The 206,911-nt window shown below is 46.0% G+C and overlaps 4 protein-coding genes and 1 long non-coding RNA gene across 34 annotated transcripts; 2 read left to right on the top strand and 3 right to left on the bottom strand.

The window, feature by feature from the left end:
- Window positions 1-2,849: 2,849 nt before the first annotated feature.
- Window positions 2,850-20,241, bottom strand: DPYSL4 (dihydropyrimidinase like 4). 2 transcript variants are annotated; one of them, XM_074830101.1, is made up of 14 exons: window positions 19,979-20,241; window positions 17,502-17,590; window positions 16,627-16,811; window positions 15,603-15,767; window positions 13,743-13,804; window positions 13,568-13,648; window positions 11,944-12,012; window positions 11,729-11,849; window positions 10,865-11,021; window positions 9,006-9,147; window positions 7,779-7,949; window positions 6,363-6,542; window positions 4,672-4,843; window positions 2,850-3,776 (listed from the first exon to the last, which is right to left on the bottom strand). In XM_074830101.1, the coding sequence occupies exons 1-14, from the start codon at window positions 20,189-20,191 to the stop codon at window positions 3,685-3,687; spliced, it is 1,899 nt and encodes a 632-aa protein (XP_074686202.1). In that variant the 5' UTR covers window positions 20,192-20,241; the 3' UTR covers window positions 2,850-3,684. The 2 variants fall into 2 exon arrangements, with proteins under 2 accessions (XP_074686202.1, XP_074686203.1); XM_074830102.1 differs by lacking the exon at window positions 19,979-20,241 and adding an exon at window positions 19,481-19,608.
- A 546-nt stretch (window positions 20,242-20,787) lies between these two features.
- JAKMIP3 (Janus kinase and microtubule interacting protein 3) lies at window positions 20,788-115,604 on the bottom strand. 25 transcript variants are annotated; one of them, XM_074831563.1, is made up of 27 exons: window positions 114,993-115,604; window positions 111,746-111,797; window positions 84,979-85,124; window positions 77,480-77,612; window positions 74,725-74,966; window positions 70,974-71,471; window positions 60,463-60,678; window positions 58,731-58,850; window positions 58,133-58,279; window positions 57,079-57,210; window positions 56,526-56,561; window positions 55,961-56,020; window positions 54,374-54,502; window positions 52,737-52,865; window positions 50,668-50,751; window positions 47,786-47,848; window positions 47,302-47,400; window positions 46,196-46,294; window positions 46,047-46,106; window positions 43,245-43,310; window positions 42,726-42,794; window positions 42,554-42,631; window positions 39,263-39,466; window positions 38,867-38,932; window positions 37,922-37,963; window positions 35,926-37,135; window positions 20,788-22,923 (listed from the first exon to the last, which is right to left on the bottom strand). In XM_074831563.1, the coding sequence occupies exons 5-26, from the start codon at window positions 74,857-74,859 to the stop codon at window positions 36,890-36,892; spliced, it is 2,778 nt and encodes a 925-aa protein (XP_074687664.1). In that variant the 5' UTR covers window positions 74,860-74,966; window positions 77,480-77,612; window positions 84,979-85,124; window positions 111,746-111,797; window positions 114,993-115,604; the 3' UTR covers window positions 20,788-22,923; window positions 35,926-36,889. The 25 variants fall into 25 exon arrangements, with proteins under 25 accessions (XP_074687664.1, XP_074687663.1, XP_074687672.1 ...); XM_074831562.1 differs by lacking the exons at window positions 111,746-111,797; window positions 114,993-115,604 and adding an exon at window positions 108,839-108,951; XM_074831571.1 differs by lacking the exons at window positions 111,746-111,797; window positions 114,993-115,604 and adding an exon at window positions 108,839-108,951 and having other exon boundaries at window positions 39,263-39,424.
- Window positions 115,605-117,235: 1,631 nt separating this feature from the next.
- Window positions 117,236-126,511, top strand: BNIP3 (BCL2 interacting protein 3). The gene is made up of 6 exons (XM_074831561.1): window positions 117,236-117,397; window positions 120,259-120,442; window positions 121,584-121,668; window positions 123,636-123,742; window positions 123,849-123,998; window positions 125,551-126,511. Exons 1-6 carry the CDS (start codon window positions 117,361-117,363, stop codon window positions 125,600-125,602), a joined length of 615 nt encoding a protein of 204 aa, XP_074687662.1. The 5' UTR covers window positions 117,236-117,360; the 3' UTR covers window positions 125,603-126,511.
- Window positions 126,512-130,202: 3,691 nt separating this feature from the next.
- On the bottom strand, window positions 130,203-160,225 carry PPP2R2D (protein phosphatase 2 regulatory subunit Bdelta). Of its 5 annotated transcripts, none has more exons than XM_074831556.1 (11): window positions 160,087-160,225; window positions 159,685-159,777; window positions 159,437-159,503; window positions 145,245-145,342; window positions 141,906-142,099; window positions 140,106-140,218; window positions 137,142-137,319; window positions 136,096-136,260; window positions 134,485-134,654; window positions 134,304-134,395; window positions 130,203-132,331 (listed from the first exon to the last, which is right to left on the bottom strand). In XM_074831556.1, exons 1-11 carry the CDS (start codon window positions 160,221-160,223, stop codon window positions 132,052-132,054), a joined length of 1,587 nt encoding a protein of 528 aa, XP_074687657.1. In that variant the 5' UTR covers window positions 160,224-160,225; the 3' UTR covers window positions 130,203-132,051. The 5 variants fall into 5 exon arrangements, with proteins under 5 accessions (XP_074687657.1, XP_074687658.1, XP_074687659.1 ...); XM_074831557.1 differs by lacking the exon at window positions 159,437-159,503 and adding an exon at window positions 144,720-144,812 and having other exon boundaries at window positions 141,906-142,071; window positions 160,087-160,220; XM_074831558.1 differs by lacking the exon at window positions 159,437-159,503 and having other exon boundaries at window positions 141,906-142,071; window positions 160,087-160,220.
- Window positions 160,226-166,923: 6,698 nt separating this feature from the next.
- LOC141925688 (uncharacterized) lies at window positions 166,924-203,312 on the top strand. The gene is made up of 5 exons (XR_012623910.1): window positions 166,924-166,980; window positions 176,105-176,272; window positions 177,115-177,170; window positions 180,190-180,340; window positions 202,992-203,312. It is a non-coding gene; the product is annotated as an uncharacterized LOC141925688 (long non-coding RNA).
- The last annotated feature ends 3,599 nt before the right edge of the window (window positions 203,313-206,911 follow it).

Below are 206,911 nucleotides of genomic sequence, written 5' to 3'. Positions count from 1 at the left end.
GGGGGCTTCGGGAGCTCAGTGAGGGTGAGGAGTGCCCTGGGCACAGCCACCAGCCTGGGTCACCTCTGCCCATGCCGGGCCCAGCCCGGGGGCACCTGCACGGCCCCGGGTAACGTAACGGGCTGGTGCCTGGGCATGGGCTGGGGGAGCGGGGAGGGGTGTGCCGGGTTGCACCTGCACAGGGACCAGGGCACGGTCAAGGCACCGACAGCCCTGCTTCACTGCGTTTTGGTATTTCCCTGCGCAACCCTGGATTTTGTATCTTAAACTCGATAAAAACGACCCCAGGGAACTTCGGGAGGTCTCCGTTTTTTCCTTTTCATCCCTCATCAGTAGTTGGAATTATTTATTGTGGTTGTTGGTGCAGTGTGTTGGCTTGCTTCGTCTTGCTGTAGAAAGCATCTACAAAGGCTTGTCCTGACTTCAAACCAAGTGGCAAAGCAAGGAGATAAAGCCTTGACATGGCTTTGTCTGCAGAGCCCTTCACCGGCAGTTGGCAGCCCTGTGCCCCGGCCTCGGCAGGGCTGATTTGACCCCTCTGGTGTGACCCCCCCACAGCCTCCCCCGGGGGTCCCCAAAGGGCCAATGGCGCGCGGGGCACCTGGCAAAGCAGGCTGCTCACCCCTTGTACGGTGGGGAGGAGGTGAAGGGAATGGGGAGGACAGTTCCCCCCCCCCCCCCCCGCCCCTAAATTACAGCGGGTGAAAAAGCTGAGAGACTTAAACCACCCCAAACGCAGGCAGCTCTGTAGCTGCCAGTCCTCTGCCCATTACAGCTTTGCCTTTTTGGGGCTCACCCTCAGGTTGGGACAAGCAGGGAATGTCCCTCCCTGGGTCACCCCCTGGCTTTGCCTTTCTGACCTGCTGAGATTTTTCATGCCACTGTTTCTGCTGGTGGGACCTGAAGGGAAAGCGGGTGCTGGCTGTGGCTGCCAGCGTGGGGTGGGCTGGGAGGAGACTGGTTACCCAGCGGAGTAGGACAAAGCCAGGTTTGCCACAAGCTGGCAAAAAAGCAGCAAAGAGCGTGGAAACAGAGTGATGATCTTGTGTCTGTCTGCCAGCTGGTTTGCACCCTTAGGGAAGTGCAGGGAGAGTTTCACACAGCAAGTGTGTGCCCTGTGGCATCCCTCTGCCCCTGCTTCCCTCCGGTGAGGCACCAGCGCCAGGGCCACCGTGTCACCGTGTCCCGCAACCCTGGGGCTGCTTGGCTGCGGGTGCCCTCACCCCATTTCAGCACTGTGCGATTTGCTGCTGCCTGTAGAAGTGCATGATGTGTTTAGGACCAATATGCTGCATTGCATAGTCTGTCTTGGTTTGGACTGAGTGGTTGTTGTCTTTGGATTTTACTGGTTTTTTAACTAGTGCTGCTGTTCCACTGGGAAACGAGAGGCTCATCCCTGCTCCCGTCACAGGACTCAGGGCTCCTCCAACCCCCAAGCCAGCAGCAGGCGCCGAGCCAGGCATGGGCCCTCGGGCACGGGCACAACTCGTCTCGCCGGTCCCCTTGACCTGTGTGTGCCTGACCCAGAGCCTGCAGGAAAGCTGTCCAAAGAAATTAGGGCCAAGCAGAGACGGTGTTTGTGCCTCGGGTAGTTTCGTTTCGAGGAGGCTCTGGCTGTGTTAGCAAGCGCCTGGCTCTGCCGGAACCCTCCTCGGCATCTCCTGGCACGGGGAGAGCTGCAGAAACACTCCAAGCCCCGTTCTGGAGGCTGAGGAGATGATGCAGCAGCGCGGGCCGGCATTGACAACTCCCTGATGGAGGAAATCCAGGGAAAGCCTCCCTTCACGGGGAAAGGGCAGCGGGGTTTGAGCCCTCGGCTGGCGAGGTGGCTGGAGGGGCCAAAACCGCTTCTGCAGGGTGATGCTGGGCAAGGGGACAGTGCCCCTGGCTCCTGCTGGGGTCCCCACCGCCCCTTTCGTTAACGAGCCCGACTGCTGGAAGAGGGATATTGCCAGCAGAAAGCTCACAGGACTTCCCTTGCGAAATGCTACCAAGCCGGGGGTGCTGGGGCTATCCCTGTCACCCCGTGGATGTCTGGGTGGCTGGGAGGTCACTGCCAGCAGACTGGAACTTTTATCTTTCCCATTCCTCGTGCTCCTTCCATTTCCATCACTTTAAAACTCTTATTTAGAGAGAAAGTAAATGCATGTTCAATAGTTGTGGTGCAATTGCAGCAAAAACCAGAAAACCAACAAATGCAATTAAGTAACTTGTTTAAAATTAAATACAAACTAAATGAACAAATGCATTCCCATATGTTTGATGTAGAAACTATTACAGGTCATTGCATTAAGCTGTGAGATGTAGGACAGGTCAGATAATCGAAAAAACTCCACCAAAAAAAAAAAAATCCCTTCCTGGTTTAAATTTGTGAATTCAGGTAATCATTCATATTTAAGGGCGTCCAGAGCTGCTGAATGGTGATTTCAGCTTCCCCCTGTGGAGCAGCTGTGCGCTTGTGGTTCCACACCTCTTTTGTTCCCTTTCTTGTTCCCCGCTTAGCATGAGGAAAAGCTGCACCTCGCAGATACGCTGCAGCATCTCCTCCAGGCATGGGGAGTGGTGTGGACTCAGTGGGAAGGAGCCAACCACCCCCGTGGTGTTGTGGCTTCACAAACCAAAGGCTTTGGGTGGGCTGTGGGATGCCAGAGGTGATGGAGCAGCCCTGGCAGGGCCTGGGCAGGGGCGGGGATGCTGCGGTGTCCCTGCAGAGCTAACGGTGACCCTCTCTGCACTGACAAAGGGCAGTACAGTCACAGGTCATGAATTGATTGTACAAACCCTCGTGCATGAAAACCCAAAGGAAGAAAACACGGAAGTTGACTCAGACTGATCAAGCGCTTCTACTGTTTTATGATTTCCAACAAACTTTATTCAGAGCAAGGAACAGAAAATGAATGGCGAGCTGTTCTGTTAGAGGTACATGCATAGCTTTGTGGCACAGAGGTTCACCTTTGCTGTACATACCTTTAAATATAATAAACAGGCTATAATAACCTTATAAAAGAATTTGTCATATGCAATTGGCCTTCAAATGAGCCTCGTTATTGGTTCTAAGACTTACACTCGGTTCTTGAAAAACTGTATAAATAATCTTTAAAAAACAGGGCTAACAGAAGGACTACAGCCCACCGGCACGTCCGCCGCGGTGCTGGGTCCTGGGAGCAGCCCTGCCCCGGGATACCAACCCCGGCCGGGACAGACGGACACGCTGCCGTCCCCCACAGCCGCGGCACCAGGCACAGGGATGGTGACGGTCACGCCCGGAGCACGGCCAGGCCTGCGCCGTGAGCCGAGACCTGCCAATGGACAAGATGCCACTCCCCACGTTAAACTGTACAGATTCGGAAGTGTTTATGGGTTAAAAGGCCTCAGACTACGAAGGGCGGGCGATGCTGCCGGGAGGAGGGTGTCGCAGCCCGGTGCAGACCCAGGCGCCCGCATGCACAAGGAAAGGGCTTTCCGAGTAGCTACTGAGGAAATACAGACTGGGAGAATCAGGAGGGGAGCGCTACCTCGCAGAGGGGGGTTCCTCTATTTTCTATCTACGAGAAGAAGGGGCTGGGGCAGCTGACGAACACTCGCTCTTCATCCTGAGCTCGAGGGCGACCTGGCATCCCCTTCGCGGGCGGCGCTGGCTGCGGCGGGGCCGGGGAGGGGGAGCGCAGCCCCCGGGCTGCCCCGTCAGGACAGCGAGGTGATGTTGGAACGCCCGCCTGGCGGGGCCATGATCTTCTGAGCCGTGCGTCTGGCGATGTGGTCGTCTGCCTGTGAGCCTGCGGGAGAGGACGGGCGTGGGGTGTGCTGGTGGCACCGGGTGGGGGACCCGCTGCTGTCAGTGCCCTCATCATGCCACCGTCCCTTGGTGGGACCTGCTAGTGCTTTCACCACACACCAGCACGGACAGTGTGTTAGTGTAGTGCGGTTTGGCACAGCTTCATTTGCCTGAGCATCTTTATTTTTTATTACTTCTTTCTGGAAAACATTGTAAGTGGCTTTTCTGTAAATAAAGTTTCCACATAATAAAATCTGGGACCTTGTACATTTATTAAACAATATGTGATCCAGCTGATCTCAGCCAACTAAGGAAACAAAATGACAAAAGTCATTTTACAGTAGAGCACTGGCTTTCCAAGGTCCCTAAAGCTGCCGGGCGGGTTTCTGCAGGATGCTGAGCCAAGCAATGCTGAATCGCTGCCTGCTTACATGGAAAGACTGAAGAAATTATCTTTTTGGTTCCTGAAAACAGAGTTATTTGTCTAATCTCTACAAACCCAACCACTTCCAACCCCCGACTCACAGGGGACGCAGCTGGGGCTGAAGTCCTGACCCCCCAACAGCCACCACAGCGTCCCCGTTGACCCGGGCAGGGTCATGGTGACACCCTCACCTTCAGCCTCATCCTCCTCCTCCCCATCATTGCAGCCTCCACCCTCCGTGGAGCCTGTACTCACACCCCCGCCAGGCTTTGGGATGTATGTTCATCAGTGCATTGACACAGAAAAAACATTCTCTGTGCAGCTGCTGCAACAGTAAGAATTGTGTTTTACTGAGCAAAAACCACGTTTCTATTCCCCGGCTTTGCCCTGCCGCTCACACAAGCTCGTGACACAAAGCAGCCCCCCCTGCTGCCCACACCCCCCTGCCTTTCAGGGGACCCCCCTGCCCTACCAGACAAGCTGAAGCCCGACTGGTGGAGGTTGCGGACGGGGGGAGCCTGGGCTTTGCCTGCGCAAGGTGCGATCCGGGATGCCGGGGCGGGGGCCACGGCTTTGGCGCTGGCGAGGACATCGTGGACGGGTCCGTCGTAGAGCCCGCGGGGGACGCCGTGGACTTCGGCCAGCTGCGAGGGGGGGAAGCAGAGGTGTAAGGTGCGTCTTTAAGCTAAGGCAAGCAAGAACCAGCCTAACATCTGGATGATGACTTGTCCTTCATGTGAGGGGCCCTGCTCCCCTGAGGGCCGCGTCCCACAGGCACGGTGTCACCCGGTGTGACCGTCATGGGCAGGATGAGCTCAGCCCCGCGCTGCCAGGGCAGCCAAAGCCCTAACGACGTCGTTACCAGTGTTTCATCACAGCTCTGCTTAAGGCTGTTTCTCCTCCCAGGCAAGGCAGTGACAGCCCTTTGACAACCACAGGGTCAGAAGGGACGTGTTTTGAAGATGAAAAGTGCTGGGTTTCAAATTAAAAAGGCATGCACTGGTAGGTTATCAAGACACATACAGCATTTTCTGTAGAAATTTCTCTCTTACATGACCTTTGTCTTCATCGTGCTGCATATCTGGTGAAGAAAATACCCTACTCAATGTTTTCCAGCGCTCTTTTTGACCGTAGCTTTTGTTGAAAGCTCCGGTTAAACCAAGGATGGCGAGCTGGCATAGGCAGGCTGTGCGTTGTTTGCAAAGCACCGAACGCACTAACGGCGCAAACAAACCCCTCACTGTCCGGGCTGGGGCCCGTCACCACCCCACCAGGGCAGCGACTTCAGCTCGCTGTTCGTCAAGGTTTGCATTTACCAAACTCCAGCCTTTATGATAAAAAATATGGCACGGGGTGTCTGCTTCCACGGCAGACAGAGACGCAGCCTGACCTGCCAGGGCCCATCCCCATCCTGCCCTGACTCTGAAGGCATTCGAGGAAGCACCCAGAAGCACCCAAGGAGGCACCCCCAGGCACAAGAGGCACTCCAGGGGCTGGGGGTTCCTGCCGCAGCTGCCAGCACCGCTGGTGCCTCTGCAGGTAGTTCGGGGTTAATGATTTCTGCTCTACCTTCATCTACAATGGATAATGAAACTGTCTAAAATAACACATGGGAAAGGGGAAGGAGAAGGGCAGAGCTGTTAAGAAGCTTTTTATGTATTTACGTGTCTTCCTGTCTCCTCACAGAGCTGTGCTGACACATTGAAGGATTTATCTCATTGTATTTCCAGTAAGTACCAACGACTACAGCCATTGCCCTTTGACAGACACAGAGCACACGCTGGTAATACAGTGACATAAACTCGTCTAATGCAGGTAGGAGAGGAATTCCTCCCTTCTCCCTCAATACAAACCAAAGCCAGATCTGCTAGAAGTCGTATTTTTGCTTTGTAACTTTATAATAGGCAAATAATACTAATAATGCTAGCATTATTAGCTATAATACTAAAATAGGCATTATTGATTAATGTGCCAAGCGTCACACCAAAGCAGTTCCACGACAACATCACAAATTTCCAAGGCCCAGTAAGAAATAACATTAATAATATTCTTGTTTCTGCTGCCTATTCCATCAGCAGGCTTGCCACAACAGTGACTGCAATACAATAATGCAGAGAGATTGCAATGAAAATAGGGGATTATGGCAAATAAAATTCTCCTTACCCTGTTTCTTGCCTTTATCCTTTTATAAACAAAATCAGGGAAGGTCTTCCTTGGAATGAAGCGGCCTGACCCCTGGGTGACACACAGGTTTCCATCTTCGACAACAACTTTTCCCTGACTTATGACCACAGTAGGAACCCCGTGGCACTCTGTGCCTTCAAATATGTTGTACTCCACGTTCTGGAAACAACAAACCAAGATATTCAACACAGTTAAGATTTAAAAGAGAAGGTGACAGTCTAGCCAACTATACCCCCCCACACCCCCTTTTCTACATTTGTTCCTTGTGCACAATCAGTTGTACTTAACTAACCCTTCATATTTCAAATAATAAGGTTTTTCTAATTGGATGAACTAAAGCAAACTGGAATGGAGAAACTAAATCCTCAAAACTCTCAGTACTTGCTCGGAAAACCTGCAGCACTCCTGGAGCAAACTAGACTTTTGCTATACATGAACAATTAATTCTCTCTAAGCCCCAGAAGAGCCCAGCTTAAGTTCTCCATTCCGGACAGAAGCGCTTGTCATTTCTTCCAAGTCACTGCAAGTCTTCTACCAAAATAGGTACGGAACGTCAGGTCTGTTTTGTGGGAAATGCAAAATTGTGCCACTTTCTTCAAATGCTCCCACTACTACCACTAACAAACTACCCAAAAAACAAAGTTTACAGTGAAAAAATGCAGCATTATAAAAAAGCAGAAGTGAATTTTCTGGACCAAAAGAAAATCTGTTTCCAGTTTTTAAAGAAAAGACCTGAATATTTCAATCATAGTGATAATTCAGTAAAAAACGTTTTGGTGAAAAAAACACATGGGTCAAAATGTCTCTACATTAACTTCAGTCAGCTCTGCACCAACATTCCTCACAACACCTCACCCTCCCCTCCTTTCAACTGCAGCTTTCTGCCTGAGGCTCACGTTGGAAATTAGTTTGGGGACAGCAAAAACCATGGAAAACCACGGTTAAAAATGCCATCAAGATGCACCCAAATCTCTCCCATGTGAGTGACCCCCATGGACAGGCCCGTGCAGCCCACACAGGAGTCAGCCTGGCGCTTCAGGGAGGATGCTGACACACCAACCTGCATTAATAGTTTAATATTTAAAGTAAGTTCAGCACTTACATTTTTCTAGTCCACAGCAAATACATTGATCTTAAACTTTCTGTTCTGGATACAGACTGTCTCAGAGTAGTCACCCCAACTCAGTTACAGCCCTGCCCTTGACAGTAACCAAAGGATATTTTCCTTTGCTTGTATTTTTAAAAGCAAATGCAAGGTCCTTAATCACTCCATCACACAGACAGCTCCTCCCTTGCTGAATGAGCCGATCTTTCTGATCTGAAGAAATGTATTGCTTTACTGCTCTCTTCAGGCTCTAAAACCAGCTCAGGAAAATAATTTAAAAAATATTTTACCAGATTGTGGGTTTTTGCTGAGATGATTTTAGTAGCCTTGGGGTTCCACAACACCAAATCCGCGTCAGCGCCCACGGCGACACGCCCCTTCCTGGGGTAGCAGTTGAAGATCTTGGCAGCGTTGGTACTGGTCACCGCTACGAAATCGTTCTCGTCCATCTTCCCGGAGACCTGGGAAGGAGGAGGGGAGAAGGACCATCACGGGAGCCGCGTCCTGCTCCCGGCAGTGTGCAGCAGCCCAGTCCTGTGGCCAGACCCGCGCTCTGCCCCCCAGGAACGAGGCTCCAGGAGAAAAAAAAAAATCCCAGGATCCAACCGTGTAACATGTGGCGTGAGGATCCACACCACAACAGGGCTGCAATTATGGGGGAAAAGGGAGACATGGCGGGGCTGAACCTTGTCCCTGGGGCCTAAATAATACAATAGATGGGTTTTCTTTTCCCTGGACTCTGAAATCTGAGGTCTCTGAAAAACAAGACCTTCACTGTCAGGCTCCAACTCTCTGTACGAGCATCTCACATGCACTGAAGATGGTTAAGGATATTTCAATGAAGAAAGAGTGTAAAAGTGAACCTCAATAGTGCTATTTATCATCTTTGTTTATTATCTTAAGATAAATTCTATTTATCTTTGCACAAAGCCTACCTAAGACGGAGGCTTCAGGGTGTCTTGGTTCCCAAGCTCCCGGAGGTCCCCACAGAGACCGTCTGCTCCGTGGGCTGCTGGCCAGAGCCTCTGGGGATGCTCCCAGGGTGCAGGGACAGGGGACTCGACCCCTCTGGGCAGCAGAGCCCCACTGCCCTGCAGACATGGCAGTGCCGGGGGAACCCTCCCTGCCAAGGGGACTGGGGCCACTGGGCAGCTGGGAGGCACGGCCATGGCCACGGCCACCGAGGGAGAGATGCCCTGGCCCCATCCACCTCCCCAGGCCTCCTGCAAGCACCAGGGAACAGGAACGTCGTGTCTTCCCCTTAGGAAAAGATGTTGGAGAGACTTTCTCTGTGCCTGCGAGTGAGAGCGGGGCAGGTGATGGCCGTACCGCAGCCTTTGAAGATGCTTTGAAGGCATTGGAGTGTCACATTTTCTCTCATTAGCAAGCAGCACTCCAGACAGTGTCACACCTCCGGGCTCGTTTGAATTAACGAGGACGCTGCCGTCACCCAGCACTGCTCACATGCGCTCGCACCCCCAAGCTTCACAGGGAACCAGCGTTATCTCAGCACCTACCACACACTTCTCCCAAATGATGGCCATCCGCTCCTCGACACCGTTGGTCCCCTCAGGGATGAGGGTGAAGTTGTCCTTCCCCACAGCCTTCTGTGCGGTGGTGAAGGTGCAGTGAGCGCTGCCAGCCACCTGCAGGTCCCCACTAGGCAAAGCACAGGGCAGGAGGTCAGAGGAGGCACCCAAGGGCGCGGGCGGCACCTCTCCTGCCCGGGACAAAGCCGCCCGCACCAGGAAAACTGCGTCTGGCACTAAGGGCCTGTGGGCTCCGTGCTCATGGGGCCGGTGCGGCCCGGCGTCACCAACAGACCGTAGAGGCAGGAGACTTACGGTCCGCAAATGCCAATGGAAGTCAAGCTAAAAGGCAATTTTACAGGTACATAGAGGAACCTCACTCTACTAATTTATACAGGAATTGAGCACTGGAATCATCTAAGAGATGCAAGCAGCGGCCTCAGAAGCACTAGTCATATTGTCTCCTAAACCAACCATTATTACTATTTCAGCCAACATTTTAATCTCTGTACCATCCTTTCGAACCTCAGATTATTTTAGGAAATGGTTCTTCAAGCAAAGCTGCTTTTAAAGCAAGGTTCTTCTAAAGCAAGGTTAAATAAAAGAAGATCCTGGATACACCCAAATGTTCTGTACTGTCATATCCTACAGGTGAAGGAGCTGGATCCATGCTGGCAGGCAGGGCACAAAGAGAACTGAGCACACATCTCCAGGCTGGTGTCAAAGCTGTGCGAGGCTGATCTATGCCTGTATTTTATTGCCTCTTTTAAGAGAATATTAAATGTATTGAGATACCTTTATGTACTATGTAAGATATACTAACATGAAACACTCCTGTTAACAACGGTTTATCCTTCTAGGAAAAAAAAAATCACATTTCAGGGAATCCTAAGGAATGTTTATTTCTTCTTTGAAGTATATATTGAATGCCTTTTTTTTACAATTATCTGGACCCATACACATCTCTTACCCCATTTCAGAAATTCCTGACCTGATTTTTCCAACTCCCCGCACACCACCCTGCAGCTGATGCCGAGCTGTGCGGAGTGGTGCCACACTGCGGGCTGGGGCTGCGGCCCGAGGAGATGCTGGGGCACAGGGGTCCTGGTCCCTGCACGGCTCCAGGGACACCCCAAGGCTTTGCTGCACAACTCAACACATCGGAACAACCCCGCACGGAGACGTGCCCCAAAAGCTTACGCTTCACATGTTTTAAAATCTTGCAAATGCCCAATGTCGCTTCTGATAAACTTCTTTTTGCTTTAATGCTGAAGGAGGCTTTCCCCAGGATGCAGCGAGGCAGAGCAGCAGTCGCTGTCCCTCCTGGCCAGGATGTCCTGGGAGTGCCCTGGCCATCCCGCGGGATGCTGCGCCTTCCCCCTGCCCCTTCTGGAGGAGGAACTGGGCAGCGTGAGCCTCATTTTTACACAGAAAATCTGGAAACTATTACCTGACTTCATCAAAGCATAATTTACACTCTTTTTGAAGGAGTCACTTGGCTCCTTGATCAAAGAACACCCAAAAATTTATTCTTTTGATATGGAAAAGTGCAACATTTGATAGATTGTTTTTCCTACTCTGATTACATCAAGGGGAAGGCTGAAGTGCATGCTAGCCTGTGCTGTGCTGCCACACCCTGCAGCGCCCAGCTATGGGAGAAGAGGGGGTGCCCCAGGAACAGGGAGGCTGTTACCCACCAGCGAAAGGCGTCGGGGGGCCAAGCCAGGGGCTGCGACCCCCCCCGCCAGCCCCGGCACTGCAGGAGATGCCGTCACTGTAAATGGCACTCGAGGAACCGCAGGCAGGACGCCAACACGGCAGGTGCGCCCAGGCACCCGCGGACTCACCAGGACAAGAGGGAGGTGAGATGATCCGGCGTGGTGGGGTCCGGGCTGATGGGGGGGGACGTGACGAAAGCTGCAGCTTTGGCCCAGTTTTTGCTCCAGTAGTGTGAGCCGTTGGCGCCCAGGCTGGCGGTGATGGGCTCTCCGTACACAACCGTGCCTGCGGAGCGAGCAGTTAATGAGCGCAAAGGCGCTGCATGTCCCGCGGCCTCTTTTCACCACTGCTGACAAAAACCACGGCTAACGATACGCGACAGTTTCACTTATCATCAGTGTTCCCAGTATTTCATCTTTTTAAACTCACGTTAATCTCTCAGATTATCTCATACCACTGGGAAATGCTGTCAAAACAAGTTTTGAACCCATCTATTTTCTCCTTGGGCCAGAGATTCGTATCTCCAAACCATCACGCCTTCCTCTAAATCAGAGTCTGGCAGAGTCTCCTCGTTGGGGGCAGAGGTGGCCACAGACCCCCGCCTGTCCCTGGGCACAGCCTTCCAGCCTGCTCCCCCCAGGACTGCTTCCAGCTCTTCCCACTCTACCCCCACTCTGAATTTGGAGCTTGCTCCAGATCCATTTTTCATTTAGTTCACAACAAATGATTGCAAGTGAATTATTTCCTTTTTTAAAGCTGCATCTACTGAGATTCAGGTGTCAGAGTTTCAAGCACATCTCCTCAAATCTTTCCAGCTCAGAGCAATTAGCTCTGGCACACTCTGTGAAGAAAAACCAACACCAAGTTTTAGCACCCTTAAAATGTGAGAGACCTTGGGTGATAACGAGTGCTTAAACCTTGCAGCTAGAATGATATTCCTGGACGTATGTAAATAGGTTCCATTAGTGTGCAAATACGAAACAACACTTTACCTTTTCTCTTTGCTTGAGCTAAGATATCCGCTGCCCCTCTGCTCATGATCTTGGTGACGTACAAGGGGCAGTTGGCTTGTTTTGCAATGGTAATGGCGCGGTACACGGCCTCCGCTTCCACCTGCGGACACCACAACACAGGCAGAAAAGGTCTCAGGGCACCGCCGGGACAGTGAAACCCCGGGGCAGTTGTGCCGAAGGGCTGGGGCCATTACCTCCTCCGGACGGCTGAGGACGTGCCCTTCCGGCCCCGTGACCCCGAGCTCCAGCAGCCTCTTCTGCTCCTGCACCAAGAGGAGTGAGAGCTGTCAGTGATATGAATAGACACAACGCGGGACACAAAACACCTTTCCAGAGTACCCGGAGGGTGATGGAAGCTCCTGAATACGACCAGGTGATCCTGTTTCTACCTGTGACACGCCACAAACAGCTGCAGCTGCTTCCTAGGAGACCCACCTCATGCTGTGGCAGCATTTCTGGCCTGGGAATTGCTGAATCCCAACAGCAATTCAGACCTTCCCCCGCTTCAAGCCCAGCTGCAGGTCTGGGGGATTTTACACCCCTTGCTGCTGGCGCTAAGGCTGTGCTGGATACGATGCGAAGGTCAGCTGGGGCCCTGGGGTGACAGAAGCTGGAATGAACTCTGCGTTGCCCCCAGCTTACTCACGCTGTATTGGAAAGCAGATGTCTAGCACACACCTCACCCTGTTTCCTTTCTGCAGTGTTTTGTATCATGTAATGCTCCCACTTAGCTGGCATTAGGTGCAAGGACAGTATTCAACTCTACGGACCAGATCTCGCAGGCTTTAAAGGATCCTGCTCTTAGAGGATGTTTATTTCTCTGTATTCCCATTGCAGATATCCTCTGGCAGCTTAAAGAATTACTTCTGAAGATACTGAACTGCTTGGGATCACATTACGTTTCACAGCCAGCTGAAGAAAAGGTTTCTCAGATAAAATCCTGGGGAGGTGGGAATTAGCCTCTATCCTGTTTGCTCAAATAAGCCCATTTGGAGGATTGGGATCCTGCTTTTATTTTAAACTCTCCTCCCACACCAGGCTGAACACTTGCGTGACCACTAGCTAAAAGGAAACTGCAAGTCTAATTCTACTTTGCAGTATGCATCTAGGATTTTCTTTTCTAAAGGTACAAAGGAAAAATATTGTACATGAGCAAAGTCTGCAGTACCAAAGAACCTCCTGAGCATATTGCCAAGTGTCATGTACATTATGATGCAAACCCCTTGATTTTCTCAAGCACTCTAAAGAAGATAGGCAATGTGATATGGTATCACTTAAGGCAGTCAGTCAGCCTTTAAGAAGCCCCAGAAGGTACTTGTTGGGAACCGCTGAACAGCCCTTGTCAAGATTTCTGTGACAAAACCCCCAAGAGCGTGTGAGGAACTGGGGGGATGCTGCTGATTTTAGCAGGACTCCCCATCCTCCTGCTCGTCCTCCTGCCTGCCCACACTGGCAGCACCGGCCGTTCCCTCCGAGCCTCGGGCAGTGGGAGCGGCGCGGGGCAGGACGCAGGAGCGCTGGGTCTGATCCCCCCATCTGATCACCTGATCTCGCCGGGGATCTCAGAGCTGAGGGAGCGGGCGATGCCCCGCTGGCAGCAAGCACTGAGGGGGCTCACTGTTCCTCGGGTGCCACCGCTCCCCTCCTCTCGGCTGGACCGGTCCCTACTGAATTTGCAGTGCCCACTGAGGGCTAAAAGCGTGCTGGCACTGCTGCACCCTCCACCAGACGCCACGGCCCATCTGAGAAAGCCAGCATGTTGCCTTAAATCCACATACCCCGGTCAACCCTTCCTTTAAAGGAACATAAATCCCATACCTCATCGATGATGTCCCCGTTTTCAGCATGCACCTGGGCAATGGCCCCCAGGTCTCGAAGAATGCAGAATATCTCATACATCTGCCAAGAGACAGCGGGTGGCCCAACATCAGATAAACCGCAGCTCACGCTCGGAGCGCGGGTGACGACTTTCACCGGCCCCCGGCTGTGTTACCTGGGCATCGGAGCACTGAAGTTTGTCTTTGTAAGCCATGAAGACCAGGAAGGAGTTCACACCTTGAGAAAACAGACACGTGTATTCATTGTCCCAGCTGAGAACTCAGTGACCTGTCACCGGCTGAGCAGGGGGCCCTTGAACTGGCGGGGGTTGGGCTAGCTAGGGTTAGGCTAGGGTTAGGGTTAGGCTGAAAGCAAAGCAAGGCTAAGGGCTGAAATGGGAACTGCCCCCACCAGAACTGAACTCCAAAGCTTAGGGGAGTCATTGAAGACAATACACCTGAACCAAACACTGAAACCCCCACAGTCCATTTCTGATTTCTCTCTAACTCTCCCTGACTTCTTCCGAAGGCACGGAAACAAACGTGTTGCTCCCAAGCTGTTTTCCCTCCAGGGGTGGTTTCAGTTTATGGTTTATCCCCAACTTCATTCTGATAACCGTCTTTGAATTAGCATACTGGTGCTAAGACTAAATTACAGCAAAAGATGAGACTCTCCAATATTAGAGCACTGTTATTTAGCGCACAGCTATTTAGCCAGAGAAATAGATAGGCAGTACTTTGTGTGCAGCGGTGCACACTGTATTTCTAACAGAAAAGATGATTCATGAAGCACTGAATCAAAGCCGAAGAATTGCTACTGTATTCTATATGGATAGAGGCAACAACTAATCCCAAACTACGATCAAATTACAAATAAACTGTATTTCATGGGAACATACATATGAAAAACACCAGTATAAGCTTGGAATAGCTACATTACTTCAGCCACTCTGCATTTTAATAGGAAATTCACTGCAAATTTCTATGTTAATTGACCAATTAAGCCTTTGCCTGCAAGACTGCAAATTACACTGAAGTCATTTAGCTCTGCATTAGCATATCTGAAAGCAAAATGTAGTTCCAAACATGGAAATAAGTTATTAATGAAATGCATGAATTCCTGCCGCATGACCTGCTTTCCAGTAAGCTGTGTCCAGCGGATGCTTCAGCATGTGCAGGAATTTATAGGCATGAATGAAATCTCTGTGGAAAGCCTAAAGCTTAGTTTCATTCTACAAACCCTGTCTTGAATGTTTTTATTTAAATCACAGAATCACAGAATGGTTTGGGTTGGAAGGGGCCTTAAAAATAGTCTAGTCCCACCCCCTGCCCCGGGCAGGGACACCTTCCACTAGCCCAGGTTGCCCAAAGCCCCGTCCAACCTGGCCTTGAACCCTTCCATGGAGGGGGCAGCCACAGCTTCTCTGGGCAACCTGTGCCAGGGACTCCCCACACTCACAGGGAAGAATTTCTGCCTTAGATCTCATCTAAATCTCCCCTCTCTCAGTTTAAAACCATGACCCCTCACCCTATCCCTACCCCCCTGATCAAGAGTCCCTCCCCCCTTTCCTGTAGCCCCTTTCAGTCCTGGGAGGCCACTCTAAGGTCTCCCCGGAGCCTTCTCTTCTCCAGCTGAACCCCCCTCAGGTCTCTCAGCCTGTCCTCACAGGGGGGTGCTCCAGCCCTCTGAGCATCTTCGTGGCCTCCTCTGGCCCCGCTTGAGCAGGTCCATGTCCTTACTCTTCTGTACATCAGGCAGCTGCATCAGGGTGCCCGATTCCGCCCCTTTAGCCTCCCAAATCGATTTTCATGACTCTACGCTGCCCAAAGGCAAGAGCCCACGAACGAGACGTTACGGTGTGAAGCTGGTGAGAACACCCCTGCCCACACCCTTCTCCTAGGCTGAGTATGGCCAAGCAGCACTAACTACAGAGCCTACCCCACGGCGCCTTCCTTATGCGCCTCTGCTGCAATAATTACGATGCGGGTGGTTTTTTGCGGGGTTTTTGCCCGAATACCGCTCTTTCTGTCCTCACCTTTGTCCTTCACCAGGGCTTCCAGCTCCTCCTTCAGGCTTTCGTGCCAGCGAGGGATGTCGATGTGCAGCGAGTAATCGCAGCAGGCCTGGCTGTCGGCGGCCCCGCGCCACTGCTCGTAGGCAGCCAGGAGACTGGTCCCAGCGTCCGGGCAGACGTGGTCAACTGGGGAAACACTGCAGAGCGTCAGCACGCGATGGCAAACGGGCTACAGGAACACCTGGGGCTGCAGCAGCCACCAGTGCCCTTGTGCAAGACTTTACTGCTGTGAAAAGGAGATGTTTTAATACTCATTCTTTTTTATAGAATTGATAGAAGATGAAGGGTAATAAATTTCCCAGGTAAAGTGAAACAAATGGAACAAACAAACTCCAAGTTACGGCTATTTTTATGCCTTTTTTTCCCACAGCCCACCTAACACAGCATCTGAGAGAGGCTGGTGAGCAAAGCGTGTCCTTGCACACTTGTGTGCAGCTCCCCTGGGCATTTTCCAGGGGTGGTCACCCACAGCCCACCAGCCACTGCACTTCTCTTGTCTCTGTCCCACCCTGCAGTACCGGCTATGAGGTCGGTACAGAGCTACACCAGGACTTGTTGAGCCTGGTCCTTCAGTCACAAGCTGCAGTGGGCCTTGGGACCAGAACAAGGACAAAACAGAAATCAAAATTATTTTACATTAACACACCAACGGAACCCATGCTCACAGAGCTGAAAAATTCTTAGAAAAACACACTTGCAAGCTATTAAAAACATATTAAAAGGTGTTTAAAGTGTTCTTCTAGTCTATTCTTACGAGGTGAAGCAGGCACCACTGTATCATTTTAATATATGTGTGTAGCAACTCAAGGAGGTTCTGAAAGGTAGATAATGCATTTTGATTAGCTTTGTAATGCTTTGATTTCTACAGCAGGAATTAACATTCCTCTGCTATGAGGATAACTAATCTCTGCAATGATACCGGGCCCAGTGTATTTTGCTAAACAAGGTTCTACTCAGAGGCCTGTTGAATGCTGCTCCATCTTACTGATCATGGTGGTGCCTCCGGCCAGGGCTGCTCTGGTGCCGTGGTAGAAGCCATCAGCAGAGCTCATCCCCAGGACAGGCGCCCGCAGCCTGGTGTGGACGTCTATCCCCCCCGGCACCACCAGCTGGCTGTAGGCATCGATGGTCTTTACACCACCAGGAACAATCAGGTTTTCTCCAATTTGTCTGAAAATGATAGCAAATGGTATTAAACGATCCTGTCAATTAGCAACAACTTTTCAGTGAAGATGCAAAAACAACTGCATACTGCTCACGGGCACGTAGCCACGGGCACTGCCCAGACCTCAGAATCACAGAATCATCGAGGTTGGAAAAGACCTTGAAGATCATCCAGTCCAACCATGAACCTCGGACTGGCCTCCTCGCGGTGGCGGGGGCGGGGTGCTCCCGGGGGGAGCAGAGCTGCGTGGGGCCAGGCCTCGGGCTCGGTCGGCTGCAGGAGTGGAGCCGGGGTCTGACACCCCGCTGGCCCAGCAGCACTCACCCCGTCCCATCCCACCCCATCCCGTCCCACGCCATCCCACCCCCCAACACCCGTTAGCAGCCTTGGGCCCCATCCCCCGAGGCACTCCTCAGGTCCTGCCGGGCTCTCACGTGCCTTTCCCGCGCTTAACTGGCTCCTCTCTTGCCGCCTGCACGGCTTATAACGAGCACGAGCTGTCAGCACTTTACACATCTGTCCAGCCGCAAAAGTGCACTAATATAGTTCCTTCCTGACACTATTCTAAAAGAGCTTGTTTTTCAAAAAGGGAACACAGTTCCAAGAGAAAAATGACAGAAAGGAACCTTGTTCAAATTACACGGCACTGTATCATGCTTGGAAATTACATTATCAAACATAAATTTTTAACTTACTTTATTAAACCATCTTCCACATAAACGTCTGCATAAAATGACTGATCATCGTTGACAATTTTTCCTCCTTTGATTAATAGCCGGTCACTCTAAGAGAAAAAAAAAACCACTTTTTAGATACTACCTTACTAATTCTGAGCTTTCATTAAGCCCAGGACTCAATATTTTGCCCTTCAATCATACAAGTTTAGTGACTATCCAAAGCCCAACAGTATTTTGCCAAGGAAACCACATGAAATTGTCAGGTGAGAGGAAGGCAGGTCCCCTGTGAAGGGCAGCACCAGCCCGGGCTGTCGAGGCGGCACAGCCGGGCCCGACGGCTCCGGGTACCAGAGCAGGGGCAGCCGGCCCAGGGGAGCCTTTGCCACTGCCGACCTGCCCCCCGCCCCCCCGGACACCCCCAAGGGCTCCTTCAGAGCATGTTCAGAGACTGAGGGAACTTCTCGGCAGCTTTAGGTCTGCAAGGAATCGTCCTGCAGCTCAGGCAGGTACCTGCCGCCTCCACCAGCTCCGGTTACAGAGACTTTGAAGTGCAGCTTCTTAACCTGGTAATTTATTGACATTTGTTCGTTGTCACAGTCAAGGACTTTCCTCACTTCAAAGCACGACACTGGTTCAGGTGTCAGATTTGCAGAACCTTTAACCAGAAAAATTAGAAAGCAGTGGCATTTATGTAAAAGTGGGACTGCAGCCTAATTTAAGAGCCTTCCTCTCCTGCTCTCCGGTGTTGCTAGAAAAATGATTACCAAGGCTAAAACGGGCAAGACAAAGAGCACGGCCTCAGCACAAAAACAACCGAGGGATGCAGGAGCACGTGGAGATGACTTACAGCAACGTGTGCTGATGCTGAACAGCCTGAAAAACATTCAGGGCTCTTGTTTTAAAGAGCACCACTGGCATATAAAAAAAATTAAAGAATTGCACTGTGGTTTTAAAACTATCCAGGCTTTTATTGCACCTTTATTGTTTTCCCTTGTCCCGTAAAATCAATCAAAAGAAGCTTCTGTGTTGGGTGCCCCACGGGGGAGTCCTACGGCCCCTTCCCTTCTGGGGCCCATCACCTTCCTCACCCCAGCCCCTTCTTCATCCTCACCCCACCCCCTTCCTCATGCTCACCCCATCCTCATCCCCATCCGAACCCCATCCCGAACCCCTTCCTCACCCTGTTCCCATCCTCATCCTCACCCCCCCAGCTCTCCCCCTGCAGCCCGGGAACGCAGCTCGTCACCGGCTCACGCCGCCACCGGGATGTTTTTCAGGGGAGCTCAGCCATGAGCCAGCAAACCGCGGGGGGTGGGGGGGGGGCTGGGGGGACGACGGGGGGACGGAACCCAACCCAGCAAACAAAAAAGCGCGTGGCCCTCGAGAGATTCTCCCCTCCTCCCGCGGAGAAGCCCCGGCGCCGGGAGAAGGGACCCGCTCCCGCCCGGCCCGGGGGGGCAGATGCCGGGCAGCGGGGGAAGGAACAAGGCAGACAGATGCTTTCCCCCCCCGCCGCCAAGCCCATTCCGCGAAAAAAAAGCGTTTCTGAAACACGTTCTCCGCCCCAGCGCCCAAAGCAAAGTTGGGGAGGCGGCGGGGCAGCCCCGCGGCCGCGGTGAGGGTCGCGCCCGCCTTTGTCCGCCGCAGCCGGGCGGTTCGGGACGGCGGGACCCCGGCTGCGCCCCGGCGGGGCGGGGGGGGGCTGCGGGACCCCCATCCCCGCCGGCAGCGTGTCCCTAGCAAAGCCCCGGCGGGGACCGACCCGCCCAGTCACCGATACCGGGGAGGGACCGGCGAGCTCCGGCCCCGACGGACCGGCACTGGGTCGGGGGGGTCCCGCAGCCCTGGGGGGGTCCCACAGCCCACGGGAGATCCCGCAGCCCCCGGGGGGGGTCCCACAGCCCACAGTGAGGGGGTCCCACAAATCCGGGGGGGTCCCGCAGCCCCGGGGAATCCCGCAGCCCCTTCTCCCGCGGCACCCAGGGGAAGCCCCTCACCGTGGTGCGGGGGATGCTCTTCTTGCCCTGGTGCGACATTTTCCCGCCGCGCTCCGCCCGTGTGTCCGTGTCCGTGTCCGTGTGTGTGTGTGTGTGTGTGTGTGTGTGTGTGTCTGTGTGTGTGTGTGTGTCTGTGGCTGCACGTCGTGCGTGCGCGCCCCCCGCCCGCCCGGGGCCGCGCTCCCGGCGCTGCAGACAAAGCCGCCCCGGGGGGAGCGGAGCGGAGCGGAGCCGCCCGGATCGGTCCCGCCGCCGCGGGCTGGGGCCGAGGGTCCTGGTGGTCCTGGGGGGGCCTGGGGGCCGGCGAGACTTGTGTCCCCCGGAGGAGCGCTCGCTCGCTCGCCCGCCCGCCCGCTCCCCCGCCGCCCCCTCGCTCCGACGGCCCGTTCCCGGCCCCCGCCCGCCCTCCCGGCGGGGTCTCAGCCGGGGCGAAGGGACGCGGGTCTCCGCTCGCCCTCGGGGGGCTCCGGGCTCTGCCCCCCCGGGCCGGTCCTTTACCTGCGGGCAGCCGGCCGGCGGCTCTGCCGGGGGGGCGGCGGGGCCGGGGATTCCGGGGCCGGGGGCGCCGAGGGAGGCGAAGTCCAGCGTCTTGTTGTCGAAGGCATCTTCCACGCTGCAGAACATCCCCCCGCGCTTCTGCCGCGGCCGCGGACTGCCCGCGCCCAGCCCCGCGAAGCAGGCGGGCAGCGCCGCCTCCCGCCGCCCCGCCATGGGCCCGGGGGGACGCGGGGACCCCCCCCCAAAGCCCCGGTGCCGGTGCCGGTGCCCTCCCGCGGCCGGCTCGCCCTGGGGAGCGCAGCAACGCGCGTTAAAAGCAGCGCAGGGACCAACGGCCGCCCGCCCCGCCCGGCCGCCACCGGCCCCCCCGCAGCGGTAGAGCCGCCCCCCCGCCGCCGGGACACCCCTCCCGCCGAGGTAACCCCCCCCCAGACACTGTGCCACCCACACCCCCCCCTCGGTAGCCCGCTTCGCCCTCTCGCCCCGCCGGGCAACCGGGGCTGTCACAGCTCGCCCGTCACTCGCCTCAGAGACAGGGCAACCCCCCCCCCCCGCCCCGGCAGGCGCTGGAGGGGCGTGGGACGGTGGGGAAACGGGAAAAGCGAATATTCGGCTGAGGGGGAGGTAAGTTACATCGGCGAGGGAGGGTGTGGGGAGAGTTTTCTGTTCGCGGTTTGGTCAGTTTTTCGGGCAGAACTCAAAAAGCGGTTAAAAGGTTATTGCGCCGCAAAACAAAACCCGGCCAAGTCGCTGTAACTGGTCAGGGGCCGTTCTGCAACCTGGGGGAAGAACCCCAACCATTTACCCCGTTGGAAGGTTTAAAACAGGTCTTTTTATTAAAAGTTTACAATAATTTATGTATTTTACAAATGAATAGAAAGTCTCTTGATATATATCATATGAATCACAATACAAAAATATGTGTAAAATTCTGTAATTGATTGATCCAGCCCTATTTTAGGCCTGTCAATTACTGTTTTGCACTGAACCAAACGTTACGTATTGAGGATGAGGGTGGTAGGATTATATCAGAGAACACAAGTCACGGCACGCCGGCCATTGGAAAGAAAAAACCCAAAAAAAAACGTTTTCTCTGGTTTACATTTTGCATAAGTTTACAACAGTTCCTTTTTATAAAATGTACAACACGTGAGTACCGGGTTTAATCCACATATTCACAATTCGGTTTCCTGAGTCTAAACTAAACCCATTGCTGTGCTGGCGCGCGGGGCGGTGGCATCGGGGGACAAAGGGACCCATGGGTGCGTTTTCCTCTTCCCGGTCAGGAGTTTTGCTCACAAGCTGTGTAAGGCACTCGGGGATACGCTGAAGGCTACAGATACCACTAGAGCAGGGTATTTTCAGTAATACCACAGTCCTCCGACAGCTTGACTGGGAAGTACCGGCCGGGGACAGGCGGCTGGTGGCCGAGCGGGTCGGGGGGTTTCAGCGCGGGCAGGGAACGTCCCGACGGCCTTGGGGCCGCTGCAGAAACCAAGCCAATGCGCCTGCCTGCCCACTCCCCTTCCCAGAGCCACCATCGCTCTGTTCCGGTGGTTACTGGAAGGACGTCTGGGGAATTTAGAAAAGGTGCTTCGAGGTGAGACGCTGGCGTGGTTGGGTGCTTGCTGAGGGGCAGGCGCTTGCCAGCTGGGGGGCGGGTGGCCGGGGGTCCCTCCCTGGGCTGCTAACCCCACCTTTGCTCTGCTCTTTTCCACTGGCACCGAGGGGCTGCAGGGATGCAGGGAAGAGCCCTGGATTAGGGTAATGCCCCACTCCCCCCCCCGCTGTGGTCCTGTGGCTTTGAGACGGTGTTTATAAAAAATGCGCAAGACCCGGAGGGGAGAGGAGAGCAAAAGAGATGGGACACAGCTCGTCTCAGGGACGCAGGGTGGCACCGTCTCCAGAACGGCTCCGTGCCACGGTCAAGGACTCATCGTACAAAACCCCAGTGGGATCGAACGCAAAGGGACTGGGAATTGAGCGAAAACCCTTATGTTGAAATTAAGGAGCACATTTATGCAGATTTCCTGTCTGTGCATTTGTCAGAAAGAAACAGCTTTGAAAACATTCTTTCAGCCACTTTTTTCTTTCCTATGTACATATCTTTTTACATATAAATATTAACACATACATAAGCATAATCCCTTATTTACACATGTACCTGTCCTGTACAGTTAGCTTTTAAATTAAAAAACTCCATGACTAAGAAACTCTAATTAATGGGAAAACGGAACTGAAATTCTAGACACATACCCACAATGTGCAAGAGCATGGCCCGAGTGAACAGCGATGGGATGGCTCCCAGCCCCCTCCGAAGGCCCTCACGTCGCCGGTCCCAGGCCCCGGCAGCGCCCCGGTATCGGCCCACTCGCCCCCCAGCAGCTCCCAGGGCCGATCCCTGAGCCTCGGGCCTCTCCGTTAAGGCGGTTTCAGAGATGCCAGCATCCACATTCCCACAGATTTCCAGCCGTTCAATAATGCCCCAGGCTGCAGGCAGCTACCTCCACTATTGTTCCCAGTTCTTCCAAATAAATAAAATACTTTAAGACAATAAGTATTTAAGTAGAACTCAAAATGGACACGTTTTACGCGTGAAATGCAGAAGTAAAAATGTAGCTCGTCGATGTAACCCCAGCATTGGTATCTGTGTCTGGTAGAATTGGAATTTTTTTAAATTACTTTTATAATATAATCGTATGCTGATATCAATATCCATAACCTTTGACTTAAAATGTCATATCACTTCAGTACAAATATAACACTTTCTGAACAATTCATTTTCTTACATTTTTGTAGCTTAGCTCCCTTTGCTGTTCACACTGTCCGCTTTAAAACAGATCATTGATGTACAAGTATCCGGGGAGTCTTTAGAACTTCAGTATCAAGGGATTTTCTTCATAGCTTTATAAACTCAACACAAGTTTGGGAAGCGGTGCAGGTACCTGCAGAATAAAATAAATATGAGGATTAACTAAATTGGACTTCTCTCTCCAACACGCAATTTTTAGTCCCAAGCACTACAATGTTCCCATTTCATGGGGTTTGCCAGATTGTCTTAAGCAGCTCTTAATTAAGTCTACAGTTGGAGTAGGCTTATCCAATTGCTGTTTTTTCTCTAGAAAAAAAAAAGATTATTTATTAAATGTTAAATATACAATTTTCTACAGGTTGTACCATACATTATATTATATATTTTTCTTAAGTGATACTCCCCTAATAGTTCTCAGGTAACACTCAGAACACAATGATGATAGTGATGAGTTTAAAAATTGCCCCGTCTAGCTTGACACAACTTCTGAGGCCGCCTCCCCAGAGCCTGCATCCCTCCCCCGGAGCATCCCGTGGGGCGAGTGGCCTCGGGGACGAGGGAAGCGCTGCCGCTCGCGGCCCCGACAGCGCCAGGGGACGAGCAGTGTGCTGGGACGCTGCCACTGCTGCGGGCGAGTCCGTAAACAGCCACCAGATGGTCTGTTTGAGAATTATTATTTCCACAGAGGGGCACAGGTCATTCTCCTACCAGAAACTAAAGGAAGGAAAGGCTAAGACAAGCCCAGTGAAATTCTGAGCTGACAAAGAGCTGGTGAAGGCTGGCCGAGGCGGTGGCACGTGCCCCCAGGCAGAAACGAATCCCCCCCCCCAGTTCCAATCCTGCCCGGCCAGTGTCCCCAGACATTGCCAGGACACTGAGAGCTGCTCAGCTCCGCTGCCAGGCGTGGGCACGGCAAAGAGACCACGCAGCAGCCTGAGCTCCTCCAGAGACGGGCCATCCCTGCTGAGAGTTTTGCATCAGTAGAAGGGACGGGGAAAGGAGCTGTGTCTCGGAGAGGACAAGTTAATAACCCGCAAAGCCCAGTTCCACCCAGTTCCACCGGTTCAGGTGAGGAGAGGAGGCCCAGAAGCACCTCATGCCCTTAGGTGGGAAGGGTGGTGCCTTGGGGCTGGCCCAGCCCTTCGCGTCTCTGTTCTTGGCCCATTCCTCACCACTTTCTATTTCACACTCTGCTACCGGACCAATGTCGGGCAGAGGGGAATTTCTAGGGCGATCACAGGGAAAGCAGAATAGCTCAGCTGACGACTTGAAAGGAAGAGGAGCCCGTTCCTTATCCCTTCTCCCCCCAAACCTCCTGGCCCTCTTGCACTGTGTGGGGAATGAATTAACCCTTCCCAGCCCGCCCAGCTCAGCCTGCAGTTCACAGAATCACAGAATTATCTCGGTTGGAAAAGCCCTTGAAGCTCCTCCAGTCCAACCATGAACCTCACACTGACTGTTCTCAACTCCACCAGATCCCTCAGTGCTGGGTCAACCCGACTCTTCAACCCCTCCAGGGATGGGGACTCCCCCCCTGCCCTGGGCAGCCCATTCCAACGCCCAACAACCCCTTCTGCAAAGAAATACTTCCTAAGAGCCAGTCTGACCCTGCCCTGGCGCAGCTTGAGGCCATTCCCTCTTGGCCTGGCGCTTGTTGCTTGGGTCAAGAGACTCATCCCCCCTCTCTGCACGCTCCTTTCAGGGAGTTGTGGAGGGCCATGAGGTCTCCCCTCAGCCTCCTCTTCTCCACACTAAACCCCCCCAGTTCCCTCAGCCGCTCCCCATCACACCTGTGCTCCAGACCCTGCACCAGCTCCGTTGCCCTTCTCTGGACACACTCGAGTCATTCAATGGCCTTTTTGGAGGGAGGGCCCTGGCAGTCTCGAGACAGGGGCTGCACTGCTCACACGTGGAAAATAACAACCCAATAATTTTAATAAGCAGTTCCTAAAAAGACATGGAACTTGGAGAAATCAAGAGTAAATAACACTGAATTTTAAAGAGGCCACGTTGTTTTATGCCTGAGAACGTCACTCCAAACAGCAGCTGGGCAGGCAGTGCCGGGCAGGGTAAGGAAGTCACAACGAGTTTATGTGAAGGCAAACAGTGGTGCTGGGCACTCACTGAAGATCACGGCTGCTGCCATTTCAAATGTCACTTAAATGCTGTCTGGGGCACTGTCTGGAGGGCTGACGTTTGCTTATTTTAAAAGGAATGCAGTTAGCCTTCTCTCACCATGCAAGCTTGTGCCAAAGAGATTATTTTTTTTTCAGAAAGCTGTAACAATGGGACAAAAGAAGCATTTCAAAAATGGTAATGGATGGAGCTCTAATCTTCGTGCACCTGAGCGTTCACTGCTGGTGAAAAACAGCAGATTCACTGGAATGGAGCAATCCAGAAATGCAATTCATCAAAGGTTATGGACAAAATTTCACATGGAAAAGGAATGATTGCCGCCATTAGCCTGTTATTATTATGCACAGCCTCTCACCCAGGCTGCAAGGGAAGGAGATACAGATATACAGATATATAGATATTTCTTCATTTATAAATGGTACTAAAGGGATTTGCTGGGAGTTTGTTTAAACACACCACCCTCAGCTGAAAATCCCATTTTGCCCGCTCCCGCCTGTGGCGTGTCCCTGGTAGGCCGCGGGGCGGCTGGCGGGGGGACGCGGGGCTGTCCCCAGGGACGCTCAGCAGATGGGTCCCTGCCCTCGCAGCCAGCCCCGACCCCCGCGGTAGCAGCACCAGTGACCATCTGGCTGCGCGAAGCAGACGCCGTCCGCGGGGGGTGTGCGGCACTTACAATTGCCTGGGGAAACAGGAGAAACCTTCAAGGAATAATAAAACGGCAACCGAAACACGGGTGCAAGTTTAAATTGGCTGAAAACGGGAAATACCATTTGCTCGAGCACCCTAACAATGTGCAGCCAATGTCACTGGGAGCTTCACGGTGTGCCCCGTGCCGCAGCCAGCAGCCTCGGCGGCTGTCACACAGGGAATCTGGGGACTAAAATAGTCCTTTCTGGCCTGGGGCATCCTGCTTAGGGCTTGATTGCCAGGAATTAGAAGGAGGAATGTGAGTCGGTGGCTTCAGACACCAGCACCCATCAGCTGAGCGCCCACCGTGAGCCTGGGCTCATCTTGGTGCTGGGCCCAGCCTGGTGCCACGGCAGCAAGGCTGGCGGCCCCCCCTTGGGCACAGCACGGGGGGCAAGGGGCACGAGAGGGGTTTCTAAAGCAGATCGTAGCCAAGGGAGAGTCCGCGGGTACGACCCTGAGGCCCTTCACATACCCGGAGCCCAGCTGCCCTCTGCAAGACGTAGCAGGGCTGCTAAACCTGTCCCTGGTCCCATGCTGTGGGACCCCCAGGGACACCGCGGGTGCTGGGCTGGGTCCCCTCACCGGGAAACCACGGGCCTTGGCACTCCCGCCTGAGGGCAAATTCTCTCCTCTCTTCCCACTTATCATCCGTGCTGGGAATAAAAAGGTGGAATTTAATTTTCTTGTGAAGAAAAATGGGCTAGTCTTGGCTTCCTCTTTATGTTCCCCTTCCTCTCCCACTAGATCCACACGCACGAGTAAATTTACGGCATATTCAACCCTGCTTCTCATAAATGCAGATAACCCATGGGTAACTACTGCATGGGAGGGAGGAGGTTGAGAAAGCAGGAAGATGAGAAATCATGAGCAGAATGAAATCTTGAGGGGGGTTATTTAACCATTTCAAGTAGGGGAAGAAAAAAAAGTGGCCATTTAGTTCAAATAGGTTCCACAGAATGGTGAACGTTTTATGTTGGGGAAGATGATGCGGTAGGTCCCTGCTGAGGAAGAGGGGACAACCTCTTGGTTTTATTTTCCTTTTTTTTTTTTTTCCCCCTTTTTCCCTGGGGAGAAAGAGGAATCTCTGCTATTTGCAATGAAATTATGGTGATTTACAGTAGCTAAAGATCAGGCTAATAATAGTTATGGATCTTTCAATACTTACACAAATTACAGCTGCAATCACAGCTTGGAAAAGGTGCACCTTATTTTTTAAGACATTATTTTTTGCTAATACCTGACTGTGCGAGCCAGTGTGGTTGAAGACCACTCATGCAGTTTCCCTAGTTTAATTCTCTACGGAGCGAAAATAAGTCTCTGCAAAAATTCAAAGGTTTCTACAGGAGCATCATCCTGCATAAAGCTAAAAAACCCTTAAGTGCTGTGGGCAAAGCCAGGCTGACTATAAAACCACAGCTCGCCCTGCCAGCTGCCAGCCCAGCAGTGAACAGCAGGCAGCAGGACCGACGGCAGCCAAGGCCACACTCAAATGGCTTTTGGGGCGCAAGTATCCATTACCAGCTCCAGGAATCTCAGGAATCAGCAATTAGCCATCTTTTACTGTCGGCTTAATTCGTTACTATATTCTTTACTTTTTTTTTTTTTTTATTTTGGTACTTAAGTATTGAGAGCAATTTTTGGAAGATATCCCAGTGAAATTGTTTATGGTGTATTTTGCTCCTGACCGTACTGATTTGGAAAATTCTGGGTATTTTCCCCCCTTAAAATAGTCAAATATACCAACCAAAAGAAAATTGTCCAACATTATCCATTTACGTTGATAAAACTCGTGAACACACGCTAGGCAAAAGAACTATTCATGAGCAAAAAAGCATTTCACGTCATAAATATTTATAGGACTGGAATCTGAAACGCTGTTCCGGGGGCCCTGGGCCCCCTGAAGCTTTTCAGATCTTTGGGGGGTTGGGATGAGCCCGGGGCCGCGCAGCGTTGGGGCGGGTGGGGGATTTCAGGCACCCGCTCTCTAATTCGAGCTGCCTGCGCCAAGGCCTGACCTAGATTGGGGCGCCCAGCCTCCGCCCCGCGCCCATCACCCGCCTGGCTGAGACTGGGCTAACGAGGCTAACAGCCAGCACATCTCATTCTTAACCGTTTCTGTTCACTTTTCATCACCGTTTTATGCCATAAACAGGCAAATGTAGGGCAAAGCAGGGTCTCTGGCATCAGCGTCTCAGTAAGTGCAGAGTGCCAGGGGCTCCTGCAGCACAATTAGGCTTCCCCTTCCTTCTTTAATGGAGATGGGAGGAAATCTGGCACAGATACACTATAAACTACCACTACAGGACAAAACAGTGTTGATCCTTTGATGCTTAATAGCAGGGTTTTAAAAGCTGTTTCCTTCCATTACAAGTTATTTATTTGTGATAAAATCTTTTGTAAATAAACTGAATACTATTCATTTTGCACACACACACACACACATATACATATATGTGCATAGTCTATAGCATTTTCTTTTCATGTTGGATTTTGAAGCGGTGTGTAACAGAATGAGAAGCAGATTTATAATTGAACGTATTTGATGGCTCCTATACCATCCAAAAAGCAGCACAAGACCGCATGGCCTTGGTTCTCGTAGTCCCACCAGGACAGGTGGAATTTATCTATTTTAATCACATGTTGTTTTTAGGATAATGGCTGATTCTGCACTGAAAACTGGTTTGCCCTTTAGAAACCTGGTTTACGTTAATTGCTGGTATCATCCCCTAATTACTGGGGGTATTTCATTTGGGTAAATGGTGCTTATGAGTGAATTTGTAATACATTTACATGTACTTTTCATGTAATTGGTAAATGACGTTAGAACACTTTTTCAAAAGACAAATCTATTAGAAGACAGTCGTGGTATTGGAAAGTGTGGTACAATAGGTATAATTACATGTTGTGTTATATATAAAATATTAGATAACATCACTTTTTGTTACATACCCAGGAAACATAAATAGCATCGATTTGTTTTCCAACTAAAGAAAAGATTTTAAAATATTTGTCTTCTATATTTGCAATAATGTGGATTTTGAAAGCTTTATAAGTGCTTAACCCTTCCAGGAATCCCTATGGGTAACGTCTAAGCAGTATGTTTACGGCTGGAATCCCTTAGGCAGCCTACGCACCCATGGCCCGAAGGGCCAAAGAGGCCCGTGAGGAAGCAAAGCCTTTAGCTGGGGGTGTCCCCACGGGCAGCTGGGGGTCGGGAATTTCATATTTGGGGGACTCCTGTGCGACCTGCAAAGAAGCCACTTGGCTCCCCTTGGCTGAGGCAAATAGTGACAGATTCTTTGTACTGTCAGAATCAATCTGCGGAAGATGGAGCCGTTTGCCGGCAGTGCCGGGGCCGAGCGCTCCCACCCTGGCAGCCGGGGGAGGCAGGGGGGCACCTGCCTGAGGGGCTGAGCTCGGGCACCCATCCCGGGTCAGTCCCCTCATGAGCGGGTGTTGCGGTGGCCTTAGGAGAATACGTGCTCCGCGGCTGAACTCACGGCCAATTCCGTACAGATTGGAAATCATCATTACACAGACAGCAGGGAATAAAAACATCCCCCTGCCTCACCTGTTCTGTACCAGGGCAATGGGAACAAGTAACGGGAACAGCTCTGAGAGACAGAAAAACAATTACAATCTGTCAAGAACCCGGCTGCTCACAAGCATTATTTCTTATTATAGACCCCCAGGTCACAGACAGGAGATCGGCTGCAGCAGTAATATGTGACATTTAAGAAGGAAGGTTCCGAAGCGGTGAGGAACCTAGTCAAGCTGTAAATGCGGAGCTAACGCAGAAAATGCAGAAAATGCAGGCTGACAGCCCAGCCCCAACTCGGGCTGCTCCTGGGGGAAGGGTGGCCCAAGGGCGAGAGCGCAGCCCCAGCTCGGCCCTGACGAGAGCCACGGGGCCTCTGGGTTGAAGGCAGCTGCTTCAGCCTACTGAAACATCCTTCTCTTTCCTAGATGACCTTTTCACAGCGGCTTTGAGGAAACAGAGCTACCATTAACACTCTCAGAAACCTGTTAAATTATAAATTTACAGCCTTTAGGATTCTACAGTCACTTCCTCAGTACAATTAGCCTAGGTTGGAAAGGTTGCTTTGATTTGACGGTGTGTGAATATTTTACAGTCCTCTTACCAGTTGCTAACACATGCTGGTATCTCCCGTTCTGACACTCATTTCATCCATTTGTTGTATCCCTAAGGTGTGTTCTTGTTTACAACAAGAAGGAAACTGGCCATTGGGGCAATCTGCCTTTAGGAGCCGCCACCAACAGAACAAAATTTTGTACATCTGCCTCTACAGCTCTGCATAAGGCCACTACAGGCCTTCCTTGGCCACGTTCTCCTTTCCCGGGGGAGGTTTATGTGGGGTCTCTGATGAGCTGGGAGTGCAGACGTGGGTGCCGTGCACACCAGCCCCGCGGAAGCCCCTTGGCACACACCAGCAGATGTGGCGGGCCTGGGCCGTGCGGGACCGGAGGCACGCGCGCGGGGCCTCTGGGCTTGTTCTCTGATAAGCGGATCCGTGCCTGGCGTGCAATAACCCATCTGAACACGCTCAGGAGAGATACTGTATTTATCCAGGCCTGGGTGCTCAGTGGACTTTCCCACAAATCAAGCACCCCACCAGCAGGTTTTTGTGCTCCTTTTACACACAAAAATCAGAGGTTAGTGCTTTCCCAAACACGCCTGTTAGACACTGATTGGTCAGTGATTAACATACACCGATAACACGCTTACACAATGCTTCTGCTACTGCACATGCTCAGGGGAAGGGTCTTAACCTGGGCAGGGGGCTTTTTGACCTGTGGGTGTCTTTTTTAGTATTATAATGAAGGTAGTTCACTGTCAGGACACTCCAAAGTTAGTTTCATTGCTGAGTTAAGTACTTGATTAGTCCCTTTGCCAGGTTGTCAAACAACTCATCCTCAACACAATCCCAGACCTTCTCTTGATGATCCAGGATGTCCTGCTTATTTTCTAGGGTTCAGAGATCAAAGTCTATCCTTGATGAATTTCTTATCGCTAATCAAAGTCATCTTGACCACGCTTCAAAGTCTCACCTGACCAGGCTTCAAAGCCTTGTGATTGTCCCCATATGTGGGGTAGCTACAGCTACTGGCACAATTGTTAACCCTGGCTACTAGCAAACGTGAAGTGTACGGGATCAGGCTGGCCCCGCAAGCTGGACACCACACGCCCAGGACAGAAGCCCTCACATTTGTGCCGCCATGGAGCAGATGAGAGGTACAAGGAGACATCCTGCTCCCCCGGATTCAGCAGGAAAATCCTCTTTGAGTTTAGTGAAGCACAGTAACACCCAAACCCTACGAACCGCAGAGGTTTGTGGAAGGTGTGGAGCACCATCCCACGTAGACGCGGCCACCCTTACGTTAACCTCTGCAGCGCGGCCTGGAGCCGTCCCATGCCCCAACAGCCCCGGCCAGGCTCTCCCCTCTCTGCCCTCAGGCCAGCACCCCCAGAACCCCAAATCCAGCAGCGGGATTAGCTACGGCAAGGTTTTCCACCCGGGAATAAGGCTGACCTACAAAGTTTGTCTTACACTTGTATTACATTTGGACAGTGTCTCCAAAAGAGACACAGATCTTCACACTGTGCTTTTATGCTTCTCTATATGCACATTATAATAGCATCAGAGAGGATCCATAACACCTGTGGAACCACAGCACATCTCCAGTTGGAAGGGACCCATACGGATCATCGAGTCTGTGATGATACATATGATACTATCAAACACTTGTACCCCTTGTGCAGGCCTATTATGTGAAATCTTTATGAATAAAGAGTCTGAATTCACAAAAAGGTTGTGCCTATCAGCACTGTGAACTAGTCACAAAAAATTACGTTTAAGCTAGCTAATTTGCATTTATGCTCAAAATTTGATTCTCCAGATAATATTTAAGTGTTTTGTTGTCCATCTGGGCTCTCTATCAGAAGTGAAATGATGGGGTCTCTGACAGGAACCAAGAAAAGGTTCTTGCTAATTTATGCTAGAGTATGCTCAAAAATATTTTTTTTTTCTTCCTTTGCTGTTACGTTATCAGTATAACAACTTCCCGAAAGGTTTTGACTGCTGCAAGCCTTGCAAATTAATGCTATGCAGAGAAAAATGTATTTGTATATCTATGTAGGGGGTGTGTACACAAACATATTCATTTACAAATATAATGAATTTTTTAAAAAAGTTCACTTTATAACAGATTTCCCAGCTAATTAATTCTTCAGGCTAATACTGAGCTTGGTACATTACAAAAATACATGTCCTTATTATTTACAGGAATTCAGGAAGAATAAAATTAAGGGGAAGAACACTTCAGACTTAATGACAACCAAATCTGCTACGCCCGGGAGTACTTTGGAAAATGAGTGATTAAACGAATGATTATCTTTAAAAGCAGCTCTGTGGACCAGGCTTTGACAATGCCAGTCTCAGTTCTGTACCGAGTTATGCTGAATGTGTATTTGGATGATAATGACTGATTTGTTGTTTTTACCTAAGGAAAACCCTACACTGCTGATAAGCTACAGACATGAAACAGCAGCGGCTGCGAGCGTGTCCGGCCCTCATGCACGAGGCGCGCCAGGGAACAGCCCGTTTATGTAGAAGGGTCTCGGTGGGGATTTGTTCTGAACTTGGGGCTGTGCCGGGAGCCCGCCTGCGGTTTTTTTTCTGAGAAAGGTGTGGGGTGGAAGCCCCTGAGGTCTTGGAAGCGCGGGGAGCAGACATGACACAGAATTGCTGCTGCCGTGCACAAATCTACAGGATGTTTACGCACCAGGAAAGCTCTTTGCTACTTCTCACAGATATGAGAACAGCCGTATGAATGACGCTGTACACAGATACCCCGACCACCAAACAGGAACGTGGGCTTCTTGATCACAGAGATCAAGGACAGGATTGTCCCGGGTACTGCCCCTCCTTAACTTGTCCAGGAAGCACAAGGAAAAGTCACTGCTGTAGAAAAAAGATGCTCTACTCAGAAGGAAAATCTCAGCAGGTCTGCTTCGAGTTGTTTTCCTGTGGGAGTTAGCAAAAAGCAGCCCCTTTATAATCTGAGAGCTCTCCATGATGGAAGAGCTTTCCCAGACGGGCCTCAGATCTGCGCTGCGCTGAAGCCATCCGTAAGCACCAGCGACAACGGTACTCCTGCCCGAGGACCTCCGCCTCGTCTCATCTCATCTATAAATTCAGACTGACATTGTCATTTCTATGCATTTCAGTTTGTAACAACCCCTGAAACATTAAAGCAGAAATACTGTGTAACAAGACACCCCATGCTTTTATATAAATTGACAATTATTAACCTGCTGGAAATCACTTTATTATTCCTGAGCCAAATTCTGCTCTTTACCGAGATCAAGAAAATTACACAAGATTTACAGCGCAGTAAAAATGAGCAGCCTTTGAATCCTTTCCTCTACATCTTCCCAGAAATGCTGTTTGCTCAATGGGAGTCTTCCTGATGCCTTGAATTTCCCCTACACAGTTCACTTTAAACAAAGACATTTTGGGTCATCCTGCACAGCACTTGCCAATTAGCATTCTAATAACGTAGCTCATTAGCCTTATCTCTGTACCCCTGTGAAGAAAGCCATTTACAACCCCTTTCAGAATGCATGAATATATATACAGAGAGAAAGCAGCTGATAGAACATTGCAGGAATATTTAAGCTCCAGTAGCTCATCATCTCCCCTGTGGATCGTTTCTGGAAAAACACGCTGCTGACCTTAAAAAAACCCAACCTCTTCTGACAACTAAAGCACGCCAACGAAACAGAACAATTTGATTATGGAATCTATATACAGAGTAATTTAAAGAAAAGTAATTATCTACAAACCAAACAGGTTCAGTGGACAGGTCCAGCCCTGGTGTAGAAGGTGGTGACCCCCCCGAGAGCTCTGTAGGCATTCACCGGGGGAAGTGCCACCCGCCCTCCTGCTCACACGTTCCATCCACAGATAAATAAAAAGATCAAATTCTAAACACTTGAAATTGGTGTTTCTAATTGCTGCCTACAGTAAGAAATATGTTGTATATTCTTAATTAAAAATGTCAAGGCCGCTTCTAAACAGAATTTATACTGATGTACGAAACAGCAGGGCTGGAGAATCTGCAAACAGAGGGGTTGCTGTCTGAGCTCGTTGGCCACGAAGAGCCTGAGGCTGGTTTGCTGCTGGTCGACATCACTGACAGCTCTGGGGGGAGAGGCACCTCCCCGTGCTCCTGCAGCACGTGCTTCTCTCTATCCTTCTACACGGAAAACATTTAAAGAATCTTCTTTTAATATTTTAAATGTTTTAATTAAGATTGCAATTGCAGTACTATCTTCTATTACCAGTAGGAAACCTTTCCAGTCAGGAAGCAAACTGGATCACCACCCGGGTGTGATCCTTCTTCCTGGAGGGAATATCAATTTGTAAGGGTGAGCGCGGGACCTATTTTGGCTGTTCCAATGTTATCTGTATCAGTCTTCAGTTTAACGTGGGGTAACACCTCATGTGTATTCATCAGGAGGAGTTAGGTTACAAAAGGTATTGTGTGGTAGTGATGGGCAACAACTGCTTTTCCTCAGACGCATGCACTTATGGACTCCTTCAGGGACCCGTCTCCAAGCTCCCCATTTTACGCACACACACAAAGTACATTACGTTTGGTAAAACTTTTTAGCTATAAAGGAAATAATTGCATCGATACACGGGAGACCACAACCTGAGGAAACCGGCGGTGGTTGTGTGGCCCCAAAGGCTGAACAATTTTCTAGTTTTACACTTAAGGGAGATCAATGTTTCTTATTAAAAACACACGTTCTTAATGAAAAAACATTTACTTGAAATCTAACTTTCTGTTGAGAAGTTCTTTCAACAGACAGTTCAGAAAGCCCTAATTACAATCCAAAGCATTTTTATTTCCCTCCTTTGACTGCATTAAGATTCTTTTTTAGGTCACTAAATGCATAGATCTCATTGATCTTACCACCCAGGAAACGCCAGCCCCTTGGGGACAGGCACGAAAGATTTGGACCACTCTCCAAAAACTAGCAGGGCTGAGATGTACAGCTGCACATTTTGAGGAGGAGCGTGCACCATCGAATCTAACCCTGAGCACAGATTACCTCAGCGAGCACCACGTGAGACAAATGATTTCTAAGACTTCCTGAGTGCATCCCTCTGTACCCAGACATCCTGTGTCCGATTGCTTTGAGAAGCAGTAATCTCATCTAGAGTGGCAAATCAATAACCTGCAGCCAAACACCGTAAGATCTGTGAGGGATGTTCAAACTCAGATTTGATAGACGTTCTGCTTAGAAAAAGTATTTGGAAAAAAAAAGAAAAAAAGAAAACTGATGGGATGAAGTACAGCAAGACAATTCCTCCTGTAAAGCAGAAACACATCCTGTGAGAGGTATTAGCTGTAAGAGGTCTGACCAGTCACAGACAGGTTAACAGGTACTGGGACAGCCCCAACAGAACTGAAAAAAGAAGAGGCCTCTGAACAATATTGCAAGTGCTCTGATTTGCCTGTTGGCTGAGTTATGCCGAGCATTATCCACAGGAGTGACTCAATTCTATTCCAGGTGGTTATTTTTTGGAGATTTGAGTATTTTCCCTCATCTTGGGAGAGATAAAGGAGTCCAGCAAGCACTGGTCTTTCTAGGCACAACAGGCTCCCCCAGGCTGGGGTAACAGCAATTTCTCACCAGCTCTCTTGCTGGGTTCCAGTCCCCCATCTAACATTCCTGTATTCTTCAAAATTCTGAAAAAAGGCAACTTCAGATAGTGCTAGGGGGACTGCGGCTACTGTCCCCATCATGTTTACCAGCCAAGCAACTCATGAGTAGCATAAATTAGAAAAAAAGTGAAACTGTGAATTAAAATACTTTTCTGAATGTTATTTTTTCAATCCAAAATGAAAAGTATTTTCACCTACTGCATTTAAAATATGTATTTTTTAAAAGCAACATGATCGCCTGCTCTTCATACAAATTTGGCAGTGTATTTCATTACCTGCCTAGTAATTTTTTGTTAAGAGTGACCACCGATCTAAAACCATCAAGTTAGCATTTGTGATTATATCACACTGAAATTCAATACCTAAATTACTAAAGTAAAACAGTGATAAATAATGTTTACATCAAGACTTTGATAACTTCAGAGTTTTCTCTGTGTTATGATGAGAAGCATTTTAACCGAAGCAAGAGAGACTAACATCCGTGTAAAGGAGGTTACAGGGTGTATATAATCCTATAATAAGCGGGTTTCCAGTTATCAGTCCATCTTACCTGCCAGGAGCTCTGGTTTTGCCTCCTGCAGCGCGCTTCCAAGGGACGGACAGTTCCTCCACCACGCCTGGGTCTGTGGGTGCCGCGCAGCCGTGGGGCCCTGCAGACGGGAGCTGCTCCTGGGCCTTGCCCGGCTCTGGGCGCGCCCGTGGTTCCCCTGTGGCCAATCGCACTCTGGGATTTCTTCTGGACTTTCCCTCCTTCCCCTGTTTTTCTAGAGGCCCCATCTCCCTTCCCGGCTTCTGTGCCAGCTTCCTGGGCTGGGGCTCTGCGGGACTTGTGCCTCACGGTGACAAGATCTTCCGTTCCCTCTTGCCGCCTCCCCCAGCCCCGAGCGTGCGGATCAGGGATAATGTGTTTTACTCTTTTCCAGGTCGAACTTTTTGCTGGGACAATGTTAAGCTTTTGTCAGCATTCAGGGACAGCAAATTATAAATTATTGTGCCATTTTTCTCATCAGGCCATGGTCTACTGAAAACTCTCCCAAAAATTACAACTTGATTTGTAGAACATAGCTTCACGTTTTTCCCTAAAACTGGGCTCGTGGCATATTCAACCAACCATCGGATGTACCCTGTGTTATGAAGAAACGCCTTGGAACAAAACACTTCATTTTCATTCACATTTATCTTTTCATGAGTTACTCCTCTGGAACTCTTCCTAAAATCTTCTTTCAAGACAGATTTTTAAATAACTATGAATAACAAATATAAATGCGTGACATATAAAACAGGACACGGTCACTTCTACAGAGAAGCAATTTACTACCTGCTTAGCAGGGAACCAAAATGTATTCAGTTTATCTGAATTAGTATACCGCTCCTTACATAAAGCTGAGAGCTATTTCAAGCAGCAGAGCCAGGACTTCCACTGAAGGTTAGTTCAAGCAGCAGAGCCAGGACTCCGGGGAGGAGCCTGTGGCTGGAGGAGAGGGAGGGGGTTTTTGGCTTTCTTCTTTGTCGGCTTACTTGTAGCTTTTCAAAACACTCAGAGATTTCAGTGGTGCAGACGTCACCTGTGCAGAAATTTCCACGTACCCTAGTTCAGCTTCAGTCAGAAAGGGACAGAAAGATTGCATCTTCCATCGCCAGTAGCAAAATATGAGAGATATTTGGGGGTTTTGAAATGGCAATGTCTCTTTTTCTGTCTTGGTAATCAATGCTGTCTTCCTGTTAATAACAGTAGGAGCAATTGGAGCTTCCTCAGTAAGCTGAAACAAGAAAAGATATAAAAACAAGGATCAAAGAAAAGCATATCTGGGCAAAAATAACACACATGGAATTTCTGTAAGGGCGATATTTATAATTGTATCTTCATTTGAATCATACGACTGATAAAAAAGGATTTGTGTTATATTCTATTGACACTGATGACCAATAGGGAATGTTCCCCTCAATGCCATCCATAACATGGAAATTTCTGCCATCTCTGGAAGCACAAACAGATTGGCAGTTTATCTCCTATTTACATGGGGAAAGGGGGGATTTAACAATATCTAGGCCCCTCTGGCATGATGCTTGGAGAAATACACATTTCTAAATGACATGTTCCTCCCCAAACCATTCTGGTTGCTTAGCCTGGAGGCAGGACAAGCTAACGCAAGAGGTTCAGCCCGGCTGCGAGCATGTCAGAGACCAGAGCCCAGCCAGCAGATTTCCACAGATTTCCAGCAGGGATCAGCTGGAGCAACCCCCAGTGTAGTCAGAGGAATAAGCACAGACTGGGCCTTTACCATGGTTCACTGGAAGTTTCCTTACTTTTAAGCCTGCTGTGTTCTTCTCTTTCCTTGTCCTTCCCTCCAAAGAAGGAAATTCTGTTTGAGAAGTTTTTAGCCTGCTGGTGCCTAGGTTCTACATTTTTTTTTAAAGGCTTTAGAGATTCCCAGTTTTGGGTCATCTGAGGTGCCCAGGAGACCCCCCCAATACTGCTGAAGCATCCTGAGTAGCAAGGGGAAGGCTCTGATGCTTTACAAGAGGAGAGGTCACCAGGGGCTTACCTTCTGCATGTGGCCTGAAGGACTATGACCAAAGAATGAAAGCTAAAGAGAAAAATAAAAACAAAAATAAAAACTGAAAAGGGGAGGGAAGAGAGGAAAAAATGGAAGAGAAGAAAGAGAATAAGAGTTTACAGTGTGTTTAGCTGAGAAATAAGCTGTGGTTACAGACAGAGTGCAACAAAACTCTCAGTTGAAAAAAAATATAAAGTGTGAAGTAGGTTCTGAGGGCTTGGCTCAGCCCGAGCCCCCGCGTCCCTCAGACAGATGAGAGTCATCTCCTGCCCCAGCGGAGTCCAGCCCAGCCGCAGCCAAGGGCTCAGGAAAAATGGGGAGAAAAAAATCAGCTGAATTCTTCTGATACCTCAAAAAAAACCCCAAAACGAACATTGTTAAGGTTTGGGTTTAGTTTCAGGTGAAAAGTCCAGCTCAGCCCCTGTTGTACCTGAACAAGTTCTCCCATGGCAATTTCACTAGAAATAGATGGTTTCAGATGAGGGTAATTTTAGGGTAAAATTCAACAGCTATGGCTGGACTGGAGAAAGCTAGATGACATCAGCCACGTGTGTTATTTGCACGTGCAAATGCTGGAGACGGGAGGGAGAAAAGACCCCGGGCTCCTTCCCCAGAGCACATGCTGACCTCCGCCCTCGGCTGTCCGGTGGCTCTCCACCACTCCCTTCCCAGGGCAGACAGACCCCCCAGCCCTGCAGAGTCCTGTGTTTTGGACTTTACTGAAGGATAACAGAAGGAAAGACTCAGTTTAAGCTGGTAACCTTTCCTTCTCAGAGGGACTAATGCCAATGCAAAATGGGTTTCCTGGAGCGCTCTCACATTAGCTCACTGCGCTAACAAACACAAACTTTCTATAAGATTGTTTTCTTAGCCAAGGTGAAATGAATATATGGTCATGTGCACATACAATAACTTTCATCTGCATTACCTTACCTTTTCCTCTAACTCTTTTATTTGTCTTTTTTGGCCTTCAATTCTTTCTTCTAGCTCTTTAATTCTCTGTCAGATTTCAAATAAAAAAATATTTATTAACCAACCAAATACAGATGTACCCAGAAGATGCATTATTTTTGGAGATATAAATTGTATGTGCTGTGCTTCTTAAAAAAATTGGGTTTTAAGCTGTAGATGAGCCCTCTGTGAATGTCACTATGCGCGACAAATCAATGAAAACCAAAATGCCCTGTTTGCAAGGATTATCCAAGGCAAATCCAAATCTGGCCCCAGGACCAGCCATTTCTGGTACAGCTCTATGAGGAGAGGCTGGTGCTCACAAGGTCAGGGACAGTCCCACCCCGGATCTCGCTGTGCCCGTGCAGCAGCGCCTACCTGCTGCGCGTGCTGAATGAGCTCCATCCTTTCTCGCAGGATTTGGGCGTCCCTCTCCCGGAGCTCGCTCATGACCTGCCTCTTCCATTGCTCTACTGCACTCTTCAGTTTCTCTTTCTCCTCTTCTGAAAGAAGTTCGGAAATTTTGGCTCCAGCTTCTTGCTGCAGGGCATCATAGAGCATGGCTTCTAATTCCAGAATTTGCTAATCAAAAACAATATAAGGCTGTCAGCTTGACCTTGTCTCTGTTTGGACGAGGATTTTGTGAGGAACTGAAAACCCTACCCTGGTCAGGCAACGGGAGTGGTGAAGGCGTTGTGTGCTGAGCTTCCCACCCAGGACTGTGCAGAAAACTCAGTCCTGGGGGGAAATACTTCAGGCTGCTTTTATACTGTGGGGTTCTGAGCTGCACTGGCACTGGGACAGCCCCTTACTCAGCCTAACCTGCCTCTCAAAAAGTATATGGGTGTCAACTACTCCCTTCTGGAGGTGGGGAGATGGCTGTGGGGAGAAAAGGCAGAAAAAAAGGAAAAGGGAAAAAGAGGTTCATAAATGGCTCCTTTTGTGAGTTACATGTTTTTTAAATTCAGTGTTCAGTCTCTCAGTTCACCTTTCCCAGCTACTGGCAGCAGCAGCAGAGGATAGGGCACCAGTCCATCCTCCTGCCAGAGAGGAACGACTCCCTGCTGCGTGCTTACAGCATTTTGTACCAATGAGCTTAAAGTGCCCCATGTGATGGCGTTTCCAGCACCTCCTCTGGCAGAGCTGCCAGCTCCAAGAGGCTTTATGCTCAGAAAAAACACATGTGGTAGCTGGGCTCTGTTCCTGCAAGTCTCAGGCTGCAAAGCCTTTACTGCATCAGAAAATGTCTCTCACACACAGGCGGGTGCACCCTCTGGGTTTACTGAGAAATAGAAGTGTGTAGGAAGTGGACTGGCAATGCTTCTGCAGGGCCACCGAGCCCAGGACCTTCCTAGGGCAGGTGACCTTGCCAGACAGTCCTTCTGCTTCAACGTCCAAGATAAATGCTATTCCTCATGCAAGCCAGAAGTAAGCCAAAAACTTTTTTCAGCAAGTTTGATACAGAGCAAGAGACAAAGCAGCAACTGACAGCACCTTTGCACACCCTCTCCAAAGCTGGTGGCATCTGGCAGAGCTCTCCATGGCCTCAGGAGAACGTGGCTGCACTAGTGCAGCTTGAACCTCTAGACCTCTGTTTGAAAAAGCCACAGATGCCTGTCGTGATAATCCAGCGCAATTCAACAAGTTTTTACACCTGAGGCTCCTGGTGGTGTTTTCTTACAACAGTTTAGCAGAGCCAGGAGAGAAGAATGCAAGCACTCACAAGACTAACACCATGGCAGGAGTTACGGATAGTGATGGTAACTGAAAGACAGTAACTGTGGTGTCTCTGCAGGGAAGATCAGATCGGACCTCAGAAGAAAATTCTGCTTTCCCTTTTAAAAATAATGCCAATGTCCTTGCTAACTGTAACTGTCCTAACAAAATGCTGTTATTTGAAACACGGATTTCTGTTGGGCCCCAAACCTCAGTCATACAACTGCTATCCCTCTCCAATTATATTGGCTTGTGAAGAAAGAAGAGTGTGGGGAAATTCACCGTCTCCAGAGCAGCAGCAGTGTCAGGAGTCTCTGTGCGAGCCAAGTGCTTCTCGGAGCAAAATCCCCCGCCAGCAACCAAAGGGAGTGAAAACCGTGCAAAAAGCTCAGTGGTTACAGCTGTTAATCTTGTTGGCTGCAGTTAGCGGGGGAAGATTAGCAGCTCCTCATCTCAAGGGCACAAAGGAAACATGGACACAAAACAAATTATACAAAGCAAAAAAGCTGTTGCCACTTGCATTTTGGGGCAGAACGAAACTTTCTTGCTGTTTTCAGGTTGCATTTGTGCCCAGGAGTAAAGCCCACCGCTTTGCCTGGGGACACTCACATGATGCCTTTAAATACAGGAAAATGCAATTAACCCTCAGCGACTCCTGCATGGGCCGCAACGCAGTTTGCAATGCTGTTCCCTCTCCGCAAGCGGCAGAGCCAAGGAGCAGGGAGTTTTTGCTGGATCCTGCAGTAAATCTGGGACCCTGGAGCTGACTGTGCATGGAGGGAGAGCGAGCGGCCGTGAGACGCAGGGCTGCCGAGTAAACCGGCGCTGCTGGCCACGGCTCCGCAGCCGAGCCCTCCTGCCAACACCAGCACACTACCAGGAGTTTCAAGTGATGCTGTATGATTTTTCCCACTCTGCTGCTGTTGCACGTTTCTGCATGCTCAGATTTATGGATGTGTGTCAGAACTCGCCCAGGACACAGGGGGATCACCTCCCTCAGGACTTATCTTTGAAGACGAGTCCTACAGGCTCAGCCTTTGGCTGCACCAAACCGCTTCTCAGAACAGCTCGAGGCTGCGGGAGATAATCTGGCTTCAGGGCTGAGACAGCAGGCAAGAGGGGCTTGTGTACCTCCAGGGGTTTCCACTGTGCATAGGCGTTGGTTCCAGATACAGCTCAGCATCTGGCAAAACTGGTCTTAAGAATCATCCTTGCAGGAACAGAAAGTGTGCTGAGTAAAAGCTCCCCCAAATGGTTTGAGATACAAATAGATAACAGGTATCCAGAAAAAGAGGCAGAAATACTCATTGCTTCTCAGAAAGTGTAACTGTGCTCAAGATTTAAATGGAACTGAAAGAATTAAATAAGTTGATATGAAAAATTATGCATTTATGTCTTTCATGAGTACGTATTGAACTTCTCTCTAACTGAAGGAAACAAGACAACTGATGACTGATGAGATGTTTGAAATGGCTTAGGATCAGCTAGTGATGAACCTGACCTAAAAGCAGCTTTGTTTCAAATTCATAGAATCACCCAATGCCTCCAGCTGTTTTGGTTACAGAGGCTGTAATCTAAGATCTAAGGAAATGTCTAGGCTAGAATCTCTATTTTGGAAGGAAAAGAGAAGTTAGTAATTTTCTTATTTATTTCTTCTTATTTATTTCTTTGTTTACTGAAACTTCTGCTAAATTAAAACTTGTGTTTAGTAAGTAAACATTCAGGTCCTGATCCTGCAAGGACCACCCAAACACAAGGAACTCTGTCTTAAGGAACTCATTATCAGTGCAGGGCATAGAGGAGTTGGTTAAAATTCAGCCTCGTTAGTCCTCGGGTCACGCCACGAGCAGTGCAGTCTGAAGCAGGGGGCTTTTCTATAGAGGACAGACCACACGTATTACACAAGAAAGTTAATCAAGATGTCACAATTCAGTCAGGACTGATTCTCCTCACCTTGTGAGCCTGGTCCAAGGACTGTTTCCTGAAGTCGAGCTCATCATCCAGGTAGCCCTTCTGCTTGCTGAACAGCTCCTGGGGACACAAGGCAGAGGTGTCAGCACAGCCGCCGAGGCCGCAGCGCGAGGGCTCTCCCCGCCGCCGCTTCGCTCCCCCCGTCCCTGAGTACCTTTTCATTCTCAAGGTCCAGCATCTTCTGCTGCAGCGCAGACTCCGTCACTTCGATCTGCTGTAGCCACTGTGCACAGAAACGGAGAGCAGGTGCTTCAGCCCAGAGAGCCGAGGCAGCATGACTGCGCACTCCGCTCTCCCTGGGATTCCAGGATGTGCCAGCACACACTGCAAGTACTGAGTTAAATTCACTACATATCTGGGGAAAAATTAATTACATTTTTTCTTTTATATATACTGGTGATGGAAAAAAGCTTTATTTCAAAGCCTAGCCATTTACCTTCTAACCGCTTTGCCAATTAAGTAACACTTGAAAATAAGCAATGTCTGTCTCTATTGCCTGAACGTCACCTTTATTTTGATGAAAACTAGCCTAAGTGTACTTCCACATAAAGAACCATGGCGTTTTGTGATGCAGCCGTCATTCACATCACCGGTGCCCTCAAGTGGGCTGTTCTGAGGGGGTCAGATGCTTTCACCACAGGCGTTTACCGAGGAGTGATGCAGTTGTTATTACCTTTTCAGCCAACGTGAGGACTGTCCTTGCTTGTATAACAACTACTTGCTCTTCATTGGTCAGATTCTGCACCAAAAGCAGAACAGAATTACAACAAATCCCAGTGTCTTGTTATTAATCCACTACTGGGGCCACTGCTGTATTGAATAAATACGAAATTAAATATGTTCGAGGAACAATGAACTAAGGCAAAGAAAATCAGTATTGTAATGCAACATTGTTGTAAAAACAGTTGTAACTATTCATGCTGAATTCTTATCATACGTATAGTTAATTTTTCTAAAATTCCCACATTTACTAGAAAAAAGGTGACACTGGACCTATTTTTACCCCACAAGGAATAAACACACAGTTACACAAGACAAGATCAAGCTTAGCACGATGTGCCATTGAGAAAAGAGATGCGGTCTTAAGTCCTTCAGTTCATTACCTGCACGGTAGGTTAATACACAGTCCTGATTTTGCACGGCCAAGTCATGATTTTGGAAAACATTTAAGACGTTAGCTATTCAATCCATGTTTTGTTGCTTTTTTAAAAAACTGAGGTACTGAAGCTATGTTTTGCATTTCACCCCAAACTTTGCTCTTCCTCTGACCACATCGGGAGCAGGAGAGGTGAATCCTCCTAGGCTGGGCCCTGCACCTGCTCGGGTGCAGAGACCCAGCAGCCCTGTTCCCGCAGGGCCACTACGGTGAACTCCGGTTTACCACGTGTGGCTGGGCACAGGGAACGTGCTGGCCGGCCGGGATGGGAGCAGGCTTTTCCCAAGGACCCTGAAAATTATCTCTTCCATAACAGTAAGTAATTTTTTTTAAAACAAATTACATTACATTAAAAATGCAACTGTCCACACAGCATATGAACGGTGTTTTTTGCTGTTGGGAGACCTGTCCCCTGCCCCGACCCCACTGCCTGTGAGGCAGAGGAGGTCAGCTGTGTGCCTCAGCCCCGCTCTGCGCCTCTCCCCAGCGGCCCCGTAGTCCACAGGGGATGTACCGCATCCCCCCGACCTTCTGCTCTGCTCCTGGAGGGCTCTCTCAAGGCTTTGCCTTACTCAAAGCAGTATTTAACTCAGCGGGAAGCAGCTAGAAGCTGCCGGGGGGGCCTTTACAGAAACCCAAGTGGGAAAATGCACAGAAAAGGATGGAATCCTTAAGAGACGGGTTGACATAGTGCTGAGGGATCTGGTGGAGTTGAGAACAGTCAGTGTGAGGTTAATGGTTGGACTGGATGATCTTCAAGGTCTTTTCCAACCTTTATTCTGTGAATCTGTGAATGACTTGCACACAGGCAGGACATGGGTTCACTTTCCCAGACTCCCTCACAGCCAGACATGACAAAGTGCAGCCACGGGGCAGGGTCTGCCATTGGTGGCTGAGTCTGTGATGTTAAACACGCAAAAACAGGGGGAAAAAAAGGTGGTAACAATGGTCTACTGTTAGCTCAAAGCTATCTGAGTTGGGAACTGGGAACTTCCCTTGTGTCATATCTGGAAGTTAGTTGTTTTATGTAATAGGGAAAACAAATCAGAAGGAAATAACATTACAGACTAGGGATCATTAATATCAATAAAGAAGCCAAGAGGAAATGAAAGGGAATAGAAAATGTGAGAAAAGATCACTTTTTCTGTTCCTGTTCATGTCCAAGTTGCCTGTTCAGGACACTGTTCCAAATCACTCTGCATGTAACTAACCTGACATTAATAATTCCACTGAAGACATTACTACAGGGATTAATAGATAGATGGGCATTATCTCTTGACACATTAGCAGGGTCAGTCTTAGCTCATCAGTGATTAAACTTGTACGCATTTTTTTTTAATCTTTGCACACACAAGATTTTAGGATTCTTCCTATTTCTGCCAGTGTGAATATCATTAACTGCAGCAGTGGTGAAGACTATTAGTTGCTCCATTGTGTTTCAGGTCCTCCACTAACTCCTGACTTGAGCAGGTATCAGAGATCGGGGACAGTGGAGACACGATGACCCAACTGGTCTAACTGGAGAGGCGGACGAGAGGCGCCTGCAGGCTGCCCCCGTGGCCCTGAGGACAGTGTTCAGGCTGGTATCTGAACGGTCCGGGGGCACAGGGAGAGCTGGGGCAGCTCGGGGGATGGGGGGGACCCTTCTGCAGAGCCGGTGTCGGCAGGGGGGTCTCCCAGGGAGGAGCCCCGCAGTGACCAAGGGCTCTGTGACAGCCTGGGCTAGAGAGGGGCTCTTCTCCCTCTGCCCCTCACAGCACAGGGGCTCTGGGGCTCTGCTGACAGGGGAGAGGACAGGAAAAAGAGACAGTATCTCTTCTATATACATAACTATATGTATAATGATTCAATTCCATTTGCTAAAGGAGAAATACTTTCAAATTTCTTATTATTTGTTTCTTCTTTTCACGCTGCTGTTGGAACTTTCTGTTTAATACCCTGGTTGCTACCGAAGGTTTATGGATTATTAGACGAAATTAAAGCACACGGCTGCTAAAACGCAAAAGCAAAGCAAATGCAGAGTAAGCAAATAAAGAAACCATGTGGGAACAGCGGCCAGAAGAAAACAAACACCAAAGTTTCAAAATATTTTCCAAATCATTGAAAAATGAAAAGCAATTTGTGACACCAAGCCCCTGCATGGCTCTGATCAGACAGCTATTAACAGAACCTTAAAAAGCCAGAAAATGCTCAGCTGGGAGCCCAGTGCTCTGACCACAGGGAGGACAGGCTGTGCAGTAGCAAACCAAGAAGGCTTTGCTAACTTAACGTGAGGACAAATATTTACCAAAGCATGCACAATTTATTAAAGGAACATACACTTACGGCGTTATCCCCTAAAATGTCCAATTTTTTCATCAGCTCTGCTACTACTATGTCCTAACAAGAGAGAAATGGAAAACCAGGAGTCAGAACAGAGCGTCTGATTTTATTTAGGGAAAGGAAAATAGGAAACGAGAATCCCTTACTGTTACACCTTCTGCCTCGCAGTAGACTTGGAGAGGGCTCTTCCCCTCTGTAAAAGGACCATGGTGGAAGTTGATGGCAGGCGATCGTCTCTCTCTCTCCTGAAATAACAACAACCGCTTGGTGAGCCACGACCTACGTCACAAATCACAGCTTCGCCAAGAACTGGGTAGGGGTAGCTGTGGTCTGAAAAAGGCCAGCGCTAACCGACCGCGCTGCAAAGCAATGCTGTGGCTGAGGGGCTTTGCTCTGGGTGCAGAGAGCACAGGAACCCTGCCTGCCACACCCTGCGGCCAGTCACACCGACAGCCGGGGGCAAGAGCCGTTTCTCTGGCCAGACCTCGTGCTTTTGTGAGGGCACTTGGGGCTGAGAGGGAAGACCTCCTCCTCCCCACAAAGCAGGGTCGACTTATTTATTGACAGTGCTAATATTTTCCCACCACGCTTCTTCACTGGGCAGCGGTCATGACCACTTACCTATTATTTTGACTACATATTTGAACAAAACTATACACTTATACCTAGTGTAAATAAATAGCATTCAAATTCTTCTTGTAAGTGGCTGCTTTGTCAATCCCCCTTCGGAGAATTTAGAAAACAGTTTCCAAGAGCTTATAGATTCTGTTTCTACAGGTAACGATACAGAAAACAGAAGGCTGAGCGGAGTAAACAGAGCAGTCTAGGCCACGTGATTCCTTCTCTGCTGGTTTAGCAAGAGGTGAAACGCAGCAGTGATTTTTGGCAATGAAAAAAGAGTTCCTTTTTCTTTTTCTTTCCCATGTATGATCTGTTCTGGCTTTATCGCCTTGCATTTTCAGGACAGATGGAGTATAGTAAAATGTGTATCTACATCATAAGCTGATCTGGATCTTACAATTACCCAAGTAGTGAGAGTGCCAGAACAACCTATCGAGAATACCGGTATTGATCCCTGGGTGCTTGTTTGGGGTTTTTTTCCCTCTTTTACTAGCACTTTGTACCAAACTCTTTGGTCTCGTTCAGTGCAATGCAGCTCTCTAGAGTAAAGTTCCCAAGGCTGCGGTGCCCCAGCCATGGCTTGTGCCACCCAGCGCACGTGGGCAGGACCCCGGCTGCAACACGTGCTCACTTCAAGCTCCAAGATCCTGAACTCCAGGAGCTCGTTTTGATCCTTAACGTCCTGGACGTCGTGTTTTAAGCGAGCTTCCTCCGCTTCCATTTGTTTTATCTGGAAAACAAAGCAACGTGTGTCAGCACCCTTTGCAGAGTGCCACTTGAGACCCGTCACGCTCCAACCCTGCTGGGGGAAGGTCGGGCTCAGTGTGAGCGCCCAGGGCCTGAGCCCAGCCCCTGGGCCAGCACGAGCGGGGGCCACAGCAGCAGCGCTGGGGGCACGTGGGGCTCCTCCCCACAGCCACGTCCTCACACCGGGACATCGTATGGGGCAAGAGGGAACGCCAGGAAACCACTTTTTCTGGCAGGGCTGTAAGGATCTTGTTATTATAAGCCAATTATTTCCAGTAGAGCTTTATGATACAGACGAAAATATTGCACCTCCTGCAGTCCTTAGCTACAAATATTATTTGAATAATATGAATAGAAACATTGAACACCTTTTCTACTAGTTCTTGATTTCTTCTGTACAATGCTTGCTTCTCCTCAATCCACTTCATGTCCTTGAAAGAGAAAAGACCAATACTGTAGGTGAAGCTGGCAACATTTAGCATGAACATAGTAGCAAATATTTCATTAAATCACACATCCAGAGGGACAGAATAATATTGCATATGAAATTGTAATTCCATTATTTCCAACAATACGAAAGCTCACCCTTTCTGTCTTATTTTAACAGCCTGTGGTATACAAATGGAATAGAAACACTCCAATGATTAAAAAAACGCTTTCAGATAAAAGATTTGTTTGCATTAAAAGGGATATTTCTAGCTATGCAGTTACTATAAAATCTCAATTATACTGAATACAATACAAGTTACATGTTTCTGAACACTAGGCAAAATAAACCTTATTCTGAAACTAATTTCTTAGTCTGGTGGATATATAAAACCACAGAACCCAGAACCCTGTTTATCAGTAAGGTTAACAATAAGATGAGGTTAAGCTGGAAAGGTAAGGAGCCAGTGATTGAGTATTATTTTAAATTTCTCGAAAAACATTTTGTTTCTGGGGTATTTTGGGTTTTTGTTTGTTTGTTTGGGTTTTTTGGCTGGAAAAGTAAGACACAAACACAAGCTAGACACAGCCTGGGAACATGTCTTGTACTTCCAGCTGGGGGTTGGATATTTGCAGTCCGTGACATTTCATTCTCTGTGCCTTTCTTTATCACCTTCGGATTCCCGTGTGCGAGCTGGTTTTAAACTCTGTACTCTCCCAATTTAAGGTGCATTTTCCTTTTAACGTTTTCCTGCACCGTGCTACTTTATGTCCGTCTCCGGGCTGCCTGAGCTGCTGCCAGGACGGACTCGCTCACCCGAGCCGCGCGGTGGGCTCGGGGTGCTTGGCTCGAGCTGCCCCCTGCTGCCGGGACACTCCCTGATCTCAGTGGCACGGACGTGGGCGCAGGGTCCTCCCACACCCGCGGGACCGCACGACTGCGCTGGCAGCATTCAGAGCCACCCAAGCAGGAACTCCCAACCCCATCAGGCCTTTTCTGTTTGGGGAACATTACGAGGGAGAATTCTCTGACACTGGCTAGGCAAGGACATAGAAAAATGGCAAATATTTGGACTCAGCACTGCAGCCCAAAGGGATCCAATGGCATGCAGCAGCCAAGAGTACAGCATGGTCTGTGCCAGGCGCTGAATGTCACCCACCAAAAGCTGCAGTGGCACCCAAACCTGCCCAGACCTCGAGCGGGGCTGGCTTTGCAGAGTGGAATCTCAAGGTCAGGCCAAGGTGACAGACTACGGAGCCAGCCTTGAATAAGCCAGTCATGTGCAGGCAGACACCTTGCAGTGAATTCAGGAATTAAAATTACCAGGTGTGAGCCTTAACACATCAAGGCAAAAATAAGACACCTTAATAATGCCTGATGGCATGAAAACGGCAGAGCTCAATAGGTGTTTGGGTGAATGTGATGTGCTTCATCTTTATCATTTAGACTAAATTTCCTAGAGTGCAGTTTCATAGATTATTCAATTGTATTTCAAATAAATCCTTTTTGAAAGAATGACTGAGATGATTTGACAAGCTATGAACAGGCTGCATGGTGAACTACACAAACAGCTGAACCGGACACTTCAAATAGCCCTAATACACAAATTCACTCTGAGTTTAAGGAAAGCATTCACAGCAAATTTTTTCACGTGATGAGAACCACTTTGGTTTTGCTGAAAATACACAGCCTGTGTGTGCACTTCCTCCTTCCCTTGAAATGTTTAACCACTTTCTAATTTAACACCTGCTTTTTCTCCTTTTAAGAATCTTGTGGTGCTACAAGGAAAGCTGCTGGCAAGGAAAGCTTACTTGTACATTTGCTAAACAAACATTTCATTAGGAAATAAATACTCTTCCTTTATTTTACCTTCTCAATTTTCTCCTAAGCATCACAGATACTAGTAGTCTATGAGGTTTTAAAGTAGACCAACTTCTTGCCAAACACAATTGTTTTACCATAATACTCTTTCATAATACTTTCTCTTTACCATAATACTATATAAATCTTCAAAGGGATAAGGGAACTGACCTGTTATTCACGGATTTAATTTTCAGGAGATGCATAATAAAACAACAAAGAGCAATTTTAAGCTGGGGGCAGTGAAGGGATAGAGGAGGCCCGGTGGGCACGGCTGTCAGCTGGGTGCCAAACAGAGCCTGTGCTTTGGGACTCCGGGCAGAGACAAGGAGCACAGGAACACGTTTCCTCTCCGGCCACACAGAGAAATTCTTGGTGTGCTCTAGGTCTGTGGCACCCACTTTGCCTTCAGGTAGCGAGTTCAGGGACTCCTTTCCCAGGTGACTTGTGCTCTCCCTTACTGTGAGACGTCCCGCATGCTGGAGCAATTTAGGGGGTGCTTATTGTAGGGGCCAGCACAGGAGCGCTGATGGGACTCAGGGCGCTGGGGACTGGTGTTTCAGTTACTGCCACACGTAAATATGGAGAGTGGGGTTTTCAAAAGCCCTTGTATGCCTGACTCTCCTTGCAACGCACTAGACCACATGTATTAAGGGCTTTCTTTTCAATTAATTAACGTGCTTATTGAAATAGTACTCAGCAGGTTCCATTGAAGCCTGAATCAGGGGTGCAGTGGTGATGGGGGTTGTGCGGGGTAGGTGACGGCAGCGCATATGGACAAGGACAGTAATTGCTTCCCTAGTACATCTGCTTTGTATGAAATGAAACAGCTACTGAAAAGTGGCATCGGGGTTATTCTATACATACATCAACACTCATGAGCACCTGCAGCATTATACAGCAACACGACCAGGCACATCTCCGGAGCCCCCTCCCACCCCCACACGAAGGCCGATGCGTTACCTGCCCCTGCTCAGCCAGGGCCTTCTCCAGGTCTGCTATCTGAGCCTGAGAGCGGTGTATTTCTGCTTGGAGCTGCTCACGTGTCTGTGGGATAGGAGGGAAAAAGAAAAAAGTAATAAATCAAACCTCCTCTAAAAGACAAAAGCTAACACAGGTATAGAAAAGACTTAGAACATCAAATACTTTTAACAAATAATTTTTAAAGTTCTTTGGCAGAATAAATTTGCAGCTAAGCACGTAACATTAGTCATTAATCATAAAAAGAAGTCTGTGAGACTTAAGTCAAGATTAATGTAAACAGCATCCCATGAGGTAGACAGCAGGACAGCAAACCAGACATGGCTTCTTACAGCTGGCGATGACAGTCTGCAGTGCACAGCCTTCCCTCTCCTAGAGCAAGTGTTTAAAAAAGCCAGTGTAAGGCCAAGATTCATTTCTCCAGGAAGACAAATGAAAATGACTATGCCACAATTCTGAGCACACCTGATTCCTTTAAATTTTTGATGAGTTAAAAAGCTCAGAACAGACCCTACATATGTAACGTTACTGGCAAACTGTTCCTCCTTACACATTCAGCACCCTATCTACGGTCTTACTGGATCGTGTGTAATTTTTTACTATACTTGTAGCTTCATGTGTATTTAAATATACACCACCTTCCTACACATGTTTTCTGGAGAATAAATGTAATTATTATTAGCTGTTTTATTCGTTAAATATCATTTTATAGAACATTTTCTTTCCTCAAACCATTTATCTACTCTTTATCTTGTTCTTTACAGTGAAAATGATCTTATTTGTTTGCATTACCTGCAATGTTCTCTCTTTTTGTCTCACTACGACAAAAGTAAAATCCAGTAACTTTTCAAGTTGGGCATGTCTTCTTTCATTACGGTTTTCTTTACACGTGCAATTCCTAACGCTTCGGAGCAGAGCACATGCTCCTGGGGATGTTAGCTTTCCTGCATTCGGGGCATCCAGAGAGAGTGAGATGGTCTGTGATTCTCAAATGGGGAGGTCTCTGGGAGACAAAGGCTGCTGCTAAATCTGGGTGGCCGAGAGGTACTCGCCAGTGGAGACGGTGGTGAAATCAGCAGTTAACTCTTTGAATTATTCAGTGGAAGAAAACCAGACTAGTTATATAGCTAGGAAAGCCAAAATATTACTGTAAAGATGGAATTCAGCTAGAGGCATCTGGCTGTTTGTTTATGTCTGGCTGGGGCCAGGGAGCTGCTGGCAGCTGGGACAGTCCCAGCTCGGTGGTAGGTGGTGCCGGAGGCACCACTGATGTGGCACTGGGTGATGTGGGGGTCTCCCAGCACTCTCACCCTCTCCTCCAACAACTGAGTGTTCCTGGATAACACGTTCACACAGCAGCACAGAGACAAATGAAGACTTTGCAGTTACATTTCTTCTACTCAACTTCAAACTGTTAGCCCAGAACAGAATTTGTCCCTTTATTTACTGGATTCAGCCCTGCATTCTGTGGATGAGAAGTCCTGCCAACTCCTCATAATATACAACATACTCATAATAAACGTCACATTTTGTGCCAGATATTTGAAGCCACATGGGCTGTGGAGGCAGTAGGCAGGCAGAATAGCATAGGACACTCTGGAATTTAGTTAAGAAAAAGAATCTCAGCTGTAAGATTTCTCAACATTTTATGAGGAATCATGTCATCTCACAGAACCCAGAAGGAATTAAATACCAAGTATTATATATTTAAGGCAATCTGTCCTAAATTTTTATAGAAGAAGAGCTTAATTTTAAGGATTTCCCATAAAAATTCTCTTGGAATTTCTCTCGAACTGCTCAGAGGTGAGAAGACTAAGCCATGGTGATGGTGGTTCCTGCAGCCCAGCAGCACTGCAGGGGGGATGCTGGACGAGCTGGCTGGAGGCATAGACCCCGGAGCCCAGCCGAGCCCCTGGCCCTGCACCCCCAGCCGGCAGCGTGCCGGAGGGGCTGCCTGGCCCCAGTTTAGCTTGAAAACAACCTGAGCAAGTAAACTGGAAACCCCCATACAATTACAATCCTTATTTTCATGTAATATAAGCCATTTAGACCTTAACTTCTCGTTCTGCATCCAATGTTCCTCCGACCTGTTCTTGCAATAGGGCGTATGCTCGTTGCAGAGCCTGGTACTCCATCGTCAGCTGCCGAAACCGCAGTTCTGTCTCTTCCTTGGCCATGCCCTGGAATGAAAAACAAAGATGTGTTGCACCAGTTGCTTTTGTTCCTGCAAGGAAAATAAAAAAAAAAAAAAAGTGGGCTTTCTCTAAAAAATGCGAAAATTATTACTTTCAAAATGCAATTTGGGAAGCACAGTACTAAAGATCTGGTTCACATGCTCTCAGACTATTTCTTTTGTCCCTTAAACATCTCTTGCTTACACCTGCTTCAACAAAATGCAATATAGAAAAAAAAGAGAATTCCCCTCGCCTTGGAAAGATAAAAACTTGCCATCCATATAATACAGTAATGAGAGAATCGCCCTTTATTATTGTACCAGGCAAAGTCATCACATTTAGAGGTGAAAACATCGCTTTCTTGAAACAACAAAAGGTTTCCAATCTGGAGAATAAGCCAAGCCTGACAGTCCCACTCAATTATTAAAACACTAATCTAGAGTTAAGACTTGTAGAAATGGTGACATCAATATGAAAAGAGCCCTTCATCTTCTTCACTCTCCTTACAACATCCAGCACTGAATACTTTCATGTCAGGTTGACCAGAATATTTCATTTGACACGAAATGAAATTATACTGCTGGTTGCATGCATAAACTTCGCACTATCTGAACAGCGAAAAAAATGTCAATACAAGAATGAAAAATAATTAGGCTCATACATATAAAAATACATGCAGATTCCCTGCAGTGCAGCACACACCTGATAACCAGTTGTGTATCTTTTATGATGGAGACAGGGGTTCTTTAGGTTCCCTTTTAACAGATCTAATTACAACCCCTGGAACAGGTGAAATGGCAGATGAAAAGTTGCAGGCAGCATACCACAAAAAGGCTGCAAGTCCTTACTAGGAAATTTTTGTTTATTACAAGATTCTTGTTAAACCCAGAAACCTGTAATGGTGCAGTGATCTGACACATTCTCAGGAATGCTTTTGTAGGGAATTCCCTGCAAAATACCAGGAATAATCACTTCTATTTGTATTACCAGCTAGTTTTGTGTGCTCTGCATTCAGAGCCTCCAGGAAAGTCACGACCTCAATATACTGGCGAGGAGACAGCCTTTCCTCTGGAGACTGGTGCTTTATGTGACTGCTGCCTCTCCTTCCAGAAACACAAACCTCATTGCTCAAGGCTGCGCTCTGTGCCGAGGTCAAAGTGACAAACAGAAGGATCTGAACTAACCTACATGCGCACAAACCTGCAGTAAATCGCAGTGTGAACAGATCTTCCTGGGGTCATCCACCTTCTCAGTCTCTTTAGACCTCCAGCCTATAAACCCATTATAAATCTCATATCCTTAGGATTTAATATTTCCAGCTTGGCTAAAAGTCATGAAATTACTGAAGACTCGAGATCCAGAGATATTAACCAACATGCACGGTATGAAATTTAACGTCAATTTTAAATTTTCTGGTCAGAGATGACAGATGAATGATATAACAGACCAGGAATTTTGTTAAGAATTAGCAGCAAGGTTTCAAAAGAGAGTAACACATATTTTTTGATGAATACCTCTTCCAAGTCATCTTCAGGAGTGCAAGGGGTTTGATCTGTCCGGTCAGTTTGGTATGAGATAGAGGACCCATCAGACTCCAAGGAAGCCTCTTCATCGTAGCCGAAAAATGTCTCCACAACCGGCTTCTGGCAGAGACAAGGCGTCAGCGGGCGCAGCCGTGCCAGGCGCAGCGGAGCCAGCAGCTGCGCCCGCCCCACGGTCTTAGGGCACAGCGGTGCCTTCGGGCACGAGGCTCAACTCTGCACCCTTCTAATGTGAACATGCACACCTCGGGGAACCTCAGCACCGGGCTATTGGTAACTCCCGCTACTGCTTTGGGAAAAACTGCTCCCGTTCTTTACAGGTGTATACATACAAAGTTTTTTCACCCCATGCCAGTGCTCTGACAGCTAAAACTTACTGCAATCCCTGAACTGCCCTATTTGCTGTTAGGTATCACAGTGTGCAACCTCAGAGCCCCTGCCTCTTTTTCATGTGTTTTCCTCCCAATTTCTCTAGCCAAGCAGAGCACCCTTTTTGCTGCCTTGTGTGTTCACCTCAGCGAGAGGCGGGAGTTGTGCACTGAAATGTTTTTGTTATTCCATTGTCACAACGTCCCTCCTGTCACTACCACAACTTTCACACAGAAGGTTAGATTTGCAAGAAACGTTCTACTCAAAAATTTGAAGTTAAGCACCACAGCAATGTTTTTACAGTTTGAAGAAATAAATTTTTCCACTCAAAGCTGCTTTCTGTTTAAAAGAGCAAGGGGGGTGGTGGTAAAGAAAGATTTACTCTTAAATGTTTGAAAGCTAAAGAACATATTTCAAACACAGTTCTTAAGTATTTTTAACTGTTGATTTGCAAAAACATTTCTAGATTTTGGCTTTTTGTTTTAATTTGCCATGGATAACTTTCGAAGGAGACAAAACATAACTCTCTTTCAAAGGCTTGGTTGCCATTTGCAGGAGGACAGGAGTCAAGGAGTTATCTCACATCAACCACAATTCATTATTTATAGATTCATTACCTCCAGCGCCACCTTAAGTCTTCACATGTAGAACACAGCTCGCTCTCAGGTCCCTGACATTATACCTTACGATGTTGTTACAGCACTAATATTTATATTAACATCCTGCCAAGCATTCATTAACTAACATTTCCTTTTTCCCTGAGCTCTAACCGTTGCTTCTTGTAACCAGCAATTTTTGCATGTTACTAAACTCCATAATGAATTATTTACAACCTACATATGTTTCCAGGCAGTGCCATTAAAAGATCATTTTGAGATGTGTTAATTCATAAAATCTGTCTCATCTTAAGACAATCACACGCCACCAAAGTCCCACGGGATCGCTCGGGGTACACGCAGAGCATGCAGACACTCGTGATGCAGACGGTTCCCCCACCCCTACCAGATCTTGTCTGAACACCCCAACACAGTCTACGAATGTCCCTGAACTACACAACCCAAATTTAAGACCAGGACCCATCTGCAGACCCTGGAGGAGAACGTTCCCCGGCATGGCTCCAAGGTGCTCAGAGTGCCCCGGGAAGCCAGCATCCCCACCAGCATGTCAGGACATGAGCTTTTTTTTTTTTACCTTAGGAATTCTTGTCATTTTTTTCCTTTGCTTCCTATACCTTAATAGCTTATCACGTTCCTGAAAGAATCAGATACACACGTTAGCTGTTTTCAGAGAGCCATTATTTAAATTAACTATGTCAGTACTAGCAGTCACTGGGCAGTCAAGAAATAGTAACATCAATGCTGGCCACTGCCTCAAAATGAAACAGCCATGCCTTCATCAGACTCTAAAAAAAATGCAATTCCAGTGTGGCAGAGCTGTCCCAGAGATGGGGGACACTCACTGTCGGTCATCAGGACAGAGTGACCACGCTGCCTTTTGCCTCTGGGGTCATCCTAGTGGTGACAAAAAAATCTTTCCTCTCTCACCAGAGCTTCCCTCTCCACTAGCACTACATTTTTCTCTGGTGAACAATTGCAGATATGGCCTTTGACAACATCTACGCTTAGAAAAACACTCTGTTAGCTTGGTGCCTGAATGGAGATGTAAGTGATAATAAATATTATTATACCCTGCATGCTTTTCATGAACAGCAATTTAAAGCATATGAAGATGAGGATGAAGTTAATGTCATTCTTACCATGACACTCTTCACATAGCCAGCAGTTTCCAGTGTCTAATGAAAAAGAATGAAATAATGTCAGTAAGGGTCCAGACTTAAAGAAACAAGCAACAAAAAAATGCAAAAGAAGGTATTTTCTTGAGGAGTATTATGATTTCAGTATTTTCTGTTTCCATTTTTTTGTTTCTATTAACAAAGAAGCAAAACCCCAAACCCAACATTGGAGAACACCCTCCCTGTACACAGCAATCTTTAGCCCTGGTGCTGTCTCCAGCTCAAGGAGCTCTGACATTTCCTCTCACAGGGGCAGGATCCAGCCACCAGCGTATCTACTGGACGTGCTGCAACGGTTCTGTCATGCAAGCGCAATGTAGACTGAAAGGATTTTTCCAAATACTATTGCACAGATCACTTATATTCAGTACAGTTTCTAGCAACCGCAGAAATGCTCCCATGTCCCACTGACGCCCACTGTGCCTGTGAGCTCACACAACCCCCAGGCACCCCTTGCTCCAGCTTCCTGCTACGGCCTTCGTCGACCCTGTGTGAGAGTGGCAGAATTGTATCTCACCTTGGAGAGTTCATCAATGATATTTTGCTGTTCAATAACTTGTAGTCTCAGGAAATCAACTTCTCTTTCTTCCTGGCTGTGGTCAAGGTCATTTAAAGAGCTCGGTCTCCTGATGGTTCCAGCTCTCTGCCTCTGAAAGAAACCCCCGGGGCAGAAGAGGAGCCATCAGGGGGCTTTGCCCAAGGGCAGTACCCGACCCTTCCCTGCGTCCCCTCTAATGGCCGTTCTGGCAGCTATCTTGCTTCGCTTTTGCTGAGCCAGACTGCAAACACACCGGCTGTTCCTGCTCCTCAGGCTGCCGTGGGAAGCTCGGGGTCACCAGGGAGGGCAGCGGGCATGGGGGGGCCACCACCCCAAAGACGGAGGCCAGCAGCCGCTCAGCTGCACCTCCTCTTTGGTTCTGCCCCGAGCTGTGCAGCTTTCCCCCACAGCGGAAGGAATGCAGAGAGCTGGGGCCACCACCACTTCTCTCTGGGTTGCTCTCAGCCATTCCGACCTGCGGGGATGAGCTCAGCCCTGCTGCACTCATGCAGTGCCACGGCTACGTGCTGCCAGCTATTGCCCGCTAGTGATATTCCACTGGGAAAAAAGGGAAGGGTCACAAGTGCAGACTTCTGAGGGATTTCGAGGTGTTTCTGGTACAAAAGTCCAAGGTGAAGTGGGGTGATCTGTGCTCAGGTCGAAGCTGAGCAGCTGGTGACTGAACAGTCTCCCAGTCAAAACGTGCAAAGCTCACCCACTCTTTTCACAGAATCACAAAATCATCTGGGTTGGAAAAGACCTTGAAGATCACCTAGTCCAACCATTAACGTCACACTGACTGTTCTCAACTTTTCTTCAGAACTATTTGTTTTTAAAGCTAAACCAAAAGATTCTGTGTAAAACAAAACATGTTCTAGCCACAAACCACTCCGTAGTGCACCACAGAACATCTGAGCGAGCACCGGAAAGGGGAAAGATTCCTATTAAATTTGCAAGTTTGGGACAATGCCTGACTCCGTCAGCCCTGCAAGCACTAAATTACACGTTCTCTCTGGAGCATACAGACACTTACCATTGCTATATTTTCTTGCGTTACAAATTTTAATTTATTTTCCATTCGACGTAAGGCATGTGACAATTCTTCATTCTTCCTACTAAGGCGTTTATTTTTGTCCAAAATGGGCTTATACTGACTTTCAGCTTCTCTGAGACGTTTTAACTGAAAGATTAAGAGAGAATGAACACATCTGGAGCTGTTATTTTTCATCAAATATATTAATCATTTTCTTTAACTATCACACTATCAATATTTTCTCCTAATACAAAGCAGAACTTCTCAAACACTGGGTATTTTCCATGGGGAAGCAGATCGTTCCTCCTTCATGAGGCATTCAATCTGTGCGACAAGTGTACCATGTGGGGAATGTATTTATTTTTCAAAATAAATAAAAATAATCCCAGTTAATGCCACCTTAAAAATTCATTGTTATATAAGCAGAGATGAATGTGATGTGGCATACCACCAAATACACAGCGTAAGGAGGAGCCAGATACTCCTGCAATGATTTCTACATGGCACAGGAGAAAATATCTTGGTATTTTGGGGGCAAGGCACCGCCACGACAGCGCATTCACAAGCAGTCATCGCCGCGCTTCTCCACTGCCCTCACCAGCTCGTTTCTCTCCTCTGACAGCAGCGCATTCCGGTCCTCCAGCTTCCTGATGATGGCACTCAGCTCAGCGATTTTAAGTTGGAAACGCCGGGCGTCCTTTTCATCCAACTGCTGTTCCTAAAACAAAGATCAACTGCAAATAACTGTTCATAAGTCTACAGGCATTATCAATATTTTTCAAAGCTCAAACTTTTTCTTATCCCAAATCCAACCACTTCAAAACATTATATGGCAGAGAGTAACCTATGTAACCTAACTGACCACTGAAAGCTGCAGGATGAGACCAACAGAAAGTTAGGAGTGAAAATGTAACAAAGTATGCAAATGCAGAAGTATGTATATGCAAATACAAAGTCACAAATGGTAAACTTGGAAATAGAAAAGAAAATATCAAAAATTAAGGCAATGTTTCCAATGTATGCCACTGTTGAACTGAGTGCTTCAGACACATCACCCACTCTGATGCCTTTGTTATAAGAAAATGGTATTAAAAATACTGAAGTACAACTGGGGAAAATCCATGCAATCACACCATTGCATAAGCTCTTCCTCTGTAAAGCTGTGGCCCTTATTGGGTTCTACAGGGTCACTCGTAAAGCCAAGGGGTAGCACTTTATCCGAGTGAAAATGCTTAAATCAAATTATAAATGAATAGAAATATAGGTAGACATGTTCTCGTTCAGAATCAGAGAGAAGTTACATCCATTTAGAAATGTTTCCCCTTCTCTAGGACTTGTTCTGATGTTTGGCAGAAGTGAAATACAAATCGAAACAAGCAAATTAGTGTCCGTAGTGCTTGTGGCACTTCTGGGAGGTCTAGGGTTCCTCATTCAACAGGTGCAGGAGAGGCTTGGGACAAAGAATAAAATCGATTGGTTTGCTCATGTATCAGTATTTACACTTCTACTGAGGAAATTAAGGCTGTTGCAAAAGAAATCTTGATGAGGATTGGCAATGAAGAAGATCTGCATACGTCAGACATATGAGGTCAGTTAACTGAGGGGTTTTTAATATTAGCAAATTAAGGCAAAAGCAGAAAGGTGCCAGAGTTACATTAAAAAAGCCATTGTGAAAGGGTGACTAAAATTTAACGTTCTGGATACTGCATTGTAGAAAAGAAAGAGGAGAGAATAGGTTAGCAGGTGTTTAATTCACTTTCTGGTCCACTGAAAGCGAGAGCACTTAGCAGCACGAGAACCCGAGCTACAGCGGTGTTCCAGGAGGGCGGCGGGATTTCCCGCACTTTCACGCGCCCGTTACCTTCCCCCTTTCCCTTTGCAAAGTGGCCTTGTCCATCTGCTCACAAAACACGTTGTTAGCAGTTCCAAAAGCTAGCACACATACATTACTTGGTTAGAAATGCATTTGCATCATTTGTTGGCAAAATCGTGTCAAACTGTCAAATTAAGGAGGTGGCAGAAGTATGGTACAGTGAGGAAAAGGAAGAGAAAAAGAACAGAAAAATTTCACCCTGCTAACGAAACCAAACCAAACAAACCAGAAAACAAAACGACAAAAAAGCAAAAGCTCTCCCATAACGAGGTTTGATTTTGAGTCTTAAAGGTTTGTCTACCGAATGAGAGCAAGAAATCGGTGCCTCGGGGTTCCCCCTGCACGGCTATGGGAAAGCTGTTGCTCCAGGGTGCACTCATCAAGATTCTGTCACTTCGTGCCTTTTTGTCACTCTGTCTGCTCGTTCGTTTAGGTGAAACCACGTGAAAGTGCTTACGGGGCTTCCCGAATGATCTGAAGCGTCTCCTGCACCACTTGCATAAGGAAGTTCCCGCTTGGGGCTGCTCAGATGCCGATCAGACTCTTTGATCTGGGAAAGTTGTTCATCTAAAGCCTCCTTTTGGAGCTGCAGTCTCTGAGCATGCCCGGCTTGAACCCCTAACTCTCTCTCCAGCACGTAGACTGCTCTGTCTTTAAACTTAATCTCCTCCATCTACAAGGAGAACAGAACACAATCACACAGGCAGGCAGCGGCTTGACAACAACAGAGCATCTTACGATCCCAAACGCGGCCAGAGAACAGTTGCACAGTGCTGACACCCCTCCACATGGAAAATACAACAACGCTCTCTTGGAGATAGAACAGTAACAAATATTTGACAGTGAACACACAACCTGAATCACTTTACCAACCCAGGAATGTTACTCTTCCTCTGGGGGCCACCCAGAAGAAAATCTCTCTTTTCAACAGGAATTTTTGTAATTAGAATGATTGGGAAATAACCCATGTTCTTAGTACTATTTCAGAGTATCTTAACAAAAATTTAAAACCTAATATTCATATCACAATTTGGATTAGTTCACTCAAACATTTTAATGATTTTGCAGCATTTTGCTTGGACACCACCTTTTGAAAATTTGGATTCATAATTTTAAATGAAAAATATTAAAACCTTTTACTTTTCAGAATATAGAAGGAATGTTCATTTTTAAAATTCTTTTTCCAAGTCTCCCATGTGAGCAATTTGTTTAATTATCCCCTTTCCATGAGAAGTTTTGCTTATGCATAACAAATATTATGCAAAATCATTAAGTGCTTAAATGACAAGTGTCCAGCTATCTCCAATTCTCTTCCTTCCTATTTTTCTGTGCTGTTCCTGCTGAGGTTAGGGAGCTCATCGCTGTGGGATCAGGCACGTTGAATTTGCAGGTGCTCCAGGAATATTTTCTGTATTTTTTTTCCGAATGCTAATGTGGAATTAAGGCCTCCTGAGCCATGGAGCCGAGCCCCGTCCACCCGTGCGGAGTGCCGGGGGCCAGAGGGGTGGCTCGCGCCACGGGCTGGGTGCTCATGCCGGGATCAGAGCCTTGGAGTCTGTTTAGAGTTCAAACGAGGATGGCCTGTGCCCTGCCTAATCACCAAAAATTACTGCGCACAGCCCGGAATCTTCTTCTGTGCCTGTGATGATGGACAGCACTGCAACAGAATCGCAGACTCTTCCCAGCTGGATTGCATGCTTATACATTATACAGGAATATAAAGTATTAATTACACTCACACCACAGGGCTGCCAAATGTGCTTACAGATAATGATAAGAAAGAAATCAGATACATCCCCTAAAATGGCCGTTGATCTGGTTTCAGACACCATACATGCATAAGATTTTTGGCATAAGTTTTTGAGACTTTACACATTTAATTTAAATGATCAGTTTTTAAAAGGTGGCCTGCTTGAAATAAGAACATTTTGCCTTGTGAGAACAGCTTTTGATACTTTTATCTTTGACAGCTTTTTCTGTAAACCTGGAAAAAAATGACATTGTGAATTCACAGATCAAAGTACTTTGTTTCCAGTAACTGCAAAAATGGCCCACCCAGGGAAAACGCCAGTGATGGCAGCTCACACATGCCCAGCAACGGTACTGGGAAATGGCTTCCATGAGGTGTGTTTGGGTGGAGGGGTTGGTTACAGCTTCCAGCTGTGGAATAAATTACGTGGGAGAGGACACGGTGGGTTGGGGCACCATGTCCCTCCATTGCACAGCGTGGAGGCGGCGTCTGGACCCAGGCCAGGCGAGGTGCACCGACACCTCATCGTCACCTCATCGTCGTCACCCCATCATCCAGTACCCCATGACCATCACCCCACCGCCCTCATGCGCAGTTCCAGCTCCAGCTGTAGGCGAGAGCCCAGGGGCTCCCCAAGTGGGTCCTGCCCTTCGGTGGCTGGAGGGAGGATGCACCGAGAGACAGGCCCAGGGACATCCCGCACCATCCTCGGGGGAAGAGCCAGCCTTTGCCAAAAGACAACGTAGGGCAACTCATAAATACCTGTGCAGAAACTGTGTTTCAAGGTAAGCAAAATTTAGATTCTTTTAGTAAAATGGAGCAAATCAAATGTACTTTGGGTGCCATTTTATTAAAGGCGCTTTCAACAATTTCCATTAAGGCAACAGTCTAGTAACTTTGAGAAACAAAGAGATGCCCACTGAGCTCCTTCTGCTAAATACCTAATCAGGTAGAAATCTAAACGGATGTATAAATGAAACGGTAACACATCATCAAATGATTATTTGTTTAAAATAAGCAGAATATTGGGTAATTGATCCCTATTTGTATGAAAACAAAGACATGGTATAACACAGACAACACTTTAAATGAGGAGGAACAAAGAAACTGAAGAAAACACAAAACATTTCACAGTATTTCACTAATGTTTTGTTTTCCAGAAAAAACCCTAAACATAACATCTTCATAAACAACAAAAGAATCATCAGTATTCACATTTCCCCTCATATGATTAAATTCACGTTCATGAAATATGCATAACAGCTCAATGTTTGCAGCCCATTGTTAACCAGCAACGCTCTAGAAATAGCACAAACCGAAGGAAGCATTTCACTGAAAAATATTATTTAGCACATTTCTTCCTAGCGTTAGTGACATTCAGAAAACATAAAGACAAGAAACAACTTGCAACTCACTGGAGGAGGCACCGGTCCCCAGGCACACCCCAGCAGGCTGTCGCGCACCCCGGCCTCATTCTGCAGAGGGCGCAGGACCGGTGGGACTCGCCCTCCCCACGGCGGGTCCGAGGGCTGCCGACCCCGGCAGCGCGTGGCAGCGCCGCGTCCAACCACCTGACAGGCGGCCCTGGGTGTTCCCACCGTCGTTCGAGCAGGCTGCCTCGACTTGGGATGAATATTTATGTGGGAGCGCTAATTAATAACCAGCCCATGAGCACAGCTGATGCCAATTATGCAAACAGAATCCCATGCAAAGTTGAATTTGCTATTCCCGCCTTGTGCATTGCCTGTCACGGTCTGACATGCAGCTGGTTTGAAGCTGCGTGATTCTTTTTAAATGGATTATTTCCATCCTGACGGTAAAATCCACACATAGGTTCCCTGGTTGGGAAATTTCTCCTTGGGATGTTCCCGGGGCCTCCACAGCTCTGCCAAGTCACAGGAGTGTGGGCATACACCCCAGAAATTCGCCCGTGAAGCTCCCAGAGCCGGGGGGGACCGAACTGCCGGGCCCCATCACCCGGGCGGGCAGTGGAGAGCCCAAGTGAGAGGAGACTTGTATCAGCACTAGCGTGGCCAGCAGGGACAGGGAAGGGATCTTACCCCTGGGCTCGGCACTGGTGAGGCCGCCCCTCGATGAGTGGGTTCAGTTTTGGGCCCCTCACTCCAAAAAGGCCATTGAATGACTCAAGCGTGTCCAGAGAAGGGCAACGGAGCTGGTGCAGGGTCTGGAGCACAGGTCTGATGGGGAGCGGCTGAGGGAACTGGGGGGGTTTAGTCTGGAGAAGAGGAGGCTGAGGGGAGACCTCATGGCCCTCTACAGCTCCCTGAAAGGAGGGTGCAGAGAGGGGGGATGAGTCTCTTGAACCAAGGAACCAGCGCCAGGACAAGAGGGAATGGCCTCAAGTTGCGCCAGGGCAGGGTCAGACTGGCTCTTAGGAAGGATTTCTTTGCAGAAGGGGTTGTTGGGCATTGGAATGGGCTGCCCAGGGCAGGGGGGGAGTCCCCATCCCTGGAGGGGTTGAAGAGTCGGGTTGACCCAGCGCTGAGGGATCTGGTGGAGTTGAGAACGGTCAGTGTGAGGTTCATGGTTGGACTGGAGGATCTTCAAGGGCTTTTCCAATTGAGATGATTCTGAGACAGGATCACCCCCGAGAGATGGGGTTCAGCCATGCAGGCTGGCAGGAGGGGCGGGCTGCCCTGCCTGCTGTGCTGCTCACGTTCACCTGCCTTGGCCGCTTTCCTCTCGTTTTCCTTAAGGCTCTTGAGGAAATACATGCAATTGTCCCTTTGTCCTGGGGGTGTATGTCACTCCCCAGCAACAGCCAGCCAGATTATGCGCACTGTTTTTTTGCCCAATACTCTACAAGAGTCACTCGAGCTGGTGTTCCGATACTGCACATTTCTGTCAACTACTACGATTTACGTTTTACAGATAGCCCGGGGGGGTGGCGGCAGCATTCCTGCAGGGAGACACTGCTGCCTTGTCAAGGTTCCTAACTCAGGGCATTCAAACCCCGCTAACAACGTGCTCACACACCTCTGCCACACAGCGCTGCAGCCCCAGACCCGCACTGGCTCCCCCCACTGCAAATGGTGGGAGCAGCCAATACAACACAGGAGCAGGCTGGGATTGCTTTTCTTTCGACCCAGGAGAATTCTCTCTATTTCAATACAGATGAAAAACAAAACACAAAGTGTGATCCCCTCTCACACTACTGTACCATCTTGTTACAATATACGTCACAACGTATATTGCAGCAATAAGCTGCACACGGCAAAGTACCTGATGTATTTTCACAGGAGCAAAATGCCCCTCGCAGCACTTGTGTCATCCCCACGTGCTGCTGCCAGAGGCACTGCAATGAGCGGCAGCTCCTCAAGAGGACAACTCGTCACTGCAGTTCAGCTATGGCACAAGAGCAAACCCCCACCAGAAGAGGAGGTCCCGCACCTTGCCTCTCCCTCCCAAAGTTTGGGAAAACTCTTCTTTTTCACTTTGATGGTTAATTTGCTGCCGAGGCAGCTCACTGGACTGGCTCCCTCTGTGTGTCCGTGGCCCGGGGCAGGAGAGGTGGGGTGGGCAGGCGCTGCCGGGAGCATGGCCGGGGGCTTTGGTGGCCTCGGCTGCTCACCTTGGCTCAGCTGCAAGGTGAAAATACACTCTCTAGTCTCTGAATCCCGCAGGCTGCCTGGGTCTTGAAGAGTCATAATGAGATGATATTTGAAGAAACCTGTGGCTATCCCATTGCTTCTTCTGAAGCAATGAAGCAGCCCTTCCAGCCCTCATTCCACTGTTCTGCAGGACAGCAGGAGCTGTGGCCCCTCGGCCATGCAGATGAAACCCCCAGCATCGCCCAGGAAACTCCTGTCACATCATCTTCCAGAATTCAAAAGGTGATCACTGTCAGCAGGGCACGTCCACTGTTCCTGTAACCTCGCCAAATCATCAGACTCAAGAGGAGATGACATATCATGTTTTCAGTTAAACACAGACGCATGCAATATGTGTTACCAAAACTTCATTCTGCAATGAGATTCTGCTACAAGTTTGGCCAAAGAACGGTTCTATTTCAGGCTGATTAAATCCCAGTTATACTTAACCAAACAGAAAATGCTGGTCCCACACACAGTAAATGTCCTATGCCCGTTTCCAGGCAGTTGACATCCTACAGCAACAGCCACAGGCAGGCACGTGCCGCCCGGGACCTGGCGATGCAGTAAACCGCTCCTCTGGCTGCCAGCGGCGCGGCTGCCCCGGGACCCCACTGGCTCCCGACGCTTCCCGGGAAGGGGCCCTGGGAGCCTGCCCGGCTGAGTAAAGTACATTGGATGGGAGAAATAATTGTACATAAAGAAAGATTCAAAGATTTTTCCCACACTTGCCTGATTTTGCATCCCCTCTTTTGCTCCACCTTCAAATACCCCTCACGCCTCCCTGGCGCTCAGGACACGCTCAGGGCCGTGTAACTGTGCAGTGCCACCGGTAAACGCCATAAAATGAAGCGGGTGCTGCCTCAGACCCACGCTGCAGCAAGCAGAAACCTCACATCCAGTGCCATCAGTTCCAAAGCGCCTCCAGACGTTCGGGAGCCCCAAGCCCTGCGTTAGGTGTGTTGTGGCACAACAACAACTCGGTTACAGCACAGAAGAGAGCAGAGTTCTTGTTTAGGATTGTGCGGAAAAATGTTTTCTAAAAACCGGATTGTAAAACACAAAGGAACAACTCAGACCTAGGAGGTTTATTGATCCTCCAAAATGTAGGAGTAATGTATAGCTGAACATACAACAAAATCCTTCAGTAGTCCCAGTTTAGTTGGAAGAAATACTTCTGTAAATGAGGTTCAAACCACAAATGATGAAAAAAATCCACATTTGCAAGAAGTAATTATTCACCTTGAGTAATTTGTCTACCTTTCACTATAGGATGACTGCTGAGATACCTTTATAAAACCAAATACGGTAATTTTTCACCACACGAGGGAATAAAAAGGAACAAATAAAGACTAAATCAATCACCAATAAAATTAATATTTAAAAAGCCAGCTTCCTACACTTTTCATCTGACATCTTCACTAATTTACCACTGCCTAACAGAGAAATCTCAGGGCGGTGTCTGTAAACATCGAGGTTCAGAGCCTTGTCTGTGGTGCTGAGTTACCGTGAGGAAGCCATGAAGGTCTCAACGTACAGTAGTCTTACATGAGGCATTAGAGCAGGTTATTAAACCTTTTGGCAGTCACCATCAACTAAAGTTTATCTTAAAATGAAAATAAACACTTTCCAGTCTCTAACAACTCTCACTTCTTCAGTTTTTCTGATTTCTGTTTTAGTCCCCTTAGGAAGGGAGGCTGCAGTGGCTGTTGCTGTTCAGCACTTCTCCTTTCTGACCAATCTACAGTTAAGTACAATTTAAATGCTCTTTGCTGCACCGAATTTTAGTCCCCGTTAACCAAATTCAAGGCCAGTTAATCTCAGGGAACTCTCCTGGCTGAAGGGCTGTTTTCCCTGGACACGCACACACCAACACAGGGTGTGCTGTTATTAGTGGGAAATCGTACAAATGAAATTAAATACATTCGTGTAGTATTTTAAGCTGTTTCAAAATGCACACATTGAAATTTAAAAAAAGTTTACTAAAATTAGAAATTCTTTAGAAAGAAGGTCGTTGCCATACTTGTTACCATCTGCAAGGGACTTTCATCTTTCACATTAACATTTCTTAAGCTTCTGAGCCAGGGACAGCTTCGCTGGTTGTACTTCTCTGGAGAGCGTCACACTCAGACTTTACAGACACAAACAGCACAAGCCATATGTGCAAACAGAAACCCCGGGGCCAGAATAATTTGAACATACACTCTTGCGAAACACGTTATTTCCTTTCCTGCGCTGCTCACAGAACTGCAAGACGCTCAGCCCTGCTGTATGAGATTAGTCCAGAGCCATTGGCAGCAACGAGCAATAGTTACCCTGGCACCTGAAAAATACCTAGAATAAACAGCTAGAATTTTTGTTTGTTAAACACTAAGTGGGAACTGTTTCTAAAGAGAGATCACACCTTGTTAGCTGCTACAATCTGCAAGCCTCTGTGTGCCTCTAGTGCAAACCTACTGCAAATATTATACCACGACAGTAACAGCCTGTTTGCTGTGTCCGGGTCTTCTGGGTCAGCTGCAAACACCTCTTGGCACAAGAGCGTGAGCTGGGGAGGACCCAGCTTGCAGTTGCATTTGGAAGTCTCCTTTTGACTAGAAGAATATTTTGGCTTTAGTTTTGCTGCTGGAGATGGGTACAGCACGCAGGTAAAAATGCAAGGATTCCCCTCAGAAACCCGGCGAGGACAAAGTTCACTCACTGGTGCTGGGTTTGGCTTGAAGCGACAACTTAACTTCATTCAAAGTCGCGGTAAGTCAAGAAAACGGGAAGGTTCTGGTTATTTCGAACACCTCAGCATATATACCCTGCATCTCCCCTGGCAAAATCTGACAAAAGAGGATGATGCTGAAGACCAAAATAAACTCCAATTTGCTTGAAGTAAATTTGATGGCTGTACAGTTCCTTTTTGCATAATGTTGTATCTTCCTACCGCATCTGTTACTTTAAAGGCCATCCAACATTTTTCCAAAAGTCTAAAGTGAGACATCAACAAATGTATTGCTGTCTGCCCAATAAAGAAAAAACCCCTAGTTTTAATTTGAAAGGAGAATAACGGATTAGTACTAACTCGCCTTTTCCAAACAGTCTTTGTCTGACTATGCATGAAGTATTTTCCATAAGCTAAGCCTCAGAAATGAGAAAGTATTATCAGAGATAAATAACTTCAAAAAATTACTTTATGTTAAAAGGCTTCACATCATTGCCAAGCTAAACATGAATGAGTACCACTTGCCTTTCTCTAATCTGACTAAACAAAAACAAGCAGTATTTTTCTAGGCGTGAAATTATAATTTGCTTGAAGGTTACTTCTGCCCTTGATTACAATGACTAAATAATGCATCATACATGAATCATGGAGCTCTTAAAACCCTGATGTGAATCCATCAACAATTCCAGGCTGGATGTCTGCCACAGGGAGGTGCAACCCCATCTCTGCTGAGGGACAGACCTGCTCACGTCAGGCTATTCTGTGTTCCTCCCTGTCTCACTGCAGCCCCGGTAAGGCTCAATGAGTGTACTTTATTGATGGCTCCTATCCTAAAAAGGGAAAAAAGCACTGGTTTTCAGTAATAGTTTAAGTGTTTTGAGAACTGCCTCGCTTTCCTAGAGGGGAGAGCTTTTATCATACAACATGGCACCAGCCATGGCACCCCAGCACGCCAGGGCCCTCCCCTGCGGGGTGCCGGGAGCCAACAGCTCCCACTGAAATCAATTACGGTCAATGGAGCTGAGAGTACTTCGAGTCATGCAGGAAGCACTCAGGGCTTGGTAAAACAATGGCATCATGTAATTTAATTAGTACAGCTAGATGATACTCTGATTCTTTCAAGCAGGAATGAAAAAAAGTCTGATTTTCGAAGGCAATTTAGAAAACATAACATCAAACCACTCTATTCCTTATAACTAAGAACATAATTTATTTTATAGCTTCTACATTAGAGGCCATTAGCGTGGACTTGCCATGTAATGCAGCAGGTTTATTTAGGATGTACATTAGCCATCCTTTCATTCCGATGTATTAAATCAATGCATCTAGTAATGTATGTTTAGACAAGAAAGTACTTACACTGCAGGATATCTGAACAGTATCAATAGATCAGTTGGTTATAAATTATTTTAATATCCTCTTCATAAAAATAAAATAATCTATGAAGGGAAAAAAAACTTAACAACCTAAAGACTGAGAGAAGGGGTGGCTAAATAAAGGGCACGTAACACTCCGGGGACCAACGGAGCAGCGCGCAGCGTGTCGGCTGCAGTCACTCGCCGTGGCTCGTTAGGACGCAGACGATGCTGCACCAAGCCTGTGGCAGGTGTGTTCTGCAGGCGCTTGCCGAAGCGTGGCTACACTGCCATGCTTTGACTTGGGGTCAGTCTGCAAGCTGATTCTGCGTTTTTACATTTTTTTTTTTAGGATTTGGATAATAGTCAAGGGATAATGACTTAGAAGAGACACGGATGAGTTTATACTGAGACACTGCACGCTATAAAAAAGCCTGGCAATCACAAAAAGACAGTGACTTCAAATAAATACAAGACCCAAAATACGTGTCACGAGAGTATGGGTGTTCCATTTGTTCCTGTGCCCTGGGAAAGGCAGCAGCAGTAAAGGGAAATGGTCCTGCAAATCAGCTGCATGCTCACTGGGTGCTGGGACTCCTAAGGCCAGTGCCTGAGATGGTGGTGGAGAAATCAGCCTAAAACCCAGGAAGCGCTGGTGGCCTGCCAGGGTCTCCCTCAGAGACTTCCCTCTTGGAGGGAGCTCCCTCCCGGCAGGAGGTCTCCCCTTTTCCAAGCAACACGAGCCATTTTAACCTCTCCAACGGGTTTCCAAATGCACTGGAGGAACACTGGGAAGCCATCAGCACGCAGCTATTGCCTTTGAGACTCTGACTGTTGCACCTGCGAGTGAAATGCTTCCATTAGGTGACCGAGGGCTGCTCAGCACGCACAAGGCCCCAGAGGGGCTCAGGTGGGCAACGACGGGTGAGGAGCCCCAGTGGGGGTGAGGGGGGACCCGCTGAGCCGCCGCTCGCGGGGCTGCTGGAGGAGGAGCACCAGCGCCCGGCTGGGGGAAAGGCACCAAGGTGGGGCACGGCGAGAGCTCCTTCCTGAACGCCTCGCGGGGGGCACTGCCCGCGGGGTATGGGACTCACTACGGGATGCAGAAGAAAGAGCCCTGGGGACTATGTAAAGCTCATTATGGGATATTTACGGGAACCACAAAGGCAGGGAAAAGGAGCGACCAAGGTGGATCAGCAAGGAAGAAATGGTGGGGAAACAGAGGCATGGGCCAAGAAACGTAACAGATTTGTAGAGTTCCCCAAACCAGTTAGTAACCCAAGCCTCCTTCCTGATGTCTGCACTATGAACAGTATTAATAGACACTGACATGGATAAAAAGTTCCTTACAAAACATCCTAATAGTTTTTTAAAAACATTTTGACATTGCTACTAGTAAATGTAAAACAGATGTGGAGAAAGCTCCAGAAGTCTGAATGCCCTTCCTTACCCATCCCTCTGAGTCCAGCACTGAACTTTCATTTACTTACTATCAATAACATAAGCTTTAGAAAAGACATAGATGCAGATAGCAACACGTACCAGTCTACGAATTTCTCTCTCACACTCCCTCTTAATTCTGCTGATTTCCTCTTGATGCAGATGATACACACTCCTTATCTCCGCTGCTTTAATTTTGTCAGCTTGGATGACCATAGTTAAAGCCTCTTCCACTTGTTTCTTAGCTCCCTTCAGCTCTGAAATTTCTTGCTGCATTTTTATTTTCTCAACCTCAAATCCCTTCTTGGCCTCCTCCTTCGCCTCCGTGAGCAGCACCGTCTTCACCTTGTCAGGAGCCCCGTCACGTACAGCATTGAGAAGGGTCTGTAGCCTCTGGATTTCATTATCTTTAATTTTTATTACTCTAAGCAGTTCAGCTTCATGCTGTCTCAAAAGTGCTTCTCGAACAGCTTGAAGCTCCTTCATTTTCTCTTCATGAAGTTTGACTTTGAGCTCTGTTACCACCACTGTACTTTTATGCTGTTCGTGCTCTTTGATCTGCTTAACTTCCTGATTTTTCTCTCTTTCCAACTTGCTGACCTACAAGGAAAATCAAAAAAAGTACAGTATTTTCAATCAACAAAATTATTAATATAAATCACTATACTATTTAAAAACAGTACAGATCACTTTACAATATTAGGCCTTAATGCTGTATGTCTGTGCCTTAGAGTGCAAGCCCAACCTGGTGAGTCCGTATTACCACACGTAGACCTACACATTTGGCATTTTGTTTATTCTTTATGATCTAATACTTCATTACATATTAAAGATCCCTTTTTTAAGGAGTTTCCAGGTAAAACTAGGGTCACCGAGCTCTGCCGCACAGCCTTCATGCTGTGGACTTACAAAAGAGCGATTTCCTCTCTTGACGCATTTTGTGTGAAGAAAATAGACATTACAAACCTCTGCACAACATTTTCACAGAAAAAAGGCTTTTTACAATTTAAGGCAAATACTTCCAATGCACTGTCACAGCTGTCATTGACTCAAGGTTTGAGGTACCTGTGGGGATCATCAGCAACACAGCCGGGAGGACTTGGCATTGTAAAAATTGTTCTAAACCTACCACAATACTCTGGGCACACTCTGCCTTGGCCCGGACAGACCCACCCTCTCTGCAGAAGTGCTGGCGGGTGCCCCCTTGTCACCAATACACCCGTGGCAGTTCCACACAACCAAAACCAACAGGGATGATGGCTAAAGCCCTCGGGATGCAGCCTGCTCCCCAGGCGGCCACGGCTGTGCCCACCGCACTTGGGCACTGACGCCCTGTGTGCTGGCCCCAGTTCTGTCCGCAGCACTAGTGACTGTTTGTCCCTGCCGGGGAGGCCACACATGTGCCCCCACGCTGGAGAGCCGGCAGGGTTGGCAGTTGCTCAGCAGCCATATCTGGGCTACTCACATCTCTTAGGGGGAATGCGACCCACCTGGTGATTGGCGTGGCAGGTACTGCACTAGGAGATGTGCCCAGCGCATATCTGCAGCAATTGCCGTGCTTGCAAAGCTAACCCTCTCCTTTGGGCAGGTTTATTCCGAGTCAGAGTGCACGTCTGTTTGCTCTGTCTTTTCTGCCCTAGAATGTCTATGAGAACAGCCTGTGCACATATTTAAATGCTAAAATTAAGAAGTGGATATTCACTACATTGTTTTTAATCACTGAAGTGTTTACTGGGAAAAATGTTCCAGTCGACTCTGTTCAATAAAGATGCATATTTCTTCCTCAGTTGACACAATAAGGTTTCCTTGCTAATAATATGTCAGAGTCTCCCTCACAAACAAGAACACTGCGGAATCAAACTGTACAGGTGTAAAGAAAAAACGGTGACGTTACAGAGAACTTTGAGAAGTCTTCTAAGAAAAAAGTAACTTGTGAAAATAAGAAGATCAACCCTGACAAATTTGTAGAAAAGACCTTTCTTTCACTGGAAACCAGCGTAAGCGGAAATATCCACATATTTAGAAAAAGAGAAACAAAAATGTATCATTATAATTTTGCAAATTATTGATATTGAGGATGAAAGCCTAGGTGCCGATGCTGATTTTAGCATCGTATTCTATTTTTATAAGTAAATAATAATTCCTTGCAATGCTATGGAGTCTTTAATTTGGCCAATTCAGTGCCCTAAAAAGCATGAGTTAATACAATATAAATAAATGTCATAAATTTATGCAAGCAGCATGAAATCCAGGTGAACTAACCATCCATATCCAAACACTACAGACAGCGTATGCGCCGAGATGAGGCGAACGTGTGTGACGTAGGTGCTAGAAACAGACTCACGTTTAAGATAATACCCACTCAGGAATCAGCCAGGATCTTGTGGTGTAAGCCTGAGTCCTTACGTTAGTTTTCAGCTGGCTATCTGCAAAAGCTCTCACACCACATCCCCAAAAGAAGACGTGAGAAGTCAGGTGCTAGGCCGTTATTTTGGCACGCTCAGGCACACAGATCCAGACTGCACCGCGCAGACATGCACATGCAAGACGTAAAAAGCTCTGTGCTAGCTACTGCGAAGCACTGCATTTTATTGCATTTCATCAGATGCTTTTTAAGGCAATGAATTATTCAGTACAAATAACTAAGTCTTTCTGACCACAGAAGGGTCAAATGACATTTCAGTTGAAATCCATACCATAAACTCAAAAGAAGCCATGATGAGAAGTGGCTGGGGAGGACAGGGAGAAGGAAAACAGGATCCTCAGTCTTAAAACTGCAAATGCTGCTTCACAACAAAAGGATTAATAAATGTTCTTTTTATCTATCTACACATACCCTTAAAAGCTTCCCTAAAAATTGGAGTCATGGTCTACAATGCCTAATAACGATGCAAATTAATGGAAAAGTGCCGATTCTGTCTCTGCATGGTAATGTATGTCTCTATTAACATTCTGGAACCAAAAAAAAACCCCAGAGTTTATCAGTAGGAACTAACTGGGGGGATCAGTGAAAAGCAGACAAATTTTGTATGCCCTCACTGAGCAGCGGCCTGAAGGCTGTGGCTGAGAGCTCTTAAAGCGGAGACTCGAGGCACATCAACCACTGCCCTCTCAAAGGCTCGGGGTGAAACTGTGGCTCCTTGAACTGTGGCCATCAGAGCAGAGGGCAGAGCTGAGGCCTATTACTGTACATCTGGAAGTTGTAAACAGTCAGTTTGAAGGATTTTGAGCATAAAAGCTGAATGAAATTAGTGTAAATGTGAAAGAGAAGAATCAGCAAAGAGAATTTCTGAATAACACAAAATTGCATTCAAACCCCTCGATGTAGCCATCCTCATAAATAGGTAAATATTTACTAGAAAAAGTTGTAGCAAGAGAAACAAAGGACGTGTACAACTTTCAGCCCACCACCACGCTTACACCACCTGCTTTGAGCAGGTGTTTGTTTTTCCAGATCTTTTGCTGGCACTTAGCAATGCGATTTTTCAACTTCCTTTCTGCCTGCACGGCAGGAGAGAGCATGCTGCCCATGGCTGAGTCCTGCCTGCCCAGGGACTGCCCACCCTCGCTGCTTGGCTTTGCCACCAAGAGCCGCGACACCAAAGCACCCTCACTTTCAGAGATCTTTTGTCCATATGCACATTATAAATACAAGGAGAACAATTTAAAAATCTGCAGTAAAGGGGTTGCCCCTTGTCTCCCATAGAAGGCTAGCTCCAGGTGCGTGCACTCTGATTTATTGTGACAGTTGTGTAGAAGTCAGCTATGAGCAGGGCAAAGAGCGGTTAGTAGTCAGAAACAACAGACTAGGTTTATTTTAATAAATTGGGGAAGGAAAGGAAAAGATGCACACCTTACTCTTTTCTTGCTGGAGCTCTATCTGGATGTCGGTGAGCTTGGCCCTGAGCTCTTCGTTGGCAGCCTGCAAGGCTGCCAAGGCGTCCGGCTTCTCCCCCCTGGCTCGGCTGCTGGAGCCCTTCTTGGACATGGTGAGGCCGTGTGGCAGGGAGGGGAGTCCTGCCCGGAGGCCCTTGTCCCAGCGCTTGCTCGGGGCTTCTCGTCCTTGCCTCCGTCCCACTACATTTTCTTACTTGCCTGGAAGGAGGGAAATCACATAAGAGCTGTCAGACTGCTGGGGGTGAGCAGGTGATGCAACACCCACCTCACGCATGGTCAGACCCAAAACATTTCTAGAAAGCACAAGGTACATGTCAGCCAGCTAAAGTGGCTCTTCCCTGGATTAAGTGAGAGCTAGACACATTGTCAGGGCTAACAATATTTTGGTTTACACCTGTCTAGAGCAGAAGATTTAAATGACAAACTATAAACGTTTTCTGTCACTTCATTTGCAGTGGAATTCACACAGTGCAGAGGATGTGGATGTTCGGGAGGGACATCCAAGCACCATCCCCTGGCGCTGTCACGGCTGGGAGGCAGCAACAGCTGGGAAAACGATTTTCAGCATAGGCAGAATACTTCTATGTTCTTTAAAAAAATGTCTTAAGGAAAAAAAAAATGTTTGATTTCCTACAAATACTTTTCAGATATTCATGACAAAAATAATAAAAGTAATAGAGTAAGAAGCTACAGAAGCAAGCAGAGATCGCCCAAAGGCAGCAGAAGCTTTCCAGGCAGGAGTGTGTGGTGCATCACCAAAACAGCAATTAAGATCTATATAGGTTTGTCTAAGTCTGGTAACAGTGTAGGAGTTTTATTCACACAAAGAGGTTTGGAGTTAAATCTAAGCAAAAAAACCTGAGACAAGCAAATTAATGTTATTAAACAGCAGAGCGCCAGGCAAAAATGGACCACAATTCACAGAATTCATATATTAATATAGTTTGCACTCTGTGCCAACCCATTAATCCCAACACATTTATAAATTATACAACATAGACAATTTATAATGATAACTTCAGGTTTGTCAGTAAAACAGATACTATAATATTAAGTGCAGTGCTAAAAGCTACATGCATTTGTTGATTTTTATTTCAAAATTCTCCAACAGAGACTTTGCCCCAAAATGAACAGCAGTGTTCTGGAACAGGTAAGCATTATTGAAGTCTGTAGAGGCTGTGCCAAATTTAGAACCTCATATTATCAATGAAACTCTATAATCAATACTATTAAGGAAAGAGTGTAAGAGTTATTGAAAACATATCCTCGCAAAAAACATATTCTAGCTTAGTACAAGTGTCAGGCACAGGGAGCCTAAGAGCGAGACACAACCCTGCTCCAAAGAATTTGCAACCTAAGACAAAGACAGATAAGGGTAGGGAGAAAGATGGTATTTTTTATCTGTTAATGCTATTTTTATGCTGAGCACATCCTATGATTCAGAAAACTCTATCAGAGTTCTGTGTAAAAATAAATAATTAATCTATTCATCAAATCAAATCCCTGTGACCTGTGAGTTGTCTGCACAGAGGTGAACTTGACTGAGGGGATCACAGCTTGTCCTTACTTCATTTGATTCATTTCTTAGAGCTGTGGATTCAGACAGACAGTTCATTAATATTATGCACTTGATGACTCTGAACTGAACAAGTCAGTAGGAGGGTGTTCAGGTTGGTGTCAGTTCTTCCTCTCATCAGTATTTAACGCAGTGCTCATCAATAGCATGAACAGATTTAATTTAATAGAAACCTGAGGACAGCAAGATATTCTGGGCAAAACGCTATGTACTGGAGGCTTGTTTAGCTCTGGAGCAGCGGAACGTGGGCACTGGCTGCTCTATTCCCGAAATACGGATGTTTCCTCAGTGTTTCTCTCACACTGTGTGTACTTTCTGTAGGATCTTCTCTTATAACAACATTACTTTGTTAAAGCACTATGGAAGGAGAATTCCCACATGGCTGCACAAGCTCCTTGATAATTATCCTGTGCAATTTTTCAATCTGTGGGTATAGACCATGGCTGTGAAAACCCAGTTCATTCCTATTTAAATGATAAAGAGCAACACACGCAAAGAAACAGTTGCCTCTAGACAAGGCTGACTCCCCATCAAAGTTTATTTTAAAATTGTCTATGAAAAAATTAATGAGAGTGAAATCATGACTGGAACGCCCAGAGGACCAGCTAACAAGCTCACACAAAAGATACGTGCTCATGGTAAGGCAGGATGGGGAAACACCACCAGCAAAGAGAAGGATCAAAATAATATTCAGAGAACTGGATGATCCTAAAAACTACAGTAACAGAGGAGGTACAAAAGCCAGTGGTATAAGGGCTCTGCCTTTCAGCAGAGTTCTCGGACAAGACTTGGGCCAACTTCTGACACAAGGATGAGGACAACATGGTTTCGTTGTTTCAGAGCAAAAGGCAGAACTGGTCGGGAATTTTACAACAACAAGTACATTTGCAGAAGAATGTAAAATCTAATGAAAAAACTTTTCACTAGAAAACTTTGACTTGCTTAGATGAAGCTATATCCTGAACAGATTATATGTATTTCTCAGTTCAAAAACTTACCAGGATTCATTTTTAACTGTCACTATATTTCTAGTTTGAAGTAAATCCTTGTTTTAAAGGCCCGTTTAAGTTATACTATAAACATACACAAAAAAGCCCAAATTTGGGAAAATATTTCCAACCTTCTTAATACTAACCTGGATAACAATCTTTTTGGACGATGACCTTCAATGCATTGGTTTATTCATCATGACTCAGAGTCAAAACCACAGTGGAGCAGCACTATTCCCTGTCCAAGGATGAGTAAAGAGGCTTAACAGTTCAGGGCAGCTGTAATAATAAAATAACAAAAAATAATAATAGTAAAATAACGATATAATAATAATAGTAACATAAAAGTGTAGTAGTAGTAGTAGTAATAATAATAGAACAGCCTGATTTGAATTCTAAGAGCAAAAACCTGCATCCATTAGGGAGAAAAGAGCAGAGGGAGGCAGCTGCCTTGGGGGATAAATAAATGGGATACAGAGCTAGGAGAGGGCTGAGAGCATCTGACAGACATGGCGGGAGCCTGGGAGTAACTGGACAAAGCCGCTGAGAGCCGGGGAGATCAAGTAGGACAAGCAGTCACTACCGATCTACACTGGGTCAGAGTGGGGAGCCTGAGACTCAGAGAAAAAAAGCGAGGGGAAAAAAAATAAAACTCCTGATATTGGTTGACCAAACCAAGGTGGTACAAACAGTCTTAATTCTGTTGTTTCTCAAGTCTTGACTTTGTAGCCTTGAAGTTTCTATAAGAAGAAATGTGCTTGGTTGGTCAGAGAAATAGAAATAAATAAAATTGTACAGATATTGCCTGAAAAACCTAGAAACAGGAGTAGATGTTCTTCGCATTTAAGATTCTTGCTTCGCTGTGCAAGAAGACACAATACATCAGTGATCTACAATGGTGGTCTTAAAAAACTATTTTTCTTTATAGATAAAAAAATGGGGCAGTCTGTAGCCACGGGCACTGAATTCTACCTGCTGCAACTTAATGAAGCGTTTTTGCATATTACAATTATCTTCTTAAGCGATATGTTATAATGATACATGCAGTAGGTGGAGCCAGGTTATTTCACAACCCAGGGAAACAAGTAGCAGCATAACACAAGCTTTTAACTGCTTACATTTGACTGCCAGACAAATAATAATTTGAACGATACAGGGATTTGTGAGAATAATTTCAATCAGAAGGATTACTTTTGACAGACAAGGGCTGCAAGAATTTTTGTTTGTTTGCTTACAGAAAATAAAACTAAGGAAGTGATACACGTAAGCTGAAAGGCACAGATGTTATTAGAGGCATGCTCGGAGGAGGGCAAGCCCGGCAGCTGGTTCTCTGGGAGACGGCGCGCGGTAACGGCGCAGAGCAGTCACGTACCCTGCGCACACGCTCCCCGGGGGGCTCGGAGAATCCAAGTAGCAGAAGATGAACCATTTTGCTACCGTGTGCGGGTAGGCTCTGAGAGCCCCTCAGGAGCATCATGCAGAGGAGCATAGCCCTGGCACCTCCCCTGCAGAGCTGGGCACCTGAGCACAGTTCGCTCGGTGGGAATTCGGTCTGAGGTCAATTTGTAGCACCACGTGTCCTCATACTTTCAGTGTTGAAGCTTTTAAATTTTGTTTAAAATGCTACCAAGGATTATTTGTATGAGTTGACACACTTCATGCAAGCATCTGCCTAAAACTGATTTTTCCTCTACTGAAAAATAAAAATTAAAATTGGTATAGCTTATTTCAAGAAAGAAAGGCTTGTATTGCAACGTTTGCTCCGAGCGGGCCCAGAAAACCTTTAGAGAAGATCTGAACTGTTATCAGCAAGGTGTCCCCTGTTATCCCGTAAAAGCAGCCCAGGCGTGGTAAGGCAAATGCCTGCCGGAGGCTGCGGTTCCCCCCTCAGCCAAGCTGTGCTATGGCTCCACTGGCCAAAGTCACGGCCTGTATCTGGCATCCATCCCCCAGACATCAGTGCCAGACTTTCCCCTCTGCTTGCTCAGCTGTGGCTCATCTCTACATGTCCCATGGGAAGTTGAAGGTGACAAAGGAGAGGGGACAGCGCTGCCTTTCAGATCCTACAGGCTCCCACTGGCTCAGCGGGGGCGAAGGGGCTGATGTTGGAAACATCTTCCAGACTGGAATGCTGAAGCCTTAATGAGATTTTCCCAAAGAAAAATCAGCTCCCTTGCCAGTGCTTAAAGTAATAAGCCTGCTTCAAAAAGAACTACACAGAAATTAGCTGAGGACTCTTTCAATTAAATCTTTAAGGATGAAAAGGGACATAATGATAAAACTTGAACGTAGCTAAGAATAACATCCAAGGATTAAGAGATCCAGATAATAGGAATTTGATAAGTCTTGGTAATGCACAAATGAACTAAAAGCAACGAGAGCTGCAGAACAATAGAAAACTGCTCTGCGCACCGCGCTTCGCAGCACGAAACCTGCGGGGAGGTGGGGAAGGTTTCTCAGAGGAAGACCTGCAAGAAAGGAGTACGTTTCCCCTCTCTCACAGTAAAAAAGGGCTACGTCCATTGTAGATGTGGTCACGGGGAGCAGGAAGGAGCCCGCGGAGGCGGTGGGTGCAGTAGCCTTCCCACACGCATTTTGACACCTGGGTGGAAGCGCCAGTCACCAAGTGCCCACCAGCTGCCTTTAATCCCGGAGACACCAAAGCTCAGGCCCCAGGTGGCAGAGATGCTGGCACATCCCTCCTGAACTGGACAAGGCACGTGCTTGAGAATGACAGAAAAGTAGGTGCCCCTTCTTGCTGGGGTTCCTGCGGAAGCCCGAGAGGCTCCCACTTGCCCTCCCGGCAAGCGCGGGACCCGAGGCCTCTGTGCCGACAGAGCCTGTCCTTCCCGGGCAGGAGGGGAAAGCCAGCCTGGGAACGAGGAGCTTCTGCGTTACCAGATGCTCACTTCAATGGTTTAACTGTAATTTTGCTCTGTTCTATGCAAATCAGTGAATGATTAGTAACCGTACAAAGATCTTCAGATAATCTACATTCGTGAAACTCCATTGGTTTCAAAGACACCATGAAAAGTTAAACTAATGAAGCCTACAGTTCTTGAACTTCTAAGTACAAGAAGATTAAAATGCCGTGTGAGCAGTATATGTTATTATTGACCAGGCTGAGTTTTCCCTGGTAAGCCAAGAAATATAATCAAGACTTGCTGTTCACCTGCAAGGACAGAGATTTTGAAGGCAAAACCAGCAAAAAGCAACCATTACTGGTATCTACAACAGAGACTTTGTGTCAGAGGATAAAATCTTCAATAAACACGTTACATGCACCATTCCCCCATTACTGTTTTTACCACGCTGACGAAAGCTGCAGGAAGGATAAGCAACAGAAACTCACTCACTTGTGCTCTGACACACAACCTGTGACTTACTCCCCGGGAGCAGACTGTTTCTGGTGAAATAATTTCTCTGCTGCTCTGCCTTTCCCTGGGAGGTCCCAGCCCCCTGTACCAAGCACTTTGGCTCCTGCCCTGCTGCCTGGCTCCCAGCAGGCTCCCACTGGGCAGCACTGGTTTCTGCTCTGGGGCTGCAGGAAGCAGCGGGATGGGTGCAAGGGGACATGGGGACACAAGAGCCCTTTCTCCCTCAACATTCCTGCACGACCCAGAGGGCTGTGGCTTCTTCATCTCTAAATGGCACATCTCCCTCCAAGCTGGGCAACACAGAGAATGAAAATGTGGCCAAGAACGCGCACAAAGTGGAGAAAAGGGAATGCCAGCTCCCGTCGCCCCCCGTAGACAGGCCTCTGGCTCAGGTGCACGCCACAGTGATGCAGACTAGGGCAGACTTCATGGGGAAATAACTGCAGAGGTCTCCTGGGCCACGGCTCCTGACCAAAATTTCTCAAACAGCCAGGTCACTGTACAGATTGAAGGGGAAAGCCTGAAAGCAGTGGGTTTTTTTTTTCCAAGAACTGGTGATACAGAGAGAGCCCCCCTCCTGTATTCATTGTCCTGCAGACCATAAAGGGATCGACATCTTTTGTTTGGAGCTGTAGATCCATTTGGTGTACGCTGGGTTTTTAATCCCAGGGATAATAAAGGGAACTCAGACTGGACTAAGACAGCTTTCTAGGGACAACCACGAGCTTCTGTCTATGCAATGGGACAAGCAGCACTGTTAGGAACTATGAAAGTAGTTATTTGTATTAATAAAAGTGCCGGTCTTGTCATACAGAGACAGCGGTGTCTGCCTGCGCGCAGAAGAGCCACCTGGGGACTGGCGGACCACCGCCACTCTTAAAAGAGCATTTCTCCCAAACGCTGGGAGAAAAACTTTCCACAAAACAACATTCCCAAGCCAATATCCTCGTGCCGATACCGAGCGTGGCAAAGCGAGGGTTTCCCGCGCTGGCGAGGGAGCGGGCGCTGCCGGGGCGGGTTGCTCGGGGCTCTGCTCCCACAGCTAGCTAGCAGGCAGCGAGCTAAAAACCAAAACCCAGCACAGCCCCTCACAATTCCCATCCCTCCAGCCAACAGACCAGCTCAGAGGGACACCACCACCGCGCTGCCGGGCAGCAGCGGGCAGAGGAGCCATTTCCTACAAAACCAGTCACCTTGCCTTTCTATTTTTACTTTTTTTTTCCTGCAATGAGTTATGTAGAGAGGGGCACCTGTAAGACACATCACCTTAACAGACCAGAAGGGTCTTCATATTTTTGATTCTGAGAGAATATATTATGCATATGATTCCTGGCATGTTTGATATTGAAAATAGCATTAATAGTGCATCATAAGCTGCCTTTAGCAAGGTTCATCATTCTTTTTGCCTCCTGACTTGCAATTCAGACATCAAGGCTAATTGCAAAATGTGTTTTCTAGATAGCAGTTTCTGAAATCAGTGTTTCACTGCACTTAAAGATAAATGAATAAATCCCTACCCAGACTACCAATATTTTCAGCAAAACGTAGCTTAAGAACAACACTATTCTTACAAAACCTGAAAATTTCAAATGTATGATACAGCCTTGTCAACACTGTTTTCTATTTTTGACAAATTGTTATAATTAATTAGTTTAGACAAACCTTTCTGAGTCTCTGGTGCATCTCAAAATATTATAATAGAAAGAAAATGTAATATTGTCTATGGCTGAGTTCCCACTTCCTCATATGGGGAAGCTCTTCTTGAGTAACCTCGATTTTTCATTTAGGATTTTGACAGTCTACAGGTCTGAATGCAAGAAAATGAGTTTTGTTCTGAAAAGGTATTTCATGCTAAAACAAAGTGCTCTGCCAATATGACTGCATCACGTGCTGGTTTGGTGTTTTGGGTTTTTTTTCTGTACAAACACTTGTCATAAACAGTATATTATTCACTCAGCTACAATATGAAAAGAAAATCTGTTGGAAATTACATGGAATAATACAGTAAGCAGGTTGCAAGTCTTGAAAGCACAGAGATCAAGAAATAATTACCAAGACATGTATTGTCATGTACATACGGTGATGTTGCATAGCTCCTGTATACAGCCCACGAGGATTTTTTTCTCTGTGCTGTTTAGTTTGATAAAACACTTTTTAATACAATCAAACGTGGGTAACTCAACCCAGACTTCCAAAGGAGCAGACCTGTCTCAACCATGCTTTTCCTGAGAAAGTTTCAGGTTCAGAACAAAACTTCTCTTCAGAACTAGCAGAAGACGGTGGCGTAAGCACAGCCTGGATGCACAGGACGCAAATGTGAGGGACTTGTGTTGAGGGCTCTGCTTTAATGCCGGGCCATGCTCACTGGGAAACACTGTCTTGTCTTGAAGATTTCCACTCTAAACAGAACTACCAGGCACTGCCATATACCAGCAAATCCCTCACGGGTGACCCATATTGCAGAGTTAGGTACTCCCTTACCACCAGTTGGCTGGTTTAGAGCAAATCGTAGTTTCCATAAGGGAAAAAAACAACCAACCAACATTTCCCAGTGAGAAATAAGTTCTGAAACTTATCTTTGATGAAATAATATCTGATTTAAATTAGAAATAATAAGCACCCCCTCCCCCCAATGCCCCCCATGCAGTAATGAGTCTCTGCAGATGGAAGTCTAGCCAAAGTTTTGCTTGGGATTAGATCAATTCCAACAACAGCTTTAACAGACACATGTCAAATCCTGACTGACCTGAATTTTTCCTCAAAAATTAATCCTTCAACCGTAGTTAGCTTTAACTCGTTGATGGGTAGACCACATTTACTAAACCCAAGCAAAATCCTGCACCTTACAGACTGCACACATGTAGTGTACATAGGTTCCTATATGCAGACTTACCGTGTGTGTGCATAGTTACCTGTTTGCATCGCACACGTGCATATCTAAATGCCATCCACTGAGCTGTCATCATAAGTTTTACAGTTTGTTGGGGTTTTTAAATGCAAAACACAGCTGGGTGTCAGTGATGTGAATACTTAATGGTTTATAGACATAATTGCTGCCAAATCTCAACGTGTATATTTTAAAGCACGCCACCTGTTTAACTTTTACATCTCTTGTGGCTAAATCGCAGAAAGTGACATAATTAATTAGAAACAGTGGCTATTACGTAGGAAACTAATTTTTCTTTTTTCTCAGATTAAGTATCTTAATCCATTGGAGTTTTTGCAGTAATATTGCAATAGTACACCTATACAAATTCTCAGTTAAACTGGAGAAATTTCACTGATTTGTGGAGGATTACTAGCGAGGAAGGCATTTCAGACTTAATTCTGCCAGTTTATATTGTGTCATTCCATTATCTTGATCACAAACAAACTGTTTGAGTAATGCCATCCGTTTTCCCAAGGAATTCATGCCTGTATAATTAACTACAATCAGCTGTAACACAGATGGCATCGTATGATCCAAAAGCACTTTATGGAAACATTTTAAGCATGTTATTAGCATCCCTAAATAACTATTTAATGCTACCTCTCCAACCCTCTTCTGCATGAACATGCAACACAGCTGGATTTGAGAGTGGAAAAGGCAGTATTTAACTGCAACACTGTTATAAAAGATTTTCAGCTCTTGGATTTATTTAATTTATAAATTAGCTTGAAAATAACAGACTCTACTGTGACAACAAAAACACTGCGTTTTAGATTTCAGAATTAAGACTAATTTCCAGAATGACTCATCCTCATCAGACTCAGCTTTGAGGAATCAGGCAGCGTGGAAGGACACTGATCGGAGGAGGAACCTTCCTTTAGGCTGACCACAGTTAGCCAAAAAGTTATTTCTATTTGACAGTTTGTTTCATTTCTCAGTTTGGAACTGTGCACACATCTACTAAGATAAAAATTTACATTTCACAGCAACAGACAAGAATTTGAATGGAAAGTCGATTAACGTCCCAAATGAAAACAGTTGCAAGTTGTTAGATTCCCATCAAGCTAACAAAAAGCTGGTCCTTCAGTCTGAAAAAACTGAGGATCAGATTACTTCAAATCTGATTTTTCATTACTAAATATCCTAGTTTAAGTAACTTTTTCTTGACAGTTGCTGAGACTCCCCTCCCTAATTTCGGCGCATCTCTGCCCATTTATTTACTAGTGAGCACGTTGCTTGGCCCATAAACTGATTTGGAAAGAAAGCAAAAACATGATCAAACAGACTTGTTGGAGATTTACTGTGGCGATGTTTTAGGGGGCTGGGTTGCAGTACCCACCGAAGGCGACAGCGCTGGGGATTCACACCATTCCTCTCCCATGAACATCTGCTTGACGAGGGCAGTCCTGGTGGGGGCTGGAGGTCCAAAGTCTCATGGAATCAAGCGTGAGCCCTCCAGCATGATCTCAGATGGGAAGGTGGTCCCTGGGAAAGACCAGGAGAGCTTTAGGTAAATTCTGGTGAAAGGGAGATCGTTTGCGTTCTAGTAACTGAAGGGACAACGTGCTGCTCCTCACACTGGGCAGCTTCTGGCAAGAACGCTGCTAGAGAAGACAAAGCCAAGAGAGATACCCAATTTAGAGATGGCAAATGAGTTCAGGAAAGGGAAGCTGTTCAAATGGCACATTACCATCACTTAAGACTTTGTGCTCAGTACCACACAGTGGGACTTCTTAACATTGGAAGTGGGCAGCACTAAAAGAATACTCGATGTGAGAACTGGAGCTAGGGTGGGAAAACCGTAATGAACATGGCAGTCATTTATATGGATTTACAGTCACACAATTAGCTGGAATTATTTTAGGTACACAGGTTTCTATCACACGATAACATCATAGCATGTGGAAGGAAAATAAAAAACAGTTCTGGAAATGACTATGTGCTCTGGGAGTTATTAACTCAGCCTTATATTCCTTCCTGAATGAAGCTGGCAATTCAATATACCAGAGCTCTGCAGGATTCGGTGAGAGCAGTGCTTTTTAATTATTGGTGTTCATCCATGTACTTGTGCAATCTCTCATAATCTGGGAGACAACGGTTTAAGATTTTGTCTTCATAAAGGAAAGAGCTGCAGACAAAACAAGAATGTTACTACTGTCAATTTTAGTTAAAAAGACAAGGTTTTCACAAGTCAGAACAGCAGTTCTAAGCTGGAGGAGCTCTAACTTCAGCATGGCACGTCATCACTGCTCAGTAGGACTGGGGCTTCCCACTGCCCTGTGGCAGCTCCAGCAGGCGGATTTACCGAGTGTGAAGTTGTACCAATAGCTTGACACCCGCTCAAAATAACCTTGGGCATGGGACGGGGTAGGAGTCACCCCTGAAGTCAGGCAGAGGATTGGGGACAGCTAGAAACACCCCTGAGCCCCCAGCTATAGGTCAGCAGCCTGGCCAGAGGAGGCTTCCCTCCACAGCTTCCCTGCCTCTCGCCCCTGTGTTCCCGGCAAGCTCTCTGTTAAAAGTTACTAAGGGAGATACTAAGAAAAGCAAACAACCAATCCTTCACTTATTTGTAAATCTTGCTCAGCAGATCAGAACTGCTCTATTCAGTTTATACACTTGGCTACAAAGTAACAGAAATATTTTTTTTTTTTTTTAAACATCAGAAAAGCTATTGAGTTTAGCATTAGTACCCTTAGGGACACCAGACCACTGTTTAATATGAACTGCTGCATATCTAATAATTTTGTAAGTTTTCACAGATTTCAGGATTCACCCAATAATCAGCACATGAGCAGTGTCTTTTCACAGCTAATAAACATTATGAAGAAACAAGAAGTAAAAACATCCAGCTCATTGATACCGCACATTTTCAGCTATGCACTGAATAAAATACATGCTAAGAGAAAAATATAGAAATATTTAGGAAACAGAAAAGGATTTGAAAAAAAAAAAAAAAAAAGAAAAAGTATTGTTAGCCAACTTCACAGAAGTGCTCCAATACACCTTTAGAAAGAAGGCATCTCTGCAAGGAGTAAGGATGTTAGAGAAGAGCGAGGCAGTGGGAAGAGCCGGATCCCCTCGCAGCCTCACCCACGGCGGGAGAAACCAGGCTCTTGCCATCTGCTCCTCCAGGTTACAAATGAGGCACCTGAGCCAAGTTCACTGAAGTCAGCAGGAAACTTGCCATATGCGGTAACGATCCAGTCATTAATATACTCGGAAGTCAAGAATAAGTGCTTAAATGCCACTTCTCCAGAGCTTCAGTTTAAAAGTGAAAGATTGTCTCTTCAGAGACGCACCAGACCCTTGGTGGTGTAAAACCCTGGGGAGGAGAAGGGAGGAGGGACGTGCCACCATGCTGACCCCCGTGCAGGAGTGGGACCCTCACCGGCAGCTCTTCTGGGGACAGGGAAGGGTGGCAGAGCCTCGGCCAGGCCAGGCCATGCTGCTCCTCCATCGTCGTGTCCTCCTTGTGCCACTGAGATGGCAAGGAAAAAGAGACAGCTGTGTCAGGATAAATGCTAGAAAATAAAAAGTTGTTATTTATCCTCAGAGCTAGAAATGGGATGATTCACTGGAGCCAGCCATTCTGAGGCTGCTGCTCTTCTCCTAGGAATCTCCTCCAGTGTCTAGCGGCAGGGGGATGACACCCCGAGCCACACACCGACACAAGTCAGAGGGGCCTCCCCCTGCCCGCCCATCTCCAGGGCAAGTGCAGCTGAAATGTGAGGGAAAAACAGAAAAGTAGTCAAGGAGATTGAGGACCACAGAGCTGGTTGAGTGCTTTGAAGAAAAACACTATATAAAGTTTTAAGCACAACAGTCAACCCTTAGAACACAAAATGAGTTTTTTTCCAGATGACCATGAAAAATATTGCCACCTTGAAAGAATTTTACATGTGGAAGCAAATTCATATTTAGCCACAGTTGTACCAAATACAAGGAAGTTAACCTCCCTTTGATAATGGTTTTTGTATTTGCTGTTGGTATGCACAGGGCCCATTCTGATTAACCAGTTTTTGGCAAATAAACTGTCGGTTTGGAGAGCAGAACTCAGACACACTCCTGAAAATCAGAGTCTGACCCAGGCACGGGGGTGCACGGAGAAGGACCCTACTGACATTTGTGCTATGAAGTGAACTCTAAAGCAAGAGCCAACAGATCCTACATCCATGACAAATACCAAACCACTCGGTATTTACATAGAAAGGGAGAAGTACTCCAATTTCCTCTGGCTAAGTACGTATTTCCAACTATAAAGAAAACATCCACCTTTAAAAAGATTTTAAAAACAAAACAAACAAGCAAAAAAACCCCAACCCAGCCCATAGAAAATGACCAAATAAAATCCCAAGGGCAAAATGCCCTCCTCAACAACAAAACAGAAATTCTAAAAACCTTTGCAGTAACAAAGCTCATGTTTCTCAAAGGAGAGGCAAAGCAACAGGTAGAAAGGGAAATGCTGAAAGCACACCCTGAAGAGGGAGAAATGCCAGGGAGCCATGAAGCAAACCCTCCTGTGGGCAAGGCTGCTGCCGGCGTCCCCACTGGGCTGAGGATCGGCAGAGGCGGTTCACTGCTGCTGCCCTTGTCAAGGTGACTGCTGTTAGCAGGTGCCTGTGCATTAACCAGATGTACCCGGCTGAGAATTTTGAAGCTATAATCTGATTTTTTAAAGCTGATTTGATTTGAGATGCTGCATCAACCCAATCTGCTTGGCAGGCAGATACCCATTTCTCTGTAGTTTCACAGAACAGATCAGTAGGGGGGTTTAAGACTTCCTTTCAGCATGGCAAAAACAGACCCCTTCTTAAATATTTCAGGCTTTTAAGGGGATAAAAGGGTAAGGGTTGTTTCAACCTAACTTTAATATTTGAAGTCAAAGGATCCATTCCTCTGGGAAAAACTTATTTTCGACACAAGACCTCTATAATCTTTTTTAACCAAGACTAACAACCAGAAGACAGGCTGACTTTGATGGAAAACCACAGTTTGTATACCGTATCATACTCAAGATATAATTTCAGTTAGTAACAAGCATAACAAATTGATCCCTCTAATGCTACACTAAATGTAGTAAGCATTACATTGAATATAAATATAATTGGAATTTTTTTTTAAATGTGAAGTGTATGGAAAAGTCTCTCATTTCTCTATTGCGGCAGGGGTAAAAAAGGAAAAAAGAAAAAGGGAAAAAGGGGAACCTCAGTAGCTGCGTCTGCTCATGCTCTCTATCGCATCACTAAAATTGACTTGCTGGAGTTTGCTTCCGTGGCCAATCACTCATTCACGAGTGGCACCTTCTGGCAGCAGTGTCCGCTGATGCCTCACCTCAGGAGAACTTCCTCCCATGGAGACATCTCCCTCTTGTTCAGAGGATCTGGAGAAGTGCTAGCCTTGCTCTTCACTGTGAAAAGTGCTGTGTAAAACAACTGGGAAAACATTCTCACAAACATCTCCATTTACAGGCAGAAACAGCCACAAAGGAGCTCTTTCCTAGCTGTTTGTTTAGTGTCTGGGTAATCTGGGATTTGGATGCAGGATTTTCCAAGCATTTAGCCTCTGCGCTTACTCCTCCAGAGAAAGTTGTTCCTCGCATGGGTTGCACTACACTGATCTTTAGCTAAGAGGATGCGTCCATCTGGCTTCTGACCTTCCAGCTGATCACTGCTCTCAACAGCAGAGGCAGGGGATTCTGCCTGCAAGAAGCCAGTCAGGGTGCCCGAGGGCACAGAAAACGCTGCCTGCTGGGGCCTGTGTCCCTACCAACTGCTGGCAGCGCAGCCGGGCAAGTTCTCTAGCAGCAGTAGAGGGTGGAACCACGTGTCTGCAAAGGTCTGCGAGACTGGAGATGCCCACAGAACGTACAACAATAGCTGTGCCTGCTCCGCTCCAGGGCAACCCGAGTTTGATAAAGTCTGGACCAAAAATATGTAAGAACTGTGCAAAGACACATAGATCATTAAAACCAAGAGAAGTCCATGCCCAAGCAGACACGTAAAGGGTTTCACAGCCCAAAACGTGAGCTGCGTTTGGGCTAGCAGACATGACCTCAGTGACACCCTGCACGTAAATGTGCAAAGGATGGGAGAATGTAAATCTGAATCTCAGTTTCACAGCGTACACCTAAGGGTTGGATGCTTATGTAATTAACTGCTTCAGAAGATTCAGGAATGTGATGTGTAAGAAACTCTAGTCATGGATAGGGGACAGAGGCAAAGGAGGAATTACTACTAAAAGGGGGAGGTTCACAGCTGTGAGCTTCAGGGACCAGAGCTAGGGCTGGCACTGTTTGATATTCTGTTGGCGACCTGTAAAAAAAAAAAAGAGTAAAGAGTAGGATATCAAAGTCTGCTGATAGCAGAGGATTATTTAGGTCAGTCAAGATGAGATAGGAATATAAAGCAAGAAAAAGGAAGAAAAAATAAAACAATAACCTCAAACTAGAAAATTAGGTAACTAAGCAACATGAAATTCAATATGGGAAAGCACAAGATAATCTATATTTAAAAATACGATTTGACATATCCTGCACACAGAGATTTAGAAGGAAAGATCAAATCATCACTGAGGACATCTGTTGTGTACGCAGCTAGGTAAATAAGATATTAGACTGTAATAGCAGGAGATGGGAAATAAGATGAAAAGCATTGTAATGTTGCAGAAAGATAAGCAGTAGGTACTAATTATTACACTCATATTCATCTAAAAGAAACATAATAAGTACAACCAGGTAATAAAAGAATCAGGATCTGTGAATTTTTTGAAGAGACATTAAACAGGCCATCATAAAATGACTGACATTATGTAGGCAAAAAGGATGTTTCATTTACTTTTTCCACACTAATGCAAGAAGAAGCGGCCACCCTAGGGGGCATTGGCAGGAGGTAGGTACACGGTTTTCCCAGTGGAAAGCTGGACCTTCCATTTTGTATCACCCACCACAAACCCTGGCAGCAGCTCTGTGCCATGCCACGGCTCCTGGGGTCAAACCACCACAAGCCAAATTCAATGGGGGGGAAAAATGCTGCTGCTCCGAGTCACATGGTGCTGGGCGACAGCGGCAGAACCAGCAGCATCCAGCCCCAGCGGCGTTTATAAAAGGTACAACAGCAACTCGACTAGCAGTCTCCTTGGGTTTAGTTTCAGTAACTAAAGCAGCAGTGCAACAGGTTTTGCCGCAAATGCCTTCCAAGTGTTGCCTAGAGCAGAACCATGTTGCTCTGAAACCCTTGCTCTGAGTATACATTGCACAAATCCTTTACAAACAAGGAATCAGAGCATTCCTGGGTAGCAACAGGGCCTCTGCTACGCTGATCAGAAAACATCCTGCAACACAAACTCCCTGAGGCGACCTGCTGGGAACAGTAAAGCAGCACACAGCCAAGACCACTCTTAATATGCAGGTGTAGCACCTACACCAGCCCTAAAGGCACAGCTTTAGACCCTTGCTTCCCCAATCCGTTCTGGCTTTTACATACTCTGTTTGTGGAAGGATGCTAAAAGAAATATAATTGGAATTATACAGCCTGTCTTTGTAGCGCACAGGGTGTGGTGGGGGTGGTAGGTTTTTTTTTTTTTTTAAGAGGCCTGTAGTAAAAATGACTGCAGTCTCACTTTATTTTCAGCCATATATAATTAGTAAAACCCAGTGTCATTTCTCGTAGTTAGCTATCATTTCTACACAGTTCTGGACATATAATTAAACTTCCACATTGCTTCACTCTTTAAAGCATTCTCCCTACATAGTCAAGAGTTCTCCAGAAAAGAACTCTGAGCGCAAAGCCCATCAAGGTGCTTCACCTGCAGCCTCCCCCGCTGTTTCAATCAGGATTACATCTTGCTCCTCATTCTACTTCCAACCATGAGGGATGAAGCACGACCACCCCCTATTCAGCTCCAGTGTGTGGGGATGCACGACGGCCCTGTGACCCCAGCTGACTCGCAGTCCGTGGAGCCTGTGCAGGGTAATATTCTGCGTTATCACAGCCTATAAGTAGAACCATGGAGCCTCACAGTCTAACCACAACACAAGGAGAAGGACGGTGAGACTGTCCTCGTTCCTGGTAATGCCTCACCTTAACCCCAGCTTGCATCAAGTGCGCGTTACAGACCTAACATGTCTCTACATCTGTTTTTAAACTTGTACTCAATTAAATCACCCAACAGAAAAAACATCACGTTACGTTTTCTTTGTGTTGTCCAGCAGCACAGGAGCATCCCAGCTCAGTCGGGTTGGATCAGTTGCTTCTCTGGCCTCCAACTAGCACCGACATCACCCCAGAGTTCCCTGTGCAGATTCGGGTCAACACTCAGCATTGCATTTAAAAATGTTTGTAGTAAAATCTCAACTGTTGGACCCAAGTATAGGCTGGATGCACATTTCACTTCTGGGCCATGGAGCTCCATGATAGGGGGGAGAATGTGGAGATGAACACACTTTACATGTATTTTAAGTCCATTTTGTTTTGGCAGGCTAAGAGAAAGGAACACCATGTGCACAGCATCAGGCTCAGAAGTTTACCTCAACATTGCCCCGAACCAGGCTATAATTAAGAAAGAATTAAAATATTTACATGGCCATAAAGAACACATACACTGTGTCCAAGACAAATATTTTTTCCTTGACAACTCTTTGCTACTGCAGTATAATTAAAACTACAATCCTGTCCCTACTGAAGTCAGTGACAAAATCCCCGCCTCAGCAAGCACAATAAAACAAGCAATGTTGTAATTCTGAACGCAACAGCCCCACAGCATGGGACAGAGAGTGCACCCCTGTGACTCAAAAGCCGTCAGGTTGTGCAGGTCTGTCCCCCCGAGCTCTGCAGCCCTTTCCAAGACACCATTCTCAGCTGCTGTGGCAGCGGGCGGCTTCAGGACAGGCCCTACGCACCGCTCCGCCTGGCTTTTGCGAAAACTGATCGGCTGTTAAAAAAAAAAAAAATTAAAAAAGGCTAGGAAATTAATTTCAGCTGAAAATATACCAGAAAAAAAAAAAAAATCTGCCTTCAGTGAGCTTTTGGAGAAGGTCGTGGCTCAGCACAAAGCGGTGCATGACCCACCCCACACAGGAGCACCACATTCCCCATTTAGATCCGGACTTTCCCTGCGCAAACTGCATCAGGCAGGGGGAGGCCAGGCGTTAGGGCTGACACAACAAGGTGTCTGGCCCTGCCATTTAATGAGAATATTTGCCCTTCTGGTTTAGGTTTTCTTTATTAGTTCTGTATTGAAATTGCACAGTTTCTTCTTTCATCTTGCTTTGTGCAAAAGCCAGTGGAACAGGACGGATGTCCTGGTAAGAGCCTGGGAGTGGACCCGCCTGGGCAAGAGGGGAGGAAGAGGAGCTCAGGGATGAGGGAGAGGGGCCGGGAGGAGAGGCAGCATCAGCTCTGGCTCGGCTGAGGGGAGCAGGCAGAGGCCGGGCGGAGGAGGCAGATGGCCAAGCGCGGGAGGTGCACGGCATCCCAGCAGGCCCAGGCCAGGCAGCGACCTGGCTGGGGAACACAAGCGGAGCTGGCGGGGCAGAGCTGCAGGTTATACGGGAGGAAGAGCAGAGGCGCAGGTTTCCACGGGGCTGCAGCCCAGCAAAGGTCGCTTTTCCAAGCACTCGCTCTGCAAAATGCAGGAGGCCAGCACGTCTCTGCCACCCCCGTGGGACGGCAACTCCTGCTCCTGCCCTCGGGGACGGCGGCTCCCGCTACAGCCTCCTGCGCGGCGGGTGGGAGCTTCAGCCGGGCTGATTACCCACGCAGTGGCAAAACCTCAGCCCCTAAAGAGATCGCGGAGCTTTTTGTTTGCTTTTAAAAAACCTATTAAAAAGTATGTGGAAAACATACATTCAGTCATAGCTTCTTGAGTTTATACTTGCTTTTGAAATGTTCGTATTCTTAAAATACAAATCTGCAATTTACAAGTGACCAGAAATTAAATGTCCACGTAAATACCTGACATAACAGCCAAAGAGTATTTTTCTGTCAGTTTAACACATATTCTGGCAGCATTTCAACAAAACAAGAATTACTTTCAAATGTCAAATGCTACATTTTAACAGGGATCAGTGAATGCTCCTGTGCCCCAGACTACCTGCAGCTTCTCTGCTGTAAGGAAACCCAGCTGGCTACGCTTCAACAATCCCAACTCCCTCCTCCCCACATAGACTGTTCTCTGCATTTGACACCCAGTTCTGTAGACTTGAGAAGATGAAAAAGCTTCAGAAAGCAAACAGTCTCTGACCGTGCATCTGAACTACAGTACAGAAGCAAGTATAAATAAAGCTGTTACAACTCCAGCAAATAAACAACAGCGCAAAGCCTGGAAAAGTACCAGGCCTTAGCTACAGGGAGATTCATAAAATTCATGAACGCAGGGAGAGCAGAATAGACTTGGGACACCGAGAGGCCACTCCGACAGCAAATCCTCAGCTGCTTCAGTGCAAGGTGTATACAAGCAGCAGAGGAAGCAACGCACCTGCTTACCCACCATCCCACCTGCCAGAGGAAACCACACAGCATTTCCCTTTCCACCGAGACGAAAGGCTTCCAGCCACGCTGGCCCCTGCTTCCCTGCAGCCCTGCTCCGCTGCCCCTCCTGTCCCCCATCCTGCAGGATGGGCTCCCCCAGCCTGGGGGGCTAATGCCCGTGCCAGGGGTACAGGAGGAGGCAGCGCTGCATTCAGAACGGGTCCCCCAGCGAGCGCCACAGCCCCTTCCCAGCACAGGACTGCGCTGTGCATTTGGCAGGGGAAGGGGCTGCCGCCGTGATCTGCGCAGCCTTTGCCCGAGGAGAGCCAGGCAACCCCCAGCCCCACATGACAGAAACCTCACTGTACACTCCTACAGCCTGAATTAATCTTCCAATATACTTTAATGAGGTTTAAAACCCATTTCAGACAAGACGTGCACCCGAGAAGAATTCTGGACAGCCTCTCCTCACCTTTGCTTCAACTCCAGCAGCGCGGCATCTCCCAGCTTGTCACAGCTCCAGCTCCAAGGGGGCTGTGACTCAGCAAAGGGAGCAGCTTTTTATTTTTCAGATGGAACTTACCAAACCGTGCCAATATTACGGGGAGGATCTGCTTCCTGGATCCACTTCTCTGCCGGTCTCTCCTGAGATATTTCCACTGAACCCTCCCCATCTGCTTACGTTATGACAACAGGAAACAGTTTCTTTGGGGAAAAATCAAATGCAAGCCTGCATGGGAATCAGGCTGAGCGAGAAAGAAAAAATTCCCAACCTCTATATACACTGTATTTAAAAGAAAAGGTGGCGTCTTATTATGAGCCTAAGAGTTGTGCTGCTCCCAGGCAGACATCCTTAGATCTGCGAGCAGCCGCGACGCAGCTGAAGCTCGGCGGAAGAGCAGCCTCCTGCCTGAGGAGGGAATCACCTCGGGAGCGAGCACTTGCCTCCCTTCCTGCCCTGTGCCTCTGCCCGCCGAAAGCATCCCTCTGGCCCTTCTGCAGACATGGGGCAGCTGGTCACCTTGCACCCCGTGGCTGGGCTCGGCCTGAGCCCTGGCACACGGCAGGGCGATGGGGTGCGTGGGGAAAGAGCTCTTCATCCCAACTACAGCCCCAGCTCGTGGGCCAGACCCTGCCACCTCCCTCTGCTCCATGCTGCCAAAACCAGGGAGAAATGGTGCGTGGAAATCTCTGCGTAGAGTTTCAGGCAAGCTCTGCAGAGGCAGACCACTCTCTGTTAGGCTCAGCCTACAGAAGGCGGCAGTACCTGGGCGGTGCTGCCCTGGCTGTGCAAACTGCGGCTCTCACTGGGAAGAAACTGTGAGCTCCAACAGCTCGGGGGCAAAAAAAAGCAGCTAATCAACGTTTTCAAATCCCAAGCCTGTCCCAATCTCTCACAGCACCCTAAGCAGCAGCCTAGCTCGTTGTTCAGCAACACGCGTGCAGGTAGGACGAGCTGTCCCCAGAGCGGCTGCACACCCACAGCTCCAGGCCAGCCGTGCAGCAGGGCTGAGACACGAACCCATCACCATCATCTTGTGTTTGTTCTCCTCTCCTGCTCCGGTCCCTGCCAAGAGGATGCTGCTGGACGGGATGCATAGGGCTCCCCTGAGCACCACAAACCCCTGGCAGCTCCGAGGCAGCATCTGGGATGCTCTCAGCACCACTGTATCGATCCTACAAGATTATTTTCCGTCTTCAAGATATCCCAGTTCCTCCTTACACCAGAAAATAGAGAACTGACTCACTTCTTTTCTTCCCTGGGGTTATTTTCCAATTTTTTTTTACTATCTCACTTTAAAACAAAGATAAGAAAGATGTTGTCACCACCACTATAAACTCTATTTGCTAATAACTCACAAAAGCAAGCGAGAAAGCTAAGCTTTGGGTCCAGCCCGGCTCAGGCGTGGGCGCAGAAGGCTGGGGGTCCCTGCCGGGATTTGGGGACGACGCTAAGCGCAGGGAGATCGGGAAGCGCCCGGGGAGCAGGGGTGCCCATGGCCCCAGCCCTGCTTCCACCGCTCCCAGAGCAGCCTGTCCCTGCCCGCTCCCCGAGACCCGGCCCTTGGAATCTCAAGCCACGAGTAAGCGTAACTGTGCAGGGGAATGATTAGCCAGTTACTATGGAGGATGAAAGTTTACTTCCAGAAGCATCTAACCAAGAAGTGCTTGAGAGTTCAGCCTGTAACAAATTAGCAAACATGTACTTTAATTATATAAAGCCTTTCCCTTCAATTTTTTAATTAGAAGCAAGATGGATGTCATTTACATACACAGATTTTCTTGTCTTTCTTCCACTGCTGGTGCAACTGAATCCCAGTCATACCCTGCAAATCTCGATGGATTTAATCAGGTCCTCAGGGTTACAAAACTTCTGACCATCCAGCTTTTGAGACACAGGGTACTCAAGCAGCAGCCAAAAATTGGTGCAGAAAAGACAAGTATATACAACTTTTACGTCTCTCTGTGGCCATAAATCTGTTTAAATCATTAAAATATTAAAGATCAACTATAGCTTGGCGGGTGTTTGCCAGTGAGAGCTTCAAATATTTCCTCTAACAAAGGGCCTTGACTCCACACGTATCGTGGGACAGCCCATGGTTAAGGGATGTGGGGAATAAAGCAGCACCAAAGAAAACTTCGCAAGCCCCCGAAGAGCTGTGGATTTCCCAAAGCCTTCTGCTGCTGGCCTGGGCTGAGCACTGCCCGCTGGCACCCTCCCCCTCGGGACCCACCCCCAGCACTGCCTCAGAGGACACACCGGTGCCATGGAGCACCGATCCTCACCAGCACACCAAAAGCCACGTATAGCTGCACCGCCACCAGTCTCGTACTTTGAGAAAACAAGGAAAAACAAGAGGTGCCTGTCGGTGGGGAGAGGGCCTTGCTGGGGAGGGGGCAGGCTGCGGTGCAGGCAGTGGGCCAGCGAATGCAACACCCGCCGGCACCCATGGTAAGTCTACGGTGTATCATCAACATCTACAGAGCGAAACAACCATGCGGATAGAAACACTGGCCCGGAGCTGATGCAGTCACCAGCATAAAATGAGAAAGAAAAGGCATAGTTGAGAGTTTTAGAATGGATCAAATGAGTGAATGAGTAAGAAAACAGAAGAATAAAATTTTCATGGCATGCAGGAGACCATAAGGTGAATACTTGAATTAAAAAAAAGAAAAAAAAATCAATATTAGCCTGAAGCACTATAGAACCACAATTTAAAATAGCAAGGCTCAAAACCCCCAGGGAGACGGCAGGAGCTCTAGGCAGCCTGTTCTGCCCGCCTGAGTGTCCTCCCCCTGCAAAAGTTTCTGCTCACAGTGGGTCAGCACACCCGCCTTCCTTCAAAGCGGTGGGAAGCACCAGCCTGGATCCTCCCGCAGGGAGAGCATCCCCCCAGAGCCAACCTAACTATCCACTAACTATGGTAAAGTCTCTGGAATGGGGGGAGAAAGAGGAGGAAAGGCTGGGACATCTCTATTTCTTCCTCATTGATTTTTTTAAAGCAGTCTGGCTCTTGATTTCCACTGCTTTGTTTTTGTATAATATCCTTAAAATGGAAATAAAATATCCTGGTTTGAGCTAAATATTTTCTGTGATCAAAGTTTGCCTTGTCTCACCCTTCTGCTTCTCTTTATAGCACAGGTTAAGGCAAAAGAGAAATTATTTGGGTTTGACCCAGACTTTGACAGCTCTTTAGCACACAGCCATACCAAAGGAAAAGAAAACAAGTTCCCTGTGGGTCTCTGAAAACACGTGTTTGTGCCCGACTGCCAGTTGGGAATTTCTCTTCCTTCCCCCCCACCTCATACTTCAGAGCCCAAGAGGCAAACCAAGCCCGTCCTCCCCCGCCGGATGCGGAGCCACCGCACGCGCCACGTTCCTCCCCAGCAATCTGCGAGGGCTGAGCAAGACTCGCTCAGGCCATTTGCAGCGATATCATCGCTCTCGCTAACTGCAGTTGAAGAAAAGAGGACTTTCTTCACTGGCAAACGGGCTTCTAGCCAAAAAGATTTTGAAAACAAATATATCCTCAGGAACAACTTACCCACGCAGCAGCTCGAAAAAGCCCTGAGCCCAGCAGAACACTCACATCCCTCCCGAAGGGAGCAGCCGCAGTTGCTATGGAGCCTCGGCTGCCCGCACAGCCGTGCCCTTGATGGGCTTCGCTTTATCTCAGACCTTCTTCTGCCTCTCTTGGAGCAGACTACGACTGCGTCCCTGCCATGCGCTTTCTCTCTTCATGTTCTTGCCTTTTTTTATTTATTTTTTTTTTAAACAGAAGGGCAGTAACTCTGCTGCAGATCAGTAAATTATATTTACAGTAAGATCTCAAAGGGCCACAGGCAAAAGGCACCACCTGAAGCACACAGCCACTGTGATGACCTTTGCTGACTGAGGAATTTTTATGATGGATTTATTTCTCAATCATCTTAGTCAAAATATTAAGATACAAAAACTGCCATGATGATGTCAAAAATGAAACTAAAATGTTTTAGAATGGCATTTGAATTTTTAGAATTGCTTCCTCTGAATTAAAAACAAGAGTTTAAAATCCCTATTTTAAAACATTTTCTTCCCAGAATACCTGTGTGACAAGTGACAAGTCTGTACTCTATCTGGGAGGGGCTTAAAGGGAGAAAGAAGTTTCCCAATAAGGAAAAATATTTCTGAGAAGTTTCAGTCAGGCTAGCGCATGCACGAAGCCAATAGTTTTCACTGTCATGTGTTAGTATAGGCTATCCCCCTACAGAAAACCAAAATCCCAGAGGAATATGGACAAAAATCCAACGTGATCCCCACAAGTCCGCAAGGCCAGTTGGATCCTGGCGCTGCAGGAGCTCGAGGTTAGCAGGAAATCCACAAAGCACAGCCTACATGCAAGTTGCACTTTATTTGTTTTTTAAGGAAATAAACAAAAAAACCCCAAGAGTTGCCTACAAGCCAGGCAGGACAAGGAATGGATCTCTCCTACTCTAAACCAGCCAGCTCCAGCAAACCCATTCCAGAGCGGTTTGGAGAGGAAAGCTTCTTACTCAACCAGGAAGGCGGCGAGGGGGGGTGGGAGTGGGTTCCTGCTATTGCCAAAGAGAAGGGGCCTATAAATTTTCTTCTCTGTCCTTGACCATCTCTGATGACTTAGCAGCAAATGCTAAAAATAAATTTTCATGCTTCATCTTCAAAGTAGATGTGGTACAATGCTTAACCCTCACCCACCCCCACCCTATATCCTGGAGAGGATATTACAAAGATTTCAGAATCCAAATTAAACTTTATGGAGAGGCACTGTAAGCATGCTAAAAGTGGTATTTTACATACAGCTTTGGCTCTATAAGCTCCTTTCTAGTCCTCTCCTCATGAAAGCGACAGCAATTAAGATAGGCACACATTTCTGAAAAGCTGTCTAACGTAAAGTGTTCATGATTTACTGCACAAGGGCATTTTTGGAAAACAATGCCCTAAAACTGTTATGGGTTGTAGAAGAAATGAAGCAATATTCTAATCTCCGGGGACAAGTTGGGGCTAGTCAGGTTTTCATTTCCTTCATATTCCTGATATTTAATACAGAGTTTATAGACAGGCGGTAGGCAGGACACAATCCAAATCCAGAAACCAGCTTGAACTTCTGTATGAAAACACAACAGTAATGAAATAACTATATTTTTATAACAAATAACTGCTACTAATCCCACCGGCACTTTTAATGGTCTAAGTTTAGAGGTAATAAAACTGATTTTGGCTGTAAATAACATGAAATAATGTCTCAAAATTTTGATTCAAAGTGAGTCAAGCTAGCGCTTGGAATCTAAAACTCCAAGGAAACTTGAGGGACCTAAGCTCACACTTATGTTACTTTAAATAGATGAGTCACATAAATATGAAATAAGCATTCACGAAATGATGTTCATAATCACAACCTTGAACTAGCAAACCAAAACTAAGTTTTATGAAAAGTCACTGATAAGCAAAAGTTGCCTTTTTTTAAAATAGCATCCAAAGTTCTGCACGCTATCACCTATTGCTCCTGAAGGGCTCACCAGGGGAAAGGGGTCTGCTGCCTATTTTCCATGTGAGGAAATGTCGCCGTTTACACCAGTGAACGTAACTGATACATATGTCTAGGTCCTTTGGGTGAAATAGTCATTATTGCTCTTAACAAGATAGAGCATTTCAGGTGTTTAGCGGGGAAAAAAAAAGTCTTTGAGAAAAAAATTGTTTCTCTTTTGTACAGTTTGACTTTCCTTTTTCTAAAGAGTTTATAAAGAGCGCCTCATATATATCTGTGTGTGTATGCATATATATATAAATATATATTAAAGTAATTGGGTTTTGGTATGGCATTACTTAATACATTGATCACAGCAACCTGAAACATGCAGGTCATACCCAGCCCTAAAGACCTTGGCACATTATCCACGCACTAAAGATTACTTGTACAAAAAGCTTAAAGGGCAAACTCTTCCCAGGTACCCCAGGGAATTATGCCTTGAGGCTACTGCTACATTTGTTTAGGCACCTATAAATGCGTTCTGAGCCACAATTTCAAATATCCAGTTGCTTGGTTCAAAATTAACTCTTTAATTAATTAGTTCCGTGCTCAGCCCACACAGCTTGAAGAGCAGCATTGGCTGGCTGCAGAGCCAAGGCAAGCCTGGACAGTAAACTGTCAGAATGGGCTGATTTTATCCAGTGGTAACCATGTTAAACCAGCAGCACGGGCACACGCTCAGCCACAGGCTTCCTGCTGCAAGCCATGACCAGCACGAGGTGATAAACGGGAGCCCAGAGGCTGTCGCTGAAGCCCTGCGAGTTCATGGCAGCGCTGAAACAGGAACAGGCCAGCACTGGGGTGGCTGGAGAGACCTGCTGAGCGCAGGCAGAGGTGGCCACATCAGCCTTCGCTCACACAGCCCGAGTCACTCAAGAAAGCCCTACTGAAAACGCCTGCCCCACCTCTAGCACTGTCTGTCTGTTACATGATGTGCCTGGAGCTGAGGGTACAGACACCAGGATGGCAACGCGGGGGTTAACATGAGGATAAACGGACAGAAGATGCTTCCAGTGCTCTTAAATTACACCCAGAGCTACCACACACATTCCTAGAAACAGTGGTATTCCAAGAAGTGGTAAAGAGCTAAGGGATGCCAGGGGAATGCAAAGATGAGGCGTTAAGCCCGAGGGTTGGCTGGAGGCAGGAGCCATGTATTTCCCAATTTCCAGGACAGTTTTTATTAGTAACTGAATTACCTGGTTTCATTTAGTGCTGGTATACAGTAATATCTTCAAACTGTTCCAAAGAGGCATCTGTTGTTTTAACAAATCCTTGCATCTTTTGCTCCCTATCTTTCACTGATGATTTGGAGATTTACATGTACATCTATTTCTATGTAGACATCCCTTCCCAGGAGGTACATCTACTCCCGAGCTGACTAACACTACTTGATGCCACTGTTTGTTGATTGACATAGAAATATGAGCAGAAGAAAAATATTCATGCCTGTATAAATTTCTTCAGTGTCAAATGTAGTTGAGCAACTTATTTTTAAATTACAGTAATGATATTTTTAGCAGAAGCACCTATTTTTCTTTAGTTTCACATGTTTATTCATAACACTGAGTTAATCAGCAACTTTTTCCCCCTCACATAACTGTTACTGCTCTTCCAGGAAAATACATCCAAACATTTCTGAGAGCAGCAGGGGGATGGAAAGCACTTACTACGCCGAGATGGACAGCCAAACCGGCCCTGTTCCTGATGCCCAGCCCCTTGCCAATACCAATAAACAGACCAATGCCAACAAATAAACATCTTGCTCATTGAGAGCCATTTCAGATTTTTCAAAAGCACGCAGTGCTGGTGTAAGTCTGCTCCTGTTGAGTATCTTGGCTCTCCAGCCTCTAGCTTTAGCTGATGGGAGAAATTTCTTACATCTTTTTCTTCCACATGAACTCTATACACACCGAAAATGCTGAACTTCTTATCTAGGAAAGGGAATGCAAGTAAAGGAGGAGAAAAAGAGTTTCATGCTAAGAGCTTTTTCCTAAATTTTCCCAAGTCCTCTACCAAGCCTCACACTACACAGCAGCAGAGCTCACGCCAGCTGCCTGCGGGTGCTCTGAGGGTTTTATTCAACTTCCCGCTCTCCTGGGGGTTTGGATGTGCTGTCTCTGTCAACATCAACTGATCCTGGCCATCTACTGCCCTCCCGCTGGCTACCGGGCGCTTCTGGAGAAAGTCATTTCACACATTTCCCTATTTCAGAATTTCCCTTTGAACAAACAAAATCACAATTAAAAAAACCCAAAACAAATTCTGAGGGAAAAAGAGCATAGCTCTATTTTTCTTACCCTACTCCTGATGATGAGTCTGACACCCAAACTCCATTACCTCCCCCTGCCCATGCTGTCACTTTGCCTGTCTCGGCCAGCTCAGGAACCCTCACACACTGCTTACTTCATGCGGGATAGCTCCAGGAGCCTTTCAAGCATTCCTCACTTTTCCAGTCCTCTTCAAACCTGCCATAGATCCCATTTTCTGGGTTGCTTGCTTCTCCACTGTGTTTTTGCTTAATTTGTGATTATAAAACCTTCTCAGGCCAAAACCATAAGTCAGTCCTAATGACACACAAATATTTTAGTAAGAGCAGAAGAAAAAAAAAAACAAAGAAAACAACAAAATTACCTCTATTTAGGAAGAATTACCTGGCAGAGCTCCCTCAGCCACCCCTGCAGGGCTCTGCTTAAAACCAGGTCAGTGCTGCTCAGCCTGCTGGGCTAATTGACAGTGTAATGAGGGGGACCTGTGAGCAGACAACCAGCTTTTTAACTCCTGCTAAGCTTGAATGTATCTTAAGGGAAGTAAAACATAATGAGGTTTCCCTTCCAGCAAAGTCCAAGGCTTTGGCAGTGATGGGTTCGTCCCTATAAATTGCATAAACCGGTATCAGCAGTATGTGGAATAGGAATTTCTGCATATGCAAATCCAGGAACCAGCCACCTGTTCAGGAAAGCTTGGGAAAAGTAGAGAAAACTAAACCAAAACATCTCCTTTTGTTTCAAAAGCTTGTTTTGATTTTTCTCCAACTGTGCCGCTAAATGTTGCTATCTGTGGTCTCGGGAGATAAAAATCAGCCTTTACTATACTTTTTAAAGTGAACTAGTCTTTCTCAACGCCCAACCCATGGTTATTTGAGCTGTTCAACAATGAATGCCAAATGAATTTACAGTCTATATTATGGAGCTTGAAAAAAATAAGCTGGGAGGTGAAAAGCACAGAAACAGAGTGTCAGCAGCCAACCTCTCCCTGTGCCCTTCACAACCTGTGGGCAAACCAAACAGCACCTGACAATGCCTTGCATAAAATACTGAGAAAAAAGAAGACACAAGTAAAAGGTGAAAGTGTCAAACTGTATAATGAACCCTTCCACAATCATTCACCCTGGCGTGACACCCCACCGGGCCCAGAAGCTGCAGGCACCCCGTGGTGTGAAGGGAAGTCTCCCATGGCCCCCGGCAGCGCTCTGAGTTATGGCCGTTGCAAGCCAACGTCTGTGGAAATATCAGATGTTTACTTACAAAAACAAAATCCATAATGTTTCCTTCAAGGACAAGTGGTAAAATAGAGAGCTTATAGAGTAAAAGTTGTGATCCACCTCTAAAGGTAGCTGTTCAAAACACTAGGAACCCCCAAACTGCTTTGATAGGAAAGAAAAGGCTTTGAATCACTGTGAGCATTATCTGAGATAAAATGGATTAATACTGACTGTTATGTCAGTGTATTTTCCATTTACTTGTTATTACTACAGATCAAGCTAATAAATTTTCCTTTACGACCCTTTGCATTTTAACTTTACTAACTTCATGCAAATATTTTCTTTGCCTGCAGCTTCCTCTGACTTTGCTTTGAATGCAAAGTTGAAACTTCCAGTGACCGTCCCCCAAGCGACAGCAGCGAGCCCTGACTCACTCTCACATAACGTTTACTGCCAGCAAGCTTCAGCATGCTCCGCGTATTCCCCCCGTGTTCCAGACAGGGAAAGGCTCTGTGGGAAGTGGGTGGAAGAGCTGAGCAATGAGCGCAGTCACTGTGCTCCCGGCACCTGCGTGTTCCCAGCCACGTCCCCCGCGTTCTGCTCGCTCTCCCTTAGACGTGAATGTGTACTCCAACCATCTTTTGTTGATCTGAACCATACACGTGACTGGCCTTCCCATCCAACGTTTCCCAGGGAATACTGTCAGGATAATCTGGCCCTACCTATCATGCAAGAAGCAATCACGAATATTAGACAATAATGAAATAATGCATTAATGATGATTAATCATTTTATTTTGCTAACAACACGAGCAACATGTAAAGATAAAAATGCCAACAAGCGTCTCATAAATCCCTATGGATATTTACTGCTACAGACCAAATACTCAGTACTTGCTAGCTCCTGTCTTTGAGCCAGGGCAAAATTCAGCTATCCCACTGTGGAACACAAATCACTGCAAGTCTCCAGTGACAAAGGCTGTGCTGTAAATTACTGTCTACTTCAACATACAAACATGACCGTATCAACTATATTTAGGGAATGGTTTTTCCTATTTATGTGAAAATCTGAAACTTAGCCTTTGAGGTAAAGAAAAATCTGTGCTTTGGATGGTTATATTAGATTTCTACTACGCCTTCAAGTTTCTCATTAACTTTCTTTGCTGATATTCCTTTTCAGATAGAGTAAGAAAATATCACAGATGAGAATGAACCCTGTATCTATAAAAAGCCAACACTATAGAACATTTTGATGGAACTTCAAAATGTAGTGTTATCCTGTGGTGTGAGCACCAGTTACTGGTCTGTGAACACCTTCTGATTTAGTTTTATCCAAAAGGAATCCAGACTGTGGGTGCTGAGACCATACCATCATGCAAACCACAGTGGGTGTCATCCAGAGACCAGCTTTCAAAGCACTGTCCTCATCCAAATTAGACACATTGTTATTATAAACTATGGCCAGAATTAATTTGTTATGGAGTCAGCTAGAAAAGTAACCCAATATCAAATGAATCAAATCATTTATTTCAGTATACAATTAGTTAAAATGTAAAACGTAGCAAGAGTTTCTCAGGAGGGCCATGGGAATATCAGTGTAAGAGTGCTACCAGAAGTTAGTGCGCATCAGTAAATCTTCAGACGCTTCAGATATTTAGTTCTCCCTCTGGGCACGGCCTGAGTCCCTGAAGTCAGTTAGATTTCTGACATTGACTCAGTGGCATCAGAATCAGGCCTTTGGTGTGCAATTTCTTTTTTAATTAAACACCATTAATACAGAGTTTGTTTCAGATTTACATCCCGGTGAAGTATGGTATGTGCCATCTGGAGTTCATTAACGCTGTCCTTTACCTACAGTGCGTGCCAGGGGACACATCGATTATGCAACTAAGGGTCAGGCAAGACAAAACAGAGCAGTCAGCAAAAAGATGAGAAGCCTGTTTGGTATTAAAAGCTCAGGTTGAATCAATTACATCTATACTGATTTTGAAAGGGTTGAAGTAGAGGAATCAGCTGATGGCCAGCCCAAACAGCACACCACACCACAGCAGTCTTGCACAGCTGACAGCTTGCTCCGCAATCAATACCAACCTACTTCCAGTGGAACAAATTCTGACTGTGAACTATGACAAAATCAGCCCCGTGCAGTATCATTTGGGCAGCAGCTTTCCAGACCAGTCAGTCCTGGGTCATCTCATCCCAGTTAATCTCCAGGGCTTCACCCTCCTTCGAAACCCAGGGCTGCAGCCAGCCCCACCGAGCTGCCAGGCCTCATGGCACCTGAGCCTGGAGCCAACAGCAGGAGAAAGCGAGAACCCAGAAATGTTAGTTCAAAGGACAGAAAATGCACATTCTGCATCTTAAACTGACTCGTCACCTGAGCTCCATGAAAAATAAGGTTCCTGTCTGAACATAACCTTGTCAAGGTCAAACGACCGTGACATGGGTGGAATAGCTCAAAAAAGCAGCGCAACAGGGTGTCTGTGGGGCTTAAAGAAAGCCAACCCTCCGCACCCTGCTGTTTGTGTGGTGTCTGAAGAAACAAATTTTGTCCTCCAGATGTTTTCTCAAGCCTTTCTGAAGGATTTCTCCTCAGACACTGCCTCAGCCTTTATGGAATACAAAAGGCAGGGTCACGCTGGAGGATATAGGAAGCTACAGAGATCAAATTGATTGAACCTACATCTTGAGTCTACATCATCAGTGAATAACAAATCCCCAATCAATGGAAATAATGGTTTGTGGATTTGCATAGAACTGAAGAGTTTTTTCAAAATCTACAAGGATGTAATTCTCCATTAGAGTAAGTTCTACAAAACTATATTAAATTCCTGAGATCTTTTGGGGTTTTAGGTCCATTTGACTACAGAGCACTTGGCTGTAAGTGCCAAAGGAAAATTGGGGAATTACCTTTCTAGGTTAGACAACTGGTACAAATTGCTCAGTATTTTCCCACCAATGAGAGCCAACACTTGACGCTCCGGGGTCAAGTAAGCTCCCCTTTTTATCTGCATGTAGATAGATGCTACTAGCCAGTTGTGGTCAAATAAAGATAGGAATGATTTAATTTGGAAGTCCAAAGTATTGGCGAACATTTGGCTGTTTTTACAATAACAAATATTAGTACAAATGCTGTTATCTGTCTTAGAATTACTCAGTCCTGTTAGAATCTCACAACCACAGTAGTTGGATGGAATAACTTTCTGTTCAAATCCTACATCCAAGTGAATTCGTTTGTGTAAAATTTTTAGAACCTTATTTTTTTTGATTTTTCCATTTAAGCTGAACCTCTGCTGCTGATTATACATGAAGAGCTGCACTGCAGAAGGTGATAAACTTAGAAGACAGATGTTTTAAAGGAAGGTGTTAAAAAAGATCATTATTTAAAGGCCTTCACTTGTTAACATTCATTTGCTGACACTATTTTGAATTTGAGCCATCCTCAATAAAAGGTAATATTTTAGATGAATTTTTGGGGAAAAAAAGTGAAGCAAGGTTTTATTCGTCATATAAATTGACAGTGCACTTGGAAACTTACTGAAACTTCACCAAGTAGGAGGTGTTGACAACCGTCACTTTCAGAACATATAATAAGGGAAAGATTTATAGGCACACAGTTCCACAAATACATTCAAGACCAGTATTTTTCAAGACAACCAGTGGGCCTTAAGCACATTCTTAAATCAGCTTAAAATGGGGGGCTGTTTTTTCCATCAGGGCCATAGTGACAAATGCAACTTCCTCTAGTCAAGGTGCTCCTGTACCCCAAACCAGTGTCATTTGCCTTTTAATTCACCACTGCAAAACCTAAACTTTCTACCAGCCTGGTATTTCCAGCTGAAGAGCAGGCCAGAAAGAGCCAGTGCAGAACAGACAGAAAGTCCACTGCAAAAGTGAAGTACTGAGACAGACCTGACACCAAACTTTCCATTTCTGAGTGTACTTTAAGCACCTACCATGCATGTAAACATATGGAGAACAGCAAAAGTGTAGAATGGGTGGTAGGTTAAGGGTGCTGCATGTCAGCTGAGAGCTGCGAGCCGAGACTGACAGCAGTGAGCGTCTCCTGCCAGAAAATTACTGTTTTATCCCATACACATTTCTCTGGAAGTATCATGATGTGAGAAATAACAGACAAAAGTCCCTCTGACTCCAATGTATTTGTTTTCTAATTTCTGTCTGCATTTGAAACAGTGTCAGTAGAGGCGCAGGCACATTAACTGAAAGGGAAAGAAATCCTGATGAGATAAATGACATTTAAAACCACCAAGGCAGCAAGCAGCTGGAAAAAAGTAAACTTTCTTTTTTTTAATCTAACAGGTTAAACAGCACAGAATAGGAAGCAGTTCTCCAGATACACAGTATTTGCATTGGAGTTCAGAAAACCGGCGATGTCCAAATCAGTTAGTGAGCACAGAAACCAGATTACCTTGTTACACTAATTCATCCTAACTTACATTACCCTGAAACACCACAATTACGGCTGCAGAGGAGATTTATCAACAATTACAGGCCCTGACATTTCAACTCAATCCTGTGTGACGGAGACTCTATGGAGACCCTGATGAACAAATGGAGCAGGAAGGTGCAGCCCACTGAACCAATGACAGGCAGAGCCAGGCTCTTCCCTGGGCTTGCTGGCATCCTAAAGCAGCGCGGCTGCAAATCAGGGCTCTGTTTATTCCCCCCACCAAAGAGAAACTAGACATTAAGGGGGAAAAGAAAATCTCAAACACAGAATGCAAAACAGGACATTTGAAAATGGATTATACAAAGCCTTTAGGCAGTAGCTGATTCATGTGTAACATAGAGAGATATATATAGCAGACATTATGTACATATTTATAAATGCATACAGACATACAGGAACTAACCTCACAGGCATGCTCCATCATGATGCACACTGCTTGTCTGCTTTACCTGAGGGTAGTACCATTCCTCGTATGCAGTGCACTTCATTTTAAAACCTGTAGGCTGTTCCTAGCAGATAGATTTAAAAGGATTTTTACGATTCACGCTGCAAAAGGCTAAAAAAAATAATCCACCCCTGCTGCATAAGATTCTGTTTTCCATCTCTATCCTCTGAATAGCGGAATCGGATGAGAAATGATTCATCAATCAGTCCGGGGAAGCATTTAGAGGACAGAGAAGAAAAAGGAAAAAAAAAATAAAAATCAACCATATAGTAAAATCTGCTCACCATGTACACACCCCCAAAGTGAAGAATCAGACCAGCCTAACTGAGGAGAAGCTAAAGATGAATTTCAGGAGCCGGCTGCAGTTGCTGGGTGATGCACTGTAAATCCTGCTCCCTCCGGGGAGAATGAGCTCACAGCGAAGATCCAGCAGCCGCCCCTCAGCCATTGCAGTGTCACTGCAGCTTGCAGCTGAGAGCAGGCACGTCATCACACCAGCTCCCTGAAAACTGAAAGCCCTCCCTGCCAGAAATCTAAGTCAAGCATGCCGGTATAAAACCAGCTCCCCTCCAACGCAGACCGAGCTCCCCTCCTACCTGCGTGCTGCCCCAAGGACTGGCATTTTCAGCTTCATTATTAAGCCAAAGGCTTGCATCCAGCACAGACTGAGGCTGAACTGAATGCCTCCTGAAGCAGGGGCGAAATTACTGAAAGGGGCAGAGACGCTGGAGGGATATTCGGATTTAAAAATAGCAGCCTTTGCACTTGCTCCTAGCAAGGGACATGGAACCAAGTTATATGGAAATCCTTACATGTGTAAGGGAAGGGCCAGGCACCTCTTACAGGACTGTCATTGCTGAACAGCCCCAAGCTCAGAAAGTACATGGAAATGGTAATACGGTGGAAAAAAGGTGGGTGTCTTTACAAACTCCTGTAAGGTATCATTTGAGAATTAAAAGCATGTCTTTAACCCCTAGCTTGCTGTCTCTTGCTGCTTTTCATAACTGAAAAACTATTCATTTTCAATATTCATACTCACCACACCGAAAATTCTCCTTTACACCAGAACTGAATAACAAATACAGATAAAATCAATGTATTTGGCTACAAGATACTTATAACATCCCCACACTGCAAAATTATCTAGAAATAAAGAGGATATGGGGCCTATTTATTTGTTTTTCATATCTTCTTGACAGTGAAGGCTGGGAACCTTTCCCAGTGAATGTCAGTGAACTGCTGACAGGCATGACAGAGTGATCTAAGCACAGGACTGGAAAGCAGAAACCTACCCTGAAGGGTTTTTAGAAAGCAGGGTGTGGGGTTTTTTTCCCCTTAAACAACACCTAAATATCTGGAACCTTCCATTTAAAAACCTAATTTTCCCTGAGTCTGAAGCCCCCGACTCTGCAGCACTGGAGAGCAAAGCCAAGAAACGTGTGCAACTTTTAACCAGATTCCTAGAAACTTGTTCCTGTTCTTGTGGTTAAACACTGCTGTACTTCTCATGCCCTCTCCCCCTGCTCTGCACTTTAATTCTGTTGACAAGGGTATGTGTAGGGGCACTTTGAGAAAGCCATTAGAACAAAATTTCTATTTACTTCATTGAAACACCTAAAAAGACAAAAATATGACGTTTCTAGTGATAGGAAGCTGCAAGAACAGAATCTGTTCATTTTTTGCTATTACAGACTCAAAATTTTCCATTTTTCTGTCCATCCATACTGTGCTACATGGTGGGAAACAGTAGTATTCCTCACAGACACGGGCCCCTCATTTACAGGGGTGTTTTATCCCTAAGCCCCAGTCCTGGCTGTTTCCCTGCAACTTTCTGCCTCTTTGGCATCCCGCTGAAGCCCGTTTGTCTCTGCGGGAACACAACGCCCGTCACAAGGGATCAGCCCCTCAGTCTGCAAACACAGAGCTACTGCACGTAGTGTCAGACACAGGCAGAGGTGCACCACCAACTCCAGAAAGCTCTGACTTCAGCTTTGACAAAACTCAGCACCCTTCCCTGCTCCTTTATCACACAAATACTTTTTAAATAAAATCAGGTCATCTCGCTACAGCTCAGCCCACTCCACCACAAGAAGGCCACCAAATCACCCATCTTCCAGCCAGTTCCCCAGTTTAACCCAGGAACCCCCTCCCCGAGACACAAGGATTGGCCGTGGCTCTGGCAAGAGCTGTGCAAACAATGGCTTTTGAGACGCTGGATAAATAAAACTGTTTTCTATTTTTAGAGTTGAATTGCAACATTTTGTGGGAGTTTGTAAGTCAAACATTGAAAGCAGTGTTGTAAGCGGTATAAAGCAAGAGGCCATCATTAGTTTACATCACTCAAAGAATCGGGTTTTGTTTTTCAGCTGGCAAGTGCCAGGGAAAAAGCGTTCTTCTGGCAATTTCTATTTACCAAGCTGTATCCACTGCAGGCTTGGCCAAAGCACTCCACTGCACAGTGCTGTACCACGCAGAACAAAAATGCTATGAGCTTTAAAAACCTGAAGTTATCAAGTAAATAAGGGCTGAAAAAATTGTTATGCTCCACTTTTCTGATTCACTCTAGAAGCGGTCAAAATTTCTTCCATTTTAGAGGTTGAAAAGCAAACGCACAGAGGTCTGGTTTTGTTTTAAACATTCTGGTTTCTGTCTTTTTCAGCTATCTCAGCACACAGTTTACAACTTACCTGTAACACAGATCAGCAGCTCAGCCAGGTGATCTTACACGTCACAGTCTGCACATGTGATAAATGTGAAAGACACTGAACAAAACGCACCGCAAAGCCCTGGGACCACTACCTATTCCGGGGCAGCTTTTTTTTTACTTTCCAAATGGAACAAAATGAAACCTTCTTAGTCAAGAAAATACTGTGATGAGATCGTGAGGTAGAGGGTGTGAAGCGATGCTCCCAGAGCAAACTTGCCGAGGGCCACACTTGCTCCAGACCCTGTCCTGCAGGAGATGGCTCAGCACCTCACCTCCGGAGCAGAGCACTAACACCTCGGGGCTACAGCCAGACAGAAGATGTCCTGGGAGAGACCTGCCTTCCTTGACTTCCAGGGGAGCTTCCATTTGCATTTCTGATGGCTCATCTGCTCCTACGAGCATCTTTTAGAAGTAAGAGAATATTTCTGAGTCCAAATGGTAGAGTATCCACCTCAATATTTAACATACATCAAGTCGTACTTACAGTTGAGTCCTGTTTCCTGCACCTCTCCAGGCTGCAAAACCAGCTGATGATTCTGTAAGGAATGAATGATACTAATGATCAGATTTTTGTCACCGGGCTATCAGAAATGGCTGTAAGAAAGAATAGGAAACATAGGAAAGAGACAAGCATATGCAAGAAATGGTGAGGCATGCTCATAAATTAAACCTGAAGAAATCAAACCTCACAAAAAGTAGCAAGAGTGGCTCAAATAAAAGACTCGGGCTCTTCTGCACCCAAGTGCTGGTTTTATTTCACCTGCAAGAGCATCTATTTCCTCTGTCTTCCACCCGTCTAGTGCAAACGCCTTTTAAACCTAGTATTAAAAATGATACAAAAGGAAACTTCTGTGTTCGGTTAGTTTCTCCCAAATCCTGATGGATTGGGGACACATTCTACTCCTCTCTGCTTTCTTCATTACTGTCCTCCTGCCTGACTCCGTGAGGACAGTCGACCCCGGGGCTTGCACCCAACAGTCTGATCAATCTTACCCACTTCTAAGCTAATATAAGCCAATTTAAGGTCATCTACGTAAGACTCTCCCCATTTAAGTCACTTAGAAATACATTTGCTTAAACTGGTACGATTATCATGTGCAGACCTAACCCCTAATTCCTTTTCTCCTTCCGACTGTATAGTCAATCAGATCATTAAATTCACTGTCTCAAGATTGTTTTGGTTTTTAAATCTCAGATATAATGAAGTCAGACCAATGGACTACGTGCATCTATTATATCTCTTCGTGTCAGCAGCCTGGCTAAGCATGAACAGCTCAGAAATGAGTATCTGAGAACTGTTTGGTAGTTAATGATGAACACCTTTCCAAGAAATGCACCCCATAAAAATAGATGTGCTGGTTTGACTTCAGAGGCAGCCAGGAGGGTTAATAACTAAGCCACTGCTGGCAGTGAAGAAAACAGAGGAAAGCAGGTCGTTCTCAGATTTCAGCCGCTTCTGAGGAGCTGTGCTGTGCAAAGGTGGGCAAGAGGGCTGGAGCATGCTGCTGGAGAGGACTAGGAGGCACGTGACAAGCAGTGAGCTTCACCTCTTGCGCTGTGCAGCGTGATGCCACCACCTGAAGTGATGTGGCACATTGTCCCAGAGCAGTCCTGAGACTGCCCTCCAGTTGCACCAGTCTCCCACTCTACCCATGACAAAGTTGGTACAGGTTACTTTGATTTATATTGACAAGAAACCAAAGAAACGTCAATCAATGTTATCCATTTTTAAACTAATTTAAGTTTATAATCAGTTTGGGATTACAAACAGTTTTTGTGTAAGGCCTAAAATAACTGTTCCTCACAATTGTTGCAAGCTGCCGCATCAGTACAAAAGCAGGTGCCTAAAACTGACCACAAAGCTGAAGTTGGCTGACCCGCAAGCATGACTTCATAACAACCTAAAATGTTGCCTTCTTTAGTCCATGGAGGGCGTGGGGCACTGTCTCCCGTTTAAAAGGATCTAATCAATACATGACTGCTCTGCTGACATGCAAGTAAACAAAATTAAAGTGAGTTCCCACCTGAAAGAGGTTCGCAGCTTAACAAATTGATAAGCTTTTAAATATTTCACCCGATACAATTTACAGTTTTCCGCAATCACAGCAGAGTACTTTTCTGGCAATAACCACAAATCTTTTACCATAAGGATTTATATGAAAATAAATGCATTCATTTAAATAAATGCATTTAATAATGCATACTAATGAAAGAACCCAGAGGTCAGCTGTCACAGCTGTACTGCGATACCTACTAGTATAGGAGGAGATTAACCTGACCCTGGTTTATACCTGCCTTAAAGCAGAAAAGGCTTGTGGTAAATCAATTTCCCGGAGGGAAGATCAGTCCCCGGGAAACAGGATGAAGGGGAAGAGAGTGTTGGAGGTGCCTTCTGCGGTGCTGGGCGGCAGCAGCACAAAGCTCTTTGCAAAGGCCACTTGGCTGAGCCTTTGCCTTTGGCTGCCCGCCTTCCAAGGATTTCTAATTGGTCTCATCTTCCTTTTTGAGGGCTAGCATGGAAGAAAGGGGCTGTGACTTCTTTTTGTCGAGGTCTGAAGCTTTTCCGACCTTGTTGACGTCCCCCTTGACCGGATGACCAGTCTCTCCTGCCTCTTCTCTCCCCCCAGGCCAGGCAGTGGGGCAGGGTGGTGACAGGGAGCAAGGTGCCCCTCCGACCCTGCAGCAATCCTCAGGCAAAGGCTCGTCCAAAAACCAGGGCAGAAGATCCAGGTATTCCTGGGGCAGGGCTCGGTGCGGGCACAGAACCTCAGCACCACTCCCAACGGGAGCAAGGGCCCAGGGCTGGGCTTCCCCAGGGCTCCAGCCGCACGCCCAGGGCCCTGGCAGGGTCTCTGCAGAGGTTCTGCCAGCTCTTGAGGAGAGATACCACAGCTGAGGCACTTACCTACGGTTATTAAAACTACCCATGTAATTATACCTGCTGCACCTGAAATGACACCTACAGCAGCAAATTTTTCCCCATTAATTTTAGATGACCAAAGTCAGAGCAGACTCTGACCCGTGGTTTGCAAAATTAATTCTTTTTCAAAGTCAGAGAAGCGTTGACAGAAAAAATTCCTGAAAATTTAAACACTTCAGTCTTTACTACCCAAATGATACCTTTCTCAGCAATTTATGACATTTTTTCCCTTCGTGTAATTAATTTAATTCAAGCCCCTGTCTATGATGTTTAGGGTAACAGATACTGTAAAATCATAAATGTGCATTCAAGGGTTAAACACAGCGCCCTTTCCCTGGTGTTTCCTTGTTGGGAAATAAGTTTGCAACATTGTAACAATGTTGTTCCTTTGTTTCAAAACAAATCAATTTCCCCTCCTTTTAAGGTGGAGAAAGATTTTATTCTGAAACCCAGCACTCAGGCGGGCAGGCCGCTGCTCTGGGCTCCCTGCAGTGATGCTGGGGACCAGGGAGTACTGCCAAGTATCTGCAAAAATATTACCCATTGTTTTGTTACAAGTGAACAAAGTGCCTTCTCTAGAAGTTGGCCCACAAGCTGCACATTCTCCTTCCAGAATATCGCTGGAAATGCCTGAACAAATCCCTGCGCGCTGGCGGTAGCAGGTAGAGCACTGCTCCGAGTTCCCTCACGCCGGGGCAGCTGGAGAATCTGGGGACCTGGAGGCACTTTCAGGACACTGGACACCAGCTGGATACTTCCACCAGGCTGAGAAAACAGTGGCCTAGAAGCTACGCTGCCTTGTCTTTCTTACCTCCTAAATTAAGTGCATCCTGCAGAGGGGGAAAGGTGGGCTCAGCTCCTCTCTTCTTCCCAGGAGAACATCAGGAAACGCTAGCAGAGCTCTACATTCTCCCATATTCCTCCTAGAGAAGAGCCTGCTACTGCCAAAAACCAGTGATAGAAGAAGCCCGTTCAGAGACAATGTGATATCTGTGCTGCCGAAACAGGCCACATGTTGCAAACACGCTGCTTCGCACATGATATGCGCAGGGTTTGCGCAGCACCAGAAGACAAAACACTTGTCATGGGTTTTCCTGCTAGTAGGAGACACTGTCGGAGTGTGTTTCCTCCTGGGATGAGCCTGGTGGAGTCACTGCTGGTTCCTGGGGCAGGGAAAAGTGCTCTGCAGGGCTCTTGACTGGGGGATATCCAGTGGCTGCCAATCTCCTCCTCACAGATTTCTTTGTTGATGGGAGAAGACTGAAAAGGTGATTGTGCCAGCGGGATGGTATTGCTTTGGTGACACCCTCCTCCCTCCTGAGCCATATTCGTGTCAATACAGCATTGAGCTTCCTGCTCCTTACACACTGTGCGGCCCCTGAGGCGTGGAGAAGGAACACACTCCTGGGACGAGAAACTCGCTCTTCTCTTCTGTGGCGAGGAGTTCCCGTCACAGAGCGAGGCTGCCGGGCAGCAGAGAGCAGCAGAGAGCCGCAGGATGAGCACCAAACCCCAGGCAGCAGCCAGCTTTCCGAGCCGAGCCGTGTCTGTGCGCGTCCATCAGGCCTAGCACAGGAGGACACAATAAATAAACGTATAAACATAAGGAACTTGCTTCTTGAATAGTTATTCAATTAAAAATTTTGTTCTGCCAAGGACAATTTTTCCCTAACTTCCTTAGTGGAACAAAACTGATTTTCAATCATGCAAATTAAACACAAATTTCTCAGCAGATTTCCAGTGCTCAGGCATAACGGAAGATCATTTAGGCACTGGCATGCTTGGGAAGGCGCTGAGGGGGCTGTACGCAGGTCAGCTCTCACTGCTGCCTGCCTGCCTGCCTGTGAGGCAGCACAGCAGCCCTCCAGCTGTGCCCAGCTGTGCACCTGCCAGGCCAGGCCTCTGCACCCCTCCCCACGTGCACAGCGCATGGCTCTGGGACGGGTCTGGAGAGCTGCCCCACGTCACGCAAAGGAAGAAGGACAGACCAAGTCCTCCGTGAAGCTTAGTCCCAGGAGGCCGAAGGCTGAGGCATGGAGAAATGGTGGCTTAAGGATGGACTAAAAGCTGGAGAACTGACCCTGAAAACGTCTTCGTGGGCCAAACCGATACTCCACTTTGTCCAATAATCCCTTGTACTGAGTATAATGCACATATTAATGAAATCCCAACCTTGTATTTCTGGGAAGGTTGTAGGTTAATACCCCTTGCTACTGTACTAACTCACTGAAAATTTACCCTAAGATATATTTTATTTGGGCTTCATGATTGCCTGCTGCAGAAAAGCACAAATGAAAACAATTCCAGCCTAGAGAAAATGCCTGCATACTCTAATTAATAGTAAATAACCCTTTACCCATCCTCTGACTAAACAAAAAGTAGTATTTTATGTGTGTCTTTATAAATTCACAGCAGTAAATTGGTATCTGCTTCCAAATGGCAACGCTAGTCTTTACTAAGTGGTTTCCTCTTTGGAGAGGCCCCACTGTCTGCTCAGACGGCATTACAAGCGTAGTCAATGTTAAAAAAGAGAAGGAATTAATGATTATCTATTTCAAGGCCCCATGCCACTAGCTTGAGAGCTATCAGACTGGTTTCGAGGCCAGCACTTGTGCTTTTGCAGTCAGATATGGTTTCCTTTGAAACCCAAGTACAGTTTTCTGTTTGCCCTGCGTAACTTCGTGTAAGAAGCTCCGTATTTGGTTACCAAAGAGAGCGGGAAGCACGCTGCAGGGCACGGCGGGCTGTGTAGCGTACGGGTCACTGCGCGGGCACGGAGTGGGAAAACGAGGCGTTCTCTGAGGAAGTGACCCCGTTCTTCAGCTCGGGCTCTCCCGGCCGCGGTCGTGAGGCCAGCGCGGGGCCTCTCCCGCTGTTCCCGGAGGCCTGGGGACACCCTCCGACCCGCAGCCCCCCCCGGCCCGCCGCTCCCGCCGCCCCCGCCGCCATGGCGGCCTGAGGGGCCCTGGGCGAGGGAGCGCGCGACCCGCCCGACCCCGCCCCGCGGCGGCGGCCAATCCGAGCGGGGCGGCCGCTGACGTCACGGCGGCCGGTCCCGCGGCGCGGGGGCGTGCGGCGGTCAGTGTGTGGATCCTGCCGCGGCCGCAGCGCTCCGGCCCGGCGTGTGGCTCCGCCGCGGCGGCAGCAGCAGCAGCAGCAGCAGCAGCGCAGGCCGCGCCATGTCGCGGCTCAGCCCGCAGGAGGAGAACTTGCAGGGTAAGGGCCGCGCCGGGGGTATCCGCGCCGGGTCCGGCCTCCCTCCTTCCCTCCCGCCTTCTCCCGGTGCCTGCCGGCCTGCGCGGTCGCGGACGGTGCTGCCCTCAGGGGCGGCGCGGCGCTGAGGCGGGCGGGCAGCGGGCCGCCGCCGCCGCCCTGGGCCTGCCTGGAGGCCGGGCTGTGCCTCTGCCGTTGGCGGGCGGGATTGGCCTCGCTGCCCGGCCCCGGCCTCCGTCCGGGTGTTTTGTGGGGGGCTGAATCCGCGGGGCAGCGTCTTGCGGCCGCCGCTGGGCGTGTGAGCAGCCCCGAGGGGCCCAGGCCTCGGGCGGCGGGGGCGGGCCCGGGGGGCGCCCAGCTGCCGGTGCTGAGGGCCTGCGGCCCCCCGGCAGCTCCGCCGTTGTGGCGGGTCTCCGTTCCGTCAGTCCGTGACCCTGCGGGAATGGCCCGTTAAACCGTTTGTGGGGCTCCCTAGTAACGCAGGGAGACGAAGGCTCGGGTGGAAGAACAGGACAAATTTAAAAAGCGGTGGTATTGCGGTCGTGTAGCTGAACTAGCGAGTGTGGCTGGATTAATACGGATCCTCGTGAGATCTGTGGTAAATACCTCATCAAAATCCCTCCTCATCAGAAGAAACCATCAGCGGTCGGTTTGGGATCTGCCTTTGAGGAGAGATCAGGGCCAGTTCTGTCTGTCATGCGTTTAGCAAAAGTTGGAAGCAGATTTACCTTGCAAGTGAAACATCTGGATGTAACTACATACTAAACCGTGTGATTTGCAGGGGATTTTAGCAACTTATGGAGACGTTCTTATCTTTCTGTGGAATTTTGCTTTTTTGTTTCCAGTTTTGAAAGCCATATATTAAGAAATAGAGATTTTCAGAGCTGATTGATACTTTTTTGTAAAGCTAACCTGTAGTCCTACAGTAGGTATCCCGAGCTGGAATGTCATGTAAGATGATTCTCTTCAAAATCCTTCCCCATGACTCGGTCTCTTCAGTTCTTGTCGCCACGTTACATGTGCTTTTATCTGTTTATATTTCCAACTTCATAAAAATACTAGCTGTCTTCTCTTTAAATGATAATATAGCAGCACATTCCTAGTCAGCTAGCACAACCTTACTCTCAAGAGTGCCTAAAAGGAAAAAAAAAAAAAAAAAAAAAAAAAGGAAATGTATAAAACACATGTCCTGTGATTGTTTTGATGTAATCTTTATCTTCTCCATGTTTTACCCTGCGTTCGCTGTGCCGTATGCAGCCAGATTTCAGTCGGCAGTGTTAGCTGGCTGTCTGGAGCAGTAGGTTTGCCTGTGGTGCTAATGGCTGTGGAGGTGGGATCGTGCCTTGAATAGTGTGCATCTTCACAGGAGAAAATCGCTTGTGACCGCTTTTGTTGGGAGAGGAGTGGGAGCTGAGATGGGATGTGCTGGGGAGCAGGGAGAGGTGGACTAGGAGCTGGCTGATACTCTCGAGGTAGCTGGAGCCAGAGCTAGCTGGACACTCATCTCCGTTTAAACTTCAGTGATTGGCGTTGTTCTTTGGTAACAACTTCGGTCTTCATAAGTTTTGGGGGAAGGAGTAGGAAAAAGTTTGTCTGGGTATAAACAGATACCCAGACACATACCACGTACAGTCACATGGAGGGGAAAAAGCCACAAAGCAACCAAAACAAGAAGCCAGTTGTGAAGAGGCTATCCAGAAAAATGTTTCTTCAAAACTCGGTCACCCTGTATGTTTCTGTTCAAAAGATTTTGTGATCATCGGCTTCCTAGAAGAGAGCTACTAATGTTAATGCAGATGAAGCGGTTTGGCTTTTTGCTGCTTTCGTTTAATTTATGAACCTTCAGCCTCTCCACAACCGGAGCATCTTTCTTCATTTCATGTTTCTGTTTCACACAATATCTCTGCCTTGGCTTCTCCCCACCTTTAAAACTGCCCCTTTATTCCTTCTGCTCTCTTGAATGTGGCTCTGCCCCAGCCTTTTCTTGAGAGCAGGAAGGGTCCAAACACCCCTCTGTCTCTCCCTTTCCTTGCCTGTGCCTCAGACATCCCTTCTGCTGTGCTTGCCACAGCCCCAGGAGTCCCACCTGCCCTCCTCCTCCTGTAATTGCTGTTAGATTTCCTGTAAACTCTTCTAGGATGGGCACAGCACATCTATATGCTTCTGCTATTGTTTGCACAGAAACATGTTACATAGGTGAATTCCACTGACATTTATATAATTCAGATGATACCTGTCCCTTGAGCTGCTTTATAAATGAGACAACAGCTACGGGTCCTTTTGTGCGTTAGCTACTGCTGGCCCAGAAGAGAGTTGTTATTCAGCACACTCTTAAAAAAACAAAGCAACATGTGACTGTTGGTGTTAAATATACTGCACGTAGCAAACACATGATCTAGTTGTTGCCACATATCCTTTATTGCTTAACAGAACACCTAAACATGCCTACGGAAAACAGGCTGAACAAAACGCAGGTATTGGATTCCTGAGCCTAAAATGTTTTCAATAAATGAATAAATAAACTTTGGTAGAGAAAGTCCTTGAGATACTTTTATTTGGCCACCACCCATGTTGAACAACCAACGATTAAACACATCCCAAAAGACAAGATCTTCAGCTGCAGAAGGAAACATGCTGTCCTGACCAGCTTCTTTTCAGTTCTGTGAGACTTTCCAGCTCGCTAACAAAAGTGCCCCAGCATTTTGGCATTTCACCATGTTTATTAGCTGAGATGTCAGTGCTGGTACTTCTGTGTGTCACACTGTAATGTCACGCTGGGGAGGATCAACAGTCTCATGTTCTGCATGCCTTTCACGCAAAACCACTTGGTTTATTCTGGTTCTGTTTTTGATTGTGCCAAGCAGGTTCCTGGGTGGAACTCCACTTCAGCAGCAATGGGAACAGCAGTGGAAGCACTGTCACTCCAGTGAGCCAGGAACAAGTACCAGCCTCTATTTCCATTCACAATGGTGACATGGAGAAAATACTCCTTGATGCTCAACACGAATCTGGAAGAAGCAGTTCACGAGAAAGTTCACATTGCGACAGGTAAACGATGTGCTCTATTGTAAGCAAAGGTGGCTATTACACAAAGCTGTTCCTATGCACAAGAGGCACACACAAAAATGCTTGTGTATGTGTGTGTACTTATGTATGCACATCCATACACATGCAGAGAGGAAGAGATAGGAAAATTTCATATTTAAAGGGTCAGTATTTAAGGTTGGTAGAAGATTGGTGTTTAAGAGTAATGCTTGGGTAGAAGCCTGTCCTGAAACCAGGAAGAAGTTACAGGGGAGAGGACTCTAGAAAGTGTCTCGGGAAGATGCCCTCTTGGGGTTTTGGTGAGTCCTGATAAAGGGGTCCGGCAGCAGCAGCTGAGCGTTCTGCGGGTGTGCTGCTTGTGTGCAGGCAGCAGCCTTGCTCTGGTAAATAAATAAAGTCCTGCCGAGGCGTGTGTAGCTGTCGTGGCAAAGGGTCAGCCCTTGTGCAGGCAGTGTCACGCTGTGCCCGGGAGCATTTCCTGCTGCTGACACTGCTGCCTGCAACAGCACTGTCACAGAAAGGGGATAAGAACCAACTTGTGTTTTGTAGTGCAGTACATCAGTTCATATTTCTTCGGTAATTGCTAAAGAATTGTCCTATATCTAGTTTACAAAACATAACATTCCTAGGAGTACAACACAACAAAACAACTTGTATCTGATGCAAATTGTCCATCAGTCTTATTAATTTATTTATTTGATTTTGATGGGCTGTGAATTTGCAGTCTAAAGTTTATTTAAGAAAAAAAAAGAAACTGCAGGACTCAAAATAGACAGTAGGATGCAGAACTTGCTAGTTTGAATTCAAATCAAACCCCACTTATTCATCATTTGCTGCCCATTGTTATTTAGTAAGTGACACGGGCCAAATGACAGAGCCTCCCAGGCATCTCTGCGCTGCTGACAAACAGCTCTGTGCAGTGAGCTTCTTGCCAGATTGGTAGAAAATCAAAGATTAATTGACTATGATGGCTGGATTATGTCACCATTGACAGATGAATCTCTTAAATTATGGTCAGGGCACTGTAGCTCTTTGGGAGAACTGTGCGTATAAGCTCCATTGACTAGCTTTTAGTGCATACCATAAACAAGGTCATAAAAAATGTAATGAGTTCTTGCTTACCTGTGCTTCTCTCTTTATCAAGCCCTCCTCGTTCCCAGACACCTCAGGACAGTCACAGAGCTTTGGAAATAGAGAGTCACAGCAGTGGAGAAAAGAATAGCTTTCAGGTAAAAACCTCATCTTCTTTGGGAGAGAGAATTTTTTACTCTTGTTGTTTGGAAATCGGCATTAGGAAATAAGAAGTGAAGCTGCTAATGTAGAGATTGTAATAATTTAGGAATTTAGAATAATCTTTGCAGAATTAGCCTTTGTGTATTTGTATCTGACTAGCATGGTTTTTGGCTTTTTTTTTTTTTGTTAATCTGTAACCTGAGATTTTTCAGAAGGATTTAGGTGCCTTAATCGATTTTAAAATGGCTGGGTTCATAAATGCCTTTTTCCAGCCACAAACTGAAAGGGCCAACCTTCAGGTCCTACAAATAGCTTATAGGAAAAAAGATAACCCAGGAGATCAACTCTAGTCTGGAACTCAGGAGAGCTGGAGTTGGTACCTTGCTAAGCCTCCAGCTTGTGGTGATCCTGAGATGGGTTCTCTGTCGTGGTTTGTTTTGTCCTGTGAAGCGGACATTGCTCTTCTCCACTCAGTAGGTGGATTGTGATGTGGGTGTAACAGACCGAGGCAGCGGGGTTGTACGGTAAGGTGTACAGGAAATGCGTCAGTAGGGAGGGTGCCTACGTTGTTCTAGAACTGAACACTCTTCTGGGGGCAACTCAGCATGGAGAAGTTTCCTCTTCCCCCACTGACTGTCAATTTGGGACGTTTTGTGCATCACCCACAGAGAAAGTTTATTTAAATGTGCTACCCCCGGTGCATGATGAATTTAAAAACTGAATTTGACAGCTGCAAGAATTTCTAGAGTCACTTAAACGTGACAGCCAGTAACCTGCATTTTCAGAGCACTGCCGTAGCTTTGCCATGCCATTTTGGTTTAACAGCCAGTACTTAGCATTTCTGTGTGCTGCTTTGAAAAACTCACTGTTACTTCTCATTTCATTTTGTACCTTTGCATGCTTGCAAAGAAAATCAGTAAATATATTTGAGAAAAGAGTGGGGGAAAAGGATTATGTATATTCCTGATGTTTTATCAATATATAGCTTATTGCATGATGACAGGCTAAAATCTTGAGCCTTCACTGTACTTAGACACTAGCTTTCATATGAAAAAAATTACTTACAAAACATTGAGGAGTGAAGTATTAAAAGGTTTTCAAGTGAGTTGCTCTACTCTTTGGAAGAGTGCTTCCTTCCAGCACTGCCCTTCGTCAGTGACGGTTGTTTACCATCTGCAGCTGAGGTGCTGGGCATTATCTTCCCAGGCTCTCCTGATTTCCCTGGATGTCTTTATTAGTTCATGGATTATCTCTTTCTACCCAGTGTTAGGAACTTTTTAAAACAAAGTCTGTGTTCGCTCTTTGTACAGTATTTAACCCTGTGGGGTTTCAACTTCATGCAGTTTCTAAGTTACCCAGCTGTACCAATAATACATAGATGTAACCAGTTCTCAAACTTACATGGAATGTGCTTGGTCCCGTTGCCTCTTCCTTTATCTGCAACTCTCCCCTTCATCTCTACAACTCCTGCCCTAGCTGAATGAATTACTGCACCTAGGTTAGCTAGGTACATTACTGGAAATCAATTATTTTTATTTTGTATTTCCAGAAGACGCTTCGTTTGTTTAAAGATCATTATTTAGACTTTGAGAACAAATAATCAAAAGTTAGAAAACCATCAGAGTGAAAGCTGCCCCGGGCGGTTGTGTTTCCATTCTTGTGTGTATGTGTGCCTATACAGCTATTTTAATTCTACGATCAGACGCTATTTTTATCCCAAGACCTTGGCTCCGTTTAACGCACATGTATTAAGCAAGAAGCTGTATTCTTACTCAGCATTTATGCTGTAACACCTTTGAAAACAAAGCCAGTGTTTGTTTGGGGTGGTTTCTCTGCACGTGTGTGTGCAGATGGACCTGGGCTCACGTCACCTGCACTCTCAGCACTTTGTTCTGTGGTGCTGCCCTCCTGCCTAGCGTGTCAGAGTGCTGTTTGATAATGGCTCTTTTTTTTTTTTTTTAAGTCTGAAGAAGATTTTCTCGAAAGAAGGAAAGAAGTAGAAAGGCTCCTGAAGAAGAATGCAGATTGGATATGGGATTGGTCCAGCAGGCCGGAGAACATCCCCCCAAAGTGAGTGCTGGCAGTGTGTTGGCATGAACTCAATGCGGCTTTTCCTTCCACAAGTCTAAAGACATGTCTGATAATGCTGTGACTGTGTTTTCTTCCTCAAAACCAGGGAATTCCTTTTTAAACATCCCAGGCGCACAGCTACTCTCAGCATGAGGAATACCAGTGTGATGAAGAAAGGGGGAATATTCTCGGCAGAATTTTTGAAGGTTTTTCTTCCATCTCTGCTGCTTTCTCATTTGCTTGCCATTGGACTAGGGTAAGTTTCAACTTCTTGAAAAAAGCTAGTTGTTTTTTTTTTTAAACTGTTTTCTCTGACACCTCTTTCTGACTCCCAGTTCTCTTTTTGTCCAAAAAATGAGGTGAGACACTTTTCTCCATAGAAGGAGGACAGATAGTTATTCAGGAAGTGCTTTCTACTTGTCTGCTTGTGGTATTGCTGAATGTATCAAGTTTTCCTTTTCTGCTTTCCTCACTAGTTGAGAATTTTTCAAAATACTTAAGGGGCACTGAGAATAGGGGTTATGTATATGAACTGTAGTTATACTTGCACAGTACTTGGTTCCATTGGAGATAAGACTTTAATCTCATAACTAATTGCAAAGGAAAAAGATGCTATTTAATCTGTTTTAAAATTCCACCTGGGAGGGATGGGGGACACCAAACAAAACGGGGATTTGTTTTCTTTAGATGATTTAGGGGTTAGATGCTGCTGCTTTAGAAACAGCTACAGGGCACAGACTGAAGGGAAGAGATGAAATGCCTTTTGTTGGGGTTGGACTCCCTGTGCCGACGCACGGCAGGTTCCTGAGAGCGGGGGGAGCAGGCAGGCCTGGGTGCGCTCCAAGGAACCTGCCGTTCGCTCGGCTCCTGCTCTTCCTCCACTCGCTCCCTGGTGTCGATCCTGACCCTTGTCAAGGCCACAGAGAGCGAGAGGCTGAGGGGCAGGACTGCGTACAGCTGCAGTGACCCGCAGGAGGGGCAGCCCAGAGCTGCTGCAGTCCCTGCGGCAGGGGCTGGACGAGGGCACGGGTTATCTTCCTGCACACAGTCAGCATCTCAGCCACGTAATGCTGTAAAAGTAACGTGAAACTCATTGAACTCCTTCCAAAATGAAAACGAGTGACTGCACGAGATAGAATAAAAGCATAATGGAATTTCCCTTTCAAAATAAAGACAAGTTCAGTGGTGTAAGTACTTTACTTTCTTCCTGGTTGCTTCCACCACTGCTGCAAATTTGCATCATTCCAGCTCTGTAAAATGAGTGAGTGACAAAGTCACATCTTCAGAAAGCGCTTACGGAAGTATCAATAAAACAGTTACATTTCAGAATGATGATTTCTGTGAGCTGCAGGAGACGCAGTGTAGGGCAGCTGTGAACACATACCGAACAGGGAAATAACTAGAGGAACAGAAGCACACAAAGATGGCAGTGAAATGAGAGGTTTACAAATTCCAGAGGTATTTAGCAAATGGAAAAAACTTAAGATAGGGAAAAGGTAATAAAATACCTGACTTGGAGACCTGAAGCAGCGTGTTCTTGACTCAGATTCCTGAAGCTGAACAGCTTACACAGAATTACTCAGTCTTTTGAGCTCAGGGAGCACAAAGTCGCTAGCAACTGCCAGCTGAGTTTCTCAGTAGTCACTTGATTTGCCCGCTTAATTATAGCTGGGGCTGCTGCTCCTGCTGGAAATCACAGAACCAGTAACCTGACGAGAAAAGCTGACAAAAGCCGTGTTCCCTGTGTGCTGTCTGTCCCTTTTGACCTGAACCGCAGCACTCACTGACCACACGCTCTTGACCCGCAGGATTTACATCGGAAGACGCCTTACGACCACAGCTTCAAGCAGTACATTTTAAAGGCCCCAGAAATCTGTTTTCGAAGCAAACGCTGGCCTGGGAGGACGGGGGGTGATGAGTGGAGCCGGCTGAGCGAGCGCTGAGCGACCAGCGTGTGCTTGGCCTGTGCCTGGGGTGCTGTGGCCTGGTGAGGATGGAGAAGGGGCACTACAGTGGGTGTATCTCATATAGTCTTCTGGATCAATTCATAGAGCTTGTTTTGGGTGCATTAACATCTCTTCTATTGCTTTGTAGTGAAGTATCTTTGGAAATTAAAAGAACTCGATGTTTAAAACCAATCCTAGCTTCAGCATAGCGGTTGTGGTTCAGCTAGGTCCTCCTCTAGACTGCTCTGCGCTCTCCATGGCTGTGAGTGTTCGTCACTGCTGCTGCCATCACAGCACAGCATGGGCCCACAGCAAGGTGTGGCCTCACCTACCCTATCCGGGAATTGGGAGGAGCCCTGACCTCGCTCCAGATTTTGCTCAGTTCTCTCTCGCTCTCCTGTGAGAAGGGAAATGCTGGGAGACCAGTCAGCTGGGAGAAGGGAGCGGGGGAGTGACGCTGCCATCCGCTGGTACTAGCTCAGAGTGTGATGCGTGACAGCCTCAATTAACATTTGGACTTCAGTGCCCAATAAATCACTGCTTTTGCAAAGACATCTATTTAACTCCCCAGTTAATAGAAGTTCCTTCTGTTGTATCTACTTGCCAGACCATTGCTTCTCAGTCTTTTTATCTGTAAAATAATAAATTTGCATCTTATATTTGCCTCATCCTTGTATAGATTTAAAAAACGGTTGCTTGCTTCTTTGTTTTTACTAATGGAATGCCTTTTCATTCAGTGATTTTACCTTATTTAATGAGGAGAAAATGAATGTTTGCCAAAATACCATGTTTTATATATTTAAATAAAAAGGTTCCTCGTGGATTTGGAGTTTTCTCATTCCTTTTTCTCTAATAATTGTTGAAAGTGGCTGACTTTTGTCTTTAACCAAGAGTTTCACACTGTCCTGGCATAACTGCTGAGTTAGAAGGTCCTACAGAAAACAACTCTCTTGCTTATTCTCAGACTGGAAGCTGTCGGAAGTCACCCAGCAAACAGAAACTCACTGAGCTGGCAGATACATATTCTACTTTGTACTGTTGCAATCATTTAAAAATGGATTTGCTTTCTACTTTTATTTTTTGTCCTCATTTCACAGCACTGACCCCTCCTCCTGTGCTTGGACACCTGGTACCAGCATGCGAGGTGACGCAGCGAGGTGACGTCCCGCAGCCCCTTTTCTGGGGGAGGAAATTGCTTGTTGTTGCTTGTATGAATTCAATCCCACACCTTCTGCAGGAGGACCAAGTCCTGTTTGTGTGTGTGTGCAACAAAAAGTGGGTTTATAGAACTACTTTAATTTCTGACTGATGTGAAATCAGACACAGGTTTTTTTAAGCTGACTGCAGTTGAACCTCAGTGTTGCACCAAAACACTACTAAAAACTGGTATCAGAAGTGGCTAAGAGATTGACTGCTTGTCCCACTTTGCAAAAATAAGGTCTTTTTAATAGCACTGCATCTAAATTTCAGTAGAAGATTCTGCTAAGACCCCCCTGGTTTCCAGGGAAGACCCTTGCTGGGGGTCTCACCCCTTTCCCTTCTCCTGGGTGGGGCATTCCCTGGTGTTGCTGGAAGCGGGGATCCCCCAACGGCGCTGCAAGTTCCCAGGGTCCCAACAAAGATGCACGGAAACGGTTACAGGCATCTTAGGTACCAGCTCGAGTTGTGTATGGCAGAATGGAGTTGTGTGGAGGGATCTGAGAATAAAGGAACTCCCTCAGCTCATTGTTCTTTTCTCTTTTTAAACACAGACACAAAGAAATCCTGCGTGGCCAGGAACAGAGTTCCCACCCTGACCGCCCGCCGAAGCCAACGGTTGTTGCAGCAGCTGGAAACCCTCGGCCCACGGGCAGAGCAGCAGCCACACCGGGAGTGTCCTGGTATGCTGCTGTGTGCTGCCAGCCTCTCACAGAGAGCAGGAAAACGGGAAAAAGTGCAGTGTAGTTAAACCGTGGGGGTTGGGTGTTTATTGTTAGCAGCACCCTGGCAAGTGGCGTGTCTACGTCTGTCACAGCTGCTCAGAAAACATTCCTCACACTGCTGCTTTGGTTTGAAATACGAGGTGGGGTATGTCAGTGCCCTTTATTATTATTATTGTTTATTATTATTATTCACCAGCTCCACCATCCCATGGGGTGACGTGTGGAGGGCTGCAGGGGCCTGTTCGCTGTCGGTCTTGGTGTGGTCCCTCCCCAGGGGGTCACTGCAGCCCCAAGACCCCCCCTCTGCTCCTCCTAAATGGCCACCAAAGCACTTACGTACAACTGGGGGCAAGGAGGGAGCAAAGGGGGTGAGGGGGGAGCGAAGGGGACAAGTCCAAGTCTTGTTCCACAAACATTTGCAGATGCTCAACTTTTTTTTCAGCTTAAGCACAATGAATGAGGGTTTTAGAGGTAGTTACATGCTTCATTCTTACTCATTCTTAATTTACATTGATTTTAATTAATTACATGCATCGTTATCTCAGAGGATCTGAACCTATGTCCTTAATCTTACAGTGGATGGGTAGTTTCAACAGCCTTTTCGGTGTGAGGGTGCAGGCATGCGCCACTTTTCCTAAAGCTATCAAACAGAAACAGTTTGTTCATTTTTCAGTTCTTACAGAAAGTGGAAGGTAATAAATGCAGATGCTGGTTTTGTAGAGGATCTGGGCAGTGAGTCACTATTCCATCAGGAAGGCAGCAGCAGGGTGCGCTCAGGGAGCCTGGTGCTGCGCTCGGATGGGGCAGCCAGGACACTATTAGGACCATCGTTCAGAAAAACCTCATGTTCCACCCACTACACCGTAGTTCTAGGACCTGCCCAAGGTGACCATCACCCATTGCAGAAAAAACAATCTGTGAAACACCTAAAACGATCATCAGGTGGGCAAGCTGTGACTGAGCAGCACATTCTTAGGCTGCCCTGAGCCAGGCGGAACTGCTGTGTATGTAATAATTACTTTTAACATGATTGAAAGAAGCAAAGTTAATTAAAAACAAAAAAAAAAAAAACACAAAAAAAGCCCTAGTCATCATGGTGCCATTAAAACAGCAAAATATCTGACATCATGATCCAATTATTGGTCAAGGCCTTCTCACAGAGCTACACCAGTTTTCTGTGGCCTTTTGAGCATTGATTTCTGTACTAGCTGCCTCATACAAATTTCACAGGTATCAATTTTTTAAAACAGCTTTGAAGTGCACAGGCCTCTCTACAGCCATGGAAGCAGTGGACAAGTGGTCCAAAAGAAATAGAAATGCTAAAAGGAATGGCCCAGACCTGCCTTCACGCGCTAGAAGCAGAGAAAACTCGCAGTGAAGGCTTTAAGCCAATTGATCCTCACGCTTCATAGCAGGGAAAATGGAAAATTCAGTCAATTCTGCAACTAAATTTTCTTTTAAAAAGAAATGTCATGGCATAAATAAGTAGCATTTCCAGGCCAAGGAGCTTTAGCTCTTCAGAGACAAATGAATAACTCGTTATAACTCCTTTAATGAACCTCAGGCCCAGTTGTGCCTCTGGGGGCCAAAACTTGACACAGTACAACCCCTCCTCACTTCCCCCCCCAGGGTCTCTCTTCTGGAGCCATGTGGCCTTTCCCCAGGGCTGGCCCTGCCCCAGGCCAGGTTTGTGCTCAGCGGAAATGACCACACAATGCAGAATTTAATCTGAAACCCCATTCCTGCGATTTCTGCCCCCATCCCCCAGAGGGAGCGGCACACCTCGGACTCAGATGGGGGCTTCACTTTCTCCCAGTGCCTTTCCATCCCATAACCCGTGGGACAGTTGCCACAGATGCTGCTTCCTGCTCATGGAAGAGTTTAACAATCTAACGCACAACTCTTGGTGGAGGGGATTAAATAAAAACCCTCCCAGGTTTTACAGAAACTGCCTTGGACACGAGAGGGGCTGCGTGACCGGGCCCGAGGGACCCGCCGAGCCACCAGCGTTCACGTTTCAAACCCCTTACCTCTCATTGCTAGCACAGCCTCTGCTCTGCCAGTTACCTCCTCAAACGCCACCAAGTTACATCGGAAATATTCGCTGATATTTGTGGGCGCATGCGGGAGGGTTCCCCGCTGGTCCCCACCAGGGAAGGGACCAGCACGGGGCAGCGGGAGCGTGACAAGCACAGCGCTCTTGAATCGGCCCCAGAAGTCAGGGTGGGTTGGGGCAAATATCTGAAAAAACCAGTAATTTTATCAAATCGGCAGTTTCGGGATAAAACGAAATGATAAAAATGTAATGAATCATCAAAAACTATTTAATTGACAGCAGTACAAGCAAATCGTGTTATATAATAGAAGATTTCATCATATCCTTTTTACTTATATTCCACTTACATTTGCTGAAAAAATAGATCAAAAATAGACAGCAGGGCTCTGTTTGCTGCGTATGAGCTTTCCCAGGTAGAGGTGTGACCGTTCCAAAACTAACCCTTCAAAACGCAAATGCACACAATCTTCAGGCTGGCTCCTTTGGCCGATTCTCTCTCAAACAGAAGAAAAAGTTGTCAAAGTACACAGAGCGAGTCCAGGTAAACATTTAAAATTTATTAAACTTTTTGGTCAAAATAACTGAACAAGTATGTACAGCCCCGTTGTATTAGCTCTATTACGTATTTTAGGAACAAGGTCAAATCTAATGCTTTAGTGACCCGGAAGTTCCACATTTCAAGATTTTCAAATAGTGTCACAACCAATATACAGTATAAGATTTCTTTAATTTAATCTTTATTTGTAGAACCTCAGCTGCAGTTCCCAGCTCACTGTGAACAAGTGGCACTCTGCGGACATGAACCGGGAGGGGAGGAACGGAGACACTTTGCTCTTGCATGTGCAGATCTGGTTCAGGAACCCTCCTACACCTTCGTTTTAAGGAAAAAGGAGTGTAAACCACACGTGGGTCTTGCCGCTGGGAAGCTCGGGGGTGGCATTTTTCAGGCAGAATTTCTGATTTGCAGGCACGTTTCAGAGCAGAAGGGCCGCCTACTCCGTGCCACTGAAACACGCTGCAGCGCCTTCAGAGTGGGTTCCCACACGGCTACTCGAGAAGGTCGATGCATTTTAGGCCTCTTTTGGAAAAAAAAACAAACAAAAAACCAAAAAAACCAAATACCTAAGGCTTAAAAAAAAATTAGCAAGAACAGAGTTACAGGCACCGCAGCAACAGCAGCTCGTGGCCTCGGTGTTCTCTGACATCTCGCTGTTAAAGTCAGAACGTGCTGAAGGTGTTATGCTGCGTTGCTGCTTGGCATAATCAAAGATTTTTTTTTTTTTTTTTGCTGGCTTGAACTGCAATGAACACAATATATTATGCCAAATATTTAAAATAAACTATATCTTCATGACAAATACTAAAAAGGTTAAAAAACGTAATGCACATAAGGTATGTCTCTGTCGAATGTTGAGAGGCATCAGAAAACTGAATTTTTATCTTCAAAGAAGAAAATCTGTTAAATGTTTTGTTTTCCCTTCTGTGCGAGGTGGTCGCTTCCTGTTAAGGCTGTGGCTGTCTTTACACTGACCCTTCCCATCTCCTACTGGGCACACAGATAGCGTTTTACAAAACCAGTGCAACTTAAACTAAATGACAATTTCATGGAAACTCTAAATTTAGAATTTGAAACACTACACAAAAGAGTTTGTATTAGTCTGCCAAAAATCAATGTCTTGGGGCAAACACTGTCAAATCTGCCCACCAGAATTATTCTGCACAATCTCAGTACATGCAATAAAAAAATAAAAAGACTGAATACATACCTTCAGATTTAAAAACACTTTTTATAGCTTGTTATTTTATTAAGTGGTTTACACCAGAAGGTGTGGTTATAGATACAGTTGGTGAGTAAATATTCATGGAAACCTGTCTACGAGCCCAACTCAAGACCTACCTAAGTGCTCAAAGGTAAAAACACCTAAGCCTAGATACAGGCCAGAGGAGGAATGTTTACAGGCATTAAGCACGATATATGTTTTGAAAGGCCCAAATATTACAGCAGAGAAAGAGCGCGAGAGATAGAAATTACATTTTTATGACAATTTTTCTTCTTGGGTGTTAAATTTTTGGTCTATAAACTGGAAAGGAAGGCTCAGACTTAAATAAATACATTTGTTTTGAGTATTGGCCTTATTGAGCACTGTCCATCGATTCTGCCTCTGGAGGGTTTCTCCCAGAAACCTGCGGCCGACGCTCCCTACCCTCCCTGAAGGCAGAACTACCCCAGGAACTCAAAAACCAGGCCGGATCCTCTCCTTTATCTCAAGGGAAGTAAGTGCATCAATGTTCTTCACTGGTAGGACAACAAGGCCTTCTCTTTGACAGATAAACAACTGAGCTTAACTATGCAAGACGACGACTCTGTCCTCACGTAAGTCATCTTTAGTTAATTTTGTCCTGGAATATATACAAATTATTGGTGGCAGCTACAGCAATGATGTTCTCCATGGGATGCCACGCTGTATGAAGGATCTTCTTGTTGAAGTCCAGACTGTCAACGCTTATTTCATCCTTCTTTCTTTTCCCCCCTGTACACACTTTACGCGGCTTTAAGATGGCACGAGGTTTGCTGCTCTCCCTGGAGGCTTCTAGCGTGATATCCCGCCGCGTGTTGCGGTCAAACATTCTGAAGAAATTGTTGTAAGATCCGGTCATGATAGCGCTGTTCAAAAGCGGAAGAAAGGCAAATCTCGTTAGGTTTGCAGAACCCGTGCTGAACCCCCCCGTGTCTCTCTGGCACACAGGGTGTCTGCCAGGCCGGGTTCAGGGCCGGGACGTCGCTGCTCCAGGCCTTCACCCCGCCGCCACAAAGCACACGGTGAGCAGAGCCCCTGGAAACGGCCCCGTTTCAGCAGACAACCACGAACGAAGCGCCTGCTGTCGCCCTCCGCGCCTCTCGACCACGAGCACCCCAATGGATTAATTATGAGAAATCTTCTTGAAGCAGCAAAAGAAACCCCTTGTGGGAATGCCTGATGCAGCCCTGCACAAACAATTCCATTTCTCTACGGTGTCAAATTTGCTTTGAACAAGGTGGAGAAAAATTTGCATCTGAAAATGCTTTCATGTATCTCACTGCCCACAGACAGCGTGTTTGTAGCGCTCAAAAAACACCTGAAATTGAGGCTGAATGGGTCATTATTTTCTGTACTGACCGCTTCCCTCTATCACTTCAAACTGGAAAAGCTGTTTCCCACATGGCAGAAGTCGCACAGACTGTCAAAATCGCAGCCACCTCACCCTCGTCGCCTTATTTGCCGACACACGTTGTCTTTGGGGTGTTAAAAAAATCAATGGCTAGGAGGAGATGAGGCACTGTTACCACAGCACAGAGCGCTCAGACTGTACTAGGGAACGCACCGAGAGAGTAATTTTTTTTTGTTTTCAAAAGGAGGTGAGCATCACAACGTCCATGACAACTTAAGTTCTTATAATGCATTCAAATGAGATGACCTTGCTTTGACTCCCCACCCCCCCCAAAATATTGACTGGAGTTGCTTGGAAAAAAACAGAAATAAAGGCCAGTTTCTTTGCATTTTAGCTTAGTGAAAAACACACACCACTTCTTTTATGCCTCTTATGTCAGATACCGTGAACATCGCTAGCAACTTTCTGTAAACTGACTGATGCAGTATCATTTCTCCCCTCAGTAACTCAAAGCCACTCGCAGCCTTAGAGTAGCCAATTTTTGTCAACACCGTTTACTTAAGAAGTGAGTAGGCGAGTGGCAGGTCCCAACTGTCCCACCCAGCCAGGGAGGCCGGTGGCACTTCCTCTGCTGACTCCTGGGCACAGCTGAGGAGATTTGACTTCCCTGATCTCTGTCCCTGGCTAAACTATGTCGTGGGTCTTTTGTTCTTCAATATTGGACAGATTTAGGCCAAATCTTGTTTTGCAGGCTGATCCTGTTACCATCAAATCAAAACTGATACCTTTTCACTGAACAGCTTGCAAGCACTTGGTAGCAGACACGTCCCTGGTTTAGGTATTTCAGATATACTCATAAGTCTTCTACAACAGAAAATAAGAATCCCCAAGGCAAGTCAACCCAAAGCATCCAGAGACAAGGTCCAGATATGCCATAACCTTACCCGTGGCTTCTGAAACTATTTTACCAGGTAGCCAACATCACCATAGCTAGTGACAGGAGACACAGAGCAGCTGTGCCAATACAGGGGCTCTGCCATCTCATGAGGATGCTTCTACAACCTGCAGGCAAGACCTACGTTTCCACGGCTTGCAACAAATACGAGCAGTTATCAAACACAGTTTTATCCTCTTTAGCCACAGAAAACACAGTGAGGTTCAGCCCACAGACACCAAACACATGTTCTTGTATACACTTTCAGAATGAAACCAAGTCATGTTTTCATGGCTTGAAACAGCCAGTCTTGACTATATAAAACTTCAATAATAATTCATATTCCACTTCTGCAACTGGAGGGTGGAGGATTGAAGAATGAAGTCTTTTTGCAAAAAAAAAAAAAAATCCCCACAAATAAACCAAACAGTCGGTTTGACTGTAACTAATGATATCCTTAAAGTACTGCTTATGGCTTTCAAGACTGGAAACCCAATTCTGAACACTGAAGGAAAAACAAACCACCCAAACCAAAACGAACCCCTCAACTTACCTATCAGAACCGTTCCAGCAGCATTCAAATTTGTCAAAGATGCAGTCATTTTCGTAAAGGGAACAAAGCTTGCTTCGAAGGTACTCATGAACCTTTTTGGAACATTTAAATCGGTATTAGATATAAAGAGAAAGAAGAAAAGGGAAAAGAAGAGCTCTTTAAGGAAACTTGAACACCATACTTGGTAGGTCTCTACAGGCCTGTTCTCCATATTGAGATCCCAGACTTTAACAGAAAGGTAGTCTCTTGTCATCATGTATCGACCACTGTGACTGAATTTTACATCAGATATCGATGATATTATTTCTGAAAAAAATGATCTGCTGCTAGGATCTTCAGGTTCTTCAAAAACTGCAGATAGAAGACACAATTACAAATGAAACCAACACCAAGTTTTACAGCTTCGAACATTTTTCAGTCTTGGAAAATTTTAAATCAATATACAAGTTTCTTTTCAAAGAAAGTTGCTGTTAAATGCTTTTCAGAAATAATTTCTTTTTAAACAATGTATGCTCTCAGTCCTCAGATTGCTAGATGCCTATCTCCAACATTCTCAACTGGAGCACAGCATCAGCAAACCACAGTTCACAGGTCTTGGGGATGAATCAGAGAAAAAAAAGTTAAAAACCAGCACATGGGTACAGTAAACATTACAACTGATCTACAAAGCATGTTGAACAAGAGCAGATGAAAACATCAGCATCCCAAAGGCAGCATCTTAATGCGTGACCCAGGCATTCTGAGACTACTGTTCAACATGCTTTTCTTTCGATCTGAACAAAAGTTGTACAACACAACCTACTGAAATGAAATATTAGTATCTACACTTGAAATGCAATTTGTATGGTTTTAGAAAGCAGATGCAGAAATGCATTATTTAAACTGAAGAGTCAATCTCTGAAGTCAACGTTTCGTGACACAAGCTACCCAGAATTTTTTTTTTTTTGAATACACCCCTTTTAACAGGATGTTATCCAGTGACAAGCAGTTAAAAAATAAATTACTTCTGAGTAATTTAATGCAACACTAAGTCATGTAGATGAAGTGGCCTAGCATTCTACATTGCCCATTGCACAGACATTTCCTTTCACCGACAAGAAATCCTCATCTGCGCTACCGCAAGCTTACCTGCAAGTATCAGTACGGTAAGTCACCCCTCGGGACTAGTCACAGTAATTAATCACAGCTATTACAGAAGCGAATGAGACACGAGAGGCTGCGTGCAAGGCACGGGCAGTTATCCCTGGCACTTTAGCAAAGCTTTCCTCACCTACGGCAGTTTCCATGGCTCAGCAGACTACAGAGCATTCACCTCACCCCTGGAAAGTCGCTTCAAACGCAGCACATGTTCTTAAGAATTAATTCTATCCTAGGAGCTGCAAATGGTCACAAAGTAAACGGATTCCAGCAGCATCAGCCCAGTTTCTAACGCACAAAGGTGAATAAACTGCCCTGAACTGGCATTTGATAAGCAGATACCTTTGAGAAGCACCAAGACTGAGTCTGGACAGAAGACAGGTCTCACTGGTGCCAAAAGCACTTGTTCCCATCAGTTTATGATGCATAAATGGGTAAACAGGAGCAGAGTCAGATCGTCAATTGTCTCATGCTACACTTCTGCTTGTTGATGGCCTAGAACAAGACAATTAAAATGTTCCATTCTACAAAACTACCACCCTTACCTTGTATGCTCTTTACCAATAAGCAGAACTGGTACGTTTATTTATAAGCAGAACACCTAGACACTCTATCTTGCCAGAAACCCATCAAGCAAAGACGCATCCTAACTTACATTTGGAGTGCCTATCACAGAGGGCTGAAGAGCGCATGTCACAGAGTCGAATCGTTCCTTTGCTACTACTGTAGACAAACACGTTACAGTGATGAGGGTGGAACTCCGCAGCAGTAATCACCTCCGTCAGCTCCTCCATGTTAGCAGGCTTAATATCTACAATATCTGGGAAGGTTTTTGTAAAGGCATGTAACACTTCACATTCAAATCACTTCGAGCAGATACTTATCGAAAAGTGTTAAAAATACCATGTAGAAACCAGGGCAAGATCTTGATTTCTACTGTGTGCAGTCTACAAAAAGTGATGTGACCCGAGTAGATTTAAACAACAACAACAAAAAAAATCATCTAGGTTTTACAAATCGGCTTTAGCAGATGCTGGAGATAGTTTCAGGCTTCTCTCAAGCCTCCTTCTTAACGCTTCCTATTGAACACTGAATATACTTCATCTATTTACCTACAGCTTTAGAGAACTGGCAAACGACCTATTCAATAGTCAGTATTTCTGCAACTTCTATTTTACTGCAGATTTGTCAGTGTAGGACATACTATTAGCTTTGGATACAGAGGCTTGCAAAAAGATTGGAAAATGACTTCTGCAGTTAACGATATCATTTGACATGGAAAAAAATTGAAATTTGTTTTCTTTAAGAGAGGTGTCACTTAGACAGTTAAGAGACCGTAAACTTTGGAAAGAAGTATTAACAGTAACAAAGGATCTACTTTTCAAATCTTTCAACTCTTATTTAAGTCAACTGAACTCCACAAATAAAGGATGCTCGCAAAGTTCCTCAATTTCTCTTTAGAAATCAAACCATCTGTGATATTTCTACTGGCAGTTTTCCATTACAAGAATGCTTGCACTCAAGAATGAATGAGAGCGCCCAAAGGCTTGCTTTCACTGTGTTAAACCTCCAGATTTTAAAATCCTGTATTTTAATCTCTAGATTCAAACATCTACTCTAATTAGTAAAATTAAAGAGATTCTCTTAAACATACACAACCTAGATGTGTCCCAGTGTTCACAGAGAACAAAAAAAGGATACTAAAACTTCTATCTGTGATTTCTAAATGCCATAGGTTAATTCTTAGGTCATCTGCAGAAAGGTATGTTTCATGATCACTATTTACTGAAATAGAGTTTATGTGGTAAGTATGTGCATTTGCAAATATCCTTCTGGGACTTGCTTCTACCATTAGGTCCATGGGTTTCAATATTGGCACCTGAAACAGGAAAAACAACAGTCACTTTTGGCACAAAACTGATTTCTGATTCAGCAGGTATTAATTAATTGCCCACCACAGATTTCTCTTGATTTAGTGACTAAACACTCTTCAAACCCACTGAGCAAGAGAAGTAATAAGAGAGCCTGTGGATGCTGACTTTGAGCGCTACCGAGACACAGCCTCAGACACTGCTGCCACAGAAGTTACCTGTCACACACAGCAGCTTGGTACCTCACCCGACAGGAAAACGGTGTACATATAGAATGGTATCTAAAGATTATGTTAATTTGAAACAAGCTCTTGAAAGTGACCCCCGTATCTTAGAGGGGTGCTTGTGAAACTGGTTAGAATAGTTTGCAAAGAAATTCCCCGACTTCCTCCCCAACCAGTCAGGAAGATGTTAGGAGCCCGTGGATGCCCCATTTCCACAACTAGCTGATCTGAGGTGACGAGGCTTGTCAGGGTCGAGTGGACTAAGGTTCCCTTCAGCTCCTCCTCACTGACCAGCAAGTGACTAGTTTAAGGTTGCCCAAGGACGTCCTCGGCTGTTCCAGCACGTACAGTTCAACAGAACACTAACTGACATCATCCACCCAAGAAAAAAGTTACGACAGTGTCCAAGATAATCTGTCTTCCTGGAACAAGAAACAAATTAATCCAAGAGCTCTGTAATTGCTTTCACCATGTTTGTATCTCACAGTCTGTTTACATCAAACTGTAACGATTAAAATTAATCCATTATTTTTTATTAGGCAATTTTCCTATCACACCAAGTGAGTGTTCCTAGCCTGGTTGTGAGATCGAAAATGCATTAAAGGGAATTATCAGGAGTGCTACTTAGAAATGCCACGGTCTCTAGGCAAAGGATGCATCTCTGAAGTGCTGCTTCTCTCCCATCTCTGCTTCTTTATAAGCAAATGGGGATTATACTTCTGTAACAAAGCATGCAGAAACAGCCCAAGGTACATACACTCTAGATCTCTAAAACCTGATCATTCTCACAGATGGAGGTAACTCTAGGCCAGGTTTTTTCCCCTCCTGCCACCCGTTGCTCAGACTTGGTTCATTCCATCACCTCTTCTTGGAAGACGTAGTACCTGGCATCATCTGCAGCTCAGCCCAACCTTCCTTCCCCGGAAAAGCAGCACATTTAGAAGACTGACTTTTAGGAGAGAAGTTCTTGCTTTTTGTTGCTTCCCCCCACTCAGCTGGAGGATCCTGACTGTCTGCAGCATTTAACGAAGAAGCCAGTGGAGTTCCTCAGTGATGCAGCTGGCACCTTGTGAAACCATCCAGCCAAGTTCCGGGCTCTCCCTGTTCCCAGACGGGTGGCCCACTCCTACATGAGGGCAATGCTGTAGAACCCAGCATTTCATCTGTGCCTGCTTCCAGCCATGGGGCTAAGGCACCGTATAATTGATTTACTTGTTTTTTAGTATTTTCATCGGAATACTCAATCGGATCTCGGCTCCCACACGCCGAGAAGAAGGACACTTTGCAGAGGAAGCAGGTTTCCCTTCCCCACGTGATCATGCATTAGGCTCACGTGTACCTAAAGCTTCAGTTCATATTCAATTTAAGCAAAAGCAAGACAAAAAACCCCAACAAAAGACCCACAACTCTATAGTCCCTACAAGCCTCAGGAATGGCACTGGCTTTGAAAGTAGCGGGAGCCTCAGTTCAATTCCTATTTATGGTAACAACGATGTAAAAAACCCAGGAAAAACTCCTACCCCCCACGATTTCTTTTCTTGAGCTCCTGCTTTAAGCGATCCCAAGTTCAGAGAACTAACCCTACCGCTACCTTGCTGCGCAAGTGGAAAAACATCAAGTTTTCAAGTACACATTAGTTTTTCCAAATAATAAACCCACCTTCTACCTGACCATAGAATACCCAGCACCCTGCTTAAATTTTTAAGTCTTGTTCTTAGAAAAAAGACTGAACAAGTTAAATATGAGCAATATTGAGTAAAAAAAAAAAATTATCAATACAATCAAAGCCAAATTCTTCCTAAATTCACATGGCCATGCAGAAGGCCCCTACCTGCCAGTCTCTCTGAGCAGCGCCTGGGAGGAGGAGGGTCACCCCGGCACCTCCTGCTCCTTACTGGCGACCAGCACAGGCACCCAGCTCCGTCCCTCCCGACTCCGCGTGGCCGGGAAGGGGACTCAGCGTGTTCAGGTCTCTGAAACAAATGCGGTCCCTGCGCTTCCCTGCGGGCTGTGCTAAGACACTGGGCTACTTTAAGAAGAGAGCAGGATGAGCCCATGCGTTCTGTGAACTGACTACAAAGTCATGCAGCCTCAGCCAGAGAGACTCCAAAATGCTGTATTTTCAGGCTTGAATAACAACATTTTGTTATATTTTATTGCTGTCAAAAAATCAGTATATCTTTTTCTACAGTTTGAATATACTGAGGTGGATGAAGGCTGTCTTGACCAAAATATGTTAATTCTAAAAAACAGTTTAAATTTCAAATCCATTTATAATAAGCTAAGATGCTCCAAGAAAAAAAAACAAACAAACAACAAACTACTAGGAAGCCAATAATACTATAATCATGAAAGTTTGCCTCAATTTTTCCAGAGGAACCTTATTTAACAGTTACGTGTGTGTGTATATATATATATATGATGAAGTGTCTCAATTTTTTATAAAAGTCTTCAGTGACCCTGACCAGAACATCATTTTTAACCTACACATTTCAGTTTGCAACTTTGGTAGTACAAAGGTAGAGAAGTGCATGCAAAAAGATATTTAAAGTCAAAGAACAGAAACATACCCGTAGTGCTGTGATTCTGAAAGGATCCCTAAGTCTTCCATCTTCATCTTTTAAATTATAACCTTCGGCTCTTTTATCCCTTTCACTTATTTTCCATAATTTAATAGTTTTATCTAAAACCAAAAATTCACATGCTTGAGAATGAATTAAATTCAAAATAAAATCACTGAATAATGGAGTCAGCAGAGTGGATATGATTTATCTATCTAGGTTTCCACTGCTTGCAACAGAAAGGACCCTGATGGAGTCCTTTAAACAACAATGTAATAGAGAGTACAGCCCTCCCTATGTATACTTGAAGTACTTGGCCTTCAGCTATATTGTTTAGCAGAATTGATACATGAAAAACAAACAAAAAATATACCAGACACATGCACTTGGAGGCTGTGGATGGGAAATGCACGAACATATCAGTAAATGGAGAAGGGAAAAAAAGATGGATTCCATCTTAACTCCAATGTAATGTTCAGGTTGAATAAAATACAAGTTTCTGCCTGAACAGTAAGGCCCTATGCCTGTCGTTCACCAAAATGACCCTTCACAAGGGAAGTTTCACACACCCATTACCAAACCTCACCAATAAGCCCTGTGTGACTATCTAAATTACTTTTAACAGGCAAATGCTAGGGAAAAAAACCAACAAACTCATGAATTACATGCACTAACTACCTTAAGGAAAACCAAGTTTGTCCCGGGTGCCTGCTAGGAGACAGCCAAAGGCAATATGTGAGCACATGTCAGGGTTCCGTGGACTTCCAGGCCCTCCCAGGGTGAAGTCCTTCCAAGGGCAGAAAGTCAGCACACACTGAGATCCTCAGCTAACTGGAACCAAACCTCTTCTCCCCAAACTACAGCCTATCTTTAAAGCATTTAGGATGACACAGTTTAAAGACTGCCTTAAGTTTAGCAAGACTTAAATCAATGCAAGATTATTTTCATTTCAAAGCCCAGCAGACAGAAGTCATTCCCACTTCTAAAATTTTGCGTGGCAGGGAGGATTATCAGCCCTTACATAAAGTCATGTAAGTACAAGGCAAAAAGTGATCCAAACTTTTAGGAACAAGCATATTCCTCTGACAATAAGAGCAAGGTCTTCCATGCACGGTTGTGCATTTACCTTTACACTTGCTCCATGGTGTACCAAAACGAGACAGCCCTACTACTCACTCACACAGACCTAGTACCACTGCTAAAATACTGGAAGAAATAAAAAACCCAAAGTGCATGAAAATTTGTAATTTCCAACTTGCAATTTTTGCACTGGTTTTATGTATTCTAAGAGGTAGACAGTGGTATAACTACACTCCTCCTAGAGCGGCTGTTGTCTTTTAAACAGCTGCTTTTCAAAGCACACATGATGCTTTGGTATTGGGAAAGCAAGAAGAGCATTGTAACCACAGTGTTTCAATTCCAAATGTTTTTATTAAAAATTCATCTGGGTTCACAAAAGATTAAACTTCAAAATTAGGATGATCAAGTCAAATTCAGACTTCTGCTAGAGCTCAGCATACTGGGAACCCGTTTATACAAAAACTGTGAAGGAGAGTGACAGGGTGTGTCAACTGAGAGCATGGCCCGTATGCCCACAGAGCATACAGCTCCAACTGTGCCTCTTCTGCTGCTGCTGCCTTACATGCATAAACCAGTAATTTACAGAGTATTACAATGAAAACATATAATTAGAGAAGACATTAAAACAACCCCAAAACACGCCAGAGAAAACCCCCACAAGTGGATCACAGGTGAGATAATATTCAAATGACATAAGAAGTTCTTTGTGCAAAAATAAAGTGTCCTTACCATTTGTAGACAGCAGGAAATGAGCAGCATTCTGTTGCGGTAACCACCTAATTTTATTAATTTTTTCCTCAATTTCTAGACTTTTCAAGTAGTCAAACTCAGGTTCATGACTCTGAAAGGTACTGTAAACATTATATTCTCCCCTAGAATGAGGACGGCTTTTATTCTGCAAGGAAACACAATATTTCTTGAAGCTGTTACTCGGTTCATTAGAAATTGTGCATACAAACTAATGACTAGAAATTGTCAGTTAGCAAATAAACTTTTTACAACAGATCTTGATGAATTTTACATTTTGACGATACTGTACCTAGTTTAGCATCCCTACAGTGCACCCAGACTTCCTTTTTAAAAACGTATCTTTATCTATGTGTGTACTCACAGCACACAGCATACCAGAGCCCAGCACAGAGGCATGCTGTCCCCAAAGGAGTTCCTGGGTTTGCTTGGAGAGGTCTCAGCTACGTGACCTCTCCCAAGCGGTTTCAAAAGAACAGGAGCAGAGAAGTTAGCTGGGTCCTAAATTCTAAACCACCAATTCCATGTCATTAGTTTCTGCACTTTACCCGATCTCCATTCCCACCCTTTTCCAAAACTCATTCCTCTAATCACTGCAGTATGAATGTAACGTGGGGTTTCCAGACTAGGAAATAAATGTTAAAGGACATAGGACATGGAGTAATTAAATACATTTTTTGTAAAAACACAATTGCAAAGTCATTCTGCTGAAGGCACAGCAAGATCAAATATGAACATCAGATCTAGGTCCTCTCCTACTCATTTTAAAACATGCTGTGTCCAGAAGTGGTATCAAGGCTTATAATTAAGCTTTGACAACCTTTTTTATTATAAAAACTTGAAGGCTGGAATTACCACATTTTCGTCTAAGCTGGTCGGTAATGCTCGTCATGATGTACCAAAGACTGTTACAAACACACTGACAACTTCTCCCCTCTCAGAACTAGAAGGCCGCTTTGTATTATCCTCATTTGGTAGACATGGTAGAAGGGAACAGAGATCAAAGTCACAAGTATCCACCAGTTTGCAGTATCAGATTTGAGGCAACTAGTTATCTGGCTTTTCAAATAAGTTTATGCTAGATAGCAGTTCATGTTTGGAGAACAGCCCCACTTGTAGAGCTGCAGCACCCAGAACTGCTGAAAAAACAAACTCCCCAAAACACAATTGGAAATCACTCGAGAAGCAGAAAATCCCTTGCCAAGGCAGGCAAGAATCGGTGCAGGCAAAGCCCAGCCGCACGTGGACTGGTGGTACGTTACTGGGGAAAAACCAGTAGTGCCACACACCACTGGGGACTGCTGGGCCAACCTACGGCTGCAAAGGCAAGCCTGGCACTGGCACCCTCACGCTTCCACACTTGACTTGGCAACTGCGGTAAGTTATTGCAGCTAGGGTTTTTTTCCTGCAATGTCTCACAAGTATGAAGTTTTAGTTAATTCTGAGACTTTCTATTATTTTACTCCCTACATGTAGTTTAACTTAAGCATTCTGGAGAGGATTCCCTCACCTGACACTATTCAGTATAGTTATCTACATTACCTTGCCACCCACGTTTTGAGCAAGCTGCCTTTTCTGGCATTAGGCAGTGGTCTCACTCTTTACTCACACATTTGGTTGGAATAATCAGCTGCTTGGAACTGAAATAATGTCAGATGAGTTCAGGGCAGGATGCACAACATTTCAGCCCACCTTCCCAAATTAAACTGTATGGGAAATTTTATAACTATCTTAAGTTGTTGTTAACCTTGTTAACCTAGTCTAAAATCCACCTGTTTAAAAACACTGGTTGTAACATTTTATTAAGGTTCTGGTATTGTACGCTTATTTTAGGTTTTTTCCTCTACTCCAGAAATTCTGCAGCTTTGCACATGACAAGAGAAATGACCCTTACGTCCAACTCCTCCCTACAGTTTGCGTGTGCTCCCAAGGAGACAGTTGAATATTCCTGTGTGAATAGTCCGACTTTTTTTTCTACACTACGAGGAAATGACGTGACAGCTGGGTTTTGACTTACAGAACAACTGAGCACTGACAGCTGAAAGCCAACCAATAATAGTTCCACTCTAAACAAGCATCAAGAAAGTCAGATCCTGAGCAGGTGGACACTTTTGACCTTGATCTCTCTGTGCCTTAGTTAAGTCTATACAGCAGACTAAATGATAAATGAGCTGTCTAGGTGTAGTAGTATAGTATTTCAGCAGCTTTCTCAGCAATAGTATTTTCATTTCACTACCTCTCAAAATCTGCCCAGTTTAACTGGTAAGTCACCTTTGGGAAAATGTTTTATAAATAATATTGCAGTGGGGATGAAATGCAAAATATCAGACAGCTGTTTGTTAACTGAGCATCATTTGAGCCACACAGTGAAAGTGGGATTCTGCTGAAAAAAGCCACAGCACTGAAGATTAGTATACTGCATGCACAAACAAGCTGAATTAAAATTCCACAATCAATTTTGGTATTTCTGATCCAGGAGGAGGCTCATAACCAAAGGCTCAAATTCCCACCAGCTCTTCAAAGGAAAGGAGAAACATGCTCTTCGGTGGTGGGGGAGAGGGGGAGAATTGCCACGTGGAGTATTGATTTTAAAGAACACCCATTCCAGATTGCTCCCAGACACGACAAGGCATGACAATTAATTTTCAGCATTTGGTGCACTTTTCCAATACACACTATTTCTCTGGACAGAAAAAGCTCAGTGATGTATCTGCACTGATGAATGGACAGAATCCATTACAGCATTCTCACACCACCAAGTACCATTGCAAAGAGCCAGCTGAAAAGGTGCGTAACTGTAGGAGGGAGAGTCTTCCTACCCTCGGAACTGAAAATGCCCCAGTGTTTCTGGAGAGGTAGCTGTTCCCACTGGTTTTGATTCATAGGATCCTAAAACACATCAGATGTTTAATTCCTCAGTTTTTCAACCTGTTGTCCTTGCAGCCTAACTTGTATTCCTTTTTATAAGCTTTTCTTGCATTATCTTCAAAAGCATTACAATATCTTAGATCAGCCTCACCAAGTGTAAAGTTCAGGAGAAAGCTCAAAGGCAATTCTGCAAAATGATACTGAGCACACTAGGTACATATATAAAGAACTCACTTGTATTTTTGGGACTTTTTTTTTGAAGGGGGGAAGGGAACCACCACCAAACTAACCCACCAAGTTCAGCACAAGGCAGATACTTAGAAATCTGGCTAATTTAGGGTTTTCTGAGAAAACAATGCAACCATTTAAACCTCATGACATGAAAAGATGAAGAGAGACTGTGCAACACAAGAACAGTGTAGTAACAGCACTTTTGTTTTTCAAGTCACTGACCTCTTGTTCCCTTTGAAATATAACCACTCTGCCACCTTTGTCTCCTGTTGCAAGAAGATCACCAGAGTAATTAAATTCAACTGTTGAAATAATATCAGCTGTAAACAGAACAGAAATAAAATAGCACTGTAATGTGTAAAGCAAATCAAGATGTTTCAAGACGTGAACACAAAACAAAATTACAACTTGTATTAATGCAACAATACAACTTCTTGATTGACATCAACAGTACCCAGAAATCAAGCCATGTTTCAAAATCTAACAAAACTTTATTTACAATCTAAAACACTTCCTCATTTCCCAGTTCAAGCTTTTGAGGGCCTTCCATCGTAAGAGAGAGGCATACTGTTTTAAGAATCCAAACTGTGTGTTCTCCCTGTGGACAGTAAATGCTGAAATGCCTAAGGGAGATGTGCCTGCACAGAGCTTCCAGGAGGAATAGAGCCCCGGCAGCGTCCGGCAGCACCGCCGTCAGCCCTGACCAAAGGGACCCACCTCTCCCCGCAGCTGAACCTTCAGGAACCTCAATTGGGCAGCCCCCCTCTGCCACAGGGAAGGGAAAAATAAAGAAAGGAAGAAAATGCTTCCAGTTGAGCTTCCTGAATCCACTCTGTGCAGAAGCATCAGCCCGTACACAAGAGGCAAGGATGATTGCTGCTGAAGAACAGGAGAGCAAAGGAAGAGACTGCGGGGCCTCCAGTTTAAACTGACTGAAGAGCCCTTGGGACTGAACCTTGAAAACAACTACTATTTATTCACCACTGCACGCCACAATTAATCCTTGGAGGTGGCAATAAAGAAATAATTGCCATTAAACAATCTTTAACCAAGGGGCAGAGAGATAAGGGGCTATAAACGTCTGTCACAGGTTTTAGGCATATGGTAACAAAACCAACAAACCACTCGGCGTAAAATTGTAAGTAAACACTTATCCATATGTTGCTTTCTAGCCATGCAAATATTTCATTATACGATGCAGATATAAAAATTGTAAGATTTAAAGTAAAGGATATCAATTAGTTTCAAAGTTTGCAATTGGAGACTAGATGAAAACTACTCCCCTGGATTGATTTTGATGTGCTCTTTTAAATTCCTTTCAACAATCCCTCACTCTTATTAGGAAGGTGATTAGGAAGTTTAACCAGTTTTCCCAATGTATAATTCATATTTCATCTTTTATTAACAGATGTCCTTGAAGGAGTTTTTTTCCTAGCGTATAAAGATCATGATTTACCTTCTTTGATTAAAAAAATTATTAAAGAAGATCTTTGTACAGATTTATCCCAGCCTTCAAAATGACGTTACTAACCTGCTTCTGGACACGTCTGTTTTTACATTCACCTTTCTTTAAAAGGTTATGGAAAGATTCCATTTTGGTAAAGAACAGGATGGTGGCTAATCCCAAACCCTCAACAGACCCAAACCACTGGAACAAAGCCCACACCCATGCTGCACATACTCCCTACTGAAAACACCAACCTTTCCTCAGTTGACCCACTTTTAAAAATTACCCATACTGCTAGTTTCTACCTCGCCTCCCGCTCCATTCACCGGATCCTCACCAGCCATGCTGCCACCCCACCGCAGTGACCACCACCTCCAAGTTCTTAAGTCATCAACCATGGAGCCCTTGGCAAACCTGACCCTTCAGTGCTGACCCCCTTCCAAGTCATTTTCAGTAGGCTTTTCACTATAAACACTGTCAGTTCCAAGGCTTCTCACTATGCACACTGTCAGAACAAAAACTGATCCCCCTATTCTCTTTGCACCAATTCCACATTTTGTAGCCAATTTCTGGTACGTGGCCATTTGCCTCCTTAACAGACTATGTAGAAAGTATTGAAAACACAAAAAAATCCCTAAATACTTCCCTTCTCTAAATTGCTAAAATGAATTTACAGCAATAAGTAGTTAGCTACAGAAAATAGCATATGGTATAAAGGTTTCACTAGTACTAAGTGATCTTCTCTTACTTTAGAAAGTGCCTTAGAATTATGAGCTTCTAGTAGCACAACACTGATAAAAATCTTAATATATACATACACGTATGCACACACATCCTTAAATATATATTTTAATATGTATTTTTATACACATATACATAAATAAAAACCTTAAGACTATAGAGTGGTACAATATGTATTCAATCCAAATATATAATTAGAGAAGCTACATATTTCCACTTACCATAAAGATCTACTTTGTCAAATCTAGACCTGCACATGAGCAGTAATAGTATTTCACCAAACATCAGTGTTAAAACAAGGAGCAAAATGCCCAAGTTTAAACACTGACACAAGATCTGTCAGCTTGCACGTGAATGGGGCCTCTGTTCCTCTCTTTGCAAGGTTAAGGAAAACTCAAATTACTGATACACTAAAACCAGGTTATCAATACTAACATCTGTCCTTCCTATCCTATAAATAAAGGGGGCTCAAGAGATGATGGACAAACGATTTAGATGGCTATGAAGAGACCAGTTTCTAGCTCACTGATTTCCCCGTGAATCCTGTTCAGACATTTTACCCCAAGCAAGTCAAAAGAATGTACAGGGTACCTTTATGCAATTTTAACCATTTCTAAAATATACTTTCTATGACAGATAAGAAAAAATTTGTCAGCCTGCAATGCTGATGCACTACTTCACTCTTCCAAAGCTTGCCACCTTCCTCTGATGTAATGTCTCAGACCCTGCTTGGGTCCTCAGACAGGCAAAGAATTATTACATATACAGAAAGTGGATGAGCTGGTCCATGTAAAGCTTTTTGTTAATTTGGAACTTTTTTCTTTCTTAAGAAAAAAACCCCCACAAACTTAAACAAGGCCCTTTTGTAACAATCTGTATAACATATGTATGTGGTAATGGTGAAAATGTTTTAAAGGCAACTTATTCCTCCTGCCTGACAATCATGGGGAAAACAGGATGTTTGAGAACTGAGAGTCAATGTCACAAAAAGAAATCTCTGCATATGTGGCCAATATGGCTGTTGGGCTTTAATACTGATCCACGCTAATTATTTTCACAATTAGATGTTTGCTTTGTGCCCAATGCATGCCTAAATTGTGTGAATTTATAAATTATAAGCCATTACAAATGGCTGGCTGGCTAAGAATTTTATAGTTACAAATACCAAATGTCACGACACAAGCAAAGAATTTTGTACTAAAATGAGAAAGCTAGTGAACTCGCTGGAGATGGAATCTTAATGAAATTCTGCTCCAAGACTGACAATAGGCTAGAATAACAAAATTCCTACATCCCATTATCACTCAATTACACACAGGAAAAAAAAAACCACACACACAGGCATTTTGAGAGACACTATGGGAAAGTAGTAAGCTAAGGGAAAAAAAAAAGAACCCATGAGGTAAGCAATCAGTGACCTGATAGAGTAATTTTATGACATTTTCAGCACTCAAACATTAAGTAGCCCTTGAGTTACAAAGGCTTATCAGTAGCAAAACTAATATTCCATTACCACAAAAATCTGAAAGCCATTCTACCATGGATCATTTTTACCCTTTGAGACACCATACAATTATTTCAAACAAAATCACAAACCCCACTTTTCCATTTGGTTTCAAAAAGGGAAGAAGATATTATTAATTTCTCTCATGCACACTATCAAAGCTTTTATCGAATTATTTGCTCAAAATACACTGTGCACCATTTTTGCTTTAACACGCACGTAAAGTCAACACCATTTGTCTGACACAGCTATTACTTACTAGCAGTTCTATCTAGTCAAGCATAATCTTGGGTTCCTTTATGTTAAGGACTGTGGAAACATGGTAAAACACAGACATTACCCAAATTCTATGGTTTTAAACAAAAAGTACAGGGAGAAGAGGGTAAACAACATGCACAGGTAAACTGATCACGCAAGTGGAGAATGCTTCTCTTTCCTAATTGACTACCAACTGGAAAAAGCAGCTCGAAATTTTCAATCAACACTGAAACGGCACATCGCCAACATCTATCGCCAACATGCTATATGGAAATAGGTAAGCGGAGGGGGCACATCAGAACAAAAGTATAAGAAACCTTCTTCAAATATTTTCTAAGTTAAAAAATTTGGAATCTGATAAATCAACTTTTTTAATATATAAAAGGATGAATTAAAACCAGTTTTCCCTATAGGCATCTATAATTGAACCTATCAATCCCCCAAATAATGCCACCCAGTATCCTCAGCACTATGCTATCTCAAAGCAGGTAAAATAAAAAAAATTACAAGAGTAGAGGTAAGCCATCACTCCGTGTTCTGTCAACATACTTCACCCATTTACATTCACTCTTCCAAGGCAGCTTAAAACTTTTAGAAAAAAACCAAAGCAAGCCTTTGCAGGTTCTTCATCATCGCATTAACTTTGGAATTTTTAAAGCTTTTTTATTATATGTCATATCTCTTTCTTAGGTGTGCAAGCACCAGTCTTATTTCCCAGCAGAATATTTCAGCCTTTTCTCCATACTAGCAAAATAACTCACAATGGAATGGAGGTGAGGAAAGACAAACTATGCTGATATTTGCTCATGTACAGCATCCTAATACACTCTTCTCATATACAACCTTTGTGATTATGATTTTCCAGAAACAGAGAGGTTTGTCCCTCCATTTTTGTTCCAGTGTGGCTATAGGACTCTCTTCTGGAAGTAGCCAGGTAAACTTTCCTCCTGTGAACTACAGAGAGCAGCAAGACCTGGGGCTTTACAGTAAGATATTAGTCTGGCAATATTTCTTTCCAGACATGAAAAATTAATGTTTAGCCTCACTTTTGGAAAGGAGTTCTTAGTTACAGTCTACATACAGAGTAGGAAACTCCTACCTGTTTTCAAAGCTACTATATTAAAAGGATTGCTGGCAACTAAACTATGATTCTGCAGAATCCTCACATTTAAAAGCACTAAGCACTTCCATGGGTAGTAAACACCCTCCCAACACATCAGAAGGCTACAAATACCCATCTTTATAATAACGCAGTGGAAACCACTCTCAGTGACTCAGGAGACTGCCCTGTAAGCCTGGATGGACGTTTCAAAATTCAGTGTAAGCGCTCTAAGCCTTTTAACATCACTGCTGAATATTAACCTCCCTGTATCACAAAACTTGTCATAATTCTGTTAAAGTTCTCCAACCTCCAAAGCCTCCTGGGCTAGTTATACTGGGGGGCAAAGGGGGACGGGATGACAGAGACCAACATTTGGTCTGCAAACTAATTTAATCCCACAAAGGATTCATACTAGGTATTTCTAACTGACACCGATCTCAACGTCTGGGCTCTCTGTTTAGGTAATGGAGAACGCAAAGAGATCCAGAACAGCTAAATTAGATGCCTAAAATTAGCTACCGTGAACTTTTCCTCTCTGAGCTGGCTGCACATTGCTACTTCGGTTAAAATCCAAAACCTGAAAAAACATAGTTATTTCATGGCTCACCCTGCAGATTAATGAACCTGCTAGCTGTAAGTTCATGCTTAGCACTAACTAGACACAAGCAGCATCAACTTCTCTCTCATTTTTCAAAGCCATTCAAAGACTTTTGTCAAAAGCCCACTCCTCTAACGTCTAATGAAGAAGGAAGTCGAACAGTCAGTTTTCAAACATTGTCTAAAAAGAGGACTGCTCTAGGGGATCTAGGCTACTTCTAGGGGATTCTAACTTAAAATTTTCCAAATATGTATTGGATAACACACCACATTCAGCACACAGACTGACAACAAAATGTGTGTTAGAAAACCCGTCTCCTGTCCCTCCCCTTGAAAAATATTTTTCATACACAGCAGCATGGTCTGTCCTAGAGATCCAAAGGACGAACTGCTTTGAGGACTGTGAAACTCTCTGAAGAGGCTCACGCTTTGAGAGGCAGACTGGGTCTGGACCAAAGCCAGATGGCTGGCATAAACTGTAAGGGAGATTGCCAGGGGAAACTAAACATAGAAAGAACGTTTCTGTGCCTGTAATCAAGATCAAAGGTGACACACCTTTCCCTGCGCCACATGCTGCTACTCTACAGAGCCTTTCATTCTGCAGCTGCAGAAAGCTGTGGGAGACGTTGCGTGGTCTCCTCCAGTTGATGGGAATGAAGCAGAGCGTCGAAGCAAGTAAATGCAGGTTATGTGCTCCTAAATCAGCCTGGAAATCGGAAGTTGGGATCTCCCCGGGACGCTGTGCTGAACTGCAAGACGTGACAGCAGGCCGAACAGTGACAACGCACCATCCCCAGGTACGACTGGTGAAAAACGTGGTCAGTTGGGGTCTGCACAGAGAACAGCAAGGAACCATCGCTTCCGAGTGACCAAGGCTCAGATAGAGTCAAATAAAGAAATATAAAAGGAGTAAGTAAGATTAGCAAAAGAAAAAAGATAGTGACCTGTTAGAGGGAACAGATTATCAAAGAGAATGACGAAATCTAGAGGCTAACACCTGCTGAACAGTAAATAATATAAAAAACGTTTTAAAAAACAAAATCGTGTTTGAGCTTAACAAGCTACAGACACATGGGGATGCAGAACTGCTTGTCACTTGACTTACAATAATTGGAAGAGAATGCTCCCCAGACATCACCAGTGGTATCTACCTGCATTAAAAGGCTTCTGGGGCGGGGAGAGGGGAAGCAGTTAGTGTAAATTTTGACAGTTCTTCAACCTGGATGGCTACAGCTGTCACACCAGGCGAGAGCAGAGCTCCGCTGGCAGGCTCTGTGCTCCCAGCCTCAGCCGCTACATGTCAGGGCAGGTGAGCACGAGCAGAACTGCAGTTACTGCAGGTTTCCGACCTCAGCACTGGCTTCCAGTCTTCAACCTCTCCCTTCTCTCTCCTTTCTGTACCTTTCACTGATTTGCTTCCAGGTGAATGAGGATTTTTCACACTACGGCTGCAGAACAGCCTGTGAAAGACTGGTGTTACTCTGCAGTGAGGATGGACCAAGATCGGTATTGCTGTTATTGCTCCTAAAATATTTCCTAAAATACTGTTTCTTAATTAACAGTTGACAGAAATCAGATTTCTATTTCCGAATTGTATTGAAACATGAGCTGTACTTTAAAGCTATCAATAATCACTTGACAATATACATACACATAGAAGCTACTCAAAAACACCTCTTTTTTAGAATATGCCACCTCATATACTCAATTTTTAGATTTCCACTTTTATGATTCATTGGAAGAGTTAACACAGAAGTGAGATGTATTGGAAGTCAGGAAAATAAACCAAAGGTGGTATAGTTTTGCTCAGATCAAACTTCTTCCAGCTTACGCTGAAGAGCACTCTGCCAACCTACAGTATCCATCAGGTCTAACAATTTTTTATGCCCTAATACTCAAACAACTTGCAAAATGACTTGAATTGCCTTTAAATACCTTTACAGTTTAACTCCATCCAAAGTAACTCTGCTTTTTGAACTAATTTTAATCCTGGAACAGATCTGAGGTCAACCAAGGGCAGGAACGGGGCACGTGAGCTGCTTCAGCAGTGGCGCGGCAGCTTGGCCGCACGGTACAGCCCGACAAGCAGCAGAAGCTGGTCGAAGTCAGCACGGCCGCTGACAGGCTGTGGCAAACGACAAACAAAAGCATTTCTCTCAGAAAGGCTGCCAGGTCCCGCCTGGCCCAGAGCCGCCTGGAGCCAAAGCCCCCGGGGCTCACTGAGGTGTCCAAGTGTTCCCAAGACCTGTTCCAACAGCCAGCCTGCCCAAACCCCCTGAAACAAACACTTGTTCAGCTGATTTACTGGTCACCTAAGAGTCTGCATCTCATAAAAGACAGTTAGTGCAATTCCCTCATTTATTTAGGTTTGCATTTTCTTTTCAATGGAACCAGATTGTAACGTGATGCTGGAAGTCCTTTGAATTATATTTAAAAAACCATCCGTCTTCACTGAGTTTAAAGTGCATGTAGTTGTCTAGAGGTATTAGTACAAAGAAAGGGTAAAGCAGCAGCAAGAAAAGAGAGTAGTAAAGCTGAACTTGAAGACAGAAATAAACGTTACCTTCATGCTTGCCAAGGCTTGCTGTGCCTTTTCTTACAAGCAATGAGAACTTATGGAGTCTACTTATAATATTCAGGACATAATCCGGTATTCTGTATGCAAATTGATTGCCTCAGTATTATTTTTTTTAACCTCTGGAATAGTAATTCCAATAATCTGTCTCCTACTGGAAGTATATTTAATTAATTTGGTGTTATTCAGTTAGTTTTTTCTAACTAGTTAATTGTCATGCTTTTCATTGTACTTTTATTAAGAGTTACTAAAAGTCTTAACATGATGGGTAAATAACATTTTCCATCCAGTGACAGTTTTCACATCTTCCTCCCTTTTTTCTTTAAAATCTAAATAAGGTGGGTTTTGCCATTTCTGATCAAGCTTCTCCACCAGATGTTAAGCAAAGGACACAGTAATGAGTGTGCGTGGGAATCGTCTCCGAGATTTCCTGGGTCAACAGGTAACACCACCCACCCTTCCGCAGAGACAAACGACAGTGGCTTTCACCGTTCACAGATCAACAGTGCAGATGTAAAGGCTTGTACTAATTTCTGTATTTCCACTACTCAAAATGTTTTAGTCTGCCTTCCCACCTTACAACCCTGCAACAGATACTCACTGCCTACCCAACTGTTTATCCTTCACTCATAAGCTAAGCATTCCTGCAGCTTCACGTCTTAATCAAAATACCAACCAGCTACACCTAGTAATTTGTCTTCTCTTCTAGTCTAGTGGTTGCTCAGTCTTTTAAAGGATTTTCTAACCTGTTGTTTAATATTCCACTTGCCATCTTTCACTGGTATTGAAATTTTTTTTCCCCTTAACACCCATAAACCTACAGCTCTGTAGTTTTCTGACAAGACTGTCCTAACTTTCTTTTATGTGTCTGAGTCAGGAAGAAGATGCTAGATACAAAAGTGAACTTCAACAGCGAAATAAGACATTCATGAACCACTTCTGACTGCCTGTCTCCACCGAGGCCATAAATTTCCTAGTTTCCTTTGCAAAAAAAGAGTGATATCCTTTTGACAATTGTCAGAATGCTAAACATTTCTGTACTTATATTCATACTCCTCCTCCTGCCCCTGCAGTTTCATTAACCCAGCAAGCGCACATGTCAGGAAAACAAGAAACAAAATTTGACACCACGATAAAAATTACAGATTTAAATTCATGTTAGCTGGCAGAGCAGATTCTCTTCTCCACAGAAAACTGAGAAGACATCATTTGACATGACCACTTCTGTCAAGCCTGAAGATCATCTGGAGCTTTTTTTTTTTTTTTTCAAAACACAGCCATTCACTTGTAAATCTGGGCTTCCTCACTATGAGGAGTCATACTCTACCACTTATGAGAGAGAGAGAAACATCCAAAAGTTCACTAACATTGCATTTCTCACACACACCACCTTGTCTTAATAGTCTCCAGAGTCACTTATATGTTATATCCAGTAAGATAGTGCAATTTACTTTCCAGTGGCATAACACTCTGTTTCTTCTGTTGTCTGACAGAACTGGAATTCAAAAGATCACTTGTTATTAAATACTACTGGCTGAGAACAGCATTTTTAGGTAATAGTGTGTTGTGGAATAAAGGGTGAAGACAAATTCTTGGTCCGTGGATTGTAGGAAGACTCATGATTGAAGTGGTCTACCTGAAGCACTAAGACTACTGTCTCCAGCAGGAAACCAATATATAGTATGCGCTCAAGTCAAAACCGTTTGCAAAATATTATTTCTGCCCACATTTAAAAAACACCAAACCATTTCCCAGAGTTGATATTATCATGCAGAACACCATATACAACACACACAAAGCAGCGAAGATCAAGAAAACTTTCAAAATCTTTGGTCCCTGCAAGAAATGGTGGCTCTTCAGGCTATTCTTAACAGTCCTTTGGGGAGCAGAGACGGGGTGCCCTGCCAAAGGATCAAGGCAAATCCTACGACTGTGTATCACCATAAAGCAGGGAGAAGTGCATTATGTTTTAGGGAGGGTAAAAGAACAGGTATTTGAAGTCCTGTTTATGGCAAAACACTGTTTTTCAAGGAAAAAAAACCAACAAAACATAGCTTAAAAGCCCACCTTCTGCCTCATTACGGTAGTGACACCTTCAGGGATAACCAATTATTTACAGTGAAAGGAAGCAATCCATATGGCTTAATAATGGAGTTGTTACTAACATATTTTCCAGTTCTTACAGAAAAACAATTATCTGGAAGATAGCAACCAATTCTGGCATTTCTTCCATACAATTTTAAACAGATGTCAAATAGCTGTCCCTCTCGGAATATTTTTTTTTTTAAATCTGAAATCATGCCAGGATTTGCTTTAAAAACGGTGAGAATAGGCCTGTTAAATTCCTGAACAACACGAGAACATTTTTAAACCACTGATTTGCAAAGACGATTTAACACTAAGAGTGTTTTTACATCACTTGTATCCGGACTTGAGAACAATTACAGGATATATATTTTCCAATATATTTTTATTAGATTATGGTTTTCTTCTCTACTTGTCTTCTGCATTCTGACAAACGTCTGAGGTGGACTGACTTAGCACTGTAACAAGCTTTAAGAGGAGAAGTAAACAATTTGTTGAACTGATGATAACAAGATATCTCTTAGTTTATCAGTGCTGTCAACACCAATTACTAGGTGGAGAATTCTAAAAAAACCAGTATTTTTCTTTGATCTTTAAACAGAGATACAAAATTTCTTAACAAGTAGCAAATCCAATACAACAAGACAAGTATTCCCTAAGTCAATGACAACTTTTTCTGAAAGACAAAAGTTTTGCTCATGTGAGATACCTTACAACATTCATACTCAAGTTAACCAACAGGAGCTTCCAAGGAGCTCTTGTCTCTTACAAAAGGGCATCATGTCCAGCATTTATGTGCAAGACTACCATTTACACTCAGCTGCTTCAAAAAAGGTTTCAAATGTAGCACTTAAAACAGGTTAAGCCTTAAGCTGATGAAGCTCCAAGAGGAAAGCAGTACCTGTTTCATTTAGTGGAGTAACTATACCCTTACACTACTTATATCTCAAACGGGGAGATACCTCTAGCCAGTGCCAGATTAAAACAGCATTTAAAGAAGGAAGAGCTCATCACAATCCCAAACCCCATACTGACTGCTTTGAAAAACCCAAAGAAATTCCAGTGTCAGCAATGGAACCCCCTGATCTCCACAGCATACGGTTCACATTCTGACCAGGATCCGACATTCTTCCCAGTACTTCCAACTTGTCACTAGCACAAGTCAGTTAGGAAGGTTTATAGTGCCCACTCTCTCTCTCCCTAAATCTCTCTCTCTCTAATATATTCTGCTAATTATATCCAGAAGTGGATTATATGCAGAACACCTGGCCCAAGGGAATTTAATTTGGGCATGTCTGTACATTATTTAAGAAACTGTTTTATATTTTGCTTGCCAAAAAAACCCAAAGCAGAACGTTTTTGGATGGGCAAAACAAATCAAACACTGAAATCACAAAACTGATTAGGTCTCCCTCAGCATTATTAAAAAGAACCCCCAAATCCCCTGTATTTAGAAAGGCAATTTCTACCAAAAAAGATAATCCAAGAATAACAAGTTTCACAGGCAATCAGTATGGTTTTTGTATTCACATGGTTTTTATACTAACAACAAAATTACAACACAATTTTAAACTACTTTTTTTTAAAATTAAGTTTGTTGCCATACTCAATATCAATTCTTTCATTCAATATCTGTTTTATCCTCCAATCCTCCTCCTTGAGTCCAGTTAAAATTTCTGCTTTAGAAAGCTATGTATTTCAGTAACTGGTATATTTTCCTGATCTTTTTGAAATGGCCAGACTGGTCACATAAACACTGCTCTTCTATTTATTTAAATAGAGCATTGTACAGATTTCAACGATTACTCACTGAAGAAAGTGAATACACAGCAAAGAAAGAGGAGACAAAGCGATTTTCTATATTAATGACCTATTTAGAAAAAATCCTGGGAATGGAGATGGCACTTGCAAATCTAGCTATAGCGATTTGTCAAAGCCACGTTAACATTTTTTTTTAAGCAATACACGTGAGAAACAACAATTGAATAGAAAATGTATTCTAGAATTGCACTTCAAATAGAAAAGTGACATTTTGGTTAAGTCGCCTGGCTCTCAGGCTTTGTAATTTCAACTGCTGAATGAACCGCCTGTAAGAACATTTAGCAAAAAAGCCTGCATTTAATATGTTTGACAGCTACTTTATGTTGTCATTTTCAGACTTCCTCCATAGAGCTTATTTTTCACAAAACAGAAAAGAAGAAAAAAAAATTACAGAAATAACAAGCTTTCGCTATCACAAAAAAGTACATTAAATTCAGTGGTTTTGGGTAATATTGCAGCAAGGCTATTTCAAGGCCATCAAATAGGTTTAGATGTACAGTGTGGTAAAAGATGTTTTAAAAAATGGTAATGAGTAAATATTTTCATAACTGGGGCCAAAAATCTAGCAAAGTAATTGCACCCTTATTGCATACTGCTGAATAAAATTCAGGCAATTATTAGCAAATAAATTGTATGTTTTCTTTATTTAATTCCAATTTCAAGGCAAAAAACTAACGGGGGTGGGGAGGAAGCCCACAAACCAAAATAAAACCAGTATAAACAATAAAGACAATGAGTCACAAAAACTGTAAGTAGTTCTTGTATTCCAGTAGGAAAACAAAACTCTAGTACCAATTCTGCAAAACCAGGTGCTGAATGATTGCTTATATTAATTGCCCTGTGAAGAAAATTAAATTCCTGATACGTAGTAGCATCATGCACAATCTGAAGTCCTCACTCCAGGAAAAGTCACATTAATAAGGTACATCCGGAAAAAATCCAGGGTAAGAGTGTTGAGCATTATCATTGCTATTTCCCCTTCCTATTCCCTAGTTACTCAAACCAGAGAGCTCGCCCCTCTCTAGCCAAAGAGCTCTGCCTCGGTGACGTGTCTCATCAGTAATGTAAGTTCCTCTTTGAACAGTCCTGTTACGCACTTAAATAATTAACTGGGGTTAGGACATATTGGTGGTTCAAAACCGAGAAGCTTTCCAGCTCTACGCAAATTCACGTCGCTCAGTAATTGACTGGAAGTAAGGTGCTCACAGAAGTATCTTCTTTGCAACATGGAGAACTGACTTTCAGCCACATAGGTGATAGATCCTAAGAAAAAAGCACCATTTGGGAAACTCATAGAAGCTACTTAAATACATTTTCATGAGAATTCTGGGAACTTCATAACAGCACAAGTTACAAAATATATTCAGGGGGAAAAAAGGAAGAAAACAACTGAGTCTGAGTACTAGTTTGTCAAGCAGTTTTCAAGTCTATTCCTCCCGTATCTATTATTTTAAATGGAATGCCAAACAAGTGGCATGAAAATGAAAACACTGTCAGCATAATTCCCCTGTAGTAGAGAGTAAGAAAAAATATTTACTTCATGCAGTAAAAAAAGATCCAAACCCCAAGACGACCACACACTGGCACTACTGCAAGTTATTTCACTTAATACAGTAAATACAGCTATTTCAGTTAATACAGAAAAAAATCAAATAAACAGCACAGAATTACGCTTCACACACAGACTTCAGTCTCTTTTCTAAACAGTATTGTCAGCCTGAACAGTTTGAACACAGAAAGTTTAGGAAAAAAAGAACTTTCTCTCAGGAGAGTCGAGCAGAACTTCACATCGTTTCTACATACTAGAGAAACGCTTTTTCCAATTGAAACATTTCTTATTTTCTACTCACCCCAAAGCGTGCTGTGCTTAGAAAGTTTCAGAGAAATGCTAAGGTGTGCCCGTTTTCCGTACTTCCATATCCCTATTTATAGCTCCCAAATGTTAACAAGTAGGAATAAAATCTCTTCACAGCTGCTGGAAGCCTTTAAACTCTACTTTTTAAATTAAGCACAAATGACAGACCTGCACGCTCTCTCTGTTGCTCTCTCTGCGTCAGAGTGAAACTTGACAAGCCTGACAGACTCCATTTGTGTGGTGTTTCCTTTTTTTTTTTTCCCTGGGTTTTATCACTGTCATTACTTTTTGTCCCTATGATTAAAGAACAGGAGGAAGCCACCGTGTCTTCTCTCCCAAAATAATTATGCTTTCCCGAAATAAAAAGAAAAAAATTCAAGCACATCGCCCTGGAAGCCCAGGCACTAGCTTAGTCATTGCAACACACACCCCATCCTCCGAGCCTCGGGCAGGGACTGGGGAGATGCTGCAGCTCAGCCGTTCCCAGCCGCGGCTCCTTCAGCGCGGGCGTGACACAGATGTTGAGAGAGGAGGGGAAAAAAAAAAAAAAAAAAAAGGGTGTTGGTGGCCGTGGCTCCGGCGGAGCGGCTGCCGGGGGACGGGAGCCTCCGGCAGCCACCGGCGCGGCAGAGCTGCTCGGCCCGGCGCGGCCCTCCTCTCCCCTCCCCTCCCCTTACCTTCCGCCACGTCCTCGTCGATCGCCCCCTTCACCTGCGAGAAGCACCACTGGAAGTCGTTGCTGCCGCCGCCGCCTCCACCTCCTGCCACCCCTGAGGAGGGAAGAGCGGGCGGTGAGGGGAGGGGAGCGGCGCCCCGCCGACCCCCGCGCCCGGCCCGGCCCCTTCCCCACAGCGGGGCCCGCTCCGCCGCCGCACAGCCCGGCCCAGCCCAGGCCGCACCGCCTCGGTCCCAGCCGCGGCCCAGTGCCCCGCGAGCAGCCCCGCTCCCCAAGTCCCGTCCTCGGGGCGCTGCCTCCCGCCCCCCGGAGCGGCGCGGGGCGGCCCGGCCTTGCCGCGCCCGGCGCCCGCGCTGCCCTCAGCCCGGCGGCCGAGCCCCGGCGCCGGCTGGCGCGGCCTCACCTGCCATGTCGCACGGTGCCGGTGGGGCGGGGGCGGGCGGCCGCGGGGGGAGGCGCCGGCCGGGAGCGGGTCACAGCCACCGCCGCCGCACGGAGCTGCCGCTGCGGGAGGTTTCGGGGTTTCAAAATGGCGCCCATTGCCGGTCGGCCTGATCCGGTGACGTCATGGCCCCGGCTCCCCTCAGGGATGGGGCGAGCGCGGGCGGCGGGGCTGGGCCGGGCCGGGCGGGGGGAGCGGCGGCGGCCCCGGGCCGGGGGAAGGCCCTGCCGGCAGGGCGGGCAGGCTCGGGCTCGCGGGGGAGGTGGAGGAGGAGGAGGAGAAGGAGGAGAAGGAGAAGAAGGAGGGCCGCGCCGCGGAGGCGCTCGCCGGGCGGGGAGCGGGGGGCTCCGACCTCCCCGTTTGAAACGGTTGAGGGCCGCGGCGGGCCCGGACTGCCCCAGCGGCCTCGCTCCCGGCTGGGGACAGCTGTGAAAATAACGTGTTGAGACGCTTTCTGGTTTATTTTCACTTGGTTTTTACACCCCCCTCACCCCGATGTTTAATTGTGATGCTTCCGAAACGCCGAACGTGCTTCTTGCTCGTTTGCCCTGAGCGCCAGGGCCGGGGCAGGGGGCGGGCGGCCGTGGCCCGGGGCGAGGGGAGGGGAGCGGAGCTAGCCCGGTCTCCCGGGGGGCTCACGGAGGGTCGGGGCTGCTCTGGGAGCGCTCTGGGGAGCGGCCTGTTGGTGCGGGCAGCGCGGGGGTCTGTCCCCTCTCGGGGTGGTGGCAGAGCTGTGATGGCGTCAGGAGATGCGGGTGGTGCCTCCCCGGGGCGGTGTCACTGTGGGCACCCGCGGCCCCCCAGCCGCAGCGGTTCGGCACCGACCCTGCCCGGAATGGAGCGAGGGGGCGCGCTGCCGCCTTGTGAGCTGTGAATGTTCCTGATGCTGTCTTTAGTTTTGGCCTCTTTAATGCTGATTGTTCTTATTTTTTTTCTAAATCGGCATAGATACTGAAAGCTGTGAAGATGCAACTTTTTCCCCTAAATCCTAAAGAGCAGAAAGAAATCAAAATTCATTTTGTTTCTCCAAAATTCCTGCGTCAATATATTTTTGACGTGTAAGTCCCTTCGGAGGTGGTACAACGTGAACGTTAAAGCCCTTATTGGTTGTAGGGAAGCACTTAGAAGGGTAACAGGTCCATGCTGTCACCTCTTAAATGTTGGGTATGTTTCCTAAACCATGTTGGTTGTAGGAAACACAAGCAAAGGCGGTGATGAACAGAGACTTGGTTAGTCGTCCTGAATGCAAATGACAAAGTACATCCTCTTCCTTAGGGAGTAAGAGTCTTGTTAGTGGTAAATCATACTAAATAAAGTGCTCTGCAGTGAGTCTTCCTCTCTTATGGAGCTGAAGTTCACCTGTAGAAGCCTCGGGATGGTTCTGCAGAAGGACTCAAGTTCAGTAAAGTTCTTCTCGGAGACGATTTCTGCTCTGGGCTTGCAGCCTCTTCCTGATACCTTAAATACAGAAATGCATTTGGCTTACGTTTTCTTTATTTAATTTCTTGGTATGCTGTCTGTGCCCACTTACAAATTTGTTACTTGATTTGTGTTGTTTATACTTTATGCAGTGTATTATGTATTTAAGAATTTAGTTGAAATTATTTTCAGCTTAGTGTTTCGGATGGGTCTCCTTTGTAAGTATCCTTATGCAGTGTATTATGTATTTATGAATTTAAAAGAAATTATTTTCAGCTTAGTCTTTTGGATGTGTTTCCCTTGTAGGTATAAGAAGGTAATCTTTTAAGGCAAACGGGTATTAGTTGCATTTTATTTATTACCTAGTCTCTGCTCTTCAGAGAGAACTTGTGGAGCAAGTTCTGTACTTAGCAAAACTCCTACTTGTCTGTTGAAAGTTGTCTGTTTTATTTTTTGATTGACTGGCACATTCAGCCCATAGCGATTAGCCGGCTATATCCATATATAAAATTAATGTTATACCTGTGTTATAATTTTATGGATACCTGAAATTTCTGTATTGAAAAATGAAGAGTATTTCACTAACGGAAATCCAGACAGTATTAGTTTTCTTTTTAAAGGAACTCGATCTTGAAGTTTTTACTTTTGAACGTTTTTTATTGCTTTGTATTAGCGACAGAAAGGTTTAAATAAAAAAAATTAAATTTATGCATACTGTGAGCAGAATAGCTATAGCTCAGCTGCAGACTAGGCCTTGCGCCTTGAAATCTTAGTTCAGCTTGAAGTAAACGCTAGCTTTGTTCTGTTACTTATCCGAGAGGGGAGGTTTTATGTCACACTGTTGGCCTGAGTCTGCTTAATGACAGCTACTAGTCATGAATCAGGTCTGTGACCTGAGCTTCTAGGAATTTTTAAACAAGAAACATTAATTTAAAAGTTAAATAAAAAAACCAGTGGAAACTCAGTCCATGCAAGCTGCAGCAAGGGAAACTCAGGTTAGATGTAAGGAAAGGGCTCTTCAGAGGAGGGTGGTCTGATGCTGGAACCGGGGCCCAGAGCGAGGGCAAGTCCCAGACCTTGGGGATGGTCTTGACCTGACTGGCCAAGGCTGTGAGCAGCCTGATCCACCTTTTAAGTGACCCTACTTTAAGCAGGGCTTCGGGCCAGATGACCTCGGGGGTCACTCCCAACTGAAATAGTTGGAGTCTACGATATACACTCAGTTAATTCTTACCTTAGTATTTTTGTGTGTGTGTTTTTGGCTTTTTTCCACTCTTTTGGGGCACTAATATGTGCATTTGGCGTGAACTAGATGCCTTTATATGCCATAAACTCATGTAAATTAATGAGTATATATAATCTGAGAGAGAGTTCAAATCTTGACATAGGTAAATCGTTTTGAGGATATCCTGCTAATTTGAAGACAAGTTAAAATAGCAAATAATTAAGTTAGTCTCTTGAAAGGGGTGCATGCATTTTCATTTTTCTAATGTATGTGATTTTATGAGCAGGATCTTTTTTAAAGTGTTCTATTCTTGTGAAGTGCTTTTTTATCAAAGTTAAATTCATTTGCAGAATGCACCTGTTCTTGGTTATATTCAAAGAAAAGGCTAATTAAAATGAAGGAACTAGTTAGTTTTTACAAGCTTTCTAAAGTTTGGAACTCAAATTCAAAAGAATGTGCTGGTAGAAGAAGGTTCAGCCCACTGTGATCTGTTGGGTGTTTTGCAGTTCCTAAACCTGTTTACAGTTGTCTGACACTTGGATGAGACTTTCTTAAAATATTACTCTGCTCACTTGCTTCTACCTGGGAGCTTGTGTTGGTTGCTCGGATCGGATTGCTGGGAGAGCTTTCCTGTGCTCAGCTCTGCGTGCGGTGGGGAGCCGGGGGCACAGGCTGTTACACAAGCAGCGGGATGGGGATGGGTGTAATACTTCCATATAATTCCCAGAACTAAAGCACGGAGTGTTTGCGGTGGCTCTTTCCAGTTTAATGGTTTGGTGACATGTATTTAGGAGTTGTGTTTGGAAGACAGTGACGCTTTGCTCTTGCCACACTTTGCAAAAAAAAGCTACTGACAGTGATGTTTCCAAACGTCCTCTCAAAATAGCATCTTGCCCAGCCAGCTGCTTCGTGCCCCCTGACATATGCAGTGTGAAATGTTGTTGCCAACTCATCAGCAGTTGTTTCTCATCGTATTTCCCATTATCTGTTTATGATTAAACAAAGCCCTGAACTCTGCTGGTGGTTTGGTGGCGGTCTTTCACTGCGATTGCTTTGAAAACAAAGCACGCTGAAAGTCTATTTTCAAAATGCACAGCGCAAGCCACGGAAAGAGGGTTTATCATAACTGGTTGGCATACGGAATCTGATTTCACTAATAGATACATATCACATGCTAATTGACATAAAACCATCTGATTATTCTGAGGTGAGAAAAGCAACAGATTTTTTTTCCCATGGAATTTTTGTCAGTCTTCCAAACTTCAGAGAAAATCTGTGGTTTAGAAGTTGGTAGGGTACTTATTAGCCCTGTATTTGGCTGTCCTACCTGTATTTTTTTACACTGTGCTTATCAATATGGTGTATAAACATGCTCCGGATGTCAGTCCTTAACCCTGGATTGGGCTGTGTTTAACTGTGGCAGTTTGCTGCCCTCATTGTCTTTGCCCCCAGCCCCCTCGTAGGTGGATGCCTGCTCTCACACGTGTTCCAAAGCCATGACCTGCAGACCCTGCTCTCTCTGCAATATTGTCATTTAGACGCTCTCCTTTTCTGCACCAAAGCCTCCTGGCATCCGAGCCCATCAGTGAAGCAAGCCCGTTTCTTCATGCCCAGCCTAATGTCCTCAAACTTGCGGTTCAGCTTTTCTCTCGGCTTCCTGCCCGCCCAAACGCCCGTCCTCCGGGCAGCACCATCACCTTCCTCGCTGCCACCGGACTGTGTGTCCCGTGCAGAAATCCCTGTGACGCGCTGCGGCCAGGACTGCCAGCCTGGCCCCAGCTGAGCCACGGCACCGGCCAGCGCAGCTCTTCCAGGAAGAAGCAGCACAACCTTTTTTTCCTAGCGCTAGCTTGGTGGCTGCTGCGCATTTCGTTTGTGTGTTATGGATAGCTTCTGTGTGAGGGAATGGAAGGGGTGATGGCATATGTCTGTTTACAGCTGCAAGGGCAAAGTGTGCCCTAATTAGTCACGATTTCTTGTCCTGCTTACCTTCCAGTAGTATTGTCAGGCACTTCACGTGGTTGTTTAGAGAGGAAGGAATGAGAGGAGAAGGGAAGAACCGCGGAGACCTTCACTGCAGCTGACAGTCATGATGAATATACCTTGGGAACATCAGCTTTAGACATCTGAAAGCAGTGTTTTTCCCCCCCCAAAATAGAAACAAAAGAAACTCTTTGATAGCTGAATCACCTCCTGACTGAAGAAAATGTCTGTTCTAATGTGTTTTTCATACTGTGATCCAGTAATTGCTCTCTGGCATTGTAAGGAAAGATCTTGGGCTAAACAAAAACTTGAGGCAGCTCCTCAGCACTCTGTGAACACTTCTATATAAAACACTTTTCTAGTAATGTCAAAAACATTGCTACTTGGAGAGGATCTTGGGAGCAGTTGCTTCTTATGCCTGGTTGAGGAGCCAGAGGAGTATTCTACTAAATTGCACTGGTGTGGATTTGAAAATGGGTTTTGCATTTTACTCAGGACCAAGCCAGGGATTACATCTCGTTTCATGCAGTAACTCGCTGTGCCATAAAACAGTAGTTGGTAGTAGCTAAGATTAAGTGTGGAGATTACCTCCTAGTTCGGCCTTTATGGCCCAGTCTGTGTAGATTGCGAAAATTATGAGTGACTTTACCTTCCCTGCCCTTTTCTCCTCCCGGGTACCCTTTAGCATACTGCAGTCAGCTTTGCCATGCTGGCAGACAGGCAGTAATTTTGATCAACGCTATAGCCTTTGTGTTTTGGCTTGTAATTTCAGTCCACATGGACTCATGGTTGGTAGTTGGCTTCTTTATTTAATTTTATTCTGTGTTTGCTGTAGCACTATGCTGCCACCAGCATGCCCTAGTCTCTCTTTTGGCACGTTTCTCTTCCTGCACTGAAGCCTTCTGTTGTTTGTCTTCATTCCGCAGTCTCTGATTATGCCCAGGCAGCTGAAACCCTGGTCTGGAAGCTGAATGACTCAGTTTCTCCAGGTACCACAGTCAGCAGTTGCCCCGATCACTCCAGTACAGGTTACTGGGGCCCTTCAGAGAACACTATCATAGAAGCTGTATTTTCAGCTTCTTTCTCAAAAATGAAGTCCTTCCTCGAGATCCTCTTTCCTGTCTCCTGCCCATAGTACCACCTTACAGAAGTATGTGGTTGATGGCAATGGGTAGTAGTTGCTTTCAGTTCTCCTTGAAGGTGGGTTCCTTCCTCAGTGCTGGATTGTTGGACATTTAGCAAAATATTCTTACAACAATTCTGTGTCGTTTTGCATCTGTTTGTGCTCTTTCTTCTGATTGATTTGGCTCATACAAATAATTTTAAGGCATAGAGAACATGAAGTATGGCTATGGATGTGATCTGTTTGAATGTTTTGAGGTTGCAATCTCTTTGATCAGAGCCACCTTTAATTTTTAGTTCTAAGATAGAACCATAGAATCACTGAGGTTGGAAAAGACCTTTAAGATCATTGAGTTGAACCATTAAGATCACACTGCCAAGGCTGCCACTAAACCATGTCCCTAAGTGCCACATCTACATGTCTGTTAAACACCTCCAGGGATGGTGGCTCAACCACTGCCCTGGACAGCCTGTTCCAGTGCTTGACAACCCTTCAGTGAAGAAATTTTTCCCAATATTCTATCTAAACCTCCCCTGGTGCAACTTGAGACCATTTTCTCTCATCCTATTGCTTGTTACTTGGGAGAAGAGACCAATCCCCAGCTCTCTGCACCCTCCTTTCAGGGAGTTGTAGAGGGCGATGAGGTCTCCCCTCAGCCTCTTCTTCTCTAGACTAAACCCCCCCCCAGTTCCCTCAGCCACTCCTCGTACAACACATGCTCCAGACCCTGCACCAGCTCCATTGCCCTTCTCTGGACACGCTCCAGCCCCTCAGTGAGAGGCCCAAAACTGAACCCAGTATTAGAAGTGCAGCCGCACCAGTGCTGAGAGCAGGGGGACGATCCCTTCCCTGTCCCTGCTGGCCACACTGTTCCTGACACAAGCCAGGATGCTGTTGGCTGCCTTGGCCACCTGGGCACACCACCAGATCACATTCAGCCGGCTGTCAACCAACACCCCCAGGTCCTTTTCCACCAGATGAGTTCAGACAGTACGTTCTGTGCAGATGTAAATATCTTTCTGCATTCCAGTTTTCTTCCATCCAAGTAGGAAAGTGCCAGCAGCCCCTGAGTGTTGTTTCCTGGGTGTGCTTTCCCCGCCATCAGGTAAGGTCCTAAAAAGACCTCCCCAGCATGCCCTTCCCATGTGCAGTTTTCCCTGTTACTCAGCACTGCTGGGGGTTGTGTGGTTTATTTGCACGAAAGCTAGGAATTCTGTCTTGTTTCAAATTAGGTTCATCTTGGTTGACTTTAAGGTTATTATTTCCTTTGACATAAGTGGTTCTTTGCTCTGTCCTGCCCAGAGCCAGGCCCTGCCGTTTTGCTCCTTGTCCATCATGGTTCCAGACGCTCTGCATTGCAGAGGTGCTGTCCCTTCCTTTCTCAACTGGGATAGCTATCAAAAGGAACCGGGGGTGTCATTGCAGTCTTTTAGTTTAAAATGGGAGCCAAATGTTTGCAATCTTGTTGGTGTAATGAAAAAGAAAGAAATGTCTGGTTTGTCACTTGCTGTATTTCCTGATTTTGTTTTCTACTAGTGGTTAGAAGCCAGCTTCCCTGAACGCATGGTGGTCTCTTATCTAAACAGACTTTGTTTGGGGACAGTGGGTGTCACTTCTCTGTGATGTGCTGTCCATCCAGAGATGGCCCTTTGTGCTATTTTAAGACCTATGCAGCTGATGAACTGTGAACATCTTGCCAAAATATTAATTTCAGAGTCACCTTTGAAGGGAAATTGTATTATTTGGTTTGAATGGAATTGCTCATCTCTCTGCTTCTCCCAGATTAAAGTAGAAATTGTCTTGATTTCACAAGTTGGAGAAGACGGATGTCAGACACAGAAGTGAATTAGTCATATCTGTGATAGCAAGATTTCTGTTCTGTGACACTTTGCTAAATGTCAAAGTCTCATTCCCACCCAGCTGCAGCTGCTCCACTCTGCAACTTCAATTAAAACTTCAGAATAATTCCAAACATTTTTGGGTTTGTCCAGCCTCACCCAGATTTTAATTGCAACTTGTGCATTTTCCACTGGAGAAGAAAAGTTATAAACCTGTCACAGCCGAGGTGTGAGTCAGTGCTTTAGCTAGGTGTGGCTGCAGATACTCCACTCCTTTGACTTTAGGAAGTCAGTCATCACCCACATTTTAACAGAAGGGGCAATTAAACATGGTATAGGACTTACTCAACTCTGAAGTGTTTCTTCCTCCATAAAACTGATGTGGATGCTTAAGGGGGGATGAAAAGAAAAAGAAACACCTCTCTTTGAAAAGAAACTGTTTGAATTTTACTGTAAACACTCAGGAACACACCTATTTATTTGAACACTGGGGCAGGCTGCAAAGAGAAGCACTTGAAGGACCTGTGTGTGGTGATATACATCAAAGTAGGAAATAGCATTTTTTTCTTGATGCAGCTTTTCTATTTTGAGATATTGAAGGCTTGAATGAAGACTATTTTTTCCCCCTTCTTATGATGCTGATTGCAGTGTATGATTTCAGGAGGGTCAAAAGACCAAAGGACCATATGGACCAAATTCATGACTTAAAAATAAAGAAGATTAACAGGCCCTTGTACGTTCATTGTTAGCTACTGCAGGAAGTGCATGTTCTAGCAACAGTGCTATAATAAACCCTTGGCGTGCTCTGCTCCTGAGGCTTTGGTTCGGGAAAAGTGTTAGGGGAAACTTATAAACAATGTGGGTTTTTTTAAGAGAGGTGGGACTAAATTAAATGTTGAAACCTTTTCACAGCCAGACAAGTATACTGCCTACTGTTTGTCCAACAGGGTGATGCTTTTTGGTTGGCTTCCAGACCTATCATCCTCTTAAACTGGTTGACTTTTCAGTATGAATTAAAAATACAGTGATAGCGATAGTGTTTGATAGTGACAGTGATTGAGTGTTTAAGCTATAGTGAAATAATGAAGAAAATTCAGTGTTGAAATAAGTAGCACTACCATATGCTAGAGCTAGGTCTGGTCGGAAGACTCAAAAAGAGTACTTGAGATGGCGGTGGATATTGGTAACAGAATATGTGTTTTACTACAGGCTCAATATGGTGAAATTTTAAAGGATTGTAAAATTCTTCTGTCTTAAATCTGTCTGTCCTGTGCACCTTTTAGCATTAATGGTGTGTGTAGAGGAGTAAATTCCAAACCGATGAAAGCTGCCACAAGTATTTTGGGTAGTTTTATTGCACCACTGTGCCCCTTCAGGAATGTGAGTAGAGACAAGGGTGTTCCTGCTGGAAAGGCAGGCTGTGAGTGACAGTGCACAGGGGGATGCCAAGAGCTGTTGCGTTAAGCATGCTTTTGTGCTCCAGCCTGTGGAAAACAGTGGGCAACCTGCTGACACCCAAGAGCTGCTGCCCCCAACCGCAGCAGGAGTTGTCCATGCTCTCCACTGATGCCAGGGAGGATCGGGCTGCCTCTACGTGCACTGGTGTGGCCCTCCAAAGTCCCTATTATTCAAAATACATGTGCCAGTGATGCACCGATTTGCTGTGAACTTCACACATGTGTTGCAGGTCTCCTAGAGACCTCAAAAATGAGAAAAGGAATGTTATTGCTTACAATAGTTACAGTTTGACTTGTAAAATGTTGCGGGAAATAGACTTGCGAGCCTTTAAGGTGTCCTGGGCTCTAACCGCCACGAGACAGCCATGAGTGTATTCCCGGGGTATCGTAGCCATGTCCCCGTGCTACAGGCACGTGCAAGGCCAGGCATCAGGAAAGGAATAGCAGTTCCCTGGCTCCAGAGACCAGCAGCCCCTCACAAATCCTCAGCTGCGCAACAAAGCCCTTAAATGTTCACCTGCCAGAACACGTAATATCACAGATAAGCTCAGCAAAATTGGAGAGCTGTCACAGTAGTAGATACTGTTATGCGTTGGCTACTGGTGTTAGTGGCTAAATGCTTCTGCTCAAACTGGTCAGCTAAAGAAAGGGCTGCTAGCTCCTGTCCTCCAGCGTGGAGTGAAGCTGTAGCTGTGTCCTCAGCAGAACTGCACGAGCTGTTAAATACGGTCTCGCACTGGGAAGGGAGCCAGGGCAAACAACAGTTTGAGGAACACAGACATTTGCTAAATATTTGTTTCAATTACTTGAACTACCCTGTATTCTTACCACAAGCTTATAAAGTGTTTATAGCCACTTCCCCACTGAGGATTACTGACTGAAATGGAATATCCTAGTCATACAAGAATACAAGTTTTATTAGTAGTGCACGTTGTCTCTGCTTTTAAACTGTTTTTTTAAGTCAGAGTTCCAAAGGGAAGCCTTTTGCATCAATTCATTTACATTCCAGTGTCATAAAAGCTACCAACAAAGGCATAGCCATAAAAAAAAAAGTATGAAAGTTCTTGTTTTGTTGTATTACAAGCACTGGTTGGTTACCTGGGATGATGCCTTCAAGGAGGTTTGCTGGGATAGGAGTCGCTGGGTACAGGTTCATCTGTCTGTGCTGGTTTGCTTTTGCTGTCACCCAGATGGACAATTTTAGCTGTACATTCAGCTTATTCCAGTGTTGCAGTACACATATGGTTAATGCTTTTAAACTTGTCTGCGTTTTGTACAGTGTTTCCAAGGTTTAACCTTTCTTCTTTATCCTCATGCTAATATTTTTGTCAAAACTCTCCTCTCGTCATGTCTGGGCTACTGGAGCCTTCCCCTTGGTGGTCACCTGTCCAACCACAGGTTTGTTCAGAACAAGTCACCGTCCTGCTGCTGGTGTCGACTCTTGGTGCGTGCTCTGATAAAAGAGCATGAGCCCCTTCACAGGTTCTCCTGCGTTCAGCACATCAAAACCAGGCATCACACTTCCCATTTTACAAATCTATATTAAAACCTTTTGTTATCTTAGACATGTCATAAATATTAATTCTTGAGGCATCCCAAGAAAACCCCAAATCCTTCTTGAGGGCCTCAGCCCAGAGAATGGCCATGGGGGAGCAAGGGATCCCAGGCCCCGTGTGCATTCAGCCTCCCCAGCCTGGGAGAGTGAGGAGAAACAGTGATAAACAGCCGCCAAAATTATCTCAATTATAAGGTCATGGAAAAACATCTTTCCATTGAGAGCTTGAAAGCACTGCCCTGAGCAATGTTGCTGAGTGATGTCCGTCAATCCAGTTTCGTTTGGAGTTGGTCTTTGCTTTTTTTCCATCCTGTATGAACCTCTGGATTACATGTCTGGCACAAGTACTAGGTCCCCACCCCAAATTCAGCATCAGGTTTCAGGTACTCTGACAGACACTGAAAGAGAAGGTGGTTTTCCTGTAATCAAAGTGAAGTTGTTCTCTCTAGTGATTCTAAAGATGCGGGAAGCCGTGGGGAGAGTGGGGCTTGCTAAGAAGCCACTACACCAAAGCCTCCTTACAGCAGGCTTTCTTTATAGGAAGTTGAGCTGCTTAAAAGTCAGAGAGAGGAAACTTATTTTGATGTAGGAAACCCCATGATGCATTTCAGAATAGGTGCTGACCTAGGGCAGAAGGGATTGTATGGACGGCTTGCAGAAACAGTCACAGCAGCGAGATCGGTTTGTAGAGTGCCAGTTCTCCTGCCTGTGAAACCAAAATCAATTCCTGTTCCTGCTGGAGAGGCAAACTGATGGGGTTGAAAAAGCTGCCGTCTTCCACCTTTGGCTGTTGAAACTTGTTGCTTCTGAGGAACTGGATGAGGTTGGTGTCTGGAAATGGCTTCGCAGCTTTGATGGAGGTGGTTGTATCTCCTGTCTCTATCTCTGTTCCTCTCCAGCCCGTGGCCTTTGTGTTAAGCGTCAGCAGAAGTGTGCTGAGATGTGGAGGTGGCAGAGCTGGGGAACAAAATACCTCTTAGTTCATCAGCAGTTTGAAGTAGCCCAAGAGATTGCCAGGGGACAAGAGGTATGGATGAGACAGCAGAGGAAGTCCGGGTGTACCGGGATGTTCGGAATTAGGCAAATACCTGAAACGACCAGGGTGGCTGTCAGGCGGGGAGGAGGTGATTGTGTGGTTGTAGATCTACTGATGGTTGCTGTTGAGGGCTGAGCTGATCTGGAGGTGCTGCTTGTCTGCTTGGCGTTATGACCTTGCCCGTATCCCTTACCCATTCTGCTGCGGGCACTGCGCTTTCACCCGGGCTCTTTCAGTTACTGCGTTATGGAGATTTACGTTTGTCCTCGGCTTGAGAATTTAGGCTGTGGTAACTATATTCAAACTGCCGTGTAAACTGACAGTAACATGGATAGATGCTGCGTCTTGACACTTTTGTGCAATCAGACAGAAAATGAAGCTGGCTGCTGGGAATTAGGATGTAACGCTGATAGATTCCTCCTCATTCGGAGCATTGTTTGGGTAGTTCGTATCAATTTAATACTGTTTAGGCTAAAGAAATTATGGACGGTGTGTTCTCGAGTCTTATCTTTCACTACACAGTGGCAAGAACATTGTCAGTGGGAATGATGTGTCATTCACAGGTTCTATGTTTACACCGATAAGGGAAATTTGGCTAGCCACCGTGGTTTGGAAAGCTAGCACAAGGTATTATCTACAGCTGTGACTATATAGTTTTAAATATTGATTGAAGTTATAAGGATTTTATTTTGATTTATTTTGAACTAGTTAGTGGACTGCAGTTAAAAACTCGTACAAATATGCTATTATCCATCCAGCAAATTTAAAACTCATGCAGTGTTTAAAAAACCTGAAGTGCTGTACTTTATTTTTAATACCCACGTTCCTGGCTTTGACCATTTGGCTGTGATCTCTTGGCTTCGCCTAGCAGCGTTAGCACGTTTGGTAAAGCAAAGCTTCCCGCGCCCAAGCAGCTCCTCCTGTCTTCTCTGGAACTAAACTTTAGGGTAATTCTAAACACTAAGTAAAGTTCCTGTGGGAAGTTTAGCCCCTTAGGCTATCAAATATTCAAATATACATTGTTTTCCTAAAGTAGTACCTTTTGATGTGTTGCAAATATTTTTTTTTTTCAATTTTTTATCAATCATAATTGATACTGTTTGGTGCTAAACTGCTGCATGCCATTAGCTCTGTGTACAAGAAGCAAGTGGTTTTGGTTGCTCGTCTGCTTATCTACTTTCTAGTTTAAGTACTCTCAAGATCTCCGTACTGTTTTCTGTGTGCAGTAGCGCTCTCTGCTGTCCTACAGTTACCACTGCAACAGGGAAATTCCACCTGCTGTAGTTGATCCTTCGCCACTCCTCTGCGAGGCTCAAGGTTTTTGGGTGCGCTACTGCTGATTTCTCGCCCCTCCTCTGGGATGGGCGTTAGTAGGTTTAACTTAATTGAAAGGGAAGGAATAAATGCTTTTCATTCAGACTAGTTCCTGGCTCATAACACGTCTCTCTGCGGGTGGTGGGACGGTGTTTGTTCTGCCCTAGAGCTGGGTGTGAGGCCAGGCTGGGCCCCGCGGGACCTGCGGGGGCCACCCAGCACCTGGGTGGGCGTCCCAGCAGCAGAGGGACCATCCAAGACAGCGTGGGTTTCAACTACCAAGATCTGGAGGATGGCAGGTTTAATTTCCCCACAGTTATAAATAAACAGTTAGGAGTAAGTAAACACATTCACTTTGAGGTAGTTTGTGGATGATACGGAAGCAGGTCATTTTAACTGCTATAGCAGTAGCATTTTATGTACCTAAATCATTCGCTTTTCCTAGCAACCTGTGCTTGCTGGTTGTACTGACAGTTGTGTTGTCCTTGGGAAGTGGAAGGTTTGCAAGGACTAAAGTTGACTTCTGAAGTTATTCCTGTGGTTGAGGGACAGGGAGCATGGACTGTGATGAGGTATAATGGGGTATAACGGGGTTTTCCCTGACGAAGCCCTGCCCGGGAACAGCAGCAGTCGTGCCCGGGGTCTCGGGACTGTGTGTACGGAAATCGCTCCTTTTCTCCATCCCTGAAGCCTGGGGAGGTATGTGGACATTCACAACAGTGCTCTCTATGCTGGCACAAAGTCCTCTTGGCTTACAACAAGGTGGTTTTTTTTCCCAGACACTAATGTTTGATCCTGTCTCATCACAGGATTAAGCAGGGACAAAGGAAGTTAATCAGCTCTGAAGCAGCACTTGAAATCCAGAGTAAGAACCTGTCTATAGTTTTCATGAAAGCAGAGAACCAAGGATCAACAAAATCATAAAGTAGTCGGAGCAGAGAACAAGAGTATTAAATGAGAAATCTGCGGAGGGGCACAGACTAAAACGCCCCTCGGAGCACATGCTTGTCCACAGAGACACCTGTGCCTGCGCGAGTGCCTGCGCGAGTGTGTTCATCTCCCGTCCCCTTGTACCTGGCTGTGCCAAACAGGAACGTTCTGTGCAAAGCAAAACCCACCCTGGCAGTTCCCCTGTTGCATTGATGGAGAAGGAAACTGGATCTCCAGGGATTAGGTGGCTGAAGAATGGTGCAGAAGGCAGCTGTTGAATATTACATGGTGGGATAAAAAGGGAACCTGTGATGGGCTGCCTCAACTGGAAGGACCATGGATTTCATTTTCTGTGTTGGCCTGAGAAAATGTTTGGAGTTTCTGCTTGTATTTTTCTGTTGGTCGTGCGTTCTTATAAACAACCAAACCTCAGATGGGAATTTTCTTGGTGACCTTCCTTTTCTCAGAAGGACTGTCTGTGCTGCTGGCAGTAGAGCACAGAAGGTCTTTGCAAAGCAGGATCCAAAGAACTCGCAGTTAAAATTTTCTTTTTGCTTTCTCTACACTTCCAGCTAAATGCTAGTAAGGACATCAGCCTTGAAGTGAGACATTGTGCCCTTTCCAAAGTAAAATATCACGTGGCACTACTGAATCCATTTGCTTCATAGAATTAATTATTTTCAGTGCATTTGTTGTTAAAAGATCCAGAGAGAAACAAGCAGTGGTTGAGGTTTCACTACACTCTTGAATTATTTTGAGCTACTTCCACATCATGGCTGAGCTTAACAGTGTCTTGAAATTCTGTTATCTTCCAAACTTGTGAAAGCTCAAGATCATCCCCACCCGAAAGTGGGAAAGTAGAACTAGAGCACATGTTTTCTGGAGTTTGTAAGTTCTTGGCATGCAGTGCCTTCCTCTTTGTGGAAAGAGAACGTGTTTGAAATAGGAAAGACTTCTCAAACACTTTTTAATTTTTACAATTTTTTCAACCTTACGATGCTTAAAAATATAAGCACCATATAGCCTTCTAGAAACTGGGGGAAAAGTAACGGCCTTCCTTGAAATTGCTATATTTGGTTTTCTATGGCTTTCCATCAAAAGTATAAATGAAATTGATTCTTCTGTCTGCAACACGTAGCCACTTGGTGGCACTATTGTTCCTTATTATACCAGACTTTTACTAACTGCATTTTCTAATAAAAACTATTTAAACTTTTGGGGTCTCTTGGAAACAGCTTCTACACATGAATGAAAATAGGAACAAGTAGGATTTTTTTTTTTAATGACTACAATATTATGGAGATTTATCATAATGGACCAGCTTCTCTGGGTCATGGTTTTTCATCTTTCTTTAAAGTGAAAAATGTGTAAAACACAGGGAAATGTCTCTGAACCCATTTTCAAGTATTCACACACTCCAAGTCAATGGGTAGAATACTAATAAAGGAAAAGTGTTTTGTATGGAAATGCTCCATCATGAGTTAAAGGTTAAGGATTCATTTTTATACTCGATAAGAATGAATGCATAATTGCTATCTGCTAGTTCAGAAAAACGAGTGATGGATTAATAACTACAAGACCAAAAGGCATGACAGGGAAGACAGATGGCATGATTGGTTTAAAAAAAAATAAATTCCCTAGGACATCTACCATTCATATTCCTTTTTTCCTTCTCGACACTTCTCATGTTTCCTTTTTTCATTGTGTGTACTGAATGAGGGTGGCTCATCAGCACAGAATAATCGTATATTCTGCATGCATAAATCAGTTCTAGCTGGCAGTTCCAGGCAGCAGCTTCCAGGTGATTGTGCCTGGATCGCCCCAGTTCGTGTTGGAAGTTGTCTTCGAACTATAATTAGCAGAATTTTTGAGTAATGATATTCAGCCAGTTGTGAAGACTTTTTCTCTTACGGGGAAGGTAAAATGAAGATTACCATAATATCCTGAAATGCTGTCTTGAGAAGTTGCATTTCAAAGCATAAGCCTTCCCAATGTAGATATGAAATGAAAGCAATAATAAAAGTACTGAGAGTCATTACATTGATAACATTGTCTCTCTCTGACATCTCCACCTCAAATCATCTGTTTTTATCTTCCAGCTCATAATGTGGAAGAAATGCTTCTGGCTCACGCCATTGGGCGGCGTCCCAGCCAAGGTCCAGGTCGGCGCCTTTGGGGGAGAGGGAATTGCGCCAGGTGGGTCGGACTCCCGGTGCCGGTGCCCTGCCGCCTGGGCTTGGTCTCTCTTTTAATTCCATGAAAAATAAGTAAGTTTTAAATTAAACCTGGAAAATGAATATAAAAACAACCCCATGTCCCCAACAGCATTTATTGAATGTAGCTTTCACTGGAAAAAAGACTTTTTTTTTTTTTTTTCCTTTTTGGTGAGAAACCTATATTTTAATATTTGGCAGGAGTAATTTCAGGGAGTCTGTAAATCTGGAACTCTGTATTTCCTCTAATCCTACAGTGCATTAGATGGTGCAGCTGATTTAGAGTTTAGGGAAAAAGAAATCTCAACGGTTGCCGTTAGATTTCTGGAGTATGTCCAGAGTAATGCAGATACACTTGATGTTGCTATATGCAACAATTCAGTATTTTAATTCTTTAAAGCTTTTTTTTTTTTTTGGTGAAAACTGAATTATCATCCTTCTTTTCAAATGCAAGCTCCCTCAAAGTTGGCTCCTCTGTGTTACCACGAAGCCCAAGGACGCAGGTGACAGAGCTTTATGCTTTGTCTTTCCGGACTCTCCACAGCTGCGAGGGCTTGAGAGGATCTCGTAAATCCTCTGTGTAACCCTTGAATGCTGCCCGCGAGCGTTCCCCGGCGTTTGGTGGGGCGGGAGCCCAGCCTGGACTGGTTGGGTGTCTGTCTGGTGGGGGTTGGCTGGGTGGGCTTAGGAGTTCCCGGCAGCAGTTCCCCTTGTAGAGCAATCTCTTCTTAAATTCAATATATTGATAAGTTAAAGCATTATTTCAAGATGCTTTAAAATGTTGCATCTACCTCTAGTAACTGTTTTCATGGGTAATACACCACGATTGAAATGGTTTTGTCACAAAGGCTGTGTCTTCCTGCCACGATTTCTTTTCTCTCTTGTCTCATGCCCAGAAATCTGCTTAATAGCATTTGGCCATGGACAGTTTGCAGTCTGAGAGGGGGCTGAGGTAAGACAGTGAATTTTTTTAAAATGCTGCATATATTTAACTTTGCTGTAGCTGAATAGAAACAGAATTCCTAAATATTCAATTTTAGAATTAAATCACTTGGAGACTTGCAGTTGCTCATGTGTGGCAGCTGTGATGGGGCACAGCATGTACCTCTGCTTGCACAGGAGGCACAGTGGTTTTGCTCGGTTTTACCCCCAAAATGGGAGGGAGGAGGACTCCTGGAGGCAGTGGGACTCTGCGGCCAGCCTGTGTAGGTGACCCGTGTCAGAGCTGGCTGTCCCAGCGGCGGTTGCTGTCTCTCTGGCGATGTCTTCAGTAATAGCCACCTTGGGTTTGGTGGCTACAGCCATACCGGGAAGCCGCTGGGCTCCCAGCAGGCCCAGACGCTGCCTCGCGGCGTGGCAGGACTGAGCAGAGGGGACGCAGGTCCCTGCATCCCACACACTCTGGCAGAGGTACAAGTGTTTAAACCTCCTGGGAGGAAGTTGTGTTTGGTTCGCGTTTCCGTTAGCTCTTGGGTTCGTGAAGGGAACGCGTGGCAGTTTATAGCACAGACGAGCACGTTAATGAACCAGGCTGTAAGTCAGCCGACAGAGAGCAGTGAGGGATTCTCCTTTTGGGCTGGGGAGGTCCCGCTGGGGCCGACGATGCGCTGCCCTGGCCCCGGCATGGTACAGTGGCAGTTTTACTGGTTCCGTTTGCTCAGGGTGGGCGGCCAACAGCATGGATGCGCAGTGTCCCTTGCACGCGGGCAGCCTGTGCACTGGCACGGGGCACAGGCCATGGGCTGCCCTTGCACGTAGAGGGTTTTGCAGAGTTTTGCACTCTCCTTCCTCCTCTGCGGCCTTTCTCTGTGAGACTGGGCAGGGGAGGACGCTGGCTATGAGCAGTTAGGAACAAAGGTTTTGTAGCCAGACGCTGGTCTCCTGGGTTACTAAGCCACCAAGACTTAAAATGCTTCACAAACAATGCTCTTGTTAAATATATCTGAGTACGAATTCAATTAAACTAGATAATACTTTATGAATAATTATGGCAGCAGGCATCCTTCGATATTTAATGTAGGGAGCAGAACGGGATACGCATCACTGAACCCTTATGGATAATTTTTCAGACCTCCAGCATTAAATTTTTGCCACTTCTCGGCGAGGCCACGTCTGTCTTTGCAGCTTGGTACGTTTTCTTTCATACTAGAGGAGAGTTTGCAAGGCCTTTGTGTGGCATTTGCAATGAAGATGCCTGAGGTTTGCGAGGGAGATCCTTTGTTTGTGAGGCCAATGCAAGCAGTGGAAGGCAAGAAGCCAGGCCCTGCCCACCGTGGCACAGTCTGCGTCCCGGGGCGGCTCTTGGAGTGGGTGGGTGGTTCTCTCGGTCACTTTGTGTAAGGAAGGGATCTGGAGAGAGCACGCGGTGCCCAAGGTGAGGAACGCTTGGGCCCTGGCTTTAGTCAGGCTCTCGGCTTGGAGCACCCGGGGGGTTTGGCAGCACCCAGTGCTCCGTGGCGTGCTTGGAGGCTTCAGCCAGGTGCCGGCACTGCTCTGCTGCCAGCGCCCCTGCCATGGCCCGCGCCAGCTCTCCGTGAGGGTTGTTGGGCACCCGCGAGCCGCTTCGGATGAACAGTTTCCACATCTTGTCAGAAAGGCACCTCTTGTGTTAGCCCCTAGGTTACCTCCCTCCCTTCACTTCTCTTTGACTCGAAGGATTTTTCAACAACAGAGAATTAGGCAACTATAGTCAGAAAAAGAGTTAATCCATTGATTTTCATGTCTGTTCTGTTGATGCATCTTTCTTGCCTAAAACCTGATTATAATACAGTAACTGGATGAATCCCGCAGCGTTTTGTGTCCTGGATGAATGATGTTGTCTCATTTTGAGTCTTGCTAACACAGTGTCCCACAACGGAGGTTGATGAAAGCAGAGATACTTTATTATCTGCATGCTGCAATGATATTGGTTTAAGTGATCATCACTGCATTTAATCTTAGGTTTAAAGTGTCATGGCTAAGATCAGAGCGTGTTCTTGTGCTTGGCTGTGGAGATTAATGCTTGGGACATCGGTGAGCTGCAGAACGACCATCGGCTCAGTGAAACAGTGCTTTCAGCTTTAGTAGCCAATTTTCAAGGATATTTTTGAAAAGCTGAAAACATTAGAAATTGAGTGAAGTGAAAACAACAACAATTTTTTAACTACTTCTGATGCATACAGGTTTGCTGCTAGTACAGTTGGTTAAGTGATACCTATGTATATTGATGTACACTGCTGTTAACAAACTGAACTTTGTCAGGCAGTTAATTAAAAATAGCAATAGCATTAACTGAGACACCTCCATTTGCTTTTACTCTAGGGAAGATCCAGTCCAAGTGTAATTATACCTAAAAAGAGGAGGATTCTGTAAATCACAAACGTTTGATAAATTGATGCACAAAGAAATCAGTAAAATTTGCCAACAAACTTATAAATGAGCCTGTGTGACCATATAGTACTGGAATTACTAATGAAGGGCACTGGAGACAATGTACAGGCTGTGTGGTCTGACGAGGCAAACTGAGATTAGATGATAATCAAATTAACCCAAAATGCCCCAGAATAACAGCTCCAAATAGCATAATGAAGTTAAAGAACTGGAAAATTAATCAAGACCAAGAAAAAAAGTAAAATTATGAGAGGGGGGAAAAAAAGGTGGATGCTAATACAAAGGTGAGCAAAAGTCTTGTGGGATTGTATGGAGTGTTTAATGAGCTGGACAGCATCATCCTGGAGTGTTTTGCGAAGATAAGAACTGCTCTGTGGGTTCCTGCCCCTGTGAGGCAAGCTGCTGAGGGCCTGTTGCGACCAGCTCGCCCTGTCTGAGTGGCCCCAGCCTGCAGGGTTGGCACTGCCACCTCCACGTCGGGCTTTCGAACCGCACGTCTGCGTGGTGGCTCCTAGAAAAGCTGCTGGGAAGTGACTTTTCCGTAATGTTACGTGCAGGCCTGATCGCAGCCAAGTTAACATGATCCTTCCCTTTGATTTTAGGAAGTGAACAGTAGAAACCAAACTTCCAGCAGCCCGACTGACTGTCTGCATTCAGAAAAGCACGGACTGAGCTGACATTGCGAAACAAGATGACATGGGCTAAGCACGAATTACTCCAGGGCTAAGCCTTCACCGAGGGGGGATTACACGGGTGAGCAAATCTGGATTTCTGTTGGTGGAAGATCTTAAAAGGGCATTGGGTGAGAAGAGCAAAGGCAGACCTGGGACGGTCTGGAACACAGCTGCTGCCTGCCGGGGCTTTGGAGGGGCTGGCTCAGAGGGGTTGAGCATAACGTGGTTGAAGTCTTGGGTGGCAGGAGAAGAAAGAGGGAAGGGGGTGACTCAGTTCCCCCCAGCAGTGCTGAAGTTCTTCCCATCTTCAGAGGAGCACACACGCTGGGCAGCGCCCGGCTGGCCGGGCCACCTGCGGCTTGGGCGTGGGGCAGGGGCTGTGCCACCTCCCCGCCAACGGCAAAATCACCTTGGACCCCTGTCAAAACAAAACCCCCAAACCCAGATGGCCCCATTCAGAAATCATATTTTTAAATTCCATTCCTCTGTTCTCTTACCAAGAAAAAAACCCAAACCAATCCACCCCAAGCCCTTGGATGTTTTCCCTAACAGGTAACAGAGCAAATCCTAGATCCAGCAGTGACATTACTTGTTTTTAGGTGAGAGAAGTATTTTCCAGTTGTAAAATGATGTTTGTGGAAGAATTTCAGTGGGGTGCTGAGGAATATAGGATGTCTTGAGGGGACTAAGATTGCAAAACTTATCTTATGGCACACTGGCGAGCTTTAGCTTAGTCAGGATAGTGACTGAGAATTATCCGTGCAAGGAATATTCCCAGCGTATGGGGGATTTCCTTGTGTGGTCTGGTTCCCACACCTTCCCAGGAGCTAGAGGCAGGCTGAAGCACGCGGACTCGGGGATTGCCCGGGCTGATCTTGTTAACGTACCATAAATACAATTTTTTTATAAACTCATGCTTCGCCTTTATAATTGAATTTTACAATCAATACGTGTCTGCAGGCAGTAGGCTGGTACGCCTGGCGATGCACGGTTATTTTATGTGAAGAGATTTGTTTTCCTTAGGCTGGCTCTTGCGGTGCTGAGCAGTTGGAGGTCTTTGGCTGTGATCAAGACCGGGAAGATTTATTTTACTGCTTGCAACAAAGCGGGTGCTTGTGGCTCTCCAGGTGCTGCCGTTGCATCAGCAGCAGTGGCAGAGCACTGGGGCCGGTGCTCTGCACCAGTGCGGGGACCAGCAGTATCGCTTGAACCGCGAGGAATGATCACAAGAGCCCGGGCAGGCTTGGGTTCTCCTTTAGCATCGCATCTTCAATGTGTTGTACAAGCTTTTCCTAATTCCCCTTCCTGCTGGCGAGGTGAGTTGGGTGTACAGCCCCGGTTTCTGGGAGGCACCAGTGGCAAAGGATGTTTAGATGAGTTGCCCAAGGACAAGATGAGTGGCAGAGCAGAGGGCAGTCACTGATTTCATCTCCTAGAGCCTGTTACTGGAGAAAATCTTGCTTCTGTGTGTCTGCATCAGTAGCTGTGGGCAGCCCCATGTTAATCTCACTTAAACTGCATCAGTTTAGCGTTTTTCTTCCGAGCTGGCTGGAGTAAATTGGGTACTCACTCCCGTAATTAACTATTGAATGGGAAGTGTCTGATCTGCAGAGATACAGGGGACTTGTTGCTCCTGGAGAAACTGGACTGAATGATGAGTTTAGCATTGGGCTTATTCTTAATACAGACAGGCCGTGCGCTGGTGATTGACCCTTCAACACTAAATATTGACCGTATGAATCAATTTGCTGTGAGCATGCTGTCCCAACGTGTTTGTCTAGCCAGCTCCGAGGGGCTGTAGAGCCTTCCTGGCACGGTGTGTAGAGAACTGTTCCTGGGAAAATCCATTGATGTTACAAATGTAAGTGATAGATCTAATTGCAGGAATAGCTCAGCAGCTGCGTGCTGATATACCCTCTCCCTGTTTGCCATCTCCCTCATTAAACGGCTCCTTCATTTCTTCCAGCTCCCCAGCGCAGTGCCCAGCGATGTCGTTGGGTCAGACAGGCCCAACAGTTGGTGTGAGCAGGGCTGGCGGGGCATTCGCTCAGGAGGGAGTTTGCTTTTTGCTGAGAAAAAAACGGGCTGTTGGTGTTAAGTTCAGCTGTGAGGAGCACTGGGCTGGACGCGCCCGTTGCGCAGGGCCCCGTGGGTCAGGCACGGCATCTCCAGGTTGTGGAGAATGCGCTGTAAACCTGGAGCTGCAATTTATTGTGTTTGGGAAGAACAAGTTACTAATAAATCGAAGGCAGCAGGGCAATAATGTGCCTGTTCCCATGGGGTGTGAATGCCTGGTCGCCGTGGCTGAGGCAGCTGACGGGCATCCCCGGCTCCGGGCGTTGGTACCCGCAGCCGCCGGGCGAGAGCGGACGGTGCTCCGGTGCAGATGGAAATCTGCTTCCCCCCTGCCAGCTTCATTGTCAAAAATGTATTTGTCAGATTTTTAATAAAAGAACAAAGGCTGTTTTCAATTTGTTAACTGCCTGATGATCTAGGGTAGATTGCCATTTAAAAAGCTCTGCTCCAGTTAGAGCAACTGCCAGGAAGCTGGTATGTTTGTAATATTTGTTCATCACGCTGCAAAAAATAATACAAAGAACAATCCAATCGAGGAAAAAGACATTTCCTTAAATTATTTTTTTAATTAGTAACTTACAAACATTTCTTATTAAAAAGTAAGAATTTAAAATTCAACAAACTGGTTTTAGCTTTTTAGAATGAAATGATCAGGGAGTGATGCGTCCCTCCCATGCATCTGTAATGAAATATTAATTGGATAAAAGCTTTAATATAGATTTTTAAAGCAGGTTTTTTCCTTCCAGTTTAACATATTAGAACGGGGAACAGTTCTCATCTGGCTCTTACAGAGCCAGATGAGAACCTGATTTTCTGCCACTGTGGCTGTTTTCTGCCGGTTCTTCAGTCTTTATTTATAGGGGGAATTAAGAAAGAATTAGGAACGGAACAGGAGAGGAAATGCAAAAGGCAAATCAGAGGAGAGAGCGAGAGGTTGGGTGTCATAAAGTAGAGGTATCAGACGAAGAAAATTAACTTGGGAAGACTTTGTACCCTCTGTTCTAGACAGAAAAATGCATAAATTCACTCGTGACTTTTTTTAGCACAGAAACACATGAGAATCAGCCTTTTGGTTCATGTACATCTGCAGTTTTAACACTGGCTTTACCACTTAAGCTCTTCTTTATCACTTAAGGTCATAAAGCGTTAAGCAGTACTGGTGATGAGTTAGCGGATCCCAGACCAGCATATTATATTAGTATTTTCTTAAACGTGTAGGAGCTAATTGGGAAGAAACATTGATTCTAATAGAAGAGTTTTCTGGAAGGGATCTGCGCTTGGAGAAGAACAGCAGGGAGAGCTGCCTCGGCAGCCGAGCCAGGGGTTTGTGGGGTGTCTGGCATACCGGCAACCCCGCGCAGAGCCTACATTTGTGCTGTATCATAACTAATCATTAATTAGTCTGCCTCTGAGATGGATATGAAAATAAAATAAAGCAATCAGACTTTCCCAGCAGTCAAACACCCCCCCCCCCCCCCAAAAAAAAAGAAAGGTGGAAACCTCCAGCTGTGGGGTTTGTTATCTGTTGTGTATAATCTTAAACAACTTGTCAGGTACCGATGCCCTGAAAACAGAACTGAAGGGGTCATAGGTGCTCCGTGTGTTTCACTGTGCTGTCAGGCTTCAGGAAAAAGGAATCTCTCAGAAAGGTGGTTTTTGTTTTGGTTTTTTCCCTCGCTTGCTTGTTTACTTGCTCTCTGATGCCCTTTTCTCTCTTTGTGTTTAAAACACGGCTAATGCAGTGCCCAGGTGGGGATCTGGAGGAGGGTGTTAGAGCTGGGGAGCTGCCGTTCAGGTAACGAGCCTTAGACCTGTTACCCCAGCCTTTTTCTGGCATGGCTGCAAAGAGGAGAGTTTCCTGCACAGCAGCTAAAAGAGCGGCCAAATTACAGGTGTGCAGCACCTGAGCAGGGGAAATAGGATTAACAGCGCTTCCCACAATAGCCTGGGTATTTCAGGGTCTGCTTTTAGATCTATTCCAGTTACTGTGTTTACTATAGCAAATGTCAGACGCACAGTTAATTACTGCGGTCAGTGATAAATATGGTTGTGTTAGCTGCTTAATGCATGTACAGATAGACACATTAGGAAGTCATTGTTATTGATGTTCTTCAAGCTGTTTGACCAATGAATTTTAACCTGGACAACAGCTCCAGCTTATGTACATTATGTACAAGTGTCTTTTAAAAATGTGTCATAGCTACTTCAAGGGAATAAAGGCTCTTAGAAGTGATTAATCCCACAAATAATATAGGTAGAAACTCAGGGAACCACTGCTGGATTTGACCCATAGTTTTAGTCAAAATCTGGATGACCGAAAAGTGGAAATGAATGCGAACTTTGAATCACCAGCTAAACAAAATGGGAGTCCCGTCCTCCTCCTCCTTCAGGAACATATTTTCTCAATAGTAAAATGAACCCTGGGAAAGCTGGTGGAAGATTTGCTAGTAGCTCCATCTCAGGCGATGCCCCTGCAGTTGCCTCTGCAGGGCGGTCAGCCAGCCTGTACTCCCGGTGCGGTCAGGCCGAACCCACGGGTGGGAACAGCTTTAATAATTCATTTGTGATGTACGAGGCCAGAACGGTACCTCTGATTTCAAATACCTGCTAATTAGGGTACTGATCTGAAAGCAGCGACCTGCTTCCTTATCTCTCTGAAAGAAATGGAGCTGCGCAGAGCGGGGAAGAGCAGCGTGTAGTGGGGACTGGGGGTGTAGTCGAAGAGGAGGGAGGCTCCACTCTGGGGAGGGTGTGGGGGGGTCCCGGTGGTCGGGGGCTGTGTCACCCCCACTCTGGTCACTGCTGCGGGGGGATTGGCCCCGCCACCCGGGCTCCGGGATACACCGTTAGTCTCCCAAAGACTGACCCAAAGAATGTGGGACTCACAGAGGGAGTCTGGGTGAAATTTAGTCTGTGTTACAGAAGAGGTCAGGGTGGAAAACCTGGTGGTCTCCACCGGCCTTAGACTTCTAAGCTAATGCTGCTTCCTCAGAAGCTGTTGCTGTCGTTCTTTGGGTATGAAATACATTGTCAGGTGGTTCCTGAGCCAGGCAGAATGGCGGCATGCTGTCCTCCACAGGGCATCTTCCATGCCAGCCAGGGCTTCAGCACCTGCCTCATGGTGCCGAGCAGGGTTCCCCCGGGCCTCGTGCCACGAAATGAATGCTTGCTTGTTCTTATTTTTGTTATTTTCTTGTCCTTTTCCCTTTTTTCATTTCCTCTCTTTCTTTTGAGGTTTGTTGTGTGTTGGCAGTAGCACTTATTTCTCATTTCCATGCTGTGAAAAGCTGTTAGAAAGGATCTCAGTGACATGCATTGTATTTGTAAAAATGCTTTGCATATATTTGCTTGTTTGAATGCATCAATATTTCTCATGGAAATGATGTATTAACGTTTTAACTGTCTTAGATATTTAAATCAGTGAAATTGGATAACAATACATTAATTTGAACATAATTGTCAGTGTCACAAAGAGCTGGGTTTTAAAAACAGGTTGGTTATTTTTAAATGTGTGGCAAAGGCTTTTTAGAAAACTTGTGCCAGGAGGCTGTTGAATGAGCTGCTTTCGCAGCCCCAGTGGTGGTGGGTCAGGAGTTCTGGTTCAGGTTGTCTGTTGAAGGCGAGGTTTAAACGCTTACTCTCTGACTGACTTCTGTCTTTACTGTATCTTCCTGGTGCTTTTCTGGACTACTCAGAGGCACAAATTTTCAGAAATTATTTCTCTAAACTTCTTCTGGAAATTCTAGTTACTACTTTCTGTGTAGCTTCTGCGCCAGGGAAAGATGCTGTGGGTCCGACCTGGGCCAGTGCCAGCGTCCCAGTCTGCTGCCCTCGCCTTGGAGTTCACCCCTTGTTTGCTGATGGGTGAGACCCCATCTCAGGGTCACAGAACACAACAGGACCCTCTTCCATTTTAAATAATTAAGTGCTGAGTTATTTCAACTATCTGTCCTGTTTGTTTGTATATTTTTAAGTAACCACAGAGCTGTAAACCTGTGGATCATGTGGTTATGCTGCCTCAGCACAGCGACAAAAACCTCTCCTATGTGAAGAGAGTGTGTGTGTGTGTATGTGTGTGGAGGGTTGCTTGAGGGTGGAAATCAGAACTAATGCAGGTACAAGTGATGAAATAAGGTATTTCTCTGAGCATAGGCCATTAAGAAATTTAATATTCTTCAGTGATAAAAAAATATAAATATTTTTAAAGCTGTAAAAATCAGTTAGCGCGATTGCCTCCGGCGCTATTCTGTGACACAGCCATGGCAAACCCCTGTACTTCAGTGTTTACCGCGGCTGCGATTCCCCAGGAGAGAACCGCAAGATACATCTTTAACACATCAGACCCTCCTATCTGTTAAATTCTGCTCAGATTGTCTCTCCATCCTCCGACCCTCGTGGTTAATAAAGGCAGCTGAGGGCAGGTTGGTCACCTCAGTGTGCCAAGGCCCCGGGCACCCCCGGCAGTGAGAGTGGGAGGGGAGGAGGGATGGAGCATCCCATGGGTGCGGGGGCTGGAGCTGCTGCATCCGTAGGCACCTGTCAAGCCTGGCTGGTGTGAAGGGGTTTGGGGGATGCCAGTGTTCCAGGTTTGGTTCCCTGGAGGTGTTTTTGGCACAAGTCACGATATTCTGATGTTGCTTTTTGGCAGCAGGAGTGTAAGCCCCTCTCACCTGTTCGATTTACCAACAGGATTTGTGCAATCACTTTTTTGTAAGCTTGTCCTGGTTTCCACTGGGATGGAGCTAATTTTTTTTCCCCCTTTCTTAGTAGCTAGAATGGTGCTGTGTTTTGGATTTAGTGTGGGGTTTCATGTGAGAAGGACGTTGATAATACACTGATGTTTTTAGTTGTTGCCAAGAAATCCAGGGCTTCTCAACCCCCCATGTCCTGCCCATGCGCAGGTACACGAGAAGCTGGGGGGAGCACAGGCAAAACAACGGACCCAAACTGGCCAGTGGAATATTCCAGATCATACAGCGTCACACGCAGTGGACAGAGGAGGGTTGATGGGGAAGCTCACTCAGGTTTTTGGGGTGGTGGTTTCAGGATTCTCTCTCCTCTGGGATCACTAGGGCTGGGCATCTGTCAGTGGTCGGTGAGCAATTGGATTGTGCATTACTTGTATGTGTTTTCTATTGTTATTATTATTATTATTATCATTATTATTTTAATTTTATTTCAATTGTTAAATTGTTTTTAGCTCAACCTGCGTGTCTCCCTACCCTTACCCCTCCACCCTAGGGTGAGGGAGGGTGAGCGAGTGACTGTGTGGTGTTTGGCTGTTGGCTGGGTTTAAACCATGACAAAGCTACAAACTTAAACCCAAATATCAACAAATGTGAAATGTTGAGCCAGAAAAGATGGAGGGAGCTTTTTTCTTTATCACAACCCTTCCCCTGAGACTTTTTTTGCTTTGTTTCATGCTGTGTAATAATTAGCTCTTGGTGGGTGTAATAGCTGAAGGACAGGACAGTGTGTATGACTGATGGATCTCCGTTCGCTGCACAGACCCCCCACCCTCCCTGGGTGCCTTCCCACGGCGTCGGGGTTCTCCTCGAGCCCAGTTCCATGAGGAGCATCTTGAAGGGACACGGCCCCCGCCCCGTGCTTGTCCCATCACAGCCCCTGGGGCTCGTCACAGCAATTTGCCCCAGTGGCACTTCCCACCATCTCCCCTCCTGCTGCCCTGATGACTGTCTCCAGGCTTGGGGATGGAAGGGGTGGTGGGAGCCTTGTGTCTTGGCTTTCCTTGTCAGGTGTAACGTGCAGGCTGGTGAGCTGTGGCTGACACGTCCAGGCCCTTAATTCTGTGTAGGCTGTGAAAAGGAAATGCTTTGGTTTGCGTTTTGTTTTCTTTTTATTTTTTTTCCCCCAATCTTGCAGGGAAAAAAAGCCAAGTGCTTTAAAGAATTGAGGAGAAAAAAACCTCATGTACAGTGAGCTGGAGAACACTTATAATTATTTTTTTTCCCTGTTGAATTTAACTTGCCCTGTGGCCTAAAGCAAGGCAGGTCTTTCGTGCTGCAGTTCCAGCGGGTGGTTTTTGCAGCATTTTGCAGTGTGATGGCAGAAGGGAGCGGAGCGGAGCCTGGGCTGTGCCTGCTGGCCCCCACTGCTCAGAGGGACTCACCCAGGTCAGGAAGGTCCCCTCAGAGCAGCTTCTTGCTGTGAAAACTCCTTTTCCATGGAGGCCCGGGAGGCTTTGGCCCCATGCTCGTCTGCAGTGGGTTTGGGCACTCCTGGTCTGCTCAGCACTGCACGGACACACAGCAGTTGGGGTTTTTTTACAGTCCAAGTATTATTCTGTTTTTATGCTGGTTTGGTGCCTGATTAACTGTAAAATCTGTTGTTACAATAGATCAAGTAATCCAGGAAAGTTTATAAATAAATTTTAACTCTTTATTTCCAAACAAGTGATCAAAGTAATCAGAACAGTGGAGGTGATGGGGATGAGATCAACCAAACCGGCTGTCAGGCTCAGCACCTCCTACTGAAAAGGAGATATTGGATTGGGTTAAAAAGGGAGATTTTTAAATGGAAAAAACAATATATATTTCTTTTACTAGGGTGCTTAATGTCCCATTTGTTATTCACCCTTTCATCCTGGCATTTTGGAGGAATAGGTGCAAGAAAACAGAATAAAGTGTTTGCTGTCTGTCCAGCTGGTGCGGGTGCCGGTGGGGACGGTTGGCAGCGGGGAGCCCTCTCTGTCCCGCCCAGTCCTTCCAGTACAGCACTTACCGGCTAATGGCCCTTTGCAGCCAGCCAGCCGTCTCAGTCTCGTTCTTTTCCACGTGTGCTCATCAGACTGCAGTTCCTGGCCTTTCTGGGAAAAGGATGTGCTCAGAAATGTGATATTCCTCTATCCCTTTTTGGCTTCCTCCCAGTGACCTTGACTAGTGCAGGAGGTGCCGTATTGGCTAATGATCAGCCCTTGAACTGCTCCCTTTGCTGAGAAGTAGCCTTTTGTCTCTGGAGTGACTTCTGTTGAATTTCTCATTTAATCTTCTATTAATGCTCATTAGTTTCATGTTGAGAATTTCATTCTAACAATTAAATTTAGTTGTTACTAACTTATTGTGTTAATCTTTACCGTTCTCCTGATGTGCTCTCTCTTCACCGAATGTTTGTGCAACTGGGGTTTGATTTCTTGGGCAGACCGTGGCTTTTGTGTGAATGCTGGGGGCAGCGCTTGGGGGTGGCCTTGGTAGGTGCTGCTGCTGTCGCTGGGGGCTGGGCACCTGCCAGCTGGGAATCGCTGCTTACCCTCGCTTCCCTGCTTTTTCACTTTCTCCTTGTTTGCAGCGTGGTGGTATTTTCCATACATGACAGTTCAAAACATGTTAGCAGTCAAGATGCAGTGAGACACAATATCCAATACTTTACTGCAACTCAAATGTATAATTTTTCTTTTTATCTTCCAACTCTGTACTGCTCTCAGGAGAGTTGATCAAGTTTCTCTAGAAAGATTTCTTCTTTTGAAATTGTTGTTTATTGCATGCCATTACACTGCTTGCTTGATTTTAGAGATTTTTTTTCTTCCCTCTTACAATTTTCTCCAAATGGAGCATCTCCTGCTGAAATAAATATCTGAATGTGTTGCCCAAAGGGTTGTTGTTGAAAGAAGTAGCTCCTGGAGAATTTAAGCTCTCTCCAGAAAAATTGTTGAAAAATCCTCAAGAAAATAAAATATTGGCTCATTAGAACATCTTTTGCTCTGTGGCAGTTTCAGGCCCTTGGGAAGGCAGAGGAGAGAGGGAGGGGTAGGCATACAGACATAACCTATATTTTCTATCAGAGCTGAGAGATCATTACATAGCTGTGACAAACACGGGCTGCTGCTTCATATTCAGCTACTGAGACTGGAAGTGAGAGCTGGAAATTTGTTTCTTATATTTGTTCCTGATGGAGATATATCAAGGTGGCCTCAGTATTTCTGGGAATTATCTTTTCTAAAGTTTACTTTGCCCTTTAGCGCAGTCAGGAATATCTTGTCTTGCCTGAGATTCAGTGGAGGCTACGGGATTTCACAGCAGGAGACTGCCTGTCCTGGCAGCGACGGGCGATGCCACCCGAAACCTTCATGAAGAGCGTGAGGAAGAGTGTGGTTCCACTCAGTGGTGTTTTAAAACGACTGCAAAAGTATTAAGATGTGTAATGGCCGTGTACTGTGGGGCGTGCACTGACGAATGCTCCCAGGAGCTCTCCTCCGCTGGGGCAGCAGCTGTTTTTATGGAAAATCCTACTTCCATGTACTGAGACCCAGGTCCTTACATGGAATTTTGGGCGGCCCACACGGAAGGTGCTTCCTGGAGCATTTGGGAGGGTTCCTGGGCCCTGCCTGCTGCAGAGCTCCAGCTGGGTGTAAATGGGGTTTTGCTTTAGCACAACCTCCCTCCTCCAGCTGCTCGGGCTCTGGCACACACAGGTATATGCACCTTGTGCCTTCCCAGAGGCGTTCCGAGGGAAAGACTAAAGTTAAGGACTGGTAGAGCTATAAACATATTCCTTGAAGAGAATGACCCAGGTTTATGCCTTGCTCCACATTTAGGCTCGGCTCTGGCTGAGAGAGCCCTGTCCCTATGAACGTTGTGTGTTTCTCCATCCCATCCCTCCCTGTAAGGAGCTGAAGGGAGCAATGCCTCAAACATTCATCGACACAGAAAACCTCAAGGAGAAGCTGTGGCCTTTGTGGTTAGTCTAAGGAATGTCCCCCAAGGAAGCGGGAGTGTATGGAAGGCTGCACCCCCACCCCCTTGCAGTTGCACTGACAAACTCCTTAGATAAACCTCAGAGGGGGAAACTGGACTGAGGGAAACCAAATGTTTCCCCTCGAGCACAAGCACCGCTAATCCCTGGCTCTGCTGTGTCAGCCCGGTACTTTGTGGCTCTATTGTACCAGCCAGAGCCCAGCTTGCCTTGCTAATGACTCCTGCCTTGGCCGTTGAAGAGGTGACAAGAACCGATAAGGGGTGAGCGTTTCTGGGATGACTGATAAGAGGCATGAAGTCAGCAAAAACCTCTGGGAAAAGAGGAAAAACCGAAGGTGGGCAGGGTGAGTACGGCCACCGACTCAACTGGAACCCCCGCTCCACCTTCTTCCTCCTCTCTCATGGAAATTAATTTCTGGAATCCCTGCCCCTCCTCGTCTAGTATGCAAATCAGCTGATAAGATGAACTTAAAAGGGGACAGAAGCTTGGATCCAGGGGTGCTGATCCCTATTTCCTTGACTTTCTCTCCTTCCTTTTTCTTTCCTTTCTTTTCTTTCTTATATATTTATAAGAGATCACATTGCATATTATCCTTTTCCAAGTTTAAATTGTTTTCTACCACAAGTAAAACACTTTAACCAGTCGTTTGGTGTCGTTTCACCTTAATTTAACCCGAGGGGATCACAGAACCCTTGCGACTCTCTGGGCTTCCTCTCTGGGTCGTGACACTCCTGCCCGCTCCCTGGCTGTATATAATATATGGTATATATCTCGTGTATGTAATACTGGCTTCCAGCTGCCGGTGTTGCCATTCTGCTTAAACCCCACCGGCAGGAAAAGGGAAACTTGCATTTCTTTTTGTGATTCAGGGAACCTCTGAAGATTTCTGCCACCTTGACTGTCATTTCAGCGCCGCGCTCGTAGAGAATTGAGGCTCGTGCAACCATAATTTGAAATCGTTTTTCTTTCTGAAATGGGAATGTGTCAGCCCCGCTCTAATTAAAGTGATTGTGGTGCTGATACCTGTCAGAGAGATGCTGTAACCGTTACCGGTGCTGGTACCTGCTGTGAGCAGCTGCTTATCCCCGCCGCCACGTCGTGTGTGACTGCACGTTCCGCGGGCGCAGCACGGGCAGCCCTGCCAGGACTGCTTCAGCAGGGACGGCCTTGTTTTCCGAAACATTTGCCATAAATCCTCCACAGCAATGGTGCTAATTGCTGGGAGGTTTGGATAAACAGTATTTACTAATTATGAATAACTACTGATTAACTGATACATTGATATTTCATAAAAAGTGCTGCGTACTGAATACACATTTTTCTTTTTTAGTGTAAGATTTTTGTTCACATTAAAACAACAACAAGTGCCCGCCACACTGTGCCTTTGCCAGGACAAGATGCGCTTTCCCAGAGCAGCCCGCAGCCCAGCAATGTGTTTAATCAGCCTTAATAATTTTTTGAGGCTAAAATTCAGTTATTTCCTCCCATTCAGGAAGGATTGTGAAAATGTTTGGAGGCACTTACGCTTGAGACTGGATGGATTGAAGCTTCCACTTGTATTGAGGGTGTTTTCCTGGCACAGAGCTCAGTTGCCCAGTTCAGCGAGATCCGCTGTTTTGCTGCATTTTTAAGCCCATGTGAATTAGTGCTGCTTTTTTGCAGCCATATGCTCTGTCACAAGATGCAGGTCTGTTTAAATATGCTTTCCACTAGTGATTTTGCCTTCTGCAAAAGCACTTTAATATTTCTGTTTACTCTTTTGGAGACAAAATCAATATTTGTTAGATGCAATTATGAAGAATGATGGATGCGCTGTCAGTGGTAGGAGAGTATGAAAAATAATATTATGGCACAGGCCTGCTCTTAATAAAAGCAGAGAGGAGATACAAACAAGCTGGCCTGAAAAATCCCATCCCAAATCATGAGTTCTGTAATAAACAGGAAGCTTGTCAAGCGTTGGTTTAAATTGGAGTTGATTGCCTGCTTCGGGGCACCGATTGGAAATTTGCTTAAATAAGAGCTGAATTTGCTTGGGCTGTGTCTGTGCCCCGCTGGGTTTGTTCTGGTGACTGTCCTGCGCGCGTGGCTCCGCAGATCTGCCACGTCCGTCCTCCGCAGCACTGGGGAGGTTGGTGCCAGCTGGGGAGCTGCTGCTGCTGCTACAGCTGGTCTATTCACGCTCAAACTCGATTTTAGTCTGGGCTTAATTCTAGACGAGTTGGAGGCTCATGGCGTGGTGTCACTGAGGCAGTCAGTGCTTCCCAGGCTCCTTCCTCAGACCTTTGGGGGTTTTACCTTTCAGATCTCCATGCCGTTCTGATGCCCGCGCTCTGCCTTCAGCCTGTTCAGTGGTGTCCACTTGTGGGGATGAGACCTGACTGTTTTTCCATCCCTCACTCATAGGAAGGATGTGAGAAGCTGCCATTATTTCTTCACATATACAGATACAAGCAATGCCTCTTTTTCAGCTGTTGTATAGATTAGTAACATTTTCTGTTAATAATTAATCATGTGTGCCTGGAGACAGGCTCACTTCCCGCTTGCTCCTCCCAGGACATGAAACCGCTTTTGAAGGTGGGTGTCTGTCTCCAATGGTGGAGAGGAACACATGAGGTGGGGGATGGCCAACCTTTGGGGCTCTATTTTGCAGTCCATGCCCAGCCTGGCAGCGGTGGCTTGTGCCAGCCCCTGGGGGGATGGCCAGGGCGATGGCCGGGGCAGCGCCGGGGCGGTGGGTCAGCCAATGTGGCTGGGCAGCCTGGGCGTGGGGGCTGCCTTCGGACAAGAGTTGGGTGTAAGAATGGAATGGAGGAATATTCTGCGCTCTGGCTGTTTGTCAAACCTCTGGGAGTTCTATGTAAAAATGGATGGGCTGATATTGCTGCTGAATGGTGATAAAGGGCAGGGACAGGGCTCTGGTGGGGACACAGCCTACAGGAGGCTGGAGCCCAGGCAATCAGATTTATGAAGCTGCTGGTTTTACCTAATAGGTAATTTTTTCTCCTTATTCCTATACTGCCTCAGAGATCTTGCCAAGAAGTGAATCTCAAAACCTGATTTCCCCGAGTAAATGAAAGTAGTGAAGAAACACTGTCCCAGGAATGGGAAGTACCCAAGGTATTGGGTTTTCTGAGCTGTAACAGTGAATGCAAGGGATGAGGAAAGGAAAGAAATCACAGAATCACAGAATCATCCAGGTTGGAAAAGACCCTGAAGCTCCTCCAGTCCAACCATGAACCTCACACTGACTGTTCTCAACTCCACCAGATCCCTCAGTGCTGGGTCAACCCGACTCTTCAACCCCTCCAGGGATGGGGACTCCCCCCCTGCCCTGGGCAGCCCATTCCAACGCCCAACAACCCCTTCTGCAAAGAAATACTTCCTAAGAGCCAGTCTGACCCTGCCCTGGCGCAGCTTGAGGCCATTCCCTCTTGTCCTGGCGCTTGTTCCTTGGGTCAAGAGACTCATCCCCCCTCTCTGCACCCTCCTTTCAGGGAGTTGTGGAGGGCCATGAGGTCTCCCCTCAGCCTCCTCTTCTCCAGACTAAACCCCCCCAGTTCCCTCAGCCGCTCCCCATCAGACCTGTGCTCCAGACCCTGCACCAGCTCCGTTGCCCTTCTCTGGACACACTCGAGTCATTCAATGGCCTTTTTGGAGTGAGGGGCCCAAAACTGAACCCACTCATCGAGGGGCGGCCTCACCAGTGCCGAGCCCAGGGGTAAGATCCCTTCCCTGTCCCTGCTGGCCACGCTAGTGCTGATACAAGCAAATACTGTTGAAAGTTTGTGTGAGGCATTTCCTCAAAGGGCAGCACACGCCCGAGAACCAAAACAGCGTCTAACTTGTGGTCTGCGCAGCCAGCGTGAGTGTGCAGTCTCCAGGCTGGCAATACTGGGAGGATTCACACGATCTCAGGCTTTGTGCACCCAGGTGCAAAAATTGTGATCTCTGGCTTGAAAGCCAGAAGAAACCCACCGGCCTCCTGTGGGAGGGGACCTTGCGGGTCCCCTCGACCCGGGCTGCCTGCGCTGCCCACAGCGCCCCTGTGCTGCGGGGCTGGGGTCCCACCGCCAGCGGGGACGGAGGATTCCCAGCCCAGCTGCCCCTTTGTGGGACCTGGATACTTTATGCTGCCCATTTTGTTGATATGTGTGTGTATGATTTTGTTTGTTGCTGGGGTTTTTTTCCTGGTATGTGTTCAAGGTTAAACTTTCCACTCCAGAGAATTAGTTGGTAAAAGACAAAGGACGCTGAGCAGTAGGGGTAGGAGAAGATACATTTTACGAAAAATTTTCAGCTGCAGTACCTGAAGATAGATCAATATTTTCTATTGCCTTAGCACTAAGCTTATTTTCCTTCATCACTGAAGAGATACTCACTTGTGCCTTCCACCAAAACATTAAACCATTCTCTTCTGACAAATGGTAAGACAAACAATAGCACTTCCCAGGAGCTTCTTTATTGTGCAGAAATACATCAGTCCTTTTGATAAACAGAAAACCCCACATCTCTGTCTTAACATAGAGAATCCATGCTGGATCCAAGCATTGCTGCCATCCTGCTGGTTAAAAAACCCAAATTTACGCTAATTCTTGGAGACTCTCAGTATTCCGTCCCTGCACGCTGCCCTGCCTGCCTGCCAACGCGTGCTCCTGTGAAACCTTCCCTGCGAACACGGCTTTTACTGACCAGGTATTTATCCACCTCTATGCACGTGGCCAGAGCAATATGGGGGGAGTCTTGCTTACAGGTATTTGCTTGTCCCTGCTGTTGATGGATGGTGGTGCGAGCAGTGGCTGCGAACCAGGTACAAACCAGCGTCCTAAAACAATTTACTGGAGCTGGAATTAAGCCTTATATAAGTCAAAAAATTTAGAAGCTTAAGGCTAACTAAAAGACAAGGAGAGCTCATAATTACTGATTGCCCTCTGCTCGCTAATACATTTTGTTGTCTGAAATTATAAACGAATTATTAGTACATAAACTCTAATGAGCATTAAGAAAACCCAGCGAGGCAGCAGCAGCCCGTTTGTGTCCTGCTGGGTGCTGTGCCGGCCCGTTTCCCCAGGAGGGGACTGAGGAGCACTGTTTGTCACGGCGGGCAGAGCTGGGGTCCAGCAGACTGCTGTGGGCTGTGCGGGGCTCACACCCCTCTCAGCTGCCTCCGGGGCTCCTGTAACTTTCAGCCTTCAATTAAAATACCCCCACGGCTGAAAGCTGCCCGTCTGCCTGAGAGTTTTGCAGAAATTAATCCCCCTCTCCATCACAGAGATCAGCTGGTTGAATAGGTGGTTCTGTCTGTCTTGTGTAGCACAGGGTAACTTCTACAGACCATAAATCAAACAAGCAGTGTTTAAAGATCGACGCAGGGAATCCCCAGGCCTCGCTTGGGCTGCACTGTGTGCGGGTGTTGATACAAACATGCTCCAGCACTTACCTCTACCTTGTGTCGATTCTCCTGGTTGGGGACACAGTGTACTTATCTGTAGACTACTGTGAGTTAATAGTGCTCTTGGGCTGTGTTGTCCTTTGTCCTGGTTTTAGAGAGGTGACCTGGAGTTAGGCAAGACAGCAGGGGATAATTTCTGTGCTTCTAAACTGATGCTCATTCCTTTAACTGGGGAGAAGAGGGTGGGTCTGACTTTAAACAGGGGAGGATTGAGAAACCTGAAGAAAAAACACCATAAAATGTTGGTTCCCAAGTTGTTCCCTGTAAGGTAGTGAACATTTAAGCGATAACACAATGGTAAGGTAGTAAAGAGGCTACCACGAGTTGTGAAGGATACATATATTCTGGCTTTCACTAAATTTCTGGATTTTACTGAATAAACCCCCACGAAGAACCCCAGAGATGCCTGAAGCGGTGCCCGCAGCAGGACAGAGCCGCCCCGGCTGTGCCCTGGCAGCTCTTTAACCCCTGGGGTCAACAGCACAGACAGATTGGGAAGCGGAGCCAGAGAGCAAAACAAATTAATCACCTGAGTTAAAATTGGTTGAAAGCACTTGACCAAAGGCTGCTTTGCAGAAAACATTCGGTAGCTTTTGTTTACTCACTCATTTTTGGGGTGGTTTTGTCCATCTGTTAAAGCCACCCCCATCCCCAGAAGCTCTCTGTCAGAATCGGGGTGCAGCGTCAGGGGAGACTCCTGTTCAGTTACTTGGGTGGTGGTTGTTGCCTTCGCATTCGCTGCCCCCCTGGAGGGTGCAGCACCGTCCTGCCTTCTGCAGCACCAGGGCCTGCCCGAGGGCTCCTGGCAGACCTGAAATTCTCAGTGATTCAGTGGAGTTTGGGGTGCGGGAGGAATATCAGATCATGGCCAGTCCGTATGTGCTCATGTTTATAGGCTTTCCTGCTTCAAGCGCTGATTAAACACCTGCATTAGAATTGTCTGATAGTATCCAGAATTTATTTGTATGTAAGCTGTGTTTCCAGCTCCCATATCAGCAAACATTGCATTTTCTTATTCAATCGTGTACATGTTTAGTAAGTCAAAAACAAATCTACTCACATTTGTATTTTTGTTCAGCTTTACAGCCTCAGCATACGTAGGTCTTGCAGAACGCTATTTAAAAATTTTGCAAAATAAAAATGTTTTTTTTCCTGGGGAATGGCTTCTACCAAGAGAAAGGGTTTAAATACTTTTCAATAATGTCTGGCTTTTTAAACCTAATTTCATTATGGAATTCTAGATGGTCTTCAGGTGCAAAAGAATTTGCATTGGGCAAAACATTATCAAAAGGCAGAGCTGCATTAATGACTCATTTCTGAAGCTGCAGACGATTTGAAGGAATATGCTAGTGCTTTTTCAGCTGTGTATAAATAGTGACACATTTGTTGTCTCCTCATAAAACTTCATATATTCATAATTACAGCATCAATTCATCATAGTTATCATTGTCATCAATCTTTGCCAGCACCAACTGATGCAGACAATTGCTTGCAAGGGTTTTTTTGTGGTTTTAGTTGAGCTTTCACACACGTAAGTGCAGTTCCACCAATATTATTTCTTTTTTGCTGTTCTTCAGACTTTGGAGGCTTGCCATGCCTGTCTGCTCTGGGCTGACGCATGGCTGCTGTGCCTGGTCACTACTTTCCCAGAGCTGTCAGAGGAAACCCAGCCTTGTTTGCCCCGGGTGTGGATGTGGAGGAGATGAGGTGATGAGTGAGGCGCTGCAGTGGAGGCCCGGGTAATTCTAACGAGCTCGAGAGCAGGCACTTGCATTTGATCACCAGCTACAGCATGTCTCAAAAAGCCCAATGGAAGGAGACTGCTGACATCTTATTTACCGTGTTATTTTGCACCAATGTACATTATTTCATTCACTTGAAAATTCAGTCCTTCATTTCATGATAAAACTTTCAGTATTTTGAGAAGAAAAAAATCTTTATATTTTGTTGTGTTGTTAGAACACAACGTGTCTTTACAACAAGCATTATACTATAAAAACACAACTTCAGCATAATTCAGTAACCTGATATTAATAAAGAACTAAAATATGCTGGTTTGAGCAATTTGCAACACCCCTCCTCGTGACTTAGTAGATTTGTGTAGTGAATTCCCAAGTACTGTGGCCATTCTTAGCAGCGACTGACCTTAATATTATGTTCTCTTACATGGCAATGTATAAAAATTGTTGGACAGGATGGTGTAAACGTGATGTAAACATGGATGTAAATGAATCTGCTTCTGGTGGACTAACTCACATCTGGGATAACTTATTTCCCTCTCTCTGTATCGCAGTTTGAATATCTTCAAACTGTGGACAGCAATATTTATTTTTTCTCTATATGGAGACTGGTTGAAAAGGGGCATGAGCTGCAGCCTCTCATCTTAACAACAATAAAGAACAGACTTTGCAAGAGAACTGAGGGTACTTACAGATGCTCTCATCTTCTTTACCCACAAGGACGAGTTATTATTGTTGTTGTTATTATTATTGTTTTTTTATTATTATTGTTTTATTATTATTATTATTATTGTTGTTGTTGTTGTTGTTGTTGTTGTTATTGTTTTATCCTTGCTTGACTTATGAAAGACCAGTGGTTGAATGAAAATTTTTGAAATGTTCAAAATTGCCTAGATAGCAAAATAATTTTTACATACTGTCATTGAAAATGAGAATGGTATATAAATATCCTGTTAGGTCTCTATTTTAATTTTCTTTTAAGAATTAGTTCCAAATTACAAGAGCCATCCTTCTCAAATCACAATCTAGGCAAGATTTCACTTGTTCATACCCAAATGACTTAGTGAACTAGGGCTGTATTCGCTGATATGATTACTATGAAGTTTTTTCTTCTTACTCTGTTCCATCGATAATGAAGAACCTAATTGGTTTCTGAGGGCTAATACGCTTTGTGTAGCCACAGCTCCTTGAGTTAGTTTTGCCTTCCAGACAAGGGTAGGTCATGCTCAAGGCCGTGTGTTTCCCAGAGCTCATGCCTTGGTGTGCAGCTGCCAGGAGATGGGCAGCGCTGGTAGTGCCAAATATCCGCAGAGTCGGGGCTTGCTGACCCCATGGAGTCTCTGCGCCAGGTAGAGAAGTGCTGCCGGGATGCAGAAGCTCCAAAGGCACGTCCTAAGGATAAAGCAGTGCCCTGGCATGGCAAAGTCCTGCTTTGTTACTCTAAAAATGTCATTCTCCTTTGCTGTGCTGCTGGGTATTGCTGTCATTTCTTACTTGTGGGCATAAATAATATCTGGGCTAGTGTCTTCATTAATTTGACTAAATTAATCACTGTTGCCAGGCAGCTGGACCTCTGAAGTCTTCAGTAAACCTCACTGTCTTCAGAGGACCGTGGAAGACCACATAACAGAAAACATCTCTTTCAGAGTTTTGTTGCCACAAATGATGCAGGCAGATCTGCGATGCTCTGTCTCATTTCTCCAGCTTTTTGGTTGACCTCAGCCTCTCCGCTTGTGTGCACCCATTACAAAACTCATGGGTAGAAACGATGACAGAAAGTATTAGCTACCGTAAGCTCTGAAGTCAACGATGCTGGAGCCATCATCTGAAAGTCTCTTTGCTACCGTCTGTGGAATGGTTGCCGTGGCCGTAGGGGACCTACAGCTTCATTTCAGATCATCTGTAGTGTCCCTTAAGGACTTCGGCCTCGCAACCACCTTCAGAAGACAGAAACCACTTTTCAGCTGGCTCTAGTTAGCTTCATAACCTTCCATCATAGCTAATGTAATTAGGCTTGAGGTGATTAACCAACGAGCCTACCTTGCTACAGATGTCTTATGATGAGCAAAAATTCACAATGAAATCTGCCTTGTGTTTTTGAAGGCACTTTACCCTTGGTCGTCTGAAAACTGGTCAATGTGGGCAAAGTATCTGGTAGGTAGTTGCGAGTGTCCCGTTGCAAAACCTCTCTGTTGCCCTTTCAGACAGCCCAGGACCTCCCCCAGTGCAGGTTAGGGGTGGGGAGGGCATGGGTATGGGCACAGGCACCAGTATGGAACTGCTTCCATCGGGACGTGCCCTGGCCTGTGGTCAGCATGGAAGAGACGAGCACCTTGGGCACATTTCATCCCCTGCATAAATTGGGGAGGTAGCACACACAGGAAAAAAAAATTTCAGGAGCTCTGTATTGTGCTGTCTCCCCTGAGCAGAGAGTAAAGAGAGAAGAGGTGGTTATGATGTAATAACATTTTCTTTTTAATGAGAAAAGTGCTTGATGTCAGTTATGCCATAGGAACCGAGGCCTCTGTGAGACAGCTGAGCACTGCACCATAAAATATTGTGTTTTGTAAAACTGGTGGAGTCGAGTACAAACTACAACGGAGAGAGCAAACTGAATAATGAAAACAGAAAGATGGCATTTCCCCACAGGGACTGGGAAACAGATGGAGTTTACACGACTCACGAAAACAGAAATATGCACACTTTGAGCTGCATCCAGCTTCACTGAAGTCAGTGAGAGTTTTCTTTTGACTTCAACGAGTGGTGGATCAGGTCCTTTAAGGCTTCTTTTGTTTGTTTTGACTTAGAAGAAAATATCATCTCTGTTGACAACTCTCTGTTATTCTCAGAGATACTGAACACTCACAAGTATCTCTGTATATGATGCATAAACTATGTCTAGGTAGATTTTCCTTATATTATTTTTTCCAAGCTACTGATCAAAGTTTAAGGGCTTAAAATACCTGAGACAATCTTCATTTTAGTGATGCAATGTGTTGTGTAGAGGCCTCCACGCTAAACTCTTCCAAAAGGAAAAAAAACCTGTGCCTTATCCTGTAGGTAAAATTGAGATGTATTATCATGGAAAATTAAGGAAAGTACAAATCAATATTTTTGGATATAAATGCACAGTCTTACAATCTGCTGTGATTAGAGAGCCATGCTGACATCCCGCCTGGTGAACAAGAGTAGTGTTGGGCGAGAAATCCACGACCCAAACGTGCATATTTTGGGTGAGGGCCAGATCAGTGGCCAAAGCATCGTGAGGATGGACCAGCCCAGCGACTGACCTGCTCTGGCACCATCAGCTGGGGGCGTGGGTTGGTGGGGACAGCAGAAGTGTTACTGCTTTGGCTCCTGTCCCTTCTGCATCCCCGTGGGTGCTCCCCTGTGCACCAGCGGTGCGGAAACCAGAAGAAACATCTCACACAGGCTGATGCTGACCTGAACGTGCTCATTCTCAGGGCTGCCATCATCCAAGAAGTCCCCATGCGGTGGGGCAGAGCAGGAGGAGCTGCATCTGAGCTCTTTAGGTGCTATAAGCAGCGTAGCTGCAGGAGTAGCAACACCTGACTCAGGATCCTTTCAGTAAAAATATGTTATTTCTCTCGTTTTGCTGCTCCAGAGTATGCAGAACCTTTCCTGGGAGCTGCAGCAAACACGAGCTGCTCTCGATGGAGGGCAGCAGGACTCGGGGGCTGGGCAAAGAGACATTTTAGTCCCTGCATTCTCTGGGTTGATGGCAGGACGTTGCCACACAGATATTTTAGGGCTGCCAGTGCCCTCTCTGACCCACCGGGGAAATGAACGGGAGCACATGGAATCGAGAAGCCCTTTACTTAACCATTGTTTCCAGCCTCTGAATTACCTTGGGGCAGCTTGGCTGGTCTCCAGGCTCCAGGCAGAGTTTTAATTGACATTTGAAACCTCCGCTGCTTTACAGCCGGGTGAAAGCATGTGAGTACTTTAATTACGCTTTTCTGATGGCACTGTACAACAAAAGTTCAGATTTGGAAGAAATGTGAAGATCCCTTCTCTGGGGAGCTTTGCATCATTAGCCTCTGAAATGGATTATTTGTCACTAAAATAATTAATAAAGTAGCGAGTGTGAAGGACGGCTTGGCGGTGACACGGGGGGATGTGCCAGCTCCAGGGGGTGGCTGTGCCAGCCGCGGGTGGGGAGAGCAGCCAGCTCAGGAACGTCCCTGAGCCCATGTCCTGTGGCCCCAGGGGCCGTCCAGGGAAACAGTGACAGCTTTACTCCCCAAGATGTCCATCTGCCTGTTACCAGACCAAAGCAGAGCATGGTCTAATAATAAGCTGAACTTATTTTCTGAGCCCCTTTCTTTCTTTTTTTTTTTTTTTTTTTTTTTCTCTTTGCTTTTCTTGCTTGCTTCCTTGCTTCCTCTCCCTTTCTCTTTTTAGTATCTTTTTCTCTCTTTCTTTCTAAAACCCTCATTTGGTTGCAGTTATCATTTTACTCGTCTTCCCTGCACCTTTCCGGTGCTCTTCCCCATCCTGCAGCCAGCATTTTAGAACATATTTTCAAAGCGAGTAGTATTTACCATTTCTGCTTTCTAAGATGATTCCTCAAATACGCTGGTGCACTGAGACTCCTGACCCTGCTCACTGTAATCAAATAAATATTGATCGCACTTAACCTTACAGACCTTTAAGATGGGTGGTAGTTTTAATGGTTAATTAACAACTGTTAATGGTTTTAGTTGTGGAAAGATGTTTTTATTCTTTTACAGGAATTACTCCAAAGCCCGTGTCTCCCCTGCTGCGTGCACCCCAAAATGGTGTGGAGCCAGGGCTGTACCCCAGCACAGCCGCCGCTCACCCACACACCCGGGAGCATCCACCCACCCACCCACTGGGTGCATCCAGCCCTTCCCTTCATCCGGGCACCATCCGCGTCCTTTCACCTGTGGTCTGGGAAAACCAGGGAGCAGACGGCTGCAGAGCTGTTTCACAGCGAATAACAGGAGTTCCCACCTCTTCGCGGTACTTTCATATCTGTTGACTTTTTTTTCCCGTCTTGTTAATGATAGCATACTTTCTTTTCACATTCACTCAGTGTTGTCTGCTTTTTTACTTTACAAATTATTGTTTTTAGCCTTTGCTGTGACCTTCTGCAAAGTGGTATCTGAAACGTGGGGCTTGTGTTCTCATCAGGAACCAGAGGCAGGCTTCATTAATTTGGTAACAGCTTTCTATCGACTGAGGTGGGGCTGCAATTTCAATAGCCAAAGCCTAATGGTAGGGCAAGGACAAGTCTTGCAGGGGAGAAAAATGCAGCTCTGCTCCATTCTAGGCTGCTATTAACTTTGTGTGATACGGAGCAAGTCATATAACCTCTCTCTGCCTGTATTTTGAGATCCAAAGTCAAATTACACCCTTTTCCACTTTAGGAAGTGATCCAAATAAACAAATATATAAATGCTAAGTTCACGTTATTACATTCAAACTATTTCCTTCAAAGGAATTGCTCTGTATAGGAAAGTTATTTTTAAACACTATTTATTTCAGTCGCTGTTGCAAATGTTCTTTTGCACATCCAATTAAAAATCACATTTTCTGTAATTTATAACTTAAATCAATTTCAGCTACCAGCCTTTCATGTTTAGTATTAGGTATGAGACTCTGAAAGTGAGTCACAGGTAAACCATAAAATTAGTAATTGTAGTTTCTGAGGGATTGTGAAGTTTTTCTGTGATCCACAGAGATGTCTTCAGCAAACTTGAAGAGGAGGAGCTTTGCAAGTGCACCTGATACAAGGAAGAATATATTAAAGATAAACAGTGATGGTAGTACTTTATCTGCAGGAAATATCGAGTTCCTAATCCCAATTATGAATTTAAATTGTACCATTTGAATTTAGGGAAAGCAGATAAAGAAATAAAAGTTTGACAGCATTGTAATCTGAACTGAATAATCAACAGTGTGCAGCGATGCTGGGTGGCACCTGCCAGGTCCCGTGGGGCCCCAGGGAGCTCCTCCACCCCCAGTGCCATCCCGCTGGGCAGAGCATCTTCAGGACCCAGGGAAGGGAATCAGAAATAGATTTCTTAGCGGAAATGAGAGGATTTCCGCTGCTGCAAAGGTGGTGCAGGTTCATGATCAGAATCAGGTTCGTGGCCATTAACAGTGTTCAAGGCTGCCTGTTGTGGCTTGGGCTGTGTCATGGCCCGGATTGGAAGCCCAGAGAATCGAAATGGTTCTGTGGTCCCCTCGGGTTAAATTAAGTTGAAACGACACTAAACAACTGGTTAAAATGTTCTACTTGCAGTAGAGAACAATTTAAACTTGGAAAAGGATAATATGCAGTGTGATGGAAAGGAAAGGAAAGGAAAGGAAAGGAAAGGAAAGGAAAGGAAAGGAAAGGAAAGGAAAGGAAAGGAAAGGAAAGGAAAGGAAAGGAAAGGAAAGGAAAGGAAAGGAAAGGAAAGGAAAGGAAAGGAAAGGAAAGGAAAGGAAAGGAAAGGGAAGGGAAGGGAAGGGAAGGGAAGGGAAGGGAAGGGAAGGGAAGGGAAGGGAAGGGAAGGAAAGGAAAGGAAAGGAAAGGAAAGGAAAGGAAAGGAAAGGAAAGGAAAGGAAAGGAAAGGAAAGGAAAGGAAAGGAAAGGGTCTAAGAAATGGGGATCAGCACCCCTGGATCCAGTGTTGTCTCAGGTCCGGTAATCCTGGGTGGTGGGTGCACACCCAGCAAAGTTTCTGTTGCCTTTTTAAATTCATCTTATCATCTGATTTGCATACTAGACGAGGAGGGGCAGGGATTCCAGAAACTGATTTCCACGAGATGAGGAAGAAGGTGGAGCGGGGGTTCCAGTTGAGTCGGTGGTCGTTGCCCAGCTTTGGTTTTTCCTCTGTTCCCAGAGATCTTATCAGTCATCCCAGAAGCTCACCTCTTATCAGGTCTTGTTACCACTTCAATGGCGAAGGCCCATTAGTCATTAGCAAGTCATTAGCAGGGCAAGCCTGGTGTCTGGCTTGCACAATGGGGTTTCGCTCAGTCCATGTCTGCCCCTCTGAGGTTCATCTAAGGAGTTTGTCAGTGCGACTGCAAGGGGGTGGGGGTGCAGCCTTCCATTCACTCCCGCTTCCTTGGGGGACATCCCTTAGACTAATCCCAAGGCCACAGCTTGTCCTTGAGGTTTTCTGTGTCGATGAATGTTTGAGACATTGCTCCCTTCAGCTCCTTACACACTGCGCCAGGGAGAACTCACCCGTCCTCTGCTGACGGTTCCCTGGGCCTGGAAGCCCTCGGCGGCTGGAGAGGTGCTTCCCGCCAGCTTCGCTCTTGCCTCCTGCCATCCCCAGGCCGATGAAAAGCGGGTGCAGGCCACAAGCTGCCGCCGGTTGTCATCCCTCCTCCGTCCTTGGGCCCTTCTGAAAAATGGGGAGGGCAGCTCAGGCGCAGAGTGTCCCAGGTGCACACTGAGTTAACTCTGCCAAGCTTGACGGATGGATAAAAATATCCAGAGAAGTGTCTAAATGTTTGATCCTGAACTCTGAGGATAAGCACGGGGCCTTAGGCTCCGTCAGGACACCTGGGCTGAAGGTCTTCTGCAGAAGCTCAGCTCCGTGGTACCGTTGCTGCTGAGCCATTCCTCCTCCCTCCCGTGCCTCTGCTGGCACAAGCCTCAGCTCACAGTGATATAAGACAATCACTGAGTGATAGCAGTGACACCGTACAGTGATAAGGCATCTCATACCGCTTCGGAAGCGTCTGAGGAGCTGAAACAGCATTTCCTTATGTTGCCAGCACTGTACAATGCGCCGTTAGCCCCGGGCTCCAGAGAGATCCCCAACTGCCGAGGAGATGGACAAACAGCTCTGGCACATGACTGAAATACCGCAGGTAGAAAGAAAAATGTAATATAGCACCATTGTGAAGCAGTAATATTCTCATATTTCATCATTTCGAGATATCTCAAAATCTGCTGTCAGTCAAGACCAGCTTGCCAGGGTTCCTGTTTTTAACATCACACAAATATTTTTGTCACCTCTTCCATCAACTTAACAAAAAAAATATCACAAGACTTTCAGTTTTTCCTTTCCTGCCTGATCTTTTTTCCAGGCTAAACAAAGAAAATGTCTCATCTAGATGCCAGGCTGTACTTCATTTTGACTTTATCTCTCTCAGCGCAGAGCCTTCTCCTCCCCCTGCAAGCCCCAGTTCAGCAGTGCCACTGAAATGACAGCTCCATCCTTCTCTTTCCTCATCTTCTATTTATTACAGAAGATGCAGAGACCTCTGTCACATGGGGGGGAAGTGAAGAAGGTAATTGTGAGAGGAACACAGCGTATTTTTCTCCTTGGTTTGAGCACTCACTTTTCTTTTTTTTTCTTGTTGTTTGTATAAATTATACATCCTTGCCCATCCGCTTTGCACCTCCAGTGTTGCTTATACATCCTGATGATAAAAATAGCTGACTAACTCTGGTTGATAAAAGATCTGAAAAAAGAGTGTCAGTGGGAGTGTGACTGCCCTATTTTTTTTGGTTAATTAAAATGTGAATGTTTCCTCCATCTCAAGCCCTCCGTGATTTTGTTTCTTTTCTTCCAGAATACTGAACTTGCAGTGTTTGTCTTCAGATGGGGACCCCTGGCTGCGTAAGACCCAATGTCATTGCTCACAGAGCCCTAGGGTCAGGGGGTCTGGGCTGGCA

The sequence above is a fragment of the Strix aluco genome, chromosome 7, assembly GCF_031877795.1.
Source record: "Strix aluco isolate bStrAlu1 chromosome 7, bStrAlu1.hap1, whole genome shotgun sequence".
Taxonomy (NCBI): domain Eukaryota; kingdom Metazoa; phylum Chordata; class Aves; order Strigiformes; family Strigidae; genus Strix; species Strix aluco.
This window is presented reverse-complemented; position numbering and strand designations above follow the sequence as displayed.

Bases quoted from the DNA above. Each gene is read 5' to 3' on its own strand.
- BNIP3 (XM_074831561.1), top strand. From the start codon at position 117,361: ATGTCGCGGCTCAGCCCGCAGGAGGAGAACTTGCAGG. The intron at 121,669-123,635 runs GTAAAAACCTCA...TTTTTTTTTAAG, and splicing joins GAGAAAAGAATAGCTTTCAG to TCTGAAGAAGATTTTCTCGA. The intron at 123,999-125,550 runs GTAAGTTTCAAC...CTTGACCCGCAG, and splicing joins TTGCTTGCCATTGGACTAGG to GATTTACATCGGAAGACGCC.
- DPYSL4 (XM_074830101.1), bottom strand. From the start codon at position 20,191: ATGGCGGGGCGGCGGGAGGCGGCGCTGCCCGCCTGCTTCGCGGGGCTG. The intron at 16,812-17,501 runs GTAAGTTAAAAA...TATCATTTTCAG, and splicing joins GTGGAAGATGGTTTAATAAA to ACAAATTGGAGAAAACCTGA. The intron at 6,543-7,778 runs GTAAAATATTTT...TGTTGTTTCCAG, and splicing joins CAGCAAAAACCCACAATCTG to AACGTGGAGTACAACATATT.
- JAKMIP3 (XM_074831563.1), bottom strand. From the start codon at position 74,859: ATGTCCAAGAAGGGCTCCAGCAGCCGAGCCAGGGGGGAGAAGCCGGAC. The intron at 46,107-46,195 runs GTAAGGGATTCT...CTCTCTTGTTAG, and splicing joins GCGAGGCAGAAGGTGTAACA to GACATAGTAGTAGCAGAGCT. The intron at 38,933-39,262 runs GTAGGCGCTGCT...GAAATCTGACAG, and splicing joins TCATTCAGCACGCGCAGCAG to AGAATTAAAGAGCTAGAAGA.
- PPP2R2D (XM_074831556.1), bottom strand. From the start codon at position 160,223: ATGGGCGCCATTTTGAAACCCCGAAACCTCCCGCAGCGGCAGCTCCGT. The intron at 137,320-140,105 runs GTATGTTTCTGT...TTCCTGTTTCAG, and splicing joins TCAGAATCACAGCACTACGG to GTGCCAATATTGAAACCCAT. The intron at 134,396-134,484 runs GTATGGTGTTCA...TGTTCCAAAAAG, and splicing joins GGCCTGTAGAGACCTACCAA to GTTCATGAGTACCTTCGAAG.